Source organism: Phymastichus coffea, unplaced genomic scaffold (genome assembly GCF_024137745.1).
Source record: "Phymastichus coffea isolate CEN01 unplaced genomic scaffold, Cenicafe_Pcof_1.1 PCOF00146, whole genome shotgun sequence".
Lineage (NCBI taxonomy): Eukaryota > Metazoa > Arthropoda > Insecta > Hymenoptera > Eulophidae > Phymastichus > Phymastichus coffea.
Genome location: NW_026706957.1, coordinates 149,668 through 424,753, shown reverse-complemented (window position 1 = coordinate 424,753; position 275,086 = coordinate 149,668). Strand labels below are relative to the sequence as shown.

At 38.9% G+C, this 275,086-nt stretch overlaps 38 protein-coding genes, 2 long non-coding RNA genes and 1 other non-coding gene across 75 annotated transcripts in view; 23 read left to right on the top strand and 18 right to left on the bottom strand.

The window, feature by feature from the left end:
• Nucleotides 1-14,632: 14,632 nt before the first annotated feature.
• LOC131672251 (ER membrane protein complex subunit 4) lies at nt 14,633-15,939 on the bottom strand. The gene is made up of 4 exons (XM_058949356.1): nt 15,757-15,939; nt 15,354-15,622; nt 14,985-15,221; nt 14,633-14,910 (listed from the first exon to the last, which is right to left on the bottom strand). The coding sequence occupies exons 1-3, from the start codon at nt 15,813-15,815 to the stop codon at nt 15,025-15,027; spliced, it is 525 nt and encodes a 174-aa protein (XP_058805339.1). The 5' UTR covers nt 15,816-15,939; the 3' UTR covers nt 14,633-14,910; nt 14,985-15,024.
• A 308-nt stretch (nt 15,940-16,247) lies between these two features.
• On the bottom strand, nt 16,248-18,252 carry LOC131672205 (probable 26S proteasome non-ATPase regulatory subunit 3). Its single transcript, XM_058949272.1, has 2 exons — nt 18,127-18,252; nt 16,248-17,912 (listed from the first exon to the last, which is right to left on the bottom strand). Exon 2 carries the CDS (start codon nt 17,876-17,878, stop codon nt 16,379-16,381), a length of 1,500 nt encoding a protein of 499 aa, XP_058805255.1. The 5' UTR covers nt 17,879-17,912; nt 18,127-18,252; the 3' UTR covers nt 16,248-16,378.
• Nucleotides 18,253-18,304: 52 nt separating this feature from the next.
• On the top strand, nt 18,305-20,889 carry LOC131672204 (eukaryotic translation initiation factor 2D). The gene is made up of 8 exons (XM_058949271.1): nt 18,305-18,593; nt 18,668-19,058; nt 19,142-19,771; nt 19,876-20,018; nt 20,089-20,169; nt 20,243-20,447; nt 20,531-20,699; nt 20,777-20,889. The coding sequence occupies exons 1-8, from the start codon at nt 18,538-18,540 to the stop codon at nt 20,839-20,841; spliced, it is 1,740 nt and encodes a 579-aa protein (XP_058805254.1). The 5' UTR covers nt 18,305-18,537; the 3' UTR covers nt 20,842-20,889.
• Nucleotides 20,890-21,544: 655 nt separating this feature from the next.
• LOC131672226 (ELAV-like protein 1) lies at nt 21,545-45,781 on the bottom strand. 5 transcript variants are annotated; one of them, XM_058949313.1, is made up of 9 exons: nt 43,990-45,781; nt 40,362-40,715; nt 39,554-39,562; nt 38,775-38,878; nt 38,433-38,586; nt 36,418-36,456; nt 35,172-35,430; nt 34,338-34,379; nt 21,545-32,243 (listed from the first exon to the last, which is right to left on the bottom strand). In XM_058949313.1, exons 1-9 carry the CDS (start codon nt 44,366-44,368, stop codon nt 31,901-31,903), a joined length of 1,683 nt encoding a protein of 560 aa, XP_058805296.1. In that variant the 5' UTR covers nt 44,369-45,781; the 3' UTR covers nt 21,545-31,900. The 5 variants fall into 5 exon arrangements, with proteins under 5 accessions (XP_058805296.1, XP_058805298.1, XP_058805297.1 ...); XM_058949315.1 differs by lacking the exons at nt 34,338-34,379; nt 39,554-39,562 and having other exon boundaries at nt 21,545-32,225; nt 35,199-35,430; nt 43,990-45,757; XM_058949314.1 differs by lacking the exons at nt 34,338-34,379; nt 39,554-39,562 and having other exon boundaries at nt 21,545-32,225; nt 43,990-45,753.
• Nucleotides 45,782-49,623: 3,842 nt separating this feature from the next.
• On the top strand, nt 49,624-52,948 carry LOC131672249 (cytosolic carboxypeptidase 6; the record flags this gene model as incomplete). Its single annotated transcript, XM_058949354.1, has 7 exons — nt 49,624-49,692; nt 49,802-50,328; nt 50,772-51,082; nt 51,155-51,358; nt 51,427-51,650; nt 51,725-51,920; nt 52,660-52,948. Coding segments are annotated over exons 1-7 (1,812 nt in total), but the record flags the coding sequence as incomplete, so codon positions are not given.
• Nucleotides 52,949-56,145: 3,197 nt separating this feature from the next.
• Nucleotides 56,146-58,167, top strand: LOC131672230 (uncharacterized). The gene is made up of 4 exons (XM_058949322.1): nt 56,146-57,109; nt 57,190-57,312; nt 57,394-57,683; nt 57,764-58,167. Exons 1-4 carry the CDS (start codon nt 56,926-56,928, stop codon nt 58,025-58,027), a joined length of 861 nt encoding a protein of 286 aa, XP_058805305.1. The 5' UTR covers nt 56,146-56,925; the 3' UTR covers nt 58,028-58,167.
• On the bottom strand, nt 58,053-59,514 carry LOC131672231 (transcription factor A, mitochondrial). Of its 2 annotated transcripts, none has more exons than XM_058949324.1 (4): nt 59,149-59,514; nt 58,681-59,020; nt 58,514-58,609; nt 58,053-58,419 (listed from the first exon to the last, which is right to left on the bottom strand). In XM_058949324.1, exons 1-4 carry the CDS (start codon nt 59,217-59,219, stop codon nt 58,204-58,206), a joined length of 723 nt encoding a protein of 240 aa, XP_058805307.1. In that variant the 5' UTR covers nt 59,220-59,514; the 3' UTR covers nt 58,053-58,203. The 2 variants fall into 2 exon arrangements, with proteins under 2 accessions (XP_058805307.1, XP_058805306.1); XM_058949323.1 differs by having other exon boundaries at nt 58,681-59,062; nt 59,149-59,493.
• A 194-nt stretch (nt 59,515-59,708) lies between these two features.
• On the top strand, nt 59,709-62,650 carry LOC131672225 (geranylgeranyl transferase type-2 subunit alpha). 3 transcript variants are annotated; one of them, XM_058949311.1, is made up of 8 exons: nt 59,709-60,074; nt 60,138-60,248; nt 60,314-60,432; nt 60,505-60,708; nt 60,778-60,956; nt 61,014-61,595; nt 61,677-62,135; nt 62,448-62,650. In XM_058949311.1, the coding sequence occupies exons 1-7, from the start codon at nt 60,072-60,074 to the stop codon at nt 62,111-62,113; spliced, it is 1,635 nt and encodes a 544-aa protein (XP_058805294.1). In that variant the 5' UTR covers nt 59,709-60,071; the 3' UTR covers nt 62,114-62,135; nt 62,448-62,650. The 3 variants fall into 3 exon arrangements, with proteins under 3 accessions (XP_058805294.1, XP_058805293.1, XP_058805295.1); XM_058949310.1 differs by having other exon boundaries at nt 60,505-60,692; nt 60,759-60,956; nt 62,448-62,641; XM_058949312.1 differs by having other exon boundaries at nt 59,709-59,868; nt 60,505-60,692; nt 60,759-60,956; nt 62,448-62,640.
• Nucleotides 62,651-63,621: 971 nt separating this feature from the next.
• LOC131672228 (arf-GAP domain and FG repeat-containing protein 1) lies at nt 63,622-65,891 on the top strand. Its single transcript, XM_058949319.1, has 6 exons — nt 63,622-64,175; nt 64,380-64,927; nt 65,005-65,208; nt 65,277-65,480; nt 65,566-65,687; nt 65,753-65,891. The coding sequence occupies exons 1-6, from the start codon at nt 64,012-64,014 to the stop codon at nt 65,804-65,806; spliced, it is 1,296 nt and encodes a 431-aa protein (XP_058805302.1). The 5' UTR covers nt 63,622-64,011; the 3' UTR covers nt 65,807-65,891.
• On the bottom strand, nt 65,753-70,302 carry LOC131672229 (cytoplasmic protein NCK1). 2 transcript variants are annotated; one of them, XM_058949320.1, is made up of 4 exons: nt 70,017-70,302; nt 69,049-69,350; nt 67,875-68,854; nt 65,753-67,430 (listed from the first exon to the last, which is right to left on the bottom strand). In XM_058949320.1, the coding sequence occupies exons 2-4, from the start codon at nt 69,065-69,067 to the stop codon at nt 67,206-67,208; spliced, it is 1,224 nt and encodes a 407-aa protein (XP_058805303.1). In that variant the 5' UTR covers nt 69,068-69,350; nt 70,017-70,302; the 3' UTR covers nt 65,753-67,205. The 2 variants fall into 2 exon arrangements, with proteins under 2 accessions (XP_058805303.1, XP_058805304.1); XM_058949321.1 differs by lacking the exon at nt 69,049-69,350.
• Nucleotides 70,303-70,790: 488 nt separating this feature from the next.
• LOC131672223 (transcription elongation factor SPT4) lies at nt 70,791-71,930 on the top strand. Its single transcript, XM_058949309.1, has 4 exons — nt 70,791-71,082; nt 71,213-71,316; nt 71,566-71,621; nt 71,791-71,930. Exons 1-4 carry the CDS (start codon nt 71,020-71,022, stop codon nt 71,907-71,909), a joined length of 342 nt encoding a protein of 113 aa, XP_058805292.1. The 5' UTR covers nt 70,791-71,019; the 3' UTR covers nt 71,910-71,930.
• A 360-nt stretch (nt 71,931-72,290) lies between these two features.
• On the bottom strand, nt 72,291-75,160 carry LOC131672222 (synergin gamma-like). The gene is made up of 5 exons (XM_058949308.1): nt 73,273-75,160; nt 73,046-73,203; nt 72,825-72,966; nt 72,613-72,755; nt 72,291-72,542 (listed from the first exon to the last, which is right to left on the bottom strand). Exons 1-5 carry the CDS (start codon nt 74,867-74,869, stop codon nt 72,318-72,320), a joined length of 2,265 nt encoding a protein of 754 aa, XP_058805291.1. The 5' UTR covers nt 74,870-75,160; the 3' UTR covers nt 72,291-72,317.
• A 73-nt stretch (nt 75,161-75,233) lies between these two features.
• On the top strand, nt 75,234-76,182 carry LOC131672247 (protein mago nashi homolog). Its single transcript, XM_058949352.1, has 2 exons — nt 75,234-75,370; nt 75,481-76,182. Exon 2 carries the CDS (start codon nt 75,519-75,521, stop codon nt 75,957-75,959), a length of 441 nt encoding a protein of 146 aa, XP_058805335.1. The 5' UTR covers nt 75,234-75,370; nt 75,481-75,518; the 3' UTR covers nt 75,960-76,182.
• Nucleotides 76,183-77,849: 1,667 nt separating this feature from the next.
• Nucleotides 77,850-77,931, top strand: Trnas-uga (transfer RNA serine (anticodon UGA)). The gene has a single exon. It is a non-coding gene; the product is annotated as a tRNA-Ser (tRNA).
• Nucleotides 77,932-79,029: 1,098 nt separating this feature from the next.
• LOC131672271 (kelch domain-containing protein 10) lies at nt 79,030-81,693 on the top strand. The gene is made up of 3 exons (XM_058949391.1): nt 79,030-80,512; nt 80,584-80,910; nt 80,975-81,693. Exons 1-3 carry the CDS (start codon nt 79,802-79,804, stop codon nt 81,146-81,148), a joined length of 1,212 nt encoding a protein of 403 aa, XP_058805374.1. The 5' UTR covers nt 79,030-79,801; the 3' UTR covers nt 81,149-81,693.
• Nucleotides 81,694-85,041: 3,348 nt separating this feature from the next.
• LOC131672270 (TRPL translocation defect protein 14) lies at nt 85,042-102,639 on the top strand. 3 transcript variants are annotated; one of them, XM_058949388.1, is made up of 10 exons: nt 85,042-85,215; nt 89,792-89,859; nt 91,513-91,550; nt 92,184-92,221; nt 96,155-96,238; nt 97,687-97,815; nt 98,664-99,137; nt 99,532-99,739; nt 99,816-99,997; nt 100,077-102,639. In XM_058949388.1, the coding sequence occupies exons 1-10, from the start codon at nt 85,176-85,178 to the stop codon at nt 100,373-100,375; spliced, it is 1,560 nt and encodes a 519-aa protein (XP_058805371.1). In that variant the 5' UTR covers nt 85,042-85,175; the 3' UTR covers nt 100,376-102,639. The 3 variants fall into 3 exon arrangements, with proteins under 3 accessions (XP_058805371.1, XP_058805373.1, XP_058805372.1); XM_058949390.1 differs by having other exon boundaries at nt 99,816-99,977; nt 100,077-100,259; XM_058949389.1 differs by lacking the exon at nt 96,155-96,238.
• A 309-nt stretch (nt 102,640-102,948) lies between these two features.
• Nucleotides 102,949-105,819, bottom strand: LOC131672237 (uncharacterized). The gene is made up of 2 exons (XM_058949335.1): nt 105,590-105,819; nt 102,949-104,926 (listed from the first exon to the last, which is right to left on the bottom strand). The coding sequence occupies exons 1-2, from the start codon at nt 105,655-105,657 to the stop codon at nt 104,386-104,388; spliced, it is 609 nt and encodes a 202-aa protein (XP_058805318.1). The 5' UTR covers nt 105,658-105,819; the 3' UTR covers nt 102,949-104,385.
• A 516-nt stretch (nt 105,820-106,335) lies between these two features.
• LOC131672256 (uncharacterized) lies at nt 106,336-110,696 on the bottom strand. 5 transcript variants are annotated; one of them, XM_058949368.1, is made up of 5 exons: nt 110,584-110,696; nt 108,102-108,360; nt 107,438-107,550; nt 107,158-107,368; nt 106,336-107,085 (listed from the first exon to the last, which is right to left on the bottom strand). In XM_058949368.1, the coding sequence occupies exons 2-5, from the start codon at nt 108,246-108,248 to the stop codon at nt 106,594-106,596; spliced, it is 963 nt and encodes a 320-aa protein (XP_058805351.1). In that variant the 5' UTR covers nt 108,249-108,360; nt 110,584-110,696; the 3' UTR covers nt 106,336-106,593. The 5 variants fall into 5 exon arrangements, with proteins under 5 accessions (XP_058805351.1, XP_058805353.1, XP_058805350.1 ...); XM_058949370.1 differs by having other exon boundaries at nt 110,594-110,680; XM_058949367.1 differs by lacking the exon at nt 110,584-110,696 and adding an exon at nt 109,502-109,641.
• A 48-nt stretch (nt 110,697-110,744) lies between these two features.
• On the top strand, nt 110,745-133,597 carry LOC131672254 (helicase domino). Of its 6 annotated transcripts, XM_058949364.1 has the most exons (28): nt 110,745-110,885; nt 112,354-112,547; nt 113,316-114,336; nt 114,627-114,752; nt 115,695-115,915; nt 116,005-116,331; nt 116,583-116,793; nt 116,868-117,085; nt 117,169-117,406; nt 117,607-117,761; nt 117,832-117,930; nt 118,189-119,003; nt 119,072-119,258; nt 119,501-119,828; nt 119,911-119,991; nt 120,077-120,334; nt 120,409-120,695; nt 120,934-121,796; nt 122,079-122,193; nt 122,266-122,595; nt 122,925-123,146; nt 128,105-128,140; nt 128,464-128,632; nt 128,720-129,207; nt 129,280-129,573; nt 130,286-130,957; nt 131,156-131,608; nt 131,694-133,597. In XM_058949364.1, exons 2-28 carry the CDS (start codon nt 112,365-112,367, stop codon nt 132,033-132,035), a joined length of 8,739 nt encoding a protein of 2,912 aa, XP_058805347.1. In that variant the 5' UTR covers nt 110,745-110,885; nt 112,354-112,364; the 3' UTR covers nt 132,036-133,597. The 6 variants fall into 6 exon arrangements, with proteins under 6 accessions (XP_058805347.1, XP_058805342.1, XP_058805344.1 ...); XM_058949359.1 differs by lacking the exons at nt 128,105-128,140; nt 128,464-128,632; nt 128,720-129,207; ... (2 more) ...; nt 131,156-131,608; nt 131,694-133,597 and having other exon boundaries at nt 122,925-127,346; XM_058949360.1 differs by lacking the exons at nt 110,745-110,885; nt 128,105-128,140; nt 128,464-128,632; ... (3 more) ...; nt 131,156-131,608; nt 131,694-133,597 and adding an exon at nt 111,029-111,355 and having other exon boundaries at nt 122,925-127,346.
• A 960-nt stretch (nt 133,598-134,557) lies between these two features.
• Nucleotides 134,558-136,058, top strand: LOC131672257 (uncharacterized). Its single transcript, XR_009302608.1, has 3 exons — nt 134,558-134,982; nt 135,067-135,164; nt 135,882-136,058. It is a non-coding gene; the product is annotated as an uncharacterized LOC131672257 (long non-coding RNA).
• Nucleotides 136,059-136,772: 714 nt separating this feature from the next.
• LOC131672255 (SWI/SNF-related matrix-associated actin-dependent regulator of chromatin subfamily A containing DEAD/H box 1 homolog) lies at nt 136,773-141,011 on the top strand. The gene is made up of 12 exons (XM_058949365.1): nt 136,773-137,141; nt 137,455-137,645; nt 137,719-137,912; nt 137,993-138,221; nt 138,305-138,638; nt 138,704-138,978; nt 139,061-139,198; nt 139,282-139,605; nt 139,677-139,978; nt 140,052-140,264; nt 140,350-140,456; nt 140,539-141,011. Exons 1-12 carry the CDS (start codon nt 137,036-137,038, stop codon nt 140,664-140,666), a joined length of 2,541 nt encoding a protein of 846 aa, XP_058805348.1. The 5' UTR covers nt 136,773-137,035; the 3' UTR covers nt 140,667-141,011.
• A 715-nt stretch (nt 141,012-141,726) lies between these two features.
• Nucleotides 141,727-143,884, top strand: LOC131672253 (uncharacterized). The gene is made up of 3 exons (XR_009302607.1): nt 141,727-142,095; nt 143,075-143,187; nt 143,270-143,884. It is a non-coding gene; the product is annotated as an uncharacterized LOC131672253 (long non-coding RNA).
• Nucleotides 143,885-144,231: 347 nt separating this feature from the next.
• Nucleotides 144,232-149,537, top strand: LOC131672282 (ribosomal protein S6 kinase beta-1-like). Its single transcript, XM_058949410.1, has 13 exons — nt 144,232-144,704; nt 144,846-144,886; nt 145,254-145,428; nt 145,586-145,669; nt 145,756-145,889; nt 145,947-146,009; nt 146,101-146,229; nt 146,319-146,409; nt 146,475-146,723; nt 146,804-146,911; nt 147,048-147,223; nt 147,304-147,352; nt 149,029-149,537. The coding sequence occupies exons 1-13, from the start codon at nt 144,624-144,626 to the stop codon at nt 149,122-149,124; spliced, it is 1,476 nt and encodes a 491-aa protein (XP_058805393.1). The 5' UTR covers nt 144,232-144,623; the 3' UTR covers nt 149,125-149,537.
• A 259-nt stretch (nt 149,538-149,796) lies between these two features.
• On the bottom strand, nt 149,797-151,668 carry LOC131672235 (corepressor interacting with RBPJ 1). The gene is made up of 6 exons (XM_058949333.1): nt 151,453-151,668; nt 151,273-151,367; nt 150,890-151,140; nt 150,678-150,813; nt 150,468-150,599; nt 149,797-150,375 (listed from the first exon to the last, which is right to left on the bottom strand). Exons 1-6 carry the CDS (start codon nt 151,522-151,524, stop codon nt 150,021-150,023), a joined length of 1,041 nt encoding a protein of 346 aa, XP_058805316.1. The 5' UTR covers nt 151,525-151,668; the 3' UTR covers nt 149,797-150,020.
• Nucleotides 151,669-151,725: 57 nt separating this feature from the next.
• LOC131672236 (sesquipedalian-1) lies at nt 151,726-153,251 on the top strand. The gene is made up of 3 exons (XM_058949334.1): nt 151,726-151,812; nt 151,929-152,552; nt 152,625-153,251. Exons 2-3 carry the CDS (start codon nt 152,259-152,261, stop codon nt 152,973-152,975), a joined length of 645 nt encoding a protein of 214 aa, XP_058805317.1. The 5' UTR covers nt 151,726-151,812; nt 151,929-152,258; the 3' UTR covers nt 152,976-153,251.
• A 236-nt stretch (nt 153,252-153,487) lies between these two features.
• Nucleotides 153,488-161,733, bottom strand: LOC131672234 (protein hobbit). Of its 2 annotated transcripts, XM_058949331.1 has the most exons (20): nt 161,411-161,733; nt 161,205-161,331; nt 160,927-161,118; nt 160,614-160,865; nt 160,384-160,545; nt 160,094-160,306; nt 159,743-160,010; nt 159,443-159,665; nt 159,234-159,355; nt 158,824-159,162; nt 158,305-158,738; nt 157,577-158,235; nt 157,018-157,495; nt 156,421-156,944; nt 155,891-156,342; nt 155,571-155,815; nt 155,097-155,503; nt 154,369-155,018; nt 154,081-154,298; nt 153,488-154,003 (listed from the first exon to the last, which is right to left on the bottom strand). In XM_058949331.1, the coding sequence occupies exons 1-20, from the start codon at nt 161,467-161,469 to the stop codon at nt 153,719-153,721; spliced, it is 6,309 nt and encodes a 2,102-aa protein (XP_058805314.1). In that variant the 5' UTR covers nt 161,470-161,733; the 3' UTR covers nt 153,488-153,718. The 2 variants fall into 2 exon arrangements, with proteins under 2 accessions (XP_058805314.1, XP_058805315.1); XM_058949332.1 differs by lacking the exons at nt 160,614-160,865; nt 160,927-161,118; nt 161,205-161,331; nt 161,411-161,733 and having other exon boundaries at nt 153,490-154,003; nt 160,373-160,509.
• Nucleotides 161,734-165,387: 3,654 nt separating this feature from the next.
• Nucleotides 165,388-182,791, bottom strand: LOC131672269 (transmembrane protein 47). Of its 3 annotated transcripts, none has more exons than XM_058949386.1 (6): nt 182,422-182,791; nt 181,819-181,893; nt 172,712-172,898; nt 171,472-171,621; nt 171,330-171,392; nt 165,388-170,596 (listed from the first exon to the last, which is right to left on the bottom strand). In XM_058949386.1, the coding sequence occupies exons 2-6, from the start codon at nt 181,867-181,869 to the stop codon at nt 170,301-170,303; spliced, it is 747 nt and encodes a 248-aa protein (XP_058805369.1). In that variant the 5' UTR covers nt 181,870-181,893; nt 182,422-182,791; the 3' UTR covers nt 165,388-170,300. The 3 variants fall into 3 exon arrangements, with proteins under 3 accessions (XP_058805369.1, XP_058805370.1, XP_058805368.1); XM_058949387.1 differs by having other exon boundaries at nt 182,545-182,791; XM_058949385.1 differs by lacking the exons at nt 181,819-181,893; nt 182,422-182,791 and adding an exon at nt 177,824-178,528.
• A 5,168-nt stretch (nt 182,792-187,959) lies between these two features.
• Nucleotides 187,960-189,677, top strand: LOC131672268 (cytochrome P450 6k1-like). The gene has a single exon (XM_058949384.1). It carries the CDS (start codon nt 188,029-188,031, stop codon nt 189,523-189,525), a length of 1,497 nt encoding a protein of 498 aa, XP_058805367.1. The 5' UTR covers nt 187,960-188,028; the 3' UTR covers nt 189,526-189,677.
• A 9,482-nt stretch (nt 189,678-199,159) lies between these two features.
• LOC131672240 (odorant receptor 13a-like) lies at nt 199,160-202,482 on the top strand. The gene is made up of 6 exons (XM_058949339.1): nt 199,160-199,401; nt 199,849-199,968; nt 200,042-200,132; nt 200,204-200,340; nt 200,449-200,581; nt 200,672-202,482. The coding sequence occupies exons 1-6, from the start codon at nt 199,172-199,174 to the stop codon at nt 200,723-200,725; spliced, it is 765 nt and encodes a 254-aa protein (XP_058805322.1). The 5' UTR covers nt 199,160-199,171; the 3' UTR covers nt 200,726-202,482.
• Nucleotides 202,483-205,058: 2,576 nt separating this feature from the next.
• On the top strand, nt 205,059-208,571 carry LOC131672233 (odorant receptor 13a-like). Of its 7 annotated transcripts, XR_009302604.1 has the most exons (10): nt 205,059-205,257; nt 205,382-205,504; nt 206,409-206,526; nt 206,714-206,978; nt 207,426-207,545; nt 207,619-207,709; nt 207,781-207,917; nt 208,026-208,158; nt 208,249-208,392; nt 208,499-208,571. XR_009302604.1 is itself a non-coding variant. In XM_058949327.1 (9 exons), the coding sequence occupies exons 1-9, from the start codon at nt 205,114-205,116 to the stop codon at nt 208,300-208,302; spliced, it is 1,185 nt and encodes a 394-aa protein (XP_058805310.1). In that variant the 5' UTR covers nt 205,059-205,113; the 3' UTR covers nt 208,303-208,564. The 7 variants fall into 7 exon arrangements, 5 of the variants coding, with proteins under 5 accessions (XP_058805310.1, XP_058805311.1, XP_058805309.1 ...); XR_009302605.1 differs by lacking the exon at nt 208,499-208,571 and having other exon boundaries at nt 207,781-207,903; nt 208,249-208,262; XM_058949327.1 differs by having other exon boundaries at nt 208,249-208,564.
• Nucleotides 208,572-208,663: 92 nt separating this feature from the next.
• LOC131672246 (sulfotransferase 1 family member D1-like) lies at nt 208,664-210,101 on the bottom strand. The gene is made up of 6 exons (XM_058949350.1): nt 209,888-210,101; nt 209,711-209,810; nt 209,434-209,626; nt 209,228-209,354; nt 209,056-209,150; nt 208,664-208,963 (listed from the first exon to the last, which is right to left on the bottom strand). The coding sequence occupies exons 1-6, from the start codon at nt 210,099-210,101 to the stop codon at nt 208,664-208,666; spliced, it is 1,029 nt and encodes a 342-aa protein (XP_058805333.1).
• Nucleotides 210,102-214,873: 4,772 nt separating this feature from the next.
• On the bottom strand, nt 214,874-219,378 carry LOC131672245 (sulfotransferase 1C4-like). The gene is made up of 7 exons (XM_058949349.1): nt 219,216-219,378; nt 216,585-216,810; nt 216,390-216,489; nt 216,087-216,279; nt 215,863-215,989; nt 215,679-215,773; nt 214,874-215,501 (listed from the first exon to the last, which is right to left on the bottom strand). Exons 2-7 carry the CDS (start codon nt 216,793-216,795, stop codon nt 215,202-215,204), a joined length of 1,026 nt encoding a protein of 341 aa, XP_058805332.1. The 5' UTR covers nt 216,796-216,810; nt 219,216-219,378; the 3' UTR covers nt 214,874-215,201.
• A 2,940-nt stretch (nt 219,379-222,318) lies between these two features.
• Nucleotides 222,319-229,313, bottom strand: LOC131672219 (protein flightless-1). Its single transcript, XM_058949300.1, has 21 exons — nt 228,984-229,313; nt 228,617-228,727; nt 228,258-228,496; nt 227,970-228,131; nt 227,668-227,888; nt 227,381-227,597; nt 227,065-227,306; nt 226,884-226,975; nt 226,743-226,813; nt 226,423-226,669; nt 226,150-226,335; nt 225,771-226,073; nt 225,529-225,701; nt 225,207-225,456; nt 224,929-225,135; nt 224,732-224,853; nt 224,408-224,659; nt 224,199-224,325; nt 223,949-224,131; nt 223,760-223,873; nt 222,319-223,674 (listed from the first exon to the last, which is right to left on the bottom strand). The coding sequence occupies exons 1-21, from the start codon at nt 229,044-229,046 to the stop codon at nt 223,540-223,542; spliced, it is 3,717 nt and encodes a 1,238-aa protein (XP_058805283.1). The 5' UTR covers nt 229,047-229,313; the 3' UTR covers nt 222,319-223,539.
• A 223-nt stretch (nt 229,314-229,536) lies between these two features.
• On the top strand, nt 229,537-237,820 carry LOC131672212 (kinesin-like protein KIF15). 4 transcript variants are annotated; one of them, XR_009302602.1, is made up of 4 exons: nt 229,537-229,676; nt 229,831-230,311; nt 230,385-230,958; nt 235,900-236,075. XR_009302602.1 is itself a non-coding variant. In XM_058949287.1 (3 exons), the coding sequence occupies exons 1-3, from the start codon at nt 229,643-229,645 to the stop codon at nt 230,899-230,901; spliced, it is 1,032 nt and encodes a 343-aa protein (XP_058805270.1). In that variant the 5' UTR covers nt 229,537-229,642; the 3' UTR covers nt 230,902-231,108. The 4 variants fall into 4 exon arrangements, 2 of the variants coding, with proteins under 2 accessions (XP_058805270.1, XP_058805271.1); XR_009302603.1 differs by lacking the exon at nt 235,900-236,075 and adding an exon at nt 234,977-235,299; XM_058949287.1 differs by lacking the exon at nt 235,900-236,075 and having other exon boundaries at nt 230,385-231,108.
• LOC131672214 (nuclear receptor 2C2-associated protein-like) lies at nt 231,324-235,472 on the bottom strand. Of its 2 annotated transcripts, XM_058949290.1 has the most exons (5): nt 235,450-235,472; nt 233,514-233,552; nt 233,289-233,379; nt 232,125-233,213; nt 231,664-231,779 (listed from the first exon to the last, which is right to left on the bottom strand). In XM_058949290.1, the coding sequence occupies exons 1-4, from the start codon at nt 235,470-235,472 to the stop codon at nt 232,932-232,934; spliced, it is 435 nt and encodes a 144-aa protein (XP_058805273.1). In that variant the 3' UTR covers nt 231,664-231,779; nt 232,125-232,931. The 2 variants fall into 2 exon arrangements, with proteins under 2 accessions (XP_058805272.1, XP_058805273.1); XM_058949289.1 differs by lacking the exons at nt 233,289-233,379; nt 233,514-233,552; nt 235,450-235,472 and adding an exon at nt 231,853-231,980 and having other exon boundaries at nt 231,324-231,779; nt 232,125-232,912.
• Nucleotides 237,821-239,388: 1,568 nt separating the features above from the next.
• Nucleotides 239,389-241,089, top strand: LOC131672215 (mitochondrial import receptor subunit TOM22 homolog). The gene is made up of 3 exons (XM_058949292.1): nt 239,389-239,798; nt 240,146-240,251; nt 240,342-241,089. Exons 1-3 carry the CDS (start codon nt 239,682-239,684, stop codon nt 240,548-240,550), a joined length of 432 nt encoding a protein of 143 aa, XP_058805275.1. The 5' UTR covers nt 239,389-239,681; the 3' UTR covers nt 240,551-241,089.
• Nucleotides 241,090-241,138: 49 nt separating this feature from the next.
• LOC131672211 (E3 ubiquitin-protein ligase RNF34) lies at nt 241,139-244,270 on the bottom strand. Its single transcript, XM_058949286.1, has 6 exons — nt 243,573-244,270; nt 243,263-243,455; nt 242,953-243,169; nt 242,599-242,875; nt 241,605-241,785; nt 241,139-241,495 (listed from the first exon to the last, which is right to left on the bottom strand). The coding sequence occupies exons 1-6, from the start codon at nt 243,618-243,620 to the stop codon at nt 241,320-241,322; spliced, it is 1,092 nt and encodes a 363-aa protein (XP_058805269.1). The 5' UTR covers nt 243,621-244,270; the 3' UTR covers nt 241,139-241,319.
• A 379-nt stretch (nt 244,271-244,649) lies between these two features.
• On the bottom strand, nt 244,650-246,351 carry LOC131672210 (pleiotropic regulator 1). Its single transcript, XM_058949285.1, has one exon. It carries the CDS (start codon nt 246,038-246,040, stop codon nt 244,706-244,708), a length of 1,335 nt encoding a protein of 444 aa, XP_058805268.1. The 5' UTR covers nt 246,041-246,351; the 3' UTR covers nt 244,650-244,705.
• Nucleotides 246,352-247,476: 1,125 nt separating this feature from the next.
• Nucleotides 247,477-270,090, bottom strand: LOC131672243 (alpha-1,6-mannosyl-glycoprotein 2-beta-N-acetylglucosaminyltransferase). 2 transcript variants are annotated; one of them, XM_058949344.1, is made up of 9 exons: nt 269,648-270,088; nt 256,108-256,154; nt 255,658-255,687; nt 253,657-253,846; nt 252,445-252,882; nt 251,505-251,814; nt 250,448-250,606; nt 249,369-249,619; nt 247,477-249,208 (listed from the first exon to the last, which is right to left on the bottom strand). In XM_058949344.1, exons 3-9 carry the CDS (start codon nt 255,662-255,664, stop codon nt 248,986-248,988), a joined length of 1,578 nt encoding a protein of 525 aa, XP_058805327.1. In that variant the 5' UTR covers nt 255,665-255,687; nt 256,108-256,154; nt 269,648-270,088; the 3' UTR covers nt 247,477-248,985. The 2 variants fall into 2 exon arrangements, with proteins under 2 accessions (XP_058805327.1, XP_058805328.1); XM_058949345.1 differs by lacking the exon at nt 250,448-250,606 and having other exon boundaries at nt 269,648-270,090.
• A 1,237-nt stretch (nt 270,091-271,327) lies between these two features.
• Nucleotides 271,328-272,294, top strand: LOC131672252 (uncharacterized). Of its 2 annotated transcripts, XM_058949358.1 has the most exons (4): nt 271,328-271,600; nt 271,676-271,721; nt 271,815-271,909; nt 271,997-272,294. In XM_058949358.1, the coding sequence occupies exons 1-4, from the start codon at nt 271,430-271,432 to the stop codon at nt 272,123-272,125; spliced, it is 441 nt and encodes a 146-aa protein (XP_058805341.1). In that variant the 5' UTR covers nt 271,328-271,429; the 3' UTR covers nt 272,126-272,294. The 2 variants fall into 2 exon arrangements, with proteins under 2 accessions (XP_058805341.1, XP_058805340.1); XM_058949357.1 differs by having other exon boundaries at nt 271,676-271,909.
• Nucleotides 272,295-273,143: 849 nt separating this feature from the next.
• LOC131672261 (trafficking protein particle complex subunit 13) overlaps nt 273,144-275,086 on the top strand; it is a 1,980-nt gene continuing 37 nt past the window's right edge. Inside the window, exons 1-9 of the mRNA XM_058949374.1 lie at nt 273,144-273,298; nt 273,404-273,572; nt 273,644-273,728; nt 273,788-273,915; nt 273,982-274,202; nt 274,267-274,493; nt 274,570-274,670; nt 274,741-274,888; nt 274,967-275,086. The exon at nt 274,967-275,086 is cut by the window's right edge and continues 37 nt beyond it. Coding sequence (XP_058805357.1) covers nt 273,256-273,298; nt 273,404-273,572; nt 273,644-273,728; nt 273,788-273,915; nt 273,982-274,202; nt 274,267-274,493; nt 274,570-274,670; nt 274,741-274,888; nt 274,967-275,065 — 1,221 coding nt within the window. The 5' untranslated portion in view covers nt 273,144-273,255 and the 3' untranslated portion in view covers nt 275,066-275,086. The remainder of the gene's footprint in view (nt 273,299-273,403; nt 273,573-273,643; nt 273,729-273,787; nt 273,916-273,981; nt 274,203-274,266; nt 274,494-274,569; nt 274,671-274,740; nt 274,889-274,966) is intronic.

Below are 275,086 nucleotides of genomic sequence, written 5' to 3'. Positions count from 1 at the left end.
ATTCTCTCCCCCGACGGCGAGGCCGTTTAGAATATATTTTCGGCAGCGGCTTTCCCAAGGCCCCGCCGAGAGACGAAGAGGCGTCGGCGGCGAGGATTAAATCCGCGCGCTCCAGCGAGAGAGAACCGTTTGTCGCCGCGCCGGTTCCGCGCGCAGACAGCGAACGAGCATCGGCAGTCGCCGGGATGTCCCGCGCGCGCGGCTACGGCTGTCGCTGGAAGCCTCGACCGACCCGAGCTTTCCTTCGCCCGGAGAATCGCGCTGCAAGCGTCGCGCCTGGTACCGGCACCTCTCGGCCCCACCGTATCGGCAAATCGTCGAACGGATCCCAGCGGAGCCAGCAACATCTGTATAAATATGACCCGCCGGCGAACTGCGGTGTGCCGCGCCGATTCTCGCCGCCTCCTACTCCGGCATCGCGTCGATTCGCGGTGACACGTGGCTCGCATTAGAAAGAGCCCATGTCGCAGCGCTAAATTATCCGAGATAAGTGACGATCTCGAATGAAACTGCCGGGCCGCTCGAGCGAGGAAATTACATAGCAGCAGCTAAGCCCGGAGGCGCGAAACCGAGCATCGCGTGCGCGCGCGAGCAGCGAGCTGCGTGTCGACCGCGCGAAGCGACTCGCGTTCTCGCCGAGCGACGCGACGTCGTTATAGGCGAAGGCGATTCGATTAATCGGGACGGGCGATCGTAACGACGCGCGCTCGAGCAACGATGGATCTCGGAGCTCGTCACCTCTGTCCTCGCCGCGAACGAGAGAGCGAGTTCTTCGGGCCGCTCGCGGATCCCTCGACTCGTCGATCTCGGGAGCGAGGCGTGCGTGCTGCCGACAATTTGTCGCCGCGCCTGTTGCCCGCGCGACCGACGCCGGGCACGCGAGCCACGTGGACGGCGCTATTCGCGCGCGACAACGTCCGAGGGATATCGCGATCAGCGGCAAATATGGCGTGCGCGGCCTCGCGAGCGCGGCGGTGCAATTTTGGCGCCGTCGTCGCCGCCGCGCGAGAGCCGAGTGTCAGGTACGCTGTACGCGTAGCGCCGGCCTGGCGCTGACCGCTTTTTGCGCCGCCAGACAGCCACAGCAGCTGCCATGGGAACCCGACGGCCGTGTGCACGCTGCCCTCTCTCTTTCTCTCTCTCTCTCTCTCTCTCTCTCTCTCGAGTGCGGCCGGTTAATTTCTATACAGGCCTGCGATCTCTCACTCGCGTCTAGATATGCTTGGGCGACTATCGACACGAGGACACCGACGCGCTTCCGAATGAGCTATTGGGTCTTGGCTCGACGAGACTGGAGCGCGCGAGGCAGCGGGAAAGTTTGCCGAGCGACGCCCCGCGCCCACTCGAGATTCAATTGCACGGAGCGCCGTTTGGCGGCGATCAGCGAGCCTCGGGTCCGACGATCGAGGAACTGCAGGCGCAACAACTCGGCGTTCGTCGAGAGGCAACGCTCGAGGCATCGCTCGAATAAGCGATAACGCGACGATGACGCGAGCGGCAGCTCGAGCCTCGGGCCTTTGCGTCGTAGCGGAGCGTCAAATAGACGCGACCAAAGGTCCGCGGGACGTCGTCTTCGAGGTAGGACCCTCGACGATAAAGCTTTTGTACGTGGTTTCGCGCGCGGACGGCCGGTTCAAGCTACACGTGTACGCTTATCTCGCTCCCAAAATTAAAAGACCCTTTCCCTCGACTCTCGTCTCTCCTCTTTCCGCTAAACCTCATCGATTTATCTTTTCGGCTGCTGTTTGCTTCGCCCTCCTCCTCCTCCTCCTTCTCTTCTTCTTTTCTTTTTATTTTTGGGCTGCTCCTCGACTCTCTGGCGGCGCTGGCTCGTTCTCGTCAATAGTTTGGGACTGCCGTGGGGGCAGCTCTAGTAATTAGTTTTCGGTGCTTATTGCCTTTTCTTGAAAGGAAACAGCATCGAATTAATGGTTTTCGTGATTTAGCGATGAAAATCGTTCACCTTGCGGTCAGCAAGGCTGATCCTTGCAAATTGAAATTAGCGGATGAAACGCGCTGACACGACCGATCACAGCGCGTATACCAAAGTTAATCTTCGAGCGAATGCCTCGAATAGAGCGGCGCTCGGCCGAGCGAAAGCCGAAGCCGGAGATCGGAGCCGATTTCACGCTGAATTGCGTGCCGCGCACGGGAGAAACGAGCGCGCTGGACGCAGGCGGCCGATTAGTCAGTCTTGGCATCGCGCGCGTCGTTAACCCACTGGCACGGCGCATCGTGGGCGAGGTCTTGAATGAGGAAAGTCCAGCGCGACCGATGAAAGCAAAGTGCAGCCGCAGAGAGAAAGAGCACACGCTATATTGTTCGCACCAGCGACGTCTCTCCGAAGGGACTCGCGACTCGTAATTAAGCGGAATCAGAACGCGAGAATAAAGACGCATAAATCGTGGAGAAAAAGGCATGGCCGTATAATCGAGAGAGCGTGGAGGCTGCGGTGTATAGGCAATTATAAATTCGAAAATGAGAAATAAATTCCGAGAGAGAGAGAGAGAGAGATAGAGAGAGAGCGCGCAAAATCAGATTAGCTTCGCGTTTGATTTTGTTCCTTTTTTTACGGAGTCTCGCGAGAAAAGAAGTAAGATGGGCAGTCACAGATAGCTTCGTTCTCTCTCTCTCGTCGACTATATGCAGACACGCATGCGAGTGCGTCTGCTGCCCTGGTGGAGAAATCACGAGGACGGCATCTCTCTCTCTCCCTCTCTCCCCAGACTCGGCGAGGAGGGCGCGACGACGCGAAGCTCGTTATGCTGCGCGCCGAAAATACATTATGCGCGCGCTGGCCGTTGCCTCGAGTATATATACATATCTGTTTTTTTTTTTTTCACTCTGCCCCCCGAGCAGCCGGAGCAACGACGCATGGCTGGCGCGCGAACTGCCCCCGAGAAGCGCGCGATCCGTCGCGGCGAAAGCCAGCGGAATCCTTTTCTCGAAAGTCATGAATGGATCCGTATCTCGCTCCGCGCTCGTTACCGAAGCTCCCTGCGAGGAAAGAAGGAGACACTCGCAGCAGAATAAAACGACGGAGGAGGAGGAGAAGAAGAAGTAGAAGAGCTGGAGCGAGGCGCGCGAGGGAGAAGAGAAACCACACGAAAAAGCATAAGGGCCCGTTTGGTCCGACGCCAGCGAGGCGCGACAATAGCCGCGCGGCGTATACACGAACCGGATTTCGGGATTAAAATCCGTCGAGCGAGGGAGAGAGAGGGAGCCCATCTCGTTTAATCCTTTTTTCGATCGAGAGCCCGCCTCTCTTCCCTGTTCTACGAAGGACTTTGACGGGCCGAGGCGAGAAAAAAGCCGGCTCGAGGTGTGCGCCTGTGTGCGTGCCTCAGCCCCGCCGGCCGTAGCAATGCCACCGAGCTTCTTTTCGCTCGCTCTCGAATTCGTTCTCCGACTCGAAACCCGTGATGAATAATTCGGTCTCGCCCTCTTTCGCGCGCGCGCGGCTTCGGTAGAGCTGCGGATCGCGAAGGCTTTTCGCGCTCGCGAATTTCGCCGAGTCGCGACGCGAAGCGTCTCGCCAAAGCCGTCCGCGATAGGCATCGCGATGCGATCGCCCGGCCGAACGAGAGCCGGCGATCTGCCGAAAATCTTAAGTGGGTCATCTGCATAATGCCGCCACGGGGAGGCGCTCGCGCGCGCGACCACCGGACCGTCGCCGATACGCGAGCGTGATGTGCGCGCGCGGGCAGGAAGCTGCGTACGGTTTTTTCGTCTTTACTGGCTTTCCGAAAAGTACGCGTCACGCCCGGACGAGAGAAAGAAACCAGGTCCACGAAGGGATGAACAAAGCGCAGCCCCCGAAGTCGGGGACTCGTTGCGTATGCGCGCACACGCGCGCGCTTCCATAGCCAGAGCCGCGCAACAAAAGACGCCCTCTCCTCCTCCCCTATTTTCCGCTCGCCGGCGCTTTCGGGGGCTCGGAACAGTTAGATTTCGGGAATTGCGTTGCGACGCCGCAATCGTTTCCTCTTTCCTCTGCTCGCGTTGTGGGCCTCTTTAATGGGCGTTCTCGGAAAGAAATGGCGCTACGAGCGATGGCTCGCAGAAGGCGCGCTCCTTTTAACGAGGCGCGTATAGCCGAGAAAACGAGCGCTAATCGAAGGCTTCGACGGCGGCCGGCGCGCGAGAGTTTCGCGTGAATCAGCGAGGTGTATTCGAGCGCTCGATGACGACGCCTCGAACGCGCGCGCCCAACGAGCGCGTAGCGAGGCGTCGAGTGCCGACGTAAGAATCGCCGATGAATGTGCGCGGCGAGAATCAGCCTATTTTTCACACGAGCGACGTCGCGTCGGCGATGCGAGCGGCCAATTGTTTTCGGCGATGACGCGGCGGCGGCGGCGGCGGCGCGCGTCCGTCGGATTAATCGATGCTAATTGCCAGGCAGAGCACGCGCAGCCCTCTGCTCTGCGCTCCCCCGCCGCGTCGTCGAGTTGGCGCGCGCGCGTGTCCGATGCCCAGCGTGACGTGTAATAAAACGCTCAATTGAGCTTGATTGCTCGACGGCGTCGCTAAAATCGTGTCGTTCGCGCGCGTGAATCGATGCGTATATATACATGTGTGCCGAGTATAATCAACGAAGATAGACGCTTATAGAAGGTCAAGTCAATGCATAAGGGCTTATAGTCCTCGTTGACCGTGGAAGCGCTCGCGTATAATTTAGAAAGACGTTTTTGTAGCGAGGGAAGGGAAAAGAGAAAGTGCTCGACGAAAACTAAAAGAGCACCTAACTGCACCGAGAACAAGACTTCGTGGCTCGATTTTGAGTTTCCTCATCGTGCTAATAGGCAAACTCTGATAATTTTTGCTTAAAGTAACGAAAATCATTCTTTTTCCATACCGAAGTCCAGAAATTCATTACATTTTTTAGTTAGTTTCATTCATATATATAGTTTTTTTAGAGAGTTAAATGACCTTTTTGAAGGACACTCAGATAAGAAAGGCCTATCAGTTGAAATCTTCTTACCTGTCGTCGAAAAGGTCAGGCTACTAAAATGTTAGTAAATAATTTTTCAATAAAATAGCGAAGATATAAAAATCATTTTTTCTCGTTTTTGAATCGTAAAAATACGACTTCAACGAACGTTGTTGATTTATTTTTCGGACGAGTGTACTTTATCTGGTCATTTTGAAATTGATATTGAGTGTACAGTTGAAACTATGCAATGGAAAATTTTATGCTTTGTCGTGCATGCGCAAAGTATAATAAAGTTAAAATAGCTTCAAAGCCAAAAGTGACTTTTTTTAATATAGAAGCGATTGCTCAACGTTTCGTTTAAAAAAATTGTTTCTTAAAACATTTATTTATCGACATGTTGCATAAATGATCTCTTGGAGCACAGCTAGAAAAGGTCGTGCGAGAGGCGAACCCCCGCGGTGTTCTGAGTCAAACTTGTCAATGCAGAAACTCGGCACGCACTCGATCTTTTCATCTGAATTTTCTTACCTACGGTTCAAAAGGTCACGTAGTCAATTTATAATTAAACAATCGTGTTGACGAACAATTTTTCGTAAAAGTAACATGAAATAGTCGCTTGTACGAAATAAAAGAATAATTTTAGTTTTTGAATCATAAAAATTTGATACATTAAAAGTGCGGGAGAGTGGATTCTTGTCTCGTGCGGCGTTTACGCCCGAGCGAAGCGAGAAACTCTTTCCCGAACATATACCGTACCGTATTTTTTGATACGACGTGTGGAAAGTGCGATTTTCAACCCACGTTTTCTGCCAAGCGTGCGGAAAAGACGCACTTTGCGCACGGAGTATCGAAAAGAAAGTTATCGTGGTATAAATAATTAACTTATTAATACCTATGATAAACGCCTTGTACGACAAAACACCTGCCGGATTTTGATTCGGAAGGCCGTAAAAAATACCTTAACTAATTTTATGGGACCTCGATCGGCTTCGAAACCCCCTTGAACCCTAAACTAACACTGTTAAACCGTGTTAGTCTGCCCGTTGCAGCCTGCATAATTAATGGTAATTTGTCGGATGCACTTATGTTATCAGATTTATTTGCTCATCCTTAGCTTCTTCGTAAAAAATTAATAAATACAATGATTTTTTCAACGGGCATAAACATCTCTATCTCCTATATTAAATTGCCCTCGAGCTGATTTAATTTGCCCACTTGACTGACATTAAAAATAGTCAACAGGTATTTCATAAAATCGAAAAATTATAATCAACAATAGCATTTCGCGCACGCATATACATAAGCCTTAATAAAAAGAATTGAGCCCATTCCCTTTGGTCATACTCCGTTTCCACATGATTTCATTCGACAATTATTTTGAAATTTTTTTCACTGAATGTAAGGAAATATAATGTAAGGAAAAATTTTAATCAAACATATAAAGTAAAATAATATTTACTAAAATATTATTTTATTATTGACACGCTAGTTTTCTACCAAGTAATTAGGGACTTTCTTCATAAGAGTCATCAGACATTTGATACATGAATACTGAGGTAAAAAAACAAATTGATTGTTTTTAATTATCTTACCAAAGATTGGTAAGCGATGTGATCAGACCGTGTGCAACATTTATTTTTATTTTACGAATTAATGTCAAAAATTAATTAATATTTACACCACGAATATTCTACACATTATGAAAGTATGTTGAAATGTTTTTTTAAATATTTGAAAGTATGCATTATGGAACATGTATTATTGCAAATTATTATTTAACAGGGAAAATGTGTAAAACATATAACATAACTTAATCGTAAATACATTTTTTTCAGTAGCAATTATGTTGAAAACCTCTACACATGAATTTCTTTATATCAATAATGATAAATACCATTCTGCATAGTTCTTTTTTATATTTATGATATAAGTTAACAAATTTTTTTTCCACGTGAATTAGACAAATTTGTTTAGATAAATTCAACACAAAATGGCATTCTACATTATCAAAATTTATGTCTCATTGTCTTAGGCATTGATGTACATTACGTGCAATCTGTAGCGGCATACAAAAGCAAATAACGTTTTACATTTTCATTGAAAAATTGATTGCGTAGAATACCGTTCCGTCTAATTTGATTAGCGCAAGATCGTTCGTGTAGAAATAAATTTCGGTATTGTAAAATAGCACTTTATTAGGACTTTGTGTGAAATAATTCATGTAAAAATAATTTGTTAGTTTATACATCATAAATATAAAAAAAGAGCCATGCCGAATAATATTTCTCATTATTGATATAAAGAAAATCATGTGTAGAATTTTTTAACATAATTACTACTGAAAGAAAGTGTATGTCCAATCAATTATGTAATATTTTTTGTACATTTTTCATGTAAAATAATAATTTGATCATGTCTAAAAAAAAACATTTATGTACGTTCATAAGGTGTAGAATATTCCATGATAATCAGATTTCGATTAATTACTTGGTGGAAAACTACTGTGTGTCAATAATATTCAAGTTTTTAGTAAAGATTACTTTATTTCATATGTTGAATAAAGAATATGCGCGTGCACAAAATGCTATTGTCGATTGTAATTTTTCATTTTCTTAAAACCTATTAACTACTTTAAAGCTCAGGGGCGATTCATTACAATTTACTATATTTAGAAATTTATTTAAATCATGTAATACAAGAGATAGAGGTGCTTGAAATCGTTGGGAAAATCATCGTCTTTATTAATTATTGAGCAAATAAAAATCTTTCGATTGATGTATTTTTATTTAATTTAACATAAATTAGAGACCGGAACGGGGAGGTCGCTGGTGTTAGCAACGGAGATAGCGCAACGAAGCTTCTATCTTTGTTGTTGTTAGTCAATTAGGGGGTATAGTTACGTATGCCAAACACTCCGAAAAACTATACACAGACTATAGCTTTGTTAGGCGGCTACGGTAGCGCCATGCCGTTGTAGTCGCCTAACAGAACTACGGGCCGTGTTAGGCAGCCGCGGCCGCTCGACTGAGCACCCACAAGACCTGTCCTACAAGCGTGTATCTTCGTTGGTATATCTGAGCCACCGTCGGGCGTCGAGACGCGCACGTCTTGCTAATGCCTCGCTCGTGCTCGGTTCCACGATCTCTGCGAGCGTATCCGTGCTTCTCTCTCTCTCTCTCTCTCTCTCTCTCTCTCTCTCTCTCTCTCTCTCTCTCTCTCTCTCTCTCTTTCTCTCTCTCACGCTCTTCTCGTTTCGCAGCGACGGCCTGAAATTCCTATTGTACGGTTGAGCGACGGAGCGGGCGAAATATCATTCGAGCAGATACAAACTGCACCTACCGCGCCGCTGTAATTAACGCAGATCCGAACGCGAATGAACTTCGGACCGAAGCACCCAGTTGGTGGATTTGTCGAAAGAGGCAAACGACGATCTCGCCATTAGTAAGTGTCGACTATAGTCGATATAGATCAACGCAAACAAGACGGTTACTCGATAAGTTCCTCAGATCGCGATTTCTATCCAGAGATCAATCCTCATTACCTGGGTAATGGCCCAACTGCCGACGAGAATCTGGCTGTAAAGTATAATCCGCTCAAGTCTAACTAAGAAGCTATTAGGCCTGCGATGGCTCGTAGTGAGCTTGCGCTTCGTAAATCCAAAATCCATTACGACGTAATCCGAAGTATCGGCATCACGAGGCAGTCCAGTTTGTTCCAGTCCGCTCATTGCCGTTTACTACTCGTAGTAAGTGTGTCCGGTTGGCCGGTTCGGAGGGTGAGCCCGCCTGTTCCAGCATGCTGGTAAGTCGCGGGCGTTCGCAGCGTCCGTGCCGCCACTCGCCGCGGCAAATCCGTTGCAGTTCTGAAAGAACGCGGAGGGCAAGAGGTGCTTCCACCCCGAAATCGTGGATCACACGCGGAACGCTAGGCGCGACAAGCTCGGCCGCCCCATTCTCCGGGACGTGGACGCGAAAGGCGCGCTCGACCACGCGGGCTCGAGCCTGCTGCACCAAGTACCCGTGACCACGCTCTTCCCGAAGGTGTCGAAGCTGCGCGTGGACCTGCAGAACGAAGCCGGGGCGACGCTCCCGATGACGGCCTCGCGCAACGTGAACCTGGAGCAGGTGGCGGCGCTCCGCTGCCGAGCGCGGCTGCCCGGCGAACCTGGGGGCGACAGACTGCGCAACGGCAACACGGCCCAGCGTAAGGCCGCGGAGAGGAACGACCTCGCGAGCGCGAGGGTGCTGCCGCGGTGAGGGGCCGCTGACCTCGAGATGCTGGACTTGCTGCTGTGCTGTCGCCGCCCGATGGGCTCGACTGGACCGAGACGCGGCCTGGGAGCGAGAAGACGAGGCTGCACCCGGTCTTCGTCTCGGGCTCGCGGGCCGCGCTGGAGCTGTTCCCGCGCGGCCGGAGCCCGCTGCACTAGCTGGCGGAGAACGAGCGCCCTGGCCTGCACTCTGGTCAACCTCGACGCCGTGCGGCTGCTGCTGCTGCTGCTGCTGCTGCTGGACAGGGGCGCCGACGCGAACGCGCTCAACGACCTCGGCCTGAACGCCAACCGGGAGTCCCTCGTCGCGCACGCGATGCACTTCCAGCCCTACGACCTGCACCTGCCGACCCTGGCCCAGCTCGCGCTCCTCGAGGCGGCCGGCGCGCCGCTCGACGACGATCAGCGGGTCAGGAGCCCGCTGGCGATCGACCTCGGCGGCTTCTCGAGGACGCCAAGAGGCGCGAGGCCCACGCGTCGCTCGCCTACTTCCAGCTCCTCGCCGAGCGCCTGCCGATCCAGCGCGTGCGCAAACTGCTGGCCCAGCCCCTCGACGACAATTACTACGCGAGGCTGCTGCGAAGCCGGCTGCTGCGGCTCGAGAGCGCGGCCCAGCTCGCGGCCGCGGCAGATCTGGAGCGGACGTGACGAGTGACCGACCAGCACGCGCTTCCGCTTCCGTTCGATCTTCGTCTTGCTCGTCGAGGCGTTCCAGCGCGCTCCGCCGAGTCTTGTCGATGCCCATTTCCACTCGATATTCACGTGTAGTTGTACATATTCGGATCATCAAGTACATTGCATAATCGACCATTCCCACAGGCTTTTTGTAATCGATTGCGATTAGCTTTTACGGAAGGAATCCGTCGACTTTCGAAGATTACTCGAATCCCGTCGTACGAAAGCTCGCGCAGTACGAACGTGGCGAGCAAATGAAAAGATCATTTTAGTACGTTCGAATGCTACTTGAAACCGTTAATTTTTACTGCCTTAAAAAATGCCTCAAAAAGTCTATTTTCAATGGATGACAATTAAAACTTTGTTGGTGTATTACGCATATTTGAGCCTATTGAGGCGATAGTCCTTATTGACAAAACCTGGTATAAATCTCAGTAACAGATTACGTTTGCTGTGCCACTAGTAAGAATAAGCATCGATTTTACGTAATTCAAGTGCTTGGAGTACTTCATCTTAGTAAATAGGTGCAACTACACTTCGTTACAAATATATATCCACGAGATTCACGGTTACGCCATAGTCGATGTATAAATTACCAATTGTGGGTCGTCTATACTATATGTTTGCGCAACACGATTAATTAAGTCGAGCGGCAACATCAGTTCCTTTCTCCATCTAAGCGATAAGACGGCAAAGAGGCGAAACAGGCTACCGGCATTATCTTTGGCTCTTCTAAGTCAGTTCTTCTTCAATCACGTATTTGCGATGCATGCGTCATTATTATTCTTTGGCAAAGTCTACGCGAACGTTGTACAGCTACGCCCGAATTTTACAACAAAATCACAATATCGAGATAATTAACGACTTGTCGTTACTTAATTGAGTAGTCCGTCTTAGTCCGTAATTTACGATCGCGAGAGCTCAAAAAGGAAGGCAAATTGTCGTCCTGTGTCGCCTGCGCAACTTCTCGCTGTTCGTACGTCTCAATTACGTAATTTACGAAAAAATTCCGCAAGAATAAAGTTTATGGCGCAGTCGGAGCGAACTTTTATCGGCAATTCGCGTCGGAAGCAGTGCTCGATTCGTCGAGATTTGCAAGAGTGCACGACAGATTTATCGCTGCGAGAGTCAAAACGAGGAAAGCAAAAAGGCAACGGCGACGAGCCGCGAGGCAGCGCCCGTGAAAACCGTGGACCCTATCTCTCAGGAGCAACCAACCGAAAAGCCCGGAGCATTTTTCGCGCACGGCGCTCGTAAAGCGCCTCTCGATCGAGAAGAAACGCTTCGCCACGGAAGCGCGGAGCGCAAATTCTAAACGGGTAGGTCTTTTGGATTTCGAAACTCGCGTCGCGTTCTCCGCTCGGTGCGAGGGTCTCGCACATATATTAAAGCGACCGCAAGAGGAGAGGTTTTATCGACGAAAGAGAGAGAAAGGGGGGGGGGGGGGGAGAGCCAGGTGTGAATCGAGAGCCCCGAATGTTTTACCGAGTGCCCGATCAAAGGCTTGCCGGACCGACGCAGCAGCAGCAGCAGCAGCAGAAGCAGCAACAGCAGCTACTAATTATATACGGCTCGCAGCTTTATGACGTCCACTTGCCTCGCTTAATTAGCTCCGAGTTGGGCCTTATCGACAAGGTCCTTTAGCCGGCTCGTCGGGAGGTCCGCCGGGATCCCAAGCTCCTCCGATAAGCCGACTTACCGCGGCGTAACACGGTGTGCGTCCGTGCACCGTCGATGCCTCTCGCGAGGCGCTGGTCGGCGTCGAGACCGACTGCTCGGATGCTCGCAGCTCAGCGACACGCTCGCGATCGTCAAAACGACTCCGCGACGAAAGTCGAGACCCAAGAAGACTAAATAAATAAATTAAGCGGAGCAAGATCGCGTCGACAGCGACCGACGAGTCAGCACGCACAGGCGAAGCCCGAGAGAGGCCGCGACGGGCATACAGGGGAAAAAAGACGAGACAATGTCCGTTTCTCGCAGGCAGGGTCCTTATTCGGGCGTCGAGAGAGCGAGCGAAGGGTCTTTTCTCTCGCGCGCGAGAAAGAGGGAGAGAGAGAGAGAGAGAGAGAGAGAGAGAGAGATCCATCGGGACCGGTTTCTCGGGAGCCGAGCGCGCGAGAAGGGGCTCGGTTTTTGTGGCGCGCATTCCCCGCGGAGGCCCCGCGGCGAGGCCGGGTGTGAAAACCGACACCCACCCGCTTGTTATTTTGTCAAAGGCGAGACAGCCGTGCGAGGCCTCTCGAACGGCCGATCGCTCTTCTTCGGCTCTCGCGCGGAACCCCGTCGGTGCCACGCCTCGCTCCCTCCGCCGCGATTCGCCGATTCCCGCATCGCCAGGCAACGGCGGACTTTTTTTGCTCTCGCGCCGACGCTCGACGTATCCGTTCCGCGCGTACTTTTGGCCTCGGAGGCGCTCCTCCCTGAAAATCGGCTGGACGCTCGTCCGTCGATCGTGCCTTCTTCCAAAAACCGACGTTCCCTCGACGGGACAAACGTCGAATGCTTCGGCAGACCCGCGCGTTGCACGTGGCAGCGATATCGGTTCTCGCTCGAAGATAGCATCCCTGTAGGGACGTACGTACGAGGCGGAGTTTCGCGACGGGCGCAAAACAGCAAACTTGGCAAGAAGTTGATCGCCTTCGAGCGCGAAGGCTCGGTTCCTACAGCGATTTTCGCGAAATAGCCCGGATGATCGCTCTCTCTCTCTCTCTCTCTCTCTCTCTCTCTCTCTCTCTCTCTCTCTCTCTCTCTCTCTCTCTCTCTCTCTCTCTCTCTCTCTCTCTCTCTCTCTCTCTCTCTCTCTGCGGCGGCACAATTTTGCAGTTGCGAGCCTGGTCGACCCAAGTGCCGAGCCGAACAGCCGAGCGCGGGGCAGAGAGAGAGAGAAGCGTACGCGCGCGAGGTCGTATTTTTGTTGTTGTTATTTTCGCGCGCCTCAAAGCGGCTCTTTGTCCGCCGGGCGCGATTCGCCACGCGCTCGCCGCGTTCGCCGGTTCAACGCGCGATCGCGCGCGCGCGCACGCACAGGCGAGGTCGCCGCTGCGGTTTAATGCGCGCGTTGCGTCAACGCGCTGATTATCTCGTTCGTTGCGTGGCGTACGGTGGGGGGGGAGGGCGGGGCGTTACGACCAAATGGCGGCCTCTCGGATGGGAAATTAGACGCGGGACGACGCGCGCGAAACGTCCCAACGAGACGCGCGCGTCGCAAGCTCGGCGGCGTCGACTGGTTTTGGCGCGCGCGCGCACGCTCATTAAGCGCCGAGATACGCCGGCGGCCTACATACCGGCCGACCTTCCTTCGTGACAACGCTCGAGCGTTCGCCGGCCGCGCCGGATAATCTTATCTGCGCCCCGACGCGCTAGTCCCGTGCGCCTTCCGAACCATGTGCATCCGTCTAATTTTAGACAGCGCGCTTCCGCTGCAGTCGCCGCCGCGGCGGCGATACGTCGATCGTTACGCGAACGCTCCTACGGCTTCCAACTCCGAGTGCCGCCACCGATTCTACGATCGACACACGGACGAACGTTAACGCAAAGCAGATTCCTTGAGTACGTTTTGATCGGAGCGATCTGCCGCGTTCTCAATTGAAAATAACAGATCGCGCAACGTTAGTCTCTCTTTCTCTCTCTTTATTTTTCCTCGAGAATCATTAACATTGAAATACTTTCGTGCCGTAGGCAGCATTTATGCGATTATCTCGAAATTCGCTTATACTCGCGAAAATTACAGGACGACCATGACTCATGGCAACGTCATTGACTTGAAAAATAAAAGTCAGAATGCGCGTCGACTCGTTCGTCCTTTCGATAGACCGATAATTACGGAGCGCGCGCAAACACGCGCAGCATAACGCCGCCAGTACAATTTGCTCGCTCGGAAACCAAGTCTGCGAATCCACGCAACACCCGCGCGCCTCGTCGATTTCCTCGTCCATCCGAAAATTTTTTTCCGATATCGCTCGGTGAATCTGGAGTACGTTGTGCGAAAATGCGACTGGTCCGAGAATTTTCTCGGTAGCTCGTCGGCGCCGGGACGCGATCGATTCGAGATCAATTCGCATATTCAAAATCCAAATTCGACGAGGGAAAAAAAAGATAGCCGTGGCGCCGCGCGCGACGCTATATAAACCGCCTTCTTTGCCCCGCGGGCGTGAGAACCCGCGCGCGCACGAGCCACGTATAACCGGACGGCGATCTTGCAACGAATAAGGCCGCGGCGTCGCCGAGCTTGCTCGCCTTTACCATAAACGGCCTGCGACCTGCACGCATACCTGCGTAAGCGCGCTTGCCGATCTTCTAAAAAAATGCCTTTTCCGGATGCACCGTTTCTCCCTGCACACGTTGTTCAACATCTCGCGGAGTAATACATATTTTATGTAGGAAGATTTTTCCTATAGACATACTGAGCGGCGTTAGCTAACATTACATTACACAATCGGTCGAGTAGGCTTTTCGTTGTCAGGCGTAATGACCTCGTAATGGCAAGAAAATGTCGAATAGGTATGTACGCGGAACTTGATTGAAAGCAGAAACGCTCTTAGCGCGACAAGTCTCAAGCGAGTTGTCATGATTTACCTATATAATTGTGAATTTAGCTTAAAAAAGCTGTTTGTATAAGGAAACTCGTTAGCTTTTTCATTGAAACTGAGATGTTAGATATTTTATCATGTACTAGAATGCAAAGGAATGATTCATAGTTTGTACAGCTTGAATCTTAGAATAATCAATACCGATAACGAATGAATTTACGAAATCAGCTTTCAAATGACACGTCAATTTAATGATTTTTTACAACTTTTTATAATTTTTTAATATTGTAAATTTGCATTACATACAATAAATGTGACTTTAATCTTCTACTTAAATAAATAAGAACAACTTCTAATCCATGGTCATTTTTGCAAGAAACAACTTGTAATGGTTATTCAAACATGCAGAATGTTTTAAATTGCAGTGATGACTGTACATTTTCATGTAAATGAATGCTAAGAATCTTGTACAAATAGAAGTTAGGTAGTAAATGACATATCTGAAATCATGAAAGTTTAGTGTGAATCTATTCTATATTTAATGAATTGCAGTTTTTAAATATGACAATTTTACCTTATCGTAATATTTATAAATTTGTAGATTTTCCTATATTTTATGTGTATACAAAACCACCTCCGGAATATTCTACCCTTGTTTGTGGTTCAACAAATGCAAGCCAATCTGAGCTGTGGGTTGGCAAAAGTCCCATAGACTGGCATTTATAAAGTGCCAACAAAATATTCACTAGTTGACCCAGTAAAAATAAAAATTTCTGAAAATATGCATTTGTACCCTCGACTACTTTAAATGCTGTAATGATTTTATGTTTGTTAGAAATGAACTTACAAATAAAAAATTATAAGTATTCAATCTAGCTAACAAAAGTTTGGTTATTTATTTGCATTATTGTTAAGTTATTATGTTTGGAAGAAATATACTTACTTTGTTGAAGAGTAAATAGAGCTTTAACTGGCCTGATGATCAACATACCAACCATCATGATAGGAAATATCGATATGGAATTACCAGCCATGTACATGATGAAAATATTCATTGGTACTTGCTTTAATGGACCAAGTGCTAAATCCCAGGATTTCTTCATTATTAAATGATTTGAATTGGATTCTCTTGAATGATCAATGCTCCGATCTGTGGCTCCATGTGTGTAACCTGGTGGTGCAGCTATTTCTACATTCTTTTCTACTTTACCTCTTGAATATGTCAATAATAAGATATTAATGTTTATCAAGGCCACATATTAATGTTTTCAAAAGTATGAAATCACAATAAAACAGGTTATAAAATTGGTGTTTTGACTTACAACAATTCTTCAAATGGCACTAACCTGTGTGAAAAATCTAATGCCCACTTCAATTTTTTTGAACTCGGTTTTGCTGTTGACATTTCTAAATACTTAATTTGTTTAAATTTATATAATGTAATGTTTTTTAAATAAATAAATGACACGACAACCGTAACGTATATTAAGCACAGCTGACGTCACGTGAACTCCGTTTAATCAGAGAACGTTTGCAACGCTGTTCCATCTATATCTAGCGGTCCAACTTTAAAGCTACAACACGACACAATTATTGATTGGTTGAATCATCCTCAACATTGGCAGATCTGAAAGAATTGACCAATAACATTCTAGGCGGTTCCCTGATGTTTTTCGAAGCAATATATAAACTCTTTATCGCTGATTTTTTCGATGTGTAATTTTAATGATTTTCCAAGTTAAAATGTTTGAAAATCTTTAGATTGAATAAAAAGTTTGTCGCATTTGCATGTTACATTGATGGAAAGTAGGTATTGGTTTACAAAACAAAATTAAATGGTATTTTAAAAGTTTATTTAGTGAACTTCAAAAAAATACTCAATTAATATTAGTATGCAACAATTACAGCAAATAAGTAATAAAATTTTCGTATAGTAGTGCAATTAGAATAATATGTAGGTTGATCAGTTTAAGGGAAACCATCATCATCTTCTTCAGCCATTTCTTTTGCCAATTCTAAATCCTGCTGTTCTCTTTCTCTGCGTTCTTCTGCTGATTCAAGATCTTTACCATAAGATTTTGGTGGATATCTCATAGCCTTGACACTCTGATTATGCAAATCCAAACAGAACGTGATTCTCTGGTGGAAAGCAAGCAAAGGCTCTCTGGTGCAGTAGATGTCAGTTGTTTCTTTGCTTCTCATGTATCCATTTTCTGGATCAAGAGTAGCCTCGATGACACCATCGCGAATAGCCTTTGCCACTATGAATTCTGCGTCTACTCCAGAATCTAATCCCAATTTTCGAGCAATATCTGTTGGTGAAATGCGTGAGTACGAAAGGCCAATAGAACGAATTGCCGTCTTGATAACATTGTGTCTCAATCTTAAAATCAGAGTAAAGGTATAATCCGACCTGAACTGAGGTCCAAAGTTCTCCAAAACTTCTCCAAAACGTTGCAAGTTACCTAATCTAACAGCTTGAGTAAGCTGGAAGTATGGAGCTAAAGCTCTTCTCAAAGCTGCCTGTCGAAAAATTTGCCGTTCAGGTATGTCACCCAACAGAAGTTCCACAGTGACAGCAAGTTTCTGCACAGTCTGTCTAAATCCAACTGCTGCAGTCTGTGGTGCCTTGCGCAATGCTTGGACCAAATATTTATGTGCAGCAGAGTACTCTAATCTTGCTGATTTAATTCTACCCAAATAATATAAAAAGCGAGCCCATTCATTGTTACTTGCAGTTTCTGGGAAAGTTGATTTTAGAACCAATTTATCAGCTTGGTCATAAAGATTGTAATGCAGATAGTTTCTGAGCAGACAATTGATTAATACAGCTTGGCCTTCAAAATCATTACGAAGAGTTGCTGTACGCAGTCTCAAATGCAAGAAACCTCTGATTTTGTCTAACTGATTAGTGAGCTCGTAAGCTCTCGAATGGTAAAAGAAGCACTTGGCAGCTATCAAATCTATTGTTCTACGATTTTGAGCCATGATTTTTTGGATAAGAGCTTCAGAGCACTGCACTGCTTCATTGTACTTTTTAGTATCAATGAGTCGTACAAGAACCAGCAAGTGGATATAGGCATCGATTTCTGGTAACAAAGGAGCTGCAGAGCTTTTAAACCTTTGAATAGCAGCTTGTGTGCTTTCGGTATCCATTGGTTCTTCAACCCATGCTAAAAGAGCTTCTTTATCTGGTGAAGACTTTGTATAAAATCCACCAATAATACCACGCAGAACAACGGGATTTAATCTACGTCTCGTACATGGTAATGCTCTTAATGCTCTCAAGATGAATCTTGGCTCTTTGTTTGCCACAGCTTTTTCTATTTGTCTTGTGTGTTCTCTGAGGTCGTGAATTGTCACAAGGTCAACATCCTTCTTTTCACTGGCTTCTCCTTCCCCATTGGTAGCCTCTGGGTTTGTGATTTCAACCTCCATAGCTTCTACATTTTTCCCTTGAACACCCATTGTGGCTGTGCACAGGAAGACTTTCTATAGCTACCTTCAAATCGATTAGCAAAATATTATTAAAAGAACAATACAATTTCACAAAGTATATTTGTTGAAAGATTGAAAACAGTATTTCGTAACCTCTCAAGCATTAACTATTGTCGAAACAACTCTTCATTTTGGTATTTAAAGAGTAATACGTATAAGCAATGGTTGGTTGTCTAGTTGTTATGATAATATTAAAAAATCGAATACTTTTTACTTACTCAACGTAACTAATTGCAAGCCGCTTTGTAGATATAGTAAGGTAGTTGACTATTGACAGGGCCTGGGATGATGATGCAGTATCACCATTAACCCCAGTTTATGACATCTGTAGATCGCGAACTCTGCCGGATTTTGAAGCAACGCGCACAACGGCAGTAAGCGCGTCAACACTTGTCGCGTCGGCGTATCAAGACCAAGATGTTTAAGATAACCTTATATGTTTTTGATTAATTTTTAGCATGTTTTTTCTTAAATATGGTGATGATTTGGCTTTTTGATAAAATGCGCAAACTATATTTTATATTTTTGAATAGTTGAAATAAAATTTAATCGAAAAAAGTTTCACGTTAAAAGTATAAAAAAGTATTGTTATCACTGTTGTCATTTATTATTGGTAAAATTAAAACAAAATGTTTATAAAGCCTTTTAAAGTTAAATCAAACAATCAATTAAAGGGGACTGAAAGGTGTTGTTTCAATAAAATAATAATAGGTTACAACTGTTATGCGTCTATAACTCATTTGAAATATAATTTTTTAGAAAAAAACTATGCGAAGAAATTGCACAAGCCTTTCCAACTTTACAATCTGAAGAAATTCAGAATCTTCTTCCAAAAAAAGAAGCAGTATCCATTTTAAAAATCACAACACACTGTGGACATACTGGAAAAGTATATTGCGCAGCAAAAGTGCCTCTGTTTTTCCAATTTGAAAAAATTTCACCTCCACAGTTATTCCCAACAGTGTTTACATTATGGCAACATCCAACGTTGTTTTATACTTTTGTTACTCGACCTCTTGTTGTACCTAAGTTAGCTGGTGGTGCTAGCTTAATGTTACCTGGTGTGGTTACCGATCATCCGCCAAACTATAGATCATATGGAAAATTGGAAAAGGGTGTTACAGTATCAGTGGCCACTAATGACAACATGGTGTATATTAATAATTTATTATTTTGATTATTGAAGCTACTTCTTTTTAAATAAACTAGCTCAAAATTTTTTTACTTTTATAGGCTCCAATTGCTGTAGGTATTACAGCCTTATCCAGTGAGGACATGTACATGTCTGGTGGGTTTGGAAAGTGTGTGGAAATTCTGCATGTAATTGGTGATACATTGTACAACATGGACAAACCACTAGTTAGACCAAAGTTAGGACCACCTGTGTTTGAAAAAAATCAGACCAATGAAGCATTTCCTGAACAGGACATTGAACCTCAACAAGCTAATGGCAATCAAATTTCTGAAATTTCAAAGACTGTAAAAAATGTAAATATTAATAAACAAGAAAATGATGATAATGCTGGGGATATTGTACAAGATAGTGCAGAGACTGAAGAACCATTAGATGAATCAAACAACGGAGATGTAAAAGAAGATCTTGATCCAGTTCAGAAAATGGACAGATTGTTGGAATATTGTTTTTTGAAAGCTTGTAAAACTAGTTTGAAGAAAAGTGATTTGCCTATAATTGTTTCCACATTTTTCAAAAATCATGTGATTGGCGTATGTCCTCCAGGATGTACTGTAGATATTAAAAAATCATCTTTCAGAAAGTTATCAGTCTTTTTAGCTCATATAAAAGATAAAGGTCTTATAGACACTTCCGTAACTAAAGGTGTTGAAACTCTATTATCTGTCAAAGTAAGATATGTTTCTAACATGTTCCTGTTATTTTAACAAATTTTTTTTTCAATCAATTAATTTTAGCAAATCTTATTTTTGTAATTATCTTAATCTAATTTTAGTTTGATCATCCACTAATAAAAAGTCTTGAAGTAATGGAAGAGCCACTAGCCAAAGAAGAGGAAATTACACATGCTCCAGTAATATCTGAATGTTTCAAAGTAACGGCAGCTGTCGTACCAGTTCTTTCTAAATTTGGATATGAGTCAGTAGTAATACTTTTATATAGAAATTGAGAAGTTTTCGCAATATTGATTTGATTGAATTGATTACAGAAAAGGTGATATTTTAAAAAGAGCGGAAATTCGGAGATGTTTTGCAGAATATGTGAAAGGCGAGAATTTACAAGATGGGAAGTAAGTATCTTTGTTTGTGCTCAATAGATTAACATTTTCATTCACACACTTTCGCAATAATAATTTTTCAAAGGATTTTGAAAATTAATCCACAACTAGCCGACATTTTTCGCACAAAAGAAAATCAAGTAACTGTGACGATGGAAGATGGTATTAATAAATTTATTGGCAAAATGACTCACACTCACGAAATCACAATAGCAGGGAACAAATTGTTACATAGTGGTAAATTAGAACCAATCGATATCACTGTAGCTACAAGATCTGGAAATAAGAAGGTATTATGTTTATTTAAAATTTTCCATTATCTCGGTCGGTTTATTAATTTAAAAATAATTCATGAAAATTTGGATGTTTACAGGTGACGTTAATTAACAATCTAGAGACTTTTGGTATCAAGCTTGAAGAATTCAGCAAAGAATGTCAAGGAATCGGCGCAAGTGCTACAATCACTGACGTACCTGGCAAGAAAACTCTGAGCGTGTTAGTCCAAGGAAATCAAGTTTTATATGTATATAAACTTCTGACAGGTGAGTTAGTTTTATGTATAAAATTTCTTAAAATAATGTAAGCAAAATAATTTATTAAAAATGTTATTCTGCTCTAGAAAAATATCGAATAAGTAAAAATCACATAAAGGGATTAGAATTTGCTCCGAAAAAGAAGAAATAGCGTTGAATTCAACAACAAAAGTATGATTTTTGTTAATGAAAATTGTGCATAAATTTTAATTTGAATAAATTTATTTTACGAAAATAGATATGATTTTTATATTTTATTGAAATTTTTTATTTATTGGTAAAGCGTTTTCAGTACCTATTGGTTAATAGGTAGTAATAAGTGTTTTCAATCAGATATGCAATTTCAATCGTTTCTTATAGTTATATTAATATTCGATCTTCTTTTCTCATGAAACTATTGGTGAAATTCGATTAAATAGAAATAAAAATATTTTATCTTGAATTTAGATATAATTGGTGAAATAAACTTGAAAGATATTATGCAGGCGTGCATTAAAGAGTGCAACTAAACTTAATTTTTTTCATATAAGCTGAACTTCTCAATATTTGAGCAAATGTTATGTCTAAATGCTGGAGGAATGTCCGAAAAATATGACGTGCATTTTTGTTGAGTTTGAAAGGCAAAATTTGCTTATTGAAAATGTGACATTATACTTACCAACAAGAGAGTAGTTATGAGATTAGACGTTATTCACGAAAAAAAATTATGCTTGAACAGCTTGATTAACTTGGTTTTTTGTAAAATAAAATTAAAACAAAGGTGTTTTCGTTCAAGAAGGTACCGAGAAATAGAAGTAATATATTCGAAAGCAATTGAGAAAGCGAAAAGGCTAATTTGAAAAAGAACGCTTAATTGAGAAAAAGACAGCTGCTGTGTAAAGTTTGTTAATATAATTTATTGTATATCGAGGTTTCAACATGGAAAAGTACAAATATTGCAATATAGGGCCCGCAAGCTCTCCTCGGGTGGGAGGGAGGGAGGGAGGAAAAGGGCTATGCGTGATTGACGAATACGTCCGAGACATCATTTGTTGGTTTCTCATATCTTTATCGTATAATATAATCGGTGGCCAGAGAGACAAACACGTTGTTTTCATCAAGCGTGTGTCACTGTGTGCGTGTGTCAGTTTGTTCTTCGTAACTAGGGTTTATGTTCTCTCTCTCTCTCTCTCTCTTTCTTTCTATCTATCTTATCGTTCGGCATGCTCCCGCGAATTCTTGTACATCTGTTTTACGCAAAGAAAACGAACGCAAACGCTGGATTCGCTAGCGCGCGCACTCGGAAGTGCGCGACATTAAGGAAGATTCCCTCCTCTCCACGGCCCCGTAATTTTTTTTGGTATACCTAATTCTCTCGCTCTCTCGTGCGCGCACGCACGCACACATACACACACACACATACACACACACACACACAATCGCACGCGCTAACAATCGTTGGCGCAGTGGTTTTTCTTTGGTTTTGTTTGTCTTGCTTTGAAACGAACTACCCTCGCACGCATCGTTCACTTCGCTCTCGCTAGTCTTTTTCCTTAGCCCACCCCCCTCCTCCCTGTTGTCATTATTAATTTTTTTTTTTTCGCTTACTTTTTTTTTGTTTTTTAATTCGTCGCACACGCGCCGCACTCATCATCAGCCTCGCGCGCATACTTGCTCTTATTCGCAGTCTCTCTGTCTCGCACGCACTCAGATTTCAGATTTTTTGCGTTTTTTCAGAATTTTTTTTTCCATAGTTTTTTTTCTTTATGCAACACATAATGCGACTAGGTAGTACAGGTTAATTAATAATTAATATCATTAGTTATACAATAATAACATATGACTAGACAATGCAAGATAATAATTATATCGTAAATAGTAATAATCGTGGATTGCAATTTATATCAACAATGTGACATGGCGGGTTGTTCTTTGTTGTTGTTTTTTTTTTATTTTCATGTATTCATGTAATTGTAGATTGTGTCGTAGGTTTACTTGCATCCTCTCGCTCTTCTGACAACACTTGCTCTCTCTCTCTCTCTTTCTCTCTCTCGCTCTCTCTCTCTCTCTCTCTCTCTCTCTCTTTCTCTCTCTCTCTCTCTCACTCGCGCTCTCAATTCTCGATTAGTTACATTGGTTTGTTTCTTATTTGTTGGTTCATTATTCCCTACAAGAGTCTTCTTTGATTGGACCCCACCCATAGTCTCCATGTCTCTTTGCGTTTACACACTGAAACAAAAATTTTTCAAATCGAACCGAATGCAATTGATTGTGTGGTCTATACAGTGCACGCCTTCGTCCGCCTTGCCCGTCTGTCCCATTCTCAGCTCTCATGCTGTTCTCCGGAAATGCCAATACACTGATAGAAAAATCAAGAGATTACAATTCATTGAATTTGTCGTCGAAAAATGATAGTCGCGCGAATTCACCTGCTCTACTATTCAAATAGGCTGCGGCGTCAACAATTTTTTTATTTTATTTATTATTCAATCACCATCGTCACCTTTCTCTCTCGTTAACTACATTAATCGCATAGGTAACATTTTTTTTATCGCTCGCTCGCTCGTTCTCGCTCTCTCTTTCTCTCTCTCTCACTCTCTCTCGTTCTCTCTCTCTTATTTCGTTAGCAAATATGCACCGAACGAGCAAAAATCGTCCGGCGTCTTTGATTTACTTTACTTTTATTTTATTTTCTTTACTTTATGGTATGTTCGCGTCCATAAAAAAGATTCACCGCGAACTCTACGTGTTTTCGTCGAATTATCTCGATTTCAATTCGATTTGACAAGTTTTCCCCAGTGCACAGCCATTCGACAAATGTAATGGATCGTCATCACATCCGCGCGCCTACGTCTGTCATGCGTGTGTGTGCTTGTGTGCCTGTACGTGTGTGTGTGTACGCGTGTGGAAGCCTCGACTCGCGTGCAACGGAGCCGCGGTGAAAGTGTACGTGTGTGTATGTTTTGCCTTATTATCGAACGAACGGCGAACGACTCGCTCTCGTGTGTGCGTTCGAACAATATTGAATGTCGAAGCTCATGGAAATACAATCGTGGAAGCTCATGATGTGCGGAACTCGAGCCTCGTCGTTCGCCATTCGAGAAGTGTGCTTCCTTAAATTGTACGCATTTTTTTTTTTAAAACCCGTCGCAAAATACATGTCTCTCTCTCTCTCTCTTTCTCTCCCGCAGTTTCTCCCTAATTACCGCGCGCCTAAGTATGTGTAAATCGTGTGATTAATTACATCTCCGATTTTCCATTTAAAAGCCTAAGAGTCGCCGTGGAATGTCTTTTTAAAGCCTTTATCTCGCTAAAACCCCCTAAGACCCCCTAAGTACATCGCTCTAGGAGGAATCATTTGTTTTGGATTTTGTTAGCTTCTGCCACCTAAACGCGCGTCGTTCGCGAGGTTTCCTTCGTGGGATCCGACCTATTATAATACTCCAAGGTATCACCGGGCGATAAAACTACGGATAGGCTCCTTTGATAAATCGTCGCGCGAGCTTTGTGTACGTATGTGTGTGTGTGTGTGTGTGTGCGCGCGTGTGCGTGTGCGTGAAGATCGAGGAACGAATCGACTATACGTAATTATTTTTAATTATCGAATTGCCTTATGTGCGCGCGCGTGTATGTGTGTGTATGTCTGTCTGGTTTTTGTATTTTTATTAGTGCTTGCGCTCAGCTAGCTCCACCCCACCTCTCGGTCCCTTCGAAATCGCTCGGCAGTATATACGTATTATTTACAAATTTATGTTCGTGAGTTGCTCAATTCGTTTGTCGCTGTTGTCATGACTGGTAAATTTCGCGTTTGTTAGCAAAAAACAAAATGAAAGAACGGGTTGTCGATTGGCAATGGCTTCGATGTTTATCACAATTGAGATCCGAACGTTTTGTTTTGAGCAATCACAGCGCGCAAGCTCGACTGTTTCGTTCCTCTGTCCGTTGCGTGTAAGTGTGTGTGTGTGTGCGTGTAAAGTTTATTCGGAATGTGTCAAAGTGCTAGGAAGTCTCGAAGTCTGCGCTATGGCTCGTTTTATCATTCAGCCGTAGTTGGAATGTGTGTTTCCTTTATTTCTCTTATTCATTTATTTATTTTTCTTATTTATATTTCTCACCGTAGGAGAATATAAAAACATTTTGTGCTTCTCTCGCGCTTACAAGGTTTTCTCTGGAGCGAAAGTGATCGCGTCCCCGGTAATGCTATATTTTTTTCTTCTTTCATCTTTCATTTCGCTATTTTTATTTTATTTTTTTATTATTATTATTTTTTTATTTTTTATCTTTTCTCTTTTAATGAAATCGGCTATTCTCAACAGTAATTAGATACATCTTTGTGTTTTTAATTAAAATCCTGCAGCTGTTTGTGATATATTTAATTTGCTTTCTTTTTTATCTCTCTTATAAATCTCTCTCGCCTTCGTTCTCCGTGGGTTTAGGAACGGCTTTTGCTCCGGAAAAAAGTCGAAAGCCTCGTCACACTCAAATCCCGACCTAAGCGTAATTTTATCAGTTTAAAATTCTCTCTTACTCTCTCGCTCGTCTAGCATTCATTCACATTCGCTACCTTTGTGTCTTGTGTGCGTGTGTTGTGTCATTGTCGTCATCTTCATCGTCTTCCCGTACATCTCCCTCGATTTTTTTTTTCACCATCGCCTCGCGTTATTTTTTTTTTTTTGCGTTTTTTTCCTCTTTTATTCATCATCGTATAAAGTCTCTCTCTTCTTTCATTTTGTATCGTCTACGAATATTGTAATTAAATATTTATACACCCATTGACAGACTAGCTACCATGTTTTTTGCTCGTTTAGGTATACTTTTTTTTTCATAGATATCAATTTAATTAAGTTAAATTCAATGATTAATCCATAGCGCGTTATTATAAGTTATAATAAGTAATCAGTAGAATATAATTAAAACATGTACAGAAGATTATAGATTATCTCTCTCGTGTTTTCTCTCTTTCGTCTCGTTTCATGCCAACTCCCTCTGCGCTCTACGATTGCTTCGCTGAGCCTTCCCTCGCCCTCCAACGGTCTGACTGTAGACGGTCCTGTTCTACTTAGTCGGAGATTATCTATTTGCTTGCTTATACTTCTCGATTTTTGCGGTTGATCGTTGTGGCTCGTCTCGTCGAGTCTCTCGATTATAATTGTTTGTTTTGTTTTTTTTTTTCCTACGCTCCCCCCCACCCTCCTTCCGCGCCCTAATCTCCTTAATTTTTTTTCCTCCTTTAATTTTCGTTTAATTCACTCGCACTCGCTCAGTTATTCCCTTAATATTTTTCGTTACATCGCACACGCACTCGCGCATCGCACAGTCGCTCGCCGAATTGCCGTCTTTTGTCGCGAGACGATTCGATTAATAAATAGATAGTACATAAATACTTCATTTATTTAGGCCTACGCTGAGCTAGAGCTGCTATGTCACGCCTATAATTTTTTTTTTTACTTTATTTTTTGCTTTCGAATCGACCACCGTTATTATTATTTATTCACTTTTGTCTTTTATTTCTTTCCCTCTTTTGGCTCCCGCTTCCCGAAAAGTCCCCTCGCGCTTTCTTGTAAAAGTTCCGCTTTTTTACTTGCCCGATTCATTGTCTCGTGGAAAAAAGAATTGATTTACTCCCATGCACTCCCTCCCTGACCTGCTCACTCTCGCTTATTCGATTAATATATTTCTTTTTTGTTTAATCAACAGCACCACTGTGTACTTCATTGCGCGTGTTCGAGCGCCGCGACACCTCGAGCTTTCAGTTCACTGAAAGAAGGATACTCGAATCACGCGAATCGTCGACGACGCTCATTGACCAGTTTTTTTTTCTTTTTTTTTTTCTTTTTTTCCCCCTTCAAAATCCATTGTTCACCCCACATCGTCTCGATACGAATCAACCCAACCCTCTGACCTTTTTTTATCCATTTCTTGCATGCTACTTTTATACCTTTTGTTTAGCGACTATATCAATTATACGCGATACGTAAAATAATCCTAACAACAATTAGAATGATAATAAATATTGATGAAGAGACGACCACAGAGTCCGGACAAATTGACGACAAAGTCTTGCATCATATTATTCTTAGCAAGTAAGTTATCTTTTATTAATCAGTTTGCTTGCGTTCTGTTTTTGAGTGAAACAATCACAACGAATGATCATGCATATTCGGTAATAATATCGAATCTCATATCTCGACGAGTATTATTGGTTAAAATTATCCTGCGATAATACTTGTGCAAATGGACAACTTCGTTCATTTATCCGAGTTTTTTTTACTCTGCGACTACTAATTATCATAATAATCCGTAATTAGTAATATAATTTAAGGTAATATAATATAATGTAATGTAATATAATGTAATATAATGTAATATAATCATTAACTAATTAGCTTGATAATAATGACGCACGAATAAATATAGACGTTGAAAATAGCTAAGACAAATACTATGACAGAGAGATAAAATGCAATAGACAAAAAACGAGAGATGTTTGTTTGTTCATTTTTTTCTTCCTCGAGATGAAACGATATAGATCTAAAATAAGTGATTAGCGTTAGTAAAAGGTAATTCAAGAGCTCACGACCAAATAATCGGTCATCCTTACTGCAATGAGTATTACACATAAATTATACATCTAAACGTAATATATTGAGTTTCCTTTGTCGATCGTATTTTAAGTAAATTCCATTTTCTCACATCGCTTCCCCGCAAAAGTGTCATCCGTCTCCGTTTTTTTCCTCGAATTAAAAAAAGAAAAAAAGGAAAACCCTCCCTTTTCAGTCTGCTACGCTCAAGCCTCTCTCGCTCGCATTCACAGCGCCATGAGCAGAAAAACCTGCGCTCGTCTTCGAGGTTTTTCACGTTACTTTTTTTTTTAATATTGTTTTTTTTTTCCTAACGCACACCGATTTATCGATGTTGCGAATCGCCTGGTTCACGAAGCTTTCTCGTCCGACCTACGCGCTATACACTCGGTTTTTTTTTATTAAAGAAAAACGCCTTTGCCCCTCTCATCACGTATATTTAGCGTCGTATGCACCGGCGACAACATTACTTTAGTTTTTTTTCTTTTATTTATTTTCCTTCTCTATCGTTTTTCAATTAAATTTTGCCTATCGACGCTGGCACAAGGATCGTTCGTCCCACAACGTTTTATATCTAGGCGTACACACGTTCACTATTAATTGTATTTTTTTCATCTAAAACAGAGCGCGCGCACACACGTGTTATTTTCATTGTCGTTTGCTCTCTTTATCGTCGTCTTGGCTTGAAAAAGAAGAAAAAGAAAAAGAAAAGATGAGTGAAGCTTGCATTCTTTCTATACCTCTCGCACACATTTTAATATAACATCGTTTGTCGACGCAGTGCCAGGACTCACACGATTTCGACTTGTCGAGACGGAGGATTTATCGACAACGCGTCTTGTGCGTTATTTAATAATTTTTTCTCGATATATAATATCAATTATATATAATGCTTCCTATTACATTTCTCTCTTATTTGTCTCACTCTTGTCCATACACTTGTACATATACAATATTAATGTTCTGCTTCTCTCTTGTCGTTCGCTCTGAAGGCGAACAAACGCCTGGGTAAATGTGCGTTTTCGTATAACTCGGAAAACTCAAAATTTGGTTTTTTTTATACACCACTTTCTCTCTCTCTCTCTCTCTCTCTCTCTCTCTCTTTCTCTCTCGTCATCGTCATCACAATCGCTATATCATCACATGTGTCGTGTGTCGCAAACGTGGGAAGGACGGAGTTGATCGAACATTTTTATACACATTCTGGCCCGCGTTTCTCTCTTACACACATACATAAACACTCTCTCATCACTCACACGCACATGCACGCACACGTACACATTCAGACGACTCTTAGTTTGTTTTTCTCGGTTTCTCAGCAAAAGTAGGCTTTCGTTGTATGCATGGAAACCCGATTAGGGACGCGTTCTTCGACGTGAAGTTATGGCCTACCGATCAATCGACGACTTTCTATGTGCTCCTAATCACGTGCACGTCGCGTATATAGTATACACACACGCACACACACCCTCCCCCTTTTCTTTTTAGCTGATCGTGTATACACATTCTCCTTCTCTCTCTCGCCTTCTAACAATATCTCATAGAAGTAGAAAGCTTTAACCAACGCCCTTGGTTCTCACTACTTTTTCCCCTTTCGAATTATTCTAACGGATATTGTTAATTGCTTTTGTCTTTCACAATCGTTCACTCGTTATCGAAGACAGAGATATATAAGTATACAGATACAGAGAGATTGAAGGGAGGATGTTTTGTGGAGTATATATGATGGATGGTGATGATGAAAGGAAACAAACAAAATTAATCAAGAAATAAAACAAACGTCATTCGAACTAAACACAAATCAGTTTAATCCTTAAATAAAACATAATTCTTGTTATGTTATATAATAATTAAATAAATAAATAAATAATTGCAGTAGTAGTAGTAGTAGTAAATAGTAGTAGTTAGCATAGTTAGTATTAATTAGCATAGTGTAGCTGTAGTTATTAAGAGATTTTTTGTTTATTTGGGTTTTTTTTGTTTAAGTACTCCTGCGAACTGTGGTCTCTCACTCGCTTCGACTTTACTCATTCTCTCGACAAGTATATCATAGCTACGTAAGACAAAGCTAAAAAGAAACGATTGTAATTTTTTGTTTGTTCATTTCAAACGTTACACGTCAATCAATCAATATCGTCACACACACACACACATATATGTATATATGTGTGTGGCAATATATATGTATAATAGTCGGAGTGGTCGAAAGAAGCGGTTAGTCAACAATGGCAACTACAGTGATCAAGTTTTTATTTTTCGTTTGTTAATGCGCGCAGATAGATATTTCTTTCGTTTACCAATGATTGTTTTTTTTCTATACTAGTCGCTCGTTCTTCACTCATCAATGATTGTTAGTCAGTGTTTTGTACTCACTACAAAAAGCTACACCACTAAAGACACGATCACAAAAAATTATATTAAAAATAATAATAATAATCATAATAAGAATAAGATAAATCATAATGATAAGAATAATAATAAGATAAGTAACTAATATACAGAACAATAATAATAATAATATAGAATTATAATGAGATTATGTGATAAGAGGAGTGGAATTTATCATGTAGACTCCGAAGAGTCGCTGTAAGCCCACACGCATGAATGTTTCGCACGCAAATGATATCAAGGATTTTTTCCTCTCATGATTCCATGAAACGGCGACACCGACGCGTTGAACTTAGTTTTCGATTGATTTTCGTTCTCTCTCTCTCTCTCTCTCTCTCTCTCTCTCTCTCTCTCGTTTTTCTTTCGTCATTTCTATTCAATAATACATGTAACTTTGCGTAACTCACTACACGTCTATGATTACGTTAAATGAATAAAACGGAATAGTCGCGAGGAGAAGAGCGCTGTCGACAAATCAGTTATTTCCTTATAGTAGTCAATTGATTTAGTTTTTGGCGCGTTCATTTATCGTCGCTCAATCATAAAATTCGTCTATAAAAAAAAGAATTCGATCAATGGTACCGGCAGTCGTGGCTCTCTTCTCGCTCGCAAATCCTGGACTAGACACAAAAAGGTACATACAAATAAGAGATAATAGTAATAGTTTGATGAATTCGCACGTCGTAAAAATTAATATACGACTTACATATTGTCATCTCGCATCATAATCACTACACATCACGACAGAGAGGGCGAGTCGATCCTCGGAATGGCTTCATTTCATCATCAATATATCAATACATTTTACTATGTTTGTTTTTGTTAAATACACGGCGAGGAAAAAAACACAAATATATAGTCGCGGGGTTATTATTAAAAAACTACTCTCATCGAGTATTTCATTATTTTAAAAAAGTTAAAACAAAAAAAAATGTTATGTTATTAAGCACACGCATCGTCACTCTTTTTTAATCACGGGCGATCGAACACTTTATTTTTTTTAAAACCTACTTGGACTAGTGTTTTTTTTTCTCTTGTACATCAGCAAAAGTAGGATACGTGCTTCGTCCTTCCCCGTCCTTCGCGTTACGTTTCTCTCTCTCTCTCTCTCTCTCTCTCTCTCTCTCTCTCTCTCTCTCTCTCTCTCTCTCTTTCTCTCTTTCTCTCTCTCGCTTTTAATAATATATATAAATGTATATCTATATATATTTGCATTTCGCTTTGTTTTCTATATAATAGTATCATTAATTTTCATTTTTGTTCGTTATTTCATTCTCATAATCCGTTCGCCGCACGCTGCGCCGCTAATAATAATTTCTGTTATGTGACGCGCGCGCACGGGTGCACGATTATATATCGCGGAAGCTGTGCTTTCGCTCCCTCACAATTTTTTTTATAATAATAATCCCTAAGCTAGAATCGACTTTGTGCGAGCCCTGCCTCGCGCCGCCACTCACGCAAATCTCTTACACACACACACACACGCACGCACATACAAATGCTGCACACGTGATATCATTGTATGAACTGTTTGTTGCTGTATTTTTTTGGTATGTATGAGCAGCCGCACTGCCGTGTGTACGCGTTCGCCGTCGACTCTGTACAAGACATTGCATTCTCGTGATTGTTGAGTATGTGATCGGTAGGTAGGTAGTCTGTGATGGCCGCCGGGCCCTCGTGCCTCGCTGAAGAATACTGATAGATGAAGCGCGCCGCCGTCTACGCCTTGTCGCTGATCTTCTTGGGCGGCGCGGGCGGCTGCTGCTGCTGCTGCTGCTGCTGCTGCTGCTGCTGCGGCGGCGACTGCTGGGCCGCCGACTTGGCGGCGTCCTTGGCGGCGGCCCGGGCCGGCTGCTGCTGCTGGTGGCGCGGCTGCGCCGGGCCCTTGCCGGGCTGGCGCTGCGGGCCGGCCTGGAGCGCGGGCAGCAGCCAGCGCGGCAGCGCGCTCGCCGCGGGGCCGCCGAGCCAGGGGTGGCCCACGGCCGCGGCGGCGGGCCCGCGCTGGCCCAGGAACTGTCGGCCGAGCTGCTGCTGCTTGAGCAGCAGCGCGGCGGCGGCGGCGCCGCCGGGGGCCGCGCCCGCGGCGGGCGCCCCGGGGGCCGCGGGGCCTGCGCCGCCGCCGCCCGCCCCGGGCCCGCCGCCGGCGCGCTTGGAGGAGGCGGCGAGCAGCTGCTGCACCGCCACGAGGCCGCCGGACTCGTCCTGGCTGGCCGCCACCGCCGCCGCCACCACTGCCGCCGCTGCTACTGGCAACTCTACGTCCTACGCGGCCTTGCTCTTGTTCGTCTTGAAGCTCACCTGGAGCACGCGGTTCCCCAGGGTGTAGCCGTTCAGGCTCTGGATGGCCACCACCGCCTCCTCGTAGTTCGTCATCGTGACGAAGCCGAAGCCCTTGCACTTGTTGGTCTGCAGGTCGCGGATGACCTTGACCGACTGGACCGCGCCGAACGGGCCGAACAGCTGCCACAGCACGTTCTCCTCCGTCTCCGGCGCCAGGTTGTAGACGAAGATGCACCAGCCGGAGCCGTTCATCGCGTTGCCCGGCAGCATCGAGTTCGCCAGCAGGTCTCCCGCCAGAGGACTGTACCTGAAACGGTGCTCGTTACTCCGTCTGCCACGGAGCCCAGCAGGCGCCTGCCGGCTCCGACTTGGCTTCCAATCGCCTTTGTCGAGTGCTCCTCTGCCGGTGCCTCGATAAAGGCGCTCGTCCGCACTTTCGACCGCTTCTCCGTCTAAACTAAGCGTTCGCGCGTACACCACGAATCGATCGGCCCACTCGACTGATCAACACCGCGCACGGCCTGTCGATTCGTTGGTATAAGCGAGAAGGCTAGCTACGAACACTATATGCAAATAATGGATAATATCATAACAATAATAATAAGTAATAAAAAGCCACATTGCCAATCCATACACCTTCAACTCACTGACCCGCGAATTTGCGTCTGAGAACGATTTTAAAAGTGCCGGGCCTTTTTTCCTTTCGCATCGAGAGATCGTGATCAAAGGAAAACTGCACAGGGAATGCATGTATGGAATTGAAAAGGTGCCTCAAACGCTCAAACGCTCTCAACAGAAAGAAACTTTTATCTCATTAAATTTTCTCTTGCTCGTTATGTAGGAGTGTTTGAATCGATCTTTGAGAAATGAGGGTATACCAAGATGCAGAGAAATGGCTACCGATGAATTTAGATTTCGCTTGATAAACCTGATGAGCGGGGAGACATCAAAACAGAGAAAATAAATGCGCTATAACAAATGAGAAGCGAGCTTTTTTTTTTCTTTTCTTTCAATTATTATTTTTATGCATGCATCAACAATGTGAATGGCAATGATTCTAGACTCGGGTGAAAAGAAAACTCTCAAGATTTGAAAAGCAGAGAGCGTGAATGAAACAAACAACCGTATATTTCACACATAACGCGTGTTCCAAAACAAAAAAAAATTTAACCACAGAGATCTTTTATAATACACATAGACACATGAAATATATGAAAGCTACGTACCTACTTGACGTCACAAGCCGCGTTAAAATAAATCACATCTCGGTTAGTATACAATTATAATGCCCGAGATAATGGTGACTTAAAGTACGCGTTTGTTTTTGTCATTTAGTCGCAAACGATTTCAGAATTCATTCTCAAATTTCTTTGACTTACATTTTTTCAAAAGATCCAAACTTTTATTTAACGTCCATTCTGATATTGTTTGCAACTAATGTACATTGCGTTTGGCAGTGCAATGTTCTTACTAAACGAGAGCTTTGCCAGCTCAAGGATAATTTTTTTTTTCAAATGTCATTTCATCATGTTTCAGATCTTTTATTTTTGTAGAACTTTGCATTGTCCATGTAAATATTGAATGTTATTCTTAACCAGTTGTTGATCGGCATTTCAGTTGAAAATACCAAGAATTATTTGTGAAAAACCAAGCTTTTCAAGATCGACTGCAGTTAATCGATATGGCCACTTTCATTTTTTAAAGTTATTTATAATTTTTGGTATTTTTCGTGACTGCAATTGGACGGTTTGGTTTACCTGTCACTTGACTAACAGTTTGTTATTTAAAAAGCGTCTACGAATCGCTTATGTATCCCAAGATTTCGTCTCGTATACGATCGCAGACTAAGCGATTGTGTAGCGTGCATTCATGGATAATTTATTATCAAGTTATTTGAAAAAGAATCTACAAAAAGTTTGTACAAATTCTGACTGTATAATAATAAAGTATCATTTTTATCAATGAACTTGCAAAAATCTATTTGGATGTACTATGACGAATGTTCCAAATTGAAAATTTGTAATGAAAGATGTACGATTTACTTAAAACAAACATGAAAAGACCAATTTAAAAGCACAATTTCTTGTAAAATTTTAAGTTGAACCAACGAACATATCAAGTGTGTTATATATTTTCAATTGGTCTTTCATTCGGTAACATTCATCAATTTATCAATCGTATAAGCTGATTCTAAACCGAGAGACTAGGTTTGATGTTAGTGTGAAAATCGAAGGAAAATTAATCAAGTACCACGGGTAAAAGATAATCAGATCATCTGTCATTAAAAATGAAAACATAGAAATGTAACTGCGCACTGTCCAGATGAGGAAACAGATTTGGAAGAGGATCAAGTAAAGCAAAATGAAAGTAAACGAGAAAAAGGGGAAAAAAACTGTGAAATCCAACTCAAAGTACTAACCTCTGTAAGCCTTTGTTAATGGCAAGAATTGCTTTGCCAGTGCTAAAACAAAACATAAGAAAAATAAAACTTAAAAAACGACGGTCCGAAATGCAAAACAATAAATACATGCCAATGTTTTTGGCAAGTAAATTTTGCGCGACAAAAAAACATACAAATTACAAGTACCATAAGATAGACAATGCTTGCCAATCGACGTTGTAGCAAAAACGAAAGAAAACCATAAAACTATAAGAAAAACAATAAACAGAACTTACTGCGCCTCTACGGAAAAAGTACAAGAGAAAAACAGTGTAGGGGAATTACATAGAGCAGAAGTAGGACGCCGGAGAAATTCGTATCAGGAAAGGAAAAGAACAACTCGGTTGCGGGTCGATTTAGTTTGCTTTCGGCATGAAAAAATGAGGGTAAACAAAGTCCATGATATATAAATGAGGCTTAATGGTGGCGATAAAGCAACGAAGCAACAACGTCGCTTCTCTACAACCGTGTGCCCGAAGCAAATGATGAAAGTAAACAGCAAAAGCATGATCGCTTGTACGATGTAAAACCAAGAATGACTTCTTTGACTTTTTCAATGGAACATAAGCGTATGAGAAACAGTAAAAGGGAACGTACATTTACAGCGGGATGATGAATTTAATGTTTTTTTTTTGGTCAACAGATCGATCGGAAAAGAAAGAAAAAAAAGACAGTCGAATTGTAAATGTTGTTGCTGTTGTTGTTGTTGTTGTTGTTGTTGTTGTTGTTGTTGTTGTTGTTGTTGTCGTTGTTGTTTTTTTTTCTCAGTTCTTTCAGTCATGTTGGGTAGAGCGAGTAGAGGCGAGTAGGTACCTGGATAGTGGCGACAGTGGAATGTACCTGAAGCGGCCGGTAGGATGGTGGATTGGGCCGCCGAAGCGGCGCGTCGCCTGTGGTGTCAGATAAGCGGCCAGCGGTGGTATCGCCTTGTTGTTGTTGCTTGGATTATTGGCGAACTTGACGGTTATCGGCTCGGTCGAGCCCTTTGGTATCGTGCCGTTGAGCTCCTGGATCGCGCGTTCCGCCTCGACGCGCTGGTCGAATCTTATGAAGCCGACACCCTTCGACAGACCTGCAATCCATGCCCGCACACGTATTCCCAAAAGACCGCTCACACTCGTTGCTCGGTTCTTTCTCTCTTTTTCTGATTTGCTCGCTTCTCGTTAATTTTGCACTTTTATCCCCATTTCTTTTGGAACCTCGTTAATACCCCCCTTTATCATGTCAGCTTTGCCTTCTTTCATTGGACAGACCGGTGGCATTAACGGGTCGATCGACTAGCCTTTGACACTTTTGCAAATAAAAGAGGATCATATCGAGTGGTGCACTCTACGTCTATCTAGTTCGCATAAATTTGCTTTTTTAACTACGTCAAACAAAGACTAGTCTGATTAATTTTTGTCGAATTCACAATATGCACTTTACAAACTAGTAATTTGATAAGCTGGTATATAAGATAAACCGAGTGGCTCGGTGCGCATAATTTCGTTTCTTTACACTACTTGTAAAACAGTAATAGTAGCCTTATGTACACACGCAGGCACACGTATTTATATGTACATATATGTGTGCGTTCTAGTCATTGCATTGCTCTTTCTTATTTTTCATTTCCAGTGAACTACAATTTTATTGCCTCTAAATTCAGCTGTTCGAAAGGTGTCAGAGGCAACTGAGATTCTTTTTTTATTCTAAAAATCAAGGTGATAAAAATAATATGACTCAAAGCGTAAAGAAACTAAAATTTGGCGCCGGCTAACAAGTGTGTTGTGAAATCAAATCAAAAAAGTAAATCGTTAATCTTCATACAATGTTAATCATCGTCAAATATCACGTATGCAAATAAAAAGAAAAAAAAAACACAATCAAGCCCTTGATAATTATTGCGTTTTCGACTTTCTTTCAAAAGAATTTTCGTGTTGCGTAATGACGGAAACAAAACTTGAATAACTTATCGTTAATTTTTTTTAAAGCATAAAAGTGCATAAAAATTAAAATGAAGTTAGCTATAAAGGAGAGCCAGAAGAAGTGGGAAAAGAAAAAAGTTTCTTGAGTTACGTACCCGGCAAATTGTCCCCGCCGCCAGTCACAAATTGTCGTACTAAACAGAAACGATAAATCTCTCAGTGAAAAATAGCAAAACGCCTGGTATCTCTTTTCAATTCCATCTCGCTCCTCATTCGTTAGCAAATAATTAATTGCGATCGAGAAGTCGAAAGACATTGTCTTGGAAAAAATAAATTATAGAGAAATGTAAAGGCATCCAATGTGTGTATAATTAGGTCAATTAATGCAGTATTATCAACTTTCAATTGAACAGAGAGCAAAGCTTTTTACAGAAAAACAAAAATCAAGATGTCAAATGCAAATGTAAGCTTCAATTTTAATGATGAGCCAGCGAATGAGAGGCGATAAATGGCAATTTTTTTAAAATTACATGTCTTACAAAATAATCGCCATATATTCGTCCGCCTCCTTGTGTTACGTTTAAAAGTTACGTTTAAAAAAAATTGAAAAATCCACGATAATTAATCATCTAATTTAACGTCAAAATTAGTACGAAAAAATGACAGATAAGTGGAATGATGTTTGCAAGGGAGATATAAAAAAATTGAGAGGATTTTCAATTTTCCTAGTAGGCAGGCGGACGTTGCGTAACTTAAAAATAACTTACATCGACGTCACGGTGAGCGATACGATTTTAGCTGCGAGGAACTTATAAGAGAGAGAGAGAGAGAGAGAGAGAAAGAGAGAGAGAGAGAGAGAGAGAGAGAGAGAGAGAGAGAGAGAGAGAGAGAGAGAGAGAGAGAGAGAGAGAGAGAGAGAGAGAGAGAGAGAGAGAGAGAGAGAGAGAGAGAGAGAGAGAGAGATGGATAAAACAAAATAAATGTAAACGAAGAGCGAGAAAGATAGAAACAGAGAGAAGACGGGTAGTAGGAGAAATAGAAACAACGGTAAAGATAAAGGCCATGAGGCTGTGTGTAATGAAATTGCAAACAAATTATAAATATTTTTTCACCAACCGAAAGGTATTATTATTATTATTATTATTATTATTATTATTATTATTATTATTATTATTTTGTTGATTAAACTGTCAAAACTATTATCATTTTTATTTTTTGTAGCCATGCTTCTGTATGTATGTAAAGGTAAAAATAATTGAAAAAGGAATCTAAAAAAACAAGAAATAAACAATGTTTATCAAGTATTTTAGTAGTCTCATGGCACTGACAGCTTTCAAGGCTTTCGTTTTTTGATGGTTTATTTTATTTTATAATTATGTAACATTCTCTCTCACTGATTCCAATGCTATACTCGAGAGATGAGAAAAGGTAAGAGGCGCACCGACCCACCTCAATAATATATAAGCACCCCATGGCCTAGTTGAATATAATATTAAAACGCTCGTTAAAAGCTTACATTTCAAATTTTTCATAGTTAAAAAATCAATAATTATTAAAAAAAATGACTGTAAACAGCATCCTCGCCGATTGTCGCAAAATGCAAAATGTATGTCAAAAAATCAAATAAGCTATTATTCTTCTCGAAGCAGAAGATAATAGTTGAGTAGAACAGTGAAAGATAATGACGACGTATTAAAGGAAAGTTTGACCTAAAAAGTAATCATAAGTTAGAAAGTCAAGAATGAGTTGTTGGAAATTCAAAAATACCACCGAAGTGGATAATTAAAAAAGAACACATTGTGCGACAATGACAACTCCTTCGCTGTTTAAACGAAAAAGAAAAATATACGGAAGTTGTACAAAACTGAAAAGTGAAAAATCCGACATTGATACGGTATACGCCAAGCAGCAAAAAGCGATGATATATTCATAAAAGCCCACAGAGCGAAAAAATAAATAAATAAACAAACGGAAAGCGAGAAACAAAAAAAATGTAAATAAATAAATAACCGTTTCGTTCTCTCGGCGGACAAACTGCCGCGAGGCGTTGCGGAATATGAAATTGAATTAGAAACAATGGGATTGAAAAAATCAGAAGATAAAGATTCGAAAAAAAAAAAAAAAAAAACAAAGAAAAAAAAGAAAAAAGAAGAAGAGAGCGATGACATACCGGTAATGTTGTCGCAGAGTATGCGAGACGTAATGATCCGGCCGTAAGGACTGAAGAGGTTCTCAAGATCCTGCTGCGTCATGTTCTTGGGCAGTCCGCTGACGTAGAGGTTGGCGCCCTTTATCGCCTCGCTGCTCGGTCTCGCGTACGATACCTGTTGAGATGAGCCGAGCGTGTATAGGCGGGCGGGCGTGCGAACAGGGGTTCGCACGACGCGAGTCGATTCCACGCGATCGAGCGGCTATTTTCGCGTCGCGTAAAATCTGGACTGCGGCGCCAGAGCAGCGAGCTTTATCGCTCGGCGGGAGGGGGGAGGCACAATGCAGAGCATAAAGCACGAACCTTGATCGTTTTATTTTGCAAGCGTAGACCATTGAGCGTGTTGATGGCCTTCTCGGCGTCTTCGGGCCGATGATAGTTGACGAAGCCATAGCCCAAGCTCTGACCTGCAAGGAAAACAACGCGAATCCAATTATCTTCGTTCGACGTGAGCGCAACTCTCCCCGCTTCTCCGCTCGGGGCCGATTTTTTCGTCGTCGTCGTCGTCGCGCGCGCGCGCGTCTCTCGAGATCCAAAATCAGGCGGCAACATTGGACGCCGACCGCGACGCCGCCGCGACACCGAGCGCGTCGTCGGGCGCCCCGCGAGAGGCTGCCAGTAGATGTCCGTGCGCAGCTGCTGTCTCTTCGGTTGTCGAGTTGCCGACAGGTGACGAGCGATCGAGACGACAAGAATGCGACGCTTGCGTCAATGAACTACTCGGCCGGAGTGTACGTCGTGAGCGCGCCTGCGCAAACTCAACGTTCTTCGCCCGCAACTCTGTGCATGTACACGTACACATGTGTATGTAATGCGTGTGATCCGACGGCGAATCAAAGAAAAATAACAGAATTCTACGGTCACGTCTGTGCAGAAATACAGAATGGCGTGGAACTAAATGAACAAATTAAAAGAGAAATACGATGATTGCTGACAAAACAAAGTGACAAAATCATTCCATAAATATATATAATCTTGGCTTTATACTTAACGGGGAAATCTTTTTTGATCTCGGGTGAAGATAGTATAATAAATAAAACATAACAAACCATCTATCTGCAAACAAATGTCATTATGCGTACCGTTCAGACCTGTTTAAAAAACAAAAAAAAGAAACTAGTAAAAATTTTGATCCATGAAACATGGTTATTTCGTCAAAAATAAGTAGTTTTTTTTTTCTCTCTTTTCAATATAACGCTAAAAACGAGATGAGAAATATAAACAGAACGCGAGTTTGTTCAAAATTCGCACGCGGTCGTGTGCAATGCCGAAGTGGTATGCGAAGCGCAGGGATAAACCATTTCCGCGAGAAAGCCGCGAGAAAGCCGCGAGAAAGCCGCGAGAAAGCCGCGAGATTTTCAAGCAGCTAGTTATTTGCTCAGGCGTCGACTTTCCGCCTGCGCGGCAAAAGACGCGCCTAATCAAATAATGAATTCTGTTCTACTTTGGATATTTCCGATCTCGGATTAAGGGCGGGAGGAGGAGGGGGAACCCAAGTCCAAAGTCGGCGAAACTCGAGCGCGAGTGCGACAATGAAGAGAAGCTTGAGAAAGAGAAGATGACTGGGAAGAACGAACGCGAAAGTAAAAGAGAGGGAGGGAGCGCAGTCGTCGGAAGGGAAAAAAATACAAATAAAAGAGGAGAAAGAAAAAGCGAGAGGAATCCGTGACCATACGCAAGCAAAAAGAAAGGTGGACGGTCGGAGTCGTGCAGAGAGAACTGACGCAACGCGCGCGCAGAGCTCTGGCGGCGGCGAAGGGGAGATTTGGCACGAGGTGTGGTAACTAGGCGTCTCTGTTGCCCGAGCGCGGCTCCGGGCCGCCCCCACACGCGGCGTCCCGAAAATAGCGCGCGGCGCGCGCACCCGCGCGCGAGGCTGCTGGCGCTTACCGGTGAGCTTGTCGCGGATGAGCTTGCAGCTCTCGACCTCGCCGATGCTGGAGAAGAGCGAGCGTATCTCCTCCTGGGTCATCGTCTGCGGCAGGTAGTTGACTATGAGGTTGGTCTTGGACTCCTCCTGCGAGCTCTGACCCAGGTTCGAGCCGCCGTTCTGCTGGATCGCTGTATCCATTCCGTTCGCCATCATTGCACAATGAACGCAAGCGAAAAAGACGACGGCCGCTCGCTGGCCCCGCTCGGTCCGTCTGCTGGCCTCCTCCTTGCTCGGCGCCTGCCCCGACGACTCCTCTGCTCGTGCTCTGCTCGTGCGCTCGCACCTCGCTCGGCTCTCCCCGCTGCGCGAATCTGCAACAAAGAGGCAAGAGGCGCGTCGCGCGGATTAGTTGGTCGTGCGACACTGCTGTCTCGCGACCTGCTGGCCGCCACCGACGCCGCCGCCGCCACCGCCGCCGCCGCCGGGGCTATCAATCTGGCCTTCGCACCGACGATTGGCCGCGCTGGTCGCGCTGACGGACCGATCCAGCGGTGCACTCGTCGGGCGTCGACGCGCGCTCGCGTCCGCGTTGCGCAAAAAGTCTATTTATCGCCGAGGAAAGCGAAAAGGAAGGAGGAAGAGGCGCGCAGAGCCGAAAGTAGCTCTCGGCATCTCTCTTCCTTTTCGTAATATTCCGCGTGCGTGCCGCTTCCAACGCACGCGCGCAACGCAACACTTGACGCGTCCGAAAATAGAGGCCGTGTCGTGTGGACTCGCTCGCTCGCTCGGTAGCGCGCGTAGGGCAAGAGGAAAAAAAAAAAGAAAAAAAAAAAAACGAAAAGAAGGAGGCCGCGCGCAGGAAGTTGGGTACCCCACTGGCCGCTCGAAATTCATCGGTGACGTAAGACGCCGCCGAGCGATCAGCTGATCGCCGCTCGATCCGCGATCGCACACCTGGCGGGCGGTCGCGCGCGCGCCCGTGGAACGAGGAGCGGAGGGAGCGCGAAACGCGATCTCCCGTCGACGAAAAGAGAGAGAGAGAAAGAAAGAGAGAGAGAGAGAGAGAAAGAGATAGAGAGAAAGAGAGAGAGGTGGGCCGTGTCAGTCGCGCGCGGCGGCAGCCAATTTAAAGGCTCGCGCGAGCTTTTAAAGAGACGCGGCGCGACCACCCTTCACCTTTGCTCGCAGCTGTGTCGTGGACAGCGCGCGCGCGGTGCCGGCTTAATTAACTTATAGACCGCTTCGGAAACGCGCGACGCGGCCTACCCGACTGAATGGGGATGGCGTCATGCGCTGCCGGATACTCTGCTCTCTCTCTCTCTCTCTCTCGCACTTTGTTTCTCCCCGTGGAAAGAAGTTGGCTGCCCGCGCGCGCCTCTGCGTGGCACAATTATTATCGAGAGAAAAGCGGTTCTCTTAGCCTCATAACAGCTGCATTCGTGCATCTGTTGTTGTTCCGCGCGAAGGTCGCCAAACGAAATAAACTTGCTTATTACGTGCCCCTCTGCTTCTGCCGGTGTATACGTATATTTATTTACGTGACCGAAAGAACACAGACGGGAAGAGACAAAAAATATGTTTCGGCAGCGACATACTAAGTGGATTATGAAATTTTTGAGGAAACGTTGACCGCGAAAAAGAAAAAGAAAAAGAAAAATGAATTCCGACGAGACGTCGGAATTACATAATTTTTTTGTCTTCTTCTTCAAGCAAGTTATGGAACGAAGGGTCTCGCAGTCGCTCGTGCCTCGCCGTAACGCGCGAGCCACTGGCTGGGCGAGAGCGAGCGAGACGTTCGATTAAAAGATTCGCGTCATTAGGGCCCTTTGGATTGCGCCAGACGGAGCCATAACGGACCGTAGGACTGCCGCTGTCTGCCATGTGCTCGCATGGGGGATCACGCGCGAAGAGAGAGACAGAGAGAAAAGGGGGGCAACTCAAACGCGCACGTGCAGCTGCTGCCACGCGACAGCCGGCCGTTTTGTGCGTCGCGGCGAGGAGGGGCCCTATGTCGTGCGGCGTGTCCGGCACACGACTTGGTCCGTTTTTTCCTTCGTTGTCTTTTAATCCGCCACCAACGGGGTGGGGGGTCAGTTTTTTACGCTTTCGAGAAAAAAAAAAAGAAAAAAAAAAGGAAAAAACGCTTGGCTTTCGCGCCGAAACGGAAATTGAGGCTTCGCCTCGGTCGATCGTCGGCCTTTTCGCGGGCGGCCACTCGAAAGCCGATACGCGCGTCAATAGAAAGAAAAAAAAGGATAAGGGGGAAGTAAGCTGGAGCTTCCCCCAGCGAGCGAAAAGTAATCGCAGCCGCTTCTCCTTTTTTATTGTTTCGTTCTCTCTCGCTGTCCCGCATGGAGCACTCGAACGTGCGCCTTTGTGCGAACGAATTCGTATGACGAAACTACGCCCGCTCCCCACCGTTTTTTATTTATTTTTTTTTTATCTGTCGTCCCGAATCGATATGACGTGTGTTTGAAGAATGAAAAAATTGGTCGCCTCGTCAGTCAGTTCCACGAAGGCTCGTTTCGCTATCGATCGCCCCGCGCGCGCGTACACACCTAGGAGCGCGAATACGTTGAAAATATTGCGTCGGCTCACACGAAAATACACGGCTTTCACGCTCGCCTCGAGCTGGTTCGCTGGCGGAGTGCAATCAATAACGAAACGCCACCGCCGCCGCCGCCGCCGCTACGTCAGAGGCATCGCGAAAAAAAAAAAAAAAAAAAAAAAACACGCGAAGCCGCCCCCGTCGTGCCGATTACGCAACGAGGGAGAGCGCGAGAAAAGGAAAAAACAGATCAAGGAAACAAGTTGGAAGCCGGGCTCCGAAAATAGAGATTTGAAAATCTACGGCTAGCAAGCCGAAGGCAAGGGCGTCGTCTTCTCGGCGAGAGAGAGAGAGAGAGAGAGAGAGAGAGAGAGAGAGAGAGAGAGAGAGAGAGAGAGAGAGAGAAAGCGCGCAGCTATATGTCAGGTGGCCATGGCGACGCGGAGAGAGAGAGAGAGAGAGAGAGAGAGAGAGAGAGAGAGAGAGAGCGCGCGCTTGCGCTTGCGCTCGCTGCACACGCATCCCCTCCATTTATTTGAAAACGCCCGATCAATACTTTTGCCCGCTGTACGCCTAGTCGTCGCTCCCCGTGTCGCCGTCTCGCTAGACTGCGCCCCTTCGGCGTGTATCCTTACCGACTCGTTCGGCGCACTGACCGTCGCCGCTCGCAAGCTGCCCGCGGCCACTTTCTTCAGCCCCAGCAGGCGAGGAAGGCACGTGCTCCTCCCCGACGGACAACACAGGCACACGCGCACTCCTTACCAGGCGTCAATATTGCGAGCTCGGCCGACGAAGTCGACGGCGATGCGCGAGCAACTGGGCCTCGGCATGCTCTTGCTTGGCCACGGCGCGCAGCACACGGGGTGGCAGCAGCGACACACGAGCTTGGCGCTCTGGCAGCGGGGCCGAGCGAGCGGAGCTTTTCGTGGTCGGCGCGCGCGCACACGTGGGGAGACGGTGGGGGATGGTGTCGGGGCGGGCTGGCGGGAGGCCGGTCGGGAGGGCGGGGTTGGGGCGCGGGGCGGGGGGAGGGGATCAAATTGAACAAACGAGTGACGAAAGCAAAGGTGCACACGCGCCGCGCGCTGCTTACGTACGCGGCTTGACTGCTGCTGCTGCTGCTGCTGCTGGTGCTGCTGCTGCTGCTGCTGTGCTGCTGCCGCTGCTGCTGCTGCTGCTGCTGCTGCTGCTGCTGCTGCTGCGCGAGAGGCGGCCGAGCTCGGACTGAGCGGCTGGCGCGCGCGCGACCGGGGCTGGCGGCTGGCTCTGCCTGGGGTTACACACGCCGCGCGCCACCGACCGGCGCGTCGCCACAACTCTGCGCGCTCGCGCGCGTCTACTCCGCGTCCTCGGCGTCGGCCGGCGTTCGCGCCGCGGGCCGGACGCTCGGCGGCCACTCGCCCTCCTCTGCCCCGACGGAGGCCGGCCGAGCGATCGCCGACGAAGTACGCTCGCGCGGCTCGGTCCGTCCTGCATCCCTCCTCGGCCGCTTCCGGGCTCGGGCTCCCTTTCCCGGCGATCCGCGCGGGCAAAAGTTTCGAGCGCAGCATGTCATCGTGAACGCCGCGCGATTCGTTTGCTCGAGTGTCGCTTCGCGCCGACATCCCCGAGACTAGGTTGCGCTCGATGAGGAAAACCGGAAAGGACACGACCGGCGGGCGCATCCCCTTGCCCGGGCGCGCCCGCGCGGGAGAGCGAAGACGAGCGACCGGGAGAGCCCTTTAAAGCTGGCCGTCGGGCGGCGCGCGGCGATCGCTGCGAGCCTCTCCGCTTCCGATTACCCGAGTATTTTCTTCGGTTGGCCCGCGAGCGCGCGTCTATCGATCGCCGTGCCGGCGACGTGCACGCGGCGATAGAGGCACGGGGGCCGCGCGCTCGCCCACACCAACCTTGACGAACACGTGGACGCGTCGCGCGGCGCGGCGCTCGCCCGCCGCCAAGTTGTCCGGAGGCGCGCAGACCTTTCCTGCCTACTGTGACTGCGGCGGGAACGCTCCAGACGAGCGCGAGAGCGAGTTTTTCCAAGACCGGCCGGAACGTATGTTTCGGTTATGGCGCCGATCGATTGCGCAGTGATATACGCGCGCGCGGACGAGGTACACGAACCCCGTTCTCTCTCTCTCTCTCTCTCTCTCTCTCGTACGTGCACAACCCCGAGCTCTATACTTCGCTCGGGCTGAGAGCGACACATGGACCCCCGATCAATACTAGCAAAGCCGAGCGCCGCCCCTCCCGACTATACACACATCCAGCAAAGGGGACGCGCGCGCACACACGTACACGTGCTAAACTTTCGCCGAGCATGCGATGTGTGTGCAAGAGATATTTGCGCTCGCATGCATATACAAGATTCTCTCTCGCTCGAGTGGGGCTCGGATTTAAATTTTGCGAGCCGGAGCCTATGGATTTTCTCCTTTAGTTTCGTCTCGCTTTGTTTTCGCTGCAGCGCGCGGCGTTTGCGCGATGTATCCGCGTGCGGGGCGGGCGCCGAGCGCCGGAAAAAGTCGCGAGCGACCAAACGAAAAGGAAGAGAGCCAGCAATTTGGCGCCGAGCGAACGAGAGGAAGGGCGGAGAGCGAAAGAGCGCGCGCGCGAGAGGCAGCTCACCACCGAATGCACTTGACCCTAAAACCTGGCGAGCAGAAGCGAGTGAGCCAGCAGCAGCAGCCGCGGGGCCACCGTGCCGTCGTGTACCCTTTGAACTCGTCCTCCCTGCGCCCTCGCGAACGTCGGTTTAGCCGTGCACGCACGCTAACGCGCTGAAAGAAAAGGGCCATCTTCCCCTCGAGCCCTCGCGACCCGAAGGAAGCGACGGTGGCCGAGCATTGATTTCTCGTATGTTGTTCGCGGCTGCTCGCGAGCAATCAATCGATGCGCGACCTTTCTCCGTGTAGAGCAGCAGCAGCAGCAGCAGCAGCAGAAGTAGTATTAGTAGTAGCGCGTAGTAGGGGGATGCGCCGGGCGCACTCGGATGCTGTGCGCAGAAATATATATTCCGGGGGAGTGTGCGTCCCCGAGATAACGCACACTCTCTCTCTCTCTCTCTCTCTCTCTCTCGCAGACAACAGATTGAATGAAGACACATGATGATGAAATGCTTATGATAAGACTAAATGATATGGAAAGCAAATGAAAGAACAGAAGAAAAAAAACAACATACCGTCTTCAGTCTTTTGAGCGTGCGTGGGGTGTGACTATCGTGCGCGTGCGAGTCTCTGGCTGGCCGGCACACGCTCTATTAATTGCTCGTTTGGATTTGTTTTTTTTTTGTTTTTTTTTTTTTTTGTTTTTTTTTTCGCTTTCTTTTAATTTCGTTTCGTATGACTTGGAGTAGAACGCAAGCGAAACCCAAGGAAACTGGTACACGCGCGCAAACTCAGGAGCGAGCACGACTGCTCATACTTGTCCTTGCTATGTACGTCCGAGAGCTTCGGCGGACACGGGCATTTGCACGGCTTTATCACAGTGCTCTCATGATCGCGTGGCGAAGTGAGTCGTCCAGCTGCCACCGCTCGCGACTTTGTTAATCGCGATTGTAAAGCAATCAGCGTCGCTGCCACGCCCTTTTTTCGTGCCAAGTCCTCCGTCCTCTCGCCGTCTCTCCGTTATACTCTTTCTCTCTCTCTCTCTCTCTCTCTCTCCCTCTATCTCTCGTTATCTATCTCTGTTTCTTCAGCTGACGAGCAATCTTAGCGTATTTGTTCTCGCGATTAATCTTCCTGTGCGATATACTCGGCGTGAGCAGCTTTGCGCGACTATGTGTGTGTCTGCGTGTATTGTATTTCGTCCTAAGGTCGTAAGGGGAAATAAAAGGGTAAGAAGGTGTAGTCGGATAATTGTGTGTGTGTGTGTGTGTGAGCGTATAAATGTACGTATAAAGAGAAAGATCGTCTATCTATAATGTATTTCTGTGTATATCTATGTATATGTATGTATGAACGAAGAGAAACGCAATGGCTTGGTGTGGTGCGGTAACAAAACTGAGGCCGGTCGGCCCGGAGCAGCGAGTGCGAGCCGGGCTGCTGGTGCTGCTGCGACGACTCCGGCGCGCGCGCACACGTACACACAGCCAAAGAGAGCGCTCGGCCCAGGGGTAACTCGCGCCGGCGCGCTAACATCGGCCGCGGACAGAGAACTTCCAGCCCTTGTTTATCGATTGCGAGCCAGGGGCAGGCAGGCAGGCAGGCAGGCAGGCGGGCAGGCAGGCAGGCAGGCGCGCGCGCGCACGCTCGCGCCGCTTCCCAGTCATTCAACCGATATCGGACGCGAGCCTTCTCCTCGAGAGGGCAAACGCGTCCAATTGTTGTTACACTTCCCTTTTGTCTTTTCGCGCGAGAGCGTCACTCCCGAACGAGGCTCCTCGCCGACAGGCGGCTTTCAATTGAAATTTACCTCGATCGAGGGCAAAACAATCGGAACCCCGATCGATAACGCTCGTTAAATCCACGCTCTCCCTCGCTTCCCGCGCCGATGACGAGGATTCGCGGTTGCTTTCGTCGCCCGTCGGTCGGCTTTTCGCGCCGTATCCGCGAAACGCTTCGATCGATTGCGTAACCCCGCGATGACTGTGCTCTCGCTCGAGTCCGCCCAGCTATTGCCAATGAATAAAGCCAAGCGCGGCCCGGAAGACGTTCTAATTGAAATCATGCAAGTCGTTAACCCTCTTATCCGCCGCCCCCGACGTCTCCGCCACCGTCCCGGGCGCGTAATTAAAAGCAAGCCAGCTCTCCGAAGGCTTAAACGAAACAACGGACGAGGCAGTCTCTTGAAGCCGCACGCTGCACGCGTCCAGAGCGACACCACAGAGCGAGCCATTGAAGAAAAAGCTCGCGCGACGGGCGCGATGTGGGTCACGTCGACGGGTCGCGCGGGTGCGTTGTTTCGCCGTTTGCCCGATTCCACGGAGACTGAAAAGAAAACAAGCGGGCGCCCGCGCGATAATTCCTTTCGAGAGATCTTCGGATAAGAGAGAACGCGGCTGCTGCTTTTTTTTCTACGTGGCGATCGATACAAGCCGGTTTGTCGACCCTTCCGCCCCCCCCCCCCCCTACCCACTTTTCGTCTACGTAGAGATATCGCGATGTTCGAAAAATTAACGAGTGAATTTTCGCAGTTCTCTCTCTCTCTCTCTCTCTTGATTCAGAAGCTTGAGTTGAGCAACAATAATGTTCAAGTTGCCTATCGTTGAAATGATTATATACGTATTTAAGCGTGATTATACACCGAGTAAGTGAATGTTTAGCTTTGGCCCCGGGGTGTTAATTTGATGCGTGCAAGATGACAGATATCGAAACTCACGCGGAATCGTACACATACCATTTCGAGAGGTGAATCACCGCGTATCCTCGTTGATTCATCAAGTCGCCGAGCTCAGTTATACCGTTGAATCGTCCCGGCAAACCTTCGCTTCAATTGTGCCTTACGTTTCTTATATATAGCATTTAGCTCGCGTGGGATACTCTGCTAAGCGGAAAAATGTCGCGTCGAGCCCGCGAAAATCGCCACGACGATGTAAAGAAAAAAAGAGTTTGCGGAGATACGGAAGCGGTTCCTTCGCAGTGATCCAAACGATTCGTTCTGGCTGCGTTGAGGCAAAAGCGGGATTTGTCGATCTGGCGTAAGTAGCAAGATTGGGCCAACGTACATCGCGAGAGGGCAGACGCAATCCAAAAGGGAACAAATCGTATCCAGGATTAAAATCCTTCGAGAGGCGGGGGAAGAGGAGAATCCGCCAGCTGCCTTGGCGCAACTCTCGGGCAAGAGTAAGGCGGCTAATTAGACCGCGCATCGGAGAAACGAGAGCGCGTGCCAGGGCGACGGAGCCGAGAGGCCGTTGTGCGCGCGACATCGACAAAACATCGCCATGGCGACAGGTGTGGAAAAAAAGGGCCGCGCGGAGCACGGCGCGTTCAGCTGCCCGCGCGGTAGACCAGTTGTCGAACGACTAGTGACACATCAGCAATGTCCGAGGCCGAGGACGGTGCGTATACGTCGACGACGCGGGAGGCCCGCACGTGAGCCGCGGGGAGGGGGAGATAGAGAGAGAGAGAGAGAGAGAGAGAGCCCGATCGCGTGCGAGTGCACGGGGGCACGTGCGCGCATCACGCGAGATTTTCGCGCGAGAGCTCAGCGGCGGAGATCGCGCGGCTGCGATATCGCGTTGGCGCGAGGGTGGCAAGCGATTTTCGTTCCGACGCGATAAACGCCTGGCGGCTCCGTTGGCGCTCCCTCGCGACGGGTCGCGTGCGAAACGCTCGACGGGCGCGTCGCGTGGCGGAACGCGGGAGGCGCTCTCCGACGCTCGCGAAAGGACGCCGCCGCGCGGATCAACCGCTCGGCTCGCTATCTATAGCCCGTCCAGCCGTGCCGCCGCGAGCTTTTCTAAGCTCCGCCGGCGCTCGGCCGACGGTGCCGACGCTCGCTTCTAAATGCGGCCCGCCGCCGAGGGTCGGGCGCCGCGCGCGGCCGGCGAGCGCCGAGCGGTCGATCGAGCCGGAAGCGGAGCTCGGCCGCGCGCGCGGCTCGACGGCTGCCAACCGAGTGCCGAGCCGAGGCGTCGGGCGCGGGCGCGGGTGCGTCACGCGAGTCCGCGGCACGTGGCCGCCGCCGCCGCGAGAGCAGAGCAGCGGAGCGCGGCACGCGAGATCACGTCCGCCGCGACTCCCACTCTGGCGAGGCGGTGCGCGCGGCGGGCGCGGAGGCTCGGGCGCAGTGCCCGCTCGCCGGGCCGAGCGCCTCGATGTCGTTTCAGCCTCACGGCGGGGATCCCCTCGAGCACACCAGCCTCTACCAGCGCGCCGGTACGTCCGCGCGCGAGCGAGCCCGCGAGCGGGTGGCGCGCCGCGCTCGCGGGCTCGCCGCTCGGCGGAGCGCCGGCAGCGGGCGTAAGCTGTGCGTTCACGCCCGCAGAGAGCGACGACAGCGACGGGGAGGGAGGCTTGGGCAACGTGAACAGGCTGGTGATCCGGCCGCCGGGCCACAGCGGCAAGGCCAAGAGGGGCCACCTGTGCTTCGACGCGAGCTTCGAGACCGGCAACCTCGGCCGCGTCGACCTCGTCTCCGAGTTCGAGTACGACCTCTTCATCAGGCCCGACATCTGCAGTCCGCGCCTGCGACTCTGGTTCAACTTCACGGTGGACAACGTGCGCCAGGACCAGCGCGTCATCTTCAACATCGTCAACATCTCCAAGAGCAAGAACTCGTTTCGGGACGGCATGACGCCGCTGGTCAAGAGCAACTCGAGGCCCAAGTGGCAGCGGCTGCCGCACCGTCAAGTCTTCTACTACAAGTCGGCCCAGCACCAGGACCACTACGTGCTGAGCTTTGCCTTTGCCTTCGATCGCGAGGACGAGCTGTACCAGTTCGCCCTGTCCTACCCGTACTCGTACACGAGGTGCATGGGCCACTTGGACAATTTAGTGGATAGGTGCAGGTTCGTAAGTCTGCCTTCTTTTCGCACGCGGACAACCGCTCGCAGTTTGGCCGCTGCTGCCGAGCGCCGCGGCACAGTCGCGAAAAGGACTCGCTGCCGATTTCCCCCTCGAACTCGCGCTCTCGAGATTTACGCGCTTCGGACTGGAGGCGATAAGATCCTTCCGATGAAACGCGCGAGACCAAATTGACCAACGGTTCTGCGTGGCTTGCGTTTCGACAAGAGCGCGATTACCGACTAGTTGAGCTTTTACGCTAAATTAAACCAAGGCGTGATGAATGACGGGGGCCGCAGTGCAGCGGTCGTGGCCATAATCGATTTCTTCGGAGATGTCCGAAAGCACGAGAAAAGTCCTCGCGTGCTCGGAGTCGCGATTTAGCGAGGCAAATTGAGAAGGTTTGTCGTTTGAAATGCGCAAGAGTGGAAAGCACGAGCAGAGTGGCGGAGCACCGACTCATGCTGAAGCGCGAGACTCTGGCAAGGTCGATCAAGTCGCGAAGCGTGGAGCTGCTGACGATAACCGAAGCGACGGCGGCGGCGTCGGCGGCGGCGTCGGCGGCGGAGGAACAGCGCAGCCGCAGGACGGTGGTGATTCTGGGCCGAGTGCACCCGGGCGAGTCGCCGTCGTCGTTCGTCTGCCAGGGCCTCGTGGACTTCCTCGTGAGCGCGCACCCGATGGCCGCGGTGTTGCGCCGCTACCTGGTCTTCAAGATAGTGCCGATGCTCAATCCCGACGGCGTCTACCTGGGCAACTACCGGTGCGTACGAGGCCGTCGCGCCGCACGCGCGGCAGTCGGCTTGAACGCGTCGCTCTCGTCTCTGGTTGCAAGCTCGACGGCCATCGGCATGGACCTGAACCGCTCGTGGAACCGCATGTCCGATTGGCTGCACCCGACGCTGCTCGCGACCAGACGGCTGCTCGAGCGCCTCGACAAGGACCCGCTCGCCCCGCTGGACTGCGTGCTGGACCTGCACGCTCACAGCAACGCCAGCGGCCTGTTCGTCTACGGCAGCACGTACGACGACGTGTACAGGTGGGTCGCGCTCCGCGCTCGTCGGGCCGGCGGCTCTGGGCTGAAGGCAGCGCGGCGGCTGCTCGCAGGTACGAGCGCCACACCGTGCTGCCCAAGCTGCTGGCGCAGCTGGCCGAGGACTACGAGCCGAGCAACACCATGTACAACCAGGACGCGCACAAGGAGGGCACGGCCAGGCGGTTCCTCTGCTCGCTGCTGAGCGAGCGCGTCAACTGCTACACCCTGCACGTGTCCATGCACGGCTACGCGCGCAAGGGCAGCGACGGCCTGCTGCCCTACACCGAGGACAGCTGTATCCTTTTGTCGCGAGCCGCCTACGTCCAGCCTCCGTGAACCCGAGAAGCGATCCTTAGCCGGCTCGTCCAGATTACCGGGTGGGCAGGAACCTGGCCAGGGCGCTGCTCGAGTACCACAGGCTCACGGGCCTGATACCGGCCGGGCTGCCCGATCAGCCGGCGTCCAGGCGCGCCCGCCAGTCGCGCCAGCGTCGCAGGGTCGTCAGGCAGCCGAGGCCCAGGACCGCGAGGACGCCCGCGCCCCTGCACCTCGCCAGCATTCACGAGTGAGTCGCCTCGCGGCGGCAACTCCGCCTCTTTATCGATTCGTCGCCTGCCATCACCGGGATCGTTGCCTCCGACGAGCGTTATCGCGCGAGATAGCCGTCGACCCCCCCCCCCCCCCCCCCCCTCTCTCTTCGAGCTCGCCCGTTTGTTGACTGCGTTCAACGGAGACGATTGCTCCTACCCGAGTGTCGACGCGAGAAGGCGCGCACTTTTCACCGATGAGCCGATCGAAAATCAAGATGACGTTACCTTGTCGTTACGCGTCAGGCTGATAGGAAAAATTATGCGATCTGACGCGTAGAGCAGCCGTAGATTCGGACCGTCAAACTTTCTGCAGCGTGTCCTCGCAGATTCCGTTGGTACGGAAATCACCAAAGCTTCGACAATTATTTTTCGAGTTACGCTCGTGACTTTTCTGACACTTCGGCCTAAACTTTTATTTTCAATGCAAACTTTCAATCGCTGCAATTGATTATTCGGTATCTCATTACGGTAATGGCATCCGGAATGTGCTCTTTTTTTTTTCTCGGATTAATGAATTCACCGAGTAGTTTTCGTTCCGTGTACCGAAAGTCTCGCTCGGCAAAGTTTTAACTGTTCGAAAGCCGTTTTTTTCCAATCGGCCAGAAGCAGCAAACGATCGATCTAACGTGACAATCTAACTGGAATAATGAAAGACGGCCGCACGAGAGGAGAATGAAAAAAGCAAAAAGTTAGAGTGGGTGGGTGTATGTGCAGGTACTTCCGTCTAGCGGACGAGGAGGAACAGGAGGCGTTGGAAGCTCGTTGCCGATCGATGAGCGGCACTCGTATGGCGGTAACAGCCGCCGCCCGTCGTTCTCAAGCCGCCGCTGCATCGGCCAGATCGCGCACCGCCGACGACGAGATACTAGCCCCAACGCAACAGCCGTCCTCGCCAGCGCGACTCACGATCGTAGACTTCAATCAACTGACGCGCGGTGGCCTCGAGCTGGCCGTCAAAGACAAGCAACAACAACAACAGCAACGCCGTACCTACCTCAACCACGACAGATCCGCCAAGCTGTTGCGCGATGCCAGTGCCACTGCTACGGAACAGGTGTTATTACACAAGAGACGTAACCAAGGGAAAAAACGATAATCCTGACTGAACCCCGTTCAACAAAGTACATATAAGACGATCGGCCGACAAACAAATCAAACAACCTCACTCTCCGTTCGTTTCTTTCTCTTCTTTTTTTTAGCTTGTTTCTTCTTCTTCTTCTTCGTTTTTTTTTCCTCGAACGGCCGAGAGGAGGAGGAGGAGGAGGAAGAAAGGCTCGCCGCTGTATGCACACCGAGAGACGGATGATACTGTACTGGTGGTGCTACTGCTGCTGCACGCTCGCGGAGAGCGATCGCCCCCCGGGATACAGACGCGCGCAGCATCCCCCCGAAAACCGGGAGAGACCTCGCGCCGCGCCCTCTCGCACACCATCGCTCTCTCGCGCTCCACGGGCGTCCTTGCACCTCTCCGCTCTCGTTTCACTTTCCAGCCTGTCGGCCCTTTTTCTCGCTTTCCTTCTTTCCGTCTCGGCGGATTCACACGGACCATCCGCGGCTGGATTTTCATTGGTCGAGGTGCTCTTCGACCGGGCGCCAGCGACGACGACGCCGACGACGCGAGGAAGAGAAAACTAATCGAGAGTCGCCGACAACGCGACTCGCCCGCGAAGAGGCAAATAAACAGGAAAACAAATGAGAAAGGGGCAAATTTAGTATTCTCCGATGCGGAAGGATCAATAGAGCGAGCTGCCGTGGCGCGCTTCGATGCAAAGGAGCGAGGCTCGACGGCTCCGTTTCCCAACTCGGCGGACCACTCGGCGCTCTCGTCGCGCGCGCCAAGCGAGAATGGTGTTTGAAGTTGCGGGTCCCGTCGCGGCCCGTCCCTCGTCTGGACCTTCCCTCGGCTAAAGGGCGCGCGTTACTCCATTGAATTACCTCCTATATATATATATATATATGTTCACGTATATCTATGTTTTTTTTTTCTTTTATTCGCATTCAGCTGGACAAAAGCGTGGAGATCGTTATCCTTGCCGCCGTGCTGTATACGCTGAATTAAATCGAGGAGCGCGCGACTGCTAATGAAAATGTATGCGACGAAGGGGAAGCGAGAGAGAGAGACAGAGAGTTATGCGTTTTTCTTTGCGCGCGCGTGATGTATGACTTTTGTGATTGAATCTGTAATGCCCCGTCGTAAATGCTGCCCATTGACAAACCAAAATCGCACACCTCTCTCGCTCTTCCACGGAAGATACTCTTCCGACGCGTCCGGATCCTCGTGATCGAACGAATGCGCGATGCACGAGCGTGATGTTGGCAATAAAGTTTCTATCCAATCGCCATTTGCCGCGCGTTCGCGTGCGGGGGAATCGAGCGTTTCGCACCGAGAAATCAAATTATTTTACTCATTAGCCAAGCAAAGAAAATGATTTTAATCTGGACGCTGCGATTCGCTCTCTATACGTCCAGGCACAGCTGAATATGCATGATATGCTAAGTCTCGCAATTTACATCGTGCAAATCGACGGAGATATATATATATATATATATATATATATATATATATATATATGTGTATATATATGTATACATATATATTTGCCGTCAAGCATACAGCTCCGCTTTCGAGCGAACGGTAACAACCGAACGAAGCTTTACGTATAAACGCAATTAATATTCCCAGTGGAAAAACGATTAAAAATATATACGTATATACGTGCTCATCGTCCGCGCAAGCAACGCGGAGAGATAGAGCCGGCGCACGAGCGAAAACGGTAGAGCGAGCGAGAAGGGTGAATTCTCTCTCTCTCTCTCTCTCTCTCTCTCTCTCTCTCTCTCTCTCTCTCTCTCTCTCTCTCTCTCTCTCTCGAGGTTGGTCGAGAGAAGGGCGGTGGTCGTTGAACCGTCAGCGTGCGCTTTGCGCGAAAATTTTGCACACGCACACTCGCTGCCACGCCGCTCCCACTCTCCTCATCGCGCTGCATCTTTTTATTTTTTTCTTTTGTTCTCCAGCGGGCACCGATTATTGATCGTTGATCCGCGCCATACGCTCTTTCGCGTTGCGCCGCGACGATACACACGTTTTTTTTTTCTTTTTCGTTTCATCTTTTATTATATCATATTATAAACGCTCGATTATCGCATTACTTTTCCTTGAAGACGAGGTTGATGCATTATTCAATGATTATCCGATCGCGCGGGCAGAGGGTAGATGCTAAAGCGAGAAACTTGTCGCTGGTAATAGAATTCGTCCTGCGGGGGGTAATGCCTTTCTCTTTTTTCGAATTCCGCCAGATTGTTTTCACGCGAAACACATGCACGTCACCACGTTTTTGCTTGAAAACGATTTGTTCGCGTTGCAATTTGCTCAACTCAATGCCCTGTTCTTTTTGCTTTTTGCTATTTCGTCACTGATGGCATTTAATAGTACGCATGTACGAGTGCCGCGCGAGCGTCCGTCGTAAATCATTGTCTCGTAAAAGTCAACTCGACCATCTTTTTCCGTTAGTTACATCTCTCTCTCTCTCTCTCTAACTCGCACGCGCGCTATTTGTCTATTCCACCCTCGTAATTTCGATCTGCTTACGTTACGTCCGCGCGTTCTCGGGTAAATTTTTCTTGTTTTCATTTTTGTTTTTGAACCACATCGAAATGTGCTTACTCAATGTGTTATCCTATATTTTTATGCAAATTAATGAAGATATTTTCCTCGTCTTCGAATATTCCTCTTTGAGAGAAAGGAAATTTTGCTTTTTTTAAGTCGTAAAAATAACCGGGAAAACAATGTCAACCTAAGTGGAAAAGTACCTTGCTTAAAAAAATCTAGATCTAAAATAAGCTTTTATTTTTGTTTTGACCTCGTTACGAGCTTTTAGGTCTGTACAGCTAAAATTTCTGAGAAAATATTGTATATTGTGTACGATGAAAATTTGTTTGCGGAGCTGAATTCCTATTTTTCTACATTTTTTAAAATGAAGCATTTGAGAGTCAACAAAAACTCCATTTTCTTAAATTAAATTACAATAATGAAATCGGATGCGTAGATAGTAGGTGTGGGTATCCTGTTAAGAAAATGTGGTATGAATAGTTTCTTACTTATTACATATTGATATACTCACCCGTTGATGTGAAGGTGCCAAAATTCAATTCAATTCGCAAACGGTGAAATAAAAACAATTTTATCTAGTGCGATTTTAGATAAAAAGTTCATTTTCTATTCAAAGCAATCGAATGATTTATCACATTTTTTCTCATGTTTCTTTTTTATCAGTTCAGCGAAATTGACGACTTCACGCTTGTTGCACACTGTTAATAAATTCTTCAGCACAGGAATCGTTTCTGGGCGTTATAACCCTTTTCACAAAATTACTTATGTCTTGAAATTTCCAAACTCAAGTCATCCGTTGATTTTTCCATGAATCGGATTGCTCCGAAGAACGTCGTTCACGCACGACCGATTGTTTACGATTATCGAAGAAGAAAGCAGAACGAAAACGACAAAGAGCCCATGTGACCCTTCGTCTTTGTCCACGTTTTTGTCTCGCACGCACACACACACACCCACACCTGCAGTACTTAACCTACCAACCTAATGCTGCATATGTTTAAAAAACAATAACTTGTGAAGCACTAGATGTTTAACTCGAGCGTTAATTTGAATAAATATTATTTAATGTAATGTTGACACTTGGCACAGCAGTATTTTGTTATACTAACTCGACAATTAAAATTTTACGTTTAATTTTTATAATTTTAGCACTGTATATTCAAGCAAATCTTCGATAAAACACGAAAAGTATCACAAACGTATTGAAGATTCTCAATTTAATTTCAACACCGGGAAAATATGCCCAGGAAAATATGTAGTGCTGCTACCTATCGACGTTAAATAGAATTACGCTGATATTATGAGTCGACCAATGAGAAAGATAGAGTGTCGTGATTCGTTGATGAAGAAGAAAATGGTTACCTGCCAACCTCATGACTTCACGTTTACACTGTAAAATCAAATGTATTTATTCTGTAGATAAAGAATTGTCTTTTACGATGGCTGATTTAGCTACAGATCAGGTAAGAAGAGAAGCCAGGAGAAGGCGAATATTGGAAAATTCAGAAAATCGTCTGAAGAGAATTACCGGAAGATATACGGAAAAAAACATTGGAGGTAAATATTATTCAACAACGCATACATTTCGTAACCTCTTCGATTTGTTATTATTGTAATTTATATTAATTATTTTTTAGAAAATTCGAATAATGATGTCATATATTCCTTACCAAAAGTTGACAATTCAGTTAGCTCCAAAATCTTGACATCTGAAAGCAGCTCTATACTTGAGGAAAAACGCTTAAACTTTTTGGAGCAAGGTAGGCCACTTTGAGTTAGTTTGTAAATCTAAATTATACAATCTTGTATCAAACAATAAACGCTTCTTTTCATTCTTGTAGACAAAAGTTTCGACATTAATGATTATGAACTAGATGATTCAGATGTAAAGTTTTCGAAATCAGATGACTTTTATTCTTCAGATTATTCAACATCCCATTTGCCAAAAATTAGTAAAGAAACACATGACAGTATCATCTCTAATTCAATAAATAGTCAAGAAAATTTAAAAGCAAATAAATCCAAAAATTTGTTTATATTTACTTTACTCTATAGTCCATTGTGTAGTATTTTCTTAGCAGCATTTATGAATGTCTTACTCCTAGCCAATGTGCATTTTTCTGTATATAAGGTATTTTTTCTTGCTCAAAAATTTTCAAATTTTATTATAACATTTACATATTATAATACATATTATATTTTACTTTACAGAGTCTGATTGTACCATATCTTGTATTAGCTTTAACAAGATTACTTTTTCAGTATAAAGTTGATGAATCTAAAGGAAGTAGCATGCTTGTAGCTGCTTTGATTTTGTGCAATATAAAACCTGAAATTGTACATACTTTTAAAAAAGTTTTAACACTTATAAGTACATTTTCTCAAGGATTTGCATTATATATTACAAGTTTTACATTAATTAATTGGTTAATATCACTTTTTTGGAACAAGTCAAACAGTTTGAACTTTTTCTAATGCTTAAGTGAAAGGATTCAATATGTGTTGTTCAAATTGAAAATTACTTATAAAAAATTTTTGTACATACAGTTTATATTATTGGAAATATTTATTTTATTATCTATAGTAATTAAAAATATATAAAAAGCAGTCTGTGGCATGATCTGTCATAAAAAGTATATTGTTATCTATAATTATTGTTCAACAACTTTAGGTGTCTTTTTAGATTTTTTTCCTAAAATGTTTTTACTTCTTACTACATCTAAATGTCCTTCCCTGATCATTCTTTCTTCCCACTTCATAATTTCTTCTTTATACTTATCCATCTGAGCTTTAGTTTTCATAACATATTTTTGCTTCAAATCATCTGACATGTTTTTCCATTCCTGACTCATTTCTTTGAGAAAAGCCTAAAGATGTATTTGCAATTCAGATCCATGTTACTTTATACATTTGTACAAATAATTAAATAAAATAAACAAGACAGATTAAAAAATTACTTACTTGATAATTTCCATCTTTCCAGTAAGCTTTTTTCTCCTCTAAATATCCTAAAAATGGTGAAAATGGTTTCTTCGGTTTTCCTAATTCTTCCTGTTTCTACAATTCATTTGAAAAATATTTAATTAAAATCAAGTAAGTTACAACAAAATATAAAGTATTTAAATTACTGCTAAAATCTTGGTCTGCTCAAGGTGTTTCTTTTGTTTTACTTTTGCAGCATCAATTAAATCTCTTTGTTCTTTAGAAATGGAGTTGTTGTACTTTTCAAGTGCTGCCAAGTAATCTTGCATTTCCAATAAAAATTTCTTTTGATAAGATTTTTTTAATTCTGGATCACAATTACGCCATTCTTCAGCCATGACTTTAACAATATCTGTTGCTTTCAAATCTGGCTGATTTTGAACTACTTTGGGCCTGAGTTCTTTTACAAACTTTATATATGGATTTAAAGGCTTTTTTGGAGGCAAAGGTACGCCAATTTTTTCTAAAAATTTTCCTTTGAGGACACTGTAAGCTGCATGTTGCTCTTCACCATTATTTAAAGCATGCCTGGAAAAATTAACAAAAAAATTAGTTAATATTTTATTTTATTTATTATTTGATTTTTTCACTTATTAATATTTTATAGTACTTACTTTGAGGTCAATAGATTTCTGCAATTTGAAGCATTGAATGAACGAAAATTAAAAAGTCTGAGAACAGTCATGATTTATTCTGATTTTAAGCAATTACAGCTTCAATTATCAATATTCACAACATTTATTTGAATTGTACTTCGAGTTCTAAACAATAAACAGCACGTCGATGGCACCTCAACGAAGGTTATTCGTCTATAGTTTAGGTTAGTTTTAACCAATAGTGTAGCCGCTTTTTCTTCACGCAATGCTTACCCTTGACGATATATGCAAGGGACTATTGTGTACATAAGTACTAACGTACGCTTTATTTTCGTAGCTATGAGCAAAACTCAGACAAACGAACTCAGGTTATAGTTACATAGTGTATTGTGTTGTTTCATTGCGATAGTCGTCTGCACTCTGCAATGTCTATACGTTGAATTTTTATTTTTGTCCGGGACTCCAACTTATGAATTTAAAAAAAGTATTACATAAATGAAAGAATATGGTTTTTATAAAAATATATAATACGAGTGTATCATCGAAAAAGTATACAATTATTAATTAGAAGCATTCGTTTTACGAAAAAATGAATAATTTAAAAAAAAAGATGCGTTGCTATTGGTAAAAGCGTCATATGAAGCTACCCTGACTCAGCTGGAAAGATGTTCATTGGTCAATCAAGAAACTGTGTTTATAGGCTGATTACTTACGCCTGTAGTAAATATTGCGTTAAGAGTACGTTTCATCACCCTTGCATTTATTTATTATTAACGTTATTTTCTTTGTTATTTTTCAATGTTTCCATTACCAAAATAAAAGCAGTTTTTCATGATAGAAGTTGTAGTGTAGATATTTGATAACTACATTTATTTTGAATACATATTGTTAGTTGTGTTAAAAACAACATAAAAAAGGCTTACAAATAATTTTATTTCATCATGGTGAGTAATGAAATATTGCATTGCGAGTATCAAAATATATAACTACATTGTATTTTAATATAGCATGGAAGAGTGAAAGTTCGTACTACTGAAGAGCAAGAGAAAATTAAACAACTTGAAAGACAGAAAAAGTTATCGGAATTCAAAAGAGGAATGCAACTTGTTGTTCAAAAGGTTATTATGACACTTTTTGTATAGAATAATTGATATTACGACAACACAATATTTTATATTTTTAGAGAAAAAATCAAGAATGGAATGATGAATTACTATTAGTAACTGAAAAAATCTTGGTTCGCAATCCGGATATTTATACTTTATGGAATGTTAGAAGAGAAATATTTTTTTATAATAACTGGTAAACAATAAATCAATAATTCACTTTTTAGATTAGAAAATGATTCTTGATAGTCCTCTTTCATTTTTTCAGGACTAATGAAGAACATCTGCAAAAATTTGAACAAGAATTAACGCTAACTGAATTGTGTTTACGAGAAAATCCAAAATCATATTGTATTTGGCATCATCGCACATGGGTAAATGAACAGATATCTGATCCAAACTGGAGAAAAGAGTTGGAACTGTGTAATAAATGCCTTAATCTCGATGAAAGAAATTGTAAGTTACTTTACATGTATGTAAATTTTATTAAAAAAAATTTATTACAGTAGCTAACTGTTGTAGTCCACTGTTGGGATTACAGACGTTTTATTGTCAATAAAGCAAAAATTTCAGACTTGGAAGAGTTAGAATTTACAACAACGAAGATTTTAAATAATTTTTCAAATTATTCTTCGTGGTATTATAGAAGTAAATTACTACAAAAATTATATCCTAGTAACGTTCATGACTTGCCAATCAAATCAGAAAAACATGATGAAGGTAATAATATAGATATTCTAAGTTCAAGCTTGTAATAAGTGAACTTCTTAATTTTAGAATTGGACCTTGTAATGAATGCTACCTTCACTGATCCCAATGATTCAAGTGCTTGGTTTTATCATAGATGGTTACTAGATTTCACAAAACCACAGTACACATTGTGGCAAGCAGTTTTGACCAAAAATAAAATAATTGCAGTTTCACACAAACAAGTTTCTTCAAACTTATACTTGTATTTGAATAATGAGAAAATAAACTGTAAATGGAAATCCGCAACTGGACGGAACTATTCTTTTGTATGGACTGCTCGATTCAAGAAGACATTGGCTGATAATAGTAATCAAGCATTTTTAAAACTTGATGAAACTATTTATAATATGAAAAAATCAAACTCTGAAGATACATGGATCTATAAAAGTCAAATGATAGGTACAAATTATAATATTTCTAAATTGAAAGAGCAGCTAGAAAATTATCGACAACTTTCTATTATGGAACCGAAAAATAAATGGTCCAAGTTAACTAGTTATTATCTAATGTTAAGAATAGATCCAATAGAATACCATGCAGACATCATAAAGATTTTAGAAAATTTAATGGAACTTGATCCGCTAAGGATAAATTACTATAAAGATATACGTAAGTTTTAAATAAACGTTCCTCAATGAAATAAACGAATAATTTATAGATAAATGTATTATTTTTACTTTATGCTTATAGGTAGCAAATGCATCCTTGACTACAGTTTACATTTTGCTATTGATGAAAACATTGACATCAACTACAGTATTGATTTATCCACTTCTGAGATAACTACTCTTTCAAGCCATGTGCAATATCTAACTTTTTATCGTGACGTGAATCTTGCCAATAACTATTTAGGCAGTAAACTTTATCAATTATATACCCTACAAGAATGTGAAACTCTTGATTTGTCAAATAATACCATAACTTCTTTAAGAGCATTCCCAACTTTAAACTGTTTGAAAATATTATTACTAACAGGTAACCAAATAACAAACTCTGAAGAAGTTATTGGTGTAATAGAACGGCATAATTTATCGAAATTGGATTTGCGATCGAATCCGATTCCCGAATTAGCCTCGCTAGTTAATAAAATCAAAGACAATTATCCAGATATTAAGGTGGTCGTCTAATGTAAAGGACTAAAATTTTTTGGTAAATACATAACTAATTTTATACACAAACGTATTAAATTTTCAATATTAAAATACACGTGCGATTCACTAACTATGAATTATCTTCATTATTTGATGAGCAATTATCGAGTAGCAATGTAAAAATATACCTAACAATTTTTAACATATAATATGTCCTTTAAATGAAACAAAAGAATCACTGTAAAAAGATAATCAGATTTGTTTTAATTATACAGTTATAGTCTCAAAAGTGAATCACAAGAGTAATCACAAGAGTACGTAAATGAATATATTGCATAAAAATTTCTAATGTACCGGTGAATCATGACAGTTTGGAAATTTCAACGGATAAAAGCGAGCGAACGGGTGAGCGCGCCTATATCTGTCATCAGTGACATCACTTCAACGGACAACGGTACCTACACCTGCCTACATACTCTCTGTAGTCGTAACTGGAAAAGTTATTCCAACTGGGCCAAAGACAAAGGTAAATTAACGAGGCGCGACGGAAAACGGAGGCGCTAACAGGTGGATGACTCCGAGATGTCCACTAGTAGCGGTTTTCGAAGTTATATTTTCTGTGCTATTTTCATGCGTCGATGCAATGTTTCCATGCGTCCATGAAAAATAAAAAAATAACTAACATTTTCCTGGTTTTGTAATCAGCATCAGCCGGAAATTGAAGATAATGTTTTGGGGAAAACCGCAAAACCGATAAGGCATGTCGGTGTCTTCGAGTCGCTTATACTTGAAAACGAAAATGCAAAAGTTTGAAAATTGTGAATCTGTAAATTTTACGCAACCCACTAAAAATTATAAGAGTTATTCCATGAAAATGATTGATTAGCGCGTCTTCACACGCTGGCCAGTTTTGTTTTTTCCTCGTCGTTATCATCAACTACACACCGTATCGAACATTTGTTCGTCCAATGCCGAATCAAACTTTAGTCGAGATAAATTATTTTTTCCTAAATAGTGAGTTGCAGCAGCTGCTCAACGCCGTCAGATAGGATCGTCACAGTGAAAAAAAGAAGAAAGAAAAAAAGAAATCGATTCCAGGTGGCAGTCTATTTCCAACGTTCATCTCTAAATCAGATCGGTAATTATCCAAGTGGAGGAAAAAATTTAGTTCAAATTTTAATACGAAAATTCCAGTAAAAGAATAGCAACGCATAACATAGTATCTATCGTGAGCCGAGACTACAACAAATGAACTTATGGCGTACATTATGTAGCGCAAACAATGCGTTGCAGTGATCGCGCAAAATCGGCACGATATGCACAGCGCGTGGAGCTCGAATTAATCGACACATGCACCTTATACATTCTCGACTCCGTTTACGCATGCTTCGGGCCTCTCACCGCATATTTCGGAGCGAACGAACGTTACGTGCTGATACGTGTCCAGTCTGACCTAACCTAAGCCGAGCCGTCACCACCAGCAGTCAGCACTAGCCATACTCCGCACTCTCCGTAGAACGTTGCGCCTCGGCAGTGTCAGTTGTGCCTACGTAGCCCGTGAGTGCGTGCGTGTGTCATATATAGGTAGCGTAGAGATCGCGTGTGTGCAAAGCCAGCCAGAGGCATTTGTAGGAAGTCGGATCGAGGCGACGGAGAGTACTCGGACGTCATCAGAAAGTTTGCGGCGGTGGAACATAACAGTGCCAGCCGCGACGTAGCAGCAGCATGACGCTGCTGCTGAGCTTATAGTAGTTCGTTTGAGCTACTCGCTTTCCACTTTCGCGGAGGTGAAGGAGAGAGAACAGGGCCGCGGAGTCAAACAGGCGGACGGAGTAAAAGGAAAAGAACGAAGGAGCTTTCCCAGGCGAAGGCCGTATAATTTGCATCTCTACCAGGCGGGGCACCCAGACGCAGACGTATATACGTAATATACAATGGCATCCGCTAAGAAGAAGCAGGACGAAAAGAATCTGAAGACATTGCGCGAGCTGGTCTCGCAGTCCGGTAACAAGGAGTGTTTCGACTGCCAGCAGCGCGGACCCACTTATGTTAACATGACAATAGGCTCTTTTGTTTGCACTACCTGCTCGGGCATGCTGTAAGTACAACTCTTGTTAACACATATCTTAAGCTTCTAATTATAAATCAGTTATACTCACGGCAACAAAAAAGAGTGTGAGAGAGGAGGAATGGGGAGGGAAAAAGTGGCCTTGCCAGAGCGCGCTCACGTTGCTTGTTTGTCAACAGAACGATTTAAAAAAATATTGTATTTTTCAATTTCCATGGCTTCTTCCTTTTTCAGCCGAGGACTGACTCCGCCGCACCGCGTCAAATCAATCTCCATGGCAACTTTCACGCAGGACGAAATTGACTTTCTCAGGGAGCGCGGTAACGACTTTTGCAGAGCGATTTGGTTGGGTCTGATGCCACAGGACACGACGAGTGCGCATAGTAGTTGCAAGGACGAGCAGAAGATGAAAGACTTTATGAGTGCAAAGTACGAATTGAAAAGATACTATTTGGATCCTGCGATGGCCAGTCAGCTGTTGAATCAAAAGTCACAGAGTGAAAAAGCTCAATCAAGTACTGTGTTGCAATCAAACTCCAAGAATTCTACTGTTATCAAAGCTCCTCCCACAAAGTCCATTTCATCACCTGTGCCTCTGTCAACGATCAAATCAAAGGAGACTGAACTTGTTAGCTCGAATACTATTGACTTTGTTGCTGATTTCAGCAAGGTACCACCTCCTTCGCCACTCACCATTCCACTAAAATTACCACAGCTTGTTGCACCACCGCAACATTCATTTGCTAACTTTGACAATAATCCAATCTTCAACTCACCTACAGGTATGTCACTTTTTCTTTATGTCGCTATTTCAAGTTAATAAATAGAGGACAGTTTGGCAACACATTTTTTTCTTTAGCTGTTTCCAGTACTCCAGCGACAAGTCAAATCACACCTACACTTGCTTTTGCAAATAGTAATGGAACTACAAATACTCCACCCCCACCACCTGAAGATCGTTATGCTGCCTTAAAAGACTTGGACTGTATGATGAAACAAGCAAGTCTTAAAGATGAACCAATTTCGTCCAAAGCTCCATGGAATTTAAAAGATATTAATAATGGTAAGACTGTGAAGAATTTTTTTATCTATATTTTATGAATTTCCAGTTCAATTTCTCTTCATTTTCAGTTCCAAACACAAGTTGGTCAGCTTTTGATCAAATGCCTTCTCCATTTATCTCAAATCCTTTTGCTGGAGATATTTGGCAGCCATCTGTTAATATACTCAATAATAATTTTAATAATAGTAATAACAATTTTCAACAAATGGAACCTACCGTTTGTAATCCTGCTAATCCATTCAGGCAAACGCAAATTCCGATGTTCAGTAATGGTAAACAACTATTGATTTTTTAAATTATTGATGATCATTAATAATTCAAAAATAATTAAACATATAACTATTCTGCATTTTTTAGACTTCAATTGGTTCGGACACGACCCTCAAAATGCGGAAAATATTTCATCTAGTCATTTATCGCCTTTATCCAACAAATCATGGCAACCAACTGTAACAGGATTCAGAGCAAATCCTTTTGTTGTAAGTATAAATTTCATGAAATTTTAATGATTTGTAAAGTTATTCATTAACCTAAATCATTACAGGTTGGTTCTGGTGTTGGAGATGTAACGCGAAACTCAAATAATCCTTTCTTGTGATCCATTGCATTATTTTTTGATCAAATTTTAAGAACAAACATTCTACATTGGCGTGTAGATTTGAAAGAGAATTTTTATTGTATATGACGAAACATAAAAATTAGCGCTGTTAATTTTAAACTCTCTAGGAGCACCAATCTCTCTTTCTATCTCTCTGATTTATATGTAATTTTATTAATTATTTATAAAATTAATTTTGCAAATAATATTAAATAAAAATTAACAATTGTTACTGTTAATTCTATTACTGTAGAGTTGATATTGTATTTGTAAAATGTACTTGCTGCTTGCTTGAATTCTTTTTTATAGTAATTTTTTATTGATAAAAAACAACATATAGTCTCAGGACTGTTCTTTTTGAAGAAGGTGAAAAAAAACTAATAAAATCGTTGAAGTCTTTGAAAACAAAATTTGTGTCTCAATAATTGACATTCATTGAATAAAAGTAAAAAAGATTTATTGAACAAATTACTGGTATTTGTTTCTACAACTGATGATACGGATTGCGTATTCGGATTTCAGTGAATACATACAAAAGTCGTAAAAAAAAAGTTTGCGATTGCGTAGGTGCACACTTAAATACTTTATTTACTTAGAAATATTCTAATAAATACAAAATCACAAATGAACACTTAGTCTTTGTTTTAGCTTAATAACAGTAGTAGGTCGATCATACTTGCACAATAATTATTTACTCGGCTGTTACACTCGCACAAGCTAAAAAAAATTACACGTGTATTAAAAAAAAAACAGAAATTCATTGAATAAGATAACGATCATAGGTATAGCGTCATCTTATAAATGTCATTCTGTCTAGCGAAGTTAATAAAAAGTATAACGTCGCTAATAAAAAGTTTCGTGTCACACTCCGGTATATAAAACTTCGTCGCTAACGGCATAATTGGATGATCGTCTATTACAAGTTGAGCCGTGCTACAATGACAATGATTAGAAGCGTCGATGAGACTGCAACGGGTCATCGTGTAAGATGATCTGTGTTGAATTGAGGGTATAAAAACAAGTCGATCCCCGAAAATAAAAATATATATATATATAAAAAAAACTAAAATGTGGCGATTCGTCTATAGTCGTGTTAGTCATGATTCTTCATTTCCTCGATATATATAATATACGCAGAAGACAATGAGACGATCTTGCAAAGGCGATGATGATAACGTGACTCGGTGATCGACGATGATAAAGTATAGAAAAAATGTTTGAGATAAAAAGGCGAGGAAACGATCTTGAGCTCTTGCCATTATTTGTTTTTTGTCCTTTTTAGGCGATACAAACGCGACGAGTATAAACGAAGCATTGGACGAATACTCATTGTCATCAATATGCTCATCATCAGTCGTTAAAAAACAGATTCACGGTTGGGTTTTTAGTCGGTTCGAGCCTAGCAACCGTTGCTATTAGGGTTGCCAGCTTTTGGCAGCGGTCGCACCAAATACAACTTCTCGCCTTGCTTGTTGGTATAAATCGGGGCTCGCTGATAGTGATCTACCAGTTGGTCCAGTGTATGGAATTTCCTTTGGCCAATGCAGTAAAGCGCACCCTCGACGTGCACTCTGAAGTGTTTATTACGTCCTGGTGCTTTCAGTGAAACTGAATAATCGCCCATCTACATGAAACAAAAAATGAATAATGAGATAAGGAATATTTGAGTTGACATCCAATTAACATCATTTGCAATTTATTAGCTCGCAACGATGCTTTTTATGTACTGTCCCCTATTAAATCATGTCTTCAAAAAGAAATAGGCATTTCAAGAACACGTGTTACAAATTAAAAAAAAAAGTTTTTAAACTCGAAAGAAACGAAAGATAACTTATAATAATTTGGATCTGGTGACTCGACTAATATTAATCATTGTCATTCTCGAGTGTAACTTTTTTACAGTCGCAAACTGATATAACCAGAAAAACTGCATTTGAACGATCAGCAGATTCGTATAAAAAATAAATGAACGTTTTTCAAGCTCCTACTGCACACTAAAGTAGTGGCTGTGATGAATTGTTTTTACAAGCATGATCATTAAAAGAAACATTAGTCGGTGTGCACTCACATTGGTTTCGCTGTCCCTAATTAAAAAGTCGCCGTCGTGGCCGTGCGTATTGAGTAGCGTGTCGCATTGGGAACGTGTAATGCTGCCGTAATACCACGGTTTTCCCATGAGATGAGGCCTCTCGACTACGGCAGAATTGGTAGCACCGCCAGCGGAATTGGAATGATGATCGGCTCGTCGCTCCAAGGAGTCACCGCCTCTTTCGCTGTTGGCATTGTTGCCGGCACGCTCCCGATAAGGCTGTGTCAGGTATTCGCTAAGTTCCTGCAGGTAATTCCGTGGCACGAGGCCGATCTGACCTTGACCGTTTCTGGCCTTATACCATTCGGGATCGGCGGGCGGGCGATCCAGTATCTCCAATCTATCACCCTTCTCGAACGACAATTCCTGATCGTTGTTCGAGGAGAACGAGTAAAGTGCTACCACGATATCTAGCACGTTCTCGGCCATAGCGTAGGTGTGCAGCGTGTCGTCCGCATCACCCTCTTCCTGAGTATAGTTGGATGGAAACCATCCGGCTTGCGTGCCGCTCTGTCCTCTCCACCAGCCATCGTTACTCTTCTCCAGAATAAGAATTCGCGTGCCTTTGACCAGCGACAACTCGTCCGGCTGTTGGGCTTGATAGTTGTACTTGACCACGGCTGTACCAATAGCTTCGCTCGGGTCTGCTGGCAGACGCCTGGGCATTATAGGTGACTCGACCACTCGACTGGGAGAATTACTGGACGGTAATGTTTTGGAACCAGAGCCTTTTTTCACCTTCTTCTTAATGCTGTCAAATAGAGATGGCTTTTCTTTCTTCACATAGTTACTCGGCACATAGCCCGCCTGACCGCGAGAGCTTTGTACCCTCCACCAGTGCTTCGAGTCGTCCAGCAGCAAGTATCTTTCATTTTTACGCAAGTCCAACTCCTGTGCACCCTGTGCCTCATAGTCGTACTTCGCGACAACGTAGCACACGTCGTCTTGGTTTGTTTTGCCTAAAATACAACCATTATAGATAAATTGTGAACTCAATCAGTCACCTCTGCTCAGTCCATTTTCAGTGAAATCACTTTTAGTCAAAGTAGTAGAGTCATCTACAAATGATCAAAATTTACTCTACTCAAATTTAATAATACTCTAAAAACTGAAAACAATAATTCTAGTAATACTTTAGGCGAATACAACCTACCATGCTTCATGGCTGCCATGTGCGAAAAAGATGTGATGATAAAGTATTATTCTTAATTAGATATATGACTATGTCAGTGCTACTTGTGCCCTTTACTCAGCACGAATCACTTTGTAATAATGGTAAATCAGTAGGACTGGAGTCAGTACTATTATGGCAGGCATTCATTCTTTACACATAGATTCTTATATCTTCTTTATACATAGATTCTTTATCATTTATTTTTCAGTGCTCGAGTACATTCCACTTCCTTGACTCGAATTTTGCAGTTTGGGGTACAGCAAATAAATGCCCAGTCAACACTTAAAAATAAAAGAAAGAAAAGAAAAACAAGGATTAGTGTAAAGTTTTCTTTAATTTACACTTGCTCTTATCAAAATTTTTAGTGCAAATAAATAATTTCTGAGAGACAAAATTTACATGGATATTTGCTGCATTGATTAATAAAAAACGTAATGGCTATCACTGAGATTTTTGTTGTAACCTGACAAAGCTTCAAAAGAATAATAGATTCAATAAAAACATTTCTACTTGAAAAGTTTTACAGTAGGAAAATGTAGCATGCTGTGACTAGTATTTTTACATTCAAATCAATAAAATAAATGTACCGATGTAACGCACACATATACACATTGATGGGAGGGGGGGAGGAGATGAGACGAAACAACAAATGAAAGTCAATCACATCATTACACTTTTCACACTGGAAAAACAATCTCTAAGTTAGAATTAGTATACGTTTCGAGGCAGACAGACAGTTCGAGCGCTAGAACGTACATATTCCAAAAATAAATCAACGAATCTTCGGAGAGTCTTTCGACACTGTAAAAGAACTACTGTCAACATAGAGCGAGACGGCCGCAACGCTGACTCACGAGGAGATCAGCAGCAGCAGAGCAGCAGATTACACGAGCAAAAGCATATATAGAGGATATATGAGTTGCAGCTGCGTGGTGCATTCGACTTACCAATCTTTAGGCTAGACATATTCCCTCATGTGTAAGGAGTTGGGGGTGCCGTACAGCGGCACGCTTTGCCTTCGTTAGCGCGTATTGTTAATAATGCGTCGTTTTTTTATACAAGATTTTCTACAGGGCAAGCTTAGCTTACTTGCTCTCTCTCGCTTTCTGTCAATTGATTTTTCGGCTGCTCTCTCTCTCTCTCTCTCTCTCTCACTCGCTCACTGAGCGCTGCCTATGCCGCTTGCTGTGTGTCCCTCTACAACCCACGAGCGTTGAACGTCGAGGACACACGCCCAGCGATCGCTCGCGACTGCTGCAGAGAGAAAGGACCAGCAGCGGTTCGCCTTCAATATACACATACACGCACACATGTCTGCTCACCCACTCACACGCACGCGTATGCACATTACAAGCGTTCGGTGCGTTGTGCTCGATGGGTAAAATCTGTGCTTGTTCGCAAAATTAACAATTAACGCCGTATCTAATAGTGGATGCCTACGATCTATACGTTCGATATTCTATGCCACTTAAATATTCTTTCAGATATAATGAAAACAGACTGGTGTCTCGAGAAATCGAGTTGTACTCTTAAATCATACCGAAAAATGAATTGTTATATTGAAACACAAGCTATATATAAATACATACTATACCGGCGATAACGCCGACCAGTTACCATGCGCTAGCGCGCGACGATAACTCGATGCGCCGGCTGTTACCACTAGATGGCGGTAGCCCTCTAAGGCACTTTGGGGGACTTGGAAGTATTTGCTTCGTTGACTCCATGGTACGGACATATGCGACCGTGGCTATAGTACTTCGTGCTGTTGACGCAATTTTCGCTCCTGCTTTACGAAAATTGTGAGATCTGAAGTCAACTGTTGGAAGCTTTTTGACAGAATTGCCTAACCTTGTGCTGATGCTACGATGAATGCGACTGGATTCTGAATATCTTACAAACGTTATTTATAAGTAAAAATTTACCAGATTTAGTACACTTTTAATAAAAATGGAGACTGTGCCAAAGGACTTGAGAGGTTTGCGAGCGTGTTTATCATGCTCTCTAATTAAAGTAAGTAAAAAATGATTTTTGCTTTCATTTTTTCTGATTTTGTAGGTTAGAGCCAAGATTTGTTTAGTTAATCATTTATAACATACTTTTTACAATATTCTCTCTAATTTATTTGAAACTAATGTTTCAGACATTTGATCAATTTGAGATGGATGGCTGTGAGAATTGTGACTTTCTAGGAATGAAAAATAATAAAGATCAAGTATTTGACTGCACAAGTTCTAATTTTGATGGGTATGTTTTTTATTTTAATTTATATTTTTGATGATTTCATATTTCTTCTATTCTCTATTTGATTTAAATAGATTGATAATACTTTCTTTAAAATCTACTTAAATTTTTAAAATATAAGAACTATAGTGAGCAATTGTTAAAGTTGCATTATATATAAGTAATAAAATATTTGTAATATACTTTCTAATCATTATCAGTATCATCTTATAAGTGGAATAAAATTGTTAATATTTTCTTACATTTTCATAGAATGATTGCTGTAATGAGTCCAGAGGATAGTTGGGTGTGCAAATGGCAAAGAATTAGTAAGTGTTTTGCATATAATGGAATGTTTTATTATATCACTTTATAATCCATAGTACAGTAATAAAACCATATATTTTTCACAATTTCAAAAATTTTTCATTGTTAATCTTTTACTGTCAAGATTATTTATTAAAATATCTGAGATTCATTAACTTTTTTCATTTATAGATCGGTTCACTAAAGGAGTATATGCCATATCAGTGTCAGGACGTTTGCCAGCCAATGTTATAAGAGAGATGAAAAGCAGGGGCATAATATACAGGTCACGTGATACAAGCCAACGATAATATTTTGGAGAGATTAGTATATTTTTTTACTCTAATAATATGATGTATTTTACCAAGCTGCTGTCTTAGAATTTTGTTATATTAAAACTATTTAGTAACAAAATTATAAACTCTTAAGGTTTTCAATTTAATTTTAATTTTGGTTTCATTATAATTTTGATGATAAAAACTTATGTCATTTGTTAGTCAACAATTACTTCTGTTTAAGTACTTCATATGTAAATATTACTATGATATAAGATACTATAATAATTTTGATAAATATTAATAACAATAAAATTGTGAATTTTATTGAGATTCCTACTCAATGAAATGTAAATTTGTAACTAAATATGAATTTGAAGTTACTCGTTCCAAAATACAACAATTTTACATTCACATTTCAGTTTATATAGTGAAATAAAAAAATCAAGAATTATGAGTATTTGTAGCAAGGCTAGATTGCAAAAATGATATTGGATAACGAAGTGCAGGTAAATTACTGCTAACAGTATGAAGCCATAAATTGGCACAAGTAGCATGGTAGTTGTGATCATTACAAATGATTCGTCCACTAGTTATCACTGTTAAGCATAATGCACAAGTTACTCCATCACCTTGGTGTAAAGGCCAAGTTGGTAACTCTGTAACAATCTGAAAAAATTCTAGAATTAATATATATTTTACATAATATTTTAATAACTATTCTGAATTCAAGAATTACTGGAATATTTGTGTAAAATGGTTCCATTTCTGACCAAATTCTATCAATGTCCATCAACAAGTCATCAAAGCCCATTATATTGATATCCATTTCTTTGTGTGAATAATTTACTCTTCTACAAACAGCTGCTACTTCCGCTAAATCTGAAAAAATCATGTCATATGAAATGGTTCACTAATTGTTGTAACTAAACACTGCTTTAACGCTCTTACTGCAGAGGAAATTGTATCCTTGTGCTGAGGCTAATACTTCTCGCAAAACTATTTCAGATGTTATACTTGTAAATATATTTGCAGCAACTTGCAATAACAAAACACAGCTTTCCATGTACTGTTTCCATTCCCAATAGATCATCTATAAATACAAATACATTTATCAAATAATATGCATACTTAGACATTTTTAGGCCTACAATGTGAAATAATGTTTTTACTTGATGCATATTCTCAATTTGTTGTTCATCTTCTTGACTAGAAGGTAAAAATGACTTTAAATCTAAACTTGGTACAGACCCAGAACGAGTTATGACTCCTGGTGCTGCCAATTCCATACTATTAACTGACAAGGTATCTTCTCTTTGTATGGGTTTTTCTAAAAACAAAAGTTTAACTCATATTCTATCAAATAACAGTGAAAATATATATACTATGTTTAATTTACCTGTTTCAATCACTACTTCAAACTTTTCTTCAGTTTGACAATCTACACTTTCTTCAAAGGCAAGAGCATTAAACGCATCTGAAATCTCTTGAATTAAAGAAGGACTAGATTTGCTATTTGAGCCAATGATGCTCTCTGTATTGAAATCAAAATCACACAATAAATCAATGGTATTAGAAGTGATATCAGAGATTGATGGGTCAGTAAATGGAACAGAAATTGTTGGTTCAGGCTCCGGTTGCTCTGCAGAAACAAAATCTCCAAACTCATCAGCTGTTTGATTCAAACTTTCAGAAACATCTAATGAATCTAGATTTGGTTCTGTACTAAGTTTAATGGAAGATTCCTCAACCAATGCTCTGAGTGCACTGTACTTGTCTTCTGTTGTCTGGAGATTCATCAAATCTGTTTGCATCACATCTTCATTTGTATCTTTAATTTGTGTCACAAAAAGTTGATCAACATTTTGCATTTGCATTGGTTTTTGTAGAGGACTAATTTTATTTACAGCAGATTTTTCTGTGCTACTTGAAAATTCTTTTGTAATTGTTTGGATAATTTCAATTGAATCATTTCTAATAGCAGTATCTTTGAGTATAACAGTTTTAGACTGATTTTTTATAGTACATTTCGGAAAAATTTCCGATAAACGCTCGTTCGATTGTGTGTCTTTGTGTGATGTAAAATTAGAAGTTGTACTAGCAGTCTGATTATTATTATAACTATTACTATTTTTACTTATACCAGTCTTTTTCACTTTGTCATTTACTTTTTTAATACCAAGATTATGATTAGCTAAACGACTTCCAATTGCGGAGCCTTGTTTCGAATCCCATAAACTTGGAATACTAGAAATATTGCTAATTGGAGCACTTTGGAAATCACTAAAATCATCATTTGAATCTGAAGAATAAGATGAAGATTGATACTTTATATCAGATTGACTATAAAAATTGGGCCTTTCATCAACATAAATTGTATTCGAATTGGAGTATGATGAATAATGATCAGAAGAAAATTTGACTTCTCTTGAATCACTACAATTATGATTATAGAGAGAGCCATCAACAATTGCAGATGGAGTTACTGTTTTATTTGTTAATTTTGTGGAATTTCCATGCTTCTTATTTGTAAGTGTTGCATTCATAGATGGAGGTTCAAAAGATGGAACATGGACTTTCGGTTCATTTTTTACTACTGTTGCATCTATTAATGCTAAATTTAAATTTGGAGTGGGTGGTATTCGAATATAATACAGGACTTCTAAACTGTTAAATGGGTAAGAGGCTTGAGCAAGAGCTACTAAGGCAAGAACAATGTATAATTCTTGTTCTGTCAATTGTCCAGCATATTTTTGATTGGCTAAACTCCAAATGTAACCCAGAACTTCTGTAGGTAATTGACTTGTTAACAGTAGTGGAAAGATTTTATTTGTATCAACTAAAAGTTCCCCATGCATAGAACCAGGTTTACATCTATCTTCTTTGACAGCTTCCCAAATTCTCTTGTAAAGAGGAGATAAAACATTGGAATTTGGCCATAGCCAGCCAGGAAGCTGTGACATTCTTTTTTCGTTGCCAGCTTGCGTCTTATTCATTATTGTAGATCTATATATTTACAGCTCAAGACACTTTTACAATATATTTTCTCATTAAAAATTACTTATTCGCGATCACATAAAGTATTTTCGATCACTCGATGAAAAAATCGATAATTATGAATGTATTTATCCGGAAATATAACAACCATACTGATGAAAAAAATGAACGTATTTAACACTAGACTACAAGAAAACGGATGAAATATGTTGACATTTCTTATCGCACGCTCACAACAATATTGATGGCAGACGATTTTTTATTTGACACTCGCACACGCACTCAACCCACTCACACACCCACGACGGCAACTTTCGTCAATTTTTTCCGCGCTGATTTCAGCGCCTACTCTGTTCAGCGGACAATACAGAAAGTAAGCTGCTATCATTTTGGTCTTAAATGGGGCTGGGCGCTTGGCTGTAGGTTAGGACCTTTAGACTAACTGGTGGCAACCAGAGTGGCGGTAGCGTTTTCCGAGTTGAATTTTCTAATTTGTTAAGGTGAGGTTAAATAAATAATAATACGATCATTTTATTTGTTATTCTTTATTGAAAACTGAGTATTATTACTTAATTTACATATGTTTAAGATATTAATATATTTATTTTAGAAATAAACCACCTTTAGTAGTTAGAATATCGTCAGAATATGCCGACTGACTTTTACATTCGTTACTACGTCGGCCACAAAGGTAAATTTGGCCATGAATTTTTAGAGTTTGAATTCAGACCTGATGGTAAATTGAGATATGCCAATAACTCGAACTACAAAAATGACACAATGATCCGCAAAGAAGCCTATGTGCACCAATGTGTTATGGAAGAATTGAAAAGAATCATCACAGACTCTGAAATAATGCAAGAAGATGACTCTCTGTGGCCTCAACCTGACAGAGTTGGTCGCCAAGAGCTAGAAATTGTTATTGGTGATGAGCACATATCTTTCACAACTTCAAAGACAGGTTCGTTGCTAGATGTCAATCAATCAAGGGATCCTGAAGGACTTAGATGCTTCTATTACTTGGTTCAAGATTTGAAATGTCTTGTATTTTCTTTGATTGGGCTTCATTTCAAGATCAAGCCTATATAATTATCTAATCTAGGTCTAATGATAATTCTTACTTTTCAGTATATGTAATAAATTTAAGTTGTGAAATACATTAAATTCATTTTTCCAATGAAATTCATTTATGTTTTATGCATTTTCATAATTTCTTTCTATTTTCACTTATATAAACGTTATAGTTTTTTAAATTTATATTTATATTTATTCATTTTATTTAAAATTTGAGAATAGATTTCTTGTATTTTTGTGTACTACAAACTGTGTTCCAGAAGTAGTTTTTAATTTATTTATTTAGATATATTTCTATTGTTACTATAGGTATAAATCTAGAATAAACAAATATTGCAATCATTCTTCAGCTGATTTTTCTTTTCATTCGGTAATTTTGATGAATATTTCAATATAATCTACGCAAGGTTTTAGAAAATAAATTTAGAATATGAATGCATATGATGTGGAATGGGTTGATTGTGATCAGAAATTAAATCAAATTCATCTTTCAATGTGATTGCGGTTAGCATACAGTCTCCATGCTGTAGAGTATAGGTAACTCTATACGCGCGCGCGCACCTGTGTGTGTGTGTGTGTGTGTGTGTGTGTGTGTGTGTGTGTGTGTGTATTCAGCTACAGGCGAAGCTAAAAGAAAAATGGTTAGCGGTACACCCAACGTGAATTGAATCGCGACCCCCCCAGTTAGGTTGGTATGAGAATTCCGTCGTTGCATCGGAACGAAGAAACCGCGGGAATATTAAAAAATGAAAATTCGTTTTAAGATACGATAAAAAGCTAAAACGTTACTAATTTGTTTTTAGGTTTAAAATTAATTGTTTCCGAACAATGAATTTAGATGCATGATTATTTGATTTTAGGTTTTAATTATATAATTTAAGAACGAGCGTTATACTATGACCGATCTGAAAACCACCGTTACGGACTGAAAGTAGCACTCTACCAACCTAACTAGGGGGGGGGATCGCGATTCAATTCACGTTGGGTGTACGATATTCGTTGTAACACTCGTTACATCGTAAACATAAAAATAAGTCATATTATGTTATGTAGGTATATATGTATTTTGATCGATAATATTGATCGTGCATATCGACTACCGTCGGTAACATTATTTGCGGCTCCACCGGAAGATGGCACCCGTTTCAATAGTTACACGATGAGTATTTTGGGCACTTTCTAACGCCGACGGCTTATACATTGTGCTTCAACTCCTGTATATAGTCTCCATGGTGCTAAACCATGCTGGCACACTGTGTTATCTGGGTAGTGTCTTCGCGTAGTATGTTGAAATATTCTCCACATTCCAAATTTCGCCCACTATGAAAAATTGCATTATTGGTATAACAATAATAATAATTGCAAGCAGAAGAACCGAATGGTGATGGTAATGGCGAGGTAACTCAAACGGAACGCCGGTTGATTAACAATTCGTGTGTCTGCAGGTTGTAGTTTCAAGTCAGACAATCGATCGAGATCTCGAAATCGATTATCGAGTGCTTGATGATCGAGCATGCGCAGTAAAAATGTTGAATAAATTTTTCACGGCTGGAGAAGAAAATAAAATTAGACCACCTCGGAAATAAGAACGATAAAAAAATCAACAATCGTCGATGTAAATAACGAAATTAGTAGTTTAGTCACTTATTTTATTAACTATGAATAGTTTTGTAGATTAAACACATAATAAAATGCATAATATGTATGTTAAAAAAAACGTATGACTTATGAACCCATAGCGAAGCTATTGTGTATTCCGCGCCTCCGGCATTCATGTCGCAGATCGCTCCCGCGACCATTGATAAAAATTAGTTTATTTAACGTTTACTCAAAGTACTCGAATTTTGATTAGATTATCGATTTGTCATATAATATACTATCAACTTAAGAAACTCGCGAACATGTGCTGCGGTGTCCGAGCGGTTAAGGAGATGGACTTGAAATCCATTGGGTTATACCCGCACAGGTTCGAATCCTGTCCGCAGCGAATTTTTTTTCTATTTTGACACTACCTAGTGGGACTTGTGACCGTACTGCTATAATACATTTTTAAAATTTTTAAGTTATTTGCTTAATTAACAACCATTTTAATTTTCAAATCCTTCAAGGTCGTTATAGATTTTTTCTGTCCATAGCAAATTTTATGCGGCATTATTATAATTATTTATAATGTTTTCATGTAAGCATTCGATTTATCAGTTACAATAATTGATAATTTCGTAATAATCAACTATATTTATTAAGCAGTTATAAAATAGTAAAAATCTGTAATAAATAATATCATTTAATTCTCGTTCAAATATATTACAGGGTAGTAAGAATTTAGTGGTTAAAAACAGTTGACCTATAATCATATTATTATCACATATTACTCACGATTATATCGTCTGTACATACATACTTTTATAAAAATATAATTAATTATAGAGTACTTGAAAATGTAGATCAGCATTTAGTTTAACCCAATTCCAATTCTAATTCCAATTGTTGAGCTAGGCAATAAAAAAATATTTTTAATAAAAGTCAAAGCAGCAGAAACAATATTTAATTTTGTGAAATATAAAACATGCACATGAGAAATGTTATTATTAAAATTTATTTTGGGCTTGTATTTTGAAGCAGCTTGTCATAACAGATATTAATGTTTTAATTATTGTAGTTGGTACTATAATCACAGTGGTATTCGTTTAATTAATTTTTTGTTTTTTCATATGCCGGTCTACTGTATAACAAGTTTATTACAACATATTCCAACAGCGCCTTTTCTCAGCTTTCCTGGTTAGTATACATATCACTCATATCAGCTGTTGTGATGTTTCTAGAATCGTGAATAGGTAGCGCTGTCGTCGGTCTACTCTTGATTTCATTTCTGACGTCATCCAAGTTTCAGTCAAATCGAGTATTATTATCAACTTTCAAATGGTTATTGCAAAAAAATATAATACAAGTAAATGAGTCAAAGTTAAATGAAATATAATACAAGTAATTCATGAACTAAGCATTCAAGTAGCCTAAGGTAGACCTGATGTATCAACTTTAAAAGATATTCTTCTAACATTATTATATTAGATAAAAAGCTGTACATTAGCTTGCGCAGCTTTACAGATAATACTACGCAAACAATGTCAATAATAAACATAATTCTGCAATATTGACAAAATCTCGTTGAACAGATACATGTTTTCAGTTCAATAAGATTATGAGTTGAAAAAGTCTTGATGATAAATCCAGACGCGCAACAATGTTTATATCTATCGTAAGTTGCAACAATGTAAATATAATATTCGAAGGCAATAACGCGAGGCGAGTAAAGCATTAATTGCTTACAATACAATACAGTTATAAATACACTAAGCAACTCATATGGTGCGATCAGAAAATCAGCTGCAGATACTTTCGTTATCGACCTACATACATACGCTGGCGCAGATATATATATGCATGGGTAATGGATCAGGGATGCATCGTTGTTTGATACAGTGTTGTGTAGTCTGACGCGTTTTTATTATTGTTGCCCCGAGAAAAAGAGCGAAAAGAAGAGTGCAGCAGCAGTTACGCAGCCCTTAGTAGCACTTATGTAAAGTCCAATATAGTAGTAGCAGCGGCGAGACTATCAGAATTGCGATTGCGAAATAGCTGGGTGAAAACGGTGTGTGCATGTGCTACGGCGTGATGTGCGAATCATCAACGTTACTGCTGGACTCTCGATATTTCCGAGATTATCCGTGACAACGACGGGGAACATTGTAACAACTATTATTTCTAACCTCCAAGCAGCTCCGAACGTGTTTTCATCCATCACCCTGTTTCCAAACTTCTTCGCGGCTCTCGTAGCTGCATTCTTCTCGTCGCGTAAGATGGATCTAGGTGAAACGATTGAAGATTCCTACAACATATACGCCTTCCAACGCTTCGTTTTCGTTAAACTTGACGTGCAAAGTTCAGAGAAGCCCAAGGCACGTAGTGGACACAGAGTAGTATGCGACGAGAGGAATCTTTACTCCTATGGCGGTTTCAATCCCAATATCGAAGCTAATGATCCAGATATGCGAAATAATCTTAGTTGGACCGACAGTAGGCCCTTATTCAAAGAGCTCTGGAAATTTAACTTTGCCACTAGGCGATGGAAAAGATTGCCATGCCAAGAGATCATGCCTAACGAGTTGGCTTCCAATGCAGTTGTGCTTCAAGGAGTATTTTTGCTCATTCATGGTGGTACTGGAGTTCCTTTTGGTGAAAATCGCAACAACAATGTGTACATATGTAATGTTAATAACGGAGAGATGCATGTGATACCTGCGAATGGTGATTATCCAATGCCACAATATGGACAAGCAGTGGTTTGTCATGGACCATATTTGTATACTGTTGGTGGTACAACAGGCTTGGAATACACGTGTGACATTCATAGATTTGACATGAGGAGTCAAATGTGGGAGTCTGTGTACATATGTAGTGGAGGAGATCAGTGTGAGCCAAAAGGCAGATATAGGCATGAACTGGCTTTTGATGGTAAAATTCTTTATGTACTAGGTGGTGGCACAGGATTTGAAGCTTTTGGTTTTATGGTAAGATACATCTTTTATATTTATTTGAATCATTCATCTTTAGATGTATTGATTTTCACTATGGATTACAGGAAATACCAGCCTTTGATACCTCACAGAGAAAATGGATGACAGTACGTGCTCAAGGTGATAAAGGAAAGCATTATCCAGAAGCAAGAAGATGTCACGGTTTAGTGCAATATACCGATGAGAATACAGGTGCAACTTTGGTTGTCATATCTGGAGGATACAATGGTACACATGTTTTCAGAGATATATGGAGGCTAGATTTATCTGTCTTACAATGGAGGTGTTTACTACCATGCATGTTACCTCAGCCCACTTACTTTCATTCTACAACACTCACTCCTGCAGGCCAGATGTTCACATTTGGCGGCATAGTTCAACATGGAAATGAGGTAATTACTCTTAGTAAATATAAGTGATTACTTGTGAGATATTTATTACAAAAATAATTTTCAGGTGAAAAGAACAGACGAAGTTCATTCTATTTGGCTAACTATACCAAAACTTTCAGAAATTTGTTGGGAAGCACTGAATTTCTATTGTCCAAACTTAAAAAACAAAACATCAGAAGATTTGATAGCCATGGGGATACCTTTAAACTTCGTTAGGAGGTTTGAATATGAATCTTGAACAGTATAGTTTTTCCAAAAGTGATTTTTCCTAGAATAGCTTTATATTTTTGGGTGCTATCAAATTTAATTCTATTGTTACCAATCAATAATTGAAAAGATATAACTGTTAAAGAGATGAAAAATTTTACTTATATTTTTGTATTGCTGTAACAAATACAGATTGTGAACGAATATTACAATCATCTCAGTGATATTGAGTAAGTTTGTTCTCGAAAAATTTTTACATTGAGAACGAAAACGGTTGTATTGGTCACCGAATATATATTTGAAAAAAAATCGGATTACCGCTTTATTCGTATTTATATTTGTAAATATATTATTATGATAGCGATATATGATTTATGAATAATTAATAGCAAATTTAGAGTGAATTGTGAGAGTATCCTTTATTCATATCTTCTATGTTTTTGCAGCTTAAAACATTTTATAAGTACAAAAAGCTCATTAATTTTAGACTTGATTTGAAGTTTCATTGTTTTTCATTTCTTGATTTTGTATATATGCTACTTTTAGAAATCATTCATACATCATGCGACGTCGTTTCAAAATAACTTTACAAATTAGTATAATTTATTATTCAATAATAATGTTAACTTATCTAAAATGTACTGATAGTTATTTTATTTAATTGATAATAGATATATTCTTGCTTTTATTTCAAAATTTGAAATGAACTTGAAAAAATATTTTCGTAGCAAACTTGTTCTATATTATAGCTTATGTAATTTAAAAATTTATGCAAAATAAATGTGTCATAGAGTAGAAAAGTAAATTCGATAGCACGTGTTATTTCAAAATCTATTTCATTCAGTATCTATTTTTTTATTTAGTTTCAAGAGTACTTTTATTTAAAAAGTATTTTTAACAAATTATTGATCAATGGTTTAATTGTTATTAACAAAATTTTAGATGGTAGTAATCGACTTTACTCTATATTCAATTTTCTATTTTTTTCACAACTATTTGCAATAAACTTGAATCAGTGGGATTACTTAATAACAGGTCAAATTATTAATAACCAGTGTATGCACATATCTAAAATGATAATTATACAAATATTGCAATTAACCAACTAATAGCTTCGAACCAAAGTGGATTGATTAATATGAAAAACTCCAAGTTCTCTTTTAGATAATATTAAGCTTTATGAAAATAAATTCTATTCAATAATGTATGTACAATCACGAATTTTAAAGTTTATCATACGTCGAAAATATTTATATCCGTTGATAAGGCCAAGAAATATTTACGATTAAAAAGTATAAAATTGTAGAGAAAGTGATCTAAGCCTCGTGTGGATGTTTGCACCTGAGAAACGAGGGTGACAAGGCCACATAGGATTAAATCACTTACTTAAACATGTATCTAATTTGATTTTTCGATACGACATGTACGAGACGAGATTTGATATACGCTTACTTTTCCGTTAGTACGTAAATCGAGTCCTCGAGTATGGAGTGTCGAAGAATTCATCATTATGTAATTTATAAACGTATAGAATGCAACTATGTAAAAAGAAAAGTTAATTGATTTTCAACAACGTAATCAATTCTGTGACTACTTAAAAATCAAGATGTGGTAGATATTATATATAAAAATATTCATAGAACAGATGTTTCTAAAGGTTAAACTTGATTTACAAGGACATTGTCTCATCTGCAACTTGTACATTTATCTGGAACGTCGAAAAAGCTTTTCGTATATAAGCAAGAAATTGCAACTTTTTAATTTAGCGTACGATGTTTTTATTTTGTTCTATTTTATTTTATTTTATTTTGTTGCATGCAATTGAGCAATTGAAATATAATTTTATTGAGATGAATAGCTTCTGAACTAAGAGATATAAGAATGACATGCAATTGTTAAAATTGGAAAAGAATAGTGAAGATTTTTTTTCCTTAGCTAAGTGGCAATTCTTTTTAGACTCAGATTCCGTAATGATTTTATATAAACAAAACTATCATCTTTTAATTTAGTTGGAAGTTTATTTCTTACGGGTTTTAAGATATTTTTATGTACATCCCATAAAAAATCAATGATTTGCAGATTGGACATTTTCCTAGTTAGTATACGTCGCGTTATACAATTCATCTGTGTGTGCAGCTTCATTAGCGATTTTCAATGATGTTTGAGCGATAAAATGATATATAGCTAATGATATTAGTTAATGCGTTGTATTGGTAACTGTAAAATGAAATTTTAGTATTAAAACGAAAGCTGATAAATCCACTAATGAAGTCTGACAGCAGTTGTAATAGTGTGCATTAAAATCATGTTATTCATAATTACAAACATGACAGGATAAATTTAGACAAACATTGCTAATATAAAGTAACAAATTAATTCAAATGTATGCGCTTACGGATGATCGTCAAAATTATATGTTATCATTCTTCCGAAATTACAATGAGTCGTACTGGCGAGCATTTGTATCTTATATAATCTTTTTTCTTTGCGTATAAATTTTTTATAAATAAATACAAAAACTTGTTATAAGTTTTACTGTTTTGAATTGATTGATTGAAGCCACTAAAACATTAATTTTACGGTTTGATTGCATACACATGAATTAACGTTATCTATGAATAACTTGTTATCTAATTTTTCAATTTTTATGAAATTGTACAATCTAATAATATAACATAGTACGTTATGTTTCTCTTTTAAAAATAATCTGAAAAAGAAAACGTTAGAAGTGTTTTCTCACTGATTATCATATTGAAAACTTTTTTTTAAAGTTTAATCAATTTTTAATGCAAACTCAATTTCAAGCTTTTGAATTAATAACTGATTGCCATTTTTGAGCCACCAACTCATTGCGGCAGTAATCGTTGGATTGTCGTCAATACTCAGCTTCCTGTATATATAAACATCATTGTGCAATATGATCCAATAGAAAGAATGGTGTCAATGTTTTAAAGCCTTTATTCAGTGAATTAATACCGTAAATATTTATTAGTTTGCCAACAAAAAATGTCATCGAAAAACAAAGCATATTTTATATATTTAATAAAAACTCATACAGTGTTACATGAAAACTTATCGTTTATTTATTTGTTGAGAATCTAACCCTCCATCTTTTCGTTTTATTTTAATTTTAACGCGCGCGCGCGTGTGTGTATGCGTGTGGGTGTGTGTGTATCGTCAATGTTCTTGAAAGAATTTCTATTTCGTTACAAAAAAATGTCTTCCCAAAGCGAAGCATTGACTCTTTTCCCGAAACATTATTCAGACACGTTCCACTGATCAATTATAAAATTGAAAAAAAACCTATGACCCACCAGGAATAAATTACATAATATAAATAGCTCTCAATCGGCAACACTTTCCGTACAGAATGAGACGCGATAAGCAATCACACTTGGTTAGCTTTTCACTCGAAACGTAAAAGTAGTTTCATGAATTTTCAAGGTAGATCCTTGAAAATATATACAAGCTAAGAAGAAAAGGTCTGTCTTTAACAAAGAAAAGGAAGAAAAGAATTGACCGAAGCGAGCTATTAAATCAATCAAGGCAGAGTATGTTTGGTATCACATTAGTCGCGCACTATGTGGTATTGCAGTTTGCGGATGGCGCGCACGTGGTGTGTGTATAAAAGCTCGCTCGCGTGGGGAAAAAAAAGAATACAAATCGTCCGCGCGCAACTATCACATGCGCGCGCAGACCAAGTTGCTTCGAGGCTATAAATGAGGCCGCGCAGCGGCTCGTCCCCCCCAGAGAAGAGAGCCGCCAACGGCGAGCGCAGCAGCAACAGCAGCAGCAGCAGCAGCAGCAGCAGAGCAGCAGCAGCAGCATCGGCAGTCACATCTTTCGGCCTGCCTGCTTCATCAAAAGAAGGTGAGGCGCGGAGGAGGCAGGTGGACAGATGCGTGCATCAGTACACAGCAGCAAGTTGCCGAAAGCGGGGCCACTTTAATCCTTCGTATTCCTTACGATCATCGATTGTGGCGTCGCCGCATCCAGTCGTCGTCGACTCGAGGGCTAATCACACGCGTAGCTCAGCTGTTACAAGCTACAGCGACAAAATGGAGCAGAAGAGACTGTACAAGCTCGTGCTCACGGGAGGTGAGTTCTTTTTTCCCCGTCGTTTTCGCGTGTGCTGCGCACTTGCTCTATGTATCGTGCATGTTTAATGTCTAGTTCAGCTCCACCGCGGTCGCGGAAGTACGCGCTACCTGTGTATATATGTGTGTGTATATATATATGTATATATACAGATATACACACACACACGCATACATATATATTTGCGATAATTTCCATCGAGTAAGTCCACGTGCGACAACGTTCTTTGCTCGGCTCTTTCTTGCCGTGTGAACGTCGCGGTTCGCGTTATCGATCAGCCTACAAACTGTACGCGGAGGACACGCACCTGTGAGGCTCTCTGCCCGTTGCTGGACACATTTACTCGTCTATATTTTCGTTTTGCTCGTGCGGCAGAGGGTGCAACTCTCGGCTCACGGCCGCGGGAAGAAAAAAAGAAAAAAAAACGCGCACGCGTTATCGCGACTGCGTTCTATTTTCTTCTTCTCTTCGTCAATTTTCGTGCTCTCTATTTACAACGTGCACGCGGCTTTTAGCGTTATTACTATTACCGTTGCCGGCGACGAAAGACGAAACGGGCCGTTAAACTTCAGACTTGTCAATAAGCCTCGATCGCGCTTTTCATTTCTTGCTTTGATATGGCGTAGTGAGGATGTGGAACGATGTTAATCAGGGTGACAGGATGGCCAATCAACACGCGCAGATTGTTATTGCTGACACGACACCAATCGGACTCCAACCGCGCGCTTTCGCGATACAAAGAAGCAAACAGTAAGGGATGTGTTTCGGCGTTGCACAAAAGACCGCTTCGGGCCCCCACTCTCAGGCTTATTCGGGGGAGGAATTCCCTCTTTTACTAGTGCCTACGCTCTCCAGCATAACTCTCACGCAAATAAACAAGCGTTGCTCTCTCTCTCTCTCTCTCTCTCTCTCTCTCTCTCTCTCTCTCTCGCTCGTTCGCTCGTCCATCGCCACTATCGCTCGATCAGTTTTCAGCGGCGAGTTTTCCCTTTTCCATTGCTGCCTAAGTGCTCGCCACGAAAACCCATAGGCGGGGGGCTTCACGTGGTCGGTCGATGCCTATGCCATTGGCGAACCTTCGTCACCGCCAATTGTTCTCAACGTCGTAACGATCGCGAGCTTTAACTTTTGTCCTTGAGTGAATGGACCAACATAATGGATCCTCAGTTCCGGCTCCTGTTATCGTTGTCAAAGTGCGCAAAATCGCTTCCCGCTGTGAACACTTGCGTTCCCCGGCTGCACTCTCTCCATTTGCTCGAAAGCTGATTCTCGGGGCGATCGGCATTTTGCCGCCCGAGTTATTCTCGTGTGGCTTCCACTGTCATTGCCACAGCTTTGACATTTCGTGATTACGCGCTGTGGATGGCCAAAGCGCTGCCCAAAAATCTTGAGCCCCAGCTGATTTGGTCGCTCCTATTGTTTCAATGCGATCGAGTATAACGTTCGTTGTCTTCGGCAGATCTTTTTCTTTTGCCTGTTTCCGTGTAGCAAAGGTGCATATCACGCGATTGACGATCAATTATACGACCGAGATCCTCCACATTTCGGCGCAGCAGTTGGCACTTTTTCCGATTGATTTGTCAACTGTTCCTCGTTGCCACGCCTATTTCCTCGTCCTTTGCTTTTATAAAAACATCATCGAGCTCTACGTGGCCACTGAGAAAACTAAACATAGTCATTAAAGGCACATGCTGCCTCCACGGTGACGTAACCGTCAGGTATTTCCAACAATCCAACCCAATAAGCCCTTGCTCTCTCTCTTTCATTTGCAGACTGTATGCAATGCTCACAATTTCCAATCGTGCCCTTATCTCTCGCAAACTGAACAAATCACAAAGGCCCATTGCAAAGAGTCTATACTAATTGTGTGTGGTACCATTGTTTCACAGTGATAAAAGAAGGATACGCGAGACGAGAGTAAACTTGCCATGTCAAAATAGTCGGAATGGTTCGTGCTAATCGAGCGCTGCTTGGCTTAACTTGAAAACGATGACACCGAGAAGGAGGCATGCCGTACGTTTCCGAATGGAACGTTATTGCGTCGCGTGCTTCCCGGATCCGAGGATCGCATGCCGTGGAACCTCTCCGCCTCGGTCAAAAGAACGTCTCGATGGATTTGCCCCTTCCTCTCTCGTCACCGGCGAATTAAGTGTCAATACAACAAAAATTACTACGCGATAAAAGGCTACAAGAAAAACTCGCGAGCGATAAGAGCGCGTGCGGGCAATTAGAGTCGAACAAGCAATATTTGATAGCGGCGACAAGTCAGCGGACTTTGATAACGATGGCCGGGGTTGGGGGGAGGGGGAGGGGGATCTCCGCGCAATCTTGCGCAAGTCACCTCTCCGCGTCAAGGCGCATGGAAATACGGGCGGTTTTCGTTCCTCTGGCGTACGATCATCGGCATTCGCTTGTCGCATAGTTCTCGCGTGGACGTGTTTCTCGGCTTGATGCGTATACGTGATTTTTCGAGTGGACTAGCTGACGCGCGGGTGCGTCGTTCGCGAGTATTTTTACACTCACTTATACGACACCTTTCGAGGCAACTGTTCCATTGCCGAGCGCAACTCCACGTATATGCGCACAGTTACGATGTATTACGCGCGGCAAATCAGCACGCTTTGGTGAACTGCAATGTCGATCTGTTTTTGTAAAAAGCGCGACTTTGCCCGGAAAGAAATGCAATTACACCGCTGACGTGTGCCGGTAATACTGATGGTCCAATCGAAAATACATTCGTTCCAATGCATTCCAGTGCATCTGAAGCTCGAAATAATTTGTGCTGACGTTTCGTCGCCGAGCTTTTATATGTTTGCAGCATTGTCGCCGAGTCTTTCGTGTCGATTATTCAAGCTTCGGTACGCAACGAAGCCTAACAAAGCCTTTTTAAATAGATTTTTATTCGAGGCAGAGAAAGCTGTCGGTCGCTCCAAAGTCAAGTACGCGAAAAATGTGCAGCGGTGTGTGTGTCTTGAGTAACGAGCCGGCGCCAACGTCGTGTCAGCCAGCGAGCGTCACGTAATGCCGCCGATTATCTTTCGCGAATGTTTCAGAGTAAAAAAGACAATTAAACCCGGTGTCATGAGAAGGGCAGAGAGAGAGAGAGAGAGAGAGAGAGAGAGAGAGAGAGAGAAAGAGTTTGGCTTGCGTGGACACAACGATGCTTTGTAACCGAAGATCTTGATGAATGAACACAGTACTTCGTTGTTGTGGCTTGCATGCAAGCGCTTAGATTTCAAGTTTCATTCTCAAAATTTCACTCTCTTACTTTGACCGTAGTTACGCACATCTGACCACACAGTACAGTATGATTCCAATAGTTTACAAACAGCATTCCAGTAGGTTTCCAATCCGAGTGGCGTAACTGGTAACACCTCGATGTTGATTCAATTGGCGACTCTTCGCGTACAGACACGCGTCGTATATTCGTCGCGATTAATATCATTGTGTGTCACTCAAGTTTTATCGGAGAGTTCTGAATTCTCACACGCTCTCCCTCTTGTCGCTTCGTCAATACATCATAATCGCGCGACGCTGCCATTGACTTCCTCGATTGTTTTTTCGCTCCCTAGCTGTGTTCGTTGAATTAATGTTGACAAAGGTGTCCTCAATTTGTATTATACTCTGCCAAAAGCTCACGAGTTCTTGAGCAATCAATTAGCCAACGTGTCGTTGATACGATAGAAGCAGACGTTTAGACTTCTATATAACGGATAAAACAAAAATATCAAAATACAAAAATAAAATCAGTTATATTTGCCAAATCATTGCTTATGCTTTTCCATCATTTCCTCATTTGCGGCATGCTATGTAGCCTTTGGAGCCAAAGGGACTCTTGTGGCCGATGGGGGGTAATAAGTTCCACCCAACTACGTTTTATGTATTTTGAGCTGTCAACCTGAATCCTAATAATGGCTTGCTCAATAATCAACAGATAATTATCAACAAGAGCAATATTCCAAATCATACATAATCTATGGGCTTTTTCAAATCCGAAAAATGTCGAATAGAACTTGAGATATTGCGGTCTTAGTTTCCGTTGACTGCCATTGTTTGAATCTATCTAACTTGTTCAATTCTGAAAAAAAAAAACGAATTAACCGTGCATTATTAAATAAGCCACCATCCAATTTCGTGTTCTTCAAGACAAAATACATAAAAATCATATTTGTAGCACATCACAGTGAAATAGCATTATTAACAAATTAGTTGTATAATATAAGTAGATATAAAAAATTTTAACGTGCGCGAAACGCGAATTTTGATGGCGGTTTATCTAGAAATCCGGTTTATCAAGAAATTTATATTAGTTATAAAGAAATTAAATGAAAACATTGGTTGATTAATAAATTAATTATGGCCATTTAAACAATGAAATTGTTAATAATTAATAAACTGTTGATTATTGAGTAAGGTACTATTGAAATTCGTGTTTAAAACAGCTCAAAACATACAAAGTGCATTTGGGTAGAATTCGTTAACCCCCATGGGCCTTTCGGCTTCTAAACTAATGTAGATAATCAAAATGCACGAGCTTATCTTTCTAAGTAATTGCTTGTTTTTTTCTTTTTCACAGGACCATGCGGAGGCAAAACTACCGGACAGACCCGGCTGTGCACGTTTTTTGAGAACCTGGGATGGAAGGTGGGCAGATTTATTCAATAAATTATTTTGCGCGTCTACATCTATAGAGTAACTTGACTTTTAATTAACGAATGTTTTTTAAAGCTAACGGTTCATCATATAAATTTTGTCTGCAATATTATTAACGTTTTTGACAAAACATATCAAAGTTCGTCATCTCTATTGAAACATTAAAATAGACAAAAAAAGTAAAAGAAATTGATTGAACCTCTTCTATCTTCTGCTACCAATTCTGCTCATTGATAAACCCTTTTTTAATTATCTACTTTTTCGATATGCAAGAGCAAATTGTCTTCGAATTGTTCGCTGTTCAAGAAAAAGATTCTTTATAGGTATCAATATGCGGTCGTATAAACCAATAAGACTGGCATAATATACTTGTAATATCATTCAAGTATTTTAACAGGCAGTGACGATAATTACACGTCAGATGTGTGTAATTATTGTGTTCAATAGACATCTAACTGTTGATAGATGCGAACAGAAGTGAGAGAGTGCTTCTTATCAGGCACACGAGTCGTTGTACCTTGAGGAAAAGCTCTTATTTTTGTTTATTAACGCGCATTGTGAAACCTGCCTTGTGAATTGTTGATATGCATCACGGGAAAATTCTTCCGCGCAGATATAAGCACCTAAACTTTCCGTAAATGCATATGCAACAATTATCATCGCGGGACTTTTCTCGTTATGACATCGTGTCAATTTCAAACCGATAATCAACAGATCTTACAATGGAAGATTATTATAATAGTGAATCATTGATTTGTTTGAAACAGCTATCAACGCCAACTTTTCCGACGTCGTGTTCATTTTGTTGATGCTTCGCAATTTTTATGGTATTTTTTCGCAGTGAATGCCAGGTGACAAATACGTCGTAATAGCATCGGCGACGTATCATCTTGAGAGAGAAAATCATCGCTTAACAACCGTGATAAATTAAAGATATTGTTTGTTTATTCCAATTTGTTTCAAGGTTCGGTTTTTATTATAATTTATAGCCGATGTTAAATATCGTCTCTTAAATTGAATATTTATGTTCGATCACTGAATAATTCCAAGCTTTGTTGGTCTTTTACTTCATGTTCTTGAAAAAAGTGAAGCATGAAAATTAATTAGCTGATTGTGCAAGAAGACCGCACAGTTGACATGAACCTTCAAAAATATATTTTTTTATTTGTTTTTAAAGTAGTTATTTACGTAATTTCGGATCCGAAATCATTAATTGTAATTTTTTCCATTATTATGTAACATCTTTCAAAGTACGTTAAAAAAATTATGTTAATCATACCTAAATTATTATTATGTCTATCTGTTTCTTGCTACAAATTTTTTTTCATTTTAACAATTCAGTACAAACATTTTTTCAGTCACGGTATAAGTCTCATAAACTAATAATAACATCTGAAATGATGATAAACGTCAAATTCGCTGTAGTATCTATGCAAATCTTATTGGTTTATGCTCAATTGAAAAATGTTGGATACAATTTCGTCATGCCAACGAACAAAAATGCAAAAGTCTTTGCTTGCCACTTTTTTCTGGCAAATAATGTTTGAGCAATGAAAAAAAAAACGAAAAAAAAAAGAAAAATTGGTTTTGGGGTTGTCAGCTTCGTTGTGGATTCGATAGAGTGGTGGTTGTCTTCTTTTTCAGGTGTTCCGTGTCCCCGAGACAGCGACCGTGCTGCTCAGGTATGCCACAATTACACGCTAACAAACTTCGCAATTGCCTATATTGACCGGGAATTCATATCCCGCATTATCGCAAAGTAACAACTATCTTTTATTTGACAAACAACATTTTCAAAATTTGATTCTTTCTTATTCATATTGTCAATATTTTGACATAACTTCACATTCTGAAATATTTGATTGAGAAAATACGCTCAAACTTAATCAAAATCAACATTAAACAAAATTTGTTCGATTCAATTGTATCCAAATAATGGTATCGTCGATATTCCATCGACAGATTATACTTTAAAAAGTAAGATTTCTTTGTATCTGAATTTTTTTGTTTTCAAACAATTATAAAATGAAAAATAATGTTTTTCCCGCTGCCTGTTGATTCTATCGGATGAATATATATTTTCAATTATTTATAAAAAGTTCAATGTTTCGTTAACGTCTAAAACTTGTAATACATAACTGATTTTGACAAATAATCTTCTAGTAAATTTTGTTATTTAAAAAGTAAGAGCTATTCCGAAATAAAAACAAATAAAAAAATGTTAATTAAGAAGAACCTTTTAAAACAAAATCACATTTAGGGATACAAACATTTCCGGTCATAGATTCATCATTCGTCTGCTTTTTCGATTTCAGTGGCGGTATCAAATTTTCAGACCTGAATGCAGAGCAGGGTAAGTTGATTTTTCCATCCCTATTCTACTCGCGGCTAGAAATGACAAAAGTATTTCCCTCGGCTTATCTATATATTCAATATTTTGACGAAACGTTTTTACACCGATCACTCTTGCCTCAGAGAACTCATAAATAAAGAATATAAATTGCTGTTGCGACACTGCTACACATAAGCACAGTAGCCGAATTTTTCCCGGATGTCTCGCATATTTTCCAAAACTGAAAATAGTTTGTTATAGCCGCGTTTACCAATACACCAAGTCGATATATTAAGAAGTCGATAAGATCACACACTGGGTAAAATAAGAAATGGCTTATAAATAAGCGTGTGCTACAGAATTCGCGGTGTTTACGGTATTGTAGTAGAACAGTGTTTGCTAGTCTGTGAATTTTTGCATTTTGTTATAATAAGAAATTGTACAAGGAAAGCTCTCGCCCAGTTTGGGCGATGGTCGGTTGCCAAAAACTACGCGTTCGGTACGGCCGTCCCCTCCGATTTTCCCCTTCATCTTTTTTTTTTGTCGACGTCGTCACGTGGCTAACTATTGCAGACACTTTGACGAACGAAAATCGCGAGGATTACGTGAATTCGCAAATGGAAAATCTCTTACGTATCGATTACGTGAATTCGCGGGCTCGTTGTACATTAAAGCTCGATAGTCTGGCGGCAACTGTTACAATTGAATTTGAATTGATGTGTACCGATGCCGAGGCACTTTATTGCTTGAAATTGCAAGCGCTCGATTATGCAATGTCAATTTTCTTCTGGAGCCGATTGCAGCGCAGCGAGAATTCCTCACAAAGCGACTGCGGCGAGTATAGGCATTCGTTGGGGCGTTCGGCCGATTACGCAAAGCTACGCCGAAGAAAAAGAAAATGTCGACCTTGAACAGTCGAGCGGAGCACATTGTATTACACTCGCTGGGTTTCCGGTACAACGGATTGTTCTTTCTATTGGCTTCCTTTCTTGTACTGCGCGCCGCGTGAGTCGTGCAAGTGCGAAGGCGAGCGATATTAATCTCGACAATTCGATTATGCCTTCGACTGAGTCTCGAGAGAATATATCGAGTTGAGAGAACAATTGCTGTACCAGTTTGATGCGAGAACCGCCAAACGATCATCAAAAATTACCCTTTCGAGGTTCTTGATTTACCGTCGTGACGAATTGGAAAAAATAAAGCCCAAGTTTCGCGGACTAAAATAGTTCCCGTTTGAGGTTTCTCAAAGTGGGCTTTCAATGAAAATGGATTGCTCCTGTCTGGCTTGTAGCCATCGAAAAAGCGTGCAGAGACCTTAAGCCACAACTAGTTGACGCCATCCCTTCAGCATTGAGCTGCACACTTGACAATCGGCGCGAACAGTGACGTTTGATTTATATACGGCTCTTTTTCATCGTCAAATTGGAAAATCCATTGGTTGCTCGTCGCTCAAAAGTACTTGCGTCAACTTCGCCGAACAACCTAGATTTCAACTGAAATAGCCTAACTGATGTACGATCTGTGCGGCTACTAATCAGCTTGATTCGCCGCGATGACTTACCATTTGATAAACGAGCAGGCTAACAATTGGTCGCACCTTCCGCACTCGCGTACAGTCGATCTGCTTTGGCGAAATTTACGCCCGGAAAAGTGTTCGCGCATCGAGACGACGCCGCCCGCAGGCGGACCACCGTATTATTTATAAATTTTTCGAGCGACGCGCCGCTTACGTAACGACCGTGGCGTTCGAGAAGAACAAAAAAAAAAGAGAAAAAAAAAACGCACGACAACTGCAATTAAGCGTGTGTCCACCCCGGCGGAGCGCTCGATTGGCGCACTTGCCGCTGCTCTCGTGCGACACACCCGCGTCTCGGTAATTGACGCAACACCCGCGCGACTTGTTTACCACGCAACAAGCGGCGCGTCGTCATCCGCTATTTGGAGCTCCTCCAAAGATCGCGCGCGCGCCTTTCGCATTGTTTCTCTGCGGGCCGCTTCCCGCGCTAAGCCGAGACCAATCGCGCCGCAGCGAGCCGTTCCTCGAACGCGCGCGCGCGCAACGGCTATTTTCGGCGCAGCCGGCCCGCGAGCGTCTTCTCCTCGCGGAGCCGCGAGCGTCGACTGGAACGCTCTCGCGGACTTTATTGTTTGCCACGGCCGGTCGCGCAACCGCGAAACCCTTCGGCCCCGTCGCCGATCCACCCGCGCTACGTTTTCGCGCGGTAGCGCCGCGATTGACGAAGATTCGGATGATACCGCTCCCAATGGCAAACAGCGCGTCGCGTCGAGAGGCGTCCAACGAGTCCAATTACGCGTATGTCGCGTGGAACGCCGGGGAAGTGAGGCGAGGCGAAAGCTCGTTCGTTCGTGCGTGAGACAGCTGACGGGGGGTGAGAAATTGACGAGCGCTTTGCATTCAAGGTCGCGAATCGATGACCAGCCAACTTCACGGCCAGTGTCGCCTGAACCCGGAATATTGTCGGGCAGACCTTGTTACGTACTGGCTGCGTCCGCAGTATCCGCGCAATCGAAATGCATCGGCTCCCGACTGAGCGACGTCGGTCCATTTGTCGAAATTCACCTCAAACTACCTTAAGTATAGTCATACCAACATCTGTAGCATAAATGACTGCTGAATAAATTGAAATTTTATGTATTCACATTAATATTGTTTTAAAAAATTATTGTAATAATTTCATATCATTTTTATACGTTGTAAAATAAATACAAATTTTCATCTTTGCTACATAATCTTTGTTTCAAAAAAATTTATGTCGAGTATAATGCTTTTTGATATGTCAATGTCACTTACATTTACTTTGCCATTAAAGAACATTTAAATTAATTATTTATAGGACTCTTCAACATTGTAATATTTTATTTGATATAATTCATATTATCTTAAATATCATAATAATAATTATTAGTCCTTCATTAATGATTATTAGTAGCAATAATTATTACGACTTTTATCAAACCATAAATGTAAGAGATAAGTAAATGAATGTATATATACATTTATTTACTTACCTCTAATTATTTACTAAATAATTTTTGTTAAATATCGATGTAAATGTATGTCATTCATGCTACAGAGGTTGGTATGGATTCTTTGCTCTTGTCCAACAAACAATTCTTAATCTCAGTTCGGAGCGGCAATCAGCCATAGATTCGAAAAAAGCATAGTGATACCTTGAAAATGCTCGCGTCTCGACACCAGCTGCCAAGTTGCAGTTACAGAATTGGCAATCATCGTTAGTTTGCGAGATAGTCACATTGACAATTAAGACTCGTGTCAGAACGACAATCATTTAGCCAACCACTGCATTTCGTCAAATTAATCCGGAAAAGGGCGAAAGCTAGCACAGAGTTCCAATTGAAAGCTAGAGAATTATTTTGTGCGCAGTTAGCGCGAAGTCTAATCAACGTTCGCCTTGCCGTCGCAGCGCACACGTACGGACGTATTTGCGACTTATTACAATACGACCGAGGTCACAGATTTTGAGGCCTTGCAAAAATCGCTCGGCTGAATTATGGCAAATTAAACTTCGAACCGATTCGCGCGCGATTTTTCTTGATCAGTTTCTGTATAACGAGCAAACGCGATCCTAACCGACGGTAGCCCGCTGTGACGGCGATTTGCCAGGCTGCGTTTCGGCGACTTTGAAAGTGCCGGAAAAGCGCGCGCTCGAGAAACCGCACTGCTGTCCGCTGCGCGCAGCGGGCGAACAAGCGCACGTACGTGCTGGGCGCGCGAAAGTGAATCGCGCGAGCGAGCCGGCGCCGCCGCCGCGGGAGCGCGGTCAAGGTCGAGCAAGGCCGTCGCGGTGAAAGAGAGTATTTAACGGACGGAAATGCCGAGCTTGTCTTCCTTTCTCCCGTGGACGTGATTCGGAATTGTTAGCGAACGAACAAAAGATCGAGGAGGAAGAAACCAACACTAATGATTTGTAGCTGAACCGCTGGTCGAAGATTGGAAGAGTTCGGCGAGAACCGGAATAAAGTGGCCGATGTTCCTTTCGGTTGGTTCTTACGAGGGTGAGTCCAAGTAGCGTCCATCGCAAAGTCGCTCGTCTCTCTCCTTTGCACGCGCCAGTGTAACGCTATGCCCTGCCGAGCTTCGAAAAACCCCTCTCGTTTTCTCGGCGAGAGAAGAGACGCTTGGATTTGTGGTCGATCGAGCAGTTGATTGTGTTGCATAAGCGCTATGGTATTGTGCCGTATACCTAGATCGCAGCGCATTTTCACCAGTATGGCCTTTCAGCGGGAAAAGAATTAACTGAGCTGTCGCGTCTCGTCGGGGCTACAATGTCATCCAGCTTGAAAATCAGGTTCGCGTAACGGTACGCGCGCGCGCGCGTAAGCGGCTTATCGCTAACTCGTTTTATTGGATAATCAACGTTAATTATCTCGCAAACTTGATGTGCTCGCGATTATCCGGCTAATGAAACGTGATTTGTGACTTTACACGCTTGGACACGTGAATGTGAATTACGAAGCAGGTGGCTGGGTTTTTTTGTTTTGTTTTTTTTTTTTTTATCGCGACGGCTTCTATTTTAAACCGAGAGTAAAAAAAATCCGCTCGTGCTTTAATGAAGTAATCAGCGTCGTCGCTGGCGATTCGATAATACTATTGGATGTTCAATTTGCTCCACGGAATAACGAAGTTATAATCAGTGTTAATGCAAAGGCAATAAAAATGAGAAAGATTTTCTGTATGAAAATTGACTTTTTCAACGTTATTGCATTCTCGATTGGACATTCGAACAGAACAAGAATAGCTAACTCAAACTAGTCAAAATCCACCGATTCATCCCAACTACATCATCGGGTTGTAAATCAAATAAATAGCCCAAGTGTGATAATCAATTACTATCCTGCATTAATACGAAAACCCGTTTGGACACTTTCGCGGTTTCGCCTTGAACCTTCGATGTACCGGTCGATCGAACTTATATCTCTCGTCAACAAATTCTTTTTGTTTGTTTGTTTGTTTTTTTTTTTGTTGATAAAATTGGATTCATGCCGGATACTATTTTTGATTGGCGAGGACGTTGTAGGCGGTATAAGACGACATCGAACGATCGACAGGGCCAAGTGTCGAACGGTATTTTTTCGGCGTCATTGAAATTTGTTTACGATCTATACTTTCTTTTCCACGTATACTTGTTGCTATGTCGAGGCATGAATTGCGCTCGAGAGGAAAAAAAAAGCGAATGCTTTATTTTAATAGCAGTTGCGCAACCATATTCCTTGTTTACGCTGTACAAGTAATTTTGGATTCTTTGGCTGACGTGTGAATATACCGAACAGGGATATAAGACGTTAGACATGCCGTAAAGTTGGATATAATGACATCGCTAGTTCTGGTACACACGCTTATGTTATAGATTTGACGTAGATAGGAAATAAACGTAAGATAGAGTAGAGATCAGTGTGCGACGGCGATAAGTTCATTGACTGACGCGTCTGCGTTGTTGTTGCAGCATTCAAATTTCAAGAGAACTTGCTGAAAACGATGCTCCAGATTGAGAACTGCTTCTTTCAACTTGGCGAAAGCCTGTCAAGAAATTGCCTTATTATCTGTGATCGTGGTGCCATGGACGCCTCTGCATGTGAGTTTCATCCACGTTTCACATTGTTTCAATTTGCACACGATCTGTTGTGCTGGCAGGTGGGCGTTGGTGTACTTTTTCCATTTGTACTATTGTACTATTCGCAAACGGTCACGGGAACAATATTTCAGTAATTTCTTTGGGGATTGACGCACGCGTTGCTATTGTCCGTGATGAGTTTGATATCTGGTATCCGCGAGGTCACGAAAAAGCGAATCGAAAGTTTCGCTTTCTCGCCAAGGACAGTTTTTCCGTCTGGTGGTGTAAGATGAAGCAGACACTTTTTCTTCAGATTGTCTGTCGACATTCGATATATCGAAAAGAAACGAGAACAGCGCACCCATCGGACGACAATAAAACGTTACAGGGCAGTGAATAAGAAATATTGTTCCCTCGATGAGAGCAAAATCGATGTTCCGCAAGCGCGTTACTTAAAAAGATGTAACGCGAAACGCATCGCGTCGACAACGTGGATTACGAGTAGCTCAAGGTAATTCTAACCGTACATAGTTTCATTGGAAAATTGGATTTAATTACTTGTCTCTATGACTCGGCCTATCCCTCATTTGTCCGAACGCGATACGTGACCAATGCACGGCTGTAATTGCAAAAAGAGAAAATCGTTTGATCGGCGACTTAAGGCAATGGCCGCAGCGCTCTCCTTATGCGCACGGCCTCGCGAACCGCTTTCCGCAAAAAGAGCGCGCGAGCGCCTAATGCAATTTATTATCGAACAAGCTACCGAGCGAGGGCAAAAAAGATCAGCCGCGGCAGCTGATTGATCGCGGACACCTTCGAGAAATGTGGCGCCCGAATAATGTCGAATCGTCCCAACCCAACCCTTGCAGTTATTTCGAAAGAGAAGTGGGAGCTGATGATGGCATTGAACAACTGGAACAACGTGGAACTGCGCGACAATCGCTACAACCAGATAATCCACATGGTGTCGGCAGCCAACGGTGCCGAAGACTTTTACTCGACAGAAGATCACGCGTGTCGATCCGAGGGTATCGAGCTGGCACGCGACCTGGACTACAAAGCCGCCTCGGCTTGGGTCGGCCACCCCTACTTCGACGTGATCGACAACTCGCAGGATTTCGAGAGCAAGATCTGTCGGATGATCGAGGCCGTCTGTCAGAAGCTCGGCATCGACACCGGTGATCGACTCGCGGCCAGTAGTCGCAAGGTCAAGTTTCTCGTCAAAGGACCATTGCCACCCGATACTGCCTTTCCGCCCTTTCAAGATTTCGATGTCGTGCATAATTATCTGCAGAGCAACAATCCCAAGACCCAGGCCAGGCTCCGGAAGCGCGGACAGAAAGGTGACTGCTCGTTATACGCGAACGATTTACAATTCCGTGAATTCAATGAATATGAAGGTCTGCCAATGCACGTTACTTCTTCATTGCGCGTTACTTCTTCGGTCAATTGCACGTTCAGTTTCTTAATCTGAGCAATGATATCGTGAAAAAGTTGCATTATTAAGCTCACGGTTTTTCAACAAAATTCACCGATCGCGTTAAAGTTATTTTAAAGAATAATAACGCAGTTCTGAAGTTTGAATTAGCAGCGATGTAAACTCCAAGTTAAACGCGAATGACATTGTCCTGTTTTTAAAACAAATATCTCACATTGACCAGCTTTGTAATACTAATGACTCTTGTCTATTCAACACCAATTCGAAAATTCTATTTCCGACGATTATTTGGATTTTAGGCCACTGGTCTTATATTCACACTCTCAGGCGGCCGAAGATGTGCGGTCAAGTAATCGAGGTCAAGACACAGCTGACACACAGAGACTACTTGAACATGCTGGCTCAGCGTGACGATTCGCACTTCACTATTTTCAAGCACCGTCGCTGCTTCCTCATTAACAACCAGTATTTCCAGTTGGACATATACCGAGAACCTGCTCATCCTAGGTACGTTTCTCTATCTCAAATGCCGCAAAAGACAGAGCTTTTCTTTTATTAGTTTCCTTTTTCCTGCAATTAACAGGTGCAAAGGCTTGATGCTGCTCGAGACTTACACTGCGTTGCCAAGTGACAAACTAAACACGATACTGCCTCAGTTTTTGACGATTGAGAAAGAAGTTACCGGTACACCCGAATACAGCATGTTCAACTTAAGCTTACGCGAGGACTGGACCAAAACCAACAAGTACTGTCACAACTTTAATGGTAACTCTTCGTGAAAGCGAACGGATCGAGCCATATTTATATACCTGCGATACTAAATTTATTGCAATGTTTCTCGCAGGTTCAGTCAGCACGCCGAAAACCAATCATCTAAGTGACATTAAAAATCCACTAACTAAAAACGGAATAGACGCGATTGGCACGAGTATAGCCAAGCAAAATGGAACAATTAACGGAGTCCATCACGACGCGACTATCTGCAAAAATGGGACGGCTAAATCATTAGAGAACGGCCAGCCAAACGGTAAAGTTGAAGCTAAGTGCAGTCTGAAGAGTGATGCAATCACGGAAAACAAAGTGAACGGAAAGATCAATGAAATGAATCATCATCAAAAGGATCTTATTAATGGCGTAAATTAACGATCGCATTACAATTATACCTCGTGAATTATTTCTGCAATAATATAGGTTTCATTAAAAAAAAGCGTGTTAAATACTGACTAATTTCAATCGCTAGTTCAATCATTGAAGTACATAAGTCGAAAAGACAGAAAAAAATCATTGTAGATAATAAGAAATTGATTTTTTAATCCGTTCTGCACGTTATAGCGACGTCCCGCCAATTTTACTGCAGTATTAGTGCGAGTGTAGGACACTGGTAGATATAAAATAATTTTTGTAATCTTTTGCCATGGATTTTAGTTCAATGCTCTAGATTGTCCTCATTTTTATTAATTTTAGCTAAGCAGCGAGACAAAAATCATTGAAATCAATTTATAGAAATGTTCCTAAGGCTATAGCAGATCATTACTTGCATTACGTGTAAATTAATATTTTTAAAATATAAGAGCGACGTCGTTTTTAGCTCCTTTGATTCAGGAGAATCCAAAATAAATGAATTGAAAGAAAATCAGTTAGTAACTAAAAATACTATTGTCAAAATAATTAATTTATGAAAAAATACTTTTTAGGCGCAGATGATAGCTAATGAATGCGTAAATTCACATCTATATTAAAGTATTTTACTAACGTAGAAACGTCAATAGAAAGTTAAAATGAGTAAAAATTTAGAATTAGCATATCACATGCTCCAGCCATGTCATTTGTTTTTCATGTGACTTTTCGATTTATTTCTATGTAGTATGTTAATGTGATTAGAAAAAACAATCACACTAGCGAGGATTATTGACCGCTGAAACATGGAAGATGCATGTTGAATAGGACTAAATTTTCTAGTTTTAACAATGATAAGTCATGAAATTTAGCATATACTTGTGATATATATTTTATGAAAAAATAGCGTGACTTAATTGAAAATCAACTTTCATATCTTATTATTTGGAATCGTTTTCATTAATTTCAAACAAAGTTCAATGTTAATGTGTCAAAGAAGTAATGGACTGTCAAATCTGAATTGTTAAAATTTCAAAAAACTTTTTACATCCAAATTTTATTCAATATAAGTTTGGAAGGATTATTAATTGTATATTTATCAAACCAAATAATTTTTATAAGAGTAGAATACAGATCAATTTTTTTTTGGTAATTGCAACAGTTAATCTGTGTTTATGGTAATTTCTACCTCAAATATTTTTTATGAACTGTGTGGCAACAATGACAAATGAAAAATAAAACTTTCTATGAACTTTCCTGTTATAATATGAACAAAATAGACCAAGAGTTTTGAAATAAAAATTTCACTTAGGTGTACTTAATAATTCTGTATTTCAATGTCCTGATCTATTCAATATCAAATTTTGTGTAAAAACAAAATCTTTAATAGAACTGAAAATGTTTAAATCGAAGTACTACTCCTACCTTTGAGCTTGCTTAGATCAAATGGTCATAATGCAAGTGTCTTCAAATAGAATATCTTATTTAAAATTTTGCATTGTGTAATTATTTATGTACTTATTGTATATTAAATACACAGTAAATTTTATTACTTTGTGTATTTAATAAATGAATAAATTACAAACGCGATCATATCATGAAACCTGAAGACAGTAACTTCAATTGTACTTTCCACACATCAATTGGCAGAAACATTTTTTACAACACCTCAGACTGACATATTTCTGGAGGCAATTTTCAAAACTAAATCGATTTTTACTGAAACTTGCAAACTGAAAAAAGTTTTTACTCGAAGAATCTTTAATTTCATAGAGTCATATATGTGACTTAAAGCAACTTTTTATATATCGTTGAAAACAAAATGAGTTATTTTTTCTTTCAAACTCATTGCTGCCGCGAGTGAAAGTTTGCTATCTTATAAAAAAAGAAGTTTCAATTCAATTTTTGTTAATTGAAACGATAAATGCCACTTGTTAATGGCCATTTGAAAAATGTGCTGTGATTACTTTCATAACAATTATTAAATAGTGTTTTAAGAGAGAATTACACATACACAGTGTGAAACCAAAAAAATATCTTCTGTATAGCGTTTTTTCTGTGATGACTCAATCTGATGTATGATAAATAATAAACTATCACAGACCCTTTAACTTCTGGCAAGGACAACTGATGAAGTGCCTGTGAAGCAAAGAAAAATGAAAGAAAGAAAAACCAATATATTTTCAATGAATGTTGCAATGGAAATACTTGTCAAAAGTATGTACATACATAGTGGTGCATACAATCTAACTTTATATTGTAATTATAGTCATTAATAAAGTGTCGTTTGTCTGCTAAAAGTTTTGATCTTATATTCTTGTCTACAACCCTTTGGTTAATAAATTAATCAAAATTATTCAGTAGATCCCAAACATGGAAGAACTTTGAGAAAAGGGATATAAGTGGCAAAGGTTTTTAACGGAAGTAACTCGAGTAAATTGACGGTATACTTTATTTATCACTTTTTTTCTTTTAAAGAGAATCAGCAGAGTACATAAAATATAACAATGATAAAGCAGATTAAATAACATTTCTTATTAACATCCAATACATTATAGGATAAATGATGGAAGGAAAAACCTGACGGGTTTCAAATGGAGTATTATTTCTTCCAAGATAAAAACGTCTCGTTGTTAAAATCATTTGATTACAGTAGAACACTTCAACTTACAAAATTTTAAAGCTTGTCAAATGATTCTCTGTTATCTATATTTAAAATAATTATATCTATTTTTTTTGTACAAATCCATCTTCTCTGAAATATTTAATGAAAGACATTTATTAGCGACTAGTAATTTATGTCTACATTTCAAATTTTCCACAAAAATTAAAACATGTGATAGTAAATTTTAGAAAACGTCAAAATATCCATTAATTGTAATTGCTTGCAAGAATCACACAATTCTTGAAATCTTCTTCATTTGAAAAAGATAAAAATTGAGAAAAATATTCTAAAAAGTAATTCACTAAGATCATAAAACTATGTAGAAAAAAATCTACCTTTACTTTCTTTCGTCACTCTTTAACAATTTTTTACAAATAGGACGTTGATAGTACACATATGGAAGTATAACTTTTCAAGTGAATGGTAAATCACAATTGATCCATGTTACATGTTATATTTAAATACTTGCTTATCTAAGTTTCAACCCTACAATGACGGAAGCTACATTACACAAGAAGCCTCATATAATGCATTAAGTTGGAAATTAAATTTACCAATAATCATATATATTTAATTAATATCTAAAAACAATCATGTTCTTGAGGTGCAATGTAATATGAAAATAGCTGGACCCAAACTTTAACAGTGCATAACTTGTCCTCCGTCACAGAAAGGTTCTATGTAATATAACATTTTGAGGCTTGTTATGTTTCAAAAAACAGTTCTATACTGTTTTATCAGTCTAAAAAGTTTTCCATTAAAAAATATTTCAAATATCTGGAAACATTAAAAGAGCAAAATTCGATCCCAAGACAATTTGTTATAGAGTATATAATTATTTTATAATTTGAAGCTCCTTGTTAAGTTCTTGTATAGTTGTGGCTTAGTTTATAAAAAGAATTTCTTATAAACATAAACTTTCACAGTGACCTTGAAGATTACAGTGATAATTTATACAACTTTTAGGAAAATTCATGAACGATGATTGAGCTGACTTATAGCTACTCAAGCATTTTTGGTAAATTGCCTATATAACATGAAAGATGGTTGTACTATCTACTCATCTGTATTATGAAGAGTGCATCACTAATAATTTTTAATATTGACAGACTGAACATAGACACTTTTGCTTGTTACGTCCAAAGTAATTATAAACTGTTATTTTACAAAGACTATTAAATACATGACATTGGTTCACTTGGTTCAATTATGTAGAAAGATTCACTTCCAAAAAACAATTTTTTGATATATCTGAATAGTCAAAATGTTAAAGTTAACTTTGTCCTCAGACTACAAAAAGCATCTATGCTCATCACAATTGCTTTACTCATTTTATGATGCAATAAATAATAACTTGATAAATGTCTTAAATTTATCTACTAACTGCCTTAGCCTGTTGGGCTTTGTACATTTTCATAACTTTTTTTCCAGGAACAAGAGTTTGACTTAGGCCTGGTCTTTTTTTACGCTTGTGCATTTGGTTATTCTCTTGATCAACTTCCTCTTCTTCATTGATATTCACTTGTCCATTGTACTGTGTTTGACATATAAGAGTTTCCTGAGGAGTACGCATAGCTTCCAATTCAGAAGCTGTTCGGTGTAAATCAGAATCATGAGCAAAGGTACAATTGTGTCCAAATCGACATCGACCTTTGCGATAGTTCCAGCAAATCTTCCTGCCATTGATCATTTTTGTGTCATCTAGAGTAGGAGTCATCTTGACATGCTTTTCTAGAGTGGCAATCTTGGCTTTCTCTGCTTCAACAAAAGGATTACTGAAGACTGAAGTTTTCATTGTAGGTGCACTGTTGAAATCTGGTGTAGGTAATGGAAGCTTTTTATTGGAAGCAGTATCTTGTTGAATATCATCTTTACTGTCTTGACTGTCTTCCTCTTCTCTATCATCCTTTGAACTGATAAATGATGAAATTAGCTTGGAAAAAATCATTTAAATTTTTATATGTCTTAAATTGATTTTTATTACAACAGAAACTGTACATTTCGCAGGAGTAATATTGAGTATCAAAATTAATTTAAAGAAATATCTAATGAAAAGGATTTAAAAGTTAGGAAATTCTCGAATCCAAATACTCAATAGTATTTTTTGGAAAATCGTACAGTTTCAAAGTTACACGCTACGGTTCATTCGGCTTAGAAAGTCGTTGCAAGAGTAAAAAGATATGAGGGAGAAAGTCAGCACTAATTGTATGCAATGCAGAACAGAATGCCACGTTATATAATTTATAGCGACGTACATTCTTCATAATAATATAATTTTGCATTCGTTCCACTCGTGAAATCGACCAAACATATTTTGAAAAAGAGAAAACTGTTTAAAAATAAAACAAAAAATCCACGCTTGAACAGCTTTTAAAAGTTCGTAGAAGCTGATTATATACAACATGAATGCATGATTGTTTACTCACGAGTGAAGCACGTCGAAACACACAAAATCATTAACAAAACAAGCAGAATGAACATCTGCGGTCAACAGAGGTTAGAAGGAAATTAATGTATCTACGTATAAGTACGCTAGAAGGATGCTGCGTGGTAACATTATATACAAACAAACTTACGATTCGGATTCGGACAGCTCGTCACTGTCGCTATCGGAACTACCGTAGTCCGGTACCAGGGAAGCCATGGTTACTTTGTTTGTGATAAGTAGATAACTTTATATTGTAAAGGTGCGTGATAAAATCTACAGAAACTAGAATTAAATATGGGAGATTATCCCGTGCAAATTGACGTGTACGCCTTCACGGCGGAAGAGTGCCGCGACGACTGCTGGTTACTGCTTGCGGTGTCGTGCGCGCAGTGCGGCGCGGGGATCGTAGTCCGCCAACAACCAGCACACATTGAAAAGCTAAAAAGTGGGGATATTGTTGCCGAGTTGACGAATCTCCCATACCTATATATATATATATATATATATGTCTTATTGCGCGTAGCTGTACTGCGGAGATTCAATTTTTTTATCTTTAAAAATACGTCTCTAGTTTGTTCTTTACTATAAGAATTCGTGGAAGCTTTTTTTTTTTAATTCATACATTTTTTTTATTGTTAGCCCCATTGAAGGTCTGATAATTTTGTAGTATCCACGATACTAATGGTATGGACGATTTTAGAATCGATTGTGTGAAGAAAAATCTAAATGGGAAGCGTCGGAGATAATAATAGTTTTTTTCACTAAAAGGTTAGCATACTCGACGCGTGTGCCAAGGATAAAATGCACACGGTTCGTATTTACAATTATGCCGGATTGTAGAAATGCATAGGTACGAGAGCAAATATTTACAAAATTTTATTAGACACTTCGAGTAGACTTAATTAAAAGTGTATTTTTACAACGACATCATGTTCTCACAGCGTGCTCTGTTGTAATGTTACCCGGGAAAGGTAAACTATAACAATGACGATTGATGAAAAGAAAAAAACGGGTCCATGGTCGTATCGAGAATCAACATCAAAATGCCCAACAAAATCTTAAAAGGATACTTTCTCATCCTTTTTTCTGAGGGGAGGGGGCATAAAACTACGCCTCCAAAGTAATATGTCTAATTGGTAGACAAGCAGATTGTCAGATTTGAAAAACACCTTCATCTTTGATTTGTACTATGCAACTTTTTTCATCTACTAACTCTTGACTATTCCATACGGCGATCTTTCTTCGTCCGTTCTCCTTTTGAGTCATTAACAATCTAACATTTGGCACATTCAACCAATAGTTTCCTAGTGATGGTTTAATTTGAAGTACAAAGTTGTTTTCAGTCTCCTTAGATAAAAACAATCCTGCTTGCTGAGACCTCACAGTATTGACAATCAAAACCACAACCTGAGAGTGATTAATGATGTCTCTGCACATGACGGCGACGTTGCATAAAAGTGGATTCAAGTCTCTATTTGAAACAATTGCGCACAATACTGACAGTGAATCGACGATAATCAACCTTTTGGATGATTTACTTTGTTCTTTATCCGGCGACTTCGACAGGCTATAAAGTATGTTGAAAAGTTCGTAGATTTTGCAAATCTGATAAACTTTGATATTACTCATAACGTATCCAATCATCTAAATGAAAATTAAATGCTTATAAATGGATCAACTGAAACTGAACAATTTTAAAGATAGCAAATGCATTACTCCATCATCGCAATGTCTGGACTCTAGCATCATTTGAATTCGCGAGGCGCAGAAGTTTCTGCTGGCATCGATGTAGTGCACCACCGCGGAGCCGTTGGAAGTCGCGTGCATCGACAGCCAGTGACACAGTTGCGATTTCCCGGCTGAGGAAGACCCGCAAATTTCGTAAATTGTACCGCAACCCAATCCACCTTCCAGCAGAGCATCCAGACTAATGCAGAAAATGTATTTTTATCAATCATTTTACACATACCTTTTTCGAGTTAATAAATGACGTTACTTTTTTATTCCGGTTAGTATCTTCTGCTTGGATTCTCGCTCAAAGAGATCACCAGGATATGTTATTTCCCATCCGAATTGCGTGGAAAAATATTCACGTATTTCTTCTATTTCCTGTGAAATAATTGATCGCGTAAAATAGTAATATTTTTTGTCATGTATATGCAAAAGACGAGATAAGATTTTTCTTTCTACACAACGAAAATCGGACGTCGGACATACACGGAGGTGTATAAATAATTTAATTGTTTGTCATTAGTTTCTCAGCAGTTTGTATCTAGTCCAATAGGATCATTTACAAGATTTCTTAGTTTTACAAGTCCACGTCAAACAATCAATAAAAGTCCCTGCTTACTTTTTGAATGTTTTGGCGCAAAGTACAGCTAATTGCGATTCGTCTGGACTCTGGAATTTCGAAAGTACGATTTTTCTTTCGAATAGCGATAATCTTTCGATAGACGAGAAAAAGACATGTCGATTTGCGCGCAAGCTCCCTATAGGCAGCTAGCAAATAATATCACACGCGCGAAACTCGTTGACACAAAACATATCCTTGCCAAGTACGCGGGATAAATTTCAAACAGAGCAGACGATAGACAAGCAACATACTCGATTCGGAGCAACGTCCCGAAGAGCGTTTAACAACACCATTTTCAAATAAATACCTTGAAGGTCAAGCCAGTTTTTCTCATTAGTGCGTCGCATTTCTGCAGCATAAAATCGTAAACGGTGAGGATACCTTCGGAGTGCAATTTAGACACAATACTTTCGTTCATTAGTACTGGAAATACGCTCGAAATTAATCTTGCCATTTGCTTGCCAAACCTTTGACGCTACGTTGATGGGTGAGTCCGCGTTCGGTAAATTTACGTATGTATTTTACGAGCTGTACGCGTGGGCGATCTTGCAACACCTGCGTAAAGTCTGAAATAAAAATAAGAAAATTTTTTATAAGTATATGGATATGGTAAACAATCATTTGGGTTTCCAGACAAAAAAAAACATCGTTTTTTGCGTTTGCGCATTATGACGAAAATGTACTTCTGCTATAAGAGATATTTATAGTTACTGATAACTTTTGTGTAAAGGCTGCATGGTTAACATTTTAAAAGTGCTTGTAACAGACACTTATATCATGTAATTCCACAAGATTATAGAATTCCTACTTAAAAATTAGATTTAATATAATAATTTTAATATCAAAATTTCGATTAGTTACGTTTGAAATTTATACATTGCAAGTCTCGATAAGAGTAAAAAGTATTTTATTTTTTGTGAAAAAGAAGAAAAACAGTACTTATGAGCAATAAAAGCAACAAAATATATGTAGCCTAGAGTAGTATTGCAGATCACAACATGGAACTTGCAAAAACCGCAGACAACTAGTTCGCGAAATAAAATTTAAATTTGCATCAATACAACTCATAACTACGTAGTTCAGAAAGCGAGTGCGCACCAATTCATATAAACATAAACATAGCACACACATACACATACATGCATACACAGTGTAATAGAGAGCCGCTGATGACGATAGAGCGAGCGTTGATAGTGCGGCTAAATCCACGTGTGCATACTCAAGTTGAGAGCCCCTCCGCCGAAAACCCGCCGCGAGAGCAACGCCACTCGTGTTGCTTCGAAGATCGTCGAAAGACGAGGAGAGAGACACATTTATCGAAGTGGTTGTCCGGCGGCGACCCAGTTTTTCCAGGCACCGGACGAGAGCCACGTTTTTTATCATACGGAGTTCAATCGAGTAAATTATTGTTACTCTCGTTTTCTGTTACTGCCAAGACGTACGAAACGCGAGCATCACGAAGGAAGAACGATGACGAGCAGACTATTGAAAAGACAAGCCACGAGGAACTGCTGCTGCTGCCAAGCTGCACAGATGCGTAGAAGCAGCGCAAGGAAAATCCATATCAGTGCGAGACGATTACGACTCGCCGGCTGAATCGCAACCCGCCGCTGCTGGCGTAGAATATATGGTCAAGGTGAGTTGTCATTACGTTTCTTTTTTTCACGTTCTTTTCTCGTCGGTCTTTCTATTTAACATATATAATACCTTTTCTTATAACTGTTCTTATCCTCTCAGTACTGCTAACCAATAATACGTTGGCTTTCTTCGTCTATAAGCAAGTGTCGTATGCAAAAGAGATTTTAAATACGTTGCATACTGCAACTTTTAAGAAAACAGGCCCCTGCTGCCGGTTCAGTATACCGTAACTATACTAACATGTGCTTGACCGGCAAAAATGCCTGAATGGCGCGCAAGCCTTGAGCACATGGTGCGCGCGCGCTATACATTTCTATTCTCGATTTTCCATGCTGTGCTTTTTACTTCTCAGTTAGTCCGTCTTATTCATATAAGTAGAGATAACTTGCTGAATAGAACAGGGTAATTTGGTACATTTCCGAGTGTTTCATGTATTTCGGCGCGTTAATTATTTTTAACCTACGAACGTCGTTTCAAATTTGAATTTTCTATGGAGAAAATTCACAACGTTACCTCTTGTTAAACCAATCGTAACTTGAAAATTATGTAAAGTACCCGGCTACTTATGCAAATGGTAATGACGTAGTTTTGCATAAATTAAAAAAATGCAAAATTACGATTAAAACATTTAATATGAAAACAATAATAGAAAAAGAAGCGAGATTCGATAAAAAAAATTCCATTTTTTTCGCACGTTTGACAAGATAGAAAAGAGAAGCCTGGTAGAGCGAAATGAGATTGTTCAAATTTGACCCTCGAACCCACGTGGCGTTAAGGAAGCGCTGCTCTACGCGTTTGGATAAAAAGACTCGAGAAAAAATACCAGACTCCCTCCATCTTGAAAAACTGAAGAGAGCGAGCTTCGTGAGACTAAGAAATTCGCGCGTGTTTTCCCGCTGATTTGAAGGCATATTGTTAGTTGAATCTCGCAAGATTCGATCTTGGCACGTTATTTGTACAAGTGAAGAATTCAAGTCGTGTTTGTGAAAAACCAAGAAAGAAAGCAAGCAAAAGAATTGGTGGCCAAGCAAGCGGATCACGCCTGAGTCAGCGCCAGACCCTCCGCTCCATTCCTCCCCCCTCTCTCTCTATCACTCTCTCTCTCTCACTCCCTAAGTTTCTTTCTCGCTCTCTCTTTCTCTCTTTCTCACTCTTTCTCACTCTTGCTTCTCGCAGGCGGAAGTCGAGCCTCGGGCTGGCGCGAGCCAATCGGATCGTCGGTGACGGTCAAAATACGGTCGAGCATGATGGCCGTCGTTTCGCGGATGTGGCGTCGTTAGTTAGTCAAAGCTCGGTGAGCCGTCGCTGGGTTGAGGACGTTGGCTCAAGTATCAAAAGTGCGGGCTTGCTTCTTCCATCTGAAGAAGTCGAGGGCCCGGAATGCCATCGGCAGCTCGCAAGAAGCTGGGATGGCGGCGGCTCAAGCTCTGAGCCCCATCAGAACCACGCCTAGGTAAGTGCGCGTCTCTCTCGCAGCATATAACCGGGTCGAGTCGAGGCACGCACGTAACGCCAACATGGCCGCTGTCGGGCTTCCTTTGTGTGTGCCTCGCCGCTGCACAGCCCGCGCCCGTTTAGTTCGCTGCCGACCTGCCGAGCGCGAGGGTCGGCCGCCATTCCGCTTATAGTTCTATCGCGCGCGCTCTCTCGCATACTCTCGCAACGGCAGCGCGCAAGCAGCACACCGACACGCGAACTTGTATTCGTATTGCTCTTCATCTCTCTCACTCGCACCAACGTTCGGCTTGCACGCTCCCTCTCTCGCTCGCGCTCCCGCCGCCTCGCTCAATATCCAGAGCAGCCGCACGTCTGCTCTTTATTCGGCCGGGCATTGCCAGCTTCGATTATTAAACACCACACACTAAGTTTATGCCACGAGGAGATGGGATTTGCCGTGATTTCCACGACGGATTACGAGCAAACGTAAATATTTGCCTTGTCTCTGATCATCTTTTTTTCTTTTTTCATTTAACTTTTGTTTGGTTAAGGTAGTTTAATGTGTCTGTGTATGGGTGTGTGGTGGGAGAAACTGCCGGGTTATTCAAATTTTGTAAGCCGTGGTTGGAGTACACTTGAGCCAAAAGAGATTGTCTTTTTATCTTGAGCCTTTTTTACACATACGCCTCACCATCTCGTCTTGTCTGTGCAATTTTCGGAGCCGACGCGCGCAGCTCCGCTCTGCGGCGTCTACCGGCTCGCTTTTCGCAAGCCTGTTCGTTTTGCGTGATCGTCGCTTTTTTTAAACTATCTGCTGTTTACAAACTCGTTGTTGATTTAGCGACAACAATGCAGCTTAACAGGTTTTTGTTCTGTTTCTTTGAACGGCTCGGTTGTTTACCCAAAATAATTGAAGTTTTAGTGCTTTTTAGGAATATATTTTTTTAATTCACTAAAATAGTCAATAACTAATTAATTTTTAGAATTTTTCACTGTGCATTATTGCAAAAGAGCGTATAAATCACTATGATAAAAAAAGGTTTATTGAATATTATTGGAAAAATAGGCCATTATTACTTGATGAACTTAAACCAAGTATGATTACGTACTTCAATCAGACAGCATTAAAAGTATTTATGTCATGGTTTGTCTCATCATTAGTAAGAGAATCTGTAATTTCATAAAAAAAATCAATTAAAGTTTACTCATATACTTGTTGGATCAAATAATTATGTAAGCAGGCAATAAATTTGAGTTTTCAATCTATTACACATACAAAAATTTATAAACTACATAGGAATATATTGTTTGAGAAAATTCAAAATTGTCTAGCAATGTTTCATTGATTGTAACTTTGTCTCATTTAATACATTTTATGGATGTTTATCAATTCACAAAGTTAAGCAAGCTGGAATTACTCGAGGAATGGCAGAGAAACCCGGGATGCCATGGAGTATAACCATCTGAATTTTTATTTTTTCCAGTGTCATGTGTAATGAGTGATAAGCAAGGTGCGCCTACTTTGCCGCCCCTTACTGGGGGTGGAGGAAATAATGGGGGGAGCAATGGAGGTGCACCACAGCAAACTATTAGTTTGCAACAGGTCTTTGCCAATGTCCTTTCTTCAGCTAATGTACAACAATTTGTCCTTACCTCACAAGTTCCTGGTCTATCGCAGGTACTTTAAAACATTGAGTACTGAATGTTTTTTGGTGTCATTTATTTTCCAAGTTCAAATTTATTTTCTTTGGAATAATATTGGTGTTTTCATAGTTCATTTTTGGTATTCTCGAATTTACTTGACTTATTTAAACTTTTTGTATCTTATAAATTTTCAAATTACTTATTTTACTTATGAGACACATAACATTTTGAAAACTAGCATGAATAGTGACAAGTTTATTTTAATAATATCAATATTACAAACAATTGGTTGTACATTAGAGAAATCACACATTTTGCAATTTCCAATATTCTAGAGAATTGCTCATTAGTAGGAACACAAAGCACTTGCTTTGTCTGGTTTATTTGCTCTTTTGCGTATAGCACATACTCAGTCTAACCTCCAAAACAGAACAAAGATCTAAACAAGGAACCATTAGTTATTCTCTTTTGTTATTTTGTTGTGTTATATACAACAATTGTTTATATTTTGCGTTACATTATGGAATGACATGTTATTTTACGAGAGTATGACAATTGGCTAAGGAGTGCATGTTCTTGAGTCCAAGAACAATTGGATTGGTATGACGTAGATATAAACCATTTAGTGATGATAAACTCTACCGAAAATGAAAGAACGAATGAATGTACCATTCAATTTGGTCTTTCTGATGAAAGCTGAGGCATTTGTCTGAAAATGAAATATTAATATCGACTATCGAGTTCTAACCTCTGTTGGCGAAGCACCCTAAAGCAAAGCACATGGTGTGATTTGAACTTGTAGGTCATACCGAACAGTGGCACAGGAACTGCACAGCCGATTGGCGTCACGCGTATCGTCAACATCTCGAGTTCGGCGCCGCGAGTCAGCGTGGTCAACGTGTCGGGGCCGGGCGGCGTCACATCACCCAGCCGTCCGAATAACCCGAAACTCGTGTTGACCACCTCGCCGAAGCTCGTACGCAGTATGTTCGTAACACCTACACCAGCGCTGCCGCCGACGACGACGGCAGTGTCGAGCGGCGGCACGTCGTCGTTATCGCCGTCCGCATCGCCACCCGCCAAAAAGAAAGCTCGACTGTCCGAGAGCAATAGTAACTTGGACAAGCCAACCGAGCCGGCAGCGGACGCGATAGAATACCGACGGCGCATCATCGAGCACAAGCTCCAAAAGATGCGCGCCATCAGGGACAAGTACAACGAGAATGTGGCCGAGTACTTCTTCCTACAGAACGGCGGCAATATCATGGACTTCAACAATTGGAGAAAAAAACCTACACCTCAGTTTCTAGAGTTTATGAAGCAGCACAAAATCGACAGCGATGATAACGAGGAAGAGTTCCTACAGATTGGTAATATCGTGACGGCTGCTGCCACCGCAACTACCACCACCACCACCACTGTCGCCGCCGCCGCCGCACCTATCACCACAACCACTATTATAACCACCACCGCCACCGTCACCACCACTACATTCGCCACCGCCGCCACAACTACCACGACTGTGAGTACGACGACATCGACGGTGGCAGCGACGACGACGACGACAGTCACTACGACGTCGACAATGGCGGTAACGACAAGTCCGTCAAGTACGACAAGTACGACAAGTACGACAAGTGCGACTACCCAGGTGCCGTCGATGACAACGACCACCACGACGTCAACGACAATGCCGACGCCGCTGACAACGACTACGACCGCGACGAATGTCACGCAAAGCACGGAAGTGGCCGTTTCCGGCGGCACACCCGTCGCCGTGTCGACGACCCTGCCTCCGGCCGTTGTCCAGCTGAGTCAACAAGGTAGAATTGTTCTTTTTATTTTAATTGATATTTCATTGATGTGAAATTGTAAATATTTGTGCACACCAAACCAAATGTAGAAGCACTTAACCAATTGGCTTTGATCTATCAAAATTCATTTTAATTACATTTAGGTGTTGATCTAAGACCCTATTGTACAACTTGAATTATAATATAAATCATCAACCCACTATTACAGTATCATCATTTTCAAACCTTTTAAGGGTTTATTTCCATCAAGTTGCCGATAAGTCTTGATACACATACTGAATGAGTAATTTTCAAAATAGGGCAAGTACCTGGTCGCCCTGCTGGGGGCAGGCATGGCATGGTTTTTGCCTTCCGAACAGCAATTCAAGCTTCACCAGTCACCATTCACCCTTCACCCACTTCTGTAGCACCCACTCTCATTATAGGTGATTACCACAAAGGCCTGCTACCAATCTCATTTGTTTTGTCAATCGTCTTGTATTAAATTATTGTGTTTATATATTTCCTTTAAAATCTATACAAATGATATCTTTAGGTTTGGAATTAGTGTTATATTTATACATTGATAATTAAATTGAAATTTCATTCTAGTTCTTTTTATAATTAGTTAATAAATATTTTTCATTTGCTATTGAATTTTATTACTCATGTTATAATTTGCTGATTCATTATTTTAAAACAGTATATTCACAAATGTAGGGGTATGAAATTTAGGCATCATAAGACTCAACGATAAAATTTGTTGAGTCTATGGGTGTTTGGAAATATTTATATATATTTATTTAACATTTGCTTATAGTTATTTATAAAGCAAGGAAATTGTCAACACAACTAGTTTCATATTATATCATTAATTGGTACGAATTAGTTATCTTTTTAAGGGAACTATAGTTCAGCATTATATGTCATGTTCATAATTTTTTTTTATTGCATGGCACCAAGTTTATTATAAAATTGAAATAGGTGTAATAATTTTATAGGTTTACTCTTATTAAACGTCACTGATCATTAACTATCATTGATCATATTCTATATTTGCTTTCTGTCCATATTAGTTTTTAATGTATTTTTATTGTGTTAAAGCATTGCTATTTATAGAAATTCTTTTAAAAAAATCATTTTATAACTTGATGTCTTATATTGTTGTTTATACTTATATATTGAAAAATTGCTTGGTTTACTGTTTTAGTTAATATTTAAAAATTATTATTTTATTATAATAATTAAATTAATTTATTCATATACATACAATAGTTACAAAATAGAATTGAAAAAAGAATGTTCTAGACATAGGAACTTTAAATGTATTCTTGAAAATGCAAATTACAAAAATGTTAGTATTATATGAAATAAAATTGTTTTTAAAGGTGGAACGCCGATGATTATTGACTCTCCAGAAGTTGAACCTCCAGTAAATAACCCAATAGCAGAAAAGATGATAGCTACCACAGCTGAAAAACCTGCAACTCCTCCAATTTCATCTTCTCAACCTATAGTTAAACTAGTAAAATTGTCTCCTGCTTCGATAACTTCTTCCTGTGATACTGTTAGTAGTAATCAAGAACAAATTGTAGAAAAGGCTAAACAGGTAAATTTCTTCTCATTTCAATGCTATTATTTTTGTATCTTACCACTTGAAACTGAACCCGTTATATATATTTTCAATTAATTCAATAGGAAGCTTATGTAATGCAAAGGATCGCCGAATTACAAAGAGAGGGTTTATGGACGGAACGTCGATTACCGAAAATCCAGGAACCACCTCGGCCGAAAGCACACTGGGATTATTTATTAGAAGAGATGGTGTGGCTTTCAACAGACTTTGCACAAGAAAGAAAATGGAAGAAAGCTGCAGCGAAAAAATGTGCAAGAATGGTTCAAAAGTACTTCCAGGAAAAAGCTATACAAGCTCAAAAAGCAGAAAAGTTAGAGGAACTTCGGCTAAAAAAGATCGCTGGCTTTATTGCAAAAGAGATCAAAACTTTTTGGGCTAATGTTGAAAAGGTAATGTCAATTTTTCTTGTTAATGAGATTATTTACCCCACACAATAAGCCGGCAGTTTTGACTTTACCATGTTATGATTGTGTGCTCGTTGTGGGAACATTAATTCTAAGAAATATCTAATTGACTCATTCTATTTGAGTCTCAGTTTAATATTATTTTAGAAACACAAATTACAAGTGTTAAAGTATTTGATTTGATAGCTTGCAATGGTGAATATATTTTAATTCAAAATGAATTATTTATATTCCAGGTGGTGGAATTCAAACAACAGACACGACTTGAAGAAAAGCGGAAAAAGGCTTTAGATCAACACTTAAATTTTATTGTTGATCAGACTGAAAAATATTCGTCGTGGTTAACTGAAGGTTTAAATAAAGTTGAAGGTATTCAGAGTACACCAGCGTCAATACACAGTTCTCGAATATCATCACCTAATACAACCGCAAAAAACTCTGATGATGGTATATTTATTAAAATTTGAGTGGTTTACATGGTTGTTAATATTTCGAATCTTTAATGATTAAATGTTTTACAGACGAGTTCAAGCCAAACCAAGACTCTGACGACGATGAAGAAACGATAGCAAAAGCCGAAGAAGAAATGAAATCTAATCATAAAGAAGAAGTAGAACTGTTGAAAAAAGAATCTGAACTACCCTTGGAAGACTTGCTAGCAGAATTACCACCAAATTATCTCGAAGAAAGAGATAAAAGTCTATCCCCTCTGCCGAAAGATATTGTGGAGGATGAAGAGGTACGCGCTTTTTTCAACTTGAAAACAATTTTTTAATGAAACTTGTGATTTTTTAATTTATATTTATCACTTTGATATTGCAGGAAAGTGTTAATGCGGAAGGTAAAGATACGGAATTCACAGTTGCGTCGGATGCGTCTACAGATGACGAAGAAGATACTATCCAAGAGCAAGAAAAATTAGAAAAGAATGTTGACCATAAACAAGAAATAGCTGATTTAGAAGCAGAAAATCAAATGCCGATAGATGCACTTATAGCCAAGTATGGAAATGCTTCAGTAGCTCCCATGGATGTTGATGAAGATGATAGCGAGGATGAAGGTACATCAATTAAATTTTTAGAGTTAGGGTTGTTTAATGATGAGGTTGATGATAATCCATTAATTTCTGAAGATTTTTTCATGCTGTTGTTTTCAAGGCATCTATTTAACATCAATTATACAATATAAATATATTTATGTTTATCAAATTGCTTATATATAATTCAATAATACATTAAATATTTACTATTTAATATTTAGAGTCAGATAAAGATGAGAATGACGAAAATGAATCGGAGAGTGAGGAAGAAAGTGAAAGTGAAGACGAAACGCAAGATGATTCCCAAACTCAAAGCGATGAAGAGCAAACAGTTGGTCTAAAATCATTATTTGAAGATTTGTCCGATGAAAATAAGGTACATTTTTGTTTCTTACTTTGGTTTGTATGGTTAGTTTCTTGTATTTTAGTAATATTGAAAATTTTAGAGTACAAGTGAGGCATCTGAAAAACAGAATGAGATGGACTCCGTTGCAGCTATAGCAGAGAGCATACAACCAAAAGGAAACACACTACAAACTACACATGTAAGTGTTTGTGTGATTCGATTATACACTCGAGAATAGATGTCTTTTGAACCTTCATTTCCAAAGTGTTTGTGATCACTATGTAGCATAGCACTATTTCACCTGGAGGAAGATTGAATGCAATCATGTCCTTTGCAGATTTATGAAAATTTGTTGGATTATTTTGGTTGCTACAGTATTTTTGATATTTTTACCGAATTCATGATTAATATCTGTATTTATTAATGTTCTATTATTAAACATTCTTATATATTGCAGGTTGTCACTAAAATACCATTCTTGTTGAAACATTCTCTGCGTGAATACCAACACATCGGTTTAGATTGGCTCGTTACAATGTATGAAAGAAAATTGAATGGTATACTTGCTGATGAAATGGGTCTTGGTAAAACTATTCAAACAATCGCTCTTCTGGCGCATTTAGCATGTGAAAAAGGTAATTGGGGTCCACATCTAGTTGTCGTACCGACATCTGTGATGTTAAATTGGGAAATGGAATGTAAAAAGTGGTGCCCGGGTTTCAAAATTTTAACGTATTATGGAACACAAAAAGAAAGAAAACAAAAGAGGACAGGATGGACAAAACCAAATGCATTTCATATATGTATCACGTCTTACAAATTAGTGATCCAGGATCATCAAAGTTTTAGAAGAAAAAAGTGGAAGTACCTTATTTTAGATGAGGCTCAAAATATAAAAAATTTCAAATCTCAGCGGTGGCAACTGTTACTCAATTTTCAAACACAAAGACGATTGTTACTAACAGGAACTCCGTTACAAAATAATTTAATGGAACTTTGGTCTTTGATGCACTTCCTTATGCCAAATGTCTTTCAATCACATCGTGAATTCAAAGAATGGTTCAGCAATCCTGTCACGGGAATGATTGAAGGAAATAACGAATACAACGAAAATATTATTCGGCGACTTCATAAAGTTTTGCGACCATTTCTATTGAGACGTCTAAAGTGTGAAGTAGAGAAACAGCTGCCAAAGAAGTACGAACATGTTCTTATGTGTAGATTATCAAAACGTCAGAGATATCTGTACGATGATTTTATGTCCCGAGCAAAGTAAGAAGCTGAAATTCGTTAAAGATATGTTATTGTTTGCAGAATATTTACGAAAAAATATTTTTTAGAACGAAAGAAACTTTGGCTAGCGGAAATCTACTTTGTGTTATCAACGTTCTTATGCAGTTGCGTAAAGTATGTAATCATCCAAATTTGTTTGAACCTCGACCGACAGTTTCGCCTTTTCAAATGGAAGGAATTGATTTTCATACTGCATCTTTAGCATGGAGCGCTCTTGACTACGATCCATTCAAGGCACGTAAAATCTATTTACAATTGCATCTTGTACCCATGTTACAATTTGCTGTTTCATTATATTTTGAAGCGGTATTCACTAATGTGGGTATATTATTCCTAGGCAATGTACGGCTCTCTGTAATAATTTTTTGAGCCAAAGGGCGCTTAGAAACATTTATTTATGCAATGACTTATTTACTTTAAATAAAATAAGGTCATAATTTTAACTTATGAAAATAACGGTGTTCTTTTATTTTCAGCATATTGATTTGTCTTGCTTGAACCTATTACTACTTGATTTAGAATTCGTCGTGACTGCGTTCGTTGCACATCGCATTAGGCGATTGAAGACACCGAGAAAACTTATTGAAGAAATAGATAGTCAACCTGAAACTCCTCCACGTTGTCCTGTTGGAAAGATTAGAATTAACGTTAGATTGTCTAATCAAGTATCTAAAACGGCTTCAACTAACTCACAACAGTCTTTACAACAACCAATAAAACTTAAAAGCTTTTCTAGTGCTTTACCAACTCCCAGAGTAGGTACTTCTCCTTTGGTGAAGAATAATCAAACGCCACCCGGACAAAGTAAGTTTAAATAACTTTACGTGATTAATTATTTCTTGTATTTTTTAACAATGGTCTTTAACGTGCTTTGATAATAATGTAGGTGTAACGTTGAAAGTTGCTGGTGGCCAACAACTTCAAGGTATCTCTGTTCAGTTGGTGCCACATCAAGGTGGAGTTAAAGGTGTGATTTTTAAAAATGTTGTATTCGAAATAACGAATTAAATTAAAAAGTAATTGCTTTACGCGTTTTTTTTTCTAATTTTCAGCAATTCCTGTTGGAACTGTTGCTCAAAATATTCAAAGTACAGCATCAGTTACTCCAACAACGACCAGTATCAATACTCAAAGAATAACTGTTAGTAACGTAAATGTTAAAGATGGGCAAAAATTAACGATGCAAACATACACGGTCAAAACCGGTGACTCCGTCCAAAAGTATCAAGGTCCTAATATCGCTCAATTAGTTCAGACTTCAACCGGTAAACATATCATTTTAACAAATCCACAACAATCTGCAAATGCCCGTAAGCATAACAATACAGATTTTTTTAAACGGGGGAATTTGGATTTATGTTATAAAGATGCCATTCTTTTTCAGTTTCATTCCCCATCATGACACCGAGTGGCCAACGATTGACTGTTTTGTCTAAACAAATAATGGGCTTATCTACGACACCGGTACCTGTCAATAAAGTAATTGGGGGAGTCGTAACAACTAGTTCTGGTGGTACGAGGCCGGTTATGCGAGTTCCTCCTCTTAATGTCAATACGGCACAGTCAAGTGGGCAAGTTCAATCAACAGATCAGATTCGTGTAACTAAAACTATTCAAAAAGATTCTGAAAAGGGTCAAATAAAAGAAGTGCCCAAATCCGAATTCTATCTGGTAAGTAAATTAATTGATCCATAAAAAATTTACAAAAGCATCATAGATCAGTGGTTGTATAGTTACAAGCGCTTTTGCAGTGATGCAATAACAAGCATACTCGAGCCAGCTTGTACATTCTTGAATTCTGTTTGAACGTACATTCTAAACCCGAGTTCACATTTTCTTTAATTACAAAAGAAAGTTACCCGATTAATTCTCAAAAAGTAATTGATAACTATTTGTTGTTTCATTGCAGCCACATTTAGAAGAAATAAGGAAGCAAAAGCGTCAATCAAAGCTTATTACTCTAGCCGACATAAACGAACGAAGATGTTCCGCCTGCCCACTTTACGGCGACGATTTGTTCACGGCCTTGAGGATAGAAAAACCAGTGACTACGTGTAACTGGCAAAGCGGTTGGTTACATTGCGCCAAGAGGAGCGACTTGACGCGCTCGAAGAAACAATACTTTTCACGGACCAAGGCTTTGTGTCAGGCAATAAAATCGACCGAACAGATTGTCGAAAACCTGAAAGAAATCTTAGAGAAGTTTGTTATTTACGTACCCGCAGCGCGAGCTCCATTGCCTCAATTCCACGTTTCTCATCCAAACCCTTCAAAACATTGGAAAGAGCAGCGATTAGTCGTCGAACTGAATCAGCAGCTCTCGTCGAAAGTATCTATGTTCCATTCAATCACGAGGTCGATGCTCACACAGTTCCCGGATCCCAGACTAATACAATATGATTGTGGAAAATTGCAATCGCTCGATATTCTTTTGAGGCAGTTGAAATTTGAAGGGCACCGAGTACTAATTTTCACGCAAATGACCAGAATGCTAGACGTTTTTGAAGCTTTTCTTAATTATCATGGACACATTTACCTGCGACTTGATGGTGCTACAAAAATTGATCAAAGACAGGTTCTGATGGAAAGGTTTAACAACGACAAAAGGATATTCTGCTTTATTTTGTCCACGAGGTCTGGTGGTGTTGGCGTCAATCTAACGGGAGCCGATACAGTCATATTCTATGACAGTGATTGGAACCCTACAATGGATGCTCAAGCTCAAGATAGATGTCATAGAATTGGACAAACTAGAGATGTACATATTTACAGGTAAGTCATCTTTTTAAGCTAATTACAAACTTTAAAAAGTACTTTCGCCACCGACCACGAAACTGAACTTAAGTATCTGTTATCGTTTTTAATTTAATTGGCGAAATAATAAAATTTCTTTATAAAACTCGCACACTTAAAGTGGAAATTATAAAGTGCGCGTATCCTGTCTAAAGAAACAAATTTTTCAAATCTATTAAATTTGTTTGTAAATTTACTCATTGTTTTGAAATCACTAAGAAACTACAAAATGTAATTCATTTATGATTTTCAAAAATATAGATTGATTAGTGAAAGGACAGTTGAAGAAAACATCTTGAGAAAGGCAAATCAGAAAAGATTGCTCGGTGACCTTGCTATTGAGGGAGGTAACTTTACAACTGCCTACTTCAAAAGTGTATGTATCCAAATTTTAACTAATAATCATTTCAATTGAAATTTTGATTAACATAAATATTTTATTTCACAGTCAACGACTATTCAAGACTTATTTGACGTTGATCAAAATGAAACCGATGCTTCGACGCGAATGGCCGAGGTATTGGATCAAAGCAAAGAAAGAGAGCGTAATCTGCAGCGAGAATTGTCACAAACCGAGGATAAAACAGCACTCGGGGCCTTGGAAAGTGCCATCGCCGAAGTCGAAGAAGATCAAGATGTGCAAGCTGCTAAAAGTGCGAGAGCTGAGGCTGTTGCTGACTTGGCCGAATTTGACGAAAACATTCCCGTCGACGAATTCGATAACGACAATTCTGAGCTTAGTAAGGCTGAAATGGAAGTGCAGTCCTTGGTTTCTCAAGTAAGTTTTGCTACTTTTGTGACGTATGATTTAAGTTACTGTCAGATTATCTTGCAATTTTTTCTTTCTGCGGTTAGTAATTCACAGATAACTCGCTTCCGACCACAAATCTGTATATATTACTACAGCTCTTGTTTCTCATTCTATAAGCGAGATATCAAAGTTTCTCTATATAAACTCGTAAGCTGGAAGTGGAATTATACGGCTTGCGTATCCTGTCTAGAGATACACACATTTATATATAAAAACTAATTTCGTGAAAATATTTTTTAATACATATTTTATCGTTAGTTCGATGAAAAAAATAAGCAAAAATTGTTTCTATTCAGCTGACGCCGGTCGAGCGTTACGCCATGCGTTTCGTCGAAAACTCGGATGGCAACTTCTCAGCAGCAGTGCTGGCAGCAGCGGAGCGAGAACTCGAGGAGCAAAAGAAGGAATGGGAGCTGGATCGTCTACGAGCGATGCGCGAGGAGGAGGAGCGCCAAGCCCGGATGACTGACGACGACGAGAATCCGTTGACGTTCTCGCGCGAGGACGCTCAAAATCAGGTTAATACCAGTGTTAAGCGCTCGGTGGGTCGCCCACCTCGAGGTAGACGCGGTCGCGGACGTCCTATATGCATAGATAGGAGGCGTTTCAATCCAGGTCGTAGACCTAATGCGTGTAGGGAAGTCGAGGAGGACGAGGCGGTCTCGACAGAGTCGGACAACGAGTCAGAAACTTCATCAGTGTCAATCAGCGACTCCGAAAACGACAACGTTGACGCCGCCGCCTCTGACGGTACTGGTTCCGAAAGCGAATCGGATCAAAGTAATAAGAAAGAGGATGGTTGGGAGGATAACGATCAGGATGAGGGTGGAAAGAAAAAGGTTTCGTTTAAAAATGTTTTACTCGATAAGAATAAGAGAAATCACGTCGACATCAATAGTCCGAGAACTAGATCGAGGGGTGATGTCAAGATTGATCTTTGGACGTTAGATGTGAACCCGCTGTTGCCTGAGGTAACGAGACCCAGAGCAAAGAAAACTAAAGCAAACACATCGATCGAGAGTATCGAAACGAAAGACAAAGGCAATAACAGTACATCAGAGTCCTTCGATAATACTGGGGAGACACTTGACACAATGAGTGTGAATATCATTGAGAATGTCTCTGCGAGTTTGTTGAACGAGTCTCCGACAAATGAACCGATGAAGAGTGTTTTGGATGATACAATCAAGAGACTTCAAGACACTGAAAGCATTGACAGGGAAAGTAATCCAGCCCCAACAGTTTCAACGCCTCAACGAGGCAGACCCCGAAAACAGGTGGCGACGGTTGAGTCTAGCAGCAGTACTACTGTGCCTTACTCTACCAGGTCTACTAGTGGCAAGGTAGTGGCAGCAGCAACACCACTACCACTGGCGATTCCGTTGCAGGAAAAAAGAGCGGCAACCTCACAGTCGAGCAACTGCGAGGATGAAAACAAAGTCTGTGATATTAATGATACTTCTAATCCCCAGAATAAGGAGAACAAGGAAGGTAAAAGTAAGACTGCCGACAGTGTAGTGCGGCCTAACGCGACAGTGATAAGCGAAAAAAAGTTCGATACCGACGAGCAAACGGAGGCGGAGTCCAAGAATAGTGCCGAGTTGATATCCATCGACGAGCAACCACATAGCCCAGTTTTCACAAGAAAATTCAAATTAACGCGTTCACGCATTCGTTCCACCGAGTCGAAAGATAAGCAATTCGAGTCCGCTGAACAGGTGAAATCTGACAATACTGAAACTAATGAAATTCCAATGGAGGTAGACGTTTCCATTCCAAAAGAACTCGCTGCTGATTCTAAAATTATAATTACCGATAGATCTAGTCCTATTCTGAGCACAAGACGCTCCAAAATCACACGATCAAATAATCATACGAGCCCGAATACCAAACAGGAGTTTAAATCGGAAGAAGCTAGATCAGTCGATAAAATTGGGCTCTCAATAGTCGAGTCAGCTAAAGAGTCTGAAAGTTCTTTGGCCAGGAGTACTCGATCATCGACCCGATCGATCACTGATGATAAACTGAAAGAGAAGTCTATCGTGATATATGAGGCATTAACTGAATCAGCAAAGCTGAAAAACATAGAAACGCCTGTGACAATAGTAGAACTTGATAAAATTTCAGCGAAAAAATCCGACGAGGAACAGCTAGAGCGTAATCAAACTAAGATCACTCGATCGTTTACGAGATCGTCCATTGGAATTGTTGATTCCGCGAGTTTGGAACAAGTTAAAGTCAGTACTGCTGAAAAGATAAAGACTGTAGAGACTCCGACAAAGGTTGAAAGAGCGAAAAGTCCTGAAAGAGTGGTGATATTACCAGCTGAAAAAAGCGTCAAGGACAATGAGAAGCCTTCAGAAAGCCAAGGCACAGAAGAGCCAAAACCGAAAGTGGAAACGTCTACTCTGGGCATGACGACAAGGCGAAAAGCCAGTAATGTTGTTGAAGACACGTTGGAAATGCAGAACATTGAATCCATGGCCACGGAAACTCAAACTACCCCTGCTCAGGAAACTCCAGCTACGACTGCTCCTACCTCTCCTGAATATCCACAGGCCGACGTAGACTCTCGTTCGACAAGATCCAATATTCAGTTGCCAAACCCGATGTACCGTCGCACTTTCGGCAGCCCAACGAAACCAGACTTTCGTCGAAGACCCGACACACCTATGCCCGACATTAATGTTCGGCCACGAACCCGCTCCCTATCCAACGTCAGCGACGGTGACATACCAAAAACACTTAGTCCACGCAGTTCTCGAACAGATAATGGGTTTGTAGTGCCGACGTTGGCACCGGTGGCAGTACGCCGAGCAAGATCTTTGACCTACGTGAAAATGTCGGATCGAATAAGCACAGAGCGTAAGGACTTACCTATCTCCATTGGTACTGCTACCAGGGGGGTCATCAGAGATCCAACGTCGGGTGAGAGCGTAACTATCAATCGAGTGGTTGCTAAGAATAGGCCTGACACCCCAATGCCCACGCAGGAACAAGTGACCAGGTTTGGTAAACCTTCTACAGACTCGCACACGTTATCGCCAAAGTCCTTGCCACCTATTCCAAAATTGAAGAGACCTCTGTCACTACCACCACCGACATCAACGCAGCAAGCTGAGTTAAATGACAGTACTGACTCGAATGGCAACTCACTAGACTCTAGTATAGAGTCAACTTCTCAAGAGAAACCTCAACGTACGGCCAAGGTGGTTTGTCAAACTATACTGAATCTTGACTCAAAGAGCAAATCCAGGGCAACGAGTAGTCCACCGCAAAAGACAAGTCCCATGGCGAACAATGTCAAGTCAGGCAGGGGACCGGGTCGACCGAGCAAAGCTGCCCTGGCGCTTGATGATCATCAGGTAGTCGAGTTCGATAGCGAGTCTGAGTACAACACCGCCACTCGGGCTAAACGTACTAGACTGAGCAGTCAATTGGTCAAACCTCTCAACAAGCCCAAAGACTTGCACACGATCGATCTCGATAAATTATAAATATTCTCATGTCGGGGCAGTCGGGCGTTCTCTCGTTTTATTTTGAAAAGAAAAATCGCGAAGGAAGACACATGGAAAGAGCGTCAAACACACGTGTAAATAGTGGTAAATACGAAGAAAAACAAATAAATACTTATAGTTCGTAAGCTTTAATTTTATGCATCGACAATTGCCGTAAATGCGAACGACCATAGCATTGAGGGACGAAAATTGTTGATAAGTGAATATATGTTCCAGTGTTCTTTATTTTTCTCTCGTGTAGAGGAACTTTATTTGTCCCACGTTTTCTCTTTAATCTTATTCTTTCATTTTCATTCATCGTTCATTATTTCTCTCTCTCTCTCTTCTCTCCTCTTCTCTCCTCTTCTCGCCTCTTCTCTCCTCTTCTCACCCCCTCTTTTCGCTCTCCCTCTTTCTTTCATCCGTCAGGGGAACTTATATAGAGCTCTAAGTTATTTTGTAATTTATTATACGTCGCGATAATGGGAAAAGAATACAACTCATTGACTGTGTATTATAATAATGAATATGTAATGCGTCAAGAGGAATGATCAATTTGTATAACTTACAAAGTTATACATTCACTGACGGTATAAAATTTAGATGTGAAGCTGTTGTATTAAACAGAAGATATTGAAAATGAGAATAGCAATAGCTCGATTTCATGAAAGGTAATCGCATTAGTTCCATGCTCATATGTAACGTACACAAACATATTTTATACATCGTAAAAATGCTTCGTCGAACTACCTTATTTGTCACAATATATTTTACTTTTCTGAAAAGGCCGTTTAATTATTTATATATAATTATATGTATATATTATATGATTATTTATATATTTATAATTATATATAAATATTTATATGTATATATATAATTATATACATAATTATTTATATATATATATTAGTTAGAAAGCGATCAGAGTGCGTCCTACATTGTAATTAATGTGAAAACTTTAAATGAGAGGAAAAGTGAGTTGATATTATTAAGTTGCGTGCCTGTATTTTTTGTATGATCGAATGAGTCCTCGAAAAGGAAATAAATGAAATATTCCTTGCTAATGAACATTAATTAATGACAAAGTGTTTATCATCTTATTTCTTGGTACGTCTCCAAGTCTGTTCGATCAAAGGTTCAGTCCCGTTTTGGTGTCCAATTAGCTCAGTGTGCTTGTTTATATTTCATATTTCTTGCACGTTTAACTAATAATAATAATAATAATGATACATTATCAGTTTGGTGTGGCAAGGCTGTCATGACCGCACGATAATTGATCTTTTTCTGATGACTTCTTTTTTAATTAGTTATTTCATTAATACTTTCAAAGAAATATGATGTTTTATTCAGTTGAAAGGTAACTTTTAAAAAATGGCACCAAAACACTGCCTTTGCCATTCCAAACTTGGATGCAACCAAGATATAAGCAGGCACATTAATGAGCGTTCGCGAGGATTATTTCTCATTTCTTTTTCCTGGTATTTGCGATTGGCAAAACAAGGGTTGAAATGAGTCTTTGAACGAACAAGACTTTCCCTTTATATCCTAAACCACCTCAACTTTTTATTTATTACTTTCTTTTCCTTAAAAAATATTTAAAAAATTTTTTTTTTAAATTAAAAAAAAATGATGTAATGCAATTTCAAATAATTATTTAAATAGTCTAATTGATATTAACTTCAATTGTAGTGCATTAATATGATCACTTTGCATATTATTTCAAACATTTATTTAAATTCTCCTGTATATTTTTATTTAAATTACTAATTTACAGTTTGATAAATTTGTAACGTGTTTTTGCCATTTTGTCACAAAATTAATACACTTATAAATTTCTTGGTAAGTTTTTTTTATTTTTATCTATCCCACAAGGTAAAAACCTTTGTTTTGCCAATACAGGTTGGAAACAAAATTGATTATAGAATAGTTCAAAAATTTGAAATAGTTTACTTGATGAAATTATTCACATTTTGCAGATTTGGATATCGGATGACAACAAGGAACAAATGCCGGTTAGTATAATTTCTTTTTCGCAATTCTTCCGTGTTTTCTATATTACATCAATCGCTATGCTCAGTATATGGTTGTAACTAACATTCAAAATACTGTAATTTCAAATTTTATTTCTATGTAAACAGTTACGTGTACCATCTGAAAATTTTTTAAATTAATAATATATTTTATGAGGTTAAACTTTCATTATTGAACACTTCGGTAATAGTGATTAGTTAATATGAAATGTATCCGTCTATGTAACTTATCCAAGAACTTGTATTATATATTTTTCTACTGACTGAAAAATGCTGCCCTACCTGATTTAATTTTGCACAATTAGATGTGGTGTCCACCAACTCCACCAACGTCAGATAACGATGTGTATATCGATTATACTTTGGGTTTCCTGTACGATAATACTCCAATGACGGAGGCGCAACTGCCACCGGTTTACAATAAGAAAGAAAACAAACGAACACGCACTGAAGCGGGTCTTCTAGACAGAGATGGTAAACTTTATTACTTCGAACAAAAATAAATTTACTTTAAGTATTTTTTATCAACTCTAAATTATATTTCCTTGCACTAAATTAAAGGTCGTCGTCCAGCGAAGGTACGACATAAGGAAGAATCCGTACATGCTCCTCGTTCCCTCTTTGATCGGCCGTCACCGGCGCTGACGAAAATGCGTCGTGATATGAAATTGCATAAGTATCGTCCAATGATACGTCCACCTATTACGATGAGCGGTGTGAAACCTCCGATGATGAAATCTGCTGCCGAACAAGAACCGGCACTCGAATGGATGATACACGAAGATCACTTACTTCTCCAAGCTATCCAAATCTATCAAGGTTTACCACTAAATCTTATGATCGTTTCACCTGGTCATACGCCTAATTGGGACTTGGTGGCCGACATCGTAAACAACATTTCGAGAATCTACAGATCACCAAAACAGTGTAAGAATAGGTACGAAGCGATTATTGTACCTAGAGAGGAAGGCAAGTTGTTGTACGATGTCACGCCTAAAAAGCAAAAGAAACAAAAAGGAAGTGTTTATAAGCTTCCTCAGGTTGCTGAGGTAAAGATTGACTTTTATACTTACTGTGTAGCTATTTTTAAGAAACGAATGCTTCATTTGATTTTACATTAGCAGCAAAGTAAAACGAATAGACCGATGCGGACGTCACAATTATATAACCAAGATAAAAATATCTCTTTTACGGCGATGTGCAGCCAAAGATTCGAAAATATCAAAACAGTGTCAAACCGAAGATCGCCAACGACTAGGCATACGGTTACCAACACAACTACGAGAAATCCAAAACACGCAGTCGTTTTGTCCGAATGTGGTATCCAGTACGACGTTCCTTTGGCACCACTTGACGTTGCCGCTCGAAGAGCCGAAAGATTAGCCAAAGAAAAATTGAAAAATGCTGCCGGCACCGTAAGTTCCTCGTACACACACGTACACTTACACTTTGTGTACCTCATACGCGTGAAAACACTTTTTTGGCCGTGTCACTTGTAACAGGCTAAGTAATTTGACGTTAAATTCAATTTGATGAAGTTGCAAAATATTTATTCTGTTAGTTTCATAAAAATCTCAAAAACGTCGTTGTTTTGTACAACCGAAAATGATTATTGACGCTTTGAATTTTTATATTTTAGACAGCTAAAATTTTTTAGACCAAAACTTATGGATCCTATCACCAACACTGACCATAACGAGTGTACTCCAAATTTCTTCTACTACCCTACTCTGGACTATAGTACTATTGTTAATTTATCGTACAAATGATTATTGGTCAATAAGTCTCTCTCTCTCTCCCTCCCTCCCTCCCTCTCTCTCTCTCTCTCTCTCTCCCTCTCTCCCTCTCTCCCTCTCTGAGCTTTAATATGTTGTATGTACAAATTAAAAAAAGATTACAGAATTACTTTCATTGATGTTTATGTCTGTAATAATTAAAACTTTCAGTAAGTTAGTGATAGGATTTATGTTGCTAATGGACCTTTTTGTTCATTATTTTGATTATATATACAAATTTACGTACCTATGTTGGATTCTAATAAACTAAAAGAAATTCAGTAAAAAATTTAAAAAACACAGCCATGCGACAATGACACAAATATACATTATACAATAATAATTAATCTAGCCAATCACGGCGGAACAACAGCAACAGGCAGCAGCAGCAGCAGCAGCAGCAGCAGCAGCTCGTTTGGTGCAGCAGCAGCAGCAACAGCAACAGCAACAGCAGATCACTCAGCAGGGCCAAGCAACGGCTTCGACTTCTGCTCAAGCTAACCAAGCTAGTCAAGGTGCAACAACGGTGGCCACAACTCCAACGGGAATTCGAACGATCAGCGCTGCAACGGTGGCTGTCAGTTCCCCAACGATCGTGGCAACGACCAACGTAAAGCCGGCTCGAGCAGTCGGTGCGCAAGGGCCGACGATAGTAGCCAACTTGCAACCGGGTCAACGTATCACTGCGGCTAACCTCGTAGCGTCGAATGCCGCTGTCATTGGTCAGAAGAACATCGTCAGCTATGCGGTGTCTCCGGTCAATAAAAACCTCACGCCAGCACAACTTCAGTTGGCGAGACAGCAGCAACTGGCAAGACAACAGGCGCAACTCAAAGCCTTGCAACAAGCACAGGCTAGTGGACAAAAGGTTGCGGTAGCGTTGTCTCCATCAGCTGCCGCTGTCGCACAACAACGAAGTGCTGCGCTCATGAAACAGGCTGCTGGAACTATTGCAGGAACAAGTGCTGCTGCACAAGCACAAGCTACCGTGGGAAAACAGAACGTGACAACGCGACAGGTACGGGTAAAGTGTCAAATTTTTTGTATACTTTGTTTAAAAAAGCTAATCAATCATTTCTAGTATTCATTGTATTACTTTAATAGTGCTTTTAATTTACTGACTCAATGATACCACATAATTCTTAATTAAATTATAATGAAAGCAAACTCAATAACTTTAATCGATCGAGGTACATTATTAACTGTTTTCTTGATCTTCAAGGTTACCGAAAGTGAAATGGCTGCTCTCCTCAAACGTCAGCAACTACAGCAACAAGGCAAAGCCATAACGCAAGTCCAAGTACCAGCTCAAGCAGGGATTACTGGTGCCCAAGTTTACACACAGACAGCGGCAGGACTTCAGGTTCAACAAGCAGGAACTTCAGGCACGACAGCCATACCAATGACTCTGGTCAAAACAGCGGGTACAGTTACTGGAGTAAGAGCGGCTACGCAGCAGATCAGACAACTGCATGTTAATCAGCAGATACTCACCCAGAGAAGGTTACCTAGTGGCCAAAAAGTGACGCAGCTGGCTCAAGTTGCCGGTAAAGGTGGTGTACCTACTCAGTTAATTGTTCAGCAGAAAGGCGGCTTGCCAGGCACTATGATGGTTCAACAGCTTCAACAAGTTATGAAGCAAGTACCCGGCACCAGTATACAACAGTTCGCTCATGTGAGTATTGAGTTATTGATTTATTTAAAAGTTACACTTTACTTTATTTTTAATAATATTTTCATTTTTCTCATTTTTTTTATAGGTTTCGACAGGACAAGCGACCGCTCAAACAGGTCAGGTTGTCTTGGCAAAGTCACCAATTCAAACCCGAGTCATTCCGGTATCATCCAGTGCCCTTAAGCAAACTATTCAAGTCGTTACAGCGAGTACTGCACAACAACTTCGACAAGCAACTCAAGGAAAACCTGTCGTCACAACTGCCAGAGCGAGTCCAGGACCAAGTACAGTCAGATTACAAACCATCCCTCAGCAGACGCATATACAAGTATCTCAACAACAGGTACAACAACAGCAGCAACAGTCTCAGCAAACTCAGCAACAACAGCAGGTCCAACATTCTCAAGCAGAGTCACAACCAAAATAAAAGATACAACCAGCTAATAACTCAACATTTTAGTAATATTTATTACACTTTCTTTCTTTGTGTGCAACTGCCGTTGGACACGTTTGTGTTGTAGGACAGAAAAACATTCCGCATTTAGTTATAGTTACACTCTAATTTAAATACTGTGTGGTGATGCAGATTATTTTTTTTTTCTTAAGATTTGGTATAGCATCTCAAGTCAAACTTGATACTTTATTACTTCTTTCGAATAAGTTTCTTTTGATTTTTAAGTGAGTTAAGATTTATAATTTGATTAGTGTTGATAATTCGAAAGATAATTGATTACGTAAAGTTTTTTGCAAATTGAAATGTACTAACTAAAGTGAAAATAACAATGAACATTCACTCCGAGACACATTTTGTCACTACTTAAATTTATTAAATGAACTAACGGATATGATAATCATAGAAACATCAAATATTCTAATTGAAATCATTAAAATCTTCAATGTTGATAAGATTTCATAGATTGAATTATTTAAGGAATGATCTAAACATAAATTACATAATTATTATCTTGCTATTGTAAGATAATGCTGTAAAAGAGACTGATAATTCAATATTTCTTTCAATAGTAATAGTAAAAGATAGGAGTATGGTAATTTTTTAGATTCTGTATGATTTTGCTTAACTATAACAGACTAATGGAAAGTAACTGTTATTAATGATTGCAGAGTTTTTATAATTTGAGTCTAAAGCAATTACATTGTTAATACTCTTCTGTCTTTACAGTAACAATAATGATTTGTTTTAATTTCTCTATTATTTGCTATGACGAAGCGAATATTTTAAACTAATTTTAAGAAACTATTACTTTTTTGTATTTGAAAAGAAAAGTCAAATAACATCAATTTGATTTGTTAGTGGCAATATTCAATGTTTACATTGCTACAGAGTAAAAGAATTACTGTATATATTTCCATGATTTTGTACTTATAATATAGCTTAAGCTAGTTAAGTGTATAAATTATGTGAAAACCAACTAATAGGCTTTTAAAACAATGAACAAAAATTGATGCCAATGGGCACCACTGTATATACATGTTAGTTAAATGCCGCCTTCATAACAAGTGTACATCTGTAAAGTGAATGAAACATTCTTCACAGCCCGTTAATCTAATGAGTGTAATTTAATTTTTGAAAATAACATTGGTTTTTGGTAAAGCTTATGGGAAAACAATTCTTAAAAAGAAGATACGCGATCCGAACAGTATTTATAGATTTTATTTTACACGCGCAATTCATTTCCTATAAAACTCGGCCCTAAGTTATTGATGTTTCGGAAAAACATTAACGTTACTTGTCTTACGTTGTTACAGAATAGCAATTTTGTAAAAAAAATTATTTGTTGCAAAAAGAAAAGTGAATTGGATAATTTTTAACATTTAAAACTTGTATGTACTGTATAATATTTAAGTGCGCTGAATAAGGTGTAAGTAATTTTCGTCAGGGCAAAAACAAAAAAAAAGATTGTATTGATATTGTATATGTTTAATTCGTGTATAATATTTCAAATAAATTTCTTCTACGAAGAACTTAGTTATGTATTCTTGTGAACACCTTCAATTTGAATTTGAGCCCTTCCTAATTCATTTTATTTAAAAAATGTCTAAATCTAAAGAAGACTTAACTGCAGTTAAACCTTAATTAGATGGCTATTTGAATATGTTAAAAAAATTTTATAGTTCATGAAACAGAACTCCAGATTCAAAATGAAGTCAAAATTTAATCAAATAACTCACGATCGAAGTTTTTCATAAAGTAACTTAAGTATCTAAAAAACTTGTTAAATTTAATATAGATGATTGTGTTTATTAAAATTAGATGCAGTACAACTATAATTTAGCAATTAAATAAATAGAAACATCAAAATGAATTAAACATGGAATCTATATTTTTCACAAATACTACAACCTCTTGACAAAGGTGGATAGGAAACTATATATATAATAATGTATTCATCATATCACCTCTGCTTTCGGAAAAATGGCTTATGTTTTATCCCTCCTCTCACCCAAATTTTGGTACACCATTGATGTCTTAACCTTTTCATAACGGGATTATCAGGGGGAATCTTTACGTTGAAATTGGACTTTTTTTTTACACGACATTTGTACATAAAATCGAAGAATCTGCCACGTTAAGTGCCCGACAAATTTGGTAATAGAAATTTCTACCAGTCCCGTCTGGGACGAAAAGTCCTACGTTAAAAATTTTATTTGTGGAATTAACAATGCATTTCTAAGTCATGAAATATGTTGAATACAAAAAAGATAATAAAAAACGTCAAGATATCTCTGACCTTGAAAATTGTATTTCAAGGTTAAATGCGTAGTTTTCCGTCCGAAATGATATTCATACGTTTTTGTATGCGTTGGATGTAAAAAAATAGTAATTGTTATTATGAACGTCATTTGCAAAAAATATTTCAGTTTTCGCTTTCACCATGACCCAGGATCAACAGCATGGATGTAGCGAAAATTTGATCCCTTTGTTTGTGAATCCCCTTGCCTCTCACTTCCAAATATTTGCTTTATAACAATGTTTCATTGGCTACATGGAATACTATTGTATTATTGTTTTCGTATTCAGAACATCAAATCACGTGCGTGTACCAATTTACATGTCGAAATACCAAATAAAAATTTTGACCTTAAAATCACTATTTCAAAGTCAAATATGTTACCTAAAATTGTTACACTATATTGTCTATATTCACAACATATTATCCTCAAAATCACTCAAAAATATTATGATACTTGAGTGGTTGAAATATCGACCAGTCCCGTCCTTAAAAGGCTAACAGCGTCTTTTCCAGTCTTTAATTAAGTGCTGTCCCCAGCGATCCAGCGCTAGTGTTGTGCTGACCAAGCGGCAGTAGCAAACGCCACATTTTGTATTCTGGACACTGCACCAAATAAAAATGGTAACATATTTATATTTACTTTTTGATAATTTTCAAGTACTAAAAGCATTTCTTATATTAACAATGTCATAAATATTATGTTAGCTGATGTATTTAACTAATTGGACATGTGGATTGTTGAATGATTGGAATATTTGCGACGTGCCTTGGGTCGTTCACCGACGAAAATTAACATTAAAAATGTAAGTATCTTGCAGTTCATTTTTATCTTTAGATGTTATTTATGTTATAATAATTCTTATACCAGTGTAGATATATTTTTGTTGTATAATAATTGATAATTGATTTACGATTAACATCATGCGTTGGAATTGAAATGTAGGTTATGTCACATGTTTAATAGCGTATTGAATTATATCATCATGAGTAACAAACTAATATATTTTTGATGTACTTTATAGTTCACCGTTGAATCAAGTTTTTTAGGTAGAAATTACACAATGACATTTTAAATCGTATAATCAATTTATTCTCGTTTATTAACTTGTCATTGTCGATTTGTGCACGTAATTACTGACCACGTTGCATGTAGTTAACATAATCCACGCAGTTAACAATTTAAATTCACAGATAAGTCTCTATTCAATTAGTATTTTAGTGACTTGAGGTTGTTGTTTAGGACGATTTGTTTATATTTACAGCATATATCTTCCGATCATGTTGTAGCATAGAAATATAACCAATAAAATCAATATTGACATTGTGGCTGTCGTTTAAGACGACTGTTTATGTTTACATTATATGTCTCATTAAACATATTTTGTGACAAACATACCTATGAAAAATTAACGATTTTCTGGACACGGAAAAATGATATTATATATTATGTATATGAATTTATGTACTTAATAATAAGAGTTTCTTGTTAAATAATGGTATTACATTTTTGTTTGTTACAGGTAGAAAGAATAAGTCGATAATCGTCCGATCACTCTGATTAAAATGGTCAGTTTTTGATACCTACACAAGATTTTTGTTACAGTGAGGTCTCGTAGCTCCAAAATTGATTTATTGTAATTAAAATTTAACTTGATGTAGATATTATATTACTTAAGATTTTTTTAATGGAAAATAAGAGTAATGACAGTATTTTTATAACTTTTATAACTTTTATAAAATAAATTATTTTTTCATATAAAAATTTATTGTTATTGATTACATTCCCCAACCTTCTATAATATATAACTGTTTAATTGGTTATGATAAAATCTATATGTGAATATTTTGTAAAATAATTTGTACATATGCTTTGACTTTAATAAGATTCATAGTTACTTTTTTTAATTTATATAATTGAACTAGAACGTTATTTCAAAATAAATCGGAACACAAGTAAACAAAATGCCTGTCAATTAAGTATGATACTAAATTATATTTCATGCGTAATTTTAGTCTTTTAAATACAGTAGTTAGAAAAAGGTGTTGAATTATAAAATATCAAATTAAGATCGACGTTTGAAACTGGGACAAATAGTATGTTACTTTCATCAAATATCCACAAAGAATATTCAATGATCATTAAATTACCAAGTCATTCAGCCTCGGCGTTACACAAAAACGGTATCAAGCGGAAAAAAGGGCGCGTAAAAAGAAACTCGCCACGTAAAATTCGTTGAGATTTTCCGTCTGCTCTCTATAACAAAAGCGCAGTTATACGTTTTCGCTTTCACGAAAATAGCAGTTTTTCCCTCAGTGTAGCGCCACTGGAAATCGGCAGCTGCCCTCCTTGTTCGAAGGGTGGGAGATAGAGAGACAGCGAGAGAGAGAGAGAGAGAGAGAGAGAGAGAGAGAGAGAGGAAAAACCGCTACTGGCGAACGCAGCATCTCAGCCTGCTGCTGCAGTGTGTGGCTTTCTTTCTCGCGCGCGCAACACCTTGATGGCAGCGGCCGGAAGCAAAGAAAAAAAGAGGGAACGCGAATCAATTTTATTTTAGTTACACGTACGAGAGGTTAAGTAATGAATGGTGTCTGCTCTATTCGCAAAGATGTATAACCGCAGTAGTAGTTGTAAGCAGGACAGCCGAATTTGCTGCGTTTTTGGTGATTAACAGAGATGTTAAATTCTAATGCACAGAAAGGGGACATCAAGAGTCCGTCAATTCTCGATCATCTTCGAAAGTTTCGCTTTCAAAAACCGTCTGTCAAGAAAATGTTCACCTGTAAGGTTTTCTTTTTTTTTCCTTTAAATATGTCGCGGTCAAGGCTTTGAGTACCATTGTTGCTAGTGATATTAACCGTTTGTTAATGTTGATGCTCACCTTTTTATAGCTATCGTTGTGATTGTTGCATTGGTTTACATTTTCACTTTCGCCGCCTTTCCAAATCAAAGCATCTAGTTATACTAACACTGATAATATTTATAGGGTATATTATTCTAAATATTTGTTATAGGGTTGCAATTTAATAATGTTTACAATTTTTAAATTTAAATATAAGATTCATATTTATAAGTTTCCTAATCATTGTTTTCAGCTGATGAAGACAGTAATTCATCTGCCCCAGAAAGATGCCGTAAAGTTGTCAACCGTATTGAAGACAGTGAAAGTGATGGAGAGAAACCTGTCAATGGAACTACATCTGACTCAGAGCAAAAGTCTGAACTTCAAATAAAAGAAGAGAAGCTCAATTATCTAGTTAACTTATATCCTCATTTTTCAAATAAAGTAAGAGCAAGGCAAATTTTTTTCTTATTATAAGTAAAGCAGAAAACAATATTTATATTTTGATTCTTTATAGTTGCTACAAGATGTACTTCATGATGCTGATTGGGATACAGAAGCAGCTAAGGCAAAATTAGAAGCAAGTCGCAAAAGATCATTCAAGACATCTAAAAAGTCTAAGACAACTAAACGTAAAAAGTACGAAGATGATGAAGACAATGACATTGACTCAGATGATGAAAATTATAGTAAAGCTAAGGTCTTTGATAGGTATGGTATATATGTATATATATATAGTGCATTTTAATTACTAGCAAACTTAACAATAAAAGTACTTATTTATGTATTAGCGATGAAGATTCTGATACAGAAGTATCAAATGAAATGACACGTGATAAAAAAGCAGTATTAGATTTCATGCAAAATGCGCTTCCTTCTGAGCTGCTTTTACTCAATCAGTGTTCTCAGAAGAAAGTTGATGCAATACTAGCCGTTAGACCTTTTGATGATTGGAGAGATCTTGTTCAAAAATTTCAAAGTGTAAAATTTCTGGATACTGAACTTTTGAATGCAGCTCAAGTTAGTTATATTCAACTAAGTTATATTTCCAGTAAATTTATCTGTAAAGAAAGTTGATATATAAATATATTAATAATTTACAGGATTTATTAATGACACGGAGTGTGATTGGAAGTCTCATGAAAAAATGTTTGAAATTGTCAGCAAATATGGAGAAAGCAGTTGCTGCTGGTGCAGCAGCTATAAAAGAGCAGCCAAAAGGTTTATCTTCCGAACTAACATTGACTCCTTATCAAATGGTTGGTTTAAATTGGTTTGCAGTAATGCATACACAAAAAGTGAATGGTATTTTAGCTGATGAAATGGGATTAGGGAAAACTGTTCAGGTCATTGCTTTCCTCACTTATCTTAAAGATTCAGGTCTTACTGAGGATACTGATGGTCCACACCTGATTGTTGTACCCAGTTCAACGATAGGTAAGCACCCATATGTGTAATTGTAACTAGGTGCATACAAACTTACATCATATTATAATCAACAGAAAATTGGAGCAACGAATTAGAGCGCTGGTCTCCAGGACTGAGAGTGGCTAAATATTATGGTTCACAAGAAGAACGGAGAATGATTCGTTTTGGATGGCGCAACGGCGATTTAGATGAAATTGATGTGATATTAACTACATACAAATTAGTCAGTAGTACACCAGAAGAACGACGACTTTTCCGTGTTATGCCCATAAAATACGTAGTTTTTGATGAGGCACACATGTTGAAAAACATGTCCACACAGAGATATGAGAATTTAATTGAAATTAATGTATATAATTTCTTTCAATACTATATTTCTTAACTTTGATCGATGTTAATTATTGCTTATAATTAACTAATGTTTTTTCCAGGCTAAACACAGAATTCTTTTAACTGGAACCCCACTTCAAAACAATCTCTTAGAATTAATGTCGCTACTCATGTTCGTAATGCCGTCCATGTTTGCTGGTAAACAGAATGACTTAAAAAGTCTTTTTGCAAAAAATCCCGTATGTTGATATTATACTTAATTGAAAAAATGTAATAATATATTACTATTTACTTACAAATAACTTTTTTCATTATTCATCAGAGAATACCAACCAATAAATCTACCGATGATAAACCACTTTTTGAAGAAGAACAAATCAATAATGCAAAACAAATCATGAAACCTTTTATTTTGCGACGATTAAAATCTGAAGTTTTAAAAGATTTGCCAACAAAGTCTAATGAAGTCATCAAGTGTCCCTTACTTAAAAAACAGAAAGATTTATACGCAAAGTTACTTGCTAGATTCTCAGCTGAAGCTAGAGAACATTCAGAAGTGGATGGTACAGGAATGTTAATGCAATTACGAAAGCTTGCAAATCATCCACTTTTAACACAAGATTACTACAAAGAAGAGCAATTAAGGGTACATACAGTATTCCTATCATTGACACAATAATATATATACAATATTAATATTTAACTGTTATTTTACAGAAAATTTCAAAAAGACTGGTCAGTGAGTCTGGCTGGAAACAGAAAAATCCACAGTATACCTATGAAGAATTGTTATGGCTTTCTGATTACAAAATTAACCAGCTTTCACGAACATATAAAAGTTGTTCTGGCTTTGGTCTGCCTCAAAATCTCATACCTGAATCTGGGAAACTGAAGAAATTAGACATTCTTCTACCTCAATTAAAAGATGAAGGTCATAGAGTATTAATATTTAGTCAATTTACGATGGTCTTAGACATTTTAGAAGAATATTTAACAATTAGAGGACATAGGTATCTTAGGTAATCATCAACAACTTAATTTCTGATTGTTCAAAATGTTGTGCTAGAATGAAAACTGATTTTTTTGTTTTAGACTCGATGGCCAAACGCCGGTTATGGCAAGACAAGACTTGATTGATGAATTCACAGAAGATAATGGCATTTTCATTTTTTTGTTGTCTACGAAAGCCGGTGGATTGGGTATTAATTTAACTTCTGCTGATACAGTGATTATTCATGATATTGATTTTAATCCACATAATGATAAACAAGCAGAAGATAGATGTCACAGAGTTGGACAAAAAAAGTAAAATAAACTCTTTTTACCATTTTTTACCATTTTTTACCAAATTATTATTGTTATGGTTACTATATAATCTTATAAATTACAGTCCCGTGAGAATTATTAGACTTTTAGGAGAAGATACAATTGAAGAAGGCATGTACAAATTAGCACAAGAAAAATTAAATTTAGAAAAGAGAATGACTGGTGACGAAGGTAATTTTTAATTGTAACAAATAATTTTTGAAATCCAGAAAACTTATTTTCGTTTGAATAAATTGTTTTATTTCCTTTACAGAAAGTGGAAATGAGAAAAAAACGGGTATATTAAAATTATTAAAGACAATTTTGAACTTGGATCACAAGAAATCGATCGTTTTATCGCCTACAACAAATGACGAAGAAAACGGATTTGATGAAGATTGACAGTGTTCAGTGTAGGAGTAATACTTATTATATCAATATACATATTTACTTGTGATGCATTTTTCTACCTATTATATTTTATGCGAGTCTACATGGAGTAGCACCAATTATGATCTTTTTATTCACTTTTTCAATGGAACTTGTATGTACAAAAACATTTTTACAAGTGTATGTTCAAGTGTCTTGTTTTCAACAAAAATTATGATGTGAAATATTTTGTTTACTATGTATTTATTAAATGATCGTCATTTTTGTAGTATTGATTTTCAATTCTCATCCTAGTTGTCATTGATTATTGAAATTTTGTAAAAGTTGTCATTAAATTTGTGTTAAAAACATAAATACTATCATGTACTACTATCAGTTCTCTTTAAAAATAGTATTTAGTATTTTTAAGAATGAGAAAAGATAACATAATTATGATCTAAAATATAAAAATCTTTTATACTTTCAGATTTTACTTTGATTTTTTACCGGTTTCGTTTAATTTGAAAGTTGTGACTGAAATCATATATTAATAAAAAGTTTCTGATACTATACTAAGTTTATTATATCCAAACTTAAAAAAAAATTATCTCATAATATTAGCTTAAAGTGACTTCACCAGGACGGGCCGTATAATGTCGGAGAGCCGTTGGTATCATCAAATTGTTGTATAAACGTCAGAAATAAGTACGTTAAACAATTTTGTAATCAACTAATTGTTTAATAATATAAAATTTGATACTAAACAGTGTCAGGCACTGAATTTATTTTTCCTCCTACTTTCTTCTCATCCGTAGCCCCTAAAAGAACGTCATAACAATCTAAATATCTGTTATTATTTTATTACCGTTATAAAAACATCGGTCTAGAAAAGAATTCATCAAATATCAATATTCATTATTATTATCAAAACAAACATTACACAACGTAATTTTTAATAAATGTAAACAAACGTCCAATATCATTCATAAAAGTGTATATTCCTATAACAAAATGGAAAATGAAGCTAATGGACAATAGCGAGGCGAGGTAAACTGTGACTCGTGAAGGAGAAAGAAAGTTGTTGCGATGCTCGGCCGACTACGCCAGACACACTTGCTGATTTGCTCAGAAGTTCTAACCGCGCAAACAAAACTAGCGCGCACGCGCTTGCTCAGTAATCATCGAGACTTAAGTTTGTTTTCGCGTTCTTGTCTCTATCAAGAGGAAGACCTTTGAATCGTCCACGAAGGTTTTCGTGCGTCTCTGTGCGAATTTGACGAAAGTTCATAAAACAAGACATATATAATCGTGGAAAAAAAAAACGACGGCGAGGGATAGACGTGACGGTGTTGGGTGTAATATTCAAATACATATAGAGGTTTTCAAACTCTGGGTGTAGCTGTGTACAGCATCACTGATGGCATTGTTAATATACTGACCTTGCCGGTGGTAAGACAATGTGGTAAGTTTATACACCAACAATTAGTGACTTGCTTGTTCATTTCTTTTTCTCTACCTCTTTCAAGCTTACATTCCAGCAGGCGCATTTTCATTTAGTTTAGTATTACCCCTTGTATCCTGCTCGTACTTCTTTGTTTCAAGAGTAGTATGACAGCATTCGTAATTAACATTAAATTATTATTTTTTTATTCACTTTTTCATTGGAATACGTATATCTCTAAATAAAATATTTTTATACGTATATTCATTGTCTTGTTTTTAATAAAAATTATTAAGTGAAATATTTTATTTTATTTAATGATCGTCATTTTTGCAGTATTGATTTTCAATTCTTATCCTAGCTATCTTCGATTATTTTAAATTCTATAAAAATTGTCATTAAATCCTGTCTTATTTTAAAAAAGGACCGCGAAGTTGGCCCCTGGGTCTTCAGCCGAAATTGTTGACGAAAAAGGGAAAACGGCATAAATTACCGTAATTGTTCCTGATGTCGGTGGTACATTTCCATTTTTGATTCGTGAATACAAAATAGGTAAAAATCCAGTCTTTCCGCGTAGCTAAAGTATGGCGGTTTTCTTATAAAATTATTGATGAATCTTAACGTTTAAGGGCTTAAAAGACTTGGTTTGCTGTGATGCATACACAAAAAAAGAATGGCATTTATCTGATGAAATGGGATTAGGAAAAACTATTCTAGTCATTGATTCATGAATTCATAGAAGATTATAACATTTTCACATATATGTATATTATCATATAATAACATTGTTATTTTATTTTTGTCTATGAAAGCTGGTGAATTGGGTATTAATTAACTTCAGCTGATAGAGTGATAGGCATGATATTGACTTGAATCCACATAACAATAAACAGAAGCTATATGTTATAGAATTGGACAGGAAAAATAAAATAAAATACTTCCCTATTTTTTATAAAACTATTATTGCTGTTGTTAATATGTAATATCTTATGAATTACAGACCTGTGAGAATGATTATACTTTTAAGAGAACAAACAATTGAAGAAGACATGTACAAATTAGCTCAAGAAGAAGTAAAATTGAATTTAGAATAGAAAATATCTGGTAATGAAGGTAATTTTTAATTTTAACAAATAATTCTTGAAATCTAGATAACTTATTTTTATTTGACTAAATTGTTTTATTTCATTTACAGAAGGTGGAAATGTAAAAGAAACAGATATATGAAAATGACAAAGAAAATGGGTTTGATGATTAACAGTGTTTAGTGTAGAAATAATATTTATTTCATATACATTTACTTAATTTTTCTTTGTATTCTATTAATGAAAGTCTACATGGTAGCACAAATTATCATGTGAAATATTTTGTTTATGATGTATTTAATGAATGATTGTCATTTTTGTAATATTGGTTTTAAATATTAACTCTAGTTGTCTTTCTTTAAATTCTGTAAAAATTGTTATTAAAATATAAATATTATCATGGGTGTAATATTATCAGTTCTTGTTAAAAATATTAATTAGTTTTTTTAAATAAGAAAAGATAGTATAATTATGGTCTAAAATATAAACATTCTTTATACTTTTAGATTTTAACTTGATTTTTAAGTTTGGTTTAATTTAAAAGCTATGACTCAAATCATATATTGATAGAAAGTTTCCGATATTGTATGAAGTTTTATTATATCTAAATTTGAAACAATCATCACGCAATAATTTAAAAATTAAAATTTAATTAAAATGGCTTCATCAGAACGGGCCATATAATGCCGGAGAGCCGTTGGGGATATCATCATTTTGTTGTATAGATGTCAGAAATAAGTATATTAAATAATTTTATTTTTAATTAATCGTTCAGTAATATTAAATTTGTAAAAAAAGTGTCGTACATTCAATTTATTTTTTCACCTTCCTTGTCATGCATAGTCTTTAAAAGAATGTCATAACAATCTAAATATCTGTTATTATTTTATGACCGTGATAAAAACATCGATCTAGAAAAGAATTCATCAAATATCAACATTCATCATTATCAAAACAAACATTCCATAACGTAATTTTTGATAAATGTAAGCGAACGTTCATTATCATTCGCGAAAGTGTATTTTTCTGTAAAGAAATGGAGAAACGAATCCAAGCTATATCACAAGCGAGGCGAGGTAAGCCATGACATGACTCGTGAGGGGAAAAGAGAGTTGTTACGATATTCGACAGACCACGCCATAGACACGCTGCTGACTCGCTCAGAAGTCCTAACCGTACAAGCAAAACATGCGCGCACGCGCTTGCTCAGCAATCATCGAGACTTGAGTTTGTGTTCGCGTTCTTGCCTCCTTCAAGAGGAAGACTTTTGGATCGTCCACGAGGGCTTTCATGCGTCTTTCAACGAATTTGACGAAAGTTGACAAAACAAAATAAAGGAATCATCATTACGGAAAAGACGACAACGAGGGATACACGTGACGGTACGTTGCGTGTAGCCAAGTGAAGAGAGGTATTCGAGAGCCTTGGGTTTGTAAATGCTGATCGTAGCTGCGCGCATCAAGCATGGCTGGGATTTTTGATATTGAGCTTGGCGATGGTCAACCTAATGAGGTTGAATCCGACGACGATGTCATCGACAATGTGGTGAGTTTATTATACCAGCTGCGCGCAAGTGACTAGCTCGCTCGTCTTTTCTTTCTTTCTACCTCTTTCAAGGTTACCTTCCAGCACGCACGCTTTCATGCTTATTATTACCCCTGATATCCTTATGTTTCTCTGTTTCAGGAGGAGTATGACAGCACTCCTAACGAGGATACGATGCTCGAGTGAGTACCTTTTTTTTTATTATCCGGAGAGGACCTCGCTCTGAAAATTTTCATTGCTAACGCACGGTCTGCAGCATGTGCCGTTGCAACAGATCACAATGATGTAGCTTTGTATTTTACGAGAAATAGCAAGTTTTGTATCTTTTTTCGCAACAACGTGCGACATAATAGGACAAGTTTTTATTTTTTTTTAATTGTAGTGTGCTTGAAAGCTATTTATTGGTATTAATAACAAGTAGGTCACCCACTTATACTCCTTAATATTTAGGATCTTTAGATATTGTAAAAGTGACGTTTCTTAATGAGTAAATTACTGCTAGTCTGTTCTATTTGCAACTATATTAAAAAATGACAATATAACTTTTAGGACTGGTGAACTTGAGCGTGTCCAGCTATCCGAGCAAAATGTTAACCCTGGACAGGAGAAGACTGGCCCAAAAGATTTTGAATTGTGCAAGATCTTGGGGGAAGGTGGCTATGGCAAGGTTTTCCAAGTTCGTAAAGTTACTGGCAAAGACAAAGGCAGTATATTTGCAATGAAGGTAACTTTTTTTTCTCTTTCAAGTGTACATTACATAAAAAAGTCCCAATAGTGTTTTTTTTAATTTTACTTATTTAATTGATGTTAAGTGAAAATTAATATATACATTATTATTCATTAGACAAGTTTCTAAATTAAAATATTAAATGTTTTTTTAGGTGCTAAGAAAAGCATCAATAATAAGAAACCAAAAAGACACAGCACACACCAAAGCAGAAAGAAACATTTTAGAAGCCGTGAAGGTATATAGTTGATGGGTTATTATTAGCCATGCTATTTCTAGTAAGAATGTTTTTATATGAATTGAATTGAGTTACTTTTTTCTTAGCATCCATTCATTGTGGATTTAATGTATGCTTTCCAAACTGGAGGTAAATTGTACCTTATCTTGGAGTATCTATGTGGTGGAGAACTTTTCACATACTTAGATAGAGAAGGCATTTTCTTAGAAGATACTGCTTGGTAATTGTTGATATTTGTTATTTTGTTTCCTTTAAATAACATCTGCTTTGCTTTCAGTTTTTATTTATCAGAAATTATAGTGGCACTACAACATTTACACACACAAGGAATAATATATAGGTATATAATTTGAAAATCATATATCTTTCTAATAATTATTTAAAGTTAGGCTTGCATTTTTACCAAAATACTTAACGAATAATATTTTTAGGGATTTGAAACCAGAAAATATTTTATTGGATAGGGAAGGTCATGTAAAGTTGACTGATTTTGGTTTGTGCAAAGAGCACATTGAAGATGATGCTCTTACACATACATTTTGTGGTACTATTGAATACATGTAAGCTGAAATGACTTATTTATTTTTTATGAAATGTAACGTGGATTCATAATAACAAATATGTAAATATTTTTATATTTTTTAAACAGGGCACCTGAAATCTTAACCAGAAATGGACATGGCAAAGCTGTGGATTGGTGGAGTTTAGGAGCACTTATGTTTGACATGCTAACTGGTGTGGTGAGTAATTCAATGTGTTAGATTAATATGAATAGATTTTATTTTAATTTACTCCTGTGATATAGCCCCCATTCACCGGATCAGATCGAAGGAAAACAATTGACAAAATTTTAAGAGGTAAACTGAATCTGCCTCAATACTTAACAACAGACGCTAGAGATTTAATCCGTAAATTGCTGAAAAGACAAGTTCCACAAAGACTCGGTGCAGGTTCAGACGATGCAGAGCCAATAAGAAAACATAGTTTCTTTAGTCATCTTAATTGGCAGGATGTTACCGCACGAAGATTAGTTCCTCCATTCAAACCATCTTTGGTAATAAATAATTTTATCATTTACTTTATATATAATTATTTTTTTGTGTAGTAAAATGATACATAATAATTATTTTATAGAAAAGTGCTGATGATACGTCACAATTTGACGAACAATTCACCGCTACTGTGCCTGTTGATTCCCCAGTTGAAAGTATGCTGAGTGAATCTGCAAATATGATTTTCCAAGTTAGTAATTTTGAATGTCTATAAATCTACTAGTTCCTTTTATTATTCTTTGAAATATATTATATTATTCTAAATCTAAGTAAATTATACTGCGAAAGTCTGTACTATAACATTGCTTGGATTGTTTTATTTGCAGGGTTTCACATATGTAGCTCCCAGTGTATTAGAAGATTTGTACAATCCACAAAAAAATGACATTTCTCGAAGTGAGAAAAATATACTTAGTACCAGTCAAGGCAGACGCCGTCGTAGATCTACATCTCGAACACCAGAATCGCACTTACAAGCAATGTCAAACTTCCATAATCACAGGTATAACTTAATTTAAATAATTTTTTAATCACCGAATATTAAAATAACATGTGAATGATTCAAGAATATAAATATTTTAGACTCGCCATTCCTGGTCATCATAGTGCTGACGACACCGAGATGATGGAGGTAAGCCAGTTGTCGGGACATGTATAGCACACAAAGTATCATAGTCACAGTTTATAAGCAAACGCGAAATTTCCGTTTGTGTAAGAAAAGGGAAATAGTTTATAATTGTACATACGATTTCATGAAAATTTGGTGACTGCAACTAGTTAATTTAACCTTTTCTCAAGCTATACAAAATTACTTGTAAGCAGTTCGAGAAACAAAAATGATATTCGCTTGGCTGAACGGTGTATAGCCACTTGGGAAATTGGCTATGCTTATAGTAACGATTACAGATAATTTGATTTAAATATCTGTATTCGTTATTCACGGTAAGCATTTTACACAAAGGCATTGTTAACACTTTCATAACAAAGCAGAATCTCCGTGTGCTTTCGTGTATGTATATATATATATAATAACGAGTTCTTTGCGGAAAAAAATATTCGTGCAATTTGATAATATGAAATTTCAAGGAATTGCATCTTCTCAAGATTACGCCTTGTCTAAACGTAAACTTTAAGCTAGTCTCGCTTGAACTTTTAACGTTGAATAAACTTTCTCTACACATTTTTCTCTGTTTTTTCATACCAAACATGTTGCGTTTACATTGTTTAAAAAAATATAATCCGAGTTTTAAAGTTGAAGCAAAACTATTTTAAAGTCTACGTGTAGATAAGACATTACATATAAATGTAACTTTTCACCTTGGATTTCGTGAATAAAAAAGTGTCGATACCGAAAACGCCAAAGTACGGAATTCAGATAATAGAAACTGTTTACAAATATTTTTTAAAAGTCCTTGTACATACATGCCAATAAATAATTAAACAAACAAAAAAATCCTGGGAAGATGTTGCTAATAATTCTAATACTTTAATACGTTTCAATGGACTATGAAAAACAAGAAAAATTAGTTTGAATTTGATTGATTTATCAATGATGTTAGGAAATGATGTGGATTAATGCATAATGCATTTTACAAACCCATAGTGATCTGTATGACAAATTTTCTTGCTAATTACCTAGTAAGATGTTCAATTCCGATTACATTGGTACTTTGTAAATGGTTTTGTAAGTAATTTTGACACAGAATCAAGAATACAATGTATACCATAGTTACCTTTCTGATAGAATCAGTTGGATCATTGCTGATTTATTCCATCTACTTGTCTTAAGAAAATTTTGCGACTATTAAAGGTTTAGCTGTAATGAAAGTAAAAGACATTAGAACCAATTAATTAAAAAAAATAGTACTCACATTTTAGTGATATTTTTGTGAGCAATATTAAATTTATGTTGCAAAACTTTTTTAACATGTGAAGTGCAAATAGCATAAAGTAGTTTAGAACATTTTCTAGAGTTTTGTATTAAATTCTTTACAATTCTAAAATATATTTTAGACGTCTTATTATGTTATTTATATTCATTCATAGATGTTTGTAGTTTGAATGGAAAATGAATTTTGCACAAAACATGTTGAACAGGTTTATTTCATAATCATACCAGATGTAAGTTTTGTGAAACTAACAGGTATTTTTATTTGAAAAAGTAAAGTTTTATTTTTTATGACTAATTATTAACTGCGTTCGAACGTAGTTAAATTGAAACGAGCAACTCAAATTGATAGTATAGAAAGAAAAAAATACTTTTATCACATATAAATGAACCAAACTGATTCTAGTAAAACATTACAGATAAATAAAAATAAGCCAAGAAAGCATGGAATCCATGTACGAGTGATAGCTCAGAATTTAAACTGCCCAAGTGTTCACGCCATAATAGTTGGCTAAATGAATTCAACATAGATACACATATACTGTACGCATAAGTTGAAAACATTATAGTTATAAAACATATGTTGTTATAAAAAACTAATCTAGAGAAATTTGAGAGTGAAATAAACTAATTAAACATTATGTGAAGCTTGTGGTTATAAAAATGTTTAATAATATTTATAACTTACAAGCTGATAATTTTTAATCAAATTGAAGGCAAGAATGTTTTAATATTATTTATAATTTACAATTTAGGAAATTATGCTTTTTTCTTTGATTAGATATCAGTAAAATGTGTATCAAGATTTATTGATTATCTTTTCTTTAAAATTATGTAGTCTTAAGTGATGATTTAAGTATGTGAATTTATTGTATGTGGCAATACATTAAATTATATTATTTCTAAAGCAATTAGTAAAAGTTTGAGATGTTATTGTAGATGTGACATGCAATTAAGCATTTTTGTAATGGTTTCATTTAAGATTTTTGAATGATTTTTGATCTTATTAATGTGTTTTTGCATAAAATATACTTATAAAAAAATATATGTGATTTCATTTTTTCCCTTAATTCAATATTCCAGTTAATTTGTTTATTTAACAAATGTATGCTATTGTTTAACGATGACGAATGGTCTGAGTAATAATATACAAGTCAATGATTTTAGTAATAACAATTTTTTTTTGTTTTTATACATTTATTTGTATAGATATCTTAATTATACACCATACATGTATCGCAAATAGCTTAAGTTGTAATATAATATATTAATCCATTACAATACCGTTAATGACATATGCTAATAAAAATTTTCTATTTACATTGCAATTTATGATTATACAAATTATTAGTTGAATTGTAAATTATAATTTCCTATGTAGTCAATTAGAATAGGAATGGAGTGGAAAAGTTTATCTTTTCCGGCGCTTATCGTCTTTCCTTTTATATCTTTCTTCATCGCTTGATTCACTAAACTTCCTTTTTTTGCTTTTTGAATAATCTTTTGAGGAATGTGATCTATGTTTATGATTTTCTTTTTGATCCCAGGTTTTACTTTTTTCATTAACTTCTTTGTCATGTCGACTTGATTTATGTTCCCTTTTGTGTTTTTCTTTTCGCCTCTCCTTTTCTCTATCTTCTTTAGAACTACTTGAATCACTGTCACTTTCACTATTGCTACTCTCACTACTACTTTTAGAATGAGTTTTCTTCTTTTTCAACTTCTTTTTCTTTAACTTCTTTTTTTTCTCCATTTTTTCAAGTTTTCTAAAAATGTAGAATAAATTAATTAATTTAAAGTATAAATAATGAGTTATAGAACTGTTAGTTTGTAAACACATAAATGTTACATTTCTTACTTTAAAAGTTTTTTCTTTTCTTTTTTTGACAATGACTTAAAAAATGTAATTTCAGTCTGTTCCTCGTCATCAGAAACCATTAAGTGTTGATGTTGTGGGACACTTAAATGTTGTTGAGCATTCAGAGCAGATCTGTAGTAGAGAAAAAAATTAATATGTATTCATTTTGTCCAATAATTAAATTAAAAAAATTATTACATATATTCTTACTTTTTTAATGCTAAACCATCATCTCTCATCTGTTGCACTAAAGTTAAAGCATCAGGTGTCACTGGAAGGGTTTCTGTGGGATTATTGCCAGCTATCACAACACTCATTGCTTGACTGTATAGTGGACATTCCTTATCTGAAATTGTCGATATATTTATATTGTAAAAATTTAGTCAATAATATAAGTTAAATTAAAAACACTATTATAGTACCTGTATTTATATGACCCCACTTGTGACACTTGATACATCTTACGTTGCGCACTTGAATACCAAACGGTTGATCCCTAATCTCACTGTCTCCTTTGCAGTAGCTTTCCCTTGGTGCATTGTATTTACGTTGCCACTCAAACTTGAATTCAGGTTCATTATCTTCCTTTTCTCTTTCTTTTTTAGCACCAGGAGGAGGTTCATACATGAAATTGACACTTAATTTATCTTTACTTTCCTTGCTCAGTAGAGCTCTAAAAAAATAAATCTCATTGTAGTAGGCGAATATCGTATTTAAATTAACAAAAACATAGATTAAATCAAACAAAAATATTAACAAATTACGACATAATGAGACATAACCTCAAACTACTTATTTTACGTACTTATTATTGTGAAGGTCCTGCTCTTTTTCATATTGCATACGTAGCTCTTCCTGCCTCTTTTTCTCAGCCTCAGCTTGTTGTTCAGCCATCCATACCTAAAACGACAATATAAAATTTGGCAATATTCTAAAGGTAATTCATTGCCAAATTTGGTTGCTCAGTAACGCGACAAAAACTTACCCGTTTCAGGTTATCTCTAGAAGCTGGATGGAAGAATTTTTTACACATGTAATTGTTGAATCCTTTACCCATTTTGATTGATATTTAATAATTGAGTAGTTGACAAAAAATTATTCGCAAAAATCTACTTTTTTCCACTGGCATCAAGTACAAGTGACCGACATCCCATCTAGGGAGCAAGCCAAAAATTCCAAGTTCTCCCCACTGTCGATTTCTTTCTTGGCTCATGTCCACGTGACTTCTCTTCTCTTCTAGGCAAGTGACGGTGGTTGAGAATGGAGTAGAACCGAAATATGTTGCTCCGATTTATTTTCGACAGCTTTTGCTCATTTTCGTGAGCAGTAATATATAATAGACCAAGTGAGTAGTAAATAAACTTTTGTCAGCAACAAAATGTACCCGTGACAATTATTATTATATATTATATTTGTAAAAAGTGGAAGTTATTGAATCTTCAATTGAATGCGTAATTACAGCAAAAAAAGATGTAAATACGTACAGAGCAGTGGTCGTTACTCGTCATTAGCAAAAACATAACCTGTGATAAGTGTCAATGCAATAAACCGTTATTGAACCAGTGAATCATTATCAGTTAACAACAGATAAGAATTAACGATAACGTAAAATTATTAAACAAAGAGATATTCGTGTGTGCGATAAGACTGTAAAAGTGAAAATAGTTTGACGCTGTTGCGTTGTAATGCTACGCGAGTCTAATTATTAAGATACGTGGGTGACTTACACGCCTTCAGATATACGCCCTACGAATAGACTCAGCGCAGACAAGATAAAATAATAGTGCGAAGATGAAGTGTAATGAAAAAAACATGATCGCTTTCGCAACTTCGTCAACGCCGATTGATCGTGAAGGTTGGTTGAACAAACGGGGCGAAGTCAATAGAGCGTATCAGAAACGATGGTTCGTTTTGAAAGGAAACATATTATTCTATTTTGATCGTCGAGGCGATAAGGAGCCTGTTGGCATGATTATTCTAGAGGGATGTACTATAGAATTAGCTGAAGAGGATGAACAGTTTGCGTTTAAAATAGTCTTTCATGGCGCCGGTAACAGAAGTTATCATCTTGCAGCTGATTCTCAGGTAAACAGATAATTTCAGCTGCTTGAAAATGTAATTCAAACAATAAAGTATCTTCTATATTCAATTTTCTAGGAGTCAATGGAACAATGGATGAAAGCTTTAGCATGCGCAGGTTATGATTACATGAAGTTAATGGTTGCAGAGCTTCAACGGCAACTAGATGCAGTTGAAGAAGAAACTGTAACTGTACCCGAGGAACCACCAAAAGCACCGCCACGTCAGAGGCATAATCCATTCAACAGACTAGAATCTCATCACAGATCTCAAAGTGTCAGATCAGCACCTGGACGAACAGAAAATATACCCAGATCAAAAGTGTCCTTTAGAGAATTGCACAATACTTATGGTAGGAAAATATTAGCAGATTTGAACCAGTGGAGGCATGCTAAAAGAGCTGCTGAAACTCCATTAATACTCCTATGACCATGAAAAAAAAGAACTATGTACATATCAGTTGTAATGACTCACTGAATCTATTTATATGATTGTTTCAAATAAGTGATACTTATTTTAGATCAACATATTTAGAAAAAACTTTTATAAAATTATTTATTTTTCTATATAAACATAATAAAGGTTTTAAGTATTGCTAAAGAGTTATGATACTGATAGTTAAGATCAATTTTGATAACTACTTGCTTGCTTAAAGTATTACTTATTATGATTTACTGTTAATGAAAAACCAAGAAATAGTATTCGAAAATTGTTTATTTCTTTTTGAGATAAATAAATAAAAAGAACAGCCAGCTGTGTTATAATAAAGTACTGTGAAAAATATTCAATTTAATACATTTTAATCTAATACCTTCTGAATATTTCAGTTGAAGCGTTATTTTTTCTTTATCTACACTAATTACAGCCTGTATATATATACATATATATATATATATATATATATATGTGGGTGTGTGTGTGTGTGTATATATTTATGTATATATATGTATGTATGTATATAAAACATTTTTAATAAGCAAGTCGTGGTATAAGACTAGTTTTAAAATCTTTATAAACATGCACAAATAGAAATAGATTTATATAAAAATAACCAAATACGTTAAATTAATTTTCAAAGGTTCAGATGTTATTATAAATTTTCTCAAAGTTAAGATCAGTCAAGTTACTATCATTGAATTCAATTTTAATAAATTTCGGAAAAAGTTTCAATTTCATTTAAATTTAAAAACGCTTTTCTTTCTCGCATCACCGGGCAAATGTCTAGCGCCAAGCAGTAGTCGAGCTTTATCTTCTTCCTGAGGAGTCACCTCTTCTTGTGGATTTCTTGGCTTGATTTGTAATTTTTGTTTGATCGCTTGACTTAGAATGACTCGTCTTGAATCACTCTTCATAGCTAATAAAAGGTCCAGCCATGTCCACGTAACGTTGTGATACTCTAATGTTGGTATTACAAGAGCAATGTCCCGGACATCTTCTAGATTCTTTTCTTTGTTACCCTGTAGATGAAAAAAGTAATGATAAAAACCTATCTTTTATTTAATTACTCTATGGAATATAAGATATAATTAATTACTTTATACGATACCCTCACCGGCACCTCTGGTATTTTTATATAAATAAACAATTTATTTTTATCAGCTCGCTCTTTCATTTTTTCTACGTCTTCTCTTCTTTCGATTGGAACGTAGAATGATGAATCTCTCTGAGAAACTTGCGGTTCTTCTATACCTTCGGGATCTCTTTCAGGAAAGCAGAACTTTAACATTGTATTGAAGAATTTTTTGGTTAAGCCTACAAGAAAATAATATAAATCAGTTTCGTCAGTAATATTTAAAATTCCATTTCGCAATATTTCACATACCAATAGTTAACGGTATAACATTAATCTCAAAATGCTCCTTGACTGAAATACCAGCAACCGGAGCTTTTTCTCTGCAGAACACCCTGAGTGCTCTTTGTCTGTCCACCGGCATATTGTTTTGCAATTCAGTCGGGGCAAGTACATCCGTGTAAATTTGATTCGGCAATAGATTCGTCATTCTAACATATCCTAGTTCAAGTAAATGCTCCACCGAATCATCTGTCTTACTAGTCTTAGTGTACAAGAAATTGGTAAGGATGAGATCGGCGATACCCAACTGTCCATCAGCATCTGTCAATCGCCACTGAGCATGCTTAAAGCATATTTCAGCAGCTCTTGCTACAGCAACTTGCTTATCCTTGAGCGTAGTTGCAGCAGCAGCAGGAGCTGTAGTTTCCTTGTAACAACTAAGCATAACATCAAGCTCATCAGCTTTGGCGCTCAATTTCTCTTTACACTCGAATACTCTCGTCTCGAGGCGCTCCATTTCTGCTAACAAACTTGGACTAGATTCTTCCACTAAAGCTTTTTGAACTAGGTATGTCTCTTTTTCCAGTCTACGTAATTTTGCTACCAATCCTCTGACGATATTTTGACGCTCTTGAATCGGACGTTTCTGATCTTCTTCTGAATGTAACTGCATTTGAAACCTATACCCAAAAAAAAACTCATAAGACAAAATTTGTAACGAAATATTAAAAAGCTAAGGATAATTTTTTTTAGCGAACCTCATACGTTGAAGCTGCTCCAAAGCTTCTTTCCTTCTTGGTTCTACATATAGCAACAAATTGTTAACAATGTCAAGAATCATGGCGTATTGTAGTGAGTTAGTACACACATCTAAATCGTGATGCATAAGTGTAAAAGCATCTGCAGCTGATAAATCTTTACGTTCCCAAGGGCTGATTTCTTCTCCTGGCGGAGGTGGGACTTCAACGAGTTCTTCTTCATCCAACGCTTGGCTGTATCCAACATAGAAGAATTCACATTTACAACGTGATACTATCCGCTGTAGTTGATGCTGAGGTCCACCTCCACCACCAACAGTTTGACTGACTACTCCACCGACACTTTGGCCTGAGCCAACAAGAGCTGGCACATCTGGAAGACCTACTATGACTGTCGAATCTTTCTCCTATCGATAAAATTGCGAGTAAGCTAACTAGTTTAAATTATTTTTTTTTGAGAGAAAAGAAACGCACCTGAATATTATCTAGTGTCAACCACATAATATTATCGTCAATGTTGTCATCGATGTTTGCATTGACAGTGGCATAGTACTGCATGCACTCCAAAGAACCGACCCACGTAGTTTTTGACATTAATGTACGATCTTTCCATACTGGCCTGTGAACTATTTGGAGAATTTCAGCTTTCGCAGCCGATAGAATGACATAGCCTTTGGTTTCAATTCCTTTCAATAATACCTGACTATTGACTAAAGCGACTAAAACGGACAAAAAGTAAAATTTTTACGTTCGTTTGGATAAAACAAAAGTATTTATAAGCAAAGTATACTCACTATGCCAGTTTTTATGCAACACGTCATCCTGATTGCAAGCTGCCAAACCGCGTAACTGTTGACCTCTGGTTTGCACAGACATATCATCACTGAATGCAACCGGTTTGTTAGCTGCCTCGGCGATAAGTCGTTGTAACATCCCAGCAGCTTCACTTTGCTGAGGTTTAGCCGTGGTAACGGACGACGGGGTGGAAACTGTTTGTGACGAAGGTGTACCTTGACCATCGATTGTTGGCCGCGTGCGATTTTTGTGAGGTGTCGAACTGGATTCACGGTGAAAACCCTTGAGTGCTTCTGTAGACAGGTTCTTCTTGAGTTGTTGATTTTTCATGAAAGAATCGAACAAGGCGAAAGCAACGTCTCGGTTGGTTTTTGTCCAAGCTCCTTTTAGATCATGCACAACTAATCGATGCATTGGTGTGTCGTTATTTACCCCTGCTACAACTGCTTCTCTGTTAAACCAATGAACTTTTTATTATGTAATTACTCTTTAAAACATTCACGTTATTAGTTATAAAAACAAATCTTACCGTCCGTAACTAACAGTAGACACGCTCAAGCAATAACACTTTTCAACAGGCTTCCTCAATGAAGCACTCTCTTTGTCTTCGTCCTGAAGCGCACTCTTCAACCAGATTTCGGCATCGCTGAGCTCACACGTCATGTAAACAATCGACCACTCGGCTCTGGGTCTATGTATCAAACCATCATCAATTGGATGTAAACTAAGAGTGTGCTCGGAGCTACAAGTGACACGACCACCGGTCACTTCGAAACCACGTTGCATCGCGAATGACATCCAGTAACTGACGTGAAAACGATGAAAAGCAAGAGTCAAACGAACTTTACGGTAGTGACGACTGAGTTGCTTCTTGCGGGGGCGAATATTCTTGAAAAGTGGACCTTTACGAGTTGGTCGCGTGGCACCTGACAAGATGAATTTGAGATTTTCGAACCAGCGCAAGGTGCTGCCGTAAAGCACTGCTGTTGGTGCGCTGCTGAGTGTCGGCGAGCCAGTTGGCTTTGTTTCCAGTGACAAACTCACATTCAGATTCTATAGAAGAATTACATATAAATTTTAATAAATCTACTTTGATTTTTCGACTCCATTGCGTACGCATTTTTACCTGAGATCGAAAAGCACGGAAGGAATCGTGCTGCTGATTGCTAGTATACTCGGGCAGCTTATCTGGTGCGCAAGGAATCGCCGCATGATGATCTCTTGGATCACCCAGACAAACCCAAGCCAACTTCATATTCAATTTGACATTTGGCAGATGTAAAAGTCGACAGTCATCGTATTTGCTAGCAGTGCGTACGTAAACGTCAAGATCACCTTTGACGATAATTTTACCAAGAGTCCAGTCGAGTTCTAGATTTGACCATGTCAGTTCCATCTCCTCAGTTGTGTTGTAAGGATCGAGAGAAGCGTGTAACAACACTGTCAGTTGCGTTACGCAAAGAGTCATGCGGCCGTGAAGCGCTAGACGCATCTTATCCCAGAAAGGCAATGGTGGACTTGGATCACGGGAAGGGTGAATGATTTTTTCAAAACTCAAGTTGCATTGAGCTATCACTGGCTCCCAGCACGGACCGAATGCGTACCTAGTTTAGTTAATAATCAGATTAGTATTTTACAAGACAATGATAAACTGTAAATGTTGACTTGCTTAAATTCGATCTTACCTAAACTTATTAATGTCCCAATTTAAATCGTGATAATATTTGAGTGAAGTCATGCCGCGTTCGATGACAATATCTTCCCACGGCTCACCGACTTCAATTCTGACGGTTCTTCGAGCTCTGGGTGGTGCCAAGGCTTCAGCACCAGCAAATCTTCCCCATACACTCAGTGTATCTACCAGTAGCAACGGTTGCGGAAAATCTCTTAGCTGCAACTTCCATTCAAGGCATTTCAATGATATAGCTCGCACCCACAATGTATTGAATTCCAAGCCATCCTCCGGCCAGGGTGTTTCGGGATCCATCTCGTGTAATGTTCGCGTAGCTCTTTCAATACCGTCTATCGATGGATCGGCTAATGCAATGATTTCTAAATCTAACATTGTCCACGCGAAAAGGCGCGTTCGTGCTGGACCCGCGCGTTGCATTTGTTTCCAACGTTGAACGTAAATTTCAGCGTTCTTTTTATTCAAACTCGTGTAGAGCTCTTCAACTTTACCTTGGGGAAGCAACAGATGAGCTCGACGGAGTTCTTGTACTTTGGCATCCAGCATTGATTGTCGTTTTAGACTTTCTTTGTACTCGTCCTCTAAAAGCTCGTAGTTGTCACGGAGGCGGACTTCAAATGGATCGTCGCTCACTTCGAAAATCCATTCTTTAATCTAAAAACGCATTATTTCAAATTTATTTTCAATGTCTTCAATTATTCATATGAAAATAAATGTACTTACTTTTATGACTAGATCACAGGGTAAAGGTTTCTGTTTTTTAACACTCGAGGAGTGAATTTCCTTCAGCCACTTTCTAATGCTAAATAATTCATTTTGAATAGCTTCGGCAAATCGATGCTCATATGGGAAACATGCCTTCGCCAAATCAATATTCAAAGACCACGTCGTATTCCAATCCAACTCGAAAGTCTCGTTACTTTGTCTCTCGGCTCTGATTTCCTCGCTGTCTTCTAATCTAATTAACTTGAAACCTTCGATTGTAATTATAGCTGTAGCGTCTAAAGCTACACGCAGATAATTGAGCCTCCATTCGCCTTGTGACCATCGCAAACGATCTGTTGATAATTCCAAGAAGTGATTGGGAGAAATGACCACCGTTAATGATACTTCATCTGTACAGAGGATATCCAGTGTACGTTTTGATGGAATTTCATCTGAAAATCAAATAAATTAAAGTTATCGAGAATTCTCCGGTAGTATAACTAAAATTTTACATCGTCAGGCTATTATTGCATGTACCATTTTGTCCGTCGATAACAGAAACGATTTTTCTTTCTGTAACGATAGCTCTAAAATCAGCTGACTCAAGCCACAATTGTAGCAGACGAAGATGCAAGTTGGGACTCCAAGCTGCATTTGTGTGATCAAGATTTACATTTATCGCAGAGTCCGTAATAGCAGTTTTGCATTTTCTAATTACCAAGAATGGGTTTTTCAAAGAATTCCTGTCTTGTACATGCTGACATTTGATTGGTTCATTTTTATTTAACGGTATCGCACAAACACCTTCTGCTACACCTACGAAATGCTTTGCGTTTCGCTCCAAAGCTGTTGAATCTAGACGTACCATGATTGCAACTGAAAATGATAATTTAATTATTTATATGATATTAGTTTCTTTCTAAGTTAAAGAAACAATGTGAACTCACGTTCATTTTCTGCTATAAAAAATAAGTTACAGTTAGACACTTTAACATTCAATTGAGTTATTGGATTATTGCTTAATTTATGACTAGTTGTAGAAGGTGATTGCACGTGTTGCTTGTAATACCTAAGATTGAAAAGTAGTCACATAATATTAGTGTTAATTATTTATTATTGTATCTAAAGATGTAATTTATAAAAACAAACAACTTACAATAATCCACGTTCCAAGAACTTTGCAAGCTGTAAGCTCCATTCAGTTCTAAGCGCATCAACAACAACTACAACAGCATTTTCTCGAGTAGTTACAAGAAATACTCCAATAGAAAGAGGTTTTCCCCATTCATAAGTTGAGTCAGATGCACTTGAAGTAGTACCATTCAATGCGCAAGAAAGAGATTCAAGCGTGAATTCGGTATTCCACCCTTCATATTTTTCTAGATAACAATAGAGTTCATACATAAAAGTAATACTTTTACATAACTTGTTTTCATTACAATATAAATCTGTTTACCTGCTAATCTATCCATAGAAAACTTTACATGTGCTACTGTACAAGAAGTCTCTTGAACATCAGGTAATTTTATAAGTAACGAACCTTCATAAAACTCAGTAACAGTTTGGATTGTAAGCCAATGAAATTTATTTTTTGATGTTGTTTTAACATCAGACCTTATAATATCTCGTATGCCGCTACTGAAAATTGATTCCCAATCTTTATGATCATAAGTTATTGAAAGACTATTTAACTGCGTAGAAATTTTTAAAATATCTTCTCCCATCTATAAATCAATAAAAAATAATACAAAGCTTTTTAATATCTTGATAATATTTGTAGAAAAAAATAATAAAATTGTGAAATTACAGTTGATTCTATTGACAAGGAATGTAGTGACAGAACCGGAAGCTTTCCCTTTATTGATATTCCATCCATATTTAATGCTAGATATAGTTGATTACTAATAGGTTGGAACTTAGCATTGACTTGAAGGCTCTTCATTGTACATTCTACACCTAGATGTGACCCATCTTCTCGTCCAGCAATGATGGATGAAGTACCAAGTTTTATTAACAAGTTCTACCAGAACAAAAATTTTTATGAATAGCTACAACTATAGTAATTTTATTAGTACTTTTGTTCTACTTTATAAAAACCTTCGGTAAAACGGGAGCAAATCTAGTTAGAAGATTATCGCTAAATTGCTTGGAAGGTGACGGATTTAATGTTTCCGGTGTTAAGGATTTTCTGTCCATCAAGAAATGAAGAAGACCAACCCCTCCAGAGCCTTCAGTTTGTGTTATACCAATAAATAGTTTCTAAAATATTTAAAAATGTATAATGCATTCGTTGAGAAAAATCGTAAAAATCAATTATGCCATCATACTTCTAATGATAATTCTCCCTGAGCTCTGAGAGTTGCTTCAATTGTACCAGCAAAATTTATTTTAGCTAAACATGCATCTGATGCATGTCGAAGTAATTTCATAGCTCCATTGACAACAGTTACACTTCCAAGTAATGTACGAGCTCCATGAACTACACTGCCATCTAAACTAAGAGATTCAGCACTTCCATTTGCTAACCAACCACTTCCAAGAGCCAAAAGACTTAAGTTTTCAATGTTTATTGCTAGAAACTATAGAAATATTTCATTTAATAATTTTAATAAATACATGCATACCCTGGCACAAACTTACTTGTACAACCGTTATAATAAATGAGGGAACTCTGGTATTCCTAAAATCTAACACTTTATTTGATCGATTTTTATGTTTAGCAGACACTGCAGGAACATCTACATTAATCCGCACTCCTTGTAGCATTAGGGATAATAATTTAGCCACATCGCTACTAAACAGGCTACTGCGCAAACTAAATTCTTCAATCTCCTAAAATTTTTTTTATAATTGTGACATTAGAATATAAATTTGTTATTAGAAAAATGGATAACAATTGAAAATATATAAAAGCTTACAACTGTAAAACCATTTGTAGAAATATTGACATCTCGAAAAATAAAATAAGGAAGTGAGATATGTCCAAATTGCAAATGTATTTTGAACTTTCTTTTCACAAGCCATCCCACAAACCGTGGAATAATCCTGACAAAACGTGAAATCGAAATTGGTGAACATATTGCGGTGATTAAATTATACATAAAAATGTTTTGTTCTAGCTTACCATGTAAAAACACAATATAAAATCATGCAAATAAAAAGAATGGTAAATAGGCCCGTCATTTTTGGTCAATCGTTAAATTTGTTATTGCAATTCGTTTCAATTAACGATAAATATCACATTTTTTAAAATAAACATATACAAGATACGCATATTACATATTTAAAAGATCTATTTTTTGTAAAATGATGTGCAAAGTGCATTTCTGCAAACAACTAGTTTGTAAAATATCGCATATCTGATTTCTACAAAAATCTTCATTTTATTACTGAAATTGATAAGAGACGAGGGAATTAAACGGTACTAAACAATTTTTCTATGCAGTTCTTTTAACCTAAGCCTAACCTCAATGTTCTCTCATTTTATTTTTGATACAAATAACAATACAAATTTACAAATATAAAATATTTAATTTAATTTTGTTCTGTTTTATTGGCACCAGTGAGGCTTGAAATTAGTAGTCCTCTTCATAAAATCATGAATTACATCAACTAATATGACTTGGAACTTCGGCGCAAGCGCGCTTGTTTTCTGACTTGGCGGAGAATTCAAAAGAGTAAAGTAAAGTATAGTTTATTAGAGCTTAGGTATACATATATGGTAGTATGTTGCAAATTATGGCTTTCATATTTAGAATAATAGATTAACATTGTAATGTTGTATTTTATTTGAATTTGCAAAAAAGTTATGTGATTATAGTTAGGATTATGTAGGAATTATGTTATAGTGTAAGAACGATAGAGTAAGAGTAGTAATTTGTAGAACCAAGATTTTGGGGAGTTTTCATAGTATAGGAAGAAGTAAAGTTTTAGAATTTACTTGTGCAGGCGTGGTTTATTAGTTGACGAAAGTCTGTGTAGGGCAGGGTGTGAGCCGATCTTGTCCCAACGTCTGAGGCTGCTTTATTGCAAGATTGTCAACAGTTTCATTGCTTGGGATGTTTACATGGCTAAGATAGAATCTAGGATAAGATAATTTCTTAATTTTTTTGTTTTAGTTCCAGGGCAATTAATGTTTTTAATTATGAATAGGGTGATGGTGGAGAGTTGATCATGATACATTCGTTGATTGGATAGTGTCTGTATTATGCTTGGTAAATCTATGAAAATTACCGATGTGGGGTTATTGTATAGGCATATGTATTCGAGGGTAAGTCGAATGGCGTAGGTTTGTGCAGATTGAGCCTGAGAGTCGATACGAAATTGTAGGTTGAGTTGAAAAAGTTCAGAGCTGTGTACATGGTCAATCCTGCATAGAGGCCAGGAGCTTTTTTGGAGTCATTGTTGAAGAATGGTTTATATGCGTGTTGAGGACGTCTTGAAACTCAGTGATGAATTATTGGGACGTATTTTCTAATTTTTTTTTATTTGAACGCCTTTGTCTAAAATTATTATTATGAATGGTTTGTTGAGCTTCCAGTGAGAAGAGACAGTACGAAGGAATTGGGGATAAGTACATTTTCTTTTTTAGCGATTTCAACTTTAAATATATACTGCTAAGAGAGGAAGGTTGTGTAAACATTACTATGAGTCGTCGTTTACCAAATCTGCTAATATAGCTTCAATATCAGGGTGGTTTGCGATTACGAGAGAGCGAAGAATGTAGTTGAAGACCAGTATTTTCTGTTTGATTTGAGTGGGGTGTATGCATGAGAATCCTACGTAGATAATCCTTTTGGGTGTTGAGTTTCTTAATACGAGAGATACTCTGAAAGCGCGTCTTTGTGCGATGTTGAGTCTCTCAAAAAGTGGTTTTATGTGTTGAGAGGGATACGGTAAGCCGTAGTCGATCACTAGGTGGCGATAATTGCGTTATATAAACGAGGAGGGTTTTTGGGTCGTGCGGATAGATCTTAAGATGTTGATGCTATAGGTATGATTTTCGCGATCAGGCATAGAGTTTAGTCAAGAAACTTGGTCTGTGTGCTAACTGGAATAGTAAATGAGTCGATATTGTTATTTGCGCGTCCGAGTCATCTGTACGTTCGTTGGTGTGAACAATAATCTTTGTTTTTTCAAGAGAAAATGATAGTCTAACTTTTTTCAGAAAGGTGTTTACGCTAGTTTTTGAAATGACTTCAGGATATCGTTTGATATGACAATCAGTGCAATATCGTTGCCGAACTGAAGAGCTTGCATAGTCTGCGATACTGGTTCTGTAGAAATGAAAACATTAGGAACATTTTGCAGAATATAAAAAGGTATGGGCGAAATACAAGAATACAAGAAGGTAGTTATTATTTTTTCTTGCGCTAAGGTGTTTTTGTAATTGTTCATGGCACATTGCGCACATATAGTGATCTGTGATGGAATTCTTTAATGGTTTTAAAAATAACTGAAAGTGGAGTGGAGGGGCTGATTGTTTCACGGAATTCTCCAAAGGTGATTCCTTTAGTCTGTTTAAATGTCGTCTTGCCGTGTTTTTCAGCTACAATGAATTCGTTGGTTGGGTTGCGGCAAAAGGTTTTTAATGCAAATTTCGGACGATTGGCTTGTTGGCAGTCCTCATTCCAACGCGGGACGTATGTCCATCGGGCGCGTTTTTATTTTTTGGTGTCAAGTGAATGGCCCCAGGATGATTTGCGGTGCGGAAAGACATGTTCACTAGTTTGTATTATAGTTGATATGATGAAAGAATAGTAATCTTGGTAAGTGTCGTCGTGATTCAAGTTATCAAATGAAATTTTTCCAAGATAATATTATAGAAATGTATATACGATCTTTGTAAGATTTACATCTCCGGAGATTGTATCGTAGGTGGAGTGAGGGCTTTAACGAGGGGCGGGGATGCCAATATTCACTGATATGGGATAGTGACCACTGTCCATATTGTCTTCTTCAACGATCTACTCGTAAAGGAGGTGTAGGTGAGGGTATATAATTAATAAATCTACATACGTCGGTTTGGGTGGAGATCTTTTGTTTATATATGTAGGCGTACCGCATCGTTAAGACGTAGGTTATTGTCTGTGAAGTGGGTTAATAGTTTGTCGCCTATTTCGCCTGTGCTAGAGCTGTACCAAGCTATATTATAGAAGTTGAAACGAACGCCTGCGAAGACCGAGTTGAATTAAGAGAGTTATTCAGCTAGGGTTTTCCATAGATCAACAGGGAAACGAGAGTCATTGTGAGATAGTCTATATAGCACCTACGGTGAGGTCAGAGTTGTTAAGTTTGATAGATGCGACAAGTGTTTCTAAAACGTTAGGGGTGTTTGATATTGATTCTTCAAGCATAAAAGTAACATCGTTTTTTATGACTATGGCTGTACCTCTGTCTTTGCTATTGTCTCTATCTTGGCGTAAGAGAGTAAAGTCGCTGATCTTAATATTGCATTTTTTATTAGCTTTAATTTATAGTAGAATAATTATGTCGTAGCTGTGAGATATATCTTGTAAGAGAACACGTCTTTTGAAGAACGAGTTGCAGTTCCATTGCAGAATACTAGTTGTTTCTTATTATGGTTTGGATCCATTTTAATTGTTGTTTTCTTTGAGCATCGAGTTAAGAAGATTTTGAATTTTACTGACGTCTGGAGAGTTGCTTGGTAACGATAGAATGAGCTGAGTTAAGCTAAGGAAAAATTGAAACGCCTGCGAAATGTTCTTTGGGGTAAGCAGTACGGTAGGTTTCTTCAGATATAATTTCAGTTGGCAGACCGTTGTAATCGTAGATGATTTATTTTTTATAAAATACCTGATACTGGAATTGAAATTGTTCCGTATGATAGTGACGTCGAAAAAAAACGTTTAATTACGCTGTGTTTGGTCTTCACTCTCACGCAATAAAACCGGAACCAGCGTGGACTTGCTGTTACTGAAAATACTGGCATGATGGCACTGATGTGTACACAGTTATATAAAATTTTTAAAATCGACGGCGAGTGGTTTTCATACTTAAAGTAGACAAATTAATTAACACAGCTTTGTCGCAGTGTAGGGATCGTGAATGAAAAAATTAGGAACAATGTATGTTTGCAATTATAGATATATGATTTTATTTCTTTGTACAATATGTGTGACATTATGTTTACATCGACGTATGATATACAAACAATTGCAACACGTGATACTATTTGTTTGCTTTCTATTCTACAACTGCTCTCGTTTAAATGTGATGGCTACAGTGTCATATCGTCCAATATACGATTTTCCTTTCCTTTAATCTTCAGTTACATAACTTTCTTGCAAATCCTCTGAATTATGCGATGATATGTGTGATTATATGCGTGTACTGTTCGACGTGAAAATGCACGTTTTTCCAATAGTATTCCGTAATAATGAGGCTTTTATGATAGTCCTTATATGATTAAAAGATACATCGCACTCTCCGATAATATGATTAACAATGACATCGCGTGGGATTTTTGCTTGAATGAATCTTTTTTCCTTTATAGTGCACTATCTTACAGCGATTTGCACGATCATTAATAACTCAATTCTATTTCTTCGAGGTTCATTTTCCTCTTTCGTATAATTTACGCATCGCTTACAAATTTTTTTAAGCGATGCATAAATTTTACACGTACTCGGAATTCATAAGTTTTGGAATAGTTGTTTTACTCGTACATACAACAGTAAAAAATATGAAAATTAAATAAGTCAATGATTCGTCATCTCTTAATTATTGTATCAACTATCAAAAAACAGACATTTCTACATTGGAAGATGTACGTGTTTACAGTATATTTAGATTTCTCTTTTTTTTCGCAAGTCGGTATGAAGGTGAATTGAAGGCCCGGATAGAATAACAACATGAGCGCGCGAGCCTGGCAGATTAGCCCTTAAGAGTATGCAATCATCGCTGAGAGCAAAGCAAAAGTTTCAGATTAAAAAAATATTAACAAGTATTACTCTAGTAACTAACTTTCAACGAAAAAGTTGTTTATAACGTATACATCTACTATATTACAAGAATTTCGATACATTTTCAGAAATATTTACAGATTTATTTGAATTGACTACTGCACGCATGTACTAATAATATAGTATTGTAAGAAAAATAATAAAATATCTTTTGTTATTAAAATAAAACTCTTTACTATAATAAATATCAATTTTCTTATTTATTGATTGCACAATTAGGTAAATGTCATTACACTTTCAAAAAAATCAAGCATCAGATATAATAATATTACAGCAATTTTTATGCCTGATTTTTTTTCTATTTTCTCTTTGTTGTAACCTGTTTCTTTTCAAAAAGTAAATAACATTTAATTTTCCAGCACTCACTTTTTTTACACTCCTCAAACAAACGAACTGATTCCAAGCTCTTTTGTCACATTAAATGGAATACATAGCAATACTATTTAAGACACGCGTTTAGAACCGTCACTTATTATTTTTACTGTTATATGGAAACCTATTCTCTCTTTTCAATACAAATTTTAATTATTGCCATACTTATAAATTTAATTTTTAACTTTTAATTTTTTTTTATTTTTAATTTTTAATTACTGAGAAACGACGTTCTCGTATTTTCATCTCAATAAGAATGTTCATAGATAATAGCAATGATCGGTATAAGTAAAGCTGGTACTATAACTTTCCTAATTTCTGCAAATATAGTATGGAAATTCTTGCAACATGATAGATGTATACTTTGAATCATTATAAACAACTTTCTCTCTGAAAGTTTGTTGCTAGAATAATATTTGTTAATGTTATTTTAATCTGAAACTTTTACTCAGCGCTCAGCGACAATGGCATACTCTCAGACGCTAATACGCCAAGCTCACGCGTTTAAGTCGTTATTCTATCCGGACATTCAATTCTAAAGTACTCAACGTATTATGTATAAGGCTAGTATTATACAGGAATAATCTTTACTGCTTTTTTGTAAAAATATAGTCTCAAAAAAGATAAAATAATCGAAAAAGATAATTTGCCAAAATTGTGCTGGTTCAAAATGCTCGGTGATGATTATGATGATGATGACTCGCATATATTATACAAAAATTTATTAAAAACTTCTTATTCGTCTTTTTTTTCGTTTCAGTACCTTAGCGCTTAATTACAATATACTTTGTCCACTTTGATAGCTTAAAATTTAAATGTATAATTATAATAGCGCAATTGAGATAAAGTACCTTAAATGCTTAAAATAAAAAGTATAATTATTGAAACTTGTGTATTTGGAATTCTCACCGCTACTTATAGTTATAATTACGCTCGACATAATAGTTTTGGTACACATTTTCGGAGCACTTAAAAATGCAAAAGTGATTCGTCACTTTGCTGAACGTTCGACGACGAGTATAGAACGATGTTCCCCTCGTCATCATGGAAATTAAGTGTTTCAGTGTGCACGTGTGCGTGCGCGTGTGCGTGTGCGTGCGTGTGTGCGCGCGCGCGCGTGTGTGTGTGTGTGTGTGTGTGTTATGGGTGTATGGGTGGGTGAAATAAATGCTAGTCTACAAAAAGCAATAATCTTTTTTTCCTTTAGATTATTCTCCATGCGACCGTATAGTACTCGCGTTGAACGGCGATACAGTTCATTAGTATTAATGTTCGATCACGCACTTGTCTCATTGTCTCTTATTACAAATATTTATAAAACGTCTTCTATATATATTATATGTATATATATATATATATATATAATATTATATACATATACACGTATGTAATGCAGTTTATCGTTATTGATCTCCATTAACACAGTGGATCAGTATAAAACCTGCCCGAGCTGCCTCTCTACTCACACTTTCAAACACTGTGCTCAGTTTTTTAATTATTAATCTGTTGCTCGATTTTCACGTTTTGTCCTTTCCGAATCATTTTCCATAAATCCGATTTCCTCTTGAATCCAGGATGAAACTGATCGTATGTTTATGATCAATGAGTTGGGCGCATCAATGCATTTTTTCAGAGAAACTCGCGCAACGGGAAGAAAGAGAGAGATAGAGAGAGATGGACGAGATGAGAACAAATACACATTTAGAGAGAGAAAGACATTATTAGGGTGGTAACATCGATAATGAGCTTTTCCTCTCGCGCGTACTTCTATATTTTTTCTTTTTGTTTTCTTTTCACCTTGGCTATACGATTATCACTCGTCGTTTTACCGACAAACAAGTCAAAATTGACGTCACTTCGATGTGTGTTTCGAACCAAATAGAAAAGAAAAGATCGTTGTACTGGAAATCAATTGTGTATAACGTACTTTACATTTTCATAAATCTCGCACAGTTCAATATCATTTCCATAATTGTTATATCGTATCGTATACATAATCAATATGTAATGTAAGGAAGCGTGCCTTGAAAAATATAATTTACATCTCCGAGTATCGTTTTCGGTAAAAATAGAAAATATATGTATATATGTATATCAACTTTCGCATTCGCATCAGTTTTCTTCCTTTAGCTGCCTTGAGATATAATAAATTTTAACGTAACAAACGTAGTATATGTACGCCCGTACACTCGAACGATAATTCACTTTCTTATCTTGCTCATAAAACGCAAAAGTACTTGGAGAAACTACAACTAAGAGGCATTAACAAAAGTATAGGCCCTAACGAAAGCCAAAGGTAGTGTAACGATAAAACAAAAAAAGAGTCAAGAGAGATAGCTAAGTAGGCGCAAAATAGTAAAAAGTCATCACTAAATAATCAAATAAATAAATAATCCTTATACGTCTTAGACCGTTTATCTACAGGTTGTGCACACAACAAAAGTATGCATTAGATAATAAGACGGCGTAGCCTCGACAATAAAACTAAAGGACCAAACTGTCACAAGTTAAGGTGGGGGGAGAGGCGATGTTGCGCCGCGCGCACTGTGAAAAGCATTCGAGTATTCAAAAGCCAATAAATGCGGTGATATCTCTCTTCTTTCGCGAGTTTGAATATGTAATAAAGGCTTTTCGGCGATTGATGTCGAGCAGCCAAAGTGTGCCGGCGAAAATAGCTGTAGCGGCAGAATCTAAAATGAGCGAGATATTGGCAATCGATGCTCCCGAAACGTTTCACTCTGCGCGGGGGAGCTCGAGGGAAATAATAATCACGATGTAGGACAGAAATCGACATCATACGCATATGCTTGACCTTGAGTATCCATCCATACTAAAGAGAAATATGAGAGAAATATGAGAGAGAGAGAGAGAGAGAGAGAGAGAGAGAGAGAGAGAGAGAGAGAGGATTTTGCGTTTGCACTTTGCAATTGATGTGTACAAGATTGCAGACTATATATAACGGTAAGATATTTGTACGTCAGTTTTCATTGAAAGCGATCAAATTCTTGAATAAGTGTGCAGCCTTCGTTTATATAGATCAGTCTTGAGAAGTGCTTGCATACTCGACGGGTCGGATGCCAGCGCTGCTCTTTCATTTGTTCATTCGAGCTATGTATAGCGATGCATTCGGTGCGTAACGTTGCAAGTGCAATACTTTTCGCACACAGCCATCGGCGTATAAATGGATTTGTCGAAACAAAAGGGATCGCAGCCTGGGCATCCGGGCCTCTCGATATTGTTTCTCTATCAATTCAAAAATCCTCGCTCTCTCGCTATGGACAAGTGAATATTCATTCACGCGCCTCGTCAAGCATACCGCGTGCGTGGTGTGTCAAAAAATGTGTAATGAGAGATAGGAGAGGGTGGGAGGAAAAGAGAGAGAGAGATAGAGAGATAGAGAGAGAGAGAGAGAGAGGGAGAGAGAGGTGATGGATGATGATGAGGGGTGTGTGATTGTATGCATGAGATAGTTAAGTTGTAGCAGCACGGTGCGCTTGTCCATCTTATTAATTGTTGTTGCTATAAAATCTTGCATCGCTCGTCGTAGTGAGAGAGTGAGAGTGTGTGTGGTCGCAACGCAGCGTCGACGATGGTACACGGCCGTCGTCGTCACGCTGGTCAGCTCTAGAGAACAACGTCGGGCAGGGAGCAATGCCACTAGGCGAGCTGCGTGCCGCTTCTCATCCCGTGGTACTGCTGTTGCTGCTGGAGTTGCTGGTGCTGGCCGACGAGGCTGGGGTTGCCGTGGTGCACGTGCGAGTTGCCTCCGAGCGAATTGTTGCCCGTCGCAACTGCGCCCGTGGCCACGTCCTCGCGCACGATTTTCCGCTCCTTGTAGTAGATCTCCTCCGACTCCTTGTCGCACAGCAGCAACACTGCGCCGCCAAACAGAAAGATCGCCGCGCCCCAGCCGACGCCGTATGCCCAGCCGAACTCCCACATCGTTCGATTACCTGTGCGTTCAATACGTTTCAAGGATTAGTTATTATCACTGATTACAGTTGCAGCGATTATATTTTTAGAAATCAGTTGTCCGATCGAATAGACCATTGGAAATAAATTTCACGAGGATCGAGCGCAGGTTCATCGAGTCACTCAATAATATCTTCGAAAGCGTCTCGAAGTCGCCGGTTTAATATCCTATCGGACATAAATACGAAGCGTCGAGATTACCGTCAACCGCGTCGTAGCAGCCACTCGAAAGAGATTTAAAATGAACTCTTCGCTGTCCATTGCAATCGATGAGTTTCGTTGCTGGTGAATGAATTTCGCCGACATGAAATATGAATCGAATTTCGATCGAGATATTTTTCAATCAATAGCAAATCATGAGTATCCGAAATAGCGAATAATAATAATAGTGGAAGCTCAATGTGGAATATTTGCAGTGCATTAGAATTCGGGCCAGTGGTTATTGCCGCGGGAAAATTGGCGCATACACAGCGCTGTCGTATCGAGTGTCTATTTCGAATAAAGAGCATTAAGGAATAAGTCAGTCGCTGAATGCAAGCGGGAAACGAAAATAAAAACCGAGAAGGAGAGAAGGGGAAAAGGAAAGCAGCAGCTGCTGCAAATTTAATGCGATTCGCTCGCTTGCCCCATTATTATAACTAGGTGCGCGCGCGCGCGCGAGGCTCTTTAGGTACACGTATAAATGCAGCGCCTCCTGCGGATGTTTATACTTACCGAAATTGATTTCAGCAGCAAAGCACACCGGGTAAATAACCAAGGCTATCAGCAGCGAGACGACTGGAAGCAGAGCAAGAGGGGGAGATGAGTGAGCGAGGCAGCTACGTAGGCGAATATTCATTAGCAACGGTGGACTCACGAGCGACTCCCATGCAGAAGACGGCTAAGCGGTAGTACTTGTGCTTGTCGGAGTGATCCTGGCAGCGCAGACCCAGGCGCGTGAGTATGGTCGCGGCGATGTCGGCCAGCAGGCAAAGCACGCACAGCGCCGCAGCCGCCTTTATGTAGCCTGCAAAGTGGGTGGCAAGAATGATCAAGGACGTTGCGCGCCACGCGGCTTTCAAATAAACGCGCCCCACGGGTAATCGCCGTGGCGGAGTTCGACGAGCTGCCGCGCGGACGCTTTTCCGGCCGGGACGCGCGCATAAATCCCGACGAGCCCGGAGCTTATTCGACGAGAGCCGGAGCGATGCCTCTTTTCCCTCGATTATCCGCTAACGAGATCGAGGCACCCGCTTGCGACGGGATTCTCGACCAGCGGACCACCACTCCTTCCGCGGGGAGCGCCGCTCGAAAACTTGGCAAGCTCGCGCACGGTGGGCGGCGGCTGCGCGCCTCGATTCATTAAAGCAGTTCCAAGTTTTGCAGTGTCCAGGCGAGCGCGGTCAATTAACCATTGTCGCTGGCCGCGCGCGAGCGAGCGATCCTCGTCCGATCGAACGCCGAGCGGAGAGTCGCGTCGCGGGCTCCGACGCGACCCAGAGTGAAATCGATCGCGCGGCCTCGGCGACTTCGCCTTCGCGCTTCTCTCGCGCCCGCTGAAAAACGATAATTGTACGATTTGCCGCGGTGGAAACAATGCCGCGGAAGCTGTAACAAGCGAGTCTCCGGCGCCGCGAGGAAAGTTCTCCGAGCTCGGGGCTCGCGATGAATATCGAGTTACGCATTATGAAAGTCGCCGAGCCGAGGGCAGGCGGGAGGGGGAAGGTGGCGTCGAATGCGATTTGGCCGGTCGCGGGGGCCGGGGCACGGGGGAAAAAAGCGAAATGATAACGAGGCGGCGACGAGAGGAAACGACAAAAGATGCGCGTGCGCGGCTCAAAGGCAGAGGATTGTAAATCCTGTGACGGGCGTAAACTCGCAATTTCCTCGGCGAGAGGCAAGTTGGCCTGGTGCTCGGCGGGAAATCCAATCGCCGCGGAGGAGGCAAGATCTGTTCTCTTTGTCTATCTGCGGAGGTCGAGTCAACGTAGACAAACTAATAATCTCGTTAGAGTTGCGGCGGATCGCGCATTCACTTTGAACGGCGTCCCCGTGGCAATTAAATCGAAACTGGGCGTGTAGAGCGAAGCCGCGACGTGAGTTTTGGCCGAACTAACCGACGTCACGGGCTTGATAGCATCCAGGTGGGTCGACAATGTTGAAGGGCAGCGGAGTCTGCGCGCCCTCCTCGATGCAGTGAGCAAACAGTCCTTGCCGCCAGCCCGATGCCATCAGCCATTCCGTTGAAGCCAGGCCCATTATCATCAGCAGGATCACTATTATCCCGCATATGAAGGCTATCACCTGCAACACACCCGATTTCTCTTAGTTTCGCCTATCCCTTCTTTCTTTCTTTCTTTTTTTATTATTTGCTCTGTTCTTTGGCCTAGATTTTTCAAAATTCCAGCAGATTTCATTCAGTTCCAACCATGGCGGTTGCGCGAGGAATATTCCAGGGATTTGAATATTTTATGGATAACGAGCGCGGATAAATAATTCAAAGCGTCCTTCGTGAAGCTCGAAGGATGAACTTTGTTGCGAGTAATTTTTAATTGTTCATAGCCGACGTAAGGAACATTTTGCCTTTATAATTTCCGCAGTGATGCGCGGAATCTTTTCTCCAGCGGCTGCTTCTGTTTTCAGCGGCCAGGCTTGTCGGCAGATTTTAAAGGCAAATTATAACTTTCCAATGGGTTCAAGTATCATATTATATATAACGCAGGCGTAAGAAAAGTGCGCGCAAAATAAGGCGTCGGTATAGCAGCAGCAGCAGCAGCAGCAGCAGGAGCAAGCTCGTCGATTGAAAAATGCATGCTAGCTGCAGATAAAGTTGATGGACGAAGAGGAGACTTTAGAAATAGCACGAATAGCTTTTCGCAACTCGCCACGGCGGGGAAAGGCAAGAAATTTCAAGGCAAAAGCTGCCGAGTTCGAACTTAGTCTTTAAGCTTTTTTAAGCGTCTTTGAATTCGACCAAAGCCTTTCCGCCCAACTTTTTCGCCGACTATATTGACTCGACAGACTTTTATTTATTTATTTTCCTGCTTGATCAATTTATCCAGGGGAAACAACTTCATAATTTGTTCTGAAATGTGTGTGTTATGAACAGTTCCATTAACAAATTTTTTTTTTATTGAAATCTTCAAAATTATGAAATAGCATTCTTACCAAATCGCGAGACTGCGCTTTCTTAATTGTTTCAATTCATTATTTTTCACGCAACGTTAAAAACAAAGACTCACTTTCGTAGGTTTCTTATAGTTTTTGAACATTTAATAAAAAGATAGCGTTCATTCGTACATTAAAATTGTTAATCTACGACACAAAATGCATAAGCAACTATGTATTGGTTAATTCTTTGCTCGAAATGTCGGCTTTTTCAGAGCAGCAAATCTTACGTAAATTGTCAAGCTTGCAATTTCATATACTGCAAAAATCGAAATTTTAAACCGAAATATAACTTCTGGCTCGTCGAATTCGAATCGACTGTATATTTTTGCATTTCGGAAGAACCGCGAGAAAGCATCGTTTTCGTCTGGATCGATTTTAACACTGTTAAAATTGGCTAAGCGTGTTTTGTGAAAATGGCACAGACGGAGAGCAAAAAAGACTGCGGTTGATTTAGCCAACCTGCAAAGATCAGTCTCTCATTGTTTGACATCGTTATTCCCATGCATTTGTTCTATTAAGAGAAAAGAAAAACTTGATTCGGATGGCGATTATGCATACGTCCCCTAAAAATATTTCGAGTCAAGCACTAATAAGCTTCAGTATCTTGCCAATCGAAGGTCGTTTCTGCGATATTGAGAATCTTATTGTGCGCAAGGATTCCGGGACAGAGATACAATGTACTGTTTAATTTAAAAGGGGAAAAAGGTTTCCTATTGTTGTATACCAAGTTTAAGAACGAGAAAGATTTTTGCGCAGTAGTGTTGAATCACTTGAAATACTTAACGATAATCTTTGTACCTAACAAGTGTTCCGGTATCTTAATTCACTTTTCAACAAAATACAATAGAAACAAAAATTTCATTAGTTGAACACATATAACAACGCTACAGAGAACTCCACGTTCACTTTGAAAGAAATAATCTATTTCTTCCAGTTAGCAACAAGTATATTTCCAATGTATGTCAACAGTTACAGCTTTTATTCTCAGCCCTTCGTAATCAAAAGTAACTAATTTTGTAGATCGTACAAATACGAGAAAAAATAGAACACGGCTTGCATAACTAATATGGAGTTCAATTAATTTATTCCAAGTAAGAGTATACTTTGAATTTTAAGTTTGGGAATCCATTTACGTACAAATGAAATTCACTGATTTCACAAAGAATTCCATTATTAATTTTAACAAAGAGTTATAACAAACTCAACGCTTGAAGCGATGGAGTGGCACTTGTATCTTAATAATAAAAAATATGACATAGTTTAGTGGACATCGAATGGATATTATACCGTAATGCATTTAATACGACTTTCTGGAAACACTATGGCGACTATGCAGAGGTATAATTGCCTTTTTTTAGAGAAGTTAAATTGAGAGCACTACGTGGGAAGAATACAGCGTAACTTAATCCGTTTAACATTTCTCTTTTACCTTGATAAAATACGATATTTTATTATTGATTGTTAACGCGAGGCATCTGTCCGTTAAATGATCGATCGCACGTAAAAGTACCGATAAAACCACAACAATTTTTTGCTCCGCATGAAAACAAATAAAACATACTTCGAAAAACAAACACCATACTATCTTTTTATATCCTATAATAATAGTTTGTGGTATGTCTCTTCGCAATCCGAATGTCGGTAGAAATGGCTTTGTCGTAGTATTTGACGATATATTTCTCGAAATAAAATGGGGAAAAAAGCACGGACATACTGTAGTGAACTTTTAAAATGATTTTTCAAATTGAAACTTCCGTGTAAGATATTCCCTTCACACCAACAATAACCTGAAATATACTTGTACTATAAATAAAAAAAAAGAAAAAAAAAATGAATAAACTTAAACTCTTGAGGCCGAGCTGTTTTCATCTCTTGACTCGTAGAATCCCTTTCGTATGAAATCGATAAAAAAAATAAAATAAATAAAGAAGAAGGCCGGTAGAAAGCTGTTCGTCCAATAGCAGCTTTACAGGTGAAGCGAAATTCAGCGCGCGCGGGCGCGCGTATAAAGCGCACATATACGATCATCCAACGTAAAAGAAAAAAGAAAAAAACGTACGAAATAGATCAAGACCAAGCCGACCGTGTATCTCTATATATCCGGGAGAATGGCAATATCGGTGCAATGTCGAGCGTGCGGGGTATATAACAGACGTTTCGCCCGACGACGAGAATTGGCCGTAAGAAAGAGAGAAAACTGGCAGAGAGATAAGATTGGACCGCTCTCGCGCGAAAAAATAAGAAGAAACCTCCTCTCTCCGGCAATTCTAATCGATCGGCGGCGACGCTGTTGGCCCCCCCCCCTTAAATCAGCAACGAGAGAGAAAGGAGCGGGAGACGTATGGAATTCTTTTTACACTTGGCACCACGACAAATCTTTCAATCGTCCTCGTGTCCACGATTACCTTTTCGCGGCTGCCGCATCGACGGATATTCGAATTTGGGCGCGACGAGTCTACGCGACCGTATAGGCCACGCTTCGCGAGCACTGCATTAAAGTTGTATCCGCAGTTTGGCATTCACAGTTTTGCGGACTCGCCGCGGTTATAATTACATTTCGGATTGATTGGGCAAAGGACCCATTCCGCATTTTCGCTATCGATGTTTACTCGCGATCATTGCGATTGCCTGCAGCTCCGAGAAATGTATACTGTAGAACGATAGCATCCAGCCGGTATCGTTTAGCCATCAAAATATTCAATATCTACATCCTTCATTATGCATACTCGCGTGCTTTATTTCGATTCCGGAGTATTTATTGATAATGCGAACGAGTCGTTCTGGATTCGCCAATGATAAGTCTCTCGGCTATTGATAGTAAAAATAATTAAAGCGGGGCAATAAAATGCAAACGAGAGCGATAAAAGTCGAATCGAATTGAAATCGAAAGTCGCGCGAATGGATGAAGCGATGCACCATTCGTGTCAGTACGAAATCCAAGCGTCGAGAGTCGAGCGCGCGGAAGCGCGCCCAAATCAGCTCATGCCGTTCCGGGCGCGAACGACGCGTTTGCGTTTTGTATAATTGGCCGGCCCGCGTCCGCGAGCATCGGCAAATCGCGGCATCAGCGAGCACGCCATTCCAATTAAGTAATTCCGTGAGCGCGCGAAAAGTAGCAGCGAGGAGCGATGCGTATCGAGAAATTGCACGGGCAAGCGGGCGAAGTGGCGGAGTAGCGGCAATCGAGCCGTAACTCGCGCTAAGAACGCGGTATCGTCGCGGGACAGCTCGCCGGCAGAGCTTTTGCACGGGCGCGTAGACATGTGCGCCGAGGTTGCAGCCGAACGGCAGCGCCGCACGCAGCTCGCGCCCGACAACGCGTGGCGCGCGTCTAAATAAGCGAGCAGGGGCTGCGCGACGAAGGGAAAATCGGGGCCACGCTAAAAAGTATTTCAACGGCGGCACGCTCCTGAAAATGGGAGCGCGTGCATAATGAGGCGCGTCATAAAAATCAGAGCAGCTCGCGCTCATACGTGCGGACCGAGCGAGAATAAAAAGAAAAGAAAAGAAAGTAGAAATGGAACAATCTGCGAGGGCTGGGTGTGAGAGAAGTGGATAGGGGGAGGGGGCAGGTGGGATGGAGGGTCGGCCGCCGCGAGTTACAAGTGTCTAGGCAACACACATACGACCAAAAAGAAGGCGGCATGTAACATCGATTTTGGTCCCTCTTCGCAGCGAGCAACAGCAGTGGAACCCACACGAGCGGTCTTCAATTTTTTTTCCTTCTCGCGCGAATCCAAATTACAAACTGATTCGGTCGAACGCCCGGTGTCGTTTGATCGTTGTTCGCGGGATACGACACGAGTTACATTCACCTTTCCGCATTATTTCATTTCCGTTTTCCCGTCGAGCTTCACGCGACAACGCGAGAGCAGCGAAGCTTTCGCGTTCGGCCCTCGGGCCCAACTCCGGGCAACGTGGGCAGCAGAGAAGAGCAAGTAACGCGAAAAACGGCTTTGTTTTGAAAAGCGGCGGGGCAGGCGCTCCGCGATTGGATCGTTCTTGGGGGACGCGAGCAGACGACGCGGGTCGCGGGGGCCTCGCCGAGGCGAACTGACCTGGGCGATCTCGGTGTCGGCCATGTGGTCGTCCGCCACGGTGTACATAATCATGGTTCCGGCGTGGCGGTGGCGCTGAGCAGTCTGGCGAGGGGCGTCGCGGAGCAGGGGCTTGGCGATGAGGGCGAGCTCGTCGGCGCTGTAGAGGAAGCGGTTGTCGCTGGACGACGATCTGCGGCGCGTCCGTTGTCAGGTGGAGAGCAGCGCGCGCCTCGGCTGCCGGAGACTGCTGCTGCTGCTGCTGCTGATGCTGCTGCCAGTCGCGGCAGCGATCGCTGCGGCTGCACTGCCGACGCCGAGCCGACACGACGACTCGCTGCCACTGCTGCTGATGACCACTCGTACACAGCTGCGCCGGCTCCCGCTCATGAAGAGGCATATGCGAACTGAGACCTCGGCCGCGCGCGCACCTCTGCCCCTCGACCGTGGCTGCTCGGCTCCTCGACGCGTCCCTCTCTCTCTCTCTCTCTCTCTCTCTCTCTCTCGCGCGCGCGCGCGCTCTACCCGCCTACGTCAGCCGACGGCGACGACGACCTGCGACTGCTGCTGCTGCCGCCGCTGCTGCCGCCGCTGCTGCTGCCGCTGCTGCTGTCGCTGCCGCTGCTGCCGCTGGCGCCGCCGACAGCGCCGAGGCGGCCATGTCAGCTCGCCGCCTGTCTGCCCGTGGCACTTCGGCACTTGCGCACCAGACACCCCCTCGCACAGCCAGCGCTGCGTGCGCCGGCCCGAGCAAGCGCCGGGCGGGGGAGGGGTGCTGAGATTCCCTTCTTGGCAGGCCGCGCCACCGCCGCCGCCGTCGTAATAAATACGCCCGGCGTGCTATATCTTGCTCTTCTTCCCTTTGACGAGTGGCGCACGCCCTTGGAACCGTTTCATCAAAGCGACCAGCAGAGCCTGTACGTCGCGCCTCGCGCGCCGGATGAATATTACAGGCCTCGTTTCAATACGCGGTCCGCAGCTCCTTCCGCCTGTACCCACGTATGCGTGTCTGCACGTGTGCGGCACGCTCGCGTCATCGGCGCATTGTATCTTTCCCGTGAGCTCCGATTGCTTTCTCTCTCTCCTTTATGCGTGCGTATGATCATCGCCGGAACGAGGACTCTCGCTGTGCGCGAAATCGCCACGCGGAAATCGTTCGGTCGACATCGCTATTTCATCTTTCTTTCTCGTTGTCGTCGATCAATCGAGTCGACGGGTCGAGCCGAGATTCATTTTGCGTGTTTTTTTTTTTTTTTTTCCTCGATCAAATCACAAGGAAAAAACTTGTTTGGCTTTGACATCGAGAGGTAAAGAACCGTGTCAAATTTATAAAGCGAAAACTGGCGCCATCAAGCTCGACGATTCGACTGAAGTTTGCCTGTCGAATCGCAATACAACGATGCTCATCGAACTCCCGACCATTAGACGTTAACGTTACTTTCTTGGCGCGCGGGGACTTTAATTGAAGATGATGTCGTAAAAAAAGTATGTCGCTCTAAATTGTCGCAAAATAAATCGCTGGTATTTACGGAAGCTTGTTTCCACGAACGTCCTAGTCAAGTTGACCCAGCAAATGAAAATCCAATTCGATTACACGATAAATCTGAATTATCTCGTAGGAATTTCGAAGAATGTAACCCAGTTTGTCTTACACGGAAAACGTCATTCAACGTTTCGATCGCAAAACATTTAACGTGAGCAAACAGTAGCTACTCAAAAATATTAGCAAAATGCATGTATGCATGACCTATTTTCTGCGCCGTACATTAAAATTATTGAAAGTTAACTGTCGTACACGGAATGGGACATCACCGAGGATTTAAATTTCAATCATTCCGAGCTCATCTCATAATTCATTCAAGAGTAGTTTGACAGACTGCACGCGAGATTCGTATCATATATATTAGTGCATTAAAAGATTATAAGAGATTAGCAAAGTACTCCTGACAATGTACAAAATGATCACAATTGCGAGTGATAAAAGCCGAATACCTCCAAAATCCCCTGAGGCATTAATGACACCGGGTTACGCAATCATTTATTCGCAGATACATATAGGTATTGTCAAATGTTGCAAATCTCGGAAGCCTCACCGACATCACATATTTGATGGACACTAATGCGCGATAACAAGCTGCGACTTTTCTCTTCGACATCCTTTCGGTGTGATTTTCGGGAGTAACGACGGATGTCTGTAATTTTTTACAAACCTTACTTTTATACTGCCACTTAAAGATAATGCCGCTGAAATTTCGACCCACCCTTAAAAATCTCGTAAAAAAGCCTAACAATTTTGATTGAGTCAAATTTCTTTCTTTTTTATTACACTTTTTAATAATCAATTTTTTTACTAATTTAAAACTTCCATTGAATTCCTGTCTAAATAAGTTGCGAAATGACAAACAACTTCGCTCGTACATTAAGCAAACTATTCGTCTTTTTCGACTGATCTATTTTGTTTTGTAAACCTAAGTATGTTCTGAAATCAAATGTTTATATTCAAATATACTTTAATATCTTTGAAAAACGTATACACGTGACGGACACCAACTAAAATATATATTTCTCTGTTCATAATTAATGTAGTTTTTCGTTCAAAATGTTTCGTTAAGATACATTGAATGACAGCAAGCAACTTGATGCACTGAGGAAAAAAATATTAATTTGTTTTGAAAAAAAAAAAGAAGTGTAACGCGAAACTTGTTCACTAAGGAATTTCCAACACGAAATATTATAAAAACAATGTCCAGGAATAAAATGCTTTCAGCCCAGATTAACATAGGCTGACATTAAGAAATCATAGTTTTAATGAAATGCAACTAAATATATTACAATTAGTTACATTAAAATTAACTAAATAGGTCATTCAAACTTCTCTGAGAAAAAAAAAATTTATAAAAAAAGCAATCAACGTAAAAAAATATTCATCGTCAGGCTGAAGCCGACGTAGCATTCTTTAGGGTCCCGTACAACAGTGAGCGGCATTCAACGAACAATGCAAATTTAATTAAAACTCACACATACAGACATAGAAGCAAGACCGACCGTAATAATGACGTACTCACGGCGGTCTTTTCGTTAGCGTGAAGAACAATCGCGTCAATTACTTTCGTCATCGTGTGGCGCGCGCATGCCTACGACCAATTAAAAAAGAAAAAAAAAGCTAGCGAAATTTCGGTCATACTCTGATTAACGTACGGTTCAGCTGGGGCGAGATTTGCACACAACGATTGATATGGGCAGTCGAAACGCGGAGTGCATTTCGAAGGATATTCTCGCGCCGCCGGGGATGAGTATACTTTTAGACGTTGACTCAGCAGGATATTTCTGATGATATAGGCGCCAGCAGAACCGACCGGCTATGAGAACTTTCGCTGTGATTCAGATGGCCTCTTTATTACACTCGATTTCGTTTGAAATCGTTGTTCGCACGATAAGGGCTCTTTTTTCCCATTTTTTTTCTTGTTGAATCGACGAGTGACGCGTAGATGGATGACGATGCGGTTTTTTCCAGTGAGAGATTGTTTCTTTTTCGGAAGTTAAATGTTTTTTTGCGTTTTTGGTTTAATTGTATATTAAAGAGTTTTGCTTAAAGTTTCGTAAGTTGAATTCGCATTCAAATAATCGGACGATAAGAGCAGACCGTAATTATATAATATACATTCTATAATAGTATTTCAACTGTATATACAATGTACTATCAGATAACGTTATAAAGATCTTATCGTAATTCCGCCGTGATACGTATATAATTTGCACCATTAATATCGGAATATTTTATACATACTAAAAGCTTTTACGCGATTCTCAAAAGTACTAGGTATTAATAAATTTAGTTTCAAGAGTTTTAAAATGTGAAAATTTCTTCTCAAACATCTTTGAATTTTAGGCTAACAGTACCTCTTAGATAAGGCAGCAGATAGCCTATCTGTTTTTCTAAATTCATAAGCAAATAATCTTGAACCTAACAGATAATTTCATGGTATTTAGGTGAGCAATGAAAGTCAAAATCTTACCTTCAATGGCCGGGTGACGGTCACTGTTTCAATTGTTGTTGTTTGTGACATACTGAATCAACAAATTTTCAATAACTGCAAAGAAAATAAAATAATTGGATAAAATAAACAAAATTAAAAATCGATATAAAATTAGAATGAATTATTACAAACACATTTGAGGAAAAATTAAAATGATTGTTAATGGTTCATAATTAATAAATAATTAATAATAAAACTCAAATATACGTAATTTTAACGAAAAAAGAAGCTGAGATATTAAAGAAATTACGCGCAATATTTTTTAATAGTTCTTGATTTATTTTCTTTATTAAAATATTGGAAATGTATGCAGCACAACAGATGCTATTCCTCAATAAGTTGCAATCTCAACTTTGCGATAATATACATAATTTCTCTAAAAAATTACATCGTTCAAATAAATAACGCTTTGAACACCTGATAATTATACAAGACACTTTGATTCATGATCAACAATTCAAATCACAATTTCCACTAACAAACAAAAGAATTGAGGTTAGATGACTGTACTGTCCTATTTCTGCATCAACCGAGCAAGCCAATTTTGGAATATCTGATCGATACGAGAAAAAAAGTTGCTACCTTGGATCCTTGCGTGCAAATGGCAAAAGCATCTTCAAGTAGTCGAACCAGGACATTAATTCGTCACTTGTGTAAAAAGAACAAAAAAAAAAGGAAACACACACACAATCTGTATGCACTTACGTCGTTTGTTTTGCCAATTCTAGCAGACTGCACTTGAATTTGATGATGGCTCAGCAGTGTGTAGCCTGAGGATCTATCACGACCGATTTAGCAGGAGGTTAGTCATGGCACTCGCACGCGTTAGCAGGCGATGATTAATACTTGTCAATTAACATTTAAGGTGTAGATGTTTACATTCAATACACACAAGCCACAAGCAGCAGCATCAAGAGCGCGCAACTATCTGCCGCCATTGAGCGTCGTCAGCGCTTAGCTCATGTGGTAGCTCAGCCCAGCATCACGCCAAGAAGCCGAATGCTAGTGACATCTAGCTTTAGTCAGGGAATTATATTGTTATCACAGTCATAGACGAATTCATCAATCATTAGTACTCTAATAAGTGATTTGGATTTTGTTAGCCGAAATGTTGCTTCATTGTAGAGATAATAATTTTTTTATCTTATTTTGTTAATTAATGTGATAATAACGTATGCGCCAATATAATAATAAGATTTATTTAAGAAAAATGATTATTATAGACTTTCAACAATGATTGATAATATCAATTATTTTCGTGTTAATGAATACGCCTCTATCAATAAAAAATTATAGAGATAAATAGAGCTACTATAATATTCAAATTCATTCATATCGAAATATAAATTGGTAGTGAACGATTGAATTATTTCGATGTTTGCGATTGTAATCTGCAATTACATTAAAACATTGTAAAGCGCTTTTTGGTCTATAGTAAAATAAATTAAATCGAATAAAAATGAATATTATACTAAAATAAGTTGGAAAATGAAAAGCATTCCTCACGACAATTAGTCAACTCACGTACATAAGAAAAATCGGAATCATTCCTATATTTATTAGAAGCTTTTAAAATATTTGATGCAATAATGAAACCTAAATAAATAAACTTTTTACATCAGTGTAATACAACAGGCGCTCAAGTTAAAGCATAGTATTTTTGAAAAATTGCCCATACGTTAAATTATAAGGTAAATCGATTCCATAAAATCTATCGAACGAATCTTTTCTCACTCTGAAATTTAGTTGTTTGGAATATCAGAACATATCTCTATTGAGTCAAAATGAAATGTTTGATAGTTCCATTTAACCAATCGACGACTTAAATATGCAAAACTTTAAGATCTAAGTAGAATAAAGCAAATACACAAAAAAACGGGCAACATGACCATTTACATTTTTTTAATTTTTATTATTCAGACATGTGTAATTTAGAACTAAACGTTAATTAACGATGATTTTAAGATCATTTATACAATAATTAGCTGATCAAATTCTTTTACGCATGATTCGGTAGAATACCGTAGATATTATTGCAGCATGGAAAACAGTTAGCATCTTTTTTCATTTAAAGTAAAATTAAATTATTATCAGATAAAGTATTTAGTGAAGATGGACGAGAAATAACCGCTGCTACAGCTAAATAAATTTTAACGATGGTTTGTCCTAGATATCAAATTTTACGAGAAATATTATTACGTTATCTACATGGACATGGCATGAAAGGTTCAACTATGGTTAGCGGGTTGCCTCGTTATTGTCTCATTTGCATGAATGAACTCAGAAAAGCCCGTATAAGTTTTAAAACTACATTTATTCATTTTGACAGCAGTCCCTATCTAATGTTTCATCACAGTAGTTGCAGAAACATCGCGCAAATTCCAATTCGAAATGCGTAGCATCTCTTATATTTAGAGGCAGATTTCTATATTTATTCACATTCTTTGATCCTTTATTCCATCTAAATAGTTTCTAGTTCTAGTGCTCTGCTCTCCGTCTTCCGGTTTCCAGGGTAGCTCATTCAGCACTGTGGTGCAGCTGGCATTTGTGATATATTTGCGCTTCGTACTATCCTCTTGGGAGCTCCCGAGAAACATCGCTACCACGTTTCAACGCACTCGTTTTTGGTGCCTCTCAAAAAGGCGCAAGTCTTCTATGCGACCTAAATGCGACAATTTCAATGGAAGTGGGCTCGTTGCTAATAAGATAATTTAAATTCATTTTTGACTTGATTGAGGCATTACTTTCAAATTGCAATAAAATAAAGACGACTTTTTTTTAGGAATAATTACTTATTTGCTTGTACGGTGCGTCCATGACGTGAAAAATTCTATATTTGATCGTAGGATGCCCCCCCCCTTCCCCCTTACTAAACCTATTCAGTTTAAGTTATACGTTTCGAACTACCAAACTGTCGTTGGCAACCAAAGCATATAAGCCAAAAGAGAAAATTGAATCCAGCTGTCTCTAAAATATTTCATAAATGAAGTTCCTCGCACTCTTTTATTTAATAATTTGCAGCAATTCAGCGCGACACTCGTCCATTATGCGCAGGCTTGCAGTGAGCGTTCGTTATCGGCCTCGTGCGAATACAGCAATCAGTACGTACGGCAAAGGTCAGTGTGTCTGCGAGATCAATTGCCGTCTTTACTATCTTAAACTCAGGCAAGTGCGAAAATTTGGTCAGACGCTGCTTGAAAAAATAAAGCCTTTCAGTAAATAGAAAAGGTCATGGCTAAATTCACCTCCGGAGCAAAATGAATGCACTCAAGTTTTTATATAAACGACGATACCGAAAAGTTTGCCTTTAATTATGTCCATCTCCTATTTGTCCATAAAACATTATTCTCTCATTTTTACCGAGGTGTAGAATTTTCAATAGATTTCGCTTCTTTGGAGACGAGACTTTTACTCTTTTCTTTTCTTTTTTTGGAAATTGTCGATTTCTCGCCACAGTTTTTATGTTTCTGTCACGTTAGATGTTAATCTTAGCGTTTCTTTCCTTGAAGAGAAAGTTGTAGTTTCGACTTTTTTGAAACGTTTTTCATTTTCCACTCTAATATTTTGTTTATTCTTCAATACTGACTGTAGGTACAATCAAAACTTCCTACATATAATCAATGAAAAATGTTCACGTCTGTCCATGGGAAAGTGGATGTATTCTGCAAATTGGTATGCCTATTCTGCTCAATGAATTGTTATGGCTTTGTTCCCAAGCATGGAAGCGTTGAAAGATAGATGGGAAGTTTTTTCAAAAGAATATTAAAGTAATGTATAGGAGGTTTTTATTAAACTACAATACGCAAACTACTCTAACTTTTGATTAAGAGTCGATTTTTTAAGCGTGATGTCTTGTTTTAAAACTTACAAAAGCAGCTTCAGAATGAATTATTGGATAATTTTTATAACGATCTCTCGTCCAAGATATCGTATTTGATAAATGCTTGTTTTTTGGGTAAGTAAAGTGGAGCCTGTATATATGGTACTACCTACAAAAGAGATTATATATTAGCTTTTTACATAATTTTCTCTGTTTTTTTTTATTATGTACTACATTTTTTATTTTTTTGTTAGATTTAAATAACTTGTAAACAATCATTTTATTTTTATACTTCTGCTATTTGATAATTATTAACCCCATATTACCCATGCAAAATCCAAGCCAGATAGACCAAACTAACTTATTGAATGAATCACTGTCAAAACGGAAAAAAAATATTTACCCGTATTATTTCTTTTTGCGAATCCAATTGTTCATGCAAAATCATTTAAACAAATTAAAAACAAATTTGCGATTTCAGAAAACTGATCATTTCAATCGATTCTACAAGAAAAAAACTTTAGACATAATTTTTTTAACCGATCGTTTAGATGGCATTTAGGTAACAGATTATATGTATGTATATAAAAAAGTGAATTAATTGGTATGATCAGTTTTTTGAAATTGCAAAGTTTTTTATAACTTATTTAAATAATTTTGCATAAACAATTAGAATCGCAAAAAGAAAAAACACGGGTAAATTTTTTTCTGTTTTGACATTGATCCAATGATTAGTTTGGTGCTATCTGGCCTGGATTTTGTTTGGGTAATATGGGTTAATTCATAGAAATAAGTAATATGACAAAATGAATTAAACTTATAAAACACCCGTGACGATTACATTACCACATCAATTTGTCTTTTATTTTTTATTTGTTTATAAATATTCGGCTCAATCATGTTGGTCCCGTTTGACTCCTAATTCCTATATATAATTTTTAAATAATTATTTGATATGTTATTAGTTGTAAGCTATGAGGGTACAACAAAATTATTGTAGTTGACGTGCGTCAGACGAATAAGTCTACATTATATTTTTACCGCTGAAAAAGCTTTGTTTTTTTAAAGATTTGCTATTAAAATTTTCAAGCTTTTTACCAGGATATGTTACGTAGAACACCCACAAAAAGTGAAAAGATTAAAAACCTTATTAAGATTTGTTAGGATATTATTTGAAAATTATCAAATGCAATATCAATAGGATTGTTCTGCTTGATCGCATTGCTACGATGAACTGCTGATGAATAAAAGAAGCAAATTACAGCAAGGTCATAAAATTCTTCAATACCGGCAGTCGTCCGCCGCGTTGTGTACGCATTTTTCCTTGAACGCAAACAATCGGAAAATTCATCTCGAAGCTGCGATGACAATGCAATTTCAGTTAATAAGCAAAATATCCTACACAATACGGAAAAGATCATAAGGTATCTGCATATTTATAAAATTAATTATTCATGTCCTAATCATTGCTTAACATGCTAAATGTATCGAGCTTGTTTTGTTATGTATAACGATACTCACAAGTAATATTAACACACTTGAGGAATGCTTTAGTTACAGTAATCAATGCGGACGTGTGTGTAGTACGAGGTTACACAGAGTTTTTAATGAAAGGCAAACGTTGGTGATTAAATAGTCGAGATATTTATCCGAAAATAATTTTTTTTTTCGACTTGCAGTCACATCGAAGCTCGTGTATTGAATAGTTATGAGACGGTTTGTTGCAACGCCGGTATGGACGCTATAATTAATAATTTGAATAATGTTTTTCCGATCCCGTTGAGAAACCACGTAGCGGTAGTGAAATTAAATCGAATGAGTTTTCCAGCTCAGTCTGAGACGGTTAACATTTCTTATAATTTTCGTCTTTAAACACTTGAGCTACTTTTGTTGAATGACTACAGACAAACAAACGCCGTCTGCTATCTGTAGGGAAGCATTATTCCAAAGAAGTTTGCAGCGGCGTTTATTAAATGAATGGTTGAGCAAAGCTGAGAGATAGAAAGACCCGCTTGATCATATAAGTGTTTACGTAAAATTTTATCGGTGAGAATACTGAAATCTATTTCTGCTTAAGATTACCAAATGTCACAAGGTACACCTGATTTGATAAGAATGCAGGCGTTGCCGATCACAGCATTTATTTCGAGCGAAATCCAAGGCTCGCGGGTGAGCAACGTCTTGATGCGAGCAATCATTGAAGTTCAAGAGCTTGATACGCGACTGCTGCCGTGGGAGGGAGTCAGGAGGAGGGAGTCAGGAGGAGGGATGGAGAAGCGATACGTATCGGCGCGTAAATGCGAGCTACAGCTCGCGCAACGTCGCAACGTTGTCAGAGGAGCGTGCGACAGTTAGCTCAGCCTGCCACAATGGACCTGTTGTGCTTGGCACTTGTATTGGCCACTGCGGCGATAAGCTACTGGTACTGCAAGAGACTTCACAGCTACTGGGACAATCAACATGTGCCGTCGATAGCCAATCCGAATGTGATTTTCGGGCACATGCTGCCCGCCATCGCCGTCAAAGAAAACATCGCGGAATTCGTCGGCAGGGCCTACAAGAGCTTCGACTCGAGCATGGTCGGCTTTTACTTCTTGCGTCGGCCGGGAATTTTGGTGCGCGATCCGGAGATCGTCAAGCGCGTGCTGCAGACCGACTTCCCGAGCTTCCATGCCAACCTCGTCACACTGAGCGAGAGGAACGATCCTGTTTTGGTGAACAATCCGTTTTTCGTGAGCGACCACGAGCTGTGGAAGAAGCGAAGGACCAGAATATCCAACAATTTGACGGGTAAGAAGCTCAAGTGTCTGTTCGCCATCAACCAGGAGGTTTGCAACGGCCTGAGCGCGTTCGTCGAGAGGAAAATCCGCGAGAACGGCCAATTTTACGAGTGCGAATTGAAGAATCACTTCACGCGGTGCACCGGCGAAGTGGTGGCCAACGCTGCACTGGCCATCGACGGCCAGAGCTTTCGGGACCAGCCAGATCGCCTGGCGTTCACCGTGATTGCCAAAAGCCTATTCGAGCCGACGTTCGTCAACGGCATCAAGCAGGCGCTTTTGTTCTTCCTGCCGGGCCTCGCCAATCTCCTCGGTCTGGCTTTTCTGGAAAAGAAAACGGACGACTACATGCGGCAAACTATCAAGGCGATTATCAAGCAGAGGCAGCAGGCGGGCGAGGCTCCCAACGACTACTTGCAGTTCAGCGCGGAGGCCAACTCGTTGGACATCGATGGCATCGTCGGCGACGTGGTCAATTTCTACGCCGACGTTTACGAAACCTCCAGCTCGGCCATGGCTAATCTCTTTTACAACTTGTCGCAGAATCCGGAGATACAGTCGAAGCTACGCGATCACCTCGCTTCCGTGCTGAGGGAGACCGACGGACAAGTAACGCCCGAATCGCTGAAAAGCATGACTTACCTGGACCAGGTCATAAGCGAATCCATGCGCGTGATTCCAGCGGCAGGTACGCTGATAAAATGCTGCACCAAAGAGATCACGCTGACGGGTGCCGACGGCGTCAGCTGCCATTTGGTGCCCGGTAATCCAGTCTTTATACCGATTATCGGCCTTCATCGCGACGAGAAATATTGGCCTAATCCAGAAGTTTTCGACCCGGACAGATTCAGTCCGGAAAACCAGATTCATATCAACAAATACGCTTACTTGCCGTTCGGCGAGGGGCCACGGATGTGCGTCGGCATGCGGTTCGCTCTTATGTTGATCAAACAAACCACCGCAACGCTGATTACGAAATTTGCCGTTGAACATTCGCCGAAGACCAAAGTGCCTCTGGAAATCGATCCCTCGTCGTTTTTGATAGCGTTCAAGGCTGGTTTATGGGCCCGATTTAAAAATATATGAGTGACCTTCATATACGTGTGCAAGGAACCAAGTTGCCATGATTTCTGTCACGGATGTAAGAGTGCTAGTGATTTTATTGTCGGAGCGGTGTACGCGCGTTAGCTTTCAACCTTTAGACTTTCAATAAAGAGTCATCTATTTTATTACTTTAACGATTGTGTTGTTCGTCTTGTATATCCTTACCGCTGCTGTCATACTCCTCATCGAAGTTAATTTTATTGTCAAATAATAACAATATTTTCAATATTTTCAATATTTTTTATGCGCTCATTCGCGACAGTTTTCAATAACGTACGCCGAGTACCGCAAATATATCTGTTGATCAAGAAAATAAACACGCCGATCGTTTATTCGCTACAACATTTTCGTCGCACTCGGCTAGCTATTGAATATTAAGCGTATTAATAAACATATGATGTAATTTTTATGACATCATTCCAGGCCCTCCTCCTCTCTCCCTCTTTCGCTCTTAGCAGCCATTCACATATATTCTTACCCAAACAATTGGAGAACATTTAGATAAAAGGCTTTATTTCTGACTAATGCGAACATGTAGATCCACTTCAGTTATAAAATAATTTCTCGTCACTATGATTCAGCACTTTGACAATACTGTACGCAGATAAATTCGCTTGCCTAATTTATTTCATTGTAATGACTGCTTATTTTCAACGGCTATTTTGCTGAGTCACTATCAAGGTCACCATATACATATAAGTGCATCATCGTCAAAAAGATGTCTTTTATATTTATTTATTATTTTCTTAATTAATTTTACTTGGACATAGCACTTCGGCATCTCCATGTACCGTTTCAAAATTTCAATCACCGACTCTAGTTCATAGCACGGGAGTTTTGATATCTAGTTGCACTCACTAGTCCATTTTCACTTTAAAATGCAATTATGTTAAATTACTTAACTCTCGTTCATGACAAATGTTCCAGATGACTCCCCTGACGCAGTGTCTCATCGTAAGGGGGTTCATCTGCAATTGTCATTCGCAATAGAAACAAATCACAAAATATCATAAAAAAGTTATCTTTGGTATATTTAATACATATTTCACGGTATTCAAGTTGACATTTTTTTGCTAAAAATAGTAAGCTTGAAAAACAATTTAATATGCTTATGAAATGAGTAATAAACATAGAAAGAAATCAACCCTTTGTAATATAATATACAGATACAAAGTTGCAAAACTATGACTAAACAAACGCAAAATGTCAACCAGAAACACACCTGAAGGACTTTGATTTTGACTCTTGCTTTACTACTGCTCTGCTGGTCAATTTCATATGCTCATCTTGCAATAGCATATTATTGAGCTTTGTAACATAATTAATTTCGATGATTTGTCTATTACAATCTAATTTCCATGAAACTTTAGCCTTGCGTTGTCAATCGCGCTGTTCACAAATCTCACGTCCTTTTATGTAAATTTCAACTAATAAAATATGAACTGATCAGCATAATCGATTCAGACAGGCAGTCTAAAAATACCGAAACCTATCTAAATTACAAGAGTCATGTGTATAACAGCAATTCAACTTGAAACAGAGTTGCCAAAAATTATATCTATAGAATGCAATCTATTATGGCTATTCACAAATTACAAAATAATCAGTGCCAAATAGATACGAATTCATTTTTAAGAGTTTTTTTTAATGAAGGTTTTCATTGTAGAAAATCAACATATAATCGAAACTTTTTAATCTAATCAGAATAATCATTTCTAAAATCATAAATTTAAAAATTGAAAAGGTTTTTCTTTTGCGTGTATTATTATATTCAATGATGTGTCGTCACACGAATAAGCATATCCATATGCTCATATGAAAGCGTATGCAACATTCTTGTATACGATTCTTATAAACTAGAAAAAATTCTTCTTCTGTATAATGGTGGTCAATGCGTACCAGTTAACCATTAGAATATTATTAAATAAAATATATGAATCCCAAAACAAAGCTTTATGTCTATTATGAATATATTTATCTATACTCAGACGCGAACAAATCGTATATTGCCACGCTTTGCATGTGTGATATGACATCAAGAATGTCCATACATATATTCAATATTCAGACAACAGATGTCATGATTATAGATATGCGGTTACCCTGGCCATGCATCACTTAACATCTTCCAAAAATGTTCGCACGATCATGAATGAGACTACGTTATTTCATATAATCTTGTAAAAAGTAATTTTTATTCGAAGATCGTAGGGAGGTACAAGTCATTTCGTCGTTTTTCAAAATTGGCACGTGCATTACCTCGACAATATATTTTTAAGTTAACATAGATACACTCGAAAGAAGTCACTGGACATAATCCGCTGCACCGACGTTTCGAGTCGGACGTTATATAAAGTTTTTTGGAATTTCGTACAACATTCTTATGCTGCAATAATAGTAATATTGCAAACATCCGCGACATATCTCACTAATCGAGATCTCAAGTTCTGAGTCTCAGCATGGATATTCTGATGTCACTATAAAATACAGCGATCGTCTGCGAGAAATCAGGTAAATAATAAATATTTAAAAATGAAAACTTTCCTCAGAGTGTGTTATCTTTCTTCGCTTCGCTACTATTTTCCTGGTGCATATTCGATTGATACATAAGTTAATTATCCGCATTTACGTTAACCACACACGGGGCTTCATATACATTTCTCTTTCCCGATAATTTGTTTTGCGCGGTAATTTACAGAGGGAAATGAGTCGTGCATTGATCTTCATTTTGAGCAATTATTGCTTTATTTGCGCCGATCCAGGTTTATTTTCTACTGAAATAATGGTCTATATATATACGCCTCGCGGCAATTTTCACATGAAATACTGTAATTATACCTATATCAAAGCCTTCTCTCAATTTTGATTCAATAAATTATCGATTACTTACGTTTGTCACACTCGCCAGCAAATTGTTTGACATTGAAAGAAAGAGTCTTCCCTTATTTTAAATATGATATTTTAAATATAACTAAGATTAGTGTGATTGCAAATTATGCATACAGCATGTATATCGTTTTTATATTTTTTAATGTTGAATTGAAATTCTCAAGGAAAACTTTTCGAATATAAAATTTGTAAATCTAACTTCCCCTTCCCCTTGCCGGACACATAGTAGGCTACCGCTAATACCCAGAGCTTAGACCCAATTTTTCAATTAATTTTGCAAGCAAGTAAAAATTATAATTTAATAATTGTTATTCCAATTACGAAGCGGCGGTAGGTTTGGTATGTTGTCCGATAAATTAAAAATTGCCGCTTCGTAATTATAAGCAAATTGTGGAATTACAATGTTGACTTGCTTGCAACTACAAACTTGATTTTAAAATAATCTCTAGATTTTAAATAACAGTAGCAGCCTACTCGTATGTAAGTTTTACTTTTTGAAAAGTGCGATGGGCAGGGGAGAAGAGGAAAATTTCATTCACTTATACCAGGATCATAAAAAATGAAATCCATAGACACGAGTGTTTAAAATCGAACACTTGGTAAATTGCCGATGGTCGTCTATGATAAATTTTTAAATTATATGAATAATTAAAAATTGCTAAATCTTTGATACGGACAACTGATCGAGTCAGCACCTCAAGACACGTATTTGTAGGTTTGAACGTACATATACCTATATTCCTGCATCGGGCCATGACTGATATATTTTACTATACGTACTGACATTTTAGTATTCAAATCATACTGACATCTTTACAAACCAAACAAATTATGTAATTAATAAGCAGATTATGTACTCTGCGTTACTCCAACATATTATATATACTATTGTGAGCAAATAATACTCAACCTGAGACAAAAGCTGTAACTAAAAGTTGTCCGAGAAAACGATAATGAAAAAATCTTGTTTTGCAAATAACTTTCTCGAAATTGCATCGATTGAACCAAAACTTTTTTTTTGAATTAAAGGTGGTAATGTAAACTTTTGATTTTACTACTGGATGCATCAATATATCACACTGGAAGCCCTTATTAATGTACAGCCAACTCATTTTACATATGGTATCGGGTGTGGCCAGGCTTCATAGCTACTTAATGCATACTCTTGAATCAAGATATAGATTTTTTATTATACATTTTAATTAATTTGGCGTTTACGGCTATTCTGTAGAATATTTAGTCTTCATGAAAAATATCTTTGAAACATGCAAATCGTTTATGGCCAGTACTATATGAGTTGCAAATGGTTTCTGGAATTTTGTAGGCTTTGGCCGTATCAAGCTCCAAAAAGGAGGCAAATCTCTCTAACAATATTTTATCTCATCAATTCAACATTAATTCTTTCAACATAAAAATATCTGTGAAGACAAAAGAAGATTAAATATCATTGTATTTATTGCAGCAGATACTTTTATATCAAGTATGGAGGGAAGATTTTACGGTAACATTTGAGAATTCCGTATCATTAATGTTTTGAGCTGCCGTCAGTGAAAAATATTTAGCCACGATCACAGGGAAAGAACGGATGTGTATTAGAAAGTTTCTCACAGTTTAAGCTCATTAGTTAATGTTGTCGAAAAGATCACAGTCCATATAATCTATTTCATTTTTTCGCATAGCTGCTATACTTTCTCGCTTTTACTTTAATGTTCAATGTGGATACTGAATATCTTGCAACGATTTTTAGTTGATCTAAATTTTGCTTTTTAATAATAGTTGAAAGATCGACAGACTATGTTGAACGTCAAATTTTAACGAGAAATACAGCTGAAAGTCGATTCTTATTGCTGTTTTACAATTGTAAGCATGGTGATTTTATTACCTTAGTGTGAATCGCCCTGCTTAGAATGGATTACTCTTTATTATACTCGTTTCAATTTTCAGATTACATATTTCCCGCATGGATACTATATGCGCTAAGCCATTTCTACCCATGGTATTGGATATTGTACACCATTGAATAAATCTCGTCCAGTTATAGTACCATTTTATGCTAATTTACGTATTTTTTGAACAAACTGATTATCATTATTGGGCGTGCGTCCATATGGCTGTTATGCATTTCATCACTTTTTTTCTTTTTTCTGGAACCGACACAATATACGTCATAACTTAAAAATACATGTGGATTATTCGATATCGTGTGATAAAAATCTATATATTTTATAGCTATGCGCACAAGTTATTCATCCACAATGATCATGCAGACAATGCTAAATTTCTGGAATAGAACGAAATAAATAAAAATTATGGCTAATCCTCTGCTTTATCGTCTGGCAGTCATAGTTTCAGTGTGACAGCAGACGATAAAGAGTAATTAGTGGAGTCTAATATAACCACAGAAAATAAAATTAAACAAAAAATCAGAGAAACAAAAAAATCACAGCGAAATAGAGAATAATATTCAGAATCGCGAAAACGTTGCTTCCACTTCAAGGAAGCAAAACGATCGAGTTTTAATCTATCTCATCAGAGCGAGTGCTATAGTACTTCGATAATCTCGACGACTGTATGAACGTCGTAGCAGAACTTGAAAAAAATGGAAACTCGAATTATGTTACAAAAAAGAGTTCTTCAATAAAGAAGGAATATTCTCAAATTAAGTATACAGAAAATTCAACTTCACGATGTTTTTTAGAGAAGCAGCTGAACAAGTTATACACGTGGAATTGAAAATAGGTCTTATTTGTTATATCCAGAAGTACTCGATGTGAAAATATTGATCTATGTAATTGCAAATAATCGCGAGAAAAGCGAAAAATACAAAAGTTTTAAAAATTGCTGCTTTCGTACTAGTTTATTGTAGTATACCGTAAACAATATAGTAAAACAGTAAGAATTATTAACAAGAAAATATAAGCATTCGATTGTTATGAAAATAAAAAGTTGCTGTGGCTAAATTTAGCAAATGATGTTACTGTGATAATCCTGAAGACGAGATAACATAATATAAATGCTTGTATTGTAGTCCACAGAAATAATTGTATTACTATATCTCCTTGAATCGATTGGTTTTTATATCTATGTCTACGTCGTATTTTGATATAATTGCTGTAACCATCATCCACCTTTCCACGTAAAATGATTATAGAATAATTACATCAATTTTCAGACTCGCTCTAGGTCTTTAAACGTCAAAGAATAGAATTTTTTAATCGTGAAATGACTATCTTGCTTGCGTGATCGACATTTTTTTTCGAAGCCCAGAGCTCATGTTCAAAATATCTCAGTAACATGGACATTTTCGATGGTTATTATTATAAAAGTTGTAAAAGGTTTATGTCATTATGTGGATTGTGGCCTGAACAAAATAACAAAAGTCGATATTTAAGGTTGATTGTTTTCGTAATCTTTAATGCATCCTTGGCGATACCACAGGTAATTTTTTCAAGAGAAATCACAAAATACGTATATTTTATTTTAAATATACGTTGACTGAAAAAAAATGTTGAAGTTTGAATTTTTAAAAATTCTAATAATATTACTTTATACTCAATACAGCTCATTCTTTTAATTCAACAGTTCGGAAAAGATATGGCAATAACTTTTGAAAATTCAGTTTCAGTTATGTTTACTTTAGGTGTATTTGCGAAATATCTAGTTGCTTTTGTAAATAAAAAGCGGGTAAGCTGTGAACATTTTTATTTAATTTTATATAATTAATAGATAAGTACTTCTTCAAATAAAGTTTATAATATTATTCTAATTGAAAGACAAAAAAATCATCTAATCATGATAGTATTTAGGTGATTCTTGGCTATTTTTCTGGGCCTCGAACACTTAGGTTACGGATTTTTTTAATTTGGCATAATTGTTTATCCATAGAAGTGAGTTTTTTCTGAGATTTTCATGACAATATATTAATTATATCGAAATTTATTAAAAATTAAAGAAAAAAAATAAAAAAATTCAAAATGTTATATTTTACAAACTACTACAAATATCCAAATCGAATATTTTTTAAAACTAGAGACATAGACGCACCTTGTGCGTTTTCATCTTCTCTTTCATTTCTTGTCATATCGATTAACATATTTAACGTAATTCATTTTTTTTATAGGTGGATTTTGCAATCTTTTTAAAAAACACATATCATAGTGGAAACTATGTATTAATTAAACAGTTCCTGCGTATTCCAAATTCATGATTTATCATATCGAAAACTACTATAAACAATTTCTATAGTTATTTCAACTATACGGATCAAATTACTATTAAACATTTATCATATTTTTCGAATAATAATTGCGACATTACAATATTTTCTTCAATTTTACATGTTCAAATATCAGATTATCGATTTGTAATAGAAAATAATGAGAATAATTAAAAAGCACTTCTTGCTTTTATCAAACAATTCACTCGCTGCAAATGTCATAAAATCAGTGTGCAAAAATAATAACATTGCAGCCTACTTTTTAATTTTCACTATCTTCAAAATTATCCATATCAGTTATGACAAATTGAATTATTATTACTAAAATCTCAACACAAAACCACATCGATACGCATATTTGTCGCCATAACAATATTTCACGTGACTATATCTCAGCCAAACAGATCATCACAAATAAAATGCTTCAACATGGCATCCATCACTTCTTATAAGATGAGGATATTGGATGGCGCAACACCCACTAAAAGAATGGCACCTTAGGGCCCCTTACAGTAAACGACCTCTGAGTTGTCTTTTGGGCCTTCATTCGACTTTCTCAAATGAAACTTGATCAAGCCGATACTGTTATTACTCTTCCGTGTATTTATAAGTTATTTCAGTATTTTTTATTATTCAATTATTCATGAAAATAAAATTAAAAAAAAATACAATATAATAAATAAATTATAATAATATTTTCTCTCTACATTTATTCGGGCTTGAGACCGACGGTTATTAATTGGTGGCCTAATTGAAAATATTTAATTTTTTGATCTCTTTCTATTTAAAATTTTTATTCATTCCTATTCATTAATTTCTAACCTTTTTTACTTTATACTTTGAAGATTGTAAAAGTCTTTTACACTTGAGTCTCGACATATCTTCATCATTTACGGGAATGAAGGCATGAAATGCTAACTTGATATAATTCATACATCCTCATGAAAATCTAGGAAAAAGCTCACTTCTAAAAAAACCGTAACTTAAGTGTTCTGGGCTCATAGAACTAGGCAAGAATCATCCATATTAATAGATACTTTAATATATAAACTCATAAACTTTGATCACAGTTAAGTAAGCTTAAGGTTATTCGTTTATTACATAATATATAATAGAACAGTAGAAATCATTTATTAGTAAATTATTTGTTTTTAAAATAAATTAATTATCACTATTGAGTTTATAGTCATACTACTGTGGTTTACATATAGTACTACTTGTTTTATTTTGTGGAATTGGTATATAGAACGGGCTTCGATTTAAATATATATCTGTAAATTATTTGTTCCTTTTTTACGCGAGAGGTTCATTATTTATTTTTTTTTATATAATAGTTTCATGGATTATTCAAACGAAAAATATTTTCGAAAATTAAGTTTCGAAATAGCTTTTATAAAGGCCTATAATGCATTTCTATAGATACATCCAGGAGAATCATGTTACGCAATCATCCTGTATAGAATAGTAAAATGTAGAGTAATAAGCTAGAATAAATATTATGATAAACTGTTATAATATTATTAGAAATACTAGAAGAATATAATAAGATTAACTGTTGTTATAGTTATTAAAAGTGAGTTACGTATATTATATTTTTATTTTCAGTAACAATAGTTTAATCCCATAATGTATAGTCAATACATATTTGACTAAACTGGAATTGCTGTAAATTATAGTGAATTGAATGTTTTTCATAGCATATGACCATAAATTATGGATATAAAAATTTATAATTTTCCTATGTAGTTGGAATGATTCATCACTGTATTGTAATTCTAACTGTATTATTCCTCAGTAGATATATAAACAATGGAAAAAATATTCTTCCTACAAATGGTTTAACTAATTTACATTAAAAAAGTATTATTCTTAGATTTGCTGGTGTGCATATAATCATGTTTTAACATTTTATACAGCCGTTGATAAACCCAATAAAAAAACCAAAGATTTATATACCATTTGTTTCTTAAGTTCTTACAAGTAAAAAAAGCATTAATTGTTCTAACAATAATTAGTCGCACTCGAGGTACTATCATTAATTGATAATAATTGGTTCTACGATTTATATATATATATATATATATAATTAGGGGAACCATTGGGGGGAAGTAACCAAAACTCTTTTCCATTGGTTGTAAATTTATAGCAATATATAGAGATCCCTTAACAAATTGCATCAACAGCTTAGCTCACTGCTGGTGACCATAGCCAAAGATTGGCAAACGGTGACAGACCGTAAGGAACGTGAAATATTAACTAAAAATACTGTACAAGGTCGATTTTTACTAATTATCTATACATGTAAGTAGAGTATTCGCAATTATTACTTTACTAAATAGGAGAACAAGATACTATACAAGAGGTTTATAATTACAGTATATAGTTATAATTTATTGTGAAACGACAAAAAATCAAATTATGCCTACTTTTCTCCTATATTATAAATGATGAAATACTAGCAAATATAAGTACTAATATTTTATTTCAGATTATATACATGGCGCATGGGTATTGTACACCCTCATGCCTTTTCTACCCTTAGCATTGGACTATATGCTACCTTTAAATGACTCGCGCCCAGTATTAATGCCATTTTATGCAAATTATTTGTTCTTTGAACAAAGCGATTATCATTATTGGGCTTGTGGTCACATTGCTGTATCTTATTTAGCACCACTTGTTCTATTTTGTGGACTTGATACAATCTATGTGATAAGCGTCAAACATACCTGTGGATTATTTGAAATCGTATGGTAGAAAACTCAAATTTATTTCTAATTGCATAATATAATGAGAAAGTGATAATTAGTATTGACATACCAATTATCACTTTGTGCGTTAACAACTACACAATTGAATACATTTGTAATTTAACTCACAGGATTTGGCTTTTAAAATTCCATGATTTATGCATAGTTGCTCATAAAACAATGTTGTTCTAGTATTCAAAAAATAAATTGTACTCTGGGTCATATTTAATCATTTATATTTGGTTTCAACAGGGCTTGAGTCCTTTGAAGCAAGCACGGCTCAATTTTTTAGGATTCGATCTTTATTCATATAAAACCATCATTTGATATTTAGCCTTTAATCATTCCGAGAATTTTAGTTAAATAATAAACATAATATATATTTTCACAATATATACTTCGCAATAGATTATATTACATCTACGGATAGAAGTATTTGTATGTTTTCAGTCGCAGACTAGAGACTTTATTAAAAAGTGAAAAGGGTCAACAATTAAGTAAACTTCCAGATAATCCAGACCTAGTTATGAAATTAAGTGAAACGATTCAATTACACAATGATACTATTGGGTTTGATTATTCGATCATGAATGTAAAACATTAATTAAAATAAAAATATATACAGCTCACGTTTAACTTTCAGATGCTGCGATTTACTAGAAAATTCATTTAATTTGTGTTTTTTGATGGTGAATTGTATGAGCGTGGTCACGATAGCCTTGACTTGTGTATATGTACGAATGTACTTATTAAGTTTGAGATACATCTTCATAAATTGATCCTTAAAATACTTGTATCATTACAGATACTTTTTGTTTATAGTGATTTGTTCAAATTGATACGGATTGTTGCTTTCTTAGTTGGCTTAATTATGCATTTATTGTACTTGAACTGGGTTGGTCAACAAATAATTAATAGCAGCGAACAGGTTTTTATATCTGCGTTAGTAATGATATATATTTTGGATAAGTTTATAGAGAGTGTTTTTTAGCAGATATTATGAATTTGTATTTTACAAAAATAAATTATACTGACTTTATTATAAAACAGATATTTTAGTGACTGGTATTTGATACCAAACAGTACCAAAAAATTCATCAACATAATTATGATTCGTTCTTTAGTACCTTGTACACTAACGTCTGGCAAACTAGCAAATCTTTCCATGGAAAATTTCGGAATTGTAATACATATATATGACATTAGTTACATATATAACGATAAATGGATTTTATGTTGGAAATAATCATTATGTAACTTTCATATTTTTCAGTTACTGAAATCTGCGATGTCGTACTTTACTGTGATCTTATCCTTTTATGAATAAAAAAGTTAATTAAACGATCAAATCATACGTTTCACAATGAAACACAGTAGTATTTAATTGGGTATTTTCTGTAATGAACTTCTTTCAACTGTAAGTATAAATCGGTATAAATGAAAACAAATTTTCAGATACGAAGTAGATTTTTAATTCAATAAAAAATATACATTTATTATGTTATGTTGTTTCATCGTATGAGGCAATTCTGTTTGATGTTTGAGTCAGGGAAAAGAACTTCCGATGAGGAGGATAAAACGAAGCCACGCTTAACATGTTACTAACAATCAGTGTAAAGATAACAATAAATATAAATGTTTATTAGAATATTTTTAACCATTACATTATTACATAAAAGCTTTAACAATTCCGCGAATCATGAGTATATCTCGACGAAGGGAAATTCAATATCTGTATCTTTTAGATTTTCTTGTATTCAGTTATTAGCTAGCTCGTTCATTTTTGGAGAAAACATACTATGCCACGCTTGACTTTTTCCTTGTCGTATAAATGTGTCCTTCTTGAATATCACTTCCGCCTTATCACGTGTAAAGTTGACCATCTCATTGTTTTGCAGATTATGAAATGTTAAATGGTTAACTCATTTCTCATACTGTTCTTCCATGTATGATTTTCCTAAGAGATTGGCGACTTGTTTCGTCGTAGCTAGTAAGTCCTGTAGACATTTCAATGTTTATTCATGCAAATCAGTCGAATAAAGTATAATTATATTCAGCAATGAATGAAATATTCATTTTGCACAGTCACGTGAATCATTTCTTCATAAAATAAAAATAAAAAGTTTGGCTCGTGTCGATGTAGCCTATTTAGTTCCTCCCTGTGTCATGTATGTCATCGCTCCTTTATGTGTTTGAATCAACGACTGAACGAAACTTATTAAAACAGAAAATCATGAGAATGAATGTTGCAACAGCAGAATATCTTGTATAAATAAGAGAAAAATAATACCTTAATCATTTTGTAAGTAGTTCCAAAACCATTCAAAATCACCACAATAATCATAAGCTTTAACACTTTGATGAAAATGATAATAAGATACTGGCACATTTTTCGGATTACGGACTACATAAACTACCGGCAACAGAAACACAATACACTTGGGCTCCAAACTACATACACAGCGAATTTTACTTTTCAATGAGAAATCCACATATTTTACATATGGATTTCAAAATATTTGGAATCAAACTTAGTAAAAAAATGAGTTTTTATAAATCTTGAGCTTGTCATTAGTGTTTGCCGACTCATCTTTATTCCTACAGAATACGAATGTCTTCCATTTGTCGATGATATTGCTCTCGAAGCAACTGCTAAAGATACAAAGACTGCCATCGGATTATTAGAACATAATCTAAAAAGTGTTAATACTTTCCTTAAAAGAATCAATCTTTCCTTATCACTTGAAAAAACTAATACATACACACCAATCATATATACGCTATATCCTCTGGAGTGCATCCTGTCACGTAGCCTTATGGTCCATTATAAGCCTAAGGTGATGATGTAACGAGAGCTGTTCTCGTTCCCAAGACGTTGGGGTTGGGACATCGACCTTTTATGCGGACAGCATCTCTCTCTCTCTCTCTCTCTCTCTGCAAAGGCGACGAGTTGGTAAGTTAGCGTATTTGAATGGCCATTCAAATACCGCGATATTCTCCTTAAATGTACCCGGTATTGCAGCTTGTAATAATCTCAACCTCCTTGTACATTTAACCGTTGTATATTTGAAACTTAATTGTAACGTCAATGGCTTTTCCCCCAATTACGGGTGGGATTTTGTATTAAATATTAATTCCTTTGCAATAAAAACACCATTTCTTTAAATAACTGACAGATCTCCTTATTTATTTGAAACTCGCATGATACTCCTATCCTTCATCTACAGGTAAAACCTTTTATTTACTATTTTCAGCGGAGGCTAGAGCTAAAATTGCAATACCTTCAGTTCTCTAAATACAATCTATTAATGTTCGTTATGAATTTCTTTTAATTCGTGAAATAGTAATTTTTTACTTTATTTGTACTACTTCCAGAAAATTTCAATCATTGTTTCATGATCGTTCAATTTATCAAAGTCGTTAGTCAACTGTTTATTTGTCTTCGAGAATATTTACATTATAACAATTGGCAACATTAGCAGCATTGTTTTTTTATCTTTGTTTTGTCTTGCAAATATTCGTAACATGCAAAGAATCAATACATAGTATGTATGAAAAGCACTAGGTGTCGGCAACATCGTAGCATTCAAACCATTAGACTTGCACACCTGAATGTTTCAACAATCTTTCGCACAGAGCGGGTTGTTGATGTTGCCTTTGTTTAAAATTCAAACGCGTCTTAAACGTGAGATGCTATAGTGACAATCATTGTGGATACGGTCGCCATCAAGCAAAGTTATAATGTACTTTCTTGTTTCTTATTTGATTCAGAAAGTCGTTAAAGACTAAACAAGTAACATAAATACCTGCCCTTACTTGTACAAATTTACGAGCTACTAATGAACCCTTGACCAAGGGAGGGTAGGTGTTCAACATGTTGTGCTTTATTTTTCTGTCGGAACCAGTGTTCATAATGTTGTTCACTGTTTATGGATCTCTGAATGAAGATCAGGAAACACAAAAGTATCCGAATAAGGTCTGTTGATATTATTAAAGTAGCAGACAAACAAGAGCTTTATTATTTATAGGAGTGGAAGAACGAGCGGTATTACCTCATATGACAGTAGCAGCTGTAGCAGTATAATAAGAAAAATGCTACCAACTACATTGACGGAGTTCTTGCTCAAAGAATGACAAGAATTATGTAATACTTATCTTTTTCCGATATCTGTCTCAAAATTTGTTTATAAAATTAATGTAATAGTTAAATAACTATTGCGTGATAAAGATAATAAATCTACAATTAAACAAATAAATAAATGAGTAGTATGTAAATTTACGTATAAGCCAAATGAATTTAAAAGATATTATCATTGCTCATTGTGAGCTCTAACACCCTTTAAAATATTTTATGAAAGCAGGAAATTCGTGTAACAAAAATAGACTAATATGTATTTTGAAAAATAAACAGAAAAACACGTAAAAAGCGACTATTTAAATAATTTCTAAACATGTAATAAATATTTAACTATAACTTTTCCAAAATTATGCCGCATTGCTTGGCTAATTAAACTATACACACAAAGTTTCAGTGAAATGACTCCAAAATGATAAAAATTCTAGGTGATAACATACACACATACGGAAAAATACGTGTTTTTAAGTATGAAATACATTTTTAACGATAACTATGACATTTACGCAATGAAAATACCATATAGACTTCATACACGTACGAACTTTCAATAAGATATCTTCAAAATCACAAAAATGTCAGGTATCGATTAATACCACAAAAAAACAGCATTAAAAAAAATTAAATCATAGACTTCTAACTTAAATGAAATAATATATCATATTAATAAGTGGAGTCTAATATAACCACACAAAATAAAATTGAACAAAAAAATCATAGAAACAAAAAAATTACAGCGAAATAGAGAATAATATTCCGAATCGCGAAAACAGTGCTTCCACTTCAAGGAAGCAAAACGATCGAGCCTTAATCTATCTCATCAGAGCGAGTGCTACTTCGACAATCTCGACGACTGTATGAACGTCGTAGCAGAACTTGAAAAAAACAGAAACTCGAATTACGTTACAAAAAAGAGTTCTTCAATAAAGAAGGAATATTCTTAAATTAAGTATGCAGAAAATTCAACTTCACGATGTTTTTTAGAGAAGCAGCTAAACAAGTTATACACGTGAAATTGAAAATAGGTCTCATTTGTTATATCCAGAAGTGCTCGATGTGAAAATATTGATCTTTGTAATTGCAAATAATCGCGAGAAAAGCGAAAAACACAAAAGTTTTTAAAATTGCTGCTTTCGTACTAGTTTATTGTAGTATACCGTAAACAATATAGTAAAACAGTAAGAATTATTATCAAGAAAATATAAGCATTCGATTGTTATGAAAATAAAAAGTTGCTGTGGCTAAATTAAGCAAATGATGTTACTGTGATAATCCTGAAGACGAGATAACATAATATAAATGCTATTATTGTAGTCCATAGAAATAATTGTATTACTGGATCTCCTTGAATCGATTGGTTTTTATATCTATGTCTACGTCGTATTTTGATATAATTGCTGTAACCATCATCCACCTTTCCACGTAAAATGATTATAGAATAATTACATCAATTTTCAGACTCGCTCTAGGTCTTTAAACGTCAAAGAATAAATTTTTTTAATCGTGAAATGACTATCTTGCTTGCGTGATCGACATTTTTTTTCGAAGCCCAGAGCTTATGTTCAAAATATCTCAGTAACATGGACATTTTCGATGGTTATTATTATAAAAGTTGTAAAAGGTTTATGTCATTATGTGGATTGTGGCCTGAACAAAATAACAAAAGTCGATATTTAAGGTTGATTGTTTTCGTAATCTTTAATGCTTCATTGGCGGTGCCACAGGTAATTTTCTTCAAGAGAAATCATAAAATACGTATGTTTTATTTTAAATGTACGTTGATTGAAAAAAAATGTTGAAGTTTGAATTTAAAAAAATTCTAATAATATTACTTTATACTCAATACAGCTCATTCTTTTAATTCAACAGTTCGGAAAAGATATGGCAATAACTTTTGAAAATTCAGTTTCAGTTATGTTTGCTTTAGGTGTATTTGCGAAATATCTAGTTGCTTTTGTAAATAAAAAGCGGGTAAGCTGTGAACATTTTTATTTAATTTTATATTATTAATAGATAAGTACTTTTTCAAATAAAGTTTATAATATTATTCTAATGGAAAGACAAATAAAACATTTAATCATGATAGTATTTAGGTAATTCTTGGCTATTTTGCTGGGCCTCGAACACTTAGGTTACGGATTTTTATAATTTGGCATAATTGTTTATCCATAGAAGTGAGTTTTTTCTGAGATTTTCATGACAATATCTTAATTATATCGAAATTTATTAAAAATTAAAGAAAAATAATAAAAAAATTCAAAATGTTATATTTTACAAACTACTACAAATATCCAAATCGAATATTTTTTAAAACTAGAGACATAGACGCACTTTGTGCGTTACCTACCCTAAGTAAACTTAAGGTCATTCGTTTATTACATAATATATAATAGAACGGTAGAAATCATTTATTAGTAAATTATTTGTTTTTAAAATAAATTAATTATCACTATTGAGTTTATAGTCATACTACTGTGGTTTATATATAGTACTACTTGTTTTATTTTGTGGAATTGGTATATAAAACGGGCTTCGATTCAAATATATATCTGTAAATTATTTGTTCCTTTTTTATGCGAGAGGTTCATTATTTATTTTTTTTTATATAATAGTTTATAAAACTATAATAGTTTATAAAAGTATATAAAAACCCGAAGATTTATATACCATTTGTTTCTTAAGTTCTTACAAGTAAAAAGAGCATTAATTGCTCGAACAATAATTAGTCGCACTCGAGGTACTATCATTAATTGATAATAATTGGTTCTACGATCTATAATTAGAGAATCCATTGGGGGAAGCAACCAAAACTCTTTTCCATTGATTGTAAATTTATAGCAATATATAGAGATCCCTTAACAAATTGCATCAACAGCTTAGCTCACTGCTGGTGACCATAGCCAAAGATTGGCAAACGGTGACAGATCGTAAGGAACGTGAAATATTAACTAAAAATACTGCACAAGGTCGACTTTTACTAATTATCTATACATGTAAGTAGAGTATTCGTAATTATTACTTTACTAAATAGGAGAACAAGATACTATACAAGAGGTTTATAATTACAGAATATAGTTATAATTTATTGTGAAACGACAAAAAATCAAATTATGCCTACTTTTCTCCTATATTGTAAATGATGAAATACTATCAAATATAAGTACTAATATTTTATTTCAGATTATATACATGGCGCATGGGTATTGTACACCCTCATGCCCTTTCTACCCTTAGCATTGGACTATATGCTACCTTTAAATGACTCGCGCCCAGTATTAATGCCATTTTATGCAAATTATTTGTTCTTTGAACAAAGCGATTATCATTATTGGGCTTGTGGTCACATTGCTGTATCTTATTTAGCACCACTTGTTCTATTTTGTGGACTTGATACAATCTATGTGATAAGCGTCAAACATACCTGTGGATTATTTGAAATCGTATGGTAGAAAACTCAAATTTATTTCTAATTGCATAATATAATGAGAAAGTGATAATTAGTATTGACATACCAATTATCACTTTGTGCGTTAACAACTACACAATTGAATACATTTGTAATTTAACTCACAGGATTTGGCTTTTAAAATTCCATGATTTATGCATAGTTGCTCATAAAACAATGTTGTTCTAGTATTCAAAAAATAAATTGTACTCTGGGTCATATTTAATCATTTATATTTGGTTTCAACAGGGCTTGAGTCCTTTGAAGCAAGCACGGCTCAATTTTTTAGGATTCGATCTTTATTCATATAAAACCATCATTTGATATTTAGCCTTTAATCATTCCGAGAATTTTAGTTAAATAATAAACATAATATATATTTTCACAATATATACTTCGCAATAGATTATATTACATCTACGGATAGAAGTATTTGTATGTTTTCAGTCGCAGACTAGAGACTTTATTAAAAAGTGAAAAGGGTCAACAATTAAGTAAACTTCCAGATAATCCAGACCTAGTTATGAAATTAAGTGAAACGATTCAATTACACAATGATACTATTGGGTTTGATTATTCGATCATGAATGTAAAACATTAATTAAAATAAAAATATATACAGCTCACGTTTAACTTTCAGATGCTGCGATTTACTAGAAAATTCATTTAATTTGTGTTTTTTGATGGTGAATTGTATGAGCGTGGTCACGATAGCCTTGACTTGTGTATATGTACGAATGTACTTATTAAGTTTGAGATACATCTTCATAAATTGATCCTTAAAATACTTGTATCATTACAGATACTTTTTGTTTATAGTGATTTGTTCAAATTGATACGGATTGTTGCTTTCTTAGTTGGCTTAATTATGCATTTATTGTACTTGAACTGGGTTGGTCAACAAATAATTAATAGCAGCGAACAGGTTTTTATATCTGCGTTAGTAATGATATATATTTTGGATAAGTTTATAGAGAGTGTTTTTTAGCAGATATTATGAATTTGTATTTTACAAAAATAAATTATACTGACTTTATTATAAAACAGATATTTTAGTGACTGGTATTTGATACCAAACAGTACCAAAAAATTCATCAACATAATTATGATTCGTTCTTTAGTACCTTGTACACTAACGTCTGGCAAACTAGCAAATCTTTCCATGGAAAATTTCGGAATTGTAATACATATATATGACATTAGTTACATATATAACGATAAATGGATTTTATGTTGGAAATAATCATTATGTAACTTTCATATTTTTCAGTTACTGAAATCTGCGATGTCGTACTTTACTGTGATCTTATCCTTTTATGAATAAAAAAGTTAATTAAACGATCAAATCATACGTTTCACAATGAAACACAGTAGTATTTAATTGGGTATTTTCTGTAATGAACTTCTTTCAACTGTAAGTATAAATCGGTATAAATGAAAACAAATTTTCAGATACGAAGTAGATTTTTAATTCAATAAAAAATATACATTTATTATGTTATGTTGTTTCATCGTATGAGGCAATTCTGTTTGATGTTTGAGTCAGGGAAAAGAACTTCCGATGAGGAGGATAAAACGAAGCCACGCTTAACATGTCAGTGTAAAGATATCAATAAATATAAATTTTGTATTGGAATACTTATAACCATTAGATTATTATATTACAGCGTTAACGATTTCGCGAATCATGAGTATATATCGATGAAGGGAAATTCAATATCTGTATCTTTTAGATTTTCTCTTATCCAGTTATTAGCTTGCTCGTTCAATGTCGGAGAAAACATGCTATGCCACGCTTGACTTTTTCCTTGTCGCATAAATGTGTCTTTCTTGAATATCACTTTCGCCTTGTCACGTGTCAAATTGACCATCTTATTGTTTTGCAGATTATGAAATGTTAAATGGTTAACTAATTTCTCATACTGTTCTTCCGTGTATGATTTCCCTAAGAAATTGGCGACTTTTTTCGTCGCAGTTAGTAAGTCCTGTAGACAATTCAATATTTATGCATGCAAATCAGTTGAATCAAGAATAATTATATTCAGCAATGAATGAAATATTCATTTTGCACACTCACGTGAGTCATTTCTTCATAAAATAAAAATAAAAAGTTTGGCTCGTGTCGATGTAGCCATCCCTCCTTTATGTGTTTCCAATAAGGACTGAACGAAACTTATTGAATACAGAAAATTACGATAATGAATGTTGCTACAGCTGAATATCTTGTATAAATAAGAGAAAAATAATACCTTGATCATTTTGAAAGTAGTTCCAAAACCGTTCAAAATCACCACAATAATCATAAGCTTTAGCACTTTGATGAAAATGATAATAAGATACTGCCACATCTTTGGGATTACGGGCTACATAAACTACCTGCAACAGAAACACAATATACTTGGGCGCCAAACTACATGCACAGCAAATTTGACTTTTCAATGAAAAATCCACGTACTTTACATTTAGATTTCAAAATATTTGGAACCAAACTTAGTAAAAAATGGGTTTTTATAAATCTTGGGCTCGGCATTGTTCGTGCGACTTCATACGAGGAGTCTACATTTGAAACTATAGCCTCTATTTCAGCATTATTTCGGTGCTCTTTTCGAATGCTTTCGATAGTGCTGTCGGGTACGGCCATCGAAAGTCTGCATTACGAAAAGAATGTGTTATTTTTGCTTAGTATTATGTGAACAATAGCGTGGCGAGTGAATACAGTTTAGTAAGCTTACTCTAAGAACGGATATCTCATCACAAGTGGAACAGATGTTGCTGTCTTATAATCTAAATCGTTGCTTAAAAGCCATACTAATTCTTGTGTCCACGTGGTACCTTAATACAAATAAAAAATAGCTTTACAAATTATTCGTACTGATGCATCCATTAAGCTACATCCTTATGAATAATACCTGATCGTGGATACGTAACAACCCACGTATCGTCTGGTTTGGCTTCGAAATTATAATAAACGGAACACTGTTTCACGTACTTTGCAGGAACAAAACACTTTTTCTCTCCGACAGTCACCCAGCCAAGTTTTTCACCTCGAAAATCGGCCATCATCCTTTTAGTCTCTGTCTCGTCTACATTTTCTATTTGTGGCAATTCATTGTTGTTTTCCATTTTTTCAATTTTCTGCTGAACGACATATTTGACGATTATAACAATTTTATTAAATAAGAGTATACTTTTATTCGTCCTTTCTAATGAACGACACATAAAGTGAATTACAATGAAATTTACTTGCGGTACGTCAAAATTTAAAACCGGAGTGAGGAAACTGCTGAGCTTGATCTAATCTATAGTCGTTAATTTTCTCGAGATATTCAAACTGCGATGGACGAGAAAGTACAATCATTGAAACTTCAATGTAACCTGTAAAAGACAAATTCTTAATAACTAAAACCACTTTTGCTGGAACCACACTGAAAGTCTAATGATACACCCTCCTATGCAATGTACACTACCGTAACTGAAAAAATAAGAACACTCGTAAATGAGTATACCGAGAAGAAATTGAGAGAGACGTTACAATGTCCGAACGCATGCAGGTATGGGCGGACAGTGAAAGCACGCACCGTTACCAGAGGTTCGCTAGCTCCGACCGCTACGCCAAATGAAGTGTGCACCGTTAGTTATTACCTCTTACCTACATATGTTTACTTTCATCTTACATTTTTGAACGATTTATTGATTTTCGTTTTCTTAGTTTGACGTTCGATTGACGTAAATAATGTCATTTTTTTTTCTTACAAATGTGGCACCATCTTTTCACATTCTCATTCAGTTTCGTTTTATTCACTTGACCACCTTTGGTATTCTTTTCCAGTTATTCGACTCCAATTTATACAGCACTCCGAAGAATATATGCTAAGTCAACCGTGAGAACTGCTACTTCAACTACTATGTTTCTTTTCTCTCGTTCTTCTCTCTCTCTTCCTGTCCCACAACCTCGATCTTCTGCACGCACGCACTCAATTTTAACCGTGGTACAATTTTTGAGAACTGATTTTTCAACATTATAACTTATTGACTACTACTATTTTAGCTCGTCTTGTGGTATGAACTGTATTATTGGCATTGTTGACGATAAGGGATATTATCGGTATGATATCTCACGTGAGAGTTACAAATAGCTACGATAAGGTGGATGTATCCACTATAAGATCATCATATATCTATGAATTTCAAATTAAGGCACGAAACAGCCAAGTCACGTTTTATGGAAATATGATAATATGTTGCGCGATCATTCTTTTTGAGACGTAAAAACTAAAATTTCTTGCTTTCGAATTTTTAAATAAATATATACGCCAATTGACATATCCAAACATTTCTTAAAAAGAAAAAAAGTACTCCTGAACCATGCAGTCAGAACGGACCTTTTCATCTTTGATGTGAGACGATGAGAATGCTTGTTACTGAAATTATACAATTCTTCACGTCTATCGTACTATATCGTCGATATTAAAACTGAACTTGTTTCGAAGTCGTCAATTTTAATCAGCATCTCTTTGTTACCATCCATTTTTCTTAAATAGTTTATTTTTATAAATAGTTTACGAATATATTAACCATTTCGAAATCTCAACGTAGGTACTCCATGCGGATTTCTGATATTAAATTTATATTAGATTTTGTTAGTACAGTAGTGTGTTGAGGCCCCCGATCTCGAATTCGACAAATTCATGACAAATACCTTTGGATACGTAGCTTGTATTTAAACAATTGTGGCTGATATAGCGGAGTTATTGTGTTAGTAATAGATAAAATGAAAGCTCGTACGCTGTTTATTTGATATCGATATTACAAGGTAATATGTAGATCGTGATTTTTTATTTTTTTTTAACATAAAATATTGAGCTTCCTACATATGAAAAGGTATTTGTTACAAATCTACCGGAAAATTCGTCTAAAATGGGCAGAGAAAAAGCGGGCGCGCATTCAGACGAGACTTCCGAAGCGAGTGGTCGAAGGACAACGGGAGGACTTACAGCACCAGGATGGGCCGCATCGACGCTGCGAATCATCAGGTATCGTGAAAATTAAATTATTACGGTAAACCTGTACATAATTGCTCGCGTCCATGATAACGCCCGTTTGTCGTGTAGCCATGCTGACGACTCCGTCGAGCAGTTATGGAACGCAACGCACGCGCATTATTTTTATTTATTTATTTATTGTTTCAATTTGCCTGGTGTTAGCGAATTGGTAGTTTAGTGCATGTAAATAATTTTCCTGTCGGATCCCACTCTCAACAATCACGAATAAAAGTATATACTAACACTCCAGTCGATTCACTTTACGAGTTGTCTACTATACGAACAATGTATATAGATAGAACAATAAGTACGCTTCTTCACACATTTCTTTTCCTCCACAAATTCTTGCAGATTATATAAGAATTTTAAACGATACAGTAGCCAATGTATTTTAGTACAATGTATTTTATCTACAATCTAAAAAATAGATAAAATATAAAGCATGATGAGATTAGCAGAGAATTCAATATTCTGAAACATTCCCAGACTATACTTTAAAAAAACTTGCTACGTACAAAATTACTTTTATAAGTTACAGGATATCTGAATTTGGATTATGTTGCTTTCTACTATTGAGACGGTATCTCTGTAGCTATATGACAATCCAGATAACCAATAACTAAAATAAAGTAAAATCATTTTCGTCACAAATTGGATTTCAAAAATGTATTGCTTCATTCAAATGATCTGCTAACTAAGTCTAACTTTCAAAGATTATGAATACAGTTTTAATAGTTTTAATAAATTAATAGCTATAAACGCTGTTGAGCGAGCTATGGATGTTTTCGTTCTCGCGTCGAGGCGTCATACCATTTGCTGTCACTTTTGATTACAGCCGTATCGTGGGTATTCGTCATCACATACATATCTCCATGCAAATCAGTAACAAATAAAATAGCAAGTACATTTTCCGTCTACCGAGTTGGAAAAAATCCTAAATGAATATATATCTCATCATCATATAAGAAGTGTTAAAGGTAAAGATAGTGTTGCATTATGGCGAACGACATACACTATTGTTATTTAATAAGTCACGAGTAGATGTCGATGTTGTACTATTTCACCATGTTATTATTTTATTAACAACTATTTACTACCATTTTATTATTTTGCAAATTGCAAATGATTAATCAATTTTTCATACTATCTACCTGTTCATGAGTTATCTAAGAATTTCGATACTTTTTTCGCAATAAATTATTTTAAATTGCACGAAATGAATACATGCCATAGTTTAAGATATCATTCAATTTTTAAGACAAATAATTCTTAATCAGTGTTTTATATTGCTGTTATTGATCTTCAATATCAATGTTTATATATGAATATATATTATTATTTTTATGTAATACCGACATGATTCATTTTTTCGAAGAATAAAAATAGGAAACTTCGGTTGTGTCTATGCTTCCATCCTTATTTCAAGTGTTCCCAATAAGGACTCCATGAAACCTGTTTAAAAAAAATTATTATGATAAACTATAAGATTTGTATGAATTTTAAAGAAATTATACCTTTAACGTTTTGAAAATCGTTGCAGAAAGCTTAAAAATCTCTTCCGTAATCGTAAGCTTTTACTGTTTTATTAAAACGGTAGTAAAAAACTGCTGCCTTTCGAATCTCTAGCTACATCGACTACTTGCAAAAAATACGTTACGCTTAAATTAGAATAGAATATAGAACAGCGTCGGTTCTGACCAAAAATTGATAATAAATTAGAGCCACGCCAAATTACCGTACCTAACAGTTAGATGCTCACATATTTGGGACTAAACTTAGAGGAAAATAAATTTTTATATATCTCGTTGTCGGTATTGATCGTTGATTTTCATAAGCCATATATAGATTGACAGCCATTGTCTTTCACATTTCGCAAGTACAAACTATTTCATGTCTCCGACATACGCCCATTCAAACTTTTCACTCCTGAATTCGGCCATCATCTTTTAAGTTTCTTCTTCTTTCAGATATAAAATTTGTTATATAGTCCATACCCATCTTCCATTTTGCATGACTCTAATTGATCAGTCATAACACAATCGGATCAATAATTGAAGAGACTGATTGAAATGACACTAATAAATCAGTGTCAATACCATCGGATCAGTAATTCAAGAGATGTTATCGAAAAACGGGAGTTTAAAAATAAAATGCAGCGAATTCTTGGTAACTTTCCAGTTAGTTTAATCTGAAATAAAGTCATAGCATTATCCAAAAAATCAATGAGTTGTTTTTTTTGCAAATTTTGCAAATTCTGAACAAATGTTAATGTCCTCCACATATTTTCCCAATTTCCTCAAACACACATTTACCACGACACTTTGGAAAATGATTTCAACTGAAAAATGAAAAACAGATTTCCCATAAAATCTTGTAAAATGAATTTACTTTTGAGAGAAGTTGGAAAACTTGCGGAGAATAAAGCAGAAAGTATTGTCAATAAGCAAACTTTATTTTTATTATGGCTCACAGTTGTATAAGTTACACTATTATAAGTCAAAGGATGAAATGCTAAAGAGAGCGAGCTCAGTTTGTGACTTGACGGATTTGGTATATTCTGTGAGACCCCCTTCCACGTAACAATTAAGCAGAGAGGGAATCGCGTTATCCCTGCCGATACTTTGGACAACCGAGATCGTTTGGTCTATCGTCAACTTTCATTTTGACCAATTAGTGTTTCAGTCACGACCAGGTATGCAACTACCACTCAACATTTTTGTGAAACCGATTTTTATGGTATATATTACAAAACATTATAATTAAATAATAGTTTTAATTAATCATTATAATTAAACTTGGCTCGTATAAACGCGTTACTTTATAATTTGAATATAACTATTTTGTTTGGAATAATTCACCGATAATATAAATAGCACTAAGGAAGACTCAACTTGCAAAGAGCATCAACTATCAAGTCAATTTGCAATTTTTATGTATTTATTCGTTATTTGAGTGTCGTTAAACCTCAAAAATATAAAAATCTCACTACACAAATAGAAAAGAGCTGAAGAGCTTTGGTTAATTAAAAGTATTGATTTATGTAAATTTTAGCTCTATCCATATAAGAATGAACCGAAGATAAGTACATAACTTAAGCAGTATTTTCTAATATACTATTTTTATTATTTTAGTATTCCTTCATAAAAATACACAATCATAAAATGACATGAAATTCAATAGATTACGAATAAATATCGATGAATGGAAATTCGATATCCGTGTCCTTTAGATTTTCTCGTATCCAGTCGTTAGCTTGCTCATTCAATTTAGGAGAAAACATACTATGCCACGCTTGACTTTTTCCTTGCCGCATATAAGTGTCCTTCTTGAAGAGTATTTTTGTCGCATCTCGTGTTAAATTCACCATTTTATTATTTTGTAAATTGCTGAATGTCAGATGGTCAACTAATTTTTCATACTGTTCATCCGTATATGATTTACCTAAAAATTTCGCTACTCTTTTAGATGCAGCTAATAAATCCTGCAACAAAGGGAATAATACAATTCATTTTCGATATATAAATAAGTTGGATTATATGAAATAATGTCTATTAAAGGATAATCCAACATTGTAATTAATTAAACGAAATATAATTATAAATATTAAATCTAATATCGATGAGTATGTGCAAGTGAAATTTTTATTGCTAACACTCACATGGTTCATTTCTTCATAGAATAAGAATAGAAAATTTGGATCGTGCCTATGTTTCCATCCTTCTTTCAAATGTTCCCAATAAGGACTCCATGAAACTAGTTTAAAAAAAAAATTAAGGGCATTTATTTCATGAAATTACAGATGTCACGCTATAGAATTTGTAAGAATTTTAAAGAAATGATACCTTTGTCGTTTTGAAAATAGTTCCAGAAAGTTTCAAAATCACCACAGTAATCATAGGCTTTTACTGTTTTGTGAAAGTGGTAGTAAGAAACTGCCATATCTTTTGGATTCCGAGCTACATAAACTACCTGTAACAAATTCATTACATTGCATGAAACATTAAAGTAAAAAGTTTATGAACAAATCAAAGATTTACAGTGAATGAGGTATTTCAAATTTTAGTACCTTACAATTAGAGTTTAAAATGTTCGGCATCAAACTTAATGGAAAATGAGTTTTTATGAACCTTGGGGTTGGCATCGATCGTGCTATTTCGTAAGTCAATTCTACATTGGACATCAAACATTGTATTTCAGGATTTGCTTTATTTTCATCCCGGATACCTTTTAAACAACTGTCATTTATAGCCATCGAAAGTCTGTCATAAAAATGTTTATCATAAAATATCAGTCATCATTATGTTTAAAAATTATAGTATCTGTGCGAGATAATCAAGATATACTATGTTAATAATATAGTTAAACTTACTCTAAGAAAGGAAATCTCTTTACGAGTGGTACGGATTTGGCTGTTTCAAAATTTAAGTCGTGACTCAAGAGCCATATCAACTCCTGCGTCCATGTCGTACCTAAATGGATTAATAGACTCGTAAAAATCATTGAAAATTTTTTTCTTTATTTTGATTTATAGGCTGTATGTTATCTCGTTATTGAAGTGAAATACCTGATCGGGGATAAGTAACAATCCACGTATCATCTCGATTCACTTCAAAGTTGTAATAAATCGAACATTGTTTAGCATATTTTGCAGGAAGAAACCATTTCTTTTCTCCGACATGTACCCAACCGTGTTTTTCACCTTTGAAGTACTCCATCATCTTCTTACTTTCTTCTTGCAAATATTCGATTTTCGGAAGCTCATTGTCCTTTTCCATTTTTGATGATTTTAACTGATTAGATACAGAGCGATTTATTAATTACTATAAAATTAATCTACAATTATGTTAAGGTGTAAAATATTCAAACTGAGTAGATTTTTGTAGAATACTGTGAAAAATCATCATACTCCCAGTTATATTACACAATTAGTAGTTGAGTAAGTTAAATGATTGAAGAAATGTTCACGAAATAAAGAATAGTCACAGTATTTCAACAAAAACGTGTTTATAATTAATATTAGATTCATTAGACTGAAGGCTACAGATAAATCTTCAATTAGGTATTTTTTATTCAATAATGCGGTATTTGAAAGCCTCGTCGTAGGTCATATAATACTGAGCATAACTAGGATAGTACCATTTATTATTTATAAAATCATTGAGGTGCATAATGATTAATGTGAATATTTTGATAATGCTTCTAATTAAAAGAATGAAGAACAGATGAATTCAAGATTTTTGAAAAGTGGATTTGTAAAATTGTAATTATTATTTGTAACAATATTGATTTATTTTCAATTTATTGAACATCGCAGGTGGTACCAGTACTTTACTACTGCTTGTAAGAATCGGTTGAGTGGATGTATAAAAAGCAAATACCAATTTAAAAATTGTAACAATCCGTAATGTATGATTGGATCGTTCACAAGATAATTAAAAGACGCATCTAAAGTATGAACCAACTTATCCTTCCTGCTGAACGTTTCGGAAAGATAAACGTTCCATTTTCTAAGGACTGAATATCATTCCCTCATTAGTGACATCAACCAATAACGCCATGCAATCGTGACAAGCAATTGAAACTAGCGACGTTGCAACCTTGGAGTAATTTGCGAAGATATATACCAGTGATTGCACTTGTATCTTTAAATATATCCATTTGTAAAATGACTAGTCATGTATATTACGATACAAATACTTTTTGCAACAAATCATTAAACATATAAAGCGTTGAACTTGCTAAATTTAACTAATGTAGGTGATCAGTGAAAGAAATGAAAAGTTAATTTTTCTGAAATATCGACAAAAAAGAAAAATTAAAACGTGCGTGCAGGATAAAGGCAATAAAACGCATACATGTTGGAAAGCACGCGCACCATGTGATACATCTGCTAATTAAAACACACCTAACGATCGCAATTGCTTGGAAGTTAAAATTGGCTATTGATATGATTAATAAATCACGTTTCATACCCATCAGAAGTCATTAGGAACTCTACGTAAAATGACTTTTTGGTCAAACGAACAATTCATTAAAGTGATTTTGAGAGCGATTATGGAGAAATGGAGAAACAATAGATAAACAGTATTCGCTCTTCAACTCTTTAACTCGCAACGAAGTGTGAAAATCTCTAATTTTCCCTAGTGCGATTTTTTATCAATAATTCTAAATGTTCTCCAAAGAAACATAGCTCAAACGACAATGGTTTTTCAGCTATTTTACTTTTAAAGTTCATTCGAATATCAACAACCGAAAAACGAGAAGACTTGCTAAACCTAATCAACCCTGGATGAGTAGCTGGCTTAATAATGTTTTCGGTCTTGCATGTATGTTAACAGTATTATGAACAAGTTGTATCGGTGTAGATCTTTTTATGATATTTCATATAATTTTTTTTTTTCATTTTTCATATTAACGCATCAGTTTGATAAATGATTACGATGTGTAAATTTCTTGTTGCTAACATGAAAATTACATTTAACTGGCGGTTTATAAATAAACGGTATTTAGTTTCAAAGTTACAAGTACTTTCACTCATAAATTCCCGTTCAACGAGAAGCTCAACAATAAATCATACGTAGTATCATAAATGACATCATATTGACGTATCGCTTGAGTGATTTATATTTTAATCGGTTTCCTTCTCGATTAACCTTTTACAATCGCTGTATAAACTTAATTAAGTATAGAGTCAATCACGCGTCCGCGTCGTTAGCTGTCTTCTGTCCAAGTCCTCGAAGACAAAAATAGTTAATGCAAGAGTCAGTATTATATCGCTGATAAAGGACTCTGTATAGGTATATATATAATAGCGTTCAAGGTACTTGTCGTACTGAAATGAAGTCAATTTTGAAGGTTTTACAATATTGTATCAAACTAAATTTAGCTCGAGCAGACTGTTGTATGTATAGCAAAGTGAAATCTACGATGGTGATTTTTATTGCAATCAGTTATCTGTGAGGTAGCTGAATAAAAAATCGCTGACGACAATCTGTAAGGTCATAATTATGCTTCATTGATGACTTTACTTACTAGCTGCTTCCCGAAATCGATTGTCGATAACATGTACAATCTTATCAGAGATTTGCAATGACGCTGCGGTCGTCAAATTTCGAATTGAAAAGTGTAGGCTACTTTATTTGTCCGACTATCGCGTAATTAAAAGTAGCGCGAATATAAAAGATCGCATACATACCCGTGTTACGAATAAAACGGCTTATAATCCTGCCAGCTGAAGTTTATACTCGTGGAGTGACAGCAATGCAGTTTGTTAGCAGGATTTGTTATCGGCAGCCAAGTCTAGGACGCGTCTTGCGTTTGTTTGCGCAGTCTCGCCGAGCTCAACGGGCGCGATCCGCTCGGTCGAACGCGATCCAGAAAACAAAGGCGATTGCTGGGTTGCCCGCGTGCACACTGCGAGATAAGAAAAAAAATTGCGCCCGACTCGTTGCGCGAAGGAAAAGCGCGCGTAACATCTCGGAGAGTAGGGAGTACGAGTGGCATTTGCGCGAGGCGTTCGACCAAGTTCGACGGTCCGTCCGCGCGATTAGAGATCGGTTTCGCGTACTCGGCGAGGTCGAGTGGCGAACGAGAAGAAACGATCGGATCGGATTCGCGCGAAAGTGTGCCGCCGCTCGCACGACCGGCGTATGCACGGTATCCCTTGCGGTCTTGTAATTTTGCAACGAGAGATAAGTTGCGAGGGGCGAGCGTTGTCAGCTTGCGATTGTATCTTACTCCTGCACGGACAATTAATTGTTCTACCGATCGCCAGACAGTTTGCGACAATTCACCATTCCTTCCATGTCCCCGTTTTCTATACGCCATTGTGCATGGATCGCCGTACGTAAATCACCGCAGACGCCGATGTATGCACCGATAATTGCAATTATACGTTTAATTGGAAAAAAGACAGGCGTGTTTCATTAGCCTTTCGTCGTGCTAAATATTCACATTATTTTGAACTTTGAAAAATGTGTAATCTCAGTCATGTGCATTTTTCAAATAGTTGCATTTAGCTACAATTATTTTTACACACTTGACCATTAAATTCATTTTCTGAAAAACAAAAAATAACTGTGAAACTTAAAAACTCGAAACATTAATGAACACATATCTATTCTAAAAATATCGAATAACAGACTTAGCCAATTATGCAAGCCACAGCATCTTGAGGGGATTTGTAAAATTTAAGTCTAGTAGTAAGTTTAGTTCTTACAACATTCTTTAACACGTTTACTGCCACATAACCTAATATGGATCATGATTCTCCATGGTTTTCTTATCTAGTTATCCAATAGGGCGAGAGTTTCGTGAAAATGAGATGACAGGGCGACTCGTAGAAAAAGGTACACCTCAGACAGATCGTTACACTACAGAGCGACAAATGGAAGATAAATACAAAGAGTAAAAAACCACTTTATTGACCTACTTTTTAATACAAGCTTCAGTCTCTATCTCTTTCAGCATTCAATGATACTATTGAGGCTTAATTCGATTCAAGTGTAGTCGAAAAATAGTGAATGGTAATAGAAACAATGGAATCGGTGGATGTGGAATCATACTCACTCAATGCGCGTACGTGCGATGACTCGTAGGCTCTCGTGGCATGTTCCTATACTCTCGATTGAAAAAATCAAATGAGAAACAATTTCATCGCATAATTTATTTTTAATAATGATGTATCAAGTCATATATCCAAAATATTAATCTAAAAATCAATAATACTGTCTTAACAATATGAATCAATTATAGCTCGTTCTATGTTGCTCGTAAATACACCGAATGTTACAGTCATTGCACACATGCTGCTTCACATATTGCTTACTAAAAATGCACGATTTTTAATGTTTCAAGTTGAATATATTTCCGATTTTTTAACGACTTATCGTCAATCAATCGAATACATTTGTAGATTATATTTATACTACATACTATATTGCAGATACGAATTAGAAAATTTTGGCAAGATTGTCATATTCATAGCATTCATTAATATGTTTCAATTGTAAAACTTTATTATAATGAATGATCAATAAAAATATACTCAACTTTTCATGAGACTCACTATAGTTAGATCAAATACATTTGTTTTCTCAATTTTGGAGATAAATTACATATGATACGATTTGTAAATAAAAATAAATCAAATCAACGTATCAATCGCAGCACGTAAAATTATGACTTTTAATTGCAGTAGACTTAAGTCGCTAATTTTCTAGTATTTTGAAAATAACATTAAATTGAAAAACAAAACCTTTTCTGATTTTACGCACACTCTTTGTTCAAATTACATTTGCTACACTTGTATGGAAATAATTTAAGTGTAATAAAATAGTGTTTTTTCGAATAGTTTTACCTAATATAAATATTGATAATATATTGATATTGTAGATTATGATATATTACTCCAGTATATGCTTAAACAATTTAAATAAACCTTATAAAAAACAAAATATGACATCGTTTCAAAATAATTACATACATGTCGCGAACATCGCATTTTCCTACTACATTGCATTTACATGCATTTTTTAATTCAAAAAATTCGAACGGATCGGTAAATAGTAAAATGTTATATGAAACTTGATCTCGATCGATAAAACAGAAAGGATTCGATTCGTCGTGAATTCGTCTGCAAGTGTTTCGACGTCTATATTATATAGAGTTGAATCTTGAACGCAATAATAATACTCGCTTCAGACATTCTTAGAACATTCCTTAACATATCTCGAAATAGTGGACAACTTCCAAAATCATAAATTTAATCTTTAGCTTTAGAATTTGGTTTAAGTTACCACGTAGATTTACATTTCAAGTTTAATTACTGAAAATTGCAAAATATATTATCAAATATTATATAACCTAATAAAAAAATAAATATCTCACGAAGGTATTCAAGAAAAAAATAATTCAACAACGAAGATGTCTTTTGCTCGTGGTATTAATGTGTTGAAAGTAGTGCGTTATTCAACTCCACGGAATAAAGCGTTTACTAGCTCCCAACTTTGTTTATCAACCACTACACCTGCGGGATCTTATTTACCAGAACCGAAAAAACCTCGATTTGTATTTTTGAGAATAATATGTGCTGTTGGAATAGGTCTTTTTATAGGAGCAAATATAAGTAAAAATATTGCCAATTTTCTAGAGGAAAATGAATTGTTTGTTCCTTCAGATGATGATGATGATGATTAGATAAATCAAAAGGTTTGTCAAATTTTTAATTTCTAAACATAACAGTGGTAATTTTTTTATATCTAAAGTCTTGATAATTACTCAAAAATATTTTTTATAGTGATCATCAATTATCTGCTCTAAAATTATAGGATGTTGATTATAGATGCTGTGTTAGGTATCTCTTGAGCTTTACGACCTTTTTGTCATATCTATTGATGTTAATAAATGCTGCAATCTCAAATTGTACAATTTATTTATTTATAGGTACAGTTAATAATACCATTCAAAGTATAATTACAATGCTCATTAAAATGTATAAATATTTATGGTTTTAAAATTAAATAAATGTTACAAATAAATAAGGCTTGTACAATAGTACAATATAAAAAATGTTTAGTCTCTGGTTTACACTTATTTTTAATCCTGACAATATTTACCACAATAATATTAGTATTTTCAATAATTTGTTCTCAAGCACACGTGAAAATAATTTTTAGATGTATGTATATAGTTTTAATAAGTGTTTCAAATTCAAATAATTCAATATAAAAATTTGATGGATAAATTTATAAACTCAATTGCACAACTATTTTTATAGCAGTATTTTCACATATCATACATGTCACTCTTTCCCTATACATATTTACAACAACGGCATTTATCAAATTTATTTTGATAATTATGAACATAACAGCGTTTATCTCTGATTTATAAAAGTATACATTCCCCAATTATCATTGAATTATATTTTGTATGAGAAGTATTCCTTTAGTTGAAATTAAGTAGTTGTTTTTATTAATCACATACAGTTCACATAAATCTATAGTTCTAATAATACCTTTATGAACAATGTCGCGTAAAATATACATTGCTAAAAATGTCAAATCTTTCAAAACTTATATAATGAATTATAATAAATTACATAATCCATTGTTTTAATTTTGTTCAAATTTGGCGATTTTCAATATTCTACAAAATTAAGAATGATCCATCATCATTTGCTCAAATAGATATCATTGAGTATATTTTAATTATCATTCCTTTCAAATAATATTTTGTAGTAAATTTAATTACTCAGTCATTTTAATATACGCACTTTAAGAATAATATGCTATTGTATTCAATCAACTAACGATTTTCAGAAAAATTAAAAGTTAATTTGAAAAAATTTTTGTATATGTAAAATAAAAATAAATGCCTCTTGAGAAGTTACTCAATTTCAAGTTAGAATAAGAGTCGGAGTAATTGAAATAACTCAATAATGAAAAATTGATTGGAGCTGAAATCAATTACGTACAAACTTAATTATGGAGTGTTAACAGAAAAAGCTCTTAACAGACTTATTCCGGAGGTCTTTTGTGCAAGCCCCATCCATGGAAGCATTTGGTAAAACGACGTGACTCTTTTCCTTTGGCCGTTAGATATAGTTTACGAGGACGTTCGGGCTGCTTAACCCTTAGATGTTGAATATAAACCTAAAAACATTAGGATTTTGTATATAACTCTTATATGACAAACCATTATATGTAATTTATTTAACTTCGTATGAAAATAAAATACCTGAGCAGATTTGAAAGCTAACTTGATTTCTACTTCTGAGCATCGAGTACCAAGCCAAAGAAATACTTGTTCTCCATTATCAAGAATCATAATGTCGTCGTCAGCCAAGTCATCCTGAAGTAAAAATAAATACTCTGATTAGAATCAATAGAATTTTATTTAGATGCGAGAATAAAAACTAAATCTTACTTGGCAAAAATCTGTGCATTTTTCACTAATCGTGAAATAACCTTTTTCATTTGAACATCTAAATAATCTAGTATATTGCATAAATTCAGCATCAGTCTCATATTGTCTTTTGCCACCTAAAGCCACCCAGAAAAAGTTTTCAGGTTCATCACCTTCATTTAGAATTTGCATGCTTATCCAAGGCTGAAATATCAATGTAATGATTATACATTCTAGTTTTCCACTTTCTTCATTCATAATGCTTACTTACACTATTAAACTTTTCATTAGCTATTTCTTCAATTAGCTTGGCATCTTCGAGATCGCATTTAGAACCAATCCAAACGTATATTATTCCTGACTCATCGTCATTATTGAAAGGTACATTTAAAATATAGCTATAATTAAAAGAAACAAATCAACTTTTCTTTATTTAATATTTCATTACTATATTGCGGTATATTATAATATTTAACGTACCAAAAAGCAGAATTTAACAGACTGGCATCTGTCGCAATTTGAATCAATCTTGTGCATAAAGGACTTCCATTGCTTCTCAAGTGATAGAACTTTACCTTTTTTGCATCATTTGATTTTACTTCTTTTCTTTTCCCTTGATGAATAATGAATTTCTTTTCGAAGTGAGCCATAAATTTCAGTGTTTCCTGTTGTTGATGAGTTCTCACTACTTCCAATTTTTCACCAAACAGTGATTTGAATTTTTTCTGAAGACTACAATTATAACATTGATAATTCAAAATGATGAATTCACATAATTGTGAATTTGCATAATTGAATAATTACCTGAAAGTAAACGTAAGCCAGCCCATATTACCAGCATCTCGCCCTTGCCAAAAGTAAACCATACATTGAAAATCGTCTTCACACTGTTCATCACCATCTTCATTTTCATTTACATCCAACGGCTAAAAATGTTGTTAAAATAAACGTTGAATAAAACTTATCAAGTATAATTGATACTTAATATTTGAAATATTTACCATCCAATATCTACATAAAAATACATAACAATCGCCACTGTAAAAGTGACCTAATTCTTCTTCTGGAAGACGAACAAACTTTTTGCCTTCTAGAACGAAAGCTTCCATTGCTTCCAAATCTTCTTCGTTCCATTCTTTCATCAATTGATCTGCTTCAGATGAAGACATTGGACGTTGACGAGGCATAAATAAGGCAGCAAGATCAGCCTAAAAATATGCTCAGTGTTGAAAAAATCCTACAATTTCGAAAAAAAATCAGTTATGAGCGTGATGCATACCTTCGTTTCTTGTTGTTTGGCCCATTTCGTTAAATCAGCACCAGTTTTAGCAACAGATTCCGCTGTTCTCGTAAAATCAACAGCAATAACTTCATCCCATCCAGTGAATTTACTTTTGAATATCTGTGATTCTGTACCTTCTTGCAATCTTGTAACTAATGCATACTCTGGTCTCTGAATCATATTAAATAATTCCTGAGATAACTTTACTGCAGCCGCTCGCACTAATCTAGTTGATTTCTTCCCAAACCTAAATGTTATAGTATGCATTTGTTAAAAAATATAAACTGTTCAGTAATGATTACTAAAACTAGTTACATACCAAACGTAAACATCCAAATAACAATCTAAAATATAAACATTTCGATTATTAAGAAGCTTATTGACTAGCTTCGCATGGGGTACCTCAACTTGAGGTAATTCTAGATAACCCATTCCCAATCGAACTTGGTATAATCTCGGGGTAACAGGTACAAAATCAGAGTCAACATGTTCCTTAAATAATCATTATTTTAACATTTCAAAAGATCTTTGATTAAAAATATAAGCTTATAATATATTTACCACTGGTTTTACAGGACCATCGGCACCTATACTCTTCCAAAACTCTTCTGATTCGGATCCCATCATTTCAGTGATGATTTCGCTTTTATTTTTTCTCTCGTTTTTATTGATTTTCTCAGCCATCAATCTCGATTTTGATTTCAACGTATTCTTTGCATTTTTACCGTACCACATGTAAATTGATTTATTGCAATCGAGAACAAATACATAGTTAGGATCTAGCGATTCAGCGCAAACGGGAACTGGTTCTAAATGTATCGAAGCTCCGGCACCGTGCACACGATAAAACCTCGTTATCATCGGCTAAACACAGTACATATTTACAGTAAAATACATTGACTACGATTAAACAAATAAAATCTTTAATAAGGATTTTTACCGTGTCTTCAACTGTATAGAATCCTGATGAAGTACGACCACCTTCTATATATGTAATACCAGACTCAAAAAGCATAAGAAATTCATCTGACTCGTCAGCTTGTTCTTCCCTTATTGTTCGACATTGAGCACCAAGAAAATTACGTAAATTTACAGCGTGGATAGCTGCGCATGCTCGTTTGTCCAGCTTTAATACAGAAACAAAAGTCATGTGTGAAGACAAAATCAAGATGACAGTGAAATAATATTAAACTGTTTGTATAAAAATATATACTGTAGCTTTGTCGCCAATCCAAAAATAAATCGCCCACACCAAAGATCCGCTGTCATCAATACTAGTTTTTAGAACAATGTAACAATCTCCTTCATAAAATTTACCATGAGCAACTTCTTCTATCTGATTTGGCAGAAAGTTCTCAATTTCCCAAACTGCTAACCCTGGCGTCCGACCAGCATCGTCGTCAAAGAATTCGGAATAATCAAGTGGAGGCTTTTCCAAGGTTTCATCCCATCTCTTTGGTCTGCAAAATAACATAAATTTATTGTTTATGGTAGATGAAAAATTGCCAATATTTTTTAAACTAAGTAACTTACTTCAAGGACTCTGGTTTCTCATCTTCCAAACTACCATCTTTATTCTTTTCTTTTGCGATATCTTTCATACCCTATATATGAAGACAATATTAGTCTTAATAATAATTAATGGTAACTATATTAAGTAATTAAAATACCAACCTTTAATATTTTTGCTTGATCTTGGTCAGCTTCTTCTTGATCACGTCTTCGACGCAGCCGCATTTTTCTAGCAATAGGATCTTTGCTACTGTCTAAAAAAAGAAAAAATAATAACATTTTTCATAAATAATCGATTTTAAAACACAAAATTCGAATTAGTATAATATAATTATTTACTCACTGGCTGTCTGTGCTGGCGCTGGAATATTTGCACCCGCAAGACGTAATTGATGTTGTAGAGAAAAATCGATGTTATAAAATTCTATACCTGATCCTCTTTGCACTTCTGTTGGCTTTGGAGGCATTACTAAATTCGGATTGTCTCTTAAATCTAAACATTCTAAATCAGTAAGTAAATGTATTGCATCTGGTACAGTTATCAGTCTATTAGAAGTTAGAATGAGTTGTTTCAATGAACCGCATCTAAAATTTAAATTGTCATTTATAAATACATTTCTATAAAAAGTTAATATAAAAATATTGTCCAAAAAATATACCTGCAAAGACCTTCAGGAATCATTTCTAAGCGATTTTTTGCTGCAGAGAAAACCTGCAAGGATGAAAGTTTTCCAATCCCTGATGGAATTCCTTTGAAATCCAATTCATTGTCATTTAAATACAGTCTTCTTAAAGATGACATTTTGCAAAGAGAAACAGGTAATGCTGTTAAGTTATTTCTACAAAGACTCAAGGTTTCTAATTTTTGCCACATTTCTGAAAAGAGATGTTTAAAGATGCAGTTATATTTATTGTAAGTGCAAATAAAAAGAAAAGTGATCTATACCTATAGCAGTGGAAAGCTCAGTGATTTTATTATCACTCAAATTAAGACGGCGAAGATTTGGAAGAGAATAAAGAGCATCTGGAACCTTTGGTAGATCATTCTGAGAAAAATCTAATTCTTGTAAATTAGTTAAACTTTCTAAATTAGAAGGAATGTTGTTCAGTGTGCGTTGAGTATTGCGCATATTTAGAGTAGTTAAATTCATTAATGACGGTAATTGCCTACATAAAATTTATTTATTAATTAGATAAAAATTGTCAAGAAAATCCATTGATTTAATTTTGAAAATGAATGAGTCTTACCTTAACTGAAAATGACCAAGAGGATTGTGACTTAAATTTAATGTCTGTAGATTAGCCAATCTACGCGTCTGAGGCGGTAACGTTTCTAATTGATTGTGACTGAGGTCAAGAAATAGTAAATCAGTTAAATGGATGAATAGTGTGTTTGGTATTGCTTCAATGCTAAAAATAAAAACAAATGATTTACATTCAGACTCATTTGCAGAAGAAATTTGATGTTGCAAGATTACATCAATAAAGATAAAGCATATGAGTGTCTATCTTTGCTTTTAATACCACACAACTTACTGATTATGGCTCAAATTGAGATTTAACAATGAACGAGCTCTTTCAAGACCTTCTGGAACTTCACGCAAATTATTTTTACTGATATCAAGAGTAGTTAATTCTTCCAAATGAAAAAGTTCAGCTGGTATTCCACTGGTTTTTATATTATTGTTGCGTATATTTAAAGTCCTCAAACAATTCAATTCAGTTAGTTCACCATAAAGTTTTTCCAATTGATTTTTAGTGATTGACAAATGTTCCTATAACATTATATTAATTGGTTAATGATATAAAAAATAATTCAAAAATAAACAACTCAAATTTCAAGCTCACTACATAATCAATGGCTTTTAATATTAAAACAGTCTTTTTGATCTTACCAATTTTAATAGCTTTCCCATTTCTTCTGGAATCTCTGCTAAATTTGTTTTGTCTAACTTTAGCCATTGTATTCCGGTCATCAAACGAACTGATTCTGGAAACTTTCCTCCCTGAAAATATGAAAATTTATATAAACAAATGCTTAAATTTTTTTAATTATTTAATACATGCCAATTTTTTTACATTATTTTAAAACAAAGACTTTTTAAGTGAAAATTTAAAGAAAATTATTTAAAAATAGTAAATTAATGAAAAAATGTTTTGAATGTTAAAAATAGTTTTATGATCCCATCATTATGATTTCTTCATCAATAGAATGAATTGAAAGACAAAAATGGAATAATCAAGGACACAAAAAGCACTTACTCCAAAATCATTTTTGCTAAAGTCCACTCCACGGACAAAAGGAAGGACACCAGTATTGGCCATTTTTTATACTTCAGATACAACTAACAAATAAAATCATACTATGCACAAAAAAGCTAAGCTCATCCAATTTGTGTTAATGAAGCAATTTTCAAAATATTTTCTATCTAGCAGAAGGTTAGGTCGTGTATCATGTAAACTACGCGAAATCCACGATTGCCAGACCAAGAAGGTCGCAATCATGAGCAGAATGCAGTTTTTCTACTCGTGGAAATGCAAAGAATTAGTCACTGCGCGTTATATTTTTAATCTTCTACGAGTAGTCATCGAAATCCGTGCTCCAAAATAGAAAGAGACAACTAGCACGAATTTCTCATTCCATCTCTCAAATCGACGTTATGAAGTTAGCTAATGATTCCATTTCACATTGTTAACAGTGTTGACGCTATTCGTTTCGACTTTCGATTTCAACTTTCAAGAATTTCAAGTTTTAAGAATTAGATTGAATCGACTTTAACAGGTTTCTCAACTAAATAGTCATTAAAATTGAAAACAAAAATCTAAAGTTTGTTTTAGCGAGCAACGGTCAGTTCAACGATAAATGTTTTATTTTCATTGTTTTCTACGTTATTTTAGTTAAATTTTGCATTGTTATAATCATGAGCAGTATTGACGATTCTAGTTTAATATCAGGTAATTATTTTTAATTGTGAAATTTGTACGTTAAACGTCTAGAGCAGGTTATACACAATTCTTTGTTTCTATATTGATATACAGAATAAATATTATATCTACTGTTGTATTACATAAAAAATTTAATTAATTTTTTTATTTTTTGAAATATTAGGTATATCCAATATATCCCGGATTTCTAAAGTACACAGTTCTACATCTACATTTTCTAAATTTGATTCTACTTTCAACATTTTTGAATGGCAGAGTAAAAGTTTTGCCACAGATAAGGAGAAACTAGATTTAAGAAAAGTTCCAGAATCAACAAAAACATACAAAGCTCTTAGTTCTTGTGAAGAGATTTCCTGTGATTATGCAAAACTCAAGCTTATTTATGATTGCCTTAAAGAAATAATTTATAGTGAAAATCTTTCAATTAATCCAAACATAATAAAAAAATTGAATGAACTTTTAATCACTCATGAAGTTAAAAAATATTTACATTTGCCAAATGAATCAAAAGAACATAAAGAAGAACTGACCTTATTAGGTATTATAGATTTAGTAAAATATGATTTTAGTTATCAAGAACAATTAGATATTAAAAGCTGTTTGGAAAACAAATTGCGTGAGAAAATACATAGCTTCATCTCAATGTAATACCATTATTATTTCTACCTATATTAATTTTTTTTCACATAAACTATACTAAGTCATTTTATTTTTAAGGTATAATAATATTTCTGGTTCCACTGTAAAAGAAATTTTAAAATCTAATGAATCATTACTCCGTTCTCGATTCCATCAAAAAGGTGAATTGGAACCTATGCATTGGAAAGACAAAATAGATGAAGTATGTATTGAGTATAAAAGAGATCTACTATATTGTCAAAAAATGATAAGCCAATGGAAAAATCTGAAAGAAAAAGTTCATGAACGAAATTTCAAGAAATCAGAGAACTTTTTGCTTCGAGCAGAAGTAGCAGAACTGAAAGCTATTATTACCAAACTATCTTGTACTAAGCGAATGTTCACAGAAACTCCAGCAACTGTTGATGCTTTTAAAATACTTAATACCAGTTTAGATGAAAAAATTGCCTATGTCTCTGAAGAGATTACGGAAAAAATAGAGCAGAAAAAAGCATATGATACCTTAAGTAGTACAGAATATGATGAAATATTAAGAAAATATTTGGAAATTTCTCATGTCATTAAAAAGAAGAAATGTTTATTAGATCAATTATAAATAGCATTAAAGACTGTACTGTACATTCTGAAAGTTCTACAAAATGATTTTATTTATGTAAGTAATTTTAAACTAACTTTTACATTTTTAATACAGAAAGTAAAGATAATGGCGTATTAAATGATTATTTTATAAAAAAATGAACTAGAGCTTAAATAGATTTAAGTCAGTCATAAATATTAGAAAAGTGTATTATATAAAAAAAATTTTAATTATTGATTTCATAATAAAAGAAATCTCTATTTCTTAGCCACTTAATAATTGTTTTAATTTGTTTAGTTTTTTTCTTTAATTCATAATTGTGCTGATTAGAAGATAGATAAAGAATAGTTTTCCCATAAGAATTGATAAAAAATATTAAAGTACAGTATTAAAATACAATATTAAAAGTAATTAAATTGATGTGATTAGGATTTTCCGCATTTATGCCTTAATTCAAAATTCAAAATGGATCATAAAGAATCTGATAATTTAATCTATTTAATTTATTTACATTTTTATGTGTGAATATAAAATAGAATATTTACAAATTAAAATACTATTATTTGATCACTTTGGTGTATAATTTTTCACTAAGTAGACTTTAGAGGTTCAGAAGGTTTGTAACCTGTCCACTTTCGATAAGTTCTATTCATTGAATTTTCAACAAGCAAATCTATTGGATGAATTATTAAAGGTATCGAAGCAAGTCCTATCATAGTCGAGATCCAAGGACTTCGTAACATAGCTTTGTTAGATTTTTTTTGTATATATCTAACAGTAGCGCACAATCTATTGATTGTTATTCCTGGAATAATGACACTTGCAAACCCTTGCCACAATAAGGTGTCAGAAGTTGAAAGCAGCAATTGTTTTATTTTGTTAGATGAATTATCTTCCTAAAAATAATATATTTAGAATTCAATAAATACTGCTTTGAATAAAATTTGTCTTATAGTGTAGTATATATACATTATAGACATGTATCCCTTTATGAATCGTATCCGCAAAGACATATCCACATGCAGCAACATAACTTGACCACACTACAGATTTAGGAACAATACTTCGAAATGCTTCTCCAACTTCATTAGTATAGCCTATACATCACATAAATAGTGGATAAAAACTCAGTAGGTGTTTGTTAAAATTAAAGTAGTTACACTGTCATTCATTTTTAATTAAGCATGCAATGTTAAAGCACCGTCAGTCTATGATACAAAAGAATTCATGTAGCTTATTACCTAGATATCTTATGTACGTATCTCGAAAAATATCGATTTCAGGTTGTTTAACGTCAGTCATCATGTCGATATTTATTTTCAAATACTTAGTGCGTATCATAAAATCACGTCACTACGTTCAGTGTTCGATTTCGATCCACGTGTGATTTAATATTTAATGTTTGAGTTTTTGCACATACAATGGAGCAACTAATGAGGTCACTATACACTATGAGTATAGGTATCGTGACATCAATACATCACCAAACAATTCCCATGACAATTATGGTTTCAACCACGAACTAGACATTACAAAAGATGATACAATTGAATTTAAAAAGTATGTATAACATTGTAACTATTGTTATTATCAATGTAACAATATTTTATTGACATGAATTATCATTTTTCCAACTATTAAATTCATATTTATTATAAAGAGGAACAAGAATAGTAGCTTTATTTGTTAAATTCAAAACAGGTTACAGTATATCATATCAGTAACAATCTGTCAAAAAAACTAAAAATTTAAAAAAACCAACCAAACTAAAAAAGTAGCAAACTGCTTAGCAGTGCAATTGTTCTTTGCTTAACAATTAAGCAACACACAGCAATATATATATTTACAATGTTTTTATGTTAAATTCATTATGTCTGGATTGCATAAAAATTTCAAAATTATACATTTAAGTAACTCAATATTTAAGAACAATGCGTGAAACATCCATACTTGTGTGTATTTACATAATCTAGTATTTGTAATTTGTTTCAATTTACAAGACAAAGTTGTAAAAAAAATTTTCCAACCATGCTTATTCAATTGATATGTCAAGAAAGTGATAGTTTATAAATAATTATTCTACCAAAAAAATCTGTACTACTATCAAAAATTATTTTAAATGCACTAGCTTTTTTGCTAAAATCTAAATTAAAAGTTTGAAGCAAATTTATATCTTCTGGAAAAATGTCTTGAATATAATCTAAATTCTTCAAATCTGAACCAGCTTCTATCCAGCATTTTTTCCCAGCAAATCCTCCTTGAAATTGAATTTTTATGCAAGACAATTCTACTTCTTGATCAAATTTTATGAATACCCATTGTGGACTTCCCTAAAAATAATATTAATAATTATAAGAATGTAATATTTATATGAAATGATAATTTTATAAAATAATCACAATTACAGAGTCAGAATTCCAACATGTTTCACTTTCATCGTCAAACATAAATTGTTTTCCATAAGATTTCACGTTTTTATTTAATACAGAACTCACTCTAAAAGCAAAAAATTCAAAACCTTAAATTACAAGTAAAAAGTGTAATTGTTATATATACAGAAATTGAATACTACGTTGGTTAGATTTTTCTTATTAACACAGATGCATCAGATACATTTCGACAGTACTCACCGGCATTCGAATTTTTGTTTGGCTAATTGACACGCCATCGTGTGTTATTTTGGAATAATACTTCTGATATTCAATGAATGACGTATTATGCATATATATAATTGGAAATTGGAATTTTGTTTTTTTGACTCCTTACCGTGAGCCACGATTCACTGATCTTTATCGTAATTATGGTTTTTCTACAATTACTAGCAATTTACAAAAAATTAGAACCAATAACCTATAAATATATTACAAAGGGTAAAAAGTTGTTGAATTAAATAAATGTCGTATAAATTTAAAGTTTAAAAAACTATACTTTAAATTAAAATCACCTCGAGTTTCACTACTATCTACTGAAGAATAAAAAACATTAATAACCACGTATCATGTTTTTGTTTACATTTGCAATTGTTATTGCAATATATGCGACTACAAGCACCGTGCCGCGTGCATCGCTTAGGCCCCGGTCCAATGGATGCGGACGGATACGGACGCGAATCGCAACTGCAGTAACATCACTAAAAATATCTAGTTCGATTATTTAGTACCAACACTACCGGTAGTGAGTAAAAGTGACTGTTGTTTAAAACTATAGCGCCGAACGTACCACATTTAATGTTCAAATGTCAGGTCTACAATTTACTTTTCAAATTCTCATAAATATTGCTTATTGATGAGTATGCTAATGTAAAAAAAGTTTTTGGGATGATTAATACATATCATTTATATAAATTTTTTTCTTCTTCTTCTCGTATATTCAAGTACTTCCATAAAATTAAGGACTAATTCCACTAATTGTAGTTGAAAGTCTATCAATTCTCTATCATTTGCCATCTTATAGACTGCAATAATGTAAAGGTTAGATAGGCGTTCATTAAATGTGGTATGTATGTACCTATGGGACCGGGGCCTTAGCAGTTATATGCAAAATGCAGCATCTCTCGCAACGGCAGCGCTGCCAAGTGACTGGACGGCTAAACACACTTGACAGAGGTCTGTGCCAGTGGGTACTTTTTATGAAAATATTTATTTAATTATATATTTTTCGCTATACTTATTATATCAATTAAATAGTAAGGTCATATATATAACATCATTAACAATTGCTTAAAGCTTATGTTAACTTTTGTATGTTTCATTCATATGTATGTTTTAATTAACATTTTAATAATTAAATTGCTTTATAAGAATATTTACAGTAAAGATTGAAATAGTTATTTAAACAGCAATTTTTGTACATAATTTTTGACTACCGGTTGCCAACAACACGGATCTCCACTATGACCCTACCACCCTTATAGCGACGTGTCTAGCCAGGTGACTCGTTTCTGGTATAGCTACTGTAACCCTGACAATTTCCTAAATTATTTAATTCGTAAATTCAAACAAATAGAGAAGCTTAAGAATAACATTTAAAACCAAAGAAATTTCAATTGATTATTTATACTGATGCCCGCTGTATGCTGGATTGTCACCCCCAGGTTTAGGCTACGTACGGAGAGAAAGCCAGATTAAAACAAGTTCTGTGATTTGATACTGTGTTATATGTGATATGTAGTGCTTAAAATATCATTAGTGCATTAATAGACACGTTAATGTAAGAAATAGGGCATCATTGAAATAGAAATGTAACGATTACGATGCCGGGAAAGTGGACTTTATCCATCCAATTAGAGTAGTACCCGTCTTAGCAATGGAACGCTAAAATACACAGCAGTCGGCGTTCACTTTAATAGTTGTGCCGGATCCATTACGAGCCTAGCCGTATGATGAGGGAAAAAACTCCGATTTCAAGCATACATTAGTGTCGAGACATTTTTAAAATGTTGAAAAAATTACTTCACACTATAGTAGCCAGCTGTGCTTCCAATTTCGTTGGTTTCTTAGCACCATTGGTCATTCCACCCCTACACATTATGTCCATTTATCGTTTTTGGAAAGGTTTTGCAAGAGAAGTAGACAAGCAATATTGCTCATGTTCTTGTTGGGACACGGTCTTCAAAGGTATGCTTTTATACATTGCTTGTTTCTCTTATTTTTAAAACACAAATTCTTTTTAATACCCGCTGTTTCTTCTCCTTTTTTTTCAAACATTTTATTTTAGTAGTAATAATTTTCAAAAATTGCACACTCTATAAGTTTTAATAAAAAACCTCCTTGAAATTTATAATAAAAATATTTTTTATTTTACGAAATGACTATCGCTAAAAATAGTATAAGGTTTTTATATTAAAAACAAAGTAAAATACACATGTGATTATATTTTTTTCGGTTGTAGCGATCAACCAACAAAACGTATTTAATATTTTTTAAATACATGATCTTTTTAATAATAGATATACGAATTATAGTTTGTTTTTCGTTGCACAAAATTAATAATTATGTTAATCTTTTCTGTACGCAGGATCCTACGAGTCCGGTATTGCTTCGTATAAACATATGTATTTCAATGCCACGACAAATATGCTGAAGATCTGGGCAATAGCGGTCTTTGGAATTATTATTTTTTACGAGACTGTTAAGCATTTAACGTGGTTAGCATTTCATAAGAGACTTCGATGGAAAATGTTTGTACTTTTTGTGAGTGCATTTTTTTCTCATTATTACTCCTGGTGGGTTTACATCAACTATTGGAACGACGAATTTTACTCTCAATGGTATCATCAGTTATTTTTTTCCGTAACTGAGATAATATCTACAATATTGGTTATTCATTTGGCCGACGAAAGTAATCCCGTGAAACGCAGGCAAGCTTTTGCAATAGTCAGTATTGCTCTTTTACATATTTTTGCTGGTGGATTAGATCAATTTGTCACGAATGTTGTCAGAGGCGAAGGCTACTCACATCAGGTAAATATTCATAATTTTTTATGTCTATTGTCGTTTAACGCGTTCACTACTTTTCTAAGTCACCTTGCATACAATCAATTATCATTTATTTATTTATTTATATAGATATGTCAAATAATTTAAAAAGTCTCAAATGAATATTGTCATAAGATGACCATATATAGGGTATGTGATTTCTGAGGTAAGATCCATATCGGGAACAAGCCTCGGGACAAGAGACCAGTGGAGGGGGGTCATTGCATTTAAAATAAATTTTGATATTTACAGTCTTTTAATTCACTTATATATACTTACTTTTGACTAACTATTTCTGATCTGTTGCAGGTTGTTCGAGATCTTGGTTTTATGATTCCCGACATACTTCATGTAATTATTCCATTATGTTCATTGGAATTTAAGAGTTCTCGGCTCTTACCTGGAACTAGCTTCCGAGATCCATATCTTAAACTAGATATTTTCTATCTGATTAGTTCAGTAATTTTTGGTCTTTGTTTGTATTCAGTTTTATGATTGAGTAACTTTTCGATTGTATCACAAAAAATTTACTTTCAATAATGTAATCAAGTGCTTTGTTTTCATTTCATTACTTTAAACATCTTAACTGATGCGACTTTCAATTCGTGAACGAATTAACAACATGATAAATTTTCAAGCGAGTTATACTATTGTTAAATATAATTACTTATTTATTTTTGCAGACTATTTGATTTTTTCCAAGTTTTCGGAATGGAATTCCATTATATAGATTTTTGGAGCTTTATTAAGTCATGATGTCATGGAGGACAAGCTTAATTGCAAACTTTGCCAAAACCTTGTACATACGTATAAAACATATCGATTATCAGTTAAGGTGTTTAATAGTTACTTAAATTGCGTAATCTGCTTAGAGATTGAAACCATCAAAAAACGATAACAACATAAGCGCATAATAATAGAAAATCAAATCACTTCCGGAATCCCGAATTCCTTAGTTACATTAGCATATTATGAACATTACAAAACCATTTAGATATCTTAAACTTAGATTAATATTGACAAATAAAATTAACAATGTAGAATCAATGTCTTTCTATATTCTAGATGAATACATATTCAGATATTTTTTCAATCTGTTCTTACGATGAAAAAATCGCAGTAATGGATAAGATAATTTCCTGAAATTGTCTTGTTTTCAATATGTCTTTACCCTTCTATTTTGATATATAATCTCTAACACTAATCCATGAACCGGATTAAAGAGTTGGATAATTTTAATTAGATGCTCTGCATGTGAAGCGTAATATTTTTCTTATACGATGCTTATTATCATTTTTATGATGATGTGTTTTGATTTCCAGTTTTTTTTATTATTTATTTCTCTATACTCTTGTTAAGTTTTCAAATGATTTGCAATAACTTTTATAATCAAATTCATACGAAATTCTCTTTAATTTCATCGAAGGCCTAATGCGTTTTAATAAATACGAAAATAATAGTAAGAAATCATGTTCACTTAAACATTTTTCTATAAGTACAACTGCGCAGAATCAAAGTAATATATACATATTCGTTATCACATCAGTAAAATAAATATCATTTTAAATTCTAATGAAATGTCTACATAAATGCAATGATTTTACATGCTATATAGACTGATATGATAAATTCATAAGAATTCAAAGTACACTTTTAATAATACATTTTCAATTATTTGTATATAAAGTTTAAATATACAATATTGTTAATGAAAAAGTACAACAAATGGATTTTACTTTGAATCAATAAAAAGTATAAACAAAATCAAATCTAACGATTTTTATTGACAGATTACTATGCAAGTATGGAAAAGTGATTTTTTTCTTGTGTGAAATGAACGTTAATGTAAAACAGGATTAGAATCTCTTAATCGTGCATCGTACTGAATATTTTAATGCGATGCCTTTCACGCAATTTATATACTCTCCATGCACTATTAAGAAAATTATTTATAAGAAATAATTTTTAATTATTGTAGATATTGTTGACTTAATAAACAATTATTTGTATATAAATTTAAAAGCAATTACATTCACTAACTTATCAGCTTGTATATTGGCTACAATTTGATTACAAAGAAAAGTTATATGTTTTGCATGTGACCTGGATAGCTACTTGAACAAAACTATTTTTTTAAACAATAATTCTTTATTTTTTAATATTCCTTACATACTATCTTATATATTAAATTTATTCTACTTGCACATACTCAGTATTGAAGGAGCTCGTGCCTAGATGTTTCATAAATGTTAGAAAAAATCTATAATGAGGTCTGTACACTGCTTGTCAATCTTTGTTATCTTTTAATATCCTAATAAGTCTTGAGTAATTATTGAAAGTGCTAATCAATTCGTTCACTATCTTAGGATATTTCTTAGGGAACTTTAGTTATGGTATTTCATTAAGTACTGCTAAAGAGCATAATAAGTTCAGCAAATATTTATTATGCATCGCTTAAGATATTCTTACAAGCATGAATGTTATTTTTTTTTAAGATTAACAAATATAAAGAGAAATTAATTTTTATTCTGCTCATATTGACTTATTAACCTGAGAGCTTTCAGGTTAGGAACAAATAGACTCACCTATCAAACTTACTTACTCACATAAACTGCATTGAACAAATGATTGGAATGAGATAATTTATCGAAAATCTAATTGTACTTGCCATATCAACAAATTTTTATGAAAATGCACCATAATTTGATTTATTTGTAGGTATAATTGTTTTCGTAACAAATGCAACCACATTATGTAAACATAATAATTAAGGCGCGATCGCAAATAGCGTCACAATTCGACAAATGCTCCCATGTGAGAGCAGCTTTACAGAGATTTATCTTCTCTCTTCTATTCACGTTTTAGTATACTTATATCTTCTGAGGGTACTTTTATATAATCGACCACTTGCTCTCTACTTTATGTTAGAAAAATAATTGCACAATCTATAGTATTCATTGCCGTGACAACGACAATCAAATTATTCAATTGCGCTGCTTGTATTTCATGCATTTTGTCAATTCTTATTAATAATATGATAAAAATCTTATATAACCACAATTTTTCATTACGGAACAAGTGCGCAAAGCAGTCATCAGGCTCATCATTGTAGAAGCAGCTTGCGAGTTCACGAGAGTCTCTCTGCACACGCGTGGTGACTCGTGAGAGGGCTATACCTATCTGATTGCGCTTTTCTCTTTTTCCTTGCTGTTCTCACAGCGTGTAGCAGGCAAAAGTTTTTCCGAATCTTCTGAGGAAAAATTAAGAGATCGGTGATAACCGTGATAAGCAGGAAAATACGAGACAACCTAATCGGTTTATATGGCTACCATCACCGAGGAACCGTCCGAGCAATTGGACAGCGGCATGGGTAGCAGCGATGCTCGATCACCCGAAATCAAGTCTTTACTACCAGACGACGATGAGGAAGACGATGAGGTTTGATTTTCTAGTTGTTTTATTCATTTTTCCAATGATGTTATTACATCAGATCTAAGCTATTTCTCTTTTCAATAAACTTATTTTTTTAAGTTATTGAATATTACTTTGATAGATTGGAGATGACCTGTTATAATTATCTGATTTTACAATTTTATTAATGAAAGTTTGGTTGATAATTGACTCATGCTGTTAAATTTGTTATCATTAAAATGAGTGTCTTTGAATTTATTAAAGACAATGATTCATTAAATTTTTATAGTACTTATTATTTCAAATTTTTTTATTACCGTATATTAATATAATAGTAAATGAAAATCTAGTCAAGTCTGAATGTTTCTTTGTAGGATGAAACCATTATTGAGAGATTAGTTGGGCTTACAGAAATGTTCCCGCAACCAGTGAGGAATATGACCTATAATACAGCCATTGGCGTTAAGAAATGTATGAAAGGTGAGTTGTAATGAAACGGTATTGTTTTAACTAAAACCTAATTTTTCAAATATCTTCAGGTTCCCTAATTATGTAATTTAATTTTTATAGGTTTATATTCTCTTTCTTGCACTGCAACATGGTTATTCTTCAGTTCTTCTGCCATCTTATTTGCACCATTGATTTTTGAAATTGAACGTGCGCAAATGGAAGAAGCACAGCGTAACCAACAGAAACAAGTCTTACTTGGACCAAGTTCAGCCATGTCAGGACCCCCTGGTCCTGGTGGTTTTCCTATGGCTCCACCCATTCAAAGATAATTTTTAAACTGAAGCATTTACAAGCAACAATATAAAGTTGTCTTGCAACATTATTGCATTGTCAAATTAAGCATTAACTCAATATTCACAAATGTCTTACAACAGATACTATCATGTGAATCTAGAGTACCTTTAAAGTGTTTTAGTAATAAAAATCTGTTATTAGTGCTGAGTTTTTAAATTGTGTAAAATATAGTAGTAATCATTAATCACCAAAAATCATAGTGTTATGCCTATTACATATATGAAACATTACTGAAGTTTGTGAAAACACATTGACTGAAGTTATCAGCTTTGTAAATTTTTTGCACATACATACTATCCCATTATTGCATTGTCCAATTGAACAAGTTTCCTTCAAGTATCTGTTTCTATTATTTTATTTACAGACATGACAATTATCGTCCATAGATATACTTGTAATCTAACAAAATTTAACACTTCGTGTACACATGTTAAGATTGCATTATTTTGCATAGTTAAATAATTTTGTATATCATTTGATGTTAAAACTTATTACGAGTAACAATAAAAAGTATAAAAGGGATATGGAATTTTAATTGCATATTTAAAAATACTTAAATATATTTCTTTCTCTCTGAAACAGCGACTTTTTACATGTTTTCAGTTCAATAGCGAACTAATAACGACAAGAAATTCGAAAATTCATTACATTCTTTAAATAATAGAGTAACTACTTATTAAAATGGATCAGGTTTCAATTTTGTTAGTCTGACTTGTTTGATTCAATCAATCCTTGACTGATTTATCAAGCTTTAAAAAACCGTACAACTCTTACAACATACTGTCTACATATTGGACATTCTGACATTTGTTTTCCACAATTAATACAACATGCCATGTGACCACATTCTAAAATTACACACTCTATTGGGGCATCTAAGCAAATTTTACAAAGTACATCTTCATCTGCAGTTTCAATTCCTGAAAGAAATACCATTTTATTATGAATCTTAAAAAGATTTTAAAGCAAAAATATATATTAATCATTGCAAAAATGTTATTTTCGTAAATTACAGTGTTGTCATAGTACCTGTTCTAGATCTTTGATATTCTTCCCACAATCTGCTTGCTCTAGCCAATAATTCACATCTTTCAACGCAACCTTTGTAATCTACTCTATTTGCACTTAATAAATCTTTAAGTTGTTTTACAGTTAATGATTCTAACACTGCAGCTTCCTTTATATCTGCTAGTTTTACAATGCCAGTCCACTATAAAAATAAGATAACTTTAGTAGAGATCTCATTTGTTTATTTAAGGGGACCAGAGGGTGTTGCGTAGTGAAAAATTAACACTTTGTTTATTGCCGCGTAGAAATCATTCTACTGAAGATATCGATGTAGGACTTTTTTCAGCTGAAAGTATTCTATATAAGCTTTCATTTTCTTTGTTATAAGTTCCAGAATAATCATTGTACACCTAATATGGACACAACAAAGACCAAGCTCTATTTTTCAAAAAATGGGGCTTTGCCACGCCTTTCTGAACGCCAGAGTGGACAAAAATCGTTTTGTGAGAGCTCATTTTTTTTGTTATGAACCGGACTACAGAATGAGCGGAGCACTTTTCTAAAAAAGATAATTCTTCCTATTTTTTGAGGATAATTTGCAAAAAAAATTTTTTTGAAAAATTAAAATTTCATATATTGGCTCAAAAAAATAGGAAGAATTATCTTTTTTATAAAAGTGCTCCGCTCATTCTGTAGTCCGGTTCATAACAAAAAAAATGAGCTCTCACAAAACGATTTTTGTCCACTCTGGCGTTCAGAAAGGCGTGGCAAAGCCCCATTTTTTGAAAAATAGAGCTTGGTCTTTGTTGTGTCCATATTAGGTGTACAATGATTATTCTGGAACTTATAACAAAGAAAATGAAAGCTTATATAGAATACTTTCAGCTGAAAAAAGTCCTACATCGATATCTTCAGTAGAATGATTTCTACGCGGCAATAAACAAAGTGTTAATTTTTCACTACGAAACACCCTCTGGTCCCCTTAAGCTAAACATGAAATAAATCAATGAAATACCGTATGTATTTCTGTGAACATTTCAGTGTGCTCTACTGGAGGCATTTCTTGAACTTCCTCTTGTTCAGTTATCACAGGTTCAGGTCCTCCATTTACATTGTCATCATTTTCCAACACTTCTATAATTTCTACATTATGTTCAACACTAACTGCTGATGCTTCTTGAACTTCTTCAGGAGTAGTTACTTCGCTAACTTCTGGTGGTCTATCAATAACTTGAGGACTTCTAGACCTACGAGTAGGTGAGTCATTGAGAATTGTAGCCTGATTTGATTCCCTGAATATAAAGAAAATAACATTAAAAAATTGAAAATAACTATAAAAATGGAAAATCAGCTCATTGCTTATATATACAGCTCATTATTAGATTCTGTTCCACTGTTTTGAAGAGTATTTTCATCCTGGTTTTGTGGTGCTGATTCCATTGGGTTTATTGTTTGCTGATTATGTGATATTGGGTCTGTTCTATTTTCTCTTGGTGGATTATGCGGTGTATTTTCCAGTCTTTCGTTTGATCTTGGATCAGTTCCATTAGCGAAAATAATTAGTAGGTTTACTAAGTCTTCTTTTTCTGAAATATTGAAACAGATTTTTAATGAATTCTTGTGCTAAAATGTTATAATTATATTTGTTATAATGATAATAATTCAATCTATGTACATACCTATACATCCTCTAATAGACACTTTTTTTGCTATGAGATATTGTCTTAGATATTTAGAACTCATTTTGAGTACCTGACTTTTGATAAGGGGCCTTCGAGAAAGCATACTGCAATTGTCACAGCTCAATATTCTGTCAAACCTTCTTATGACACATTCTGTACAAAAATATCGCAAACAATCCATGCATTGTTTCTGAAAGTGATTAATACATTAATAGTTATAACAGTTAAATTGGACTACAACAGACTGACTTGATAATACAAATTTGAAAAGCATTTCAATAGATAACTAAATCATTTAAACACTCACTTTTCTTTTGAAAATTGTAAACTTGATAGCACAAGCCTCACAAGCCATCTCGACATGAATATTCAAGTAATAAAATCGGAATATTCCAAATAATTGTCTGCATCGAGGTTAGCTTGCGGGTAAACGGTAATTTGGAATGTTTTTCATCTGATTGTTTGTATGGCTTTTCCACACACAACTAAGCGTAAATCCCGAAGAGGTTGCAATCGAAGCTCGATCAGCGAAATCGAATCGACAAAATCCAGAGAATTCTCCGTAGCGTGTTATTGCAGATAATGAGCTACAATACTGCAGTCATAACTTTCTAAGTTATCACAGACTGATTGATTTGTGAGGAACGTCACATTAAACTGAAATTGAAGATGACGACACTTCACTGATAAAATTTCGTAGGTATACACAGACAACTCTCACGGTCGCGGTCGCTCTTGAATTGTTATTACGATCCATACATATAGTCTTTTTTTTCACCTGCCTTAGCTTTTATCTCGACGAGATCACTCCCTATAATTTCTCCCGTTATATACCGTACGTAAAATTTGTGTTCACCACATTCAAGGACCACTCAATTCGATCTATTTAGTAACCGCTTGCATTTAGATTGATTCTCGTGTAAATATTATTTAATAATAATCATTGTTCTAGTCGTCTTGTCTTTGTAATGCAACGTCTTACACATAGATACAGCGTGAAAGTGATGAATGCATTCGGTGGTTTTCTGATATACATGTATACGCTTGTTTCATGCATTTGATGCGCGCACATGCGCAAGGAAAATTACATCCGTATTGTAAAAAACGCTTCTGAAGTGTACATCTCGCATTAGAGAATAAGTAGATTAAATTTAAATTTAATGCAATAATTTATACAACAATTTTTCTTCTAAACTTATCATTTCATCTATAATTATATACTTTACGAATGAAATAATTTAATTGTATGAAAAAACCAATTGAAAATAGATTCAAATACTAAAATACTACTATTTATATTATTTTATAACTACTATTTATTATTGGTAAAGGTTATTAAAAATATGAAGGTTAAAATAATGAAATCAGTGGCTGTGAATAACAAATGATTTATTATAAATAGATTTTAATTTTGAATGCTGAATAAATAATATATAGAAATTAATATTTCCTTCTTTTAATGATATCTGGTTTCCAGCTGATAGGATGAGTTTCCTCCGAAGCAGAATCATCTTCTTTGTACATCTTTACAGTTTTATCAGCTTCTGTTGTTATCATTCTAGTACCTGACATATCAAACGTTATACTGAATATGCCAGCTTCTGAGTCCATAGATCCAGGCTGAACTGGAGCTTGCAATCGTTGGAAATTATATCCTGTTCTCCAATCCCAGCAATACATACTTCCATTGTCTGCTCCAGAAACTAGCACACCATCTTCATTGGCAGCTAAACAATTTATAATGGCATTGTGACCAGAGAGATTCTGTATAAATTTACCATCTTCACTCTTCCATTGTTTAATATTATCTGGTGAAGCAGAAGCAAATGTATTTAGCGTAGGATGCAATACTACTGCTCTCACACTCTTTTTGTGGTTTGTTAGTGTAACTCTAGATTTTCCTGCTGCCAAGTCCCATAGTCTTATCGTACTGTCATGACTACCAGTAATAATTTGAGGATCATATACTTGGCAAACCACACTTGCCACTGTATTTGAATGACCAGTCAAAGTATGTACATTAGCTTTGGAACGCATATCCCAAACTCTAGCTGTGCAATCTCTACCAGATGTCACTAAAACATCTATAGTTGGATGTAGAGCCATTGAATATACTGCTGACAAGTGTCCATGGTAATGTCTAATTACTTTATTATATTCAAGATCCCAACACTTAACTTGTCGATCCTCACCACAAGAAAAAAGATATGGATGTCTTTGAGAGAATGCCAGTCCTCTTACACTACTGATATGTCCAGTCAAGGAAATTTTTAGCTTGCCTGAGGCAAGATCCCAAATTTTAATCACGCGATCTGCTGAGCCAGTTGCAAAAAACTCATTTCCAGGTTCTACTGCACAACAACGCACCCAACCAAGATGTCCACTGATTACTCTGTACAGTTTCCATGGTGCATGCCACTTTGGTTTAGCCATAGGCAATGGCTTTTTCACAGGATTCACAGGAGTAATGGTTTGTACAGCATTACTTTCTTGAACTGGAACAACAGACATTGATCCACTGTAATTGTCAGAGCTCTGTGTGTCATCCTCAATAGCAGATAGGTGTTCGTCATTGATCTTCTTTTTCTTTAATTCATTTAAGTTGACAGCGCTTAAAACAGTACCGTATGTATCTTTGGCCTTAATGGACATTTTAAATTTTTCAATCTCAGAATCGATTGGAGGCAAAATTCCTTGGTTTGTCAGAAAATTATCATGGGTCCTCTTTAATGAGCGAAACACTAAAGTGTGAACCGAGTGACGTTGTACATCCATTTTCAGAAAATTCTTTTTAAAACTCGGACGTAAAAATTAGTAATTATTCTTTAGACTTAAAGCTTATAAGTAAATTTCATTAATAAATTGTTTGAAATAGTTTGTTTGTTGAACTAGGTTAGAAAGCAGAATGATTCTTTTCATAACACGTGTCCAATGCAAACTAAAATTTATAAGTAAACTATAAATGAGCTCGAAAAGAGTAGTTCTTCGAGTTTTTTATACTACACGTCACATATTTCCATCAATATTGCCGATAACAATGCGATTGCAAAAAACTGCTAGTTAGGCAGGTAGCACACGTAAACTATGGTAAACGTAACCGCATGGTGGCGCTGTCAATTCACGGCACCCGAGTATGAATGACTGTTTATGTACCGAAGTAAAAGTCAAAAAGTGTTTTCAGAAAAACTCTGCGTCATTTATCTCTTGCACCTAATGATTGCACTATGATTTCGTTGTAGATCTGAGAACTTGGATGTAATTTTTAGAATTTTAATGAAGCGAGTATTTTTACTTTGAAATAATTGAATTATTGGACTAACTCTATTCATTATAACGGCTCCGCTAGGTGGTTTGTATTTTTCTCGAATGAAGTTTACACCCTACATTAATATTATTAATATTAACGGATTTTTTCATTAAATTTTTTTAATTAATTTTATTGTTACGTCATGAACATTAATTTTATTGATGTAAATGGATTTTTTTTGTCAATTCATCATAATGAATACCAGATATTTATAAATACCGTTGCTTAATGTTTGTATTTAAAAATCACTGCTTGAACATTGGTTATGACAGATGATAATACGACTTTCACTGACGCTCAGTTCATGAATAATTGATGGTGTCGAAAAGATGTAAGCAATTCTAGCGTCAAAAGTGTAAATAATATTAGTAATTACTTATCTGCTTCTGCAACTAATCAAAAGATCTAGGATTTATCATGTATAAATACCACATTCAAAAAGTGAAATGTCGCTACCTATTATATTCCCGATTATGTATCAGTAGATTTATACCGAAACACACTTTTATTGAGCTCATTTTCTACGTAGACAAATTCATAATAAAATTCTTGTACCCAAGACAAGTGTATAACTCGAACTTGATATCAGCTTCAAAAATCTTTATAAAAACGAATAATTGCATAATTGATGTTCTAGAGACAGACTGCGAATTTACAACCATTATTTGTTTAAATTCAGAGTGCTATTAAAACAAATAAAAGATATTACTCAAATTGTACTGGAATTAGTGTTGGTCAAGCCTATCAAACTAATGGCATTAACTCCCCTGTATTTATTCGCATCTCTATTTTCCTAATATTGTTAGAGAATTATGATATAACTTGAAAGTAAAATTTTACTGATTCAATCAGGCTAGCAAATTTTATTCATTAACCATTTCGATTATTACGATTCACGGTTGAGGTGCTACAAGAAACTTTCATTGTATCTGAACAACTGATTTATTTTTCAATCGATGACTATGATATAAAACTGCAGAGTAATAAATTAAATAAATGTACATTCTAATTCCATCATGATTTCTGTATCTTTTCGAAAAATGCGAAAACATTTAACAATTTTGAAATATGTCATATCGAGGAACATGAATTATTCGCTTAGGTTATAACGTATAAAATGCCTAATAGTGCTACTTGAATTTAACTATCGAGTAATATATTATTAGTTCGTGCAATTTGAAACAATTGCATTATTTCAACAAAACATAATCCACTCTTTGGAGCTAAAAAAAACAAAGTAACCATTATACACTTTGCTATAACTGATAAATGCCATTGCATAGACGCACGCGTATTTTATGGCATTTTCACGTTATCGTAAAAATTATTTTTGAATCTGCTTCGAGATCCTTTTTCTTTCAAAGTCAAGCGAAAAATGAACGCTAGAACAGATTTACTCCCGTTTTACACATCTCTTGATATGTAAAAAAAGACTGATCGACATCGATAGACTGTACACGTACCGACGCTTCTTTTTTCTCTCATTGATGTGTAAATCGTATGTTAACAAAGCAAAATCTCGCGTATTTTTTCATTATGATTATTTCACATGAAAAACAATTGGATCTCACGTAAAGATATATCAAACTGTTTATGTAAAATCGGAGTTGGTTGGTTTTCCTAATAACGTAAAGCAATAACAACAACGCTCGGTCGAGGCATCATATTCATCGAAAAGAAAATATAAGGCGATCGATATCGAAGCGCGCGCAATCACTGAAAAATCACGTCGACGAAATAAGCGCTTAACGCATAGCTTCGCTGTACCTATCCCGAACAGCCCGTACTCTCTCGAAAAAGAAATGCATTAAACCTCGTCATTTATACTGTTCGCTCGTTCGCCTCTTTTTCACACACCATAACTATCGTGCGCTTACATTTATACAAAATAAGCGTTTGCGCAAATCAGCGTTCACCATTCAAGCACGCTACATTGTGTTTTTCGATAGGAATAAAAAAGTCACGGCATTACAGGCTCTATGTACAATGCGCCACGAAAATACGAGAGAGGAATGAAGGGAAGGATCCTCGGCAATTAGGATAACGAGATTACGTTCGAGCCGCGCGATCACAGTTCAGTAACCCTTGCGCATATCTACTTAGCGCATAGCGTTCTACCGACCGGACACGACTGCTGCACGCACGAACAAACCAAGAGAAGAGGCTGCGCAATCTCGCTCGAGATGCGACGACGATACGAGACCTGCATACACGCTCGCTCGACGCGCAGAGCCTTGAGAATCGCCACGGTCACCGGAGCGCGCCGACGCGGCGAGCGAGTCGTCGAGCAGCCGGGCACCCGCGCGGCGAGCTCGCCACTACTTTTGTCAAGAGGAAACGGAGACGTCGAACCCGACGAGCGCCCGAGCTGACTAGACGAACGGACAAGACGGAGGGGGCCGCGAGCTTCGGCTCAGGCGGCTCCGGAAGCGATGGTCATGTTGAGACAGAGCTCGTGGTCGCGCACGTCGCCCCAGCCGCCGTTGCCCTTGCGCAGCTTCGTCTTCTTCGAGACCGAGGCGACGGTGAGGCTGAGCTGCGACGGGTACAGGCTGCTGCGTGCCGATCTCAGCACGTTCTGCACCTTCGCTATCACCGTCGTCGACTCGCAGTTGGCCTTCTTGTGGTGGACGCCGCTGAAATGTTCCGTTTCGGTTTGGTATCGGCGCCTAGTGTCGCGCGCGCTCAAGCGGATCCAGGCGACGGTCGCACGACTCGCTCTGCAGCCAATTCGGGCCGCCGGCGAAGCAACGATCCGCTCGAGCGAACGCGAGCGCGAAAGGGGCTGACAGTTACCATTCGCCAATGTGAAAAACGCGGGGCGCCCGCATCATCATGGTGATTAGGCCGGAGTCGAGCCGAGGCAGTATGCCGGCCCCGCGACTCGGCGAAAGACAGCTCTGAGCGATGTGCTGCAGACTCCAGTCCCAGTTGTAGTCGTCGTACGAGCAGAACTGCGCCGCGCACTTGCGTATCTTGCTCCAGGTAGCTCGATTGAAGGCCATCCCCATGTTGTGCTTGCTCGAGATCCATGGTATCACCTCCGCCTGTCGGTTTTCAAGCAATGCTCCCATTAGTTCTCGCTTTCATTTCTATTTTGTGAAAAGGTGCATATCTTACTTCCTTTTTTTTTTCATTTCGAATTATCGAGAACGTCATTGGATCTCTTTAAGATCGTTTTCACTTGTCGATTGACACTTCTCGAAATGCTATTCTGACAGTTATAAAACATGCACCTTTTCTTTATCGGGCTACTCTAATATTTTGAAAGTACTAAATTAATTAACAGAATTATTATGGTTTCGTAATTTACTGACGCGACATTCAATTTCACGTGATTATCGTCAATCGATAATCTAATTCAGCATACATGTAAATTGCTACTATTAACGAGGTAATTTATATGTAACATATACACGATCGGTCACACCTTGATTGTTGTTATGAAAAAACCGACACCAGACATATATTATACTTAAAACGGAACATGAAAACAAAGTCATGCAGAAATCGATTTCAGTTTTTACAACGGAGACAAATTACGAGACACGTGGGAATACTATCGGACATCAGCAATCTGACGTGTGGATGGATCTCCCAGTTCTTTCGCTACGAACGTAAATCTAAAGACATTTCCTTGCTCGTCGTAAAATTAATCATTTTCTACTCTAAATGTTGAAAAAAAGGAGCGTATTCTCTAAGAAGGGGAAATGAAACTATCCGACAAAGAAAAGTAAACGAGAAGGCAAAAAAGAACAGAAAAGAAAAGAGCGAGCATTTTGTGAAAAGAAAGACAACGCTGAAAATAAAAGAGTAAAACGGAAGAAACAGAGAAAAAGAGAACCGACGGAGGTTGGGTGGGAAAAAAAGTGAACCTTCTGGTAATGTTGATAGAGTCCGGGCAGAAGTTGATAAGCCCACGATGGTGCGACAACCTTGGCAAGCTGTTTGGGTGTAGCAGACGACGAGCCGCCCGGCAGCTCGTTTTTACCACTTGACTCCTGCTTGCCTTTCATGCCGCGCAGCAGTTCCTTCTGCATTATAGTATTCCACAGCAATTCAGTCCCACAAATACATTTATGCACAATATGTTTCTTTTTTTCTTGCATGCACTTTGATGCAAAGAGAAAAAAAAAAGAGAACGCAAAGCGGCCGTCGCCTATCTTTTGTTGCGTTGTCGCGCGATCAGCGTGCGTGCGTGCGTGCGTGCGTGCGCGTGCTATTTTTTTTACGATGGCCATCAGTGCGGAAAACTCGTCGGCAGTTGCAACTTTTACTCGCATTCGCACAGCCCAATTCGTTATTATTGATGTTTTAATGATATCCGGCAATTAGAGCGCTGGCAACGACGGTTGAATCGATCGATCGATCACCGTGCAAACGTTTTCTCAAGATTAGCGCAACGAGCTGTCGTGAATTCGTGGAAACGGATGCATTTTACAGACAATCAACGACACAAAGTCGGAGCACGGTAGCACGAGGTTGCATATAAGCAGCAGCAGCATCAGCAGCAGAACTATGTGCTCGATGGTTTCTTCTTGCAACTATCGCTGGCAAAGCTCAAAAATGACAAAGGCACAGCGTCCACTAAAGAGAGAGAGAGAGAGAGAGAGGGGGGGGGGAGTGAAAGCAAGTCGATCCGGTAGTTCGTGCCGTCGGTACGATAAGCAGCGTATCGGTGCAGCGGTGTTTGGAGGGTCGCGTTTCGCGAGATCGATATCACGTGCCAGCGTGTGCAGGGCTAATGGAAAGCGCGAGAGGGCGCCGAGTAGTCGTCCGGCGGGGGAAGGGCGGAGGGGTGTGCCCCCCTCGTGAAAATTGGCCGGGCGCGATCGATGGCGCGCTTGGCGTTTGTTCGGGGCGGCGGAGCGCGAGCGAGGCACAAGTGGCACATAAGCTCCGCGAGCTAGTCGCAGAGTCCGGAGCGCTCACCTTCTTGCTGAAGTCGGCGTAATAGTTGTAAGTCTTGAGGTAGGTGCCGAGGGACAGGACGTTGCAGCGCTCGCAGCTGTGCCGGCAGGTGCGCTCCATTAGCCGCAGCACGTGCAGAAAGTCCTCGGCCACGTAGTGGTCCTCCTCGAGGAACAGCACCATGCCCGTGTGATTGCGCGTCGCCGACAGCTGGTCGAACACGCGGTTGGCCTTCCACCACCAGTGGTGCTTGGTCTGCGTGAACTTGGCCTCGCGGTAGTGCCCGTACAGGTCCGGATGCTGGGCGTTGGTGCAGCCCAGGCTCAGAGCTCTGCGCCGACGACCAAGCCAAAACGCATTACTACTTCGGCCAGGCGAGATTGGCTCTTTCTCCGCGACCCGCGCCTCGATGCAACATCGAAGCGGCGTGCTTCGATCGACCGCATTTGCGTAATCCGCGGTGCGCAATGTTTGCTTTTTTTTTTCTCTTCTGCGGCTGCGTCTTACTCGAGCTCGCGGCTCTCAAGAGAGTAGGAATGACGGACTGTTCTAACAAGCTGACTCGCTATGTAAGAGCACGCAGCTCGCTTGTGACGAGCGATCGCAGCGCATAGCATCGCGTCGAGCTTGAGCGCCAGACGCAAGGTCGACCTCTCGAGATGCTGCCGATTTTTTCGAATTAGCAGAGTTTGCGATAGCGCGACAACGAGCCGCGACCGATCTGACGGCTAAAATGTTCCGGACGGTATTTAGACATTGGAGAACAATAGAATTAGTCCGTGCACCGTAAAATCGATAATTGGTCCTTGGCGCAGATGCGCTTACGAGGAACGAGTTTCCGGCAACGCTCGCGCAGGATGTACGCAGGCAGTGGCAGAGCCGTTGGAGATGCATCGATCGGCCGAAAGTCCGCCGAAACTCGCGGCAGACGCCAAGCTCCGCGACAGGGCGGTATACTCACTGTTCCTTGCGAATGTTCCTGGGGCAGTCGTTGGCGCTCTCGCCGGGGAAGGACCTGGGATGCGTCTGTATGCTGTACGGGTAGAATATCTGCATGACGCGGCAAAAGTCGACGTTTTGCACGAGGTAGTTGATGTCGGCGTTCCAGACGTCGTGGCTGAAGACGAGCAGCACCTGCTCGATGCCGCGCGCCTGCGCCAGCGAGATAATCAGGTGGCGCAGGTAGGTCAGTCGGTCGTGCACTTGGACGACGATGACGGGCGCGTCGCTGGCCAGCGGACCGAACGCCTCCTCGTTGTGCACGCGCTGCTCGGCGTTCGCGCGCTCGATCTGCCGCCGGATCTCGGCGATGTCGCGCTCGCTCAGCTCCTGCTGCGACGAGGTGCCGTTAGCCTGCGCGCCCAGTCCCGTGCCGTTGCCGCGACGCTCCTTCAGGAACCTAAACACAATAAGCGAGTCACCATCACCTTGCGCTCACTCACCTCCTTCACCCTCATCCTAACCAAACTCTCTTGTCCATTATCGAAATCCACGTGGATACATTTATCCATTGCAATGTCAGCTTCAATGCAAATTCGCCAAAAGTCAGCGTTTTCGCTTCTTCATTTCAATCGACCCGGTAAGTATTTTGTTCAATAAAAAGTATAAAACAATAAATAATGAATTCGATTCCTGTAGAAAGGTCCACGTATGCATGTGTCATTTTTAAGCGCCCAATAATAAGACTTTCTTCTATTCACTCAGGCTGCCATACATCAATATTTCGCAAGACATTTTCTGCTAGTTATCTTGCAAAAAGTTAACGAACTCTGATGAAAATATCGCTGTTTCGATTAAGCATTGCCGTCGAAACATTTCTGTCTGTAATCAGTTTCTTAGCTACGACGATAAAAAAAAAAAATAAAAACAAAACAAAAGAGGGAAAGAAAGGAAAAAAAGACCACAACAATTCGCGCTTATCGCAGCGGAAATAATTGGAAAATAAAACTAATGAATAAATCGCAGAGCCGAGCGCAACCGAGAAAAAGGAAAAAAAAAGATTGCGGCTGCGAGGCCTTGATACAAATAAACGCACCTGTCGTTACCGATCCACAACTTAATATTATTGCCGCGAGGCAGTTTATTACGTAAGGCTGCAGAGGAGAGGGGGGGGACTCGTTTCTTGCTCGCTCGCTCGCTCGCGGAACGAGAGAGAAAGAGCGCGGATCCGTACCTGTGCAGCTCCTGAGGCACGAGAGCGTAGAGGCTCTCGTTGACGACCGGCTGACTGGACCAGTCACGGCTCGTAAGGTTGATCACGTGCACTTGCAGCCAGAGGAACGTCGCCAGGAAGACGAACGCCAAGCTCCTCACCAGAAGACTCCGACTGGCCCGGCCTCCTCCGACCACTCCAACTGCCGGGCCTGTTTTGCACGCGCACACGCCTTGAGCGTTCAAGCCGCCGATCGCGCGCGCGCGTCTGCACTTTTCCGTGACTTTTGCTCGCGTCCAAGACTTTTGTCGCGGGCACCACGAGTGCGAGGGGTCGCTGTTCTCGCGACGGTCCCGTTTCGTCTTCGCATCGCCGTGCGTCTCGAGTGTGCAATGATTTTCGCCACCGTATTGCTCCCAACAACTTCGCCGCGGGGATCGACTCTCCCGGTAACGATCGGCTCAGGCGTCGCGCGCGATCCTATCCGTTTGATAACGCGCTTCGACTCGTGCGCTTCGCCCGATCGCCGTATATTATCGCTTCGTGTGCCGAAACATCGGTCGCCAGTCGGTGCTTCCGTTGCGCTCCGCGGCAAGAGTGCATTAGAGCCGACAATGAGCTCGGAATAATCGAGTTGTCGATGCGCGCAGATTGTCGTATACGCATCAATCTACGGAAGCTCGCTCGGACGAGAGATCAATGAACTCCGGCGCGGCCAACTCGAATTTCGTGCGGAACGACGCTAGAATTATATTATCAATTTTCGACGAACAAATTAATTGACGCCAGCCGATAAAACACCGTACGAGCGCCATTCGCCGTCGGCAAATAAAAGTATCATTTGGAAAGCATCGAGTGACGAGCGAGCTCCCGTATCATAAGCGTACACCGAGCCCCGCGGGGTCAATGCAGCCGCGTCGCGTCAGCGATATTTCTCTCTCTCTCTCTCTCTCTCTGCGCATGGCGTACGAGGCACGCGCACCGGCGATAAATCGCGTTGCGCGACAGCGCAAACAAAGTAGCTACAGTTTTTGCGCAAATACGCCCACGAAGCCAGATGCGCGCGCGCGCTCTCGTTGTATGATTCAGAAGCGCGCCTCGTTAAACATCAAAAGGCTAGAGAGCAGCGCGTACACGCCTTTGGTGATAGAAGCGCCCAGAGTGAGAAAGAAACATTCGGAGAGATCATGAGACGGCGGCTTGTCGACCAATGTGCGCGACCGTCTCGACGGTCCGACTCGCTAAATAATCTCGTTCCGTCCCTCTCTTTCGTCGAGTTTTCCATTGTCAACGCAAGCGCGGATGACTTTTTAATTCCACTCTTTTCGTTAGATCTCGCTAAATTCGACCGAGCACTCGTTCGTTTTGCTACGACTCATTTGACAAGTTATCTTGTTAGAACGAGTTCAAAATAGACTTTATCTAACAGCGGCTACTCGTTTGTGATGTTGGCCCAGAACTTTTCCAGATGCGCCGACGTATTATCGAGAAAATTACGTCGGTTGGAGAGATCTCGAACTCGAACGCTATCGAAACATAACGATTTCAACACCCTGTTAAATTAAAACGGCGTTCGATAATTGGTCGTCCCGACGATGCGTATGGAAAAGTTGGTGATTAGAGAGCTCGCACGGCGGGATGGCAGCAGTCGTGGTTAAAGAGAAAAAGAAAAAAGAAACGCCCTGACCACGCGACGTCGTTTGCAGAGACAAACGACACGCGACGCCCACGAACTCTGTGCACGCGCAGCTGACGCGAGAGGCGGAAAAAAAAAAAAATTCGTCTCGACCGAGTGGCGCTAATCACCGCGCCTGTTTCCAATCTATTTGCGTCTCTCTCTCTCTCGCGGATTTCCCGATGATTGCCCCGCGCGCTCCGCTCTTTTGCACGGATTATTTCGAGTCTGCTATTTGCACACTCCTTCGCCGACGGAAGTCGAAGCGCGGCTATGAAAAATGCAGACACGTTCCCCACTTTCGCAGGTTTTTTTGTTTTTTTTTTCTTTCGTTTTCTTCTTCTTACCTCTCATGCTGACCTTCCTAACTGGCGCTCCTGAAACACACGCACATGCACGAGTACAAAAGGAGCTCTGACAATGGGCTTTTGTTGGCGGATCAATTAGAGAACCGAGAATGAAGACTTCTTCTGCGACCGAACGCTAATTAGAAGCCCTCCGCATCATCAGCCGGGCTTCCTTTTTTTGTTCGTTCTCTCTCTCTCTCTCTCTCTCTCTCTCTCTCTCTCTCTCTTACGCGGCACGCGCCATTTACATATGAGAATGCACGGCTCGCGGTATGCCTTTTCTGCTCGTTCCAATTGGCTTTGCCTCGGCTCCGTTTCACTATCGCCGGTATTTCACCAAATTCGATAACGCGCTGCTTAATGGCCGTTTCGATAATTGCTATCGTCTCGCCGACGAAAATAGCGCGTCGTCGCCGCGAGCGCAAGAGCGCGCTCCGTTCGTGGGCTCACCTCAGAATGATTTTGTGCACCGGGCGATCCTCCATTATCCATCCAACCTGCAAGAAAAAAGAAAAATCAAGCGTTTGAAATTAAATCCGTAGCCGTTATTGCCGCGAGTTCGCGCGCGCGAGCCCGCGGATTTCATTCGCGCGTCGAGATTTTTTACCCGGCCCTCTTGTTTCGCGTCTATTCTTCGCTATTTTCGGCGGACGTCGCGAAACATTCGGGCGTTGTAGACAAGGGCTTTACGTAATATCCCCGGAGAGAGAGAAATTTCGGACGAGAAACTGGATCGAAGTTCTTACGACGCGGCGAGGACGCTGCAACCTTGCGCCCGCGGACGGCTTAAGTGGCATTGTAAGCTTGCCAAAACAAAATTTTTCTGCCAAAAGATCGTTCGCGCGCGCGGCGCATAGGGAAGCGAAAGAGCGAGGTCGAGGGTATCTTCGTGGCTGCGATCGACGAAAGCGAAGCGCCGTTGCGACGCCTCCCAACGGAGGTCCGCCGCGGCCGTTAAGCTTTCGCGTGTGGAAAACCTATTGTAGCCCGTAACTGGATTAAAGTCGCTTTGATTATTACGAAATGAGAGTGCGGCGGAGGCGGAGGCTTGGGCTCGCTCGCGCGGCACGACGCGCTAATAAAATTAAGGGCGTGTATGTGTAACGTGAGGAGGGGTTAACGCTCCGCTGCCATCTCTCTCTCTCTCTCTCTCTCTCTGCCTCGTTGTTCCGAGCTTACATGCAGTTTGATGAGTTCTCTCTCTCTCTCTCTCTCTCTCTCTCTCTCTCTCTCTCTCTCTCTCTCTCTCTCTCTGTCTCGGCGTAGTAGAGGTACGACCGTGCCGCGGGCAGCACGAAACTTGCCCCAGCGATGTGCCGCCATTTTTTTCATCGACTTGACGATAATCTAATAGTCGCGTAGTCTGGTATACTAAGCTCTATTAATTTATGTCCTGGATCTCTATCTACCTGGTTTTTGGAGTATACTGCGTGCTAGATCTATCGTTCTGTTTTTTAAATTCATCACGCGGGGAAAAGCGAATGTGTCGAATTGCCCTCTCGTAACCGTCATGTTATTGCTGAGCTTGGAGCCAGCGGACGGACGTACCAAGGTCTACATCTGTCGAGCTTTCATCGGGATTTCACTTGCAATCAATACAATGCTGTCCGATGCGTTTCGCACGCAACTCCAAGACCGAGCGCGTACAAAGCTTCAAAAGCGCGACGAGTCTCGCGTTATTCAACTCACAAATGCATCTGCGCTAATCAAGCGTCCGACGAGCTGTCGGTATTCATCGCGTTCATCGTTCTGTTAAAGCTGCGACAATGGGCATCGATCGCAGTCTATGGCACGCGTCCTATATAACAGTAGAATACGTAATAAACGTTCCGAAATGCGAAGAATCGACGCGAAGCCGGCCAGCGTAATTGTTTCCGTGAAAACAAGCGGCGTCGCGTGGCCTACGCGCGGCACTCCGAACCGCGAGCGCGCACTATGGACTCGTTCGAGCATAAAGAGCTCACCAAACACTGCGATGGCAATATCAAGATATGCGGTACGCGCGCGCGCAGCCCGGACCAACCCGGCGGAATGCGCGGACGTCGTTTCGGTGCCGCGTGCGATCGGAAAAAAAAAAATAAATAAAAAAGAAAAGCCCGTCGCGCGGACGAAGACGCGATCCCTCGTCGTTTCACAGAGACGCGCCCGATAATTGCACGTCAAGCGCACAGCGGCGTACGAACGCGAGTACGAAAAATAAATAAATGAAATGAAAAGCACGGAAGCCAATTGCGAAATGCGCGACGCAAGAGCCCAAGCGCTCGCCCGTTAAATTCCGAGCGAACGTCGATTTATCAACGAAAAGAGCTGCTTCCGTCATTTTTTTACTCCCCGATTAAAAAAAGAATTAAAAAAAATTCGCAGAGTGCAGTCATCTCTACAGGGCATCGTGGCAATTGAACGATTTTTCTTTTCTATCCAGGTTTGTTCATTCGAAAACGCTTTCCACGGGTCGACGGACTTTCCGACTTCGGTTTCTCTGTTAGTTGGATCGTTTCGTCTTATTTAACGCGCAGAGCGCAGTGGAGTATTATGGGCGGTGCGCGCCAAGTCAAGTTTGTAGGCGTCAGTTGTTCGGTGCATTACCAGGCGCCAGAATTGAGCCGCTTATTATTCAAATTTCACTCGGTGGAATTGTTTGTCAACGCGACTTGCGTCAGTTTTCACAGACGCTGCGTAGTCGGGTGCTTATTATTCGAAACACGTTCGTCTAGTCAAAACCGCGTGCAATGTTCTTACGTACGTCGTTATAATCAACACAGCAATCGCTCTGCCGTTTCCACAGTTCGAAGTTTGTCCATCATTGAATTTCAATGCCATCCCGACAATGGCCATTCGCGAAACATTTCGATCGGTTTACTCCTGATTTGGTCAACATGTTTGGCCAGTCAACGTATAGAGCTCGATCAACGTAGCAAATGCCGCACGGCGTCAACCACAAAGCTGAAGCACGTGGGCGTAAGACGAAACAAAGCTAAAGCTGCCGTCAGCCCCCACGTGGCATTTGATAAGCGTTTGCAATCGTCCGTCATCCGGGCAAAGAAGAGGCAGAGCGTTGGGCGCGTCTCATTTGCTCCGCTCCCTCGGCCAGCCGATCGTTAATTATCAACGCGGCGGTGGCGCTTGCCGAGGCCTAATTTGCTTGGCTGGCGTCCCAAGGACGGCCGAAGTCTTCCCTCTCTTTCCGCATCTGCGCGCTCGCCCACGCGGGTTCTCCTCTATTTTCGCTCGCGCGCCCGCGCGACAACTGGACTCCGTCTATTTTACGACGACGCCATCGAGCCCCATTGATTCCTCGCGCGCGCGCGCAACGGTCGATCGCGACGAATTGACGCGTCGGCGTGACCCTGCACCGCGACAGCCAACTGCGAGAGCCAACGACCGTTTGCCCACGCGCTCGCGAACAATCCGAGCGATTTAATTAACAGGCACTGGCCGGCCGAGTGGAAATAGCGCGCGAGCTGTCGATCGATAACAAGGCCGAGAGGGAAGAGTTTACGAATAGATAATGATGCGCGCCCGATGGGAATTGCAACGTGCGCGAATGGGATTCCGCCGCCAGGACGCGACGTGCTGCGGATCGCTATCTCGGGATGTCGCTCGTGGGAATGTTGCGCGCAACGGACGTATCGCGCCTCGGCTCTCTTCCGCGCTCGCGGCTTCTCCGTCGACGCTCGCGATGGCTCGGCGATACTCTTTCCGACGGATCTGCAGCGTCGCAAGCCCCTTGTTGTTCCGTGTCTCGCCTGGTCCATCCATTGGCGCGTATCGCCGAGTGGCAAATCTCGTCGGACGAAGAACGCGCCTCTCGATTCGTCGTCGTCGACGAGGATCGTCGTTTGCAAACGGCCGCTCGCGAATCCGAATTATCTCCAACCGCGTCGGGACCGACGATCGAGCCCTCGACTCCTATGAAAATACCCGCAGATGGTCCGCGAGCGCAGTTAGCGATTTCCAATCGACTCGACGGTGACAGCGAGCGAAGCCATCGGTTTTCCACGACGTCTCGGAGGATGAGGAGCGGCCCTATGGCGGAAAGAGCGCCGCGGTCACGCGGAAAATCAGCTGCCGCCGCGGCGATAACGGCTCGCGCGGTCAATCTTGTCCAATCAAGCGAAATAGCGTCGGAGAGCTCGCACACGTATGCTTCGCTCTCCGACGTGCGCGACGTCGAAAATAGCGCTCGCTCCCTTTCGCGCGGCTCTTTGCGCGCTCCACTTTTTATCTCGCTCTCTTTCGGCGCGGTTTGTCAATAGATCGGCGCTCCCACCCGAGCCGATACTCCGCTAAACACCCGGTCGCGCGTATTCGGCCGCTACTCCTCCGGGCCTTCTCTTCGCGCGCGCCGCCGCCGCCGTCACCGCCGTCGCCGCCCGAAACCTCTTATCGCGCGTTTAAATTAGGATCGCGCGCGCCAAATCGTCGCGACGCGTGCTGCTCGAGTTCAACAGCCCCGAGACGACCTCGTCTCGTCCCGCCAGAAAGAGGCGAAGGCAGACGATAACGGCGAAGGGGGAACGGAAAAAAGCAACACTAACGCGCGAGAAAGCGCGGAGGCGGTGCGATAGTTGCATACACGAGTTCGCGGGAGCATCGCGCTCTATCGCGAGCGTCCCCTCCGAGCGCGCGCGAGCTTCCTGTGTGTGCGCGTCGCCAGCCGCCTCCGCTCTTATCGCGCCGCCTCGCTCTCGTCCGGCTGCACCGATTTTTCGGCGTCGTCGTCGTCGCTGCACCCGCTGCACCCGTCGCCGAAAGCGCTCGCGTCCTCTCGGTCGGCGCTTCGCCGAGGACTGGTCCGTTAGATAGGCTCGCTTGTATATCCGGATATCTCTGGCGACGCGCTGCCACTCGCGGATCTCGACTGGGCGTTTGAATTTCGTCGTTCGCGCGAAAAACTGAGAGTACAGTGATAATTACTTGAAAATGGCATATAGGAAGAGGGAGAAGCGATTTAAAAGAAACAAAACTGAGAAAAAGAAAACGAACGGACGCTTGGATGACGAACGGCAATTTGACGACAATGAGTTATGACGTTCGATACCCGAAATTTAATCTGCAGTTTCATGAAAAAGTGCACGAGCTCTTGAAAAATTGAATGCGTGGTTCAACGATTACATGGCGTACCTAAGTTATACACGCTTTAAATACTGACAAGCGGAACTGCTAGAGCAACAATTTCTCATGACACGAGAGTGAGAGAGAGAGAGAGAGAGAGAGAGAGAGAGAGAGAGAGAGAGAGAGAGAGTGCGGCAGGTGGGCCGTTGAGAATTGGAACTGAATCTCATTCGACTCTCGATGAATATCGAGTTCCAGCGTTCAATGCCAAGCAAGCAGCGACTTACTGGCAACCTTCGATAAAAAAACAGCCAGAAGAACGTTAGTCCTGGGTATTTACCGCAAAGAATAAGAAGAAGTTCGTTTCATCGCCTTGACTCACTTGCGCACTACGAGCACATCGCGCGTTCGCACGGTCCAAGTGGACGACAGCGCGCGTGGCGTGCAGCCGGACGTCCCGAACCGACTGACTCAACGCTGCGGCGGCCGCGTGCCGCTCGCGGCAAACAGCCCGCGGATCCCTTCTCCTCCTTCCTTCTTCTCTCGCTCGCTCGCTCGCACGCTCGCACGCTCGCTCTCTCGCACACACGCGCGCACCTTCGGCCAATTCCGCGCTGCCCGGCCGTCGCAAGCTCTACCCTTTGATTGACGAGACGCTGCGAAGCCACCTTACCTTATCGGATGCAGCCGCGGGTATACCGGTGAACCGGTGACGAGCGCGCGGCAAACAACTTGGCGGTCTTCGAATTGGAATCGCGCGGTTGGCAGGGTCCGGCGCGAGCGGTGTTAGCAACGCGCGCTCTCTTGTCATTTTCTACCGCGCCGCCGCGCGTACAACTGAATAATTCACGCGCCGGGAAGGACAAAGAAAAACAGAACGAGAGACAAAGTATACGCGATTGGACTCGATACAACGAACGGCTTTGCGCGAGCGCACCGCGAGAGCAAAAGCACTGGCGAAGTTCGCGATCGAGGCGAAATCGAAGGGAACGAGTCGCAAAGTAGCTAATCGCGCTACCATCGGTCGCCGGGGCTGCGAGCGCGTCAAAGTGCAGTCGTCGTGGCGCAATCCGAAAACTCGGGAAACAACGCGAGACCAGAGAGCGAGAGAGGCACACGAGTCGAAAGCTTGGTCTTTTAAATTGAAATCTTGGTCGTTCGCACGAGAGGCCGAAAAGGTGAAATGTCTAGAGAGGAGGCGCGATCTTCAGCCGCGTGCACAATGCAGCAGCGAGAGCTGGTTGCCGATCGCGCGAGGCCTTGGCCGATGCAGTCGCGGCCAACACACATGCGAGTGCGTGCGCGCGTACCCCTTGTTTCTCGGGTCGCCCGAGGCTGTACACGACGCAATCGGGCCATTGCGAACTCCCCTAGAAGAAGCGCGCGCGTATGGATGTCGATGTTTCCAGCTTGGCCGCACGGCCGATTAGTCCCTACCGAGGGCTGTTGAACTCGGCTGTGCCGGGGAAGTTGCAATTGCCGGCGTAATGAAAGGGGAACAATCGAAGTGCTAGTGCCGCTCGGGCGCTCGTCGCGTCTTCTCCCAAGGAGGCCGCCGACTCTTGTCGCCGCTCTAATCGTCCGATAGTCGAGCGCGCAGCGTCGCTCGCGGTGGTCCCGCGCTACGTTCGCGCCGAGCACGCGCAGTCGGCGCCGTTGGCGTATGGCCGCGGAGTGTCGCGAAAGCGAGCATCGGCCGGCACGAAGTTTCGAGTCAAAGAGAGCGCGCACACGCACACCTATGCAGCTGGGAAGGCACTTCGCGAGGCTTATCGGTCGACCGACTCGTCGCCGCGACTTCTCGAGTGCACTCGTCTTTTGCGGCGCGGCTTAACAAAAATAAACTTCCCCCGCCGTCGGCTTGAGAAGCTCTCGACGCCTAGTTTGCCCAGTGCGTCGCTGCGCTTTCGAGCAACGCCAATAGTGGAACTGGAAGCTCGCTGGATGTACGATTCCGCGTCTACACGCTTGTGCCAAGAGAGAATTTCGTCCGCGAAAATTCGCGAAGCGCCAGCGAAACACGGTTCGAATCGAACGCGACATGTATAGCAACCGAAATCGCACTGCTCGTTTTCACTTTTTAAGATACAAAAGAAAATACAAAAAGCGATTTTGTATTTTCTTTCTTGCATTACGTTCGAGACCCAAATCAGCGAAAAGCTCGAATATGAAAACGTACGCTTTCTGCTCTAAATTGCCACGACTGAGAGTGACGTAACGGTATAGTTCAGCTGAAATCAATTGTCACTGCGAGGTCAATTATTTCCGAAGCTCCGGCGCATCGGGCATTCCGCCGACAATTGCCCGGCTGAATTTCGAAATCGATCGTCGCCGTCGCGGGGCGCGCAGACTTTTGTCTCAGTTCGGCCTGGAGGCGCGCCACGTCGCGGATAAAACGGTTTCATCGGCAAAAACCAGTCTCGCGCGAGCGAGGCCTGGATCCGGCAGAGTACACGTAAGAGCAGCGCTCGCGGCTAACAATGTAGCCGTGCGATAAGGAGGTCGCGAGGGAGAGGAGCCACGAGGACCGCGTTACAAAATGATACAGCTGAGTCACCGGCATGTCCGGACAAGACGTCCACCCGTCACGTCTTTATCCACGATGATCGATATCGAGTGTGTGTGTGTGTGTGTGTGTGGCGGAAACGTACTCCTCGCGTTACGTCAATTTTCGAGCACGACGCCGCGCCGACGGACTTTTCAACGTGAACGCGCGTAAATTCTTATTTTCTTTGGCGTTTAATGCAACGTCGAGACAACGAGACTCGATAAGCTCACGCTACGATAGATCAAATTTTAGAGTATCGTAAGGTTCCTTGCCTTGAGTGTTAATCGAGCGCTCGCGAAGAGGGCCGGTCGGATCGTTTGCGAGCGCTAAACATTCGGCGCCGATCGTAACGTGAATTTGCAGGCGGAACAGCGGAGGCGAAATGGCCGTTGGCGTGGCTGAAAAGGCGATCGGGAGCATTAGCGAAGGCGCGCGCTCGGAGCGCGCACGGAGCGCGTAAACGAGCCTCTCGGCCGCGACGCGCCAGCGAGATAGGGCCCGCGGAGCTCGGCGGCGCGGCATTAGCATATAGAGCGGCGCGGCCGTGCGAGGCGACAAGACGGAAGCTCGCGCGCGGGCCGCGACGCGAGAGCGTGAGAGGCGAAGGCGCATTACACGCCCGTGCGCGGGAATGCGGTGTGCAGTTACGCGCGAGCCCCGGATAGGCGCGAGGGCCCTCCGCTTCTCGCGCCGCGCGGCGATGCCTCGCGCCGATATCGCGCGCGACGTGGAAGCTCGCGGCCGCCGCTGCATTATTCATCGGGCGCCCGGCCTCCGCGATAAGCCGTAATGGGCGTCCGGGCCGCGCCCGGCGAAGACCGCGAGCTCGCCGCGGCGCTCCGCCGTCGTCTCGGCGATTAATCGCCGCGAGACGCCAATTTTCCCTCGTCTCCCGCAATTGCGTTCGCCTCTCGCGCGGCGGCCAATTGCGCCGTTTGGCCTCCTTGCCAGCTTCTCCGTGCCGCCGTCGTCCCTCGCGACCGGCGACAATTGTGCGGCGAGACGAGCGCGATTACCTCGCGAGCCGCGGTCGTCCAGCGAATTGGCGAGGGAGCTCGTTCTTCCTTTGCCTCGTCGCGGAAATTACGAGCATACCCGCCGGCCTCTCGTCTCTGGCGGCTCTCGGCCGCGCGCGTGTCTCGTCCGCAGGCCGCAGCTCGGGCAACAGCCGTGGCGGATTCGTCCGAAGAGCCCGCCGAGCGAACTGCGTCGTGCGCTCCGCCGCCAACAGTCAAAACATCGTTGAAGATAATTCCGTCGCTCGCTCGTAAATCAAGCTCGAGCCTCGCCGATCAAAGCTCTCTCGCTCTCTCGCGCTGCGCCCTCGACGCGCGCAAACAATCCCCTCTCGCGCGACGCGCGTTACGCGTCGAGCGAAAGCAATCGGCCCGACGAGGCACGCGAAAGGAGCGACGATGAAAAGCGGGAAAGGGGCCAGGCGCGAGCAGCCCCTCCGGCCATTGTTTTGCGACCTACATCTTGCTCCGCCGGCTGCATTATTCGCGCTAGCCGGAGCTTGGCCGCGCGCGCATCCGACGACGAGGCCTCGCCGAAACTCGATCGCGTCCTTTGCGCCGTCGGCTCGCAGCACGCGGGTGCGCGTGTCGGAGAGCAGCTCGCCAACCACCACCACCACTCGTCCCCCTGACCCTCCGCTCGCCTTTGTCGCGGGCTTTTCTCATCGTCGGTCCTCGGGAATGTATCATTCCCCTCGCTGCGAGGCGACTCGACGCACATTCGCTCCTCGCTGAAGGCAATTCGCGCGAGCGCGCTCGAGCTGACGTCGAACGTCCAGGATTCTCTCTAGCTAATACAAAACGGCAGAGATTGAATAAAGGCGGGACGCGTGAAGCTTCTACCACTACCGTACTATCGCTTTCGAAAGTTTTGTAATTTGAGTTTGAACGAAAGAGCGCAAGCTCGTCAATAAGACCGTTGTGTCTGTCTAAAAGACAATGTGACCGACTTGAAGGCGAATCGATGCAGAACGCCATCGCGTGGCAGCTAATCTCTGCCTCGATGACATTGATAAAATTATCCCAATTCTCATTGAAATAGTAACATCGCGAATGTTTTCGCGTAGAACCAACATGCAATTCCGTACGTTACGTTATTCTACACACAATAGGATTGGCATTCGAAGCCGGCAACTTCATAAGCGAATTATCTGGAGCACAGGACTCGGTCATACCGTAGGTTATCTATATATATACGAATTGGCGAATATCGATAATCCGCTTCTCCCCTCCTTTGAAAGCTAGCCAATTTCCTCGCCCGCTCGCCCGATCCTTTTATTTCTCTATAAATAACCCGTTTTCCGAATGGCGTTTTCTGTGCGTCGCCGTTCATAAACAAACAAGCACGAGCGCCAAATTGACCTGCGTAATTCCATCGCGGCTTGAAATAATCGTTTGGCCCCCCCTTCGGACTCTAATCGAAAGGTACGCGGCGTTCGATCGTTATTTTATCCAACGAATGCCGGGGAAGGTGATTTCTTCCGTCGATGCTTCGCTCGACTGTTCGTGAAAACGAAGCGCGAGCTGCTCACTTTAATCCGCGGCCGAGTTGCTTTTTGTCACGGGTTCGCGTCTCGACTGCGCGCGCTGCCGCCGAAAGGAACCGCAATCGGTGTGCTTCGTTGGGAGTGTCTTTGAAATTTCACGCGTTAGAACGCCGCCACGCCGGTGAAAATGAGAAGCGAACCGAATGTATATATTCGCGCGCAAAATGCAGCATCGGTCGGCTCTATGATGCGCGCGCACTTTTCGCCATTCGTGCGAATAGCACGTTTTTCGCGGATTATGACGGTGCCTGCATCGCGCCTCGCGGATCAAATTCGAAATTCCGCTGAATAATATTTCAGCTGAGAAGCGTGGAAAGCCCGTGGTCGAACGAAAACAAAATGAATTTCGCGGCAAGGTACTGCGAAAATTGCGCGGAAACGATGTGTTGACATTTGAAAGTGGCTCTGTGGATTCTGCTCTAAAGAACAGGATACGTCGAGTCGACAACGCATAGAATCGCAGGGAACGAGCGTACTTTTGGAAAGGAAAATCGACGCCCCATTTGGGCTGAAGGCGTTGTATAAGCTGCATCGCGTGCAGCTGTAAAACGGCCAGTATCGAGCGGGGGTGGTCAGGCGTAGACCTTGAAGGCGAGCAGCGCATACGTGGGCGGCTATATGGTCGCAGCGATAAGCGGAGCTACGAATTCGCCGGATAAGGGGTGGGGGTAGCCATAGGTACACCGGTCGTTCGTTAATTATTAGCCTTCGCGAGACGGAGACTCGATCGCGTTGTTTACGATCAAACGCTGCCACGGCGGTTGCGAGCCGCTTTTCTCGACGCAGCTGATCCCGCGGCTCGGTCAAGTCGGACGAACGATTTTTGTCGACGTGCCTCGACGCTTCGACGCGAGAGCAGCGCGACAGGAAGACAATGCATATATACGTAAGATCGCAGTGTTCAACGCTTCGTGATTACTTATGGTGCGATGCGGTTAGCTTGTGGCGCGATGAACGAGACTAAAAATAATAGAGCGACTGTAAACGTGCAGCGATGGTGGCCTTGCCGCGTTCCAGACGCGCCTCGCGATGTACTATAGCGATGCTTTCGTGTTGAGTCACAAGCTCGACGATAACGCGCCTGCACGCGGCTGTTGCGTATACGTATTTACATGCACAAGCGTCATTGTGATTTTTAGCTGGTGCGTCGTGTGCTACTCCCCCCCCCCCTCACCTGCCCATCTCCTCCCATGTCGCGTGACTTGTGTCCCTTGCTCGGGTTCGCGTTCGCGCATCAGCTGCTTTGTTCGATTCACGTCCGGCCGAGTGACGCTCGAGTCGAATGTGGAATTTTCAGATGGCTTGATTCCTCGAAGAAACGTCGCTGGCAAGTTTTTCGGACACGGTGCAAGTCGCACGCTAACGTAGCGTGTGACATTGAAAGGTAACCTCTGCATGTAACCTACGACCCCTGCGACCGTAACGAATCGAATAAACGAGAAGGCGTCGGGTGTTAAATGAGGCAAACGAATGATTAGGGGAGCTAGAGGCGTATCGAAACCCATATAAAAACTGAAAGAGTCGCTAGAGAATGGCAAAAGTGAAGACGAACCCGCAACGCGCCGTGAGAGCGAAGATGGACTAGGTGTATTGAGCAGCGCGAAAGCCGTCAAGCGGAAAACAAGCTCGGACGAAAAAGCCCGGTAGCGCGCGCAAATCAGAATGAAAGGGGGGAAGAGAGAGAGAGAGAGAGAGAGAGAGAGAGAGAGAGAGAGAGAGGGAGAAGAGCTGCGGAGCTGTTGAAAGAGTCGACTCATTCGGAAAGTGCTCGTGCGGATGATAAAGCCGCGGGCTGGCACAACTCGAGGATTCTTACTTCCGCCGCTCGGCCGAGAACAATATTTTGCAAGCAATTACGAGAGGGGGGGGGGGGAGAACTAGTGCTCTCGAGAAATGCAAACCCTCCTCAGTCCCTTCTTCTTCGTTTTTCTCATTAATCTCCGCTTTCACTTCTGCCTCGCCTCGGACTCGCAGATGATATTGGACCGAGGTCCGCTGGGAAATGCTCGCTCGGAGAAGTCTGACGAAGTAAGGTTCGCCGCGAGGCATCCTAGCTTTTACTATACTGACGAGAGATACGAGTACATACGCTCGCCTGGCTGCTCGTCGCGGACCGTTGCGAATGATTTTGCGCGCGAGCCTTTCCGTAACATCACCAGGCGCGAGAAAACGGCCGCGAAAGGGCGCACAGTTACGGCCATGCGCGAGTTCGTTCGAAGCTAGACATCGGCGTCGGATACCTGGCCAAGGGAGCCCATTACCCCCCCGCAAAGGCGACAGCCAGAGAAAGCGTGCCCGGCCATCGGCAAACTGTCATAAATCAGCTCGACGGGCAGAAAACGGCCGGGATGACGAAACAATTTCACGAGGCGAACCTATACAGTAAAACTGTGACGCGCTCGAGCGCGAAAGCGCCATTTGAAACTCGCGAGGCAGGCGCGCGCTCGTCCGCTTTAAAGCGCAAAAAACAACCAAACAAGCAAACAAACAAGCAAACTCGTCGACCATTCGCGCGGAAAAGGGAGATCCAGCGAATGTCCGTTCGCGAAGTATTGATTATTTTTATGAGTTTTAATTGCTTCAACGTCGTGCTTATTACGCGATTCGTCGATTTCAATGGAAATTGTTGAAATCCTCTTTGGACATTAGCGAGAATTAATGACCCACGTACGGACTATATGTATTTTTTAATTTTACAAAGAAAAAAGAAAGAAAAAGAATTCCATGCTAATCGCCAAAAAGATATTTCTATAATAGTAACGAGTCATTTGAAAGATGAACGTTCGGCTGTGAAGTCATACCTGCACCTTAATCATTCATCAAGTGATACTAAATTATCCGATTAATTTCGACAAGTCGAGCCCGCAGAGTGGCGACGCCGTGTCCGAGTTGACGTTCGTTTTTCATACTCGCATCGGGAATATTCGCGCGAATCGTCTGCACGGTGCGGGTTTAATTAAAATAATTCGCCCAGCCACGCACGGCTCCGTGAGAAAAAAAAGAAAGCCCTTGCGCACAGGCGTTAGAAGAGCGTAATTAATATACACGGCGAGCGAATATTAGCGTCACGTCGTTTAATAACGCGGACGTTCGGCGCCCCTCGTGCATATAATTAGTCTCGAAGTATGCGCACGACAAAGCGTCGACGGCACGACAGCAGCCAACAACACGCCCCGTCTGAAATTGCAGTGGCAAGCGAAAACGAAGCCGCGCGCGCGTTCGTCGCGAAACTTTACGACCGCCGCGCGTGCCATTCCCCGGCGAGCTGCCGGACGAGAAACAAAGACCGCTCTGGCGCAGCCTCGCCGCCCATTATATTAATCCCGAAATCTGGATCATGCAGTGGCTGCTTGGCTCCGCTGCGCTATAGATGCGCACTCGAGTCGCGCTCGCCTGCGAATTTGCACGCACGGTGATTTATGCAATAGCGGCCTCGACTACCGTTCTCTATGTTTTTTTTTTCTTCCTTTTTTGTTTCCGCTCGTACGGGAGTCGAGTATCGAACGCGGTACTACCTCGCTGTTGTTTTCAGCGCACACGTGAGTCGGACGATTGATGCGCTCGCGCAAAAAAGCCCCGTACGGCATGGAGGTTATAAAAGCGAGCGACCCCGTACACTAGACGAGCGAGGGTTGGTTGGTCGTCGTGTCAATGAAAACAATGCGGACGAGTGCACTCGAGAGGCCGCGAATCGATAGCCCCCCTCCCCTCCCCCGCGGCGCCGTCGCGGTCGTGGTCGCCGAGGGTGTGAAGTCGCGGCACACATCCCAGCGCGCGAGCTGCAGTTCGCAAAAGGACAGCGCTACGGGATGACGAAGACTTACGCGTCGCTCGTTGGCTCGGTTGAGGCAGATGCGCCGGCTGCGTCGCTGAGGCATTGTTGACACAGGTGTTCACCTCATCAACGTCGGCTGACGATTGGCTGGCTGAACGGCGACGATGCGTCGTTGCTCGCGTTCGTCCTCGTACTGAAGAGGCGCGACCACACCGCTGCTGCCGCCGGGATTTTCGCCATGGAAACGTGCGCGCAGATTTCCGTCGCTCAAGCTGGCATCTCGCGGGGGGTCGGCGAAACGAGCGCCGAGCTCAACCCTCGTCGATGATCAAGGGGCCTAGCTCGCGAGTGCTCGCCACTGCCACGCTGGATCTTCGAGAGCTTTCGCTCGTGCTTTTGAGGGTGCTGTGCAACCCCGAGTGGTGTGTACGCGCACATTCCCGGCTTCACCTTAATGACCGTCGATCGCAAATGTGATGAGCTCTGCTCGTTATGCTGCGGCGCTTTTCTTTTCTCCTACTTTTCTGACCGAATAAATATTCATTGAAATTTCATGATTTTATTTTTATTGTAATACCCTTTGCCCTTTCATCCTGGCTTTATTATGCGGACGATCAAACACAATACTAAACGTCTGTCTATGTGAAAAATATTCTGAAAAAAATTGTAAAACTCTCATTTCAATGCTGTAATCGAACATTAAATAGCTATTAAGTTATTATATGTTTTTTAAGCACGGATAAAAACAATCATGAAAACGACTGAACGTGAAAGTGAGAAACTTTGGCAAGTAGTATATCCATACGTATCGGTCAGGCACAAACATATTTTAAATATTCCGGCCGAAATAATAAATAGTATTTCGAGATCTGGTCAAAAAGCAAAGCAATATTCAAAGCTTAATTGAGTGAGCCATACGTCAGGAGATTAGACTTAATGCGCGTTGATAATACGCATCATTATACTTTACTTTAATGCGAATCATCTATCGTCGTATACACGAATACAGTCAATATAAAAAATAGCGGTATAATTGTACATTTTACGAAAACGTACAAATTAATTAATTACACTCGACGTGTAGTATTTAACGAGTTACTTTAACCGTTATCAGTTTACAGTTTTTATTGCAACCTGTTCATTCCGACTAATACAAAACGATGAATGAAATTAAAACAGCTGATTTCTGTAGCGCACACATACATATTGAACGCAATCACTTGTAGTTTGAATCACTCGGTGATGAGAATTAGTAATAAAAGAATTTCTTATAGCTAGATATAATTTAATCATATAGCTCTTTTATAATTATGTTAACTGAGCATCAATGTCACTAATATAATAAACCAAAAACGTCTATCTTCTTCGCTTAAATGTTAGTCGAGCTTTTATCAATTTCGACTTCAATAGTTATGTTCACAACGTAAAGCATACATGTAATATCAACAATACAAGATGTCAAGATCGGTAATAATAATTTTTGGAGCTTTCAGCTGATCGCTCTTAAAAAACTTAATTAAATTTCCGAGTCAATTATAGTAGTTTTTGGTGTTAGAAAAGCAATATACCAGTTCGATTCTATTTTATTATACAGGAAATAATCGATTCCAAATAAAATCGCTAAAATAATCGATTTTTTTAAATGATCGAATACGTTTAATTAATCGAATAAAATCGCACATCCACAATCTACATTCCAAAATCGTTATGCCGAAATCATAACCTCAAATAAAAAAGCCGGTGACAATCTGTCGTTTCATCTTTGTTGCATATGCAAAAGAACGTTGACAAGTTAAACGTTATCTTTTTATTGTGAACATTTCAAGTGAAAATGAGAAACGTGGAAATAAAAGCGAAAGTTGACAACATCGATGAAGTTGAGAAAAAGGCAATTGAATTGAGCGATACTCCGCTTAAGGTTATCAATCAACATGATATTTTTTTTCACATACCCGTTAAACAAGCTACAAATGGTGGTAGATTAAAATTACGTGAGTTTGAGGTATGAGATACTTTCTTAAGGTAATCATTTAAAGTAATTATTAGAAAATTTATTGGTAATTTTGAAATTTTGTAGGATGACACTGGTGAACTGATTTATTATGAACGACCTGATATACAAGGTCCAAAACTCTCTAACTATACAAAAGTATATTTAGATTCTGACAGAAGAAAGAATTTGAGAGAAGTTTTGACTCAATCTAATGGTATTTTAGGAACTGTTGAGAAAACTAGACATCTATACTTAGTGGGTCAAACACGTATTCATATTGATCGAGTTCTTGGCTTAGGTAATTTTATGGAGCTTGAGGTATGATTCTTTCAACTTAGATTGAACATGATATTTATAGTTTGTTATTGGCTTGCAAATATTTAAATATTTATGTACACTTTTAAGGTTGCCCTAGATTATGGTGATGATCCAGCAAAAGGAGAAGAAATTGCCAAAAAGCTCATGAAAGAACTTGGAGTTTCAGATAGTTCCTTACTGAGTGGTGCTTATTTGGACATGGTATTGAAAAAATAAAAGAGACATCGTTTTGATTAAAATATTATTTATAACAGTATTTTGATCCATTTGATTCAGGCCCCTTCAACAATTCTAATCTAACTTAATATATTCTAAAAATATGTATAAAAACAAATAAGCTAAGATGATGAATACATATTTTTGTACTTCTAAGTAAATTCTAAGTTTGTACCACAAATAATAAAGTTTTGTAATAAATAGTTATTTTTACTGTTTAAATTTTCCCGCCAAAATAACAAAGTAAGAATATGAAAGGTTAGAGGACTGCGAAGATAACCCCGGGTTTTCATGGGAAATTGTTAGCCAAAAAGGGAAAACGGCATTAATTGCTCTAATTATATACTGGAACGAACATTTTAACAATAAATTTATTTCACAATCATTCATTCAACATAATTATAGTATTACCTGCGTAGTATTATCATATGTAATTACATGTAGATTGTTCTAAACTTTTATGTAAAGGCTTTATTTACAAAACTGGTTTCGCAAAGCCTTTGTGTAGCTGTATTTAAAAATATTATTACATAATATTTTATCTGTTTTTTGCGATTTCAATGGATTTTAACACTAATGGCTAACAAGGTGAATAAAAAAAACATTTTTTCATTTCGGTATTTTAAACTGACTCACGAGTGAGAGGCGAACCAGACGAACCATTAGCCCCTATACGTCTACGACTAGCATGACGCTAGTAAAACACATACTTGGAAGTGGCTTATGTTCATTTGAGAGCGCCAGGGCTTGGGATTAGAATATTCGGATTGTGTATTAGATACTTGTGGTTTATGTGTAACCCAATAGAATAAATATTTGTAGATTTTTTTTTAAGTGGCCAACCCGATGAGAACCGTAGATATGTACCGACCGACCACGTATGCCGTCGATAACAAACTTATGGTCTATTCACAAGGTGTCGCTAGTGGCCTTGTGGAGCAAACCTTGGGGAGATGAGATGAGACAACAACTTATACAATGTGTTTCAACTCTTGTATACAGTCTCCATAGCGTCAGCGTAGAGCTAACATGCGTGTGTGACAGACAGTTATGTTGTATAGATAAATATTATTATTTTTATGTTGCTTTGATTAATTTTTTTGTTATTTGTTAGAGTTGTTTTTTTTAAAATGGAAGCAAAACCGAAAAGTGAACATTTGTTATCTTTGAAAGGTAAGAATTGTAATGAAAGAATTACACGAAAATCTAATTTATTAAATAACAATTATATCATTTACCCTTTATGTTTGATATGAAAAATTGTAAATTGTTTTTAAGTGATGAGATTGACTAGACCAACACTGGCAAATCCAATAGTTGTGACATGTGAAAACTCGGATTTACCAGGACATATACTAAACATAGCATTGAAGAATGATTGCACTTCTCTAGAAGGAATGGAAACTCTTGCGGTTGGTCAATTCATGGTTTTGCCTCAAAGTTTTGGGTACTGACATTGTTTTGTTTTAAGTGCAATAACACTGAAATTTTATTAATTATTAATTTTTTGTCTTCCAGAAATATATATTTAGGAGAAATATTCTCTAGTTATTTATGTGTTCACAATGGAAGTCATCAGTCAGTTAAAGATGTTACAGTCAAAGTAAGTTCAAGAATTATATAACAATCAACTATAAAAATTAATTATAACAAAATTTTTAGGCTGATCTACAGACAAGTACTCAAACTATCCCTTTATCTGGTCAAAATTACCAAATAAGAGAATTGGCTCCAAATTATACTATAGATGAAGTTATCCATCACGAAGTCAAAGAAACTGGAACACACATGTATTAGTGATTTCATTACCTCTAATTTAATGCAACACATATTTTACATAAAAATTTTGTTTTCAGATTAGTTTGTGAAGTAGTATATACTCCAATAGCACTAGGTGCTCAACCAACATCTTTTAGAAAATTTTTCAAATTCCAAGTTGTCAAACCGTTAGATGTTAAGACAAAATTCTACAATGCTGAAAATGATGAAGTGTATGTTGAAGCACAAATTCAAAATTTAACAGCATATCCTATTTGTTTGGAGAAAGTGGCATTGGAATCATCTCATTTATTTACTGGTAAATAAAAAATGTTTAATTTATAAAAAAATAATTAGTGATTTCACAAATCTTTAACTTACAGTCTCAACGTTAACTTCAAATGAAAAGTCTGAGTCAATTTATGGAGTGGTAAATTTATTAGATTCTGGTCATAGTCGACAGTATTTGTATTGTTTAAAGCCTCAACCTAGTTTAGCCAAAGATCCAAAATTATTACACAATGCTACGAATATTGGTAAGCTAGATATTGTCTGGAGAAGTAATTTAGGAGAAAGAGGACGTCTTCAAACCAGTCAATTACAAAGAATGGTAATGACTTGTAACAAACATTATTTTATCAATCATCCTGTCTTAAATAGATAAATAATAAATTGAAATATCATAGGCTCCAGATTATGGCGATCTTCGAATCACTGCTAGAGATTTAATAGCTAAAGCATTTCTTGAAGAGCCCTGTACCTTCAAACTTCAAATAATCAATACTTCGTAAGATTTCTTGAAAGATATACAATTGGTTTAAATTAATTTTCTTCTAAACAATATTCTATATTTTTAGAGAAAGACAAATGGATTTGTTATTAGGATTGCCAAATAACACATCAATAGCATGGAGTGGAATATCTGATAGAATGATTGGTACTCTCAAACCAGGTGAAATGGTGCAAATTCCATTGTGCTTGATTCCATTAGAATGTGGACTAGTAGTAAGTATTTTTCATTTATAAATCAGAAAACAAAATCAAGAAGTAATTTTAATTTACAAGTAACATATTTTTTTAAAGTCTGTTTCAGGTTTAAAATTAACAGACACTTTCCTTAAAAGAGTTTATGAATTGGATGATTTAGCTCAAATTTTTGTTAGTCGCTTAGAGTTTAATTAATTTTTATACTCATAGAAAAAT

Excerpts from the sequence above, each read along its gene's own strand:
- LOC131672229 (XM_058949320.1), bottom strand. Across the intron at positions 67,431-67,874 it reads TTAGGGACAGCGAAACCAAT|ATGGGCGATTATTCAGTTTC; the intron begins GTGAGTGCACAC and ends TGTTTCATGTAG.
- LOC131672247 (XM_058949352.1), top strand. The coding sequence starts at position 75,519 with ATGCCGACTGACTTTTACATTCGTTACTACGTCGGCCACAAAGGTAAA.
- LOC131672225 (XM_058949310.1), top strand. Across the intron at positions 60,249-60,313 it reads TGCAACTTGTTGTTCAAAAG|AGAAAAAATCAAGAATGGAA; the intron begins GTTATTATGACA and ends TTATATTTTTAG. Across the intron at positions 60,433-60,504 it reads ATATTTTTTTATAATAACTG|GACTAATGAAGAACATCTGC; the intron begins GTAAACAATAAA and ends TCATTTTTTCAG.
- LOC131672204 (XM_058949271.1), top strand. The coding sequence starts at position 18,538 with ATGTTTATAAAGCCTTTTAAAGTTAAATCAAACAATCAATTAAAGGGG. Across the intron at positions 19,059-19,141 it reads TGGCCACTAATGACAACATG|GCTCCAATTGCTGTAGGTAT; the intron begins GTGTATATTAAT and ends TTACTTTTATAG. Across the intron at positions 20,019-20,088 it reads CTTTCTAAATTTGGATATGA|AAAAGGTGATATTTTAAAAA; the intron begins GTCAGTAGTAAT and ends AATTGATTACAG.
- LOC131672240 (XM_058949339.1), top strand. The coding sequence starts at position 199,172 with ATGCCTTTTCTACCCTTAGCATTGGACTATATGCTACCTTTAAATGAC. Across the intron at positions 199,402-199,848 it reads GGATTATTTGAAATCGTATG|TCGCAGACTAGAGACTTTAT; the intron begins GTAGAAAACTCA and ends GTATGTTTTCAG. Across the intron at positions 199,969-200,041 it reads TTACACAATGATACTATTGG|ATGCTGCGATTTACTAGAAA; the intron begins GTTTGATTATTC and ends TTTAACTTTCAG.
- LOC131672256 (XM_058949368.1), bottom strand. The coding sequence starts at position 108,248 with ATGGCAAGATTAATTTCGAGCGTATTTCCAGTACTAATGAACGAAAGT. Across the intron at positions 107,551-108,101 it reads AAACTGGCTTGACCTTCAAG|GAAATAGAAGAAATACGTGA; the intron begins GTATTTATTTGA and ends ATTATTTCACAG. Across the intron at positions 107,086-107,157 it reads CCAGACATTGCGATGATGGA|ATGATTGGATACGTTATGAG; the intron begins GTAATGCATTTG and ends ATTTTCATTTAG.
- LOC131672237 (XM_058949335.1), bottom strand. The coding sequence starts at position 105,657 with ATGGCTTCCCTGGTACCGGACTACGGTAGTTCCGATAGCGACAGTGAC. Across the intron at positions 104,927-105,589 it reads GAGCTGTCCGAATCCGAATC|TTCAAAGGATGATAGAGAAG; the intron begins GTAAGTTTGTTT and ends ATCATTTATCAG.
- LOC131672271 (XM_058949391.1), top strand. The coding sequence starts at position 79,802 with ATGGATCTAGGTGAAACGATTGAAGATTCCTACAACATATACGCCTTC. Across the intron at positions 80,513-80,583 it reads TTGAAGCTTTTGGTTTTATG|GAAATACCAGCCTTTGATAC; the intron begins GTAAGATACATC and ends TATGGATTACAG. Across the intron at positions 80,911-80,974 it reads TAGTTCAACATGGAAATGAG|GTGAAAAGAACAGACGAAGT; the intron begins GTAATTACTCTT and ends AATAATTTTCAG.
- LOC131672231 (XM_058949323.1), bottom strand. The coding sequence starts at position 59,219 with ATGACTGTTCTCAGACTTTTTAATTTTCGTTCATTCAATGCTTCAAAT. Across the intron at positions 59,063-59,148 it reads AGAAATCTATTGACCTCAAA|GCATGCTTTAAATAATGGTG; the intron begins GTAAGTACTATA and ends TAATTTTTCCAG. Across the intron at positions 58,420-58,513 it reads GGAAAGATGGAAATTATCAA|GCTTTTCTCAAAGAAATGAG; the intron begins GTAAGTAATTTT and ends ATACATCTTTAG.
- LOC131672236 (XM_058949334.1), top strand. The coding sequence starts at position 152,259 with ATGAAGTGTAATGAAAAAAACATGATCGCTTTCGCAACTTCGTCAACG. Across the intron at positions 152,553-152,624 it reads ATCTTGCAGCTGATTCTCAG|GAGTCAATGGAACAATGGAT; the intron begins GTAAACAGATAA and ends TCAATTTTCTAG.
- LOC131672269 (XM_058949385.1), bottom strand. The coding sequence starts at position 177,877 with ATGATTATGTACACCGTGGCGGACGACCACATGGCCGACACCGAGATC. Across the intron at positions 171,622-172,711 it reads CTATCAAGCCCGTGACGTCG|GCTACATAAAGGCGGCTGCG; the intron begins GTTAGTTCGGCC and ends CCCACTTTGCAG. Across the intron at positions 171,393-171,471 it reads CTTCTGCATGGGAGTCGCTC|TCGTCTCGCTGCTGATAGCC; the intron begins GTGAGTCCACCG and ends CTCTGCTTCCAG.
- LOC131672268 (XM_058949384.1), top strand. The coding sequence starts at position 188,029 with ATGGACCTGTTGTGCTTGGCACTTGTATTGGCCACTGCGGCGATAAGC.
- LOC131672282 (XM_058949410.1), top strand. The coding sequence starts at position 144,624 with ATGGCTGGGATTTTTGATATTGAGCTTGGCGATGGTCAACCTAATGAG. Across the intron at positions 144,887-145,253 it reads AACGAGGATACGATGCTCGA|GACTGGTGAACTTGAGCGTG; the intron begins GTGAGTACCTTT and ends TATAACTTTTAG. Across the intron at positions 146,724-146,803 it reads CTCCATTCAAACCATCTTTG|AAAAGTGCTGATGATACGTC; the intron begins GTAATAAATAAT and ends ATTATTTTATAG.
- LOC131672223 (XM_058949309.1), top strand. The coding sequence starts at position 71,020 with ATGGAGACTGTGCCAAAGGACTTGAGAGGTTTGCGAGCGTGTTTATCA. Across the intron at positions 71,083-71,212 it reads TATCATGCTCTCTAATTAAA|ACATTTGATCAATTTGAGAT; the intron begins GTAAGTAAAAAA and ends CTAATGTTTCAG. Across the intron at positions 71,317-71,565 it reads ACAAGTTCTAATTTTGATGG|AATGATTGCTGTAATGAGTC; the intron begins GTATGTTTTTTA and ends ACATTTTCATAG.
- LOC131672212 (XM_058949287.1), top strand. The coding sequence starts at position 229,643 with ATGAGCAGTATTGACGATTCTAGTTTAATATCAG. Across the intron at positions 229,677-229,830 it reads CGATTCTAGTTTAATATCAG|GTATATCCAATATATCCCGG; the intron begins GTAATTATTTTT and ends TTGAAATATTAG. Across the intron at positions 230,312-230,384 it reads ATACATAGCTTCATCTCAAT|GTATAATAATATTTCTGGTT; the intron begins GTAATACCATTA and ends TTTATTTTTAAG.
- LOC131672255 (XM_058949365.1), top strand. The coding sequence starts at position 137,036 with ATGTTAAATTCTAATGCACAGAAAGGGGACATCAAGAGTCCGTCAATT. Across the intron at positions 137,913-137,992 it reads AAAGCTAAGGTCTTTGATAG|CGATGAAGATTCTGATACAG; the intron begins GTATGGTATATA and ends TTTATGTATTAG. Across the intron at positions 139,979-140,051 it reads AGAGGACATAGGTATCTTAG|ACTCGATGGCCAAACGCCGG; the intron begins GTAATCATCAAC and ends TTTTTGTTTTAG.
- LOC131672243 (XM_058949344.1), bottom strand. Across the intron at positions 251,815-252,444 it reads AGGAACATTCGCAAGGAACA|AGCTCTGAGCCTGGGCTGCA; the intron begins GTGAGTATACCG and ends TCGTCGGCGCAG. Across the intron at positions 250,607-251,504 it reads ACGCCGACTTCAGCAAGAAG|AAGGAACTGCTGCGCGGCAT; the intron begins GTGAGCGCTCCG and ends ACTATAATGCAG.
- LOC131672215 (XM_058949292.1), top strand. The coding sequence starts at position 239,682 with ATGGCTACCATCACCGAGGAACCGTCCGAGCAATTGGACAGCGGCATG. Across the intron at positions 239,799-240,145 it reads ACGATGAGGAAGACGATGAG|GATGAAACCATTATTGAGAG; the intron begins GTTTGATTTTCT and ends GTTTCTTTGTAG. Across the intron at positions 240,252-240,341 it reads CGTTAAGAAATGTATGAAAG|GTTTATATTCTCTTTCTTGC; the intron begins GTGAGTTGTAAT and ends TAATTTTTATAG.
- LOC131672233 (XM_058949326.1), top strand. The coding sequence starts at position 205,114 with ATGGACATTTTCGATGGTTATTATTATAAAAGTTGTAAAAGGTTTATG. Across the intron at positions 206,527-206,713 it reads TTTACTAATTATCTATACAT|ATTATATACATGGCGCATGG; the intron begins GTAAGTAGAGTA and ends ATTTTATTTCAG. Across the intron at positions 206,979-207,425 it reads GGATTATTTGAAATCGTATG|TCGCAGACTAGAGACTTTAT; the intron begins GTAGAAAACTCA and ends GTATGTTTTCAG.
- LOC131672252 (XM_058949357.1), top strand. The coding sequence starts at position 271,430 with ATGAGAAACGTGGAAATAAAAGCGAAAGTTGACAACATCGATGAAGTT. Across the intron at positions 271,601-271,675 it reads TAAAATTACGTGAGTTTGAG|GATGACACTGGTGAACTGAT; the intron begins GTATGAGATACT and ends GAAATTTTGTAG. Across the intron at positions 271,910-271,996 it reads GTAATTTTATGGAGCTTGAG|GTTGCCCTAGATTATGGTGA; the intron begins GTATGATTCTTT and ends TACACTTTTAAG.
- LOC131672246 (XM_058949350.1), bottom strand. The coding sequence starts at position 210,101 with ATGGAAAACAACAATGAATTGCCACAAATAGAAAATGTAGACGAGACA. Across the intron at positions 209,627-209,710 it reads ATGAGATATCCGTTCTTAGA|ACTTTCGATGGCCGTACCCG; the intron begins GTAAGCTTACTA and ends TTCGTAATGCAG. Across the intron at positions 208,964-209,055 it reads TTTATGAAGAAATGACTCAC|GACTTACTAACTGCGACGAA; the intron begins GTGAGTGTGCAA and ends AATTGTCTACAG.
- LOC131672245 (XM_058949349.1), bottom strand. The coding sequence starts at position 216,795 with ATGGAAAAGGACAATGAGCTTCCGAAAATCGAATATTTGCAAGAAGAA. Across the intron at positions 216,490-216,584 it reads TGTTACTTATCCCCGATCAG|GTACGACATGGACGCAGGAG; the intron begins GTATTTCACTTC and ends TAATCCATTTAG. Across the intron at positions 216,280-216,389 it reads AAGAGATTTCCTTTCTTAGA|ACTTTCGATGGCTATAAATG; the intron begins GTAAGTTTAACT and ends TTTTTATGACAG.
- LOC131672251 (XM_058949356.1), bottom strand. The coding sequence starts at position 15,815 with ATGTCAACAGCAAAACCGAGTTCAAAAAAATTGAAGTGGGCATTAGAT. Across the intron at positions 15,623-15,756 it reads GCATTAGATTTTTCACACAG|AGGTAAAGTAGAAAAGAATG; the intron begins GTTAGTGCCATT and ends GACATATTCAAG. Across the intron at positions 15,222-15,353 it reads TCTATTTACTCTTCAACAAA|CATTTAAAGTAGTCGAGGGT; the intron begins GTAAGTATATTT and ends AAATCATTACAG.
- LOC131672219 (XM_058949300.1), bottom strand. The coding sequence starts at position 229,046 with ATGGCCAATACTGGTGTCCTTCCTTTTGTCCGTGGAGTGGACTTTAGC. Across the intron at positions 228,497-228,616 it reads TGGGAAAGCTATTAAAATTG|GAACATTTGTCAATCACTAA; the intron begins GTAAGATCAAAA and ends ATAATGTTATAG. Across the intron at positions 226,814-226,883 it reads ATCAAGCAAAAATATTAAAG|GGTATGAAAGATATCGCAAA; the intron begins GTTGGTATTTTA and ends CTTCATATATAG.
- LOC131672211 (XM_058949286.1), bottom strand. The coding sequence starts at position 243,620 with ATGGCTTGTGAGGCTTGTGCTATCAAGTTTACAATTTTCAAAAGAAAA. Across the intron at positions 243,456-243,572 it reads TTACAATTTTCAAAAGAAAA|AAACAATGCATGGATTGTTT; the intron begins GTGAGTGTTTAA and ends AATCACTTTCAG. Across the intron at positions 241,496-241,604 it reads ATATCAAAGATCTAGAACAG|GAATTGAAACTGCAGATGAA; the intron begins GTACTATGACAA and ends TATTTCTTTCAG.
- LOC131672234 (XM_058949331.1), bottom strand. The coding sequence starts at position 161,469 with ATGACGGGCCTATTTACCATTCTTTTTATTTGCATGATTTTATATTGT. Across the intron at positions 159,356-159,442 it reads TTCTTGGAACGTGGATTATT|GTATTACAAGCAACACGTGC; the intron begins GTAAGTTGTTTG and ends TTTCAATCTTAG. Across the intron at positions 158,739-158,823 it reads TGTTATCGACGGACAAAATG|ATGAAATTCCATCAAAACGT; the intron begins GTACATGCAATA and ends TTTGATTTTCAG.
- LOC131672205 (XM_058949272.1), bottom strand. The coding sequence starts at position 17,878 with ATGGGTGTTCAAGGGAAAAATGTAGAAGCTATGGAGGTTGAAATCACA.
- LOC131672235 (XM_058949333.1), bottom strand. The coding sequence starts at position 151,524 with ATGGGTAAAGGATTCAACAATTACATGTGTAAAAAATTCTTCCATCCA. Across the intron at positions 150,814-150,889 it reads GTGGGGTCATATAAATACAG|ATAAGGAATGTCCACTATAC; the intron begins GTACTATAATAG and ends CGACAATTTCAG. Across the intron at positions 150,600-150,677 it reads GATGGTTTAGCATTAAAAAA|ATCTGCTCTGAATGCTCAAC; the intron begins GTAAGAATATAT and ends TCTCTACTACAG.
- LOC131672230 (XM_058949322.1), top strand. The coding sequence starts at position 56,926 with ATGACTTCACGTTTACACTGTAAAATCAAATGTATTTATTCTGTAGAT. Across the intron at positions 57,110-57,189 it reads TACGGAAAAAAACATTGGAG|AAAATTCGAATAATGATGTC; the intron begins GTAAATATTATT and ends ATTATTTTTTAG. Across the intron at positions 57,684-57,763 it reads TGCATTTTTCTGTATATAAG|AGTCTGATTGTACCATATCT; the intron begins GTATTTTTTCTT and ends TTTACTTTACAG.
- LOC131672270 (XM_058949388.1), top strand. The coding sequence starts at position 85,176 with ATGGAGCAGAAGAGACTGTACAAGCTCGTGCTCACGGGAG. Across the intron at positions 91,551-92,183 it reads ACAGCGACCGTGCTGCTCAG|TGGCGGTATCAAATTTTCAG; the intron begins GTATGCCACAAT and ends TTTCGATTTCAG. Across the intron at positions 96,239-97,686 it reads TTCGGTTGGTTCTTACGAGG|CATTCAAATTTCAAGAGAAC; the intron begins GTGAGTCCAAGT and ends TTGTTGTTGCAG.
- LOC131672228 (XM_058949319.1), top strand. The coding sequence starts at position 64,012 with ATGGCATCCGCTAAGAAGAAGCAGGACGAAAAGAATCTGAAGACATTG. Across the intron at positions 64,928-65,004 it reads AATCTTCAACTCACCTACAG|CTGTTTCCAGTACTCCAGCG; the intron begins GTATGTCACTTT and ends TTTTTTCTTTAG. Across the intron at positions 65,481-65,565 it reads AATTCCGATGTTCAGTAATG|ACTTCAATTGGTTCGGACAC; the intron begins GTAAACAACTAT and ends TGCATTTTTTAG.
- LOC131672254 (XM_058949359.1), top strand. The coding sequence starts at position 112,365 with ATGAGTGATAAGCAAGGTGCGCCTACTTTGCCGCCCCTTACTGGGGGT. Across the intron at positions 119,829-119,910 it reads TCAAACGCCACCCGGACAAA|GTGTAACGTTGAAAGTTGCT; the intron begins GTAAGTTTAAAT and ends ATAATAATGTAG. Across the intron at positions 122,194-122,265 it reads CAACTGCCTACTTCAAAAGT|TCAACGACTATTCAAGACTT; the intron begins GTATGTATCCAA and ends TTTATTTCACAG.
- LOC131672214 (XM_058949289.1), bottom strand. The coding sequence starts at position 232,224 with ATGATACGCACTAAGTATTTGAAAATAAATATCGACATGATGACTGAC. Across the intron at positions 231,981-232,124 it reads TACGTACATAAGATATCTAG|GCTATACTAATGAAGTTGGA; the intron begins GTAATAAGCTAC and ends TGTGATGTATAG. Across the intron at positions 231,780-231,852 it reads AAGGGATACATGTCTATAAT|GAAGATAATTCATCTAACAA; the intron begins GTATATATACTA and ends TATTATTTTTAG.
- LOC131672210 (XM_058949285.1), bottom strand. The coding sequence starts at position 246,040 with ATGGATGTACAACGTCACTCGGTTCACACTTTAGTGTTTCGCTCATTA.
- LOC131672226 (XM_058949313.1), bottom strand. The coding sequence starts at position 44,368 with ATGCAGGACGGACCGAGCCGCGCGAGCGTACTTCGTCGGCGATCGCTC. Across the intron at positions 34,380-35,171 it reads CCACTGTCGCCACTATCCAG|CACTGGCAAAGCAATTCTTG; the intron begins GTACCTACTCGC and ends GTTTTGTTTTAG. Across the intron at positions 32,244-34,337 it reads ATTAACAAAGGCTTACAGAG|TAACGAGCACCGTTTCAGGT; the intron begins GTTAGTACTTTG and ends TGGCAGACGGAG.
- LOC131672222 (XM_058949308.1), bottom strand. The coding sequence starts at position 74,869 with ATGAATAAGACGCAAGCTGGCAACGAAAAAAGAATGTCACAGCTTCCT. Across the intron at positions 73,204-73,272 it reads TGAAGTAGTGATTGAAACAG|AAAAACCCATACAAAGAGAA; the intron begins GTAAATTAAACA and ends TTTTGTTTTTAG. Across the intron at positions 72,967-73,045 it reads AAATTGAGAATATGCATCAA|ATGATCTATTGGGAATGGAA; the intron begins GTAAAAACATTA and ends TTGTATTTATAG.